Source organism: Rhinatrema bivittatum, chromosome 6, assembly GCF_901001135.1.
Source record: "Rhinatrema bivittatum chromosome 6, aRhiBiv1.1, whole genome shotgun sequence".
NCBI classification, from domain to species: Eukaryota; Metazoa; Chordata; class Amphibia; order Gymnophiona; family Rhinatrematidae; genus Rhinatrema; species Rhinatrema bivittatum.
The window spans coordinates 257358958-257647315 of NC_042620.1; the positions used below are offsets into that span (position 1 = coordinate 257358958).

Genomic DNA, 288358 nt, shown 5'->3' on the forward strand with positions numbered 1-288358 from the left:
TTCTTTTATACATAGGGCGATTGCGCCTTGTGGTAGAGGGAGTTTGTGTTGCTGTTGTTGAGATAACACCAGAATACCTTCTTTTGTATGATGTGTTGTACAGGGAATGTTCTAGTTCTGTTTTATACCCACTACTGAGGGTCGGGGTGGGAGTGGAGGGACCATCTATCAGGTGTGTCCCAACAGAAAAAAGGTTGAGAACCACTGCCTTAGTCTATTACATTTAAGACACCTGATATTGAAAGATGATTAATAAATTATTCCATTAATAAATCTAAATAGTCTTGTCCTATTTTCAAATTAAATTTTATAAGGATCATATTTAGGGTTTCATTTTATAGTAAATAATCACTATTTGATTTGATAAATGGAAAATCCAACAGACTTTTCAGATATTTTATGTTACTGGAAAAAAAACGGAAACTGTGCAGAGCCAATCTACAAGCACTGTATTATATAACATTCCATTGCAATAAATATTTCTGATAACATGACTTGTTATAGCTCTGGCTGTGAAGTCAGTCCATGGCATCTGTGCTATAAAATAGGATAACACATTTTTCTGTCACAGCACTAATTAGCACACTTCCTACCATGTTCACACTAGTCAAATACAACAGTGGATTGTAGAACTGATAAGCACATGCCCACAACTTTTGTGCTATAAAAGAGAATAGCAGATTATTTCAAGGGTTCTCAACTTCAGTCCTTGAGGGCTGCAGATAGGTATGGCTTCCAGAATAGCCAAAGCATGCAGCTTAATCAGGTTCTTAGAATAAGTGTATGCAAATAGCTTCCAAATCCCAAGTGCCAGGCTGCCTTGATACCTATCCCAAATGTCATCTTTTGCCGTTTCCACTACCACTGATGCCATCAGAACTTTCCTCTTGGAGTCTGGCTCCACACACTGGTCAAATGAGACTTGAGACCACAAAACCAGCCTGGGAGTTCAGGCCCCATGTAGCTATAACAGGCATTGGCAGTCAATAAAGGGAAGGAGAGGGGGTGACTGGCCCGACCAGGCGAGTGGCTGGTTCAAGGCAGCTAAGATTGGGAGGGAGGGGGCATGACAGAAGCTGGCTGGTTGGAGGGGGCTTGCTGGTAGAGAATTATTGGGTGGGATTGCGAGAGAGGATAGGGATAGCGGAGATTCCTGGAAAGAGGATGGGGCAGAGTGGGTCTAGAGATGAGGTGGAAGAGAGACAGGGTTGCCAAGTGGCTGGTTTCCAGCCAGCTTGGCAACCCTGTCTCCTACCAGGTCAACTGAGGTTTAAAACCAGTAGCTTAAAAGTCAATATTGTATGCAGCTGCTGGTTTTAAACCAGGTGGCACAGCACAGTGGATATCACAGCGGCTGCAGCTGCAAATTAAAATGCAAGCAGATATCATGGGGATGTCACTGGTCCCAGAAGCAGCTCAAGGCAATCTGCAGCCTGAAGCAAGGGACGGGATGGTGCTACCCCCAACTCACCCGAGGCACCACACAGGTCAAATCACCAAGATAGGGGAAGGGAAGATCTCTTTGTAGTCTGACCCTTTGGGTGATTTGAAATGCTGCAGGAGGAGGAAAGCAGGGGGGTCAGAGGTCCAAGAGCAGCATCAGTGATAATGTTTCTAGGAAGGTGGGGACCCTGCCACACTCCCAGGAACCCTGCTTCCTGCCTCTTCCCCACTATTTTCTCCTGGTGAAGCAGGTAGTGGGTGAATGATGGGGGATGTTTCTGTGGCAGATTCTCGCTGGGTCAGTGCAAGGGTGTTGGGCACCCTAGGTGAACTTTACAGCCCTGGGCATGCACCCCCTGCCTTCACTGCACACAATTAAAAATTCTGTATTTATAATAATGTCCTTTTTCATGTTAAATTGGTTAAGTCTTCTGAGATAAAAATAGCATAACCCTCCAAAAAAGCAAAACACACACTTGGAATGCATATTGGTAGTAGAACTATTTGTAATGCATCATGTTGTATGGGCTTTGTCCTCAGAAAGCCCAGAGTAAACTGAATTATAATTACAATAGAGTAAACCTTCCATGCTAACAAAGCACTAACTGCCAGCTCTCAAAGAGTAAGAACCCTAACTATGAAAAGGCAATGCTGCAAATATTACACCAAGCACTAAACACCAATAGATCTCCTATTATGAAAACAGAACAAACCAGGCTGCTGTAGATCCCTACACAGAAAATACACACTAGCAGAATACCTCACCTGAGCCATATATGCAGAACTCACAGACCCTCAAATACAGCATAAAGAGACCATAAAGTATAAACAGAAACTGAACTGGAAACTGCAACAAGCCTCACTATATGTAGTGCAACAATGAAAAAATACAAATACCATTACTCAAAACAATAACATCAAGGAATAGTAAAAACATACTAATAAAAAGAATATTTCAAAACTGCTGATAAACAGAATAGCCACCAATAATTAAAAACTCATAAAAACGATAATTTCCCAAACAATACAATAATTTAAAATAGCAGACATAGCAAATAACACTCAATAATTAAAACTAACAGATTAAAAAAAAAAACCTGCTTGCCATACCTGGGATCTTTTGATTTTCAGTAATCCTGAGATTAGAAATATAGAAATATAACAGCAGAAAAAGACTGCATAGCCCCATCTAATCTGCCCATCCACCCAATTAATTTAGCATTATAATTCCCATCACTTCCTTAAAGATCCCCTGTATTTATCCCATGCTTTCTTGAATTCAGATACAATTTTTGCCTCAACCATCTCCACAGGGATTCCGCTCCATGCATCCTTCACCCTCTCTGTAATGAAATACTTCCCAAGATCACTCCCGAGTCTACCCTCTACAAGCTCATCACATGACCCTCTTGAGTCTTGCCATGGATTAGTGTGGGGGTGGTGGAAAGTAAGGAGAGAGGAACTTTCTCCTCTCATACACACACACTTTCTCATTCTTTCACATACACACAGGTGCTCTCACACACAAAGATGCTCTCATACACACATTCTCTCATACACACACACTCTCATGTACTGTCAATTAGCTGTCTCTCCCTTTCTTTTTTTTGGCTGTAGGTGGGATGAGCTTAGCAGGCAGCTGGGTCCTTTTATTTTCTTCTGGTACTGGCGACCACTGGGCTTCTCCTTTCTTTGGCCGCCGGGAGCGCGCAGAGCTTCCTCTCTTCTTCAGCCGAGGGTGGCTGGGCCTCTTCCTTTCTTCAGCCATGCAGGTGCGTCATTTCTCTGTGCCCTCGCGAGGCTCCACTTCTGATCCATGGGTGGGTAGGAGCCCTACAGGCATGGCGTTAAAAACGAATCGGGCAGAAAGGTGAGGCAGCTGCCAGAGGAGTGTTTTGGGAGGGCACTTTTTGACACCTGTGGTGTAGGATTAACTGATCAGTTTTCTCAGTGGAGACAGATAAACAGTGGAGTGCTTCAATGGACTGGTGCTTTTTAATACATTTAGAAATGATCTGGAAAGGGGAATGGTGAGTGAGGTGATAAAATTTGCAGACAATTATTGAGTAGTTAAATCCCAAGCGGATTGTGATAAATTGCAGGAGGACCTTGCAAGACGGGAAGATTAAGCGTCCAAATGGCAGATGAAAATGAATGTGGATAAGTGCAAGGTGATGTGTATAGGGAAAAATAACCCATGCTGTAGTTACACGATGTTAGGATTCATGTTAGGAATTCCCACATAGGAAAAAGATTTGGGCATCATAGTGGACAATACATTGAAATAGATGGCTCAGTGTGCTGTGGTGGTCAAAAAAGCAAAACTGTTTAGACATTATTAGTGAGGGAATGGTGAATAAAACAAAGTGTCATAATGCCTCTGTATCATTCCATAGTGAGACTGCACCTCGAGTACTGTGTACAATTTTGGTCTCCGCATATAAAAAAAAAGATAGAGTTGCACTGAAGAAGGTACAGGGAAGGGCAACCAAAATGATAAAGGGGATAGAACAGCTCCCCTATGAGGAAAGACTAAAGAGGTTAGGACTGTTCAGCTTGGAGAAGAGACAGCTTGGGTGGGGAGATATGACAGAGGTCTACAAAACCATGAGAGGACTAGAACAGGTAAATGTGAATCAGTTATTTACTCTTGCAGATAACAGGACTAGGGAGCACTCCATGAAGTTAGTAAGCAACTCATTTAAAACAAATCAGAGAAAACTCTCTTTCACCCAATGCACAATTAAGCTCAGGAATTCATTCCAGAGGACGTGGTTATGACAGTTAGCTTAGCTTGATTTAAAAATATCCAGACAGGTTCCTGGAGAAGTGCATAAAATGCTATTACTCAAGTTGACTTAGAATATAGCCACTGCTTATTACCAGCATTAGTAGCATGGAATTTACTTAATGTTTGGGTATTGGCCAGGTACTTGTAACCTGGATGGCCACTGTTGGAAACAGGATCTGGGCCTAATGGACCTTTGGTCTGACCCAGGATGGCAACTTCTTATGTTCTCATATATATGTTTTATTTTCTCCTTTCCTTGTATTTTGGATTTCCAATGTGCTTGCTTTGTATATTGCCCCCATATACATACGTGAGGTGGGTTTGTAATGCTGCTAGTTTTTCTTCTTTTTATGTTGTTTCTTTAACTTTATGGCAATTGCATGATTTTTTTTTTTTAATTTTTTTGTCATTCATTATAAATGATATAAAAATAATAAAGATATAATTTAAAAAGTTTGCTGCCTGAGGCGGCCACCTTACCCTACCTCATTGTAGAACCACCCCTGACCAGTCCTCCCATCATAGCACGGTTAGAGGCGAGCTTCCATTTCAAACAGGAAGTCTGCTAACAGCTTACCATGGTAAAGAAGCAGCAAGAGAGGTGCTGGGCACATGCATGGCTGTAGCTCCACTTCAAGATACATCATGTCACCCGCTGCTGCCATGCTGTGCCTGCAAGGAGCAGAGGCCCACCCCCAATCCAAAGTGTTGGGCAGGGCTCATTCCTTCCCTACCTTCTGCCACCGTTTCCCAGATCAAGAGCTGAGAATGCCTGCAAGCAAGCCAAGTGAAGCCTAAAATGCATGCTCCTATCAATGGGGGTGGGTGGGTAGGGGCAGGGGCATGAAGGGTGTGAATTTGTATGGTGGAGAAAGGGATCAGAGAACAGCTCATGTTTACAGGGAACTGTGGTGTGCGCTGCAAACCTGTTCCTAGGGCAGCAAATTTCTAGGGGGGGGAAGGGGGTATATGGCGAAGGTGTGCCACTTCCTGCTTCTGAGGTACCGCTGCTATGGCCTCTTAAGGACTACAGGGAATAAGTGCATATATGTCCCCCTTTATTTAATTAAAAAAAAAAAATTCACACAAGACACACCACCATGCCTTAACACAGAGGTGTGGAATGTGGCTGGGGGGCGCTTAAGCCTGTTTCACTTCCCCCTCGATGTGGTTCACCACCCCCTTCCTCACTGTGACCCGAAGACAGACAAACCACTTTTCTCACTCCCCCATTCCTTGCAAAACCTCTCACACCATTGCTGAGCTGGGGTGGCCGTAAGCCAGCACATGTGCTTCCTCTGCCACTCGAGGCCTGACAAGCACTTTGAATAACAGAGGACACCATAGTGTAGCATAATGCACAGCAAACGTTGGGCCTAAGACTCTCCCCTGCCTCTGATCTTCTCTCTCCTACTCAACTTCATTCAGCACTCCCTCCCTGTGCTGATATTTGAGATCCTATTTCCTCACTCAAAAATAGCTAAATAAATTATACAGACATAAATAAGGTTGTAAAACGATCTTATTTTTATAAGAGTAGAGGGAAGGGGGAGTCAGGCAGGGGAAGATGGCCAAAGAAGGGCCTGAGAGAGGAAGACTGCTGGAGACGAGAGTGATTGAGAGAGAATGGCAGATACCTAGGCCAAGAGGATGGGTGAAAAGTCAACCCAGGTGCAGTGAGCAGGGGAAGCTGGGTTGGAGGAGGTAGCAACATGCACAAGGCCAGACTTAATATTATGCTCCCCATAGGCAGTGGAGCAGGGTGGGAGATTCTGCCCCCTGACGGCAGAGAGCAGCAACAGGAGTCCCAGTTTTTGGATGCTTTCAGAGTTTAGCACCCAAGGCCCATGCCTATGTTACCTATACCCAGCCTTTAGCAATGAATGCATAGTAAGGGCCTGATTCCCTAAGCTTATTTTTCCTCTTCAAAACAAGATTGATATTTATTTTTAAATAAAGGCAGTATATAACATAAGAAAAGTAAGAATAAACTAATCTAGACAAAGAATAGGAAAAAAAACAGCCTTAGTACATCAGGCCCTAAGTGACAGGGAGCACCTGGTCAGTGAGATCTCTCCCCGCCCCTCATTCTTCAATTTGGTTAGGGGGAGATCGGCAAAGACCTTTCAGTCTGTGGCTCCTAGGTTTTTAGGGTGGTTGCTAGATCCATAGAAAATTTGGATAAGGCCTTTATTGTATCCTGAAAAACTTGTTTGCAATGTACTACTTTATCAAAAGCGTGCATTTCTCATAAAATCTGTAAAATGTTTTATTTCCAATCGATTAGACTTTCTTTTAAATCATCTTTATTAAATTTACATCAATAACACTTTAAAAAAAACCAAGCACTGAAATAATACATCAATACAAGACACAAACAACCAAAATTAACAGAGCTGCAATTTAAGATCCCAAAAAGCAAGTTTGCTTACAATACATGGGGTTCGCTAAAGACAGCAGGATGAATTCACCATGATACATGGGCGACATCATCTGACAGCACCAAACAGACCCATCTTCTCTAGCTCAGTAAAAGTTTTAGCACTGAGCATGTAAAGGAATTCCTGCACACATGCCTCGTGAACCTCTCACTAAACCGAGAAGCTTAGCTTTATTTAGATAGGTAGTCAACTCTCCAGGGAGGCAGGCACATAATAAGCAATAATTCATCCTGTTGTCTAAGGAGAACCCCATTTATGGTAAGCAGAACTTGTTTTCTCCATCAAGAAGCAGGGATGAGTTAGTCATGACACATGGGGAGTCCCAAGCTGAGGACTTATTGAAAAAGCAATCTAGATCCTCCCATGGAGAGTAAACAGGCTGTGCAAAACTGTTGCTTCTGGAGAGTGTCTATAGAAAGTAATGGGACGCTAAGGTGTAAACTGACAACCAAGTTGCAGCTTTGCAGATGTCTTCAATGGACTCAGCTTTAAAGTGAGCCACTGAGGAAGCCATGGCTCTTACCTAATGAGCCTTGACAGATTCTGGTATCTGGAGACCATTTAGAGTACAGCAATATGCATTGCAATACAATCTGCTAGCCAATTAGACAACATGCATTTGGGAACAGCTACTCTAGTCTGTTAAGATCATAGGAGACAAAAAGTTGAAACACCTGACAATGCGGTTGAGTTTTCTTCAGATAACAGGCTAAGGGAATGGACAGCTTTCTCCCCTTTGTGTGCATGAAGTCTTGGAAAGAATGTGAGCAAAAGAATGGCTTGATTCAACAACTGATAGGGAGGCTTCATCAGACACTGAAATCCCATGTCAGCGATGGCTTTGCAACCAGAGGTCTCATATGCCACAAAAACTTAATGAACTTTGATACTAGAGGATGGATGGAGATCATGCACCTGAGGGCGGTAAGTGGCAATGCCATTAAGATACACTTTGACAGACGATGCACTGAGGTCCGAAAAGAGAGAGAGAGCAAGTACTGAAGCAGACTTTTTTGGAGCAAAGGCAAACAGGTTCAGAGAGCCTGCCTGACCTCAAGATGAAAAATGCTTCCATTTAAAACTGTATGCTCTTCTGGCAGAAGGCTGCCTAGTCAAAATCACAATGTCCTTAGACAGTGAAAAATGAGGAGACTATCAAGCCTCTAACATCCATGCCATCAAACTTGAGGGATGTAGGATGCTCAGATGACATAGCTGACTGTCCTCTTAGGTCAGTAATGTTGGATCAGATCCCAAGGCCATCTGTAGGCACACTGACAACCTGACTAAATAAGTGAACCCCACTTGCCTGAGTCATGCTGGAGCAATGAGGATAATACATGCCCCAATCCTCAAGTACCTTTGCACCATCCTCACTAGTAATGGAATTGAAGGAAAGGCATACATCAGATCTGCAGTCCACTCAAACAGAACAGCATCTGGAGCGGATTTGAATCTGCTCTGAAGAATGGAGCAAAATGTGTTCTGATGCAAACAGTTTGATTGATGGGCAACCTCAGATGTTGAATTGCCTGTCTGCCACACCTTGGTCCAGGAATCACTAATGGGGCAAAAACACCCTCCTGAGGCAATCCAAATCTGAGGTATTTCCAGCAAGATGGATAGATAGGTATATGCATCTTTCAGACACAGGGCACACATCCAATTCTCCACTTGGATAGTAAGGAGTATTGTTCATTTTGAACTTCTCCCATAACAAGCTCTTGTTCAGTTTTTTCATAAATCCAGGATTGGTCTTAATTCCCCTAACTTCTTGAGGATAAGGAAAGAGCAAGAATATAATCCCTTGCTCTTAATTTGGGAGGGACAGGTTCTATCACCTGTGGGCCGAGAAGTGACTCCACTTTGAGACTGAGCTGGGTCAAATGAAATGGATCTGGACAAGGCTAAACATTGATACAGCTCAGGAGTACAGGAGAAGCACAAAATGGTAACCAGATTCCACAGTTTTGAGGACCCAACAGTCCTTGGTGATCTTCTGCCACTCCTCCTGGTAAAAATAGATCCTATCTCCTACTGGACATAGTCCTAGCTTGAGGATAGATTCTTGTTAAAAACTAGAACCAAGCTTAGGCTAAGGCTGTTGTAATGCCTTAGGATGAAATCTCACATGTAGTGATCTGCATAGCCAAATGTTGCTGCTGCTGCAGAGCACAAGGGGAGTGTCATTTCACTGAAATTGGTGAAAGGGGAATCTTTGGAAACAGGAGTGCTTAAAAATGAACATTTAGAGGAAGAGGGTAGCTTAGATCCTATCAACAAGGACTGAAAGGGTAAACACTGCTTCTTAATCTGAGCCATAGTTTCCCTGACTTGGTCTCCAACGAGATTGGCAGATGTCCCTTGACTCAAGGACAATTTGTTATGAACATCCTTCTGCAGACTGCTGGTTCTCAACCATCTGGCATGCCTTAATAGCTGCTGCAAAAGATTTTGCCATGACATCAAATGATCCATATACCAATGGATGAGGTGGAGCTTGCACTCTTCTGCATCCAGGATTGCCTGCTGATAACCTTCCTGCTGCCTGTCCAGAGACTCTATGAGAGGCTTCAACTTGTCAATGCAGTCATGTAAGAATTGTACCATACACAGTTGATGAGCCATGATACAGGCATCAAACTCTGGAAGATTTCTTCCCAAAACTGTCTAACAAACTAGGGTCTTGGAAAAAATTTCTGATCTTTTTAGCTTGTTTTAAAGTTGACTCCACCACCACCACCACGAACTGGTGCAAGTAACTTTTAACTACTCCAAACCAGATACTGTTGAACTCTGTATTTAAGGTCCAATTTCCTGGCTATCAGGGGGGCTGTAAGATCTGATGGACTAGGATAGGTGCTGGTTCAGAAAGCATTTCCAGAAGCCAACAATTTCAGTGTAGGGATCCTTGTCTCCATGGATGTTAACATCCATAGACTGCTGGTTAGATTCTTCTGCAAAGACAGATATGGGCTAGTTCCCACCACTGGGACCTCTAATGGAAACTCCTGAGTCATGAAAACAAGAGCGATTCCCCCTTGAGGGAACAAATCTGACATTCTGGACAGGAAAGGTTAAAGGGTGCCCTCTGTCACTGGCCATCAATGAGATAAAGAAAGTCTTTAACAATTCAGTCACCTGGTCTATGGATTGTTGTGTCCTTTGAACTAAAACTAGGGAACAGACATCTCCTCTGAAACTAGCATAGGGTCATCCTATTAAGAAGCACATACTGGACTCCAGGAAGAGACTTGCTTCTGGGCTAACTATGCTGATGGCCACATTGAGACTAGAAGCAAAATGAAGCATTTTGGATCTGCTGTTTCCAACTAAAGCCCAGGAAGGTTTGGGATCTGGAAAGAAGAGATGAGAAGGAAATAAGGATGCCAATGCAGAGGAAGGTAACTACAAAGTCTCCTGCAGGACCCCCCCAATGCCTGTACTTGTACAGAGTGCTGATGGCTTTGAAGGCTGGTGCATTGACTTCTGTGGTGCTGACCACAACACTGGCTCTGACAATTTATATTTCTTCTTCTGCATAAAAAATGAAATCTAAGTGTGGGGAACACACTAATTATATCAAAAATATCTTTCTTACAATATATCTGAAACCCGTGCTGGAGTAAATAGGACCATCATATATAGAACAGTCTCATAACAAATACATCTGAGAACCCACATTAAATGTGGACAAATAGAGTCCAAAGTGTATAATCATTGGTCACACTTAGCACAAGGAAATCATTTTTGTTTTAGATAAACTGCAAATAAAGGGAGTTACTGGAGCACGAGCACCACAGAGCTGGGAGAAAGAAGGGGAGGATCCTAGGGGACAGAGAGAGGAACCGAGTGAGACTCATGGCGTCGGAAGGTCTGGTGAAGAGGAAGGGGTCTTTACTCCCAGGGACAGTGGATACCATTCCTGGCTGTAGGGCCGGGCCTCACCAATTCCAGATCGTCGTCTTCTTTAGCACGCAGGGTGACTTGGGGCAGAGCACCCTCACTCCCTTTTGTAAATATGTCAGATCAGGAAAAGTTCATTGAAGCTCTCAGGAAGGAAATTATTTATTTTATTTATTTATACACCGAAGTATTGGCATGGGCCTTCACTCCGGTTTACATTTATAACAACGCTATACATTGAAGTCAGATGAACAGCTTTAACAGAGTTAAAGTTATAAAGAATATATACACACACTTGTTAAAGGTCTAAGTATGTCAGAACTGTTAGAAACATAGACATATTTTAACATATTTACAAATATATCAGATATAAATTAGGTCCCTGCTGACTGCAGCTAAGGATGGTGTGACACCTTGGCAACTAGAAAAGGATTATCGCGTGATGATTGGTACCCATTGCGCACCTTGGAGTTTCACTCCACTATGGAACCTGTAGAAGACATGCCGGATGTGGCCAAAATCTGTACCTACAAAGACGGTACTGTTATACTGAATGCTATTGCAGATGAAGCCACAAAGAAGATAGACTTGGTATCCAAACAGAACAAGCAGCCCAAATCGAGGTTAATTACTCAGAGACTAGAAGGGGGACAGTAAGCAAATCCACGGCTCTCGTGCTAAACTTTCAAAAGGGAAACTTTGATAAAATGAGAAAAATAGAAAAAAAACTGAAAGGAGCACCTTCATTGTTAAAAAATACCATCCTAGAAGCACAGTCCAGATGTATTCCACACATTAAGAAAGATGGAAGAAGGCAAAATGATTACTGGCATGGTTAAAAGGGGAGGTGAAAGAAGCTATTTTAGCCAAAAGATCTTCATTCAAAAATTGAATGAAGGATCCAACAGTAGAAAACAGGATAATGCATAAGCGTTGGCATGTTAAATGTAAGACATTGATAAGACAGGCTAAGAGAGAATTTGAAAAGAGGTTGGCCGTAGAGGCAAAAACTCACAGTAAAAACTTTTAAAATTATATCCAAAGCAGAAAACCTATAAGGGAATCAGTTGGACCGTTAGATGATCGAGGGGTTAAAGGGGCATTTAGAGAAGATAAGGCCATCGCGGGAAGATTAAATTATTTTTTTGCTTCGGTATTTACTGAAGAGGTTGTTGGGGCGGTACCCATACCGGAGAAGGTTTTCATGGGTAATGAATTCAGATGGACTGAACCAAATCATGGTGAACCTAGAAGATGTGGTAGGCCCGGTTGACAAACTGAAGAGTAGTAAATCACCTGGACTGGATGTTCTAGTTCTGAAGGAACTAAAAAATTAAATTTCAGACCTACTAGTAAAAATTTGTAACCTATCATTAAAATCATCCATTGTACCTGAAGACTGGAGGGTGGCTAATGTAACCCCAATATTTAAAAAGGGCTCCAGGGGCGATCCGGGAAACTACAGACCAGTTAGCCTGACTTCAGTGCTAGGAAAAAAGGTGGAAAGTGTTCTAAGCATCAAAATCACACAACATATAGAAAGACATGGTTTAATGGAACAAAATCAGCATGGCTTTACCCAAGGCAAGTCTTGCCTCACAAATCTGCATCATGTTTTTGAAGGAGTTAATAAACATGTAGATAAAGGTGAACCGGTAGATGTGTTGTATTTGGATTTTCAGAAGGCGTTTGACAAAGTTCCTCATGAGAGGCTTCTAGGAAAAGTAAAAAGTCATGGGATAGGTGGCAATGTCCTTTCGTGGATTACAAACTGGCTAAAAGAAAGGAAACAGAGTAGGATTAAATGGACAGTTTTCTCAGTGAAAGGGAGTGGGCAGTGGAGTGCCTCAGGGATCTGATTTGGGACCATACTTTTCATTATATTTATAAATGATCTGGAAAGAAATACAACAAGTGAGGTAATCAAATTTGCAGATGATACAAAATTGTTCAGAGTAGTTAAATCACAAGCAGATTGTGATACATTGCAGAAAGACCTTGTGAAACTGGAAAATTGGGCATCCAAATGGCAGATGAAATTTAATGTGGATAAGTGCAAGGTGATGCATATAGGGAAAAATAACCTATGCTATAGTTACACAATGTTAGGGTCCATATTAGGAGCTACCACCTAAGAAAGATCTAGGCGTCATAGTAGATAATACTTTGAAATTGTTAGCTCAGTGTGCTGTGGAAGTCAAAAAAAGCAAACAATGTTAGGAATTATTAGGAAGGGAATGGGGAATAAAATGGAAAATGTCATAATGCCTCTGTATCACTCCATGGTGAGATCGCACCTTGAATACTGTGTACATTTCTGGTCACCGTATCTCAAAAAAGATATAGTTGAGATGGAGAAGGTACAGAGAAGGGGATAAAGGGGATGGAACAGCTCCCCTATGAGGAAAGACTAAAGAGGTTAGGATTTTTCAGCTTGGAAAAGAGACAGCTGAGGGGGGATATGATAGAGGTGTAAAAATCATGAGAGGTCTAGAATGGGTAAATGTGAATCTGTTATTTACTCTTTTGGATAATAGAAAGACTAGGGGGCTCTCCATGAAGTTAGCATGTGGCACATTTAAAACTAGTCAGAGAAAGTTATTTTGCACTCAACGCACAATTAAGCTCTGGAAGTTGTTGCCAGAGGATGTGGTTAGTGCAGTTAGTGTAGCTGTGTTTAAAAAAGGAGTGGATAAGTTCTTGGAGGAGAAGTCCGTTACCTGCTAATAATTAAGTTGACTTAGAAAATAGCGACTGCTATTACTAGCAACAGTAGCATGGAACAGACTTAGTTTTTGGGTACTTGCCAGGTTCTTATGGCCTGGATTGGCCACTGTTGGAAACAGGATGTTGGGCTTGATGGACCCTCGGTCTGTCTCAGTATGGCATGTTCTTATGTTCTTAGATACCATAGAGAATTTATCACGCTTGAATATGGCCCACTGTGATAGGACTCCTCCCATTCTCCCTGCCGCAGTGAAGAGCAAACTGAAGGATATGTGGTCTACTTCTTCTATTCTGTTGTCTGACTTTGAGAAGGCTTTCTTTGAGTGTTTTGGATATGAGTTCCAAAACACATGTTATGGCTTCTACTCCATGTTTGAAGTACTTCATGCTCCATCTGATATTATCCAGGTACAGCAGACACGAGTAGGCTCGTTGCTTATCTTGAAGAACTACCCCTCTAGAGCTAAAACCTCCACAAACCTGACAGAAACAAATCCACCTAGACCAACACAGATATTGGCTTCTCCTGTGATGTCACCTGTAAAGGATCCACTTTCTCCTAAAGATGTGTTTAAAGGGATGACTGCACCTTTGCAGCTGCCACACTCTCCAGAGGATAAGCAGAAACAGATGCCAGTTTCACCAGAGAAAAACTTGTACTATGATTGCAGATTAAAGCAGTTGGAGGAGGAAATGCATTTGAAGTTGGCACTAAAGAGAGCTGGAGGCACTGTTGATCTTGAGCTGAAAGGGAAGATTCGATTTATTGTATCCCGGTATCCTGAGGGGTTGCCTGTTTCCAAATTGCCTGCAGAATTCAAGGCAGTCTTTGAAGAGGACCTCCCACTGAAAGAGTTGGGCTTTGCAGTGCTTATAGAGTTGATATGTTCCCTCAGTGATTTTCTCCACCTTGAGTTTAAAGAAAGAGATCAGAACTGGCTGGTTTTTGATGCTGAGAAGAAGCACAGAACTGATGGTCAGAGGAAGCAGGAGGAATCTGAACAGTGTAAGGATTCACTGTCTGCAGAGATGCTCTTCTCTCACTTCCAGGTCTTCAGCTGGGATTATTCCCCTCAAAACCTTCAGGAAATGGAACCAAAAGAACATGGTCTAGCCGGTTGTGAAATACAAGTGATCACGAAGAAGCATCAGTGGCAATGGAGGATAAAAGGGCCACCACTATTTAAGGAATCAGCACACTTGGAAATTCCTCCTGATGCTATACAAGACACATGCCTGCACAGTTTGCCTCTGCTGGAGCAAGGCACCATGGTTGGGGTATTTGTGGGGGAACACAATTTTCACCCAGCCAATTCTATATCAATTTGTATGGCCAAGACAAATCAGTGATACTGCAAAATATGATAACTGAGATGAGGAGCTACTATTCCAATGCATGCATTTCTGAGCATTATGTTATACCATGTGGCTGATCCGGCCTGGCCAAGTCTTCATAGGATATTTGGTAGTACAGAGTTATTGTACATCAGGTGCTTAATGAAGAGGAGGTGACCGTGTATTATCCTGATTTTGGGAATATGGCAACTGTAAAGATGTCCTGGCTGAGGTTCCTTAAGAGTTGCTACTCAAAATTTGCTGCATAGGCTATCCCCTCTACTTTAGTATGGCTGCACCCTGTTGAGGGACATTGGATTGTCAGCACCAAACAATTCCGGATGCTTCGTGTTGTGAGACCACTATTGGGCATTGTGCACAAGTACATAGACCATGTTCTTTAACTGTTCCTGTATGACACATCTACAAGTGAAGACATTTACCTACAACATGTCTTGAACATGTCTTGAAGTCATGCAGTCAAGCAAAATGACCACTTCCCATTCCAGGCATTTCAAAAGCTAAACCTTTCTTCCTTATACTTGAAACCTGTTCCAAAACAGTCAAAAGAGGAGGTCCATATCCCAGAATTTGTCCCTTCTCCAATGAATGAATGAGATGCTGAATGTAGAGATTAATGGAGGAAAAACAGATGTTAAGAAAGTACAGGATAATAGCCTGGAGTTGCCATACCTTGAGCCACTATCTGAAGATATGGATGTCTGGGATGAAAACTGGTCTCCTTTAGTCTCTACAGTTTCCTCCAAGACCAGCCTCAAAAACCCACAATATCTTCTAATCAACTTTCTGAAACTATGAAATCTTCTAAAACTGATGTTTACCTCCCCCTCACAGCACTGGATTCTATGGAGGCATGGGATGATCCATGGTTATCTTCAAGCAACACAGGGAGAACAAAAATGGGTGGTCAGAAGGCAGATGACTCAAGAAGAGTAACTGAAGATTTGGGATCATTACAGCCATCCAGCTTTTGGGGGAATTGCTCTAAGCTTGTTGACCTGACAAAATATATTGAAGAGTTCTATAGCTTCTTAATACATTTCAAGCAACCAAGTTCTCTGCAAACAGGTAAGAAGCAGAAGAGCTCCAGTCACTGCAGATGCTACCTAAACAGCCTATAGATCCTGAGTCACTGCAGAGATGGCCTGAGACTCTCTTGGAGCTCCATCCCATAACAGAAGAGCTATCCAGAAACCAGTCACTGGCCCCAGAGAGGGTACTTGATGAGGATCATTCACTGAAAAAATAAGACTTGTCTCCAGGAAAAGTGTGGTCTCTAGCACCAATGACAGTGACTCCAATCAGCACAGAGACAAAGACCAGATCTCATCAATGCTACCAGCGGGGTCTTGGATGTTCCTCCAGATCAAAGTCCCTCTTTCCACTCTGTCAGCATCTCTGGGAGTTGCAGCACGCTTGACCACTGCTGGTGGCCTGCTCCACTGGAAGTATAACTAATACAAGTGCAGAGAAGGGAGTTAGAAATGTGGCAACTTTCTGAGGAAACATGTTGGCAATCCTAGGTTGGCCTGTGGGTTTTCATGGGATTACCTGTCCAAGTATCCATAAAGAATCTGTACCATTTTAATGGTTTGTAATATGCTTTAAAAATGATAGATATCATATATATAGACACTCCCAACTGATTAACAGTAGGAGTGTAAATAAGCTGCCTAGAAGGGATATTTTGCCAGGGATTGAAACTGAGTGAGAGTAAAATACTTAATTTTCATTTGGTTGTTAAGATAAATAGAGCCAGTGTGTCTCCATTTTTTTCATAAAGCACTACTGTGTGTCTGGAGCAGGGAGAAACAGTTTGGAGTTTGAATTATTTTGTCCAATATTACTGTTAGAACCCTTCTTATAGTTTAAAAACAGTATTGGAATAGATAAAGAATTACATGTGTGTAACATTATTATAGAAAAAATCAGTGCAAAGCACCATAAATGATGGAAGTGTCTCAAATTGTTTTGAAAATTACTGTAAATTAGTTGACTTGTGATTCTGCTACTAAAATGTTTTAATTGTTAAAAAAAAAATTGCAAATAAAAACTGGATTTCAGATTCTTGGTTACATTTGCCACTATTAAGCTAAGGTGTGGCTTATTAACTCCAATTACTCAAAGGTTTCTAAAATGTCTCTCTCTAGGGGGAAATCTTCCTCCAATTGCTCAATCACCATCAACAACCACCCAAGAAGTGTCATAATTAATTAAAACTGTACACACATTAGGGGGATCTGGGGGTCCCTGTGAGACAGATCCCTCCACCTTTGCTGCCATTCCTCCAAGCATCTCGCATAGCATTCTCCTGCATGGGTGACGCCATTAGTGATACTCCTACAGTTGATCTCCCAGCAGTTAGATCTGGCATGCCAGAGGGCAGGTGAAAAAAGGGCTGTGATGTCAAACACTAAACAGGAGTCGTATGAACTTGCAAAGCTTGGCAATGATCCTGACTCCTTTGCAGCCAGCAGATGTCTGCACTGCGAGCACCACCAGAGCATAAAACTACATGAGGGCCCCACACTACAATTTTTTCCACACTCACAAGAGCCTGTAGGCAATTAATTTCAAGATGCAGCATCACTGTTACAGCAAGGACTCAAGGAGATCAGAGAACAATGCGTGCAAGACTGTGTAGGACTAGCTTGAGCAGCGTTGCCAGATCTGAAAAACAAAATCATCATATAGGAACCTCCTCCTGCTGTATGTTTTGTTTCTTTTTTTATTTATCAATGAAAATAACTTTTCTTAAAACACATTCTATTAAGTTGCTATACAATTTGAAACTTCTTTAACCTTCCCTCCAGAAAATGTGACAATTTTAATACTGCAACGTGCTATGATTACAACTACCACCTTTTTTCTACCTTTATCTTCTCAGGGATTTTTTTTTCCATCATAAGATTTAGCAACTTTTCTCACCTATCTTCTTAATTCTGGGTTTCTTTCTATTTTGCTTCTTCTTTCTCTCGCCTCTCTCTTCCCCCTCCTAGCAGCATCATTTTCTCTCGCTTGCCTTCCTACCAGCATCTCCCCCACTTTTTTTCCCCATCCAGCATATCCCCCCCCCTATCGTCCCCCACTAGCATATGTCATCAGTCTTCCCTCCTCCACCACAAACATCTCCCGTCTTTCAGCTCTCCCCGTCTCTCCAGGCCCCTCAGTGGCGGCTCTGCTCGAGGCTCCTCTCCTGCCAGGAAGGGCTTCTTGCAGCGATGCTTGGGATTCCCCTCCTCTGGTGCTGGTAGCCCTTTAGGCCCCTAACTCTTACTGCTGGCAGCACTCCAGGCTTACTGCTTTCAGTGTTGGGGAGGCTCTGGCATGCAGTTGCCACCGCCACCACCATATTCAGTGCAGCTGTTCTGTTGACCTTGCCCCATGCATGCTGTCATCTGCTTTCTAGGGGAGGGGAGGCGATGAGAGAGAGGGAGCACTCCATGCATTTTCAACCCCTTCAAGCTACCACGTCCTCATGATGATCATGGGGCACTGGAGCTCAGCAGCCAGGAAGTGCCAGCTCACAAATTCTGAAAAATGCTTGCCATGCCATCTCGGATGGAGCAACCCATGTAACCTGCTGAACAACCCTAGCCCTATAGGGCCTGGACTAAATAAGGGGTGCTACCAGATGTATTCACTTATCCTTCCACTTCCCCATGCAAAAAAAAAAAAAAAAAGCAAGAAAGAAAAGGAATGAGTGGGCCAAACCTCGTGTGTCAGTGCAGCTTTATTTCCAATCATGAACACAGAAACACTCCCTCAGTAGGCCTACAGTTTAGATGAGGTTTAAAAGGTTTTTATTTTAGAGAAAAGAGGAACGTAAAATGAATCTTCTCTCAGAAGCCCCAGTCCTCGCCGCCTCCTCCTTTCCCTGTTTGTTAGCATCACCCAGTAAGTTGCTTCAACACCCACACATTTCTCAGCAGATTCAAGGTGGTGAGCCTGCTAGGGAGGTGTAAGAGCCAGGGATGATCATAGCACAAATTCCCCAGCATCATCTCCTCTCACCTCTGACCTCAGTGGATGCCACCGACCAGCACACAAAAGGCTCAAGATAGAATTCACACCAAGGGTCGGAAGAGGTTACTGCTGCAGGAAGGGAGGCGGGAGGGGGGAGCTGAAGTGAAAGAACGGTTGGAGGACTGTTTTGCTGGACCAGCATTACCAAAAAATAATAATTTGAAGCACTGTTGCTTATTTAATTGTCCATTTACAATTTTATTTCATTGTTGCTGTCACTGCTGCATTAGAAAGAGATGTAAAAAGCTCTTTTGATAAAATCTTTTCCTTCAACATGCCAAAAGAAGTCAATTGAATTTCTTTACAATAATTATTTTTTGTTATTTCATTTCAGACAATTTTTTTTTTTTTGTAGTCAGTTTTGCTAAGGTCTGAGGCTGCAATGCTCCTTTCTCTGTTTCTGCTTCAGTTCCAATCCCCAGGATCTGTCATCTACTCTGTCCCCATGGCCAAAGATGGGACAGAATGCACAGGTTAACAAATGACAAGACGTCAAACCAGTTGATACTACACAGAGGATCTTTTTTCTTTTTCATATTCTTTAAAAAATGTGTTATTTAAAGCAGCAAATTGTAATAAAACAAAATTAAAAAAAAGAATCAAGTTGGTATAAATATGTGCACAAAAATTATATTTATCAAGTCGGGTAAAGGCAAGACAAACTCTCCCAAAAGTAGGTGTTTAGCTAGCAGTCACTTGCCCTGTTTTACCCTTCACTCACCACTCAGTGTCACTGTTGTTCCAAGAATTATAAGCAATGTGGCAAGCTGAAGAAATTCAGAACCTCAATAATATATGAAATAAGAAAAGTATTTAATCATCCCCTAAAAATATACACAGAGGTCAACGTTCAGCATGTTTGTCTGGCTACGTTTGGTACTTAGCCAGTTAAATGCCAGAATTTATAAAACTTGCCAATCTGACCACCCTTGACTTAGCTGGATAAATTATGTCAGGGGGGATGCACCATTATTCAGCTGAGTTAGCCGGATAATCTCAATTTTCAGCATTATCTGGATAGGACAGCTGGATAACTTTAAGAAAACCAAAAAACAGCCCTAAAGTTGCCAGATAAACTTATTCAGCCAACTTGTAAGATAGCCAGGCATATTTAGAGGCATGCCTGCACCAGTGAATATCCCAGCTATGTTAGCCAGACAGGTTTAGCTGGCCAGAGGCCGACTATGAACCTCATAATTTATATTGCAGGATAAAATGTAACAAGCCCTAAATTTATATCCCTGTTACTTGGATGACAGGAAACCTAGAAAGACACACAGATACAAGTGACAAAAGTGTCATTTGCGTTTATGGCAGCTCTGTGATTCCCAGCTTATGCCTGCTCAGTTTACCAGTTAAACAAACAAATACATCTTTCCTCATACCCTCAGGTACTACAGAGTGGCAAAAGACAAACCTCAAGATGTGTTCTCTCCTGAAGCTGATGCCATCAGATAGTATGATGGTCCCGGTCAGTTAAAATAACCTGAACGTTATCTGCTATTCTCCTTGCAGCAACAGTGAGTCAAACAATATTTTTATCCAGCAAGCTGAGCAGATGAGAGCCACACTAGAGAGGAAGTCGAATTCTCAGCAATCAATGAATGAACTAAAACAGCAGTGGCATGCCATGGTCTTCCGAGAACTGTGAAAGTCTGAGCAAAGTGAATGTCCACCTCTAGAAACAGAGCCCTTGCAGCCCAGACAAGGAATTCCCTTTGTACCATCAACCTTTCCTGGATGATGGCTTTCAGGGTTCTTGAGTAATTTCTTTTGCTTGTTTTTGTTATATTGAAATATATCTTTTCAGGCCAGTCAGTGTAGTCTATATATATATATATATTATACATATATGCAATACTCTCATCTCAGCACAGGAAACAATGGGTCACCTAACCTGAAAAAGAAACAAAAAGGTAGTGACTATGTAGGAGGAATAAGTGTTTCAGTAATATATCTTCCATAAAATAGCAGCAGGGACTTTGTAGAAGGGTAAGAGATCCTGTATAATACTTACTCCTATCCTGTAGTTACTAGCACAGTAATAATAATGATAAGGATCAGCAACACAACTGACACACAGATAGCAAGCATCAACTTTTTCTAAGAGAAAAGCAGAAGAGACACATTATTAGTACTGTAGGGGAAAATCCATTTCACTGAAAGGCTGAGCTCTTCTCTATCCCTATCCCAAACACTGAACCCCCCCTCCCACCACTCAGCTGTCTGCCACAATCCCTTCTCTGGACCTCCCACTCACTGAAACATCCCTCCCCCCAAACAGGCTTTCACATGGTAACCTAGATCCTGGGAAGCTGTTCAGAAGCAGAAAAAAAATATATACCAGGCTAAAAGCAAATACTATATACCAGGAAAGGATTCATTGCCCTGTGGACGTATTGAATCCATTGTTTGTCCATGGACTCCAGTGACTGCATGTCCAAGGTTTCTCTCTCAAATATGAGAAGTGGGTGGGAGAGGCAAGGAGAAGCAGGAGAAGAGGCAAGGAGAAGCAGGAGAAGAGGCAAGGAGAAGCAGGAGAAGAGGCAAGGCCCTTGGAGGAGGGCAGCTGTACCTTCCTGGATTTCTTCTGGTTGCTAACAGCTGTGGTCAGTTGTTTCCGAGCTTTTTCCACATAGTTGGTTGAGCTGGAAATGTTCTTCTCAATGCTGTCAATTTTTTCTCCCTAAAAAAAAAATATATTAAAAAAAAAGAACAGAAAAATAACCTGAAGGGAGTCTGGAGTAACATTTATGGAGTTATAAGAGGTAATGCCTGGATACTTTCCCTTTAGTCCTAGATTAAGGAATGTTCTGGTAAGAATCACTACCAAGTAGTCTTCAGATCCCAGGTCTCCTCTGGCCCTCACCAAGGAATAAACCCACATGTAGAGGCACAGGCTACTGACCTACCCCTCAATGGAAAGAACAAGAATCTCTCGACACAGAGTCAAGCCTCCACATCTCATGAAGATACACATGCAATACAGACCTGGGCTTCCACCTCCATGGACAGAAATATGAACATCTCATGCAGCTCCTGAATGCTCTTCTCCAACTTCAGAATCTCCAGGTGCCGTGCTTCAATCTCGTTCAGTGCCTGCTTTGTAACCTGTGTCTCCTTCAGGATCTATGAGAGGTGGGCAGAAGAGAACAGCCAGGAGTCCATTATAAGACTAATGTGAGGGGATGATGGCTAGAGGACGCCCCCCCTTTCATATATCCAGGAACAGGTATGCTGGAAGAAACGTAGGGACAGGCAAGGCCTAAGAGAAGGATGTAAACTTTGTTTAAATATAAGAGAGAGAAAGGAAGGAGGAGATTTTACAATATTTTATACTGTCTGCACAAATACCAATGAAATATACATAAAGTTACACTAATTAAAACCAACACGGCCATTTTTCAGCACAATTGCCTCCTTCAAGGGTATTAACTCACATTGGTTCCTATTTAGAAAACAAACACAAAACATGCAACATACAATAAAAAATACTAATGAATAATCAGAATATACAATCTTCTATCAGCCAAAGAGGTTTTAAGCTGAGACGAACTTGGAGTACAAGATTCCTATCGAGAAAATGCAAAAAGCAAATTATTAGCAAAGGATAACAAAACAAGTAATAACTACAATATAAAATGATGAGGCATAGGTAGATAATATAACAGAACCACAAAGCCATATGACAGCTTTTTTTTTATGCTGATATAGTGAGGAAACAGCAGTAGCTATTGCTCATACAGGAGGTAATTTTCAAAGGAGTTATGCATGTAAATGTAAGATACTATCATTGCAATTTCCAAAAGCCCATTTATGTGCTTAAAATGCACTTGTGTGTAAAAATAATTGAAAATCCAATGACATATACAGAGCAATTTTCAAAAGCCTACTTATATAGGTAAAGTGCATTTACATGAGTAAAACCCAGTTTTATATATGTAAATGCTTTTAAAAATTACCCTCAGAAGTTTTAAATAGCCCCGTAAGTAGAAAATCAGAACAGCTAAGATTTTTATTTTGATGAGTAGATTTTTTTTTTAACATTTTTTTTTACCTAAGTAGTGGTGTATTTTCATTTTAAATATTTAATTGTTTTTAAATTTAAATTTGTGTTTTTGTTAAAATATTCTTACATCCTTTTAAATTATTCTACACATTTTTTTTCATATAATATGGTTTATCATGTTTGTTTTTTTTTAAATTCTTTATTTATTGATTTATATAATTATTACAAGAATCCACTTGTACAAGAATGTCCTACATACAGTATATAGGTAAATATCTCACAAGAATATAATCAAAAGAAATTAAGTATATTGTATCTGTAGGATAATAAAAGTAAAACAGGATAGCTTAACAATTGAGCGTTATTTAACCAGAAATATAAATATATATAATTAAAGAGGGTGACGTGAGAGGTTTCTCCGTTTATATTTTATACATACACCAAAACAACCTGTCTACGTCGGGTTAGGATGAGAATCAAGAAAAGTCCTCAAATGTATAGGATCTTGAAATACATATCGCTTTCCCTGAAAAACCAAACATTTACATGGGAATTGAAGTCTAAAAGATATTCCCTTCTGTAGAGCCTCTCCTCTCATCTAGAGGAAACTTTTCCTCCTCATTTGGGTTTGTTTTACCAGGTCTTGGTAACACCAAACTTTTTGGCCAAAAAATAACATCTGGCTGTTTCTAAAGTAATTTTTAAAGACATTATTTTTGTCCATTAGGAAAGTAAACGTGACTAATAAAGGTCTTCTAGACGAAACAGTCATTTCTTGGGATGAATTCAAAAGATTTGACAATTCTGGTATATCTTGTTGTTCATTTTCTTCTTTTTTATTTGAATAAAGATAATAAGCTTTGGATATCATAGGCTTCAGTTCCTCCGGGATTTTCAATATTTGAGAGACATAGAGCTTAAAAAGATCTACTGGAGAAATATTTTTCAAAACAGGGAAATTTAGAAATCTTAAGTTATGAGCTCTCAAAATGTTCTCAACTTTTTCTATTCTTTTATCAAATTCCAGTTCCTTTTGAATTATCACTGAATTCACTTGCTCCACTGACTCGATTTTCTCTTCCAGCTTTACAATTTTATCTTTCTGTGTTTTTATTTCTATTGCATTATCCTTAACTTGCTGTTTGGTCTCAATTACTTCTTTGGTGAGTCCCAAAATTGCTTTTTCCAAAGATTGGAGAGCTTTCCAGATAGTGTTTAAAGATATCTCAGGTTCTGCTGTTGTATTTATTTGTAATAAATTATCCTGAGCCCCAACTTCACCCCTGCAGGCTGCTAGGCCAACGCCATTGCCAGGCTCCACTGTTCTTAACCTGGCTTCGAGACCAAGACCCGTGCTTTCCTCCCCTCCTCCGGGTTTTACCTTGTCTCCGTGCTCCTGCATGTTAAGACCTTTTCTTTCCCCAGCCTGCCGAGGTAGTGCAGCCTCTCCTCGGATCACCTCCGTTGGGCTCCCTTCACTCTGCTGGCCGTTTTCTTCCTCGTGGCCTGGTTGCGTTGGTCTCTCCGGTGAACCGGGGCTGAGAGATATTTCGGTCGGGGACGTTGGCTCACGCTCCTGAGCACTTTCCCCAGCGACCTTCACACCCGGCGTTAACGGAGGAGCTGCAGCAAAGAAACTCCCGATGGTCGGCTGTGATGGCTCCAGCGATGTAGAGGTATTTTCTCCGGTCTTTACCCGGGCTTTACGTTTGGTGTGCGGCATGCTTGCAATATTCCAACAGAAATTCTCAGGAGCTCCTACCGCTGCGTCCGCTCACGGCGCCATCTTGGAAAGCTCTCCCTGATGATAATTTTAGGTTTATCATGGTTTTAATGTTTTTATTAGTGTTCCTATCCCTATAGGAAGTCTCTGGGATTTCAGGACAGATATTGTAGTTCTGTTACAATGGTGTGTACTGGTATATCAATATTTTTGCATTTTATTTATTAATACTTTTTGGTTTTTAAATTGTTGGTTTGTATTTTAACCTTTGCTAATAACTTATTTTTGCATTTTTCCACAGGAATCTTGTGCTCCAATTTTGTCTCAGCTAAAACCACTTCAGCTGATAAAAGTATATATTCTATTAATTCATTAGTAATTTTATTGGAAATTTTTTTTATTGTATATTGTGGGCTTTGAATTGTTTTCTTTATATGAACCAAAATGAATTAGTAACCCTGAAGCATGGCCATGTTGGACTTTAGGTAGTGTTTTCTTAATATATCTTTTTCATTCATGATTTTATGTAATTTTAAGTGATTTCTTTTTTTTTTTTTTTTTATAAGGAATTGCTTTGACTTATTTGATAAAACTTAATTTCATATACCTACAACCTCCACTTTTCCCTTTTTATTTATATTTTGTGGTTGGTTTCCCTTCATGCTATACTAGGTCAGATCAAAGATTCATCTAGCCCAGCATCCTGTGCATGTGTAGAGCTGTCCATCAAACACACCCTTCCAGTTTTGAACACCGATGGTACACAGATACATATTTAACCGTTATGCTTAATAGTTTTGTTATTGATCTACCTTCCATAAAGTACTTCCCTTTGTTTTAAATCTTCTGCTGATAACTACACCCAGTGAAATTATTTTGCTATAAGACATTATCAATAATAATTCTCAATTTCTCAACATTTATTTTTTTAAATAAAACTAGCATAATCTCTTTTCAAAGTTGAAAAGTCCTAGTATTTTACAGTCTCTCCCAGAATGACTATTGCTCCCTATCCCAAGAATTAGGCACCTAATACATCATTCAGGTAGGCGCTCACTCTGTATGCAATTTGAGTATCTGCCCGTCTTTAAGCACACCACTGTGCATCCACTTAGGCGCCCCTATGCGCACAACTGAGTGCTTAGCTAGGCGCACAACAAGATGTACAACCAGGCTCGTAAGCGCAAACCAATGTACCTGAAGAGGGCAGCCTTATGTACAGAGAAAAAGCACGCAAATGCTGCCATGGCCTGCAACTCGGCAAACAATCTATGCCTGAGAGCAGGGCCTAGCCTAGGCAGCCGCTCAACCCGCCAAGCTGTCCGAGTCCCCAAGCTCCCCAGGAGGTAGGAATGGACGTCAGATCGGTGCACTGAGTTCGGAGACCTAAGGGGAGAGGAATCCCTAAAATCAACTCCCCCTTACTTTTTTTTTTTTTTTTTTTAATTACTCTTTACCTGAGCTCAGCTCGTCCCGGCTGAGTATTTATTTATAACTTTTCTATACCGAAGTTCAAATAACAGAGTTAATTATCACTCCGGTTTACATTGCAACCATAAAAACAGTGACAAAGTTGTCTTACATAGAACAGGGGGAGAGAAAAACTTGGATACAGCTTAAGCATGGGAGGTAACGTGTCAAAACTGGTAAGAACTGATAAGAGTTGGCTTTTTGGGGTAACAAGGTATTCCGAGGGAGGGGGTAGGAATGAGGGATTGTTAGGGGGTTGGAAAGGGGGGTTGGAAGGTGGGGGGGGGGGAGGGTAGCAGAGGGTTACCATAGATTTAATGAAACTAATATACATATATTAAATAGCTTAGGCAGTGGAAGAAAAAGTGCTTAGGTATCTGAGCTTAGGAAGAGAAGGTCCGTGGAGGATGAGGCAAGGACGAGTGTTATGGGAAGGCTTGTCTGAATAGTAGCGTCTTAAGTCTCTTCTTGAATGTAATTGGGCATTGTTCCAGCCTAATGTCCGGTGGGAGCAGGTTCCACTGTTTGGGGCCTGCTGTGGAAAAGGCTCTTTTACTAAAGGAGGTTTTGAATGTAGGTGTTCTAAGAGTACAGAGTTGGTCTCTGGCTGCGGGGGAGAGGGCAAAGACCTTCACCACAGGGCTCAGTTTTCTGAACAGTTTTCAGCTGTTTATTTTATATATATATATATATATATATTTATTTATTTATTTTACAGCTAAATCCGCGCTGACAGAAACCAGCTAGCGGACTAAGTGCTCGTCTGAGGGAGGGATCCAAAGCTATCACCTCAGAAAACAACTGAGGGAGAGACCATAAGGTATCATCACAGGAGAGCGGGGCAATAAGCTTTTCTCTTTCTACACCAAAACTTTTAATGCAATTCCTAGTAGGGAGATGCATGCCCACCATCTGCTGGAGATGGAGAATACTGGCGGGCTGATGTCAGTACAGGGATATATATATACTGTAACTTCTGTTTTGCTCCATCTGCTGGTAGAGGTGCATAACCCACTTGTGTGGATCCATCTGAATGCTAAGATTATTTTCCTCCATGCATCTGGGAGAAGAAAGATGCATACTGCTCAGCTAGGAGAGAGGGGGGAATAAGATAAAGAAAGCGAGCGAGAAATAGCTGGGAGTCACTCACATTCGAGGTAAACACTGCTCCCTGTCCACTTTCCAGCATCTGCTCCAACTCTTCATCTGACACAGAGGAGCCCGCTGCAAGAACGGGAGAGAGAGAGATCATTCAGTTTTCGTACCGAGCATGAGCCCCGGCTCCATGCACCAGAAAAACAGAAAGACAGGATGGAAGGGGGGGGGGGGAAGGAAAAAGATACAAGGTAGAGGAAGACTGGGCAGACAGTAGAAAAATTGGAAAAGATGGGAAGGGCTAAAAAGGACAGTGTGAAGGAGGGCAGAATGGAGAGGCACGAGAAAGAGGATGGATAGGGAACAGGGGAAGAAGTGGGGTGCAGGAGGGGACGAGAGAAGCCCAAGTAACTCACTGATTCGTAGCTGCCGCCGTATCCGCTCCACATTCTGGTCCCGATAATGTAACTGTGAGGTACTGCACTTATTCATCACTTCCACAAACAGCTGAGACAGTATCCCATGCTATGGAGATACAAAAAGAGAGAACGTGTATGATTATATACACACACACAGGCATAATCTCATACTGTGAGACTATGTCTAAGACAATGTCCCATGCTGTGAAAAAAAAACAAAACAGAAGAGACACACACACAATGAGACAAGATTACTTATTAAGGGGTCCATTTACTAAGGTGAGGCAGTAAAGGCACATTTGCCACGCATTATTAGTGGCTAGGTCATTAGAACTAATTGAAATTGCTGTAAATCTTGTTACGGCGGTTACTACCCCAAACCAAATAAGCCTGATACTTCACTTTCAATGCATATCCAGCATAGCTCTCTGCTTCAACGGCAGGGGAGAAGAAAAACTGATACTTCACGTATATCCAGCATAGCTTTCTGCTTCAACGGCAGGGGAGAAGAAAAAAGGATTCGCACTCACAAAGTGGGGAGTAGCTGGCTTGTTACGGCGGTTACTACCCCAAACCAAATAAGCCTGATACTTCACTTTCAATGCATATCCAGCATAGCTCTCTGCTTCAACGGCAGGGGAGAAGAAAAACTGATACTTCACGTATATCCAGCATAGCTTTCTGCTTCAACGGCAGGGGAGAAGAAAAAAGGATTCGCACTCACAAAGTGGGGAGTAGCTGGCTTGTTACGGCGGTTACTACCCCAAACCAAATAAGCCTGATACTTCACTTTCAATGCATATCCAGCATAGCTCTCTGCTTCAACGGCAGGGGAGAAGAAAAACCACCAATAAGGGCTGAACAACATATTCTGGGTAAAACAAATAAGCATGGGTGTAGCTTGCTTATTGCAGCGGTTACTACCCCTATTACCCCTAACTAATCAAGCTAGATATTTCACTTGGATGCAGCTCCATCACTGCTCTCTACATTAATGGTGGGGGTGGAAGGGAAATAGAACCAAAGAGCTAAGAGAAACAGATAAGTATGAGAAAAATGTGTGAAGCTTGCTGGGCAGACTGGATGGGCCGTTTGGTCTTCTTCTGCCGTCATTTCTATGTTTCTATGCTACACTTTAGTAAATAAGCCCTTAATAGACCAACTCTCCCATGTTATGAGACATATCGAAAGAGTATGAAGACACACTAACTGCTGAGACCCTATACTGCAAGGCAGAACACAAATCATACCAGCAATAAGAGGACAGCAGAAGGAAACTCTCTCTACTGAACATAAGAACTAAGACTGTGAGATTATATTGTATCCATGAAAACAGCAAAATACAACACAAAAGATAACTTCAGGACTAAGAGAAATACATAAAAGTTGTATTTTTTCATAGAAACATAGTAACATAGAAACATAGAAATGACGGCAGAAGAAGACCAAACGGCCCATCCAGTCTGCCCAGCAAGCTACGCAGTTTATCCATTTTTTATTTTTTTTTTAATCTCCCCCCCCCTTTTTTTTCTCCCCCTCCCCCGTCACTATTGGCTTCCAGCACCCTCCGGCCCCAATTCCCTTCCACCCCTCCACCAATGCAGAGAGCAGTGCCGTATCCGCATCCCAATGAACATCCAGCTCAATCAGGGGTAGTAACTGCCGCAATAAACGGCCACACCCCTGCCCCATACTCTTACCCACCTCTGTTTTGTTTGTTTGTTTTTTGTTTTTTTGTTTTTGTTTTTTTGGAGATGGCAGCCCTCCAACCTTCCGCTCCGTGAAGGTGGAACACAAACCACTGGCATCCCGCTCCGTGAATGCCTCTGTGGCTACTGCCGCTCCGTGCAGTATTTTGCTGCCTGAAGGTGGAACAACTACTGGCCACTGGCATCCCGCTCCGTGAATGCCTCTGTGGCTACTGCCGCTCCGTGCAGTGTTTTACCACCTCCTCTATATTTATGCCCACTAGACTTGATGGATCCACAGTGTTTATCCCACGCCCCTTTGAAGTCCTTCACAGTTTTAGACTTCACCACTTCCTCCGGAAGGGCATTCTAGGCATCCACCACCCTTTCCGTGAAGAAATACTTCCTGACATTGGTTCTTAGTCTTCCTCCCCGGAGCCTCAGCTCGTGACCTCTGGTTCTGCTGATTTTTTTCCGTCTGAAAAGGTTTGTCGTTGTCTTTGGATCATTAAAGTTTTTCAAGTATCTGAAAGTCTGAATCATATCACCCCTGCTCCTCCTTTCCTCCAGGGTGTACATATTTAGATTCTTCAATCTCTCCTCGTACGTCATCCGATGAAGATCCTCCACCTTCTTGGTTGCCCTTCTCTGTACCGCTTCCATCTTGTCTTTGTCTCTTTGTAGATACTGTCTCCAGAACTGAACACAGTACTCCAGGTGAGGCCTCACCAAGGACCTGTACAAGGGAATAATCACTTCCCTTTTCTTACTCGATATTCCTCTCTCTATGCAGCCCAGCATTCTTCTGGCTTTGCTATCGCCTTGTCACATTGTTTCGCAGACTTCATATCATTAGACACTATCACCCCAAGGTTCCTCTCCTGCTCCGTGCACATCAGCCTTTCCCCCCCCATTGAATACAGTTCATTCGGATTTCCACTCCCCATATGCATGACTTTGCACTTCTTGGCATTGAATCTCAGCTGCCATATCTTTGACCACTCTTCCAGTTTCCTTAAATCCCGTCTCATTCTCTCCAGTCCTTCCGGCGTGTTCACTCTGTTGCAGATCTTAGTGTCATCCGCAAAAAGACAAACCTTACCTTCTATCCCGTCCGCAATGTCGCTCACAAAGATATTGAACAGGACCGGTCCCAAAACCGATCCTTGTGGTACACCACTTAAAACCGCTCTCTCTTCAGAGAAAGTTCCGTTTACCATCACACATTGTCTTCTGTCCGTCAACCAATTTGCAATCCAGGTCACCACCTCGGCCCTCACTCCTAAGCTTCTCGTTTTATTCACCAGTCTCCTGTGCGGAACCGTATCAAAAGCTTTGCTGAAATCCAAGTAGATGACATCGAGCGCTCTTCCTTGATCCAATTCCTTGGTTACCCAGTCAAAAAAGTCAATCAGATTTGTCTGACAGGATCTTCCCCTGGTGAATCCATGTTGCCTCTGGTCCATTAATTCTCCTGACTGTAGATAGTTCACTATTCTCTCTTTCAGCAGTGACTCCATTACTTTTCCCACCACCGAAGTGAGGCTAACCGGTCTGTAGTTGCCAGCCTCCTCCCTGTTCCCACTCTTGTGAAGCGGGACCACCACCGCTCTTCTCCAATCTCTTTGTACCACTCCTGTTTCTAGGGATCTATTGAACAGGTCACACAGCGGACCCGCCAGAACATCTCTGAGCTCCCTCAGTATCCTTGGATGAATCCCATCAGGCCCCATAGCTTTGTCCACTTTCAGATTCTTTAGCTCTTCCCATACATTTTCTACTGTAAAAGGATTTTCATCTATTCCACTTCCCTCCAGTTTCTTGTTGTGTAGAGCTGGTCCTTCTCCAGGGTCTTCTTTAGTGAACACAGAGCTGAAGTATTCGTTTAATATTTCTGCCATTTCTTTATCTCTCTCCACACATTGATCATTACCACCTTTCAATTTCACTATACCACTTTGGACCTTTCTCTTTTCGCTGATGTATCTGAAAAATGTTTTGTCACCATTTTTTATCTCCTTGGCAATCCTCTCTTCCTCTTGACTTTTTGCCAACTTGATTAATTTCTTCGTCTCCCTCAGTTGAAACAAATATTCTTCTTTGTGCTCCTCCCTTTGGGATCTTTTGTATTTTTTGAATGCTGTTCTTTTAGCTTTAATTTTGTCAGCCACCTCCTTTGAGAACCAGATAGGTTTCAATTTTCTTTTGCTTTTCTTTACATTTCTAACATATAGAGCAGTTGCCTTGGTGATTGCTCCTTTTAGATTGGTCTACTGCTGATCCACATCTCTTTCATTCTCCCATCCTTTTAGTTCTTCCTCCAGGTACTTCCCCATTTCCTCAAAGTCTGTGTTTTTGAACTGTAAAACTCGGGTCTTTGTGGTTCTTTTCCCTATTCTTTTAGTGATATTAAACCATATCGTTTGATGATCACTGGTGCTGAGGTGGGTGCCCACCTGGACATCGGAGACATTATCTCCATTATTGAGCACTAAGTCGAGTATAGCTCCTTCTCTCGTGGGTTCCAACACCATTTGTTTGAACAAAGTTACTTGCATGGCATCCACTATCGCTCTACTATTTTTAGTTTCTGCAGATGGGATTTTCCAGTCTACATCTGGCATATTAAAGTCACCCACGATCACCACTTCTCCCTTCTTACCTATCTTATGGATGTCTTCAACCAGATCTCTGTCCAGCTCTTCCTTTTGGTTTGGAGGCCTGTAAACCACTCCAATATAAATGGATGCTCCGTCATCTTTTTTTAGGTCGACCCATAGTGCTTCTTCCTTGCCCCAACTTCCTTGCAGCTCAGATGCTTGGATGTTGTTTCTGACATAAAGAGCCACACCTCCCCCTTTTCTATCCACTCTGTCCTTCCTTAACAAGTTATAGCCTGGTATTGTTGTATCCCATTCATGAGATTCTGTGAACCATGTCTCTGTGATAGCAACAATGTCCAATTCTGCCTCTGTCATTAGGGCCTGTAGATCTGGGATTTTATTTCCCAAACTATGAGCATTTGTGGTCATAGCCTTCCAGGTACTCTCTTTAAGGTTATTGCTTTTCCTGGACTCCTTATGAGACTTTAGTTGAGATTTGTTATTCACTTCACTCTTTCCTTTTGCAGTTGTGCCACTGTTGACAGAGTTATCCATCTCAATTAGATTTTTCTTTTGGTTATGGAACTTGATATTCTGCATGCATTGTGTTTTTTTCTCTTTTCTGGTAACACTTCAATGTTTTTCTCAAGAACTTCATTAGTTTTTAATATAGAGAAGGCTTTTTGTTCTTTTTGCATTTGGTACATTGTGTGTCTCCTCATCACAGGTCTAATTCTACCAGAGCCCACTGTAATCCTGGATTTTAAAGAATTTCTTAATGACCTGTTTGAGTGGGGGGGGGTGTATCTGTTGGCTGTCCATTCGTCAAGAATGGACAGCCAACAAACTGTTTATTAATTTATTTTCAAACTGTTTATTAATATGATACATAAACATAAAAAACAGTACCATCATTCCATAGGCAAAATAAAACATGGTAAAGAGATCATATAAATTAACATCATGGATTCATGCATCATACTTCACATTTTCAAAATTGTTTCCTCAAAAAAAATCCACCCTCCCCAGCTCCCTTCCCTCTTTTAACCCCACACCCATCAACATATCCCTCATACCATGCATACAGCTACCCCCACCATATCCCACCCCAGTTAGGATGACCAGATTCCTTAGCCTATCACCATGATGCAGTATAACCCAACTCACCTAGAATCTTTTTCCTATCCTCCAGTAACAGATAATAAAACATCTGCCAAGTAGTTACATAATTCTTATGAACCTTACAAAATGAGAAACATCTCTCATAATGTGCATCCTCAGGCAGTTTTACTTCTTGAAGAACCTTATGAATGGGCAGTCCTAAAATAGAGAACTTAAAAGGTAAAAAAATAATTATGTGGGAGTTTGTATTGTTGCCCAAGTTGTGTAAAACTCAAAATTTTATCCACAAAGTTTTGAATGTAAGAAGAGTCTCTTTGTACCTCAATTATCCAACACTGGTACAAAATTTATATTTCCTTGAATTGGGAGAAACAGAGATAACTTAGCATCCATTTGCCAAATTTCCACAATATCACCAAGCATTTATTAAAGGCTGCACCAAGACATTGTCTTTAATTGCTGATGACATATTGGCATCAGGCAAGTAAAGCAATCCCAGTGGAGAATAAGGTGTAAGTCGAGTGTCTAGCAATCTGGAAGGACTACATTTAAACTCACTAGTTATTTCCCTTATAAATCGCATCTAGGAAGCCAAATTATACCATCTAAAATGAGGAACGTCTATGCCCTCTAACTCTTTACCTCTCAAAATCTTTTCATAACTTACTCTAGGCCTTTTTCTAACCCATAAAAACCAAATGAGTTTAGATTTCAAATCTGTTAAAGTCCTTATGGGATAGCCAGCTGGGAAGCATTTGTAACCTATATAATAATTTTGGGAGCAGAATCATTTTAAAAAGCGCACATCTGCCCATGAGCGATATTGGTAGCTCATGCTACACACATTCAACTGTGCCTTAAAACCTTCCAACCAATCTCTAAAATTTGTTTCATATAAAGAAGATAAATCAGAGGGGATCTACACCTCCAAGTACCATTGAAAAAGAAAAGCAAAGCTGCCATTCCATTTATCGTTTACAGACAGATGTAACGGCACAGCCTCTGACTTTTCAAAATTGATTTTTAAGCCTGCAAAGGATTTAAAAATCAGCAAAAATCCTAAGACCACTCAGGATATCATTGACCACATCAGCCAAAACAGTAAAAGGTCATCTACAAACATGCATATTTTCATTAAACTGCCTCCAATCTTAAAACCTTGAATAGGGTCTGCCTCTCTAATTTTAATTGCTAAAGGCTCCAATAGCAGGATGTAAGGTAGTGGGGACAGAAGGCATCCGTGTCACATACTTGTTTTTTTGATGACATCGCCCCATTAACTAAAATTCAAGTTTTTGGGGAACAGTGCATTATTTTTTTTCATTCTACAAAGGCCCCCTGTATTCCCCATTTTCCAACACCCAAAACATGTATGACCAAATCACTTTGTTGAAGGCCTTTTCCACCCCTCTCCTGTCTGAATGCTAGATGTCCCAGTTTGGCCAACAATTTGAAAAGACTGACCCTATAACGACAGCCATGTAGTGGTACATGATTTTGTACCTCTTTCGGACAATGTCTCACAAGTCCTGGTAGCTTAGTGTAAGCCTTCCATGCGGAAGTTCTACATGATTTAGTGGTAATGATTTTGTACCACTAAATCATGAAGTATCTTGCTCAATCTAGCAGTTAGTATAGAGAACAGTTTTGCATCTATATTGAGTAGAGACTTGGCGATAAGAAAAAAGGGACTCCCAAATCTCTCGCCTTTTTTTTTTTTGTAGAACCACAAAGGTGTGCAGAGTACGCTCACCGGGAAGAGTTTGGCCTCGGGGAAAAAGGTGGGCAACATGATGGACTGATTTAGGTGAAAGTCAGTCACCACCTTAGGCAGGAACTTAGGGTGAGTGCACAGCACCACTCTGTCGTGGAAGAACCTCGTGTAAGTCGGATAGGTCACTAAGGCCTGCAGCTCACTGACTCTGCGAGCAGAAGTAACTGCCACTAGGAAGATGACCTTCCAGGTGAGATGTTTCAACTCACAGGAGCACAGGGGCTTGAACAGAGGCCGCATGAGCCATGCCAGCACTATGTTGAGATCCCAGGCCACAACAGGAGGATGGAGAGAAGGCTTTAGTTGAAGTAAGCCTCACATGAAGCGCCCCACTAAGAGCTGCACCGAGATCGGAGTGTCGCCCACTCCTCGGTGGTAGGCACCGATAGCACTCAGATGTACCCGGATTGAGGTAGTCTGTAGCCCAGACTCCGAGAGGCGCCAGAGGTAATCCAAAGCCTAAGCTTTGGGCAAGTGAAAAGATCAAGACCCTGATCCACACACCAGGATGAAAAACCTCTTCCACTTTGCTTGGTAGAACTTCCGTATGGAAGGCTTACACTAAGCTACCAGGATTTGTGAGACATTGTCCGAAAGGTCGAGGGACTGCAGCACTAGCCTTTCAACATCCAAGCCGTGAGGGCCAGCAACCGGTTCAGGTGGCGTAAACCTGCCCTGATCCTGTGTGATGAGGTTGGGCGAGGTGCCCAGGCGGATGGGCTCCTGGACTGACAGATTGCGGGGCTGTGAGGACCATGGAGCCTTGGTCCTGTTGTAGCTTCACAAGAGTCTTGGCTATGAGTGGGATTGGAAGGTATGCATACAGGAGACTGCAAAGGCATCCACTGCTGGACCCTTTCCTTCCTTGTGCAGGGAGCAGAAATGGTCTACCTTGTGGTTCTGTGAGGATGCAGAGAGATCCACATTTTATTTATTTAAACATTTTTATATACCGAACATATTGTATTCACTTCACGTCAGTTTACAATTCAATTGGGGAAAAACCATTATTACTTTGACCCATAAATATATTGATCTATTAAAACCAAATAAAAAACATACTCTAAAATTATTAACAAAAAAGCAGCCCATTGGAATTTCTAGGTTAAAATAAAATAAATTATGTAGTATACTTTACAAAACAATAAAATATATTTAAAAATTAATAAAATTTCATGACTACTGTCCTAACATTTTTAGTAAAAAACTAAAATTATTTAAATTAAACTACACTATAATTCCATGGGAGAATGACCAAAAAAGGGATTTAGCCTGACTTTGTATAGGCCTCTTCAAACAACCAAGTTTTAAGCTTTTTCTTGAATGGTTGACTGCTTGCCTCTAATCGAATGTCGCGTGGAAGAGCGTTCCAAAGTTTTGGCCCAGCCAAAGACAGGGCCCTTTTCCCTAACCTGGTTTAAATGTGCTGACTTCGGTGATGGAATTGTAAGTAATGCCTTGCCCATAGATCTTAGATTATGTGATGGAGTGTGAATGTAAAGAGAAGCATTTAGCCATTCTGTATTTACCCCATAAATTAATTTATGGATTAATGTCAAACATTTATACTGAATGCGAAAATGATTGGTTAACCAATGAAAGTCCTTTAATATGGGAGTGATATGACCAAATTTCCTCAAGTTGGTTAACAGACATGCCACGGCATTTTGCAAGAGCTGTAAGGGACTAAAAGATGATGGAGTCCCAACAAAAGAGCATTGCAATAGTCTAATTTGGACAGTAAAAGAGCTTGAAGAACTGTCCGAAAGTAAAGGTTTCAATTTTTTCAAAATTTGCAGTTTATAGAAGCCATCTTTAACAGTAGATTTTACAAAAGCCTGTAGATTAAGTTCACTATCTATAGTACAACGAAGATCCCTACCTTCCTGCTTAATGTTGTAAGATGGCCAACAAACTAATATCCGAAGAAATTTTGTCTGTAACTTTGTTACAAACGAAAAGAATTTCAGTTTTAGAATTGTTTAGAGAAAGCGCCATTTGAGAGAATAGTTGATTTATTGCATTGAGATAGATTTCCCAAAATTTCAAGGTGTTATGAAGTGAGTCTTTGATCTGCAGAAGAATCTGTACGTCATCTGCGTATATGTAATGAACTAGCCCTAATCCAGCCAGTAACCTGCAAAGTGGGACCATATAGATATTGAATAAGGTGGGAGACAGTGATGAACCTGTGGTACCCCTGAAGCTAGAGTGATCGTATCTATTTCAGAAGGACCTATTTTTACCCTAAAGGCTCTATTTGAAAATAGACTTAAACCAGGTGAGGGTTGTTCCTTTAAGGTCTATTTCCTGGAGTCTAGAGATCATAGACTCATGATTGATGGTATCGAAGGCCGCCAAAATGTCCAGTAGAATCAATAAGTAGGAATTTCCATGATCAGATGATCATGCAGATGATACAAAATTGTTCAGAGTAGTTAAATCACAAGCAGATTGTGATAAATTGCAGGAAGACCTTGTGAGACTGGAAAATTGGGCATCGAAATGGCAGATGAAATTTAATGTGGATAAGTGCAAGGTGATGCATATAGAGAAAAATAACCCATGCTATAGTTACACAATGTTAGGCGTCATAGAGGATAACACATTGAAATAGTCGGTTCAGTGTACTGCGGCAGTCAAAAAAGCAAACAGAATGTTGGGAATTATTAGGAAGGGAATGGTGAATAAAACGGAAAATGTCATAATGCCTCTGTATCGCTCCATGGTGAGACCCCACCTTGAATATTGTGTACAATTCTGGTCGCCGCATCTCAAAAAAGATATAATTGCGATGGAGAAGGTACAGAGAAGGGCTACCAAAATGATAAGGGGAATGGAACAGCTCCCCTATGAGGAAAGACTAAAGAGGTTAGGACTTTTCAGCTTGGAGAAGAGATGGCTGAGGGGGGATATGATAGAGATGTTTAAAATTATGAGAGGTCTAGAACGGGTAGATGTGAATCGGTTATTTAGTCTTTCAGATAATAGAAAGACTAGGGGGCACTCCATGAAGTTAGCACATTTAAAACTAAATCGGAGAAAGTTCTTCTTCACTCAACGCACAAACTCTTGAATTTGTTGCCAGAGGACGTGGTTAGTTCAGTTAGTATAGCTGTGTTTAAAAAAGGATTGGATAAGTTCTTGGAGGAGAAGTCCATTACCTGCTATTAATTAAATTGACTTAGAAAATAGCCACTGCTATTACTAGCAATGGTAACATGAAATAGACTTAGTTTTTGAGTACTTGCCAGGTTCTTATGGCCTGGATTGGCCACTGTTGGAAACAGGATGCTGGGCTTGATGGACCCTTGGTCTGACCCAGTATGGCATGTTCTTATGTTCTTAAGTCCTCTCAGTATCTTGTCTGAGAGAGATGTTAAAAGTGTTTCTGTATTGTGTGATTTTCGAAACCCAAATTGGGATGGGTAAAGTAATTGATGATATCCAAATAATCCTTAATTGTTTGTTGACTACCTTTTCTAGCAATTTCGCTAGAAAAGGGAGAGTTGATACTGGCCGGTAATTTGTCAAGTTCTCGGGATCTAGATTGGGATTCTTTAATAAAGGTTTTACAACCGCACATTTAAGAGAATCAGAAAACAACCTTCTTCTAAGGAAAATATTGATGATATCAGCTAGCAGTGGGGCTACTAAATCAGGAACAGTTTGAAGCGATTTTATAGAAAGAGAGTCTTGCGGATGAACAGCTGGATTCATCTTCTTGAGAAAATTAATTTCTAAAGTTTATACAGAGTCAAAAATTGACCAGCTGATAGATGGATTTGAAGGAAGTGAGATAACCTGTTTAGATATGGAAGATCCTGTCCACTACATAGGGGTTTAGAGACCACTTGTAGGGATAGCAGGTCCGACTGAGGCGGTCTGCCACCACAAGATGGCACGCAGGAGCATGGAACATGACAGGGCCCAGGCCCAAATCTGTGCTGCCTCTTGGCAGAGGAGATAAAAGCCTATGCCCCCCTGTGTGTTCACGTACCACATGGCCACTTGGTTGTCCATCTGGATCAAGACGACCCTATTAGACAGGCAGTACTGGGAATGCGTAGAGTGCATACCACATCGCCCGGAGTTCCAGGAAGTTTATCTGGCAATTCGCCTTGGCTTTTGACCACATCCCTTGCATGTGGAGGCCATTAACATAGGCCCCCCCCAGCCTAGGTTGGAAGCATCCATGGTCAAGATCACCTGAGCAGTTGGGGACTGAAAAGGAAGTCCCTTGCTCAGGTTGGATTCCTGCGCCCACCAAGCGAGGGGAGAACTGGAGTGGTTCAGTTATCCAGACCAGTACAAAGAGTTCTTGAGAGGCTTAGTGCTACTGAGACCGCAGAGTCCACTGCGTGACCCTCATGGCCAGGTGGGCCATTGGAGTGATGTGTACCGACGAGGCCATGTGACCCAGCAACTTAAGGAGCAGGTGACTGATGGACCTGGCTAGCCCAGCCAGGGTGGTTATGCGTTCGCTGGGAAGGAACGCATAAGCTACCACAGTGTCCAGATCCGCCCTGATGAAGCTCAGTCGCTGGGATGGAGATGGCTGGGATTTCGGGTAGTTTACAAGGAATCCCAGCGATTGGAGGAGTCTCTTCATCCTGTACATGGATTGAAGAGCTCCTGTCCCTTGAAGAACTCTTGATGAGGCCAACTGTCCAGATATGGGAACACATACACCCTGCTCCGACGTAAATGTGCTCCCACCACTGCCAGGCACTTCATGAAGACCCGCGGTGCGGAGGCTAGCCCGAAGAGAAGACCCCTGTACTGAAAGAGCCGCTGGCCTTCTACAAAGTGCAGATATTTCTCATGAGTTGGAAAGATGGCAATGTGTGCATAGGCGTCCTGTAGGTTGAGAGAGCAGAGCCAGTCCCCTTGGTGCAGAAGCGGTAGTAAGGTACCCATGGATAACATTTTGAACCGCTCTCTCTGGAGAACTTGTTTACAGCCCAGAGGTCGAGGATGGGACAAAGGCCGCCTGTTTTCTTTGGAATGAGAAAATACCGGGAGTAGAACCCCCAGCCGCGCTGAGCCCGGGGAAGCGATTCTACGGCTCTGGACCATAACAGGGCCAAGAGTTCTAGCTCGAGGATCACTGTGTGTTCCATGAGGCTCCATGCTGGAGAGGGTGGGAAGTCTTGGGGAACATTGAGAAAGTTCAGGCGGTAACCCTGTGCTACAATGGACAACACCCATCGGTCGGTGGTGATTGGGAACCAGTTGTTTACGAATAGGCAGAGTCGGCCTCCCGCCGGTGGATTGGACAGTGTGGGCACAGGAGTTAGGCTGCTGCTCTCTCTGTGCCAGTCAAAAGCCAGCAACTTGGCAACATATATAATTTTGTCCACTATAAGTTTTTTTTGTGAGAAATCTGTTTGATTTTTTGATATTAGTAATTTTCTCAGTATTAAGGTTGCATTGTTTTAAGTCAAAAGCCAGCTGCAGGGCTAGGCTGAGGGGCTGGCTGAGCCCTAGGCGCTCATGGTTGGCGAGGGTGGCCTCTTTGTGCAACCCGAGCTGGACGAGCATGGGAGGCCGGAGGATAGTACCTCCGTTGCCTGTAAAACTGCTTTCTGGAATCCCTACGTGGTGCTCTGCGGGTCGCCGAAGAGGGGTCAGAGGTTGTAGTAGACAACTGACGTAGAGTCTCATGGTGATCCCCGAGTTGGGCCTCTGCATCCCAGATTTTGTCCCCGAACAGGCTTTCTCCTGTACAGGGGAGATCGGCCAGTTTGCCTTGAATCTCTGGGTGAAGGGTCGGAGGCTTTCATCCAGGGCCAGAGTCTGGAATAATGCCTGCTGCTGAGACCCTGGACACCATCTCAAAGGCATCATAGGCCTCTCTCACTTCATGTTTCCCATCTTCTAATCCTTTTTGGAGGATGGATTCTAGGCCCTCCTGGAACTGTTGTGGTAGGCCCTTGGCAAACTCCTAGACTTGTTTCCAAAGGTTCCGGTTTGTAACTGGTTCATGTATAATTGGTATGCCGCTATCCGAGAGATAAGCATAGATCCTTGGAAAACTCTCTGACCTAGAGCGTCTAAGGCTCTGTGGTCCTTCCCAGGAGGGGCGGAGGAGTGAGGGCGGGTCCTTTTGGCTTTGCTTTTCTGGGCTGATTCCACTACCACTGACTGGTGAGGTAACTGGCTTTTCTGGAAGCCCAGGGCCTGTTGCACTAGATAGGTGGCATCTGTTTTTTCTGTTGACCGGAGACACAGAACCCGGATGGTTTCCCAGAGCCGGTAGAGGAGGTCTAAGAGGACCTCATGTACAGGGATGGCAATCACCTCCTTAGGGACATCCACGAATTGGAGGACCTCCAACATCATATGGCAGGCATTCGCTTCAGTTAAAAGCTGGAAGGGGATGGTTTCTGCCAATGCCCGCACAAAGCTCGCAAAGGATAAGTCCTCGGGAGGCGAGCATCTTCTCTCATCTGGTGGAGAAGGCTCCGACAGAAGGTCCTCGGAGGCCTCTGAGGAATGCTCAAAGGAGGCATCCTCTCATGGGTCATAAGGGGCCTCCTCCTCACCCCTAAACTGCCTGGGTCAGGGAGGGAGGCCAAAACCCATAGTACGGAGTGTGGGCTCTGATGGCCTGTGAGGTGGAAATGACAGCGGTGGCGCTGGCATCGAGGGCACCGGGACCTGTGATGGAAGCTGGGGCACCGGGAGGTCAGAGGGCCCGGGGACTGGATCCAGCATCAGCGGCACTGCCCATGGAGATGAAGCGCGGCACTGCATCTTCCTCCTCTGAGGAGCCGGAATTGGGATTGAGATGGAGAGAGGCACCGGTGGTGGACAAGGCACCGGGAAGCCTGCCGGCAGGGGCTGCATTGGTAAGGCACTGAGCAGCATGTCCAGACTTTCCAGCAGAGGCGCCAACATGGAGGGCTCAGTTCCGATGCCTGTATGGGGGCCGGCTTCAGTAGCTGCTGGAGACCCCGAAGGGCATTTAGCACTGCCTGTTGAACCAGGAAGTCCAACTTCTCTCTGAATGTAGGGCAAACAAGACCGACCCTGAAGTAGGAGGCAGACTGGGCATCACCAAAGCATCCACCGGGTTCGAGGAGGCTCAGTGCCCAGCACAGATATCGGTGGGGAACGTTCTGGGCTCCCAGATTTGGAGGAGGAAGGGGCCTCTTCGGAGGGGGTTCGGCCGACGCCGCTCCGGTGTCTGTGCTTGTACTGGACAGCGACAATTATCGGTGCCAGTGTAGATGCTTCCCACAGTGCTCAGCCCATTTCTTCTCCAGCACAGAGGATGACAATCCAGAAGCCTTTGAATGTCTGATGCTTGTGAGGGGCAGTGTGCGGTTGGTGGCCGTCAGTCACCGGGGGGGGGGGGGGGGGGGGGGGGCGTGTAGATGTTTGGGAACAGACTGTAAGAGCATGAAAACACACCTACCGATGCAAGAGGAATCTATTCGCAATGGGGGACCCTGAGGCGGGGGGGGGGGGAAGAAATCGAAGACGAACACGTCGAATTCTTCTGTGAGGAAAACATTTTGAAACAGAGTTCCACAAACCGCGAGGCAACAGCACCACGGATAAAAGAGACTGAGGGGGACCCCATGTGGCTACGGGGTTAGTGGCATGCTCAGTGTGCCAGTCAAAGTATTCCGTGACTGGCTTCCATCTGATGTCACCCATCTGTGAGGACTAACCATCCTGCTTGTCCTGGGAGAAAAGGGATGGAATGTTTTGTTTGGTATTGGGGGTGGGAGAGAAACAAAGAGGGGAATATTGCTGAGTAGGGAGGGGCATGCTGCTGGTCAAGTGATGGTGAAGAGAGAGGAAGATGCAGTTCTAAACCATCACTGCAGGAGAGTGTCTGTGCTGAAAGCCATCGTTGGTAAAAACAGAGCTTTAGATATCGTAGTTTGGAAGAAAGGAAAAGGGGGAAGGGGGAAGGAGAGAGATGGAAAGCAGAAGAAAGATTATGTAGTTCACCTTGACGTTATCAGCAACTGGCAGGAAATCAATCCAAATAAATGGAAATGGAAAGACAAAGAGGAGACATTGGGAACAAAAGGAAATAGGGAAGAGAAAGGGGGAAATGCTGGGGAGAGACAGGAGATGCTACTGGAAGAAAGGAAGGAAAGAGGGAAAATGTCAAAAATGTTCATCTAGCCATATCAATATTTTGGGTTTGAAAACTCTTGCTTTAGGATCCTAGGCTTCCCTTTTCTCTTATGTTTCAAAAAAATGAAGAGTTATTTCTTTCAACTGCTGTTCTCCAATTTGTGTTCTTTTTGTAACAAACACTGATAAAAGAAAAACAAAACTGAAAAGGGAGGTCCCTATGTAGCAATGGAGAAATTACTTACATGATAATTTCGTTTTCCTTAGTGTAGACAGATGGACTCAGGACCAATGGGTATAGTGTACTCCTGCTGCTAGCAGTTGGAGACAGATCAGATTTCAATATGACGTCAGCCCCTAGTACATATACCCCTGCAGGAAGTGCAGCTCTTCAGTATTCTCCTCGAAAAACAATGTGGATATATGTGTGACTGACTGATTGATTAACTTAATGATTTGATTAACTTGATTAACTTCATAACTTGGTTAAACGTTAAAACTTGATTAACATGATTAACTTGAACTGGTTGATTGATTATAGCTGGAGACCGCCAGTGTACTCAACCGGAAAGCGTCGACACCCATCAGGGTGGATGCCCTAGGTAAACGAAACATGGCTTACTCTTGATTCATGTGTCACGGCAGCCGAGGGTGGGCTGCTGAGTCCATCTGTCTACACTAAGGAAAACAAAATTATCAGATAAGTAATTTCTCCATTTACTAGTGTGTAGCAGATGGACTCAGGACCAATGGGATGTATAAAAGCTACTCCTGAGCCGGGTGGGAGGCTGCCCGTGGTCCACTTAGAATTGCTCTTGCAAATGCTGTGTCCTCCCGAGCCTGAACATCCAGACGGTAGAATCTGGAAAAGGTATGGATGGAGGACCACGTCGCCGCCCTGCAGATCTCGTAGGTAGCGCTGGTGTTCCTGATGAATTGGGATGTGTAGGTGGGTGACCAGGTCCGGGAGCTCGTCCTTTGTGAAGAAGTGTCTCATGGTTCGGTGAAGCTCTGTCCCCAGGGGAAGCTCCCTTTCTTCTAGGGGCTCGGCTTCCTCTTCAGAGACGTCCGTGACCCCATAAGTGGGGCTTCTGGGTGGTGGAAGTCTGTGCCTAGGTCTTGAAGGGCCTGGGGCATGAGGGTCCTCCGGTGAAGCACGTGGCTGATCAGCCAGAGGTTCAGTTTGCATTAGAACAAAGGCGTGAATCCCCTTGAAGAACTCCACCCATGAGATCGACGCTGGATCCAGCTGAGAGGCGCTGGATCCTTGGGTGTCCCCGTCTGTGGGGCAGTCCCACTGGGACCTGCTAGGTCCAGGGTACCTCCTGAGGAGTTAGTACTCTGTCTTGGGTAGGACTGGCCCTGACCTGGATCTCCCAGGGCCTCCTTACACTGCGTGCACAGGCCGTCTGCCTCCTCGCTTTGTGCGGCTCTGATGTGGCATGCTGGAGAGAGCCTTGAACCTTTACCCCTGTTTCTGGTGGTGCCATGGCTGTTGGTGCATAAACTCTTATGCGCTCCGGTGCGCTTAAGATGAGTGGGTGAGTTGTGCGCGCAGCTGTGCGTCCAGCCGTAGAAATGCGCCCGACTCCTTGCGTGCAAGTTATGCGCGCAAGGTTATATGTACGCCTAAGTCTATGCGCACAAGAACTTTGTGCGCCTAGGGCGGATTTGTGCGCTCGAGCTGAACGGCGAACGGTGTGGCGATTAGGACCAAGATGGCGACGGCGAGCACACGGGCAATATGGCGACCCCCTAGGAGAGTCTCCACGTGGGTAGACTCTGGGAAATAGCCAGGGCCTGGCCCTGCTAGGGCGGATCAACCCCGGTGGCACTGGTCCCGGCCGGTGACTTGTGCTCCTATTCGATCCTCGGAGACCGGTTCAAGCAGAAGATTTCTACCTTACCTTGTCTTCGGCGCTTCCCGGTTTCGTCCCGGGCGGTCTCCGGCTGCGGGGGGAGAGGGCAAATACCTTCACCGCCGCGCTCAAGGATGCACCCGCTGCCTTTCAGCCGCTCCTGAGATCGGGGGGCTAGGTCCTCGCCGCGATTCGGCCGCCAGACCGAGGGCTAACCTCTGAGGGGACCACGGAAATCACCTCGGGAATCTCAACTGGGGGAGGGACCCGAGGGTATCACCGCAGGACAGCGGGGCTAGTCTTCAGGTAAGTTTTCTCCTTTAAATTTGGAATTTCTTCTTTGAATTTGGTTCTAACGCTGGAGAGCGTGCAGATAGTCCCTAACTGCTATGGAGACGGAAAATACTGAAGAGCTGCACTTCCTGCAGGGGTATATGTACTAGGGGCTAACGTCAGATTGAAATCTGATCCGTCTCCAACTGCTAACCTAACAGGAGTACACTATACCCATTGGTCCTGAGTCCATCTGCTACACGCTAGGAAAACATGGCTTCCTCTTTGCTAGTCAAGGGGGGGGGGGGGGGGGGGCGCGACACTTAACCGGCAGTGCATTGTAACATAGCTAGTTAACAGTAACATTTTTTGGGATACGTATAATTTCAGGACTGCTCTTAAGTAATCTTATCTTATATGGATAACTTAACTGTATACAGGCATTATCCAGATTAGTCTGGCCTGCCTGGAATAACCCCAATTTATCCAGCTAAGTTGCTAGCTGGCTAATGACTTAGCCTGATAACTCTGGAAGGGTCAAACAGCAGAAAATTTAAAGCTCTGGGGATAGTACGGCTAAGTGAAACTTCGACAGACAAACCCTTTGAACATGGACCTCATAATTACTAACTCACCCAACCAATAGCAAGAATCCAAAATAAAACTTGAAAGCAGCAGCAAAAATCACACTTGAGAGCCATTTTTCCCCCGAAGTGGGTAGGACAGTAGAGAGATCAGGTACCTTGAAGATTCCAAAAGTGGCAAGGAAAAAAAACATTTAAAAAGAGAGACACTTTTTCTAAATTCAAAGAGCAAAATAGGAAACTTTACTCCAGAGATTCTTTTTCTGTTACAAAATGAAAGTGCAGAGATGAAAAATGAGCTAAGCCAATCGCGAACTAAAGTCTTAACTTTCAGGCCTAATTCTAGAAAATGAAAAACTGATGTGATCTCAAGAGTATTAAAGGAGAATTAAAAGATGCAGCAACGAAGAGACTGAAAGTGACTGTGCAAAAAAAGACTGGGCACAAGAGACATAAGGGAAGAAGGTGGAGAACACCATGCAACTGCCAAAAATACACAGGCAAACAAACGTCAGGGTACAGATCAAAGCTCACCCGAGACCCAGTCAACAAACCCTGCCACACAGCAGTTTCCACAGAACGTTCCTACAAATAGGATGCAAAAGTTGATGTCTTACTGCTAATTGATTCAAAATGCAAAGTGCTTATTCTCTAGAAAGAAGGTGCTGAAAATCAAATGCATGACATGAGAAAAAGCAAAACCAAGTTACACTATAAACCCTAGATTAAAGTACCCAAAGTATATGACAGTTCTTGGACACTTGTTAAAGGTGAACACCTTTAATGGCTTTGTGGATAGAACAAAACCATGGGCTGAAGAGAGGGAACTTGCCCTGCCACTGAGCTACTACGACAGAGGAAGGTACCTGACCCCACTGAAGAAGTGCCATTATAGAGAGGGAAGAAGGAAATAACAGGAAACTAGAGGGAGGGAAAGGGAAGGAGAAGGCGACAAGGAAAGAGGCTTAAGGGAAGCACGGTGTCTGAAGAGAAGTTAGGAGAAGGAATGAGGAAGGGGAAAAGGCCAAAAAGGAGAAGAGCAGAAGAAGATGGGAAAAAGAAGGGCAAGAGAGGAAAGTAGAAGGGAAAGAGACTGGAGTGTAAAGGAAAAACAAAAAATAGAAGAGATGAGAAAAATGAGCCTGGCACAGTGTGTGTATGGGGGGGGGGGGGGGGGGGCGGCTGCACAATAGCACTGGCGCCTCATGCTAGAAAAGTTACATCGCTAGTAGGTGTTTGGTGAAATGCAGAGGGTTGGAACATCATGCACAGAGGAACAAATTACCTGAACAAACCAGAAAATGTCTCAAAGCAACAAACCAATTCCCATCTGCATAAATCTCTCCCCAGTCTGGAAAATGAAAAGCAGCATTTTACAAAACACGAACTCTTAATTATGGGAGCGCTCTAGGATAACTAATGGGCACAAAGCCCACCAGGACACCAGCCTTGATGAAAACCTCTGTGTTCAAGGGCACCTCAACAAATGTGGAGGAGTCAGATTATCTGCCAAGCCCCTTAAAAGGCATGGCCCTGGGGTGTCAAGTCTAGAACTATACTTGGAAAGGTAACCCTCCACACGGGTACATGCAAGTACCAACAAGAACAGCAGCAGAGCCTCTCCAAACATAGAACGCAGCCCCAGCAGAAAGGCCACCATCACAGGAATAAGGAAGGCTCATGCCCCCAAGACCCAGAACCATGCATTATAGAGGAGGTTGGAAGCATGGGTGAAGCTTTACCAATCCAGCATCAGAGATCTAGCACTGCCCACCACAGGAGTATCAGAAGAATAGGTAACTGGAGAACTAAATGTCATAAAATACATGAAATGCCAATCCTGCTGTGAGAAACTCATAAAACTGAAGAATGTATCTTTTATTTTATTATGTAATTCTGTTTTCTTTATATTGTAACCATTTTTATCATATTAATTTCTTTAATTTATTCTTGTATTTCTAATTTTATTGTAAACCATTGTGATTGGCTAACAGAATAATGGGATATAAAAATAAATTACTGTAAAATTAAATTTAAATTTATCTATAAACTAATCTTCTTTACTACTACATATTAAATATGTGAAAAATGAGATACTTGCCTTCACAGCCTAGATCACAGGAAAAATGTTATTTAAACTTTGTCACAACATTATTATATTGTATATAATATAGTATACAATTAGGAAAAAAAAAGTCATTCTCTGCCTAACTGAATCATTGTCAGCCTTTGGAGAAAAAAAGCAGAGACTCATTTCATTGATATTTTGTTGAACAATAATGTGGTCATATTGCAGGAAACCTGGCTAGGCAAAGACTCAATTGCAAGTTGTCTATATGCTTTAAACAGCCATTAACTCCTGCCATAAAAAACGGAAAGTGAGAAGGTGCTGGCTGAGGTAAATTTTATAGAGGAAATAGCTGAACAAAACATGCGGTGCAACTTATGTTTCAAATATCAAAAGATTTATTCTTACCAAGAGTAACCATGCAAAAGGGAGAGCACCTGTAGTCCCCCAACTGCAGTGACCATTAACTAGGGATGTACATTAGTTTAAAATAAAATAGGCAGTCATTTATATTGTCTATTTCGTTGTATCCACGAAACGAAAAAAAAAAAGATGAAATTTTATTATTTAGTTTCATGTTAGTGCGCACTAAGTCCAGTTAATGTGCACTAACCAGAAATTATGGAAAAATGAAAAAAAAAAACCAAACCCCACTGTTTTAAAAATGAAACCAAGCAAAAAAATGCAACAAAATGAAAAGGACACAAAAAGCGCCCATTTACCATGACCAATAATTTGTCAATGATGGTTCTGCGGGGCAAGGCTACATAAATAAGTCCATCTCTCAGCTGTGAGATTTGGTATGGTGCATTCTACATGCCCACCACAGCTAATGGTTTTCTCAGAGATAGAGATAAGGAGGAGGCGTGGATTATAATTACTACACAAGTAATGCAAGCATAAGGCCGAATTTTCAAACGGCCACGTGCAGAAAATGTGGTACTTGTGTGCATGGCCAGGCCCTGTGCGCATTGCGCACATTTTCACAAAGGACCCGACCATGTGTGTAAGTGTCGATATGCGCACAAGTGCCAGGCCCTGAAAAAGGCACGCGCCTGTTATAAAATCAGCATGTCCCATGGGCGCGCACCGGGAACCGCACGTATATGGACACGTGTGCTCCTTTTAAACTCTACCCCATAATGCAAGCATAACTAGTACATTCACATTTTCATAACATTTAGACCAAAAACATCTTATAGTACAAGAAAAAATTAGTTTCATAGGAAAGAATAGGAAAATTAACTTTTTGCAAATTTAAAAAAGAAAACCATTGACCCCCTTTCAGTTCTCAGTTCAATCAAATTAAATGTGTCCCTTAAATTGCCCAGTAAAATTCTGGCCAGAAATTAGTATACAATTTCTCAGTTCAAGTTCATGTATTTTCTAAATACCGTACTTTAGATGAATTTCTCTGAAGCCCTTGGAAGATGATGCAGTTGCTGGATGCTTAGAGACCCCACAATGACTTCCATGCATTCCATGTTGACCAGGAAGTCACCTTATTCTCATCAAAATAAAATAATCACTCTCTATTCTAAATAAAATCTAAAAAATGATTCCCTATAACTCAGTTTGCCTACTAATCATAAAAATGTACGCATCTAACCTAATACTGCTCCACTAACTGATAATAAAATCAAACCAGAAGTTAATCTAAAATTTACTTTACTCAATCTATTTCTGTCAAAAGCCAGCCAGAGATTAAAGTGAATTTGGTCACCCGCACTAAGAAACTCATCCCTATTCTGGAAAATGGATTTCTTGCTGAGTTAAACCTACTAAAATACTTCCTTCAAAAAAAAAAAACAAACAAACAACAATTTGTTGGACCAGCCGATCTCTGAAAAGCCCAAGCACGTACCTGATCGCCCGAAGCGCCAGGAAGTTGATTTGACAAAGACATTCCCCTAAGTGGACCACAGTCGCTGGGTGCCAAGCCCACCTACATGAGCTCTTCACCCCAGGGACATGCATCTGTGGTTAGCACAATTTTCGTAGGAAGACTCTGAAAGGAAACCCCCCTTCCAGATTGGAGAGTACCCACCACCAGGAGAGAGTCCCAGAGAGACAGGATGACTCTGATGCACAAGCCACTTAGAGCCTTTAGGATGCAAGTGACCCCTCAGGGTCCACTGGGCTCTGCACGTGTTTATTTTTATTTATTTTCTCATTTTTCTATACCACTTGTCAATCTAGGCGGTTTACAAATTTTACATGCATAAATGTTTAAAATAAATAAAATACAATACCAATACAAAATAGTATAAAACATGCAACATAAAAAAGTGACTCTTGACTTTCCCCTCTAAATCTTCCTGCTGCTTACCTCTTCAGCCCTGTCTCTTTACCTTTAGATATTATAAGCCTCATTAAAAAGCCAGGATTTTAGCATTTTCCTACATAGCTTATGCTCTCTCATTGGCTGCAACTCCTCCAGCATTGAATTCCAGTGAACTAATCTTGCCACTGTAATCGCTCATTCACATACCATGTTCAAGCTATCTTCTTTCACTGAGGTGGTCACTAAAAGACCTTTATTCAGACCGTAATTCCCTTTGTAGCACAAATCACAGTAATCTGGATCTCAACCATCCATTTTCCAGTTCATAGAGTACCTTATGTATTATTACTAACATTTTAAAATGGATTCTAAAAGATACTGGCAACCAATGAGGATCCCTTAATGTTTATATCTCCCCACGCCACACAGTACTCTGTGTGGCGTGGGGAGATATAAATTTTGGAATTTTGTAACAACTGTACCGATTTAATCATGTTTTTTGGTAACACTAGGAAGTGAGTTACAATAGTCAATATTATTTAGTACTATCATTTGCATAACTACCAAAAATCATCAACCCCCAAATATGTCTAATCAATGCAATATATGCATTTTATATAATGCCTGCACCCTAGAAGAGTGTGCACATAATCCATCCGGCATGCTCCTTCCTTTGCAAATGTAGGCAGAGACAATCGCTTCCTTCAGCCAATGTGCTATTATGCCCTTGGAGGCCTTGCAACCCTTTTTTGCACCTCCAAATAACACAAACAAATGATCCGATCGCTGAAAACTGTTGGTGACTTTTAAATAATGCAAGAGCACTTGACGAACATCCAAGAGATGGAGCTCCCTGGACTCAGATGATTCGGCCAACCAATTTGGGAAAGCAGGAAGCTCTACTGCCTGATTTAGATGGGAGGAAGAAGCCACCCTAGGAAGGAATGAGAACAGTACGCAACGACACTCCCTCGTCCAAGATTCTAAGAAAAGGCTCCCTACAGGATAAAGCCTGCAGATCTGAAATTCTTCAAGCTGAACAAATTGCCACCCAGAAAAAAACTACCTTCAGAGTGAGGTCTTTCAATGAGGCCTTCCTGAATGGCTCAAACAACGATCCACAAAGCACCCGCAAGACTAAGTTCAGACTCCACGCCAGACACAACTTGCACACTGGCGGATGCAGTTACTTGACTCCTTCAGAAACTTCACCACATCTGGTTGCAAGGCCAACAACCCAAGGCTGCCATCTGGACCTGCAGAGAATTGTAAGATAAGCCCTTGGAAAGGCCTTGTTGCAGAAAGGCCAATACCTGTGGAATATCCATCCACGACGGGTCAAGGCCTTCATCTACACACCAGTTGTTTAACACTCTCCACACCTGGACATACACCATAGACGTGGCTGGCCTCCTAGCCTGAAACAAAGTGGAAATCACTGGCTCTGAGTAACACTTCAATCTTAAATATCTTCTCCCCTAAAAGCCAGGCACGAGACAGAAGTGATACACCTGATCCTAAAAAATAGGACCTTATCTAACAGCCCCTGTTAATGAGACAACCTCAGGAGCCCATCCACTGTGAGATGAACCAGGTCCGTGAACCACGGACGACGCAGCCACTCTGGCGCGACTAGAACCAATTGACCCGGATGTCTCTCGATGCGTCGTAACACCTGGCCTATTAGAGGCCACGAAGGGAACACATACAGAAGAATTCCTGAGGGTCAAGGAAGAACCAGAGCATCTATGCCCTGTGACTGAAGAACTTGCCACTTTGGCATTGCTCCTGGATGCCATCAGATCTAGATTTGGACTGCCCCAACAGGATCAGATAACATCGAAAGCTTCTGCCAACACCTCCCATTCTCCTGGGTCCAACTGCTGCCAGTTGAGATAGTCCACTTGCACATTGTCCACTCCCGACATGAGAAGCAGCCATTCCCTTCAAATGTAGCACCACCCAGACACAAGGTTCCTGAGCTTCCAGGGCCACTGTGCGACTCTTCATTCCCCCCTGCCGATTGATATATACCACTGTAGCAGAATTGTCTGACAACACTGACCATCTGACTCTGGATCAGCGGAAGGAACTCCACCAATGCTCTGCGAACCACCCTCGTCTCCAAACGGTTGATCGACCATGCTGCTTCCGCTGGTGACCATAGATCTCGTGCTGACCGTCCCCAGCAGATTGTTCCTCAACCCTTGAAACTGGCATCCGTGGTTGCCACCACCCAGCTCGGGATCTCCAGATCCACCCCCTTTTCCAAATTTGGCCAAAACAGCCACCACAAGGACTGGACCTGGGGGACCTCAGTAGCAGCAACAGTCGATGAAACTCCTCTGACAATGGATTCCACCACGAGAGCATTGCCCTCTGCAGAGGACGCATTTGATCAAAGGCCCAAGGCACCAAATCACAGGTAGACGTCATTGACCCCAACACCTGAAGATAATCTCAAGCCCTGGGGACTGGCATCCGCAGAAACAGTTCCACCTGAACTTGCAACTTCTGAATCCTCTTGAAGGTAAGAAAAAATTTGCTGATGCGGGTATCGAATTTCACCCCCAGGTACTCCAGCATTTGAGTAGGGCACAGGTAACTCTTTGCCCAATTGACCAACCAGCCCAAGGATTGCAACAGATCCAGCACCCTCATAACAGACTGTCAACATTCTTCTTCCGATTTTCCTCAAATCAACCAGTCGTCCAGGTAAAGATGAACCAGAATCCCTTCCCTGTGGAGAACTGCCATCACCACTACTATCACCTTTATGAATGTGCGAGTGCCCACAACTGGAAGTGTTGCCCTAGGACTACAAACCGCAGGAATCTTTGATGCTCTGCCCTGATGGGAATGTGGTAATAGGCTTCCTCAAGTCTAGAGATGCCAGAAATTCTCTTTGACGAGCTTCCGCTATAACCATCCGCAACATTTCCATATGGAAACGGGGAACTTGCAGCGATGCATTCACCTTCTGCAGACTAAGAATAGGGCGAAAGGACCCCTCCTTCTTTGGGATAACAAAATTAATTGAGTACTGTCCACAGCCTTGTTCCAATGTCGGAACCGGAACTATCATACCCAGCACCTGAAGGCACCTCAACATAGCTCAAATCGCTTGCTGTCTTTCTCTCGCCCCACAGTGAGATATTACAAACGCATCCCTGATGGGCTGAGAAAATTCTAACATGTAGCCATTCCTTATTATCTCTAGGACCCATTGATCCAAAGTAATTCTGGTCCACTCCTTGTAAAATAGCGATAGACGGCCCCCAACTGCCACATCAAGAGAGTGGATCCTGCTGGCTTCATTGAGAGGTCTTACTGCCCCAACCCCTGACTGGAACTTTCTCTGGGATTTCTATGGGCCCCTTGAAAGCACTGCTGCTGTCCAGAACCCTGCTTCTGCCCCACCATCTGCGCAGAACCCTTCAGGGAATGAAGGTGTCATTCTTCCCAAAAACAGGAACGAGGCAGAAAAGTCTTCCGAGCAGTCTTCCTGTCCTTCAGCAGCTTATGACCCTTCGACTCTCCCAATACCTTGATCAATTGTTCCTGGTCCTCCCTGAACAACAATTTTCCCTTGAAGGGAAGATTACAGAGTTAAGACTTGGACCGCATATCAGCTGACCAATTTCACAACCACAACAAACGGTGTGTCAAGACCGCCCAACTATATTCCTGGCTGAAGTCCGGATCAGGTCATAAAGAGCATTCGCCACATAAGCAATCCCAGCCTCCAACTGGGCTACCTGACTATCAGCCCCAGCTGAGGACTTCTCCTGAGCCTTCTGGACCCAGTGCAAACATGCCCTCTGCATCACAGCTCAGACTTAACGCAGAGACCTTGAACACCCGCTTCAGGTGAATTTCCAGCTTATGGTCCTGCATGTCCTTTAAGGCTGCTGATCCCGCCATTGGCATAGTCGTCTTCTTGGTGACCACCAAAACTAAAGCATCCACCTTGAGCAACTCCAGCTGAAGAACTTCCTCTGTTAGAGGATACAACTTCGCCAAAGCCCTGGCCACCTTCAGACCCACCTCTGGGAGATCCCATTCCTGGATTACCAGTTTCTTGACCTTCTTCTGGAGCTGAAAAGCTGTAGGAGGACCCCGAAGGCCATCCAAGACCGGGTCCACCCTTCATTGGTCATGCCCTTCAGGGCATGAGGAATAAGCGGTTTCAATTCCTCCTTATAAGCAGTCGAACCACATGGGAGTCATCCCCTTCAGCTACTGGAACCTCCTCTGGGTCTGCCATGTCCTTATCCACACCCCGATCGGGATCTGTTGTCCACATGCTCCACACCAGAAGCAACCCCAGGGTCGTTACCCAGGTCATTCAGGTCCACCAGCCTCTCCAGGACGATCCAGGCCCAGGTGATGCAGGTGGTCTTCCTCACCCCCTGGCCAAGGAGGTCCTTGATGCCTTTGCAGCAGGATGAGAATGATGGCCCGCAGACCGCTTCACCCCCGCACTCTTCTTGGTCAGGAAAGCTTCTGCATAAAGGAGAGCAAAATCCATGGAAAATCCCATGTCATCCTCCTCGTCTGACTCAGGGCTAACCTGATCCTACTCCCCCCCAAAATTCCTGTCCCGATGGAAGCACCAGCAACAATAGGAGAGGGGAATCTCTGGACCCCAGATCAGTGCTCCTTCAGGTTGATGCTTTCCCTCTGCCTGAAAGGCCCTCCAGACTCCCTGCAGTGTCAAGACACTGTACCCTGGGACCATGTGGCCCTGCGCTCAGGCTCATTCTCCCCCAAGGAACATTCTCTGCCAGACGCACAACTGCAGCATAATGCTGCTGAATTAAGCTGTCCCCGGAGGAAGTCGCAAGAGCGACAACCTTTCTCATGCTGCAAACCTGTCGCTGGCGCCATTTTGAGCATACGTGGCTGGGCCTGCTAAACTCACAGCTACTCACACCACATGGTCGCGGCATGTAGGAATGAAAGGGGAAGCAGATCAGCATAGCCCTCAACTCTTTATTTATTTATTAAAATTTCTATACCGGTATTTGGTGGAGACTATCATATCGATTTACAGAATTACATAAAAACAGATAAAATTAACATTAAACATTTACAATTAATAAAACAACAATTCTAATAGGTTATACTTCATACAATTCTTATAATAATTACCTAATAACAAGACCTCTGAATACTAAACATTAACACAATGACCAGCTCTATGATGTTTCATTTCCGCTATTAGCTCTTATTTTTCTTTTTTTTTTTTTTTTACCCATTGCTATCACCATCATGAAACGCTTGTTGGAAAAGCCATGTTTTAACTTTTTTTCGAAATATCATTCTATTTGGTTCTAACCGAATGTCTACTGGGAGTTTGTTCCAGATTTTTGGTGCAGCAAGTGACAGTGCTCTTTCCTTTACTGATGTTAACTTTGCAGAAATTATTGAGGGAATGGACAGCAAGCCTTTGTTGGCAGATCTTAAATCTCTTTGGGGGGTATGTACCCTTATCGCAGCGTTCAACCATTCCACATTTTCTCCATGTATTGCTCTATGGAGAATGCATAAGGTTTTAAACTGTATTCGCTGCTCGATTGGCAGCCAGTGAAGTTGTTGCAGAATTGGTGTAATGTGTTCCTTTTTCTTTGAACCTGTCAGTAGTCTAGCAGCGGAATTCTGCATAACCTGTAATGGCCTGATTGTTGTATGAGGTAAACCTAAGAGTAATGAATTACAGTAGTCTGTGGATTGAAAAATCAGGGCCTTTGAGCTGTCCGCTGTCACTCATGGTCTCAGACATGCTCCTTAGCCAGCTCTGGCCTACCCTACACTACAAAGAACAGCCCGAAGCACTGCCACTCCAAAACTTTGATTTTTTATTTTTTTTTAACTCTTAAAGAGCCAGCAGCCCAGCACAGAACAAAACCAACAGGAAAAAAAGCATAAAGATACTTCCCTGCTGCTGATCACTTCTCTGGGAACAAGCCTCCAGGGATTCAGAGGGAGCCAGGACCCATGGCTTTCAGCTCCCTGGAACCACCACGGGTCAAGCTGCCCAGGGATCTCCAAACCCCCCGGTTGCCTGGCTCCACCTGTGGGATGGCCCACGAAGGAACCTAACAGCTCAGGGAGCGTCTCTTCTTTTTGCCCTCATTTCTTTTGTTAAACTCCATACTGCAAATCTGCACCTCTACCATCTGCTGGAGACAGAGAAATACTGAGGGACTGCAGGTGGCTCTCTTGGTTATGTAGCAGTGCCTCAGAGTCTTTGGTTCTCTGCTTCCATCTGCTGGTAGGGATGCAAAACCCACTTGTCTGGACTGATCTGGGCACGAACAGGAATACATTTTGCTATTTGTCTCGCACTTAAAAAATGAGTTCCATAGAAAATACCCCACTTTCTAACCATGAGGCCAAGGGAAAAGAGAGTGTAAGGAAAGGAGAGAAAGGAAATAGTTAATGGTCTTCTCTCCAACAGAGTGACTCCTGAATGTGAATGAGATCAGAGGTATGATTGGCGAGTGTGTGTAAGAGTGGGAGTGGGGAGGATCTGACAAATGAATGTGTGAGAGGTGAAAAGAGTGAGTAAGAGAAGAGAGACAATTACTGAAAGTGTGGGCTGAGAGCTTCCTGCTACGTTAGCAGTGCATGAGAGAGCAAGAGCGCAGCATAAGGCTGAAGGTGAAGGGCCTGATGAAGAGATGACAGAAAATGAGAAAAAAAGGGGGAAATTAGTTTAAGAAAGACTGAATAAAAAGTACAGCATCTGTGTTAAAAAAATTAAAATTCAATCGATTTACAAAAATCAGGTTTTTAAAGGGGTAGAGAGTGACAGAAGTGCTAACAGAGGAAATTTAGATAATGACAGGAAAAAATGAAGGAGAGATCCCTCTGCTGCAACCTAAAAGTCAGCCAAAATGATTTGGGGACCCCAGACTTCCCCCAAACACAAATCCTAGTACTACCCTGGTTTTACTGAATTTTACCAAAAGCATGTGATTATTTAGCACTCCAGTCTCCAAACTACTGTAAACTGGAATGTGGAGAAAAACCAATGATAAAATTAAATCTATTAGCTGTAAAATAAAGATAAATATGTAAACAGTCAGCTTCTCATAGGAGCAAGCAGTGAGACAGGATATGCAGCTTGAGCCCCAGCATGAAACATCTACATCATGGACCTCCCCACAGCACTGGAGAGGTCCTCAGCACCCGGACGGAAACTAAATGGCTGCTGTATGCGGACCATATTACCCCCATCTCGAAGTTTCCAAAAAAAAAAAAAAACCTAAAAACTTACTGCAAATCATGGGCCTTACAGCAAAACCTGGAAAAAGAAGAAGTTATGATTTTCCAGAAGGAGCCAAAAAGAATCTCCAACAGAAACTTAGATCTTACCTAAAATAACCAAGCAATAAAACATACCTGGGGTTACGCCTTTCATGGCCTGAAAAGTATACGTAGGTGCTTTTAGTAGGCTATAACACTACCAAAAAAAAAAATGCCAAGGGTCTTTATGAAATAAACAAACCCAGACGTTTCAACTCCCAGTAAAACTGCTATTAAAATTGTGATAGGCTCACGAATCCTGTTCTCCATGGGTATAAAGTCTGAGGGTCATCATTAACACAGGGAGGTGGGGAGGGGGGTGCAAGTTTCACACTGCCTGAATTATTACAAACGGCCATGGGTATTTTTTACCCATGGACTTTGCACCAAATTTTAAAAGCAAAAGTAGATGCTTACTTCCATTTTGAAAACTGCACCAGGACAAAAGTATCTGCAGACATTTGCATCTGCTTTTTCTGCAGGATTTTAAAAATGTATAAGCCACACTCTCCTAAGTTCGGGGCAGGGTACAATAAAATGCACAATACAAAACAATACTCACATAGTACAGGAGCTATCAGTAGAGTCCAGACAGAGTACCTAACTCTGCCCGATCAAAAGCATTCTCAAAAAGAAAAAAAGGTTTCAAAGCTTACTTGAATGTTCGCACACCAGGAGCTATCCGGAGCTGCCCAGGTAGCGCGTTTCACAGTGCAGGACGAGCAATAGAGAGCGCCCGATCTGGGAGATGTGCAAGGTGCATGGCTGGTACCGCTATCGTCCGCTGATGGGCAGATCTCAAAACCCTCAGAGAGGTATAGATTGGTAGAGTACAGCCAATCCAAGGTAAATCAACATTGCTCAAAAGTTTAGGAGCAGAGCATTTTTTTTTAAACCAATCCGCCATTTTACTGGAAGCCGGAACACATTTTCTATGGAAAAACAACATGCACAGATACAATCTCCATTCGTTATTTTCCTCCTCCCCTGACCTAAACACACCCCCAGGAAAGTCTCCTCCAAATGTCGCTAAAAAAAAAGTCTGCAAGCTGGGGAACTCCCCCACACACACTTATAGCTGTGATAAAGGTGGGCAGTGTTCAGGCAGCCCTTTTACCCGGGTAAATCAGTACTTTCAGAATTGCACAGAGCCTCAAGAGAAACCCTGCACCTCCAACTCAGGGAACAGAGAGGAGATCATCAATACTCAGAGAACCGGCGAGTGGCAAACATTTCCAGTGCATATTAAGTGAGATTTACACGCCCAAGTCTCCTTCTGAATGTGCTTGCATAAACTGGCGCAGGTAGCTTTACCAGGGTAACGTTAGGGCTGTCATTCTTCTGACCAGATGTGTGCGCCTAACTTTAGGCGGACGACACTCGGTGCATGCGCTCACCAAGTTTTTCCCTGCTCCCAGAGCATCTCTATTTACCCCTTTTTTGTCTGGATTAGATTTTGTGCGCACAAAGAAGTGGTGCACGCCATTTATATGGTTGGCGGGAAAGAAACCGAAAGCTCATTTTTTTTTGTGCACATGACTCAAAAGGTTACCTGCACAAAGACTTTCAATATTGACCTCTCCACATCCCCAGCAACTCCCTCAACAAAAAGGGTGCACAGTAGAACTAGGACACCTCCTATAACTATTAACCACAGAAAAACAGAATATTCAAACCCTGGTGTCGGCTCAGTGACGCAAACTCCAGCCATTAGCGGGCACTTTGTGAAGTAACACAAAATCCTACACGAACGCTGAACAATGATTTAGCAGGCCTTTCAAAACACTAACTCAGAAGATTGTTTTATTTGTCATAATTCTTGTTATGAATATTTTCACTCTAACTGCACCCTGCCCCGAACACTGGAGAGGCAGGTAATAAATACTCAAATAAATATCTCCTGTTGGTATAAACTGGAAAATAAAGCAAGCTGGACTGTTATGTATGCCTACATAGAAACTACATTCTAAAATACCACCTTACCTCAGTTACTCATATAAAAACAGAAAAAAAAACAAAAACCCCAGACCGACCCTCACCAAAAAATAAATGACTACAAATTAGAAATAAGAAACAGACAGACAAAAATCAAAACAGGAAACCTCAAGAAGCCCAACTCTGCATGCAATGCAACCTGAAACAGATATAGGAATGCACTCCTTCCATAATGTACAAGATACAAAGAGATGCACATTTCCCAAAGCTGACAGAGAAAAGAAAGATGACTTCCTACAAACGAACGAGCGAGAGAAATGCTGTATAATCCTTGGGGAAATAGTTGAAACAGTTATAGCAGGAACAAGATATGCCGGATCTTGCCACCAGGCCACAAATGTAAAATTTGACAAGAGATGATACTAATCACCATCAGAACCCTACAATTGTCGTTATTTCCCTTCTGTACATTGTAATTCTTAACTTTTTACTACTTGTGTGTTGCCAAAGCAATACCTTAATTATCATGCCAATAAAATGTATTGCATTTGAAGAAAGTCAGCATGAGACATACACTCTCTACAGAGAAAGAAAGAGAAAGATACATGAAAAGATACACACTGATCACAGATTATTCCATACAAGGAGAGCAAGAATATGAATGTGAGAATCTGGTTTTAAAGAGACAGAGACAGACATGGAGGCCATTCTTCTTAAAGGTAGCTGGCATCATGTGAAGAACATACCTGTGTTTTCCTCATCCTCAGGTTCACAGACCACTTGCCATCTTCTTCCTCCTTTGGCTCAATACCTGTCCGAAAATAGACCCATGAATCACAACTGATAATTCATATGAAAACAGAATACCGGTCCTCTAGGTCAGTGATTCCCAACCTGGGGCCGCCAAAAGGGAGGCAATCAAAGTGCAACTGCTGAGAAATAGAGCAGGCTGACCTCATCTCTGAGGAACTCTGCTCTAATGCTCCTGTTGCCTCGTCCCACTGCCTGATCCCATGCTGAGGAGAGGAAGATCATAGCATCAAGAAGCCCAAACTGGTAAGGAGAGGAGGCAGGGAAGAGTGCGGCCGATTGCTACCACGAGGGGGTCTGAAGCTGCACAGCGAGGAGGAGAAAGGGAAGCAAACTGCCTCCAGCACCTTCTACATCCGCAGTACCAGACGACCAGAGGCAGCAGCAAGCAGAGTGATGACCCCAAGGAGCATTTCTGGCCATTGTACATGCCCTGGCTGTCCTGCTGGCCTAGCAGTGAGGGGAAAATACATCTTGAGGGAGCAGAATGGGAAAGAGGGCAGGATGGAAGGGGACTAAGTAGGATCAGCACTCAGAAAAGGATGGCGAAGGGATCACAAGAGAGGGCAAAACGGAGAGCATGGAAAGGGCCATAAGAGGAAGGCAGGAGGATGGAGTGCTATAAACTGTGTGGCACCTTATGGGGGGCCTTAAACATGCTGCTGCATTTGTTTTGCTGAGATGTTTGTACTGCTATGAGTGCCTTACAAAGCCTGCTACAACCTCTTGTTGTGCTGAGATATTTGTATTCTTATCTAAATAGTCCTGTGTTGATATTACTGAGATGTGTTTTATTCTCACTCCTGTTGACATTTCAAGTTTAGTCCTGTTCTACATTTTCCTAGTTTAATCATGTCATTGATGGGAAAATTGGTTCTTACCTGCTAATTTTTGTTCCTGTAATACCACAGATCAGTCCAGACAAGTGGGTTTATGCATCCCTACCAGCAGATGCAGACAGATCAAAACTTTGAGACACTGCTACATAACCAAGAGTGCCACCAGCAGTCCCTCAGTATTGACCTGTACCCAAGCCAAAAAGTAGACCCCATTCCCCCCTTTTTAAAGCGAACAGGAAAAATCTAAACACAGGTGGATCCCCTGAACTAGAAAGCCAAACACTGCCAGGCAAAAGCCTGCTAACCTCTTACTCAGAAAAAGAAATACAACTTTTTAATCATGTGAAAACGAAAAGCACCTGAATCTTTCACCAGGAAATTCAGTCTTTCAGCAGCAACAACGGGGCAGGTCTCTGGACTGATCTGTGGTATTACAGGAATGAAAATTAGCAGGTAAGAAACACATTTTCTTTTCCTGTACATACCTAGATCAGTCCAGACAAGTGGGATGCACCCAAGCATCCCTATAATGGGCGGGCACCCGAAAGTCCTGCTCTTAACACACTCTCATCAAAACATGTATCCTCCTGTGCTCGAACATCCAAACTGTAATGCTTGGTGAAAGTGTGTAACGAAGACCTCACCGCAGCCCTACATATCTCCTGAGGAGACACCAACTGAGACTCCACCCAGGAGGCTGGTGCCCAAGTCGAATGAGCCTTGAGGCCCGCCAGAATTTCGCGACCCTTACAGATATAGGCCGAACAAATGGTCTCCTTCAGCCATCTAGAAATTGTAGCCTTGGAGGCTTTTTTCCTTTTTTGCTCCACCAAACAACACAAACAGGTGATCCAAAATCCGAAAGCTATTAGTAACTTTCAAATAATGCAACATGCGAAGCAGATCCCCATCCTGAGGAGACCCACAAGACCATTCCGGAAGGCCGGCAGCTCAACAGTCTGATTCACATGAAAAGAAGACATCGTTTTCTGCAAAAAGGAGGGAACAATATGCAAGGTCAACCTGTCTTCCGTAATACGCAGAAATGGATCTAGACTAAAAAGCACCTGAACCTCGGAAATCCGGCTGGCCGAACAAATAGCCACCAGGAAAACAGTCTTCAAAGTCAAACCCTTCACGGAGGTCTGTCTTAAGGGCTCAAAGGGTGCGCTACAGAGAACCCACAAGACCAAGCTGAGGTTCCATCAAGCCCAGCATCATGTTTCCAACAGTGGCCAATCCAAGTCACAAATACCTGGCAAGCACGCAAACAGTAAATAAATCGCAAGCTACTATTACTTTATAATTAATAGCAGTTTATGGATTTTTCCTCTAGGAACTTATCCAAACCCTTTTACACTAACTGCTGTAACCACATCCTCTGGCAATGAATTCCAGAGCTTAACTATGCTCTGAGTGAAAGAATTTTGATTTGTTTTAAATGAGCTACTTGCTAACTTCAAGGAGTGCACCCTAGTCCTTCTATTACCTGAGAGAGTAAATAACAGATTTACATTAACTTGTCCAAGTCGTTGCATGATTTTGTAGACCTCTATCATATCCCCCTCCCTCAGTCTTCTCTTCTCCAAACTGAAGCTCTAACATCCTTCACCTTTCATCATAGGGCAGCTGGTCCATGCCACTTATTTTGGTTGCTCTTCTCTACACTTTCTCCAGTGTAACTATTTCTTTTTTGAGATGCGGTGACCAGAATTGTACACAGTATTCAAGATGCAGTCTCACCATGGAGCGATACAGAGTCATTGACATCCATTGTTTTATTTGCCATTCTTAATAATTACTAACATTCTGTTTGCTTTATTGATCGCCACAGCAAACAAATAACTATTTCAATGTATTAACCACTATGATGCCTAGATTTCTTTCCTGCGAGGTAACTCCTAGGATAGAACCTATCATAGTGTAACTACAGCAAGGATTATTTTTCCTTATATGCATCACTTTGCACTTTTCCATGTTAAATTTCATCTGGCATTTGGAAGCCCAATCTTCCCGTCCCGCAAGATCCTCCTGCAATTTATCACAATCCGCTTGAGATTTAACTCTGCATAATTTTATGTCATCCGCAAATCTGATTATCTCACTCGTCATACCCCTTTGCAGATCATTTATAAATATATTAAAAAGCTCCGGTTCAAGTACCGTTTACCTTTTTCTACTGTGAAAAAGGAAAAATGGTTCTTACCTGCTAATTTTTGTTCCTGTAGTACCAAGGAGCAGTCCAGGACAGCTGGGTTTTGCCTCCCCTCCAGCAGGTGGAGACAGAAAAAGACTTCGTGGACTCTGTCCTATACCCCTGAGGTGCCACCTAGTGTCTGTCAGTGTTATACTGTACCCAAGCAGAAATTAGAAAAACCATAACGGCAATTATAAAACCACTTCCCCCTGAAGAGCAGAGGAAATGAAAACACCTGAAACATCATGAATGAACAAAACATGCCCAAATCCTTTCCCTAAAAAAGGGGGACAGTCAGTAAAACTTACAGAAAAATTGATCAGCTACCAGCCAAGCGGACTCTCCATTTTCCCCCCAGGCAGGCATCTGGACTGATCTGTGGTACTACAGGAACAAAAATTAGCAGATAAGAACCAATTTTCCTTTCCCTGTACGTACCCGGATCAGTCCAGGACAGCTGGGATGTACCAAAGCTTTCCTAACCAGGGTGGGACTGAGAAAGTCCCGCTCGGAGTACACTGGGCTCCAAAAGAACCGGGCTCTGGAGCCCGGACATCCAGTGGGTAATGTCTGGCAAAGGTATGCGGCGACTGCCAGGTAGCCGCCCTGCAAATTTCCTGTGGCGACACCTGCTGACATTCAGCCCAAGAAGCCGCCTGTGACAGAGTAGAGTGAGCCTTAAGACCAGACGGAATCAGGCAACCCTGAACCAGGTAAGCCAACACTATAGCCTCCTTCAACTAGCGTGTGATGGTGGCCCTGGAAGCCTTCTGCCCCTTTCTGGGTCCACTCCACACGAAAAGATGATCATAGAGCCGGAAACTGTTGGTCACCTCCAAGTAACACAAGAACACTCTCTTCACGTCCAGCTTCCGCAAATCCTTAGACTCTGCAGAGGAAGAATTTAAACCTGCGAAGGAAGGGAGTTCTACGGACTGGTTCAAATGAAAAGAGGATACGACCTTCGGAAGAAAGGAGGGAACTGTTCTCAAGGAAACTCCTGCCTCAGAAATCTCAAGAAAGGTTCCCTGCAGGACAAGGCCTGTAGTTTTGACACCCGCCTCGCGGATGAAATAGCCACCAGAAAAACTGCCTTCAAGGTCAGATCCTTCAGGGTAACTCGCTTCAAAGGCTCAAAGGGGGCATTACAAAGTGCCCTCAGCACCAAATTCAACTTCCACGAGGGACAAGGGCTCTTAACCAGAGGACGTAGATGCTTAGCGCCTCTTAAAAAACTTGCCACGTCTGGATGAGAGGCTAAAGCAACCCCTTGCACCTTTCCTCGAAAACAGCCAAGGGCCACCACCTACACCCGCAGAGAATTGAAGGCCAATCCTTTGGCTAAGACTGCCTGTAAGAAATCCAGGACCTCCAGAATTGTCGTCCTGGATGGCTGTATGTGGTGGTCTATGCACTAGGACTCAAACAAACACTCCCCAAACTCTAATGTACGCCATAGAGGTAGACGTTTTACGGGGAACATAAGAGTGTGGTCACCACTGCATTTGAGTAACCCTTACTCCTCAACCTACGCCTCTCATAAGCCACGTGTTATTGTACATGTCAATTTTATGTTTTTATTATGTATGTTGATGGTGTAAATCGACTAGGCCTTCTTGTGGTAGGCGATTAATAAATCTTAATAAATGAAATGAATGCCGCTAGACAAAAGTGATCTGCCTTTGCGAAATAAATGGGGCCCTGACGCAATAGAGTCTGAGACGGACAAAACCTCAGAGGACTGTCGGTCCGCAAACCACAGGTGCCTCGGCCACTCGAATCACCCTGCCTGTGCGCCCCTCGATGTGGTGTAGAACCTTTCCGACCAACGGCCATGGTGGGAAGACATACAACAGAATGTCCTTTGGCCAGGGTAGGACCAACGTGTCTACCCCTTCTCCCCCGGTTCCCTCCGCCTGCTGAAGAGCCGGGAAGCTTTGGCATTGTCGTACGTCGCCATAAGGTCCATGGCCGGTCTGGACCACCGGGCACAAAGAAGAAGAAAGGTTTCGTCGGAGAGTTCCCACTCCCCCGGATCCAACTGGTGCCGGCTAAGGAAATCCGCCTAAACATTGTCCACTCCGGCTATGTGAGAGGCAGCTATCCGGTAAAGATGTTGCTCTGCCCAGTGTATCAAGAACCGAGCCTCCGTTGCCACTGGACAGCTCCTGGTTCCGCCCTAACGACTGATGTAGGCCATCGTTGTCGCATTGTCGGACAGCACCCTCACGGACCTGCCCTCCACCTGCGGAACGAGGGCCTGGAGCGCTAACCGCACAGCCTTGGTCTCCATGCAATTGATGGACCAGGAGGCCTCTGTCCTGGTCCATTGGCCCTAGACTGCCGTATCCCGACAAAACGCTCCCCACCCTGAGAGACTGGCGTCTGTGGCCATCACGATCCAACAGGGAATCTCCAAATCCACCCCCTGGCGCAAATTGTACTGCGAAAGCCACCAGAGAAGACTGGAACGCGCCCAGTCCGTCAGGGGTAGGACAAGATGGAAACGCTACTAGAGGGGATTCCATCGTGAGAGCAAGGCTGATTGAAGAGGACGCATATGCGCAAAACCCCAAAGTACCAGATTGATCGTTGAAACCATTAAGCCCAGGACCTGCAAGTAATCCCAGACCCTGACTCGAGGTAGAAAGCGCAAGGACTTCACCTGTGACGCGAGCTTGGAAATCCTCTCTTCAGTCAGAAAAACCTTTCCCAAGGCCGTGTTGAAGCGAGCCCCCAGAAACTCCAAAGTCTGGGAGGGAATCAGATGACTCTTCTCAGGATTGACCACCCATCCCAACGAGTCCAACATCCAGAGAACCCGCGCCACCGCGGCTCTGCATAGGCTTTCTGACTTTGCTCAAATTAGCCAATCGTCCAGATAGGGATGCACCAGTATCCCTTCCCGTCACAAGGCGGCTGCGACCACAACCATCACCTTGGTGAACACCCAGGGCACCATCGTGAGCCTGAACGGAAGTGCGCAAAATTGAAAACATAAGAACATAAGAAAATGCCATACTGGGTCAGACCAAGGGTCCATCAAGCCCAGCATCCTGTTTCCAACAGTGGCCAATCCAGGCCATAAGAACCTGGCAAGTACCCAAAAACTAAGTCTATTCCATGTAACCATTGCTAATGGCAGTGGCTATTCTCTAAGTGAACTTAATAGCAGGTAATGGACTTCTCCTCCAAGAACTTATCCAATCCTTTTTTAAACACAGCTATACTAACTGCACGAACCACATTCTCTGGCAACAAATTCCAGAGTTTAATTGTGCGTTGAGTAAAAAAGAACTTTCTCCGATTAGTTTTAAATGTGCCCCATGCTAACTTCATGGAGTGTCCCCTAGTCCTTCTACTATCCGAAAGAGTAAATAACCGATTCACATCTACCCGTTCTAGACCTCTCATGATTTTAAACACCTCTATCATATCCCCCCTCAGTCGTCTCTTCTCCAACGGCGCCAGAGGATCGCAACCTCAGATATTTCTGATGGTCCGAGCATATCGGGATGTGCAGGTATGCTTCAGTCAGGTCCAGCGACGCCAAAAGCTCTCCCTTGTGCACAGAAACTGACGGAGTGAAGAGTTTCCATCCGAAAACGGGGTACTTTCAGGGCGTGATTCACCCGCTTCAAATCGAGGATGGGACGGAAGGTACCCTCCTTCTTTGGTACCGCGAAGTAGATGCAGTAGCGCCCACACCTTACCTGCCCTTCGGACACTGAAACTATGGCTCCCAGATTCTGCAGGCGCTGTAGTGTCTCGCACCACCCTTCGCTTTAGGCGGTACGCGCAAGGAGACACTATGTAATGCTCCTTGACCAGCCGGGCAAAATCTAAGGCGTAGCTGTCTTCTATGATGCTTAGGACCCATTGGTCGGAGGTCAATTTGGTCCATGCCTCCCGGAAAAGGGATAACCTTCCCTCGATTCTTGGGATGGAAGGGTGGTCCAGCCTCACTTCATTGCATGGTCTTTGAGCACCCATGGGACTGCGGAGCACTGTCTCTGGCAAGTCGGCGGTCCGGAAAGGACTGGTTCCAAGAAGCCTGACGGCCGATGCCCTGGAAAAATGACAACCCGGTGGACCTTGCAGAGTGGAAACGATGATTTCCCCTAAATCTCGCCCGCTGAGGAAAGGAACCTCTGGATCGACACCTATCCTCCAGTAGCTTGTGGACTTTGTTCTCTCCCAGAGATTTTATCATGTCCTCCAGCTGTTGCCCAAAGAGGAGTTTCCCTTTAAATGGTAAAACCCACACAATGGCCTCAGCCCAATACATCCCCAAACTAACCCATCGCCACAACCACCACCACACTCCTAAAGCCACACCCACCACTAGACGCCTCACCAAAATTCACACCAACCCTAACATACCCTATACCACAATCACTCTCATTACCCTACTCCTCATTAATGCACAGTCGATCACCAAAAAAATCCCAATCATCCATGACATACTCACAGATGACCAACCAGACATATTCTGTATAACCGAATCCTGGCTGAAACATTCTGACACAGTCCTACTCAATCAACTGCCCAGAAACACATACAATATTTTCTCCATTCCCAGAAGCAAAAGAAAGGGAGGTGGCCTACTATTCCTAGCACACAAAAAACTTAAATTCTCTTCCCACTCCCTTAACTTACCCACCTCCTATCGAGACCAACCTATTCAAATCAAAACATCTCCAAATACTCCTCCTATATGCCCCACCTGGTTGCCTACAACACAACCTTTCCCCCCTGATTGAATCCATCACAACCCACATAAACTTACAAGAGCCAGCCATCATACTAGGAGACTTCAATCTCCATATCGACACCCACCCTCCTTCCCCCACAAGCGAACTACTCCTATCCACCATGTCTGCCATTGGATTCACCCAAATCATCAACACGCCCACTCAAAAATCGGGCCACACCCTGGACTTAATATTCATAAACAACAAAATATCTGCAACTGGACCACCCACTACAACCCCCACCCCATGGTCTGACCACAGCCTCATCCAAGCCAAGCTTCAACTCCAATCCAACCCAACACAAACAAACAACCGAATCATCGAATTCACCAAACCATGCTCCAGTGAAGACATCGCTGAAGTGTTACCTGAGACACTAAAAACAATCAACTTAAATGATGCCAACTCAGCCACAAACTCCTGGATAACCATCAACACAGACATAGCCAATACATTATGTCCCACGATAAGAAAGGAAATCAAGCAATCTACAAAGCAAAGAGCACCATGGTACACCCCAGAACTGAAAACCTCAAAGCGAACACTGAGACAAACTGAAAAACAATGGAGACGAACCCCCACCTCAAACCTGAAAGACAAATTCAGAACACAACTACATAACTATTAGAGATGTGAATCGGAACCAGAATCGGATCCGATATCGGTTCCGATTCACATCTCTATAGATGTGAATCGGAACCAGAATCGGATCCGATATCAGTTCCGATTCACATCTCTAACTATACAACAGACCTCAACACAGCAAAGCGCAATTTCTACACATCAAGAATACATGATTACCAATATAACCCGAGGACCCTCTTCGCCTATGTCAAAGACCTAACCAACTCCATCCAAAATGACAATACGCCAAACTCCAGCAACATCTCAAGTGAAAAACTAGCACAATTCTTCAAGGACAAAGTTAACAACATCATCGCCATAATTCCCCAAAACTACAACGACCCAGTTGACATCCCCCCTCCCATCCACACATGGTCACAATTCACACCCGTTGCTTCCACAGAAATCGAACCTATCATCAGAAAAACCAACCCTGCATCCCACCCTCTAGACCCCATCCCCATCAAAACCCTAAAACTCAGAGAGATTATTGTCAAACCAATAACCTACATCATTAACTTATCCCTAGAACAAGGAATCTTCCCAGAAAAACTCAAAAACGCCATCATCAAACCAATCATCAAAAAACCTCAACTCGACAAATCCGACCCAGCAAATTACAGACCAGTCTCCAACCTCCCATTCCTAGCAAAAATCATCGAAAAAACAGTCAACAATCAACTCACAGAACACCTTGAAACCTATAATGTTCTACAGCCTGCACAACATGGTTTCAGAAAATTCTTCAGCACTGAAACCCTCCTCCTCTCTCTCACTGATACCATCCTCAGAGGCCGCGACAAAGGCAAATCTTTCCTCCTGATACTTCTTGATATATCCGCCGCCTTTGACACCATTAATCACAGAACTCTCCTCACCAGACTTAAAGAAATTGGTCTCCAAGACACCACAATCAAATGGTTCAACTCCTACCTCTCAAACAGATCCTACATCATCAAGACGAACTCATCTGAATCCTCTCAAGTGCCCCTCACTCATGGAGTCCCACAAGGTTCTTCCCTATCCTCAACCCTATTTAACATTTACCTCATCCCACTATGCAAATACCTTTCAGAGGCAAACCTCACCTACTTCATCTATGCAGACGACATACAAATATTACTCCCCATAAACAAGTCCATCCAACTAACCATGGAAAAATGGAACAAACTCAGCTCAAATTTATTCCACTTGCTATCTCAATTATCACTATGCCTCAACCAAGCCAAAACAGAAATCATTCACATCCACGATGACCGTCCCTCTCATCCACTCAAGTGCACCCCCTCCGACCACCCAGGAAGCTCAACCAACCCGGGAGTGCCACAAATCTCACCCACGCCGTCCACAAGAAACCTAGGCGTAACAATCGACAGCCAACTCAACTTTAAACGACACATCTCCAATACAATCAAGGATGGATTCTTCAAACTTCAGACACTAAAAAAACTCAAACCCCTTCTCCAAGAGCACGATTTCCGAACAGTCCTTCAAGCAATTATCTTCGCAAAACTTGACTACTGCAACTCCCTCCTCCTCGGCCTACCAGAAATCCACATCAAACCCCTCCAAGTGCTACAAAACGCTGCCGCCAGAATCATCTCTAACAAAAAATCCTCCCACATCACACCCACTCTCAAAGAACTCCACTGGCTACCCATTACACAAAGAATCCAGTATAAAACCCTCACCCTCATGCACAAAAAAATAAACAACAACAATATGAACTGGCTAAACAACGGAATACAACCTTACCCTACACAAAGAACTCTCAGATCCACCAACACTGGCCTCCTAGCCGTACCCAATCTCAAATCTGCACACCTCAACGTCACCCGCAAACGAGCCATAACAATAGCGGGCCCCACCTTATGGAACTCCCTCCCCACCTGTCTCAGAAATGAACCTTCATTGCAAGTCTTCAAAAAACACCTCAAAACATGGCTGTTCCTAAAAGCTTTCCCACCTGACACGTAACCTGCCCAAATGCAACTGCAACACACCACGCCCCCTACACAAGCATCTCGCGTCACCATCTTCCCTCCCTTGCACCACCTCCCTCCCACCTATCCCCCCCCCCCCTTTCAACCCTCCCTGCTAACCTTAACCTTAAATTATCCTCATCAACAAGTCATTTATGTACATATGTTATATACTATATCAAATGTTCCATGTAATCCTGTTATTTCTGTTATAATTCGTTATATTTATTACAATGTTATAATTTATTATATTTATTACAATGTTATAATGTAAAATAGGGCTGTTACTACCCTATTCTTTTAGTTATCTGGAAACCGATGTGATATCTCGATCGAACGTCGGTATACAAAAGAAATAAATAAATAAATAAAATAAATAAAGAACTCAGTTGCACCTTGGAGGACCCATCAGCCGACCAGTTTCGGAGCCCTAGGAGCCTGCGGGCGGAAACCGCTGCAACCATTGCCCTGCCCGAAGTCTGCAGAAGATCATACAGGGTATCCGCGCTATAAGCCACTGCCTTCAGACGGCTAGCAGGCAGCGCTGCTGCGTCCGAGAAGGAAGCTTCCCCTTGTCAATCCTGAACCCAACAGAGACAAGCCCTCTGCACAAAACTGCTACACATAGCCGCCCGGACCCCAAGGGCCGAAACCTCAAAAATTTTCTTCAGCTGCAGCTCCAGCTTGCAGTCCTGCAAGTCTTTCAATGCAGTGGCCCCCGTGACGGGAATGGTGGTCTTTTTCATGACAGTGGAAATCGCGGCATCCACCTTAAGAATTCTGAGCAGACCCAAAGCTTCCTCCGGAAGCGGATACAATTGTCCATAGCTCGACCCACCTTCAAACCAAGGTCTGGATTGTCCCACTCCTTAAACAAAAGATCCGTGACCGACATATGAAAAGGAAATGATCAAGCCGGACCCCGAAGGGCTCACCATGACCGGATCCATAGCTCCGAATCTGGAATCCTCAGGTGGAACTTCAATACCGAGCTCATCCAGAATGACTGGTATCAGCAGTCCCAATTCATCCCTCCGGAACAGCCGCACCACCTTTGGACCATCGCCCTCCACCACCAGGACCCCATCAGGTTTGGCTGGCTGAGGGTGAAGATCCGGATCTAGATCCTGTCAGTCTCCCGGAGCTGGAGGAGATTAATCCTCATCTGACATGTCTGTCTGAGAAGTCTCCTCCGGATGGGACCGAGACTGGAGAGGGTGCTTTGCCTTGGGATCATCTCTGCCACCAGATGACCTGAAGCGTTTGCATGAAGAGGACCCTCTCCCTGCTCCCAATGTCGACGAGGGTGTCCGGGGCAACTGAGTATGTGATCTCTTCTCTGCTTTGCGGAACTTGAAGAACTTTTGCAGCATTCTGACAAATTCAGAGGAGAACAAGGAAGACGACCCATCCGAATCTTTGTCTTGCTCCTCCTCCGAGGAATCCTCCTGCTCATCCGGAACTGTGCCCCCTCCAGGGGCAGCCGGCCTCGGGGAAAGTGGCGGCGGAGAGGGCTCCTCTCCCAGAGCCGCCAGCGCTGCTCACTCCTGATCCCTCATGGTTTGCAGCAGAGCTTCCGACCCTGCACTAAGCAGGAAGAGATCCGAGCCTTGCCGCCTCCGATCGGGCCTCTCAGGCTCCTGACATGGCCTGGCGCTGTCCCTGTCAGCCTTGTGCCGATTTCTTTGCGATGGGCCTTCCCCGCCTGACAGACAGGCTGTGCAAACCCCAGCACGGGAAAGCCAAACACATACACTGCTACACACAGGGCAGGCCACGCCACGAGGCATATCCCCGGCCTCGATTTAATCGTTTCCCGAAAAAAGAACCACGGCAACTGAGGCGAATTCCTGGTCAAAAAACAGGCCAGGAAAGCGACGGAAAACGGCGAAAAAGGAGCGGACACTAGACCGGAGCCCCCCCAAGACAAGAAAATACAACTTTTAATTTTTTTTTTTACCTGGTCCGGATGGGTCCCGCTGAGGGGGAGTGAGCCAGGACCCCCGGTATCACCCTCAGCCACGGCAGTTTCAGGGTCTCCAACCCTCTGCTCTCCAGCCTCAAATAGCAGGGGAGATGGTCCCACCAGGACCTGCCAACTCCCTGGGAGGCTAAATACAACAAACTTTTTTTTTTTTTTTTTAATTTAAAGATAAAGGAACAGTAACCTAAACCTTCCTCTGAAAAATATCTGTGCCAACCAAACCAAAATCAGAGAAAATCAAACCTAACACCAGACACAAGGCTTTGCACCTCCACCATCTGCTGGAGGCAGAAAAATACTGCAGACACTAGATGGCACCTAAGGGGTATAGGCAGAGTCCGCAAAGTCTTTTTCTGTCTCCATCTGCTGGAGGGGAGGCAAAACCCAGCTGTCCTGGACTGATCTGGGTACGTACAGGGAACAGACCATTTAATCCTGCTCTGTTTCATTTCTTATCCAGCTTGCAGTCCACGAAAGGACATCGCCTCCTATTCCATGACTTTTTAGCTTTCTTAGAAGCCTCTCATTCATGACTTTGTCGAATGCCTTCTGAAAATCCAAATACACACCATCTACTGGTTCACCTTTTTCCACATGTTTATTCACTCCTTTAAAAAAATGTAGATTTGTGAGGCATATTATTAGTCCATTTTCTATATGGCATGTAACTACATGTAAAAATTAAATATATGCATGTGAGGGCCCACAATAGTTTTGGAGGTTGAAAGGGGTTCATGCTCCCCAAAAGTCTGGGAACTCCTGGGCTAGGTCATCTAGACCATTTGATGAAAGGCTGTTTCCCTGTGCCCAGCCTCTGAGCCATCCAATCCTAGGAGGTGAAACACCCTGTGATCCCATGCCTAGCTTCTTAAATCAAGGGTTCCCAACCATTTTGCTAGCATGGACTCTTGGCAATCTTCAAAATTTTCATGGACTCCCACGTTTCTCTTTCATTTTTACCTACAGTTATATGCTGTATATAGAAAAGTTATTAATATAAGAAATAATTATATGCACACTCATTCATAACATATAAAACTTAATTAAATAATGCTTACTAATATAAATGGAATACATATAATTGCAAAGCACAATAGTAAAGGTGCAAGAATGATTCATATTCAGTAACTTATTAGTGTAACCACAGGCAGGCACATATCTGGATTTGGAGCCACTGGGGGAAATGGTCTGGTGGAAAGAGAGACAGAGAGACTGACAGGGATGAACTGGGTGAGAGAGAGATAGCGTGCAACTGGCAGAGCTAGACAGGTGGCGTGAGAGAGCGACAGGGCCAGACTGGTGGAAGAAGAGAGGGAGACTGGACTGTGGAACAGACAGAGTGGTGGGAAAGGTGGAAGAAGGGATGTTTGAGGCAGGCCTACATAATTAAAAGTGAGATGTGGAGAGACGTTTGGTGCATATATTTCTCTCCCAGCCTCCCTCCACCCCACAGTTTTTATTATAGAAAATCTCCTGCGACAGGGAAACCACTCTGTTAGTCTGATCTTGGCAGGAGTCCAATGGCTCTCTGCAAGCCTGCCTGTTACCAAATTCCATACATGCAGAGACAGGACACCCCCACTCATAAAACAAGAGGCACTGCTACAAATAGTTTGCACCATTATCGCAAGGTGCCAAGTATGCATGTCAGTGGCTTCTCTAGACAAAACAAAACAAAAAAACCCTAGTCAGTTTCAACCATCTAGTAAAATCACCACTAAAATTATTCAAGAGCATCAATCAAAAATTCTTATATAAGAGTGGGACAAATCCCAACATAAAACCTGCACCTCAAGTTCTATAATACCCTCCATTCACAGAAACTCCCCCAACAAAAGGGTGCAAAGCAGAACAAGGACATTTCCCCTTACCATTCACTATAAAAAATATATTCAGATTATGTTGTCACCTCGGTAACAGTAACACAAACTCCCTCCACTACCAGGAACATTGTATAATACAAATTCCTGCAAAAAATATACTCAGAATCTATAGGAAACCTGCCATACCCTAATTACCAGACTAAAACAGTAACCACTCTAACCTAAGAAAAGTCAATACTGCAAATAGTACAAAAGGCTCCAAAACACCAATCCATCTCCTATTACAGAAACAGAACAAGTCAGGCTGCTATAGATCCCTTTACAGAAATTACATGCTCGCAGAATACCTCACCTACGACACATGCAGAATACAGGCAGATCCTCACCAAATACAGAGATCAAAAATATAAATGCGAATGTGCAGACAAAAACTGAACTGGAAACCACAAGTCAGACTCAGTATGCATTGCAACAATGGAAAACCAGAAACATTTCCATTCTTCATAAAACAAATAATATAATCAAGAAATAAAATAACAAACATAGTAAAACCATACTAATAAAAAAAATATTTCAAAATAATTGACAAATATTATTGGATATTCTATAATACTTAAATTATTTATACATTTTCCAAACAAAATATTTCAAAACAGACAAACTAAAACTAATAAGGATTTAAAATTCTCCCATTCTCCATACCTAGGAACTTTTGATTTCCAATCACCCTGAGATTGTTGTCAATTAGTAAAGATGGGGAAAAGGGCATACAAAAACTCTCTCCTCTCTCTTAAAAACACGCTCATTCTCACACACACATGCTCACTTTCTCATATACACGCTCCCTGTCACACACACACGTCCACACACACACACACACACACCTCTCATAAACGCTTTCACATGCTCATATCTGCTCCTCATACACGCATTCTCACCCACACATACACTCCCTCTTCACATAAAGTGTGCTCTCTCATATACACGATTACACACCCAAATACTCCCTCTCAAACACATATACTTGTCTTATACACATGCTCTCACACACAAACACTCCCTCATATACACACACACACACACACTCACACATTCCTTTTTATATTTACATGCTCATACACACATGCTCCCTTTCTTATACACACACATATGCTGTCTCATACATACTCACACACACAGATGCTCTTTTATATATACATTCTCTCTCTCATTTACACAAGCTGTCTCTCACACACCCTCTCTCTCATTTTTTTTTTCTGGAGTCTCTGGAGGGAGGGAGAAGAGATGGTCCTGTGGCCTTTTCAGAATACCAGAAGCCCCGTGGCCCTATATATTTTTCGGACACCAGTGAGATGGTGCTGGCCGCCTGACAGACCTTCTCTTTTGCGGCCACCATGGGATGGAGTTCAGCAGCAGGCTGTCAAGCATCTTCTTTGCGCGAGTTTTCGTGTCTCTTCATACAGTTCGCGGACCTCCCATTATGGTTTGGCAGACAGCTAGGGGTCCACGGACCCCAGGTTTGGAACCACTGCTCTAAATCAACCATTTGTAGGAAATCAAAAGGTCCTGTGACCATATGCCCAGTCTCTGAGCCATCCAATGCTAGGAGATGAAAATCTGTAACCCTACACCCAAACCCTTGAATCATTCAATCTTAGAGGTTTAAGGTTCTGTGTCTATCACCCAAATGATGGTTTTTAAACTTACTTTTCAACTTGACCTGCAAGCTCTTAGCCAAATTCTTAATCTCCTCTCTGAGTTTCTGTAAATCATCTCTCATTCCTGAGGAAATAAAATTAATAAGAATAATAAGAGACAGCAAGAACTTTCACTACTCTATTAAGTTCTGCAGGCAGAGCCTTGAACCATTATAAACTGCTTGTGTCGGTATCTGTAGCGGCAATAAATCATGGTGCAGGTGCTGGACCTCCATGCAGACAGCTAGCCATCACTGTGCTGCCCAGATCTGCTGCTGTCTGCTACTCCTCAGCTCTGCTACAGCACCTTCCCTCTGTTCCCTGAAAAAGACAGTACCAGAAGACAGATGGGAGCAGAGCAGTTGTGCAATCTCTCTGCTCCTCACAATCTCTGCTACACCCCAATGCAACTTATCCTCACCATCCTCCCATGCTGCTGCTCATCCTGCACACTCCCACCCGTTCCTGTTTCTCCTCAACTTCACCTCCCCTACCGATGCTAATGCTCTAGCCCAGTGTTTCCCAACCAGTGGGCCATGGCCGACCTGTAGCTAAGCCCCAAGAAAAGCCGGATAAGAAGAGTTGAGGCGCTGACAGTCTTCATTGTTTCTTTCCATCTTTGCCTGCAGGATGTCCTCCTGCCAGCAAAGGTGGGTATGAGAGCAGCACCGATCTGCTGCTGCTTCCCTCTGCAACTGAAACTACATGGGGTCCTGCAGTCTTGAGACACCTGCTGGCCTCGTGCCGTTACCATTGCAGAGGAAGTAGTAGCAGGTAAGCACTGCTCTGATTTCTGCCAGTTCCAGGAGATGCTGGGAGGAGGGGGCACAAGGGAAGAAGCAGCAGCTGAATGTGCCACAGGGTGTAGGGGGGGAGAAGAGGAAAAGGGAAGGGGAGAATAGGGAAGGGGAGGAGAGGGAATGATGCTGGTGAAGCGGGGGAGAGGGAAAAGAAAGTAACGATGCCAGGGGGTGAGAAAGAGGGAAGGTGATTATGACGAGGGCTAGAGAGGCTGGGTGGAGAGAGAAGGAAGGTGATGATATACCAGGAGGGTAGAGTGTGAGATAAGGGAAGAAGGTGATGATGCCAGTAAAGAGGGAAGATCAGGTGATGATGCCGCCAGAATGATGGAGGGAGACAGAAGGGAGGAGGAGAAAAAAAGGTGAGGATTCCATGGGGTAGAGAGAGAGGGAGGAGAAGGGAAGAGAAGGTGGTGATGATGCCAGAAGAGTGGAGAGAGACAGAATGGAAGAGAAGGTAGTTTCAGATAGGTGGAAATAGGGAATGAAAGCAAAGAGAAGGTGATGATGCCAGGGAGTGTGGAGGGAGCGAGAAGGGAGGACAAGGTGATGATGCCAGGAGATTGAAGGAAGAGGGAAGGGAAGAGAAGAGAAGAGGTGATGGTGCCAAGGGTGGACAGAAAAGAAAAGGTGGATGATACCAGGTGGAAGAGAGAGAGAGGGATGGTGATGATGCCAGAAGTGGGGGGGAGAGAGAAGATAAGATGGTGGTGTGCCATGATGGAAGTGAACCGTATGCCAATTGTGCCACAACAAAAAGGATGGAACTCACTGCTCTTCCCCCACCATGCTACTGTCACTCATCCTCATCACAATGCCTCCCCCTTCACTCCTCCTCCCCATACCACTTATTTCCCCCTCCATCCTTACCTTCCCCCCCTCTATACTGCTCATCTTCAATCCACCATCATGCTTCCTCTGTCCCATTTTTTTGCCACTTCTTCCTTTCTGCTCCCTGAAACGAGTACAAATGAAATAGCAGGAAGCAGCTATTTCTCCTCCTCATATCAACATTTCTCTACAGGCCACCACCTGCTCCTCCACAACCATTCCCCCTGCAGGCCACTGTCCTTCCTCCCAACCCACCCCTTCTCCACAATGCTGCTGGATCCTCTGCTGCTCCTTCCCCCCTCTCGCAGATCTCTACTCTTGAGGCTAGCTGCAAGAACTCCACCCTGTAAACCTCTGACGCCTTTTCCTACAGATGGTCATCTCCTCCTTTACACCAGGGCTTCTCAAGCTTTTGGTTTTCAGGGCACACTTTCAAAATGTCCTTAATGCTTGGGGCACAACCAAACCAGCAGGGGCAGCAGCAGCAGCCCAGGACCCTTCCTCTCCGGTAGTGCTGTCTCCATGCTGGGGCACAGTTTCTCTGGAGGCAGCTCCGTCGTCTCCTCCTGTGCAGCAGACACCTCTGTGCCTGCACCTGATGAACAGGAGTGTCATCGGTGGCCCCCTATGCTGGCCCTGCAGAGGGATTGGGGGGGGGGGGGGAGAGAACTGGGGATGAGGCAGACTACCGCGGCACAGGAAGGATCCTGCCATGGCGGCAGCCAGGTTGAGAAGCTATTGTTCTACATTCCTGCCTTTGGAACCCTAAAAATGTGCTGCACCTTTGGGTAAGCACTTTTACTACTTTTTAAATTAATATCACTTAAGTCATTTTTTTTTTTGGCAATCAGTTAAGCTGTTCACTCCCGACTGTAATTGAAAATGCCTCGGGGTGGCAATTCTCAGGATAGTGTCACTGTGAATTCACTTGCTCACTGAGATTCAGTGGATCCATGTTGGCTGTGATGTCACATCCTGCATGAACCAAGTATGTCCCGGCCTCTGAAGGCATTTAGTAGCATCGATGGCACTCAGGACACCAGGTTATGCACATATGCCTGAATTCTTAATATGCATCCTCAGTCTGGATTTCTCTTCCAGGACAAACTCACCTTCTTCCGGCAGGGGCTTGGCCAGTATGGTGGACTGCTGCTTCTCCAGTTCTTTCACTTTCCTGTCGAGGGTCTCCAGTAACTGACGAATCTCCTTCACCTGCAGGAGAGTTAAACCAGGCAAACAAAAAAAAATGCCAAGATAGTCCTAAAAACAAGGACGCCTAATGAGAATCTGAAAACGGAGTCGGGGCTTGGCTCAAATTAGCATAAGGTTGCTTCTCAAAATAGGTGGTGGGAGGATGCACTTAGCCTCTCTCTGCAGAGAAGGAAGAGGCAAAAATGATAATGGAATTTGAGTGGCGCATAGGATGAGTATAGATTGTCATCAGCGAGAGGATAAAGCTAGAGGACAGGAAGGGTCTGGAGAGCGGCAATGCAAACCCTTTTTCTACCTTATGGAAGAATTCATCTTCATTACATGGGCCATCTTTGTTTGCTGAGATGACCAGACCAGTTTTCTCCTCATCCTCAGAGTTGTCGCTGTCCTGAAAAAGATAGAGAACTTATTTTGGGAGAGGGCTAGGGATGGAAATATAAGAATCCTGACTGGTGGGTGTAATCTAGAATTTGCATGAACTCCAGAGCAGATTTAAACTCTTCCATAAGAGGCTACGATGAAGTTATCTTTTTAAAAAATGCTCTTAAAATAACAAAAGAAAAAAAAATCATCATGCTAACTGCGAATTATTTTTTGAGATAATGTTGACAATTTGATAGCGACTCAGTGCAAGGTCAAACGCAGATCAATGGCTGAGCTGGGGATTAAAATGGAGGCACAGAGAAAGAGAGTGAGTCATGCCAAGGTCAGGCCCGGATTTCCACAGTCAATATAGGCAATTGCCTACACTACAGCACCAAATCTTGAAGATGCCATTCAGTCCTACCACCAGCGCCAGCCCCAAACTCAAAGCAGACTTGGCAGGGATCCAAGTGGTACTGCGGCAGTAGTAATACAGAAATTCAGTGCTGAACCTGTAAGCCAGCCAGGGCTGGGGTTAGATATGCTTGGGCCCAGGGGGGAAAAAAAAACAAAAAACTAAGGAGTGGAGCCTCTGAGTCACCACATATCCACTGGCCCTATGGGAAGTTCCACCCCTTGCAGTAGGAGAGGACGGTCACCACAGGGCCTGGGCTATGTCACAGGTTCCATCCACACTGATTTTTATTCTTTGTGGCCACCTGAAGATCTCCGTAGCCCAGGACCGGGGTCAGCACCGGCCACAGGACAGAAGGTAAGGGGAGAACCTGGGAAGAGGCCATGCGGAAGGGTGCAGGAGGGGGAAAATCTAAGCAGGAGAAGCAGATGGTGCCCATGGTCATCAAACTCCTAAATCTGACTCTGCCATTGAACAGGGCCAATGACAGAACTAGAATTAGAAACAAGACACCAGGTGATAAAGGAACTGGATGAAAATTGGAAGGACTAGGAGTAATGAAGGAAGGACGGACAGTCAGATCGTGGAAGAGGAGAAAGGAAAGGAGTGTTCAGAGCAGAGCTAAAATGTATGTGAGGCATCTAGGGGAGACCAGGCTGCAGGTAGCCCCTTAAGTCACAAAACATTCTTTATTAGCACCTCAACCTTAAAAATACTTAGGGGGAAAAAAGCAACCCCTTCCATAAAATACCACCAATGATTTTACAGAAAAGCCCTTAAAGAATGGTCAAAGTAATATATAGATTTTATAAATAGACAGCAAAAAAGAGACAGACCTGACTTTTAAGGTTCAGTTAGGTTCTTACCTGCAAATTGTTTTGACAGACCAGTCCAGGTAAGTAGGATTTGTCCCTCCTACCAGCAGACAGAGGCAGAAAGCAGGCTTATCCACCCTGACATCCCTCCCTATATATCCTGGTAGAGCAGAGAAGGCATCAGTAGTCTATTGAATTGTTAGGCTCCCCTGGAACTCAAAGAGAAAATATCACCAAAAACAGATAAAAAATATATTTTCAGTAAGAAAGAGGATACCTCAACAAAAAATAGTAAGGGATTGAACATCACCTCTGCTCGCTTCACCCTGTATTACATTTTGTTTATGAGAAAGGACACTCTTTTCACATATCCATATGACCCTTTTTTTTTTTTTTAACGCTTCACCTATTACTATTATATATAACCCACTTCTGACCTTCAGTTTGTTTTGAGGATGGATTCTGGACTGGTCTGGTCTGAAAGGGACTGAAGGAAAGACAATTAGCATGTAAGAACTAACTGAACCTCTCTCATCATCCTGCCAGACCATTCCAGACAAGTAGGATGGACCCAAGCAGTACCTATCCCAGGAGGGAGTAACCTAGAGCTGCTTCCAGGATGCCTTTGGAAAAAGATGTGTCCTCCCTATTCTGAAGATTCAGCCTATAATGTTTTGTAAATGAATGTAGCAATGCTCATGTAGCTAACCTGCAGATTTCTGCTGGGGTTAACTAATCTCTGCTCTGCCCAAGACGCTGCCTGAATCCTCGTGGAATGAACTTTTAGGCCCTCTGGCACCAAGTTTTCCCTTTAATATGTACGCTGTCTCAATTCGTTCCTTAATCCATTGTGCAATTGTTGCCTTAGAGGCCGCTTTTCCTCCACAGGACCCTGAAAACAGTAGAAAAAGTCTATCTGACTTCTGGAAAGTCATTCATGACCTCTAGATCTCTCAAAGGAACCCTATTGGTCACATAGAAATCTGAGCTCTTTCCTAAAACTTAGCAAGTATACTACTTGATTTGTATGAAATTCCGATACTACCTTCGGTAGGAATAATGGTGACCGTTTCTCTTGACAAGGTGAGGTAAGGATCTTTAAGGATAATGCCTGCAACTCTAAGATCCTTCTAGCTGAGCAAATAGTCACTAATATCACTGTCTTCAATGTAAGATTATTTATGGATGCTCAGAAGCTCGAATGGTGCCACTGTCAAGACTCTCAGGACCAGGTTTAGGTCCCATGGCTGGACTAGTGACTTCACTGGCAGCCTAATCCAGACTGTCCCTTTCAGGAAGAGGACAGTTATATTCTGACCCCATAGCATGCAATTGCCACCAACTATACCCGCAACGAGCTCACTAATAGTCCTTTATCTACGCCAACCTGCAGAAATTGCAGAATAGAAGATACTTGAGCTTTCTGTGGTTTTACCTTTCTCTTCCTGCACCACCCTTCAAAGATCTTCCAAATTGTAATGTATGTTACAAAGGTGGAAATCTTTTTTTGTCTTCAGTCAAGTTGATATTTCCTCATCTGAATGACCTCTTCTGCTGAATTTCTTCCTCTCAAGAGCCATGCTGTAAGGTGAAATTGTGCTGGATCCTCCACGGATACTGGCCCTTGGTGTAATAGGTTTGATTGGTTCTCCTAACATGAGCCTGACCAGGTCCACATACCACAGACATCTTGCCCAGTCTGGGGCTACCAGTATAACTGGCCCTGGATGGCCCACGACCCTTCTTACCACCTTTCCTATCATTGGCCAAGGCAGGAATACATACAGTTGTGTGTTTCTGGGCCTCTTTTGTGTTAGCGTGTCTATCTCCTGGATCCCCATTCTCTTTTTTGGCTGAAGAACTCTTTTGCTTAGGTGTTGAATGTCACCATTAGATCCCACTGAGGGCAATCCTATTGGCCACAGTTTGCTTGAAGGCTTCTTCAGCCAGTTCCCATTCTCTTGGATCTAGTATCTGGTGGCTAAGGAAGTCGGCTTGTATGTTGAGTGCTCCTGCTGTATGAGCGGCTGAAATCTTTTGCAAGTGGACTTCTGCCACTCTCATGACGAGCTCCATCTCTTCTGCTACTTGCAGGCTCCTTGTTTCTTCTTGCCTGTTGAAAGATGCTACTACCATGGCATTTTCTGTAAATACTCTTTCACCTTTACTTTGGGGAGGTAGCTCTTATTGCACACCTGAATGCTCTGGTCTCCAGGTGGTTCATGGAGAATGACACCTCCATATGGGACCATAAGAACATAAGAAAATGCCATACTAGGTCAGACCAAGGGTCCATCAAGCCCAGCATCCTGTTTCTAACAGTGGCCAATCCAGGCCATAAGAACCTGGCAAGTACCCAAAAACTAAGTCTATTCCATGTTACCATTGCTAATGTCAGTGGCTATTCTCTAAATGAACTTAATAGCAGGTAATGGACTTCTCCTCCAAGAACTTATCCAATCCTTTTTTAAACACCGCTATACTAACTGCACTAACCACATTCTCTGGCAACAAATTCAGAGTTTAATTGTGCATTGAGTAAAAAAGAACTTTCTCCAATTAGTTTTAAAATGTGCCCCATGCTAACTTCATGGAGTGCCCCCTAGTCTTTCTACTATGCGAAAGAGTAAATAACCAATTCACATCTACCCGTTCTAGACCTCTCATAATTTTAAACATCTCTATCATATCCCCCCTCAGCCGTCTCTTCTCCAAGCTGAAAAGTCCTAACCTCTTTAGTCTTTCCTCATAGGGGAGCTGTTCCATTCCCCTTATCATTTTGGTAGCCCTTCTCTGTACATTCTCCATCACAATTATATCTTTTTTGAGATGCGGAAACCAGAATTGTACACAGTATTCAAGGTGCGGTCTCACCATGGAGCGATACAGAGGCATTATGACATTTTCCGTTTTATTCACCATTCCCAACATTCTGTTTGCTTTTTTTGATTGCCGCAGCACACTGAACCGATTTCAATGTGTTCTCCACTATGACGCCTAGAGCTCTTTCTTGGGTTGTAGCACCTAATATGGAACCCAACATTGTGTAATTATAGCATGGGTTATTTTTCCCTATATGCATCACCTTGCACTTATCCACATTAAATTTCATCTGCCATTTGGATACCCAATTTTCCAGTCTCACAAGGTTTTCCTGCAATTTATCACAATCCGCTTGTGATTTAACTACTCTGAACAATTTTGTGTCATCTGCAAATTTGATTATCTCACTCGTCGTATTTCTTTACAGATCATTTATAAATATATTGAAAAGTAATGGTCCCAATACAGATCCCTGAGGCACTCCACTGTCCATTCCCTTCCACTGAGAAAATTGTCCATTTAATCCTACTCTCTGTTTCCTGTCTTTTAGCCAGTTTGCAATCCACGAAAGGACATCGCTACCTATCCCATGACTTTTTACTTTTCCTAGAAGCCTCTCATGAGGAACTTTGTCAAACGCCTTCTGAAAATCCAAATATACTACATCTACCGGTTCACCCTTATCCACGTGTTTATTAACTCCTTCAAAAAAGTGAAGCAGATTTGTGAGGCAAGACTTGCCCTGGGTAAAGCCATGCTGACTTTGTTCCATTAAACCATGTCTTTCTATATGTTCTGTGATTTTGATGTTTAGAACACTTTCCACTATTTTTCCTGGCACTGAAGTCAGGCTAACCGGCCTGTAGTTTCCCGGATCGCCCCTGGAGCCCTTTTTAAATATTGGGGTTACATTTGCTATCCTCCAGTCTTCAGGTACAATGGATGATTTTAATGATAAGTTACAAATTTTTACTAATAGGGCTGAAATTTCAGTTTTTAGTTCCTTCAGAACTCTGGGGTGTATACCATCCAGTCCAGGTGATTTACTACTCTTCAGTTTGTCAATCAGGCCTACCACATCTTCTAGGTTCACAGTGATTTGATTCAGTCCATCTGAATCATTACCCATGAAAACCTTCTCCATTGTGGGTACCTCCCCAACATCCTCTTCAGTAAACACCGAAGCAAAGAAATCATTTAATCTTTCTGTGATGGCCTTATCTCTAAGTGCCCCTTTAACCCCTCGATCATCTAATAGTCCAATTGACTCCCTCACAGGCTTTCTGCTTCGGATATATTTTAAAAAGTTTTTACTGTGAGTTCTTGCCTCTACAGCCAACTTCTTTTCAAATTCTCTCTTAGCCTCTCTTATCAATGTCTTACATTTAACTTGCCAACGTTTATGCTTTATCCTATTTTCTTCTGTTGGATCCTTCTTCCAATTTTTGGAATGAAGATCTTTTGGCTAAAATAGCTTCTTTCACCTCCCCTTTTAACCATGCCAGTAATCGTTTTGCCTTCTTTCCACCTTTCTTAATGTGTGGAATACATCTGGACCGTGCTTCTAGAATGGTATTTTTTAACAATGACCACGCCTCTTGGACATTTTTTACTTTTGTAGCTGCTTTCAGTTTTTTTTCTAACAATTTTTCTCATTTTATCAAAGTTTCCCTTTTGAAAGTTTAGCACGAGAGCCTTGGATTTGCACACTGTTCCTCTTCCAGTCATTAAATCAAATTTGATCATATTATGATCACTATTGCCAAGCGGCCCCACCACCATTACCTCTCTCACCAAGTCCTGTGCTCCACTGGGAATTAGATCTAACATTGCTCCCTCTCTCGTTGGTTCCTGAACCAATTGCTCCTTATGCCATTTGCCTCTCTCAATGCTCCCCCAGCCAGCTCTGCTCACATCTGTGATGACTGTAATAATGTGGGAGTTCCAGGCTTATTCCCTTCTTTAGATTGGCCATCAGCAGCCACCACGCTAGACTTCTCTTGGACTGTTCTCTTTGCGGGCTCTCTGTTGCAGAGAGTGCATGTGAGCCCTTGCCCAAGGAACCACCTTGATTATGGAGCCTGGAAGTTATAAAGACTGGCGTCCCTCCAGTGAGGAGTCTGTTCTTATCAATCAATCAATCAATCAATCAATCGTTCAGGTAGGTTGCTAGCACTACTCCTCCTGGGGGAATTCTGCACACAAAAAATGTAAAATTCTGCAAAATTCTGCACACTTTATATTGGTCAAAATAACACAATATACATGGCAGTCTAAGTAATTAATTTAAAATGGAAATCAGAAAAATGCTATTACTTAAAGATGCAGAGTTTTAAATATTTTGAGCAGAATTTCCCTAGAAATTCACTGGAAGTCTCTCTTTCACCCTCTCTCCCTACTCCCCTGGCCAGTCTCCTTTCACTTTGCCCTCTCAGGCCCCTCCACCTCTAGGCTCAATCCCTTCCACTCAGAGATTGACCCTTCTCTCAATACTGCCCCTCACAGGCTCCCTCTGTCCCTCTCACATACAGAGGCTCTCTTTCTCTAGTGCACACACACACACCCTCATACAGGTTCCCTTTCTCTCTCATGCATTCACCCTCACACAGGCTTATGTCTCTCTCTCACACACTCCTGCACACAAGCAAGCACCCTCACATACACACAATCCCTTTTTCACACACACCAGCTCCCAATCCCTCACACAGGCTCCTCCTCTCTGGCACCCACACCCACATCCCCTCACACATGCTTTCTCTCACCCCCCCCCCCAGGCTTGCAGTCATATATATACACACACACACACACACACCCACCCTGAGGCCTGCTCCTTCCTCGCTGCAAACGGAGGCCTCCCGATTACAGTGCGTCGGCTCTGCTCCTTCTTCCCTGCAAGGTGAGACGGTCCCACTCCTGGCATGCCGGGACCTGCTCCTTCTTCACTGCAGGCAGGTCAGCCTTTGCTTGTGGCACGCCTGGGCATGCTTAATTTTCGCTGCGAGGACAGCCTCTGCTCTTGGCAAAGAAGGAACAGGCCCTGGCATACTACGAGTGGAGGCCGGCCTGCGCATGGCACGCCAGGGCCTGCCAAATTCTGCGGGAATTTTGCACTCCACAGTAGCACAGAATTCCCACTGGTCTACACTACCATTACTTTTGTAAAGGTGCTGGGGACTGTGGCTAATATAAAAGGGCAGAACTTTGAATTGATAGTGGCTTCCCAGTAAAGCAAAGTGCAGGTAACACTGATGATGCTGTCTGACTGGAATGTGGAGATATGCTTCTGACAGATTCAAAGCTGACAGATACTCTCCTTTTCTTACTGCACTGATCACAGTCTTCAAGGTGTCCATGTGGAACTGCCGTATTTTTAGAAACTGGTTCACATCTTTTAGATCTTGAATTGGATGAAATGTCCCGTCCTTCTTTGGAACAAAGTAAATTGAATATCTTCCTTTTCCTATCTCTTCTCTTGGCACTAGTGCCATTACTTCTAGATAAAAGTAGTCTATTGTGCCCGTACCATCTTTTTTCAAAAACTCCTGCATGGGGAAAGAAAGGCAGCTTCTCTTATTGGGGCTTTCATTTCCAAGGCAAATGATTTCTAGGATATACCGGTTTCAAGTTATGCAGGTCCATTCCTCATAGTATTGTAGACATAACCCTATGGTGGGAGGGAGGAGTAGCCCAGTGTAACATCACTGGGGTCGCTTACATGATGCCCTCTCATCTCCATGGAGCCTGCTACATCCACTGCACCAATGCTTGTGCTACATATCCGCCACATGTTACTGCCTGGAGCAATAAGCTGACCACTTCAAAGGATCTTTTGAGTGTGAATTCCACCTTCCTATTTTCTGGATCCTTTAATGCTAGCCCCTGTCTGGGAGGTCCACAACAGGTGGCCCTACTCTTACTGTTGCAGGGAGAAAAACTTTTCTATGGCTCTCCTGTCCTTGAATGTTGCATCAAGATGTTTTCATTCCGCATCAAGCTTACCTAATATTGCTGAATGGATGGGAAAGTCCTTGGCTGGTTTCTTAATTCCTAGCAGGACTGGATCCACTTTGGGTCCTTCCTCTTTTGGCCAGTCCTCTTACAGTTAGCAAGAGTGGGTCACTTTAGAGCAGAGTCCCCAGGTTTGAATAATCTAACTGCAGAGGTGGGGATTTTCCTGGGAGTACATGACAGGCTGAGTCACCACTGCTAGCTTCACGCTATGCCTGAATTTTTTTCTTTTTCAAAACTTCTTAAAGGTGCAGGGAACAACAATTCCGTTAGCCAGGAAAGAGAAATACAGGGATCTTGCTCAGATTGCCCAGGGGGAGGAAGAGCAGCCATCTTTCCGACTATCATCTTGGAGGAGCATCCAACTCGGCCAAGGCTCCCAATGGGGAAATCAGTCTGATGTTAATGTTATTGCCCCTGGGGGGACGTCCTGCGGGTTCTCAGGATCTCCTACACAAATGAGGTTCCCTACAAGGTGTGGGGGGGGGGGGGGGGAGGAGAAGGGATGCCATATCTGTGGCTAGGAAGGCTTAGATTTGCTAGTGCTTTCCCAACGCACCACCCCAGGATTGTGGCCTAAGGATTGGGGAACCTCAGTTTCCAATTACAGGCCCTAACGGGACTGTCTGCTGCTCTCCAACATCAAAAAGGCCCTATAGGGTAGGGAAAAACCTAAATAACCCAATCTAAGATCTAGAAAAAAAAAGTAAGGAAAAAAGGGGGAATTCAAAAGAAGATAAAGTCAAAGGAGGGAGGAGTGGGGGGAGACAATTCTCCTCCTACGACCCATTGCTTTGTGAACTCCCAATCACATCGGCAGATAGGGTGACAGAATGCTCCGCCCTCAGCCGGGCACGCAGGGTTGCCTTTATCAGGGCCTCACACTCTAGCAAGGAGTGCCTAGCCAACTTATCTCTCTTGGTCCACCAGATTTGTTTGGCCATGACCAGGAGGTAGTTGAGTGGGTAGTCCCGTAAATGAACAAATGGGACAAATAATGGGACCAAAATCTCAAAATTAAAGAAACCAATCCCAGGGTCAAATGGGTGCAATCCACCACCAAGTGCCCAAGGAACTCCTCCTGCCCACAGCTGGGGGGAGCCCCTCACCCGGATAAAAAGCCTGCCTTCGCCAGCACACTGTGCACCATTCCACCACATGAGGTCCCTGCTGTATCTGGGGGCTAACTCTGGGTACAGCACCTCCCAGCAGGGACCCCTCTATTCTCCCAGGACCTCACACTAGAAAGCATCTGGGTGCGTAGCAAGGACGAGGTAGTGCACAGTACAGACAAAGAGCAGGTAGAGCCACCTCTGCCATAAGGTGCAGAGGCCTATCGGGGAAAACCCCCGCAGCTTGCTAAGGCTATAGGTATGAGGAGGGGCGAGGCAGAAGAGATTCATTTGATGGCAACATAGGCCCTACTTGCAGGACCGGAGGTGCTCGGGGGTGGGGTAAAGCAAGCTTGTCAGCAGAGTTTTGCTCACCTGCTGCAGCAACCACTCAGCAATATAGGAGGAGGCTATGCCCATATGCTGGGCCAGCTCAGCTGGCTCCACCCACTGCCGTCAAGGGCAGTGCAGCAGGTCTCCGACTGTGGTGGCTAGGGCTCAGACCATGACCAGCCTGGGGTACACTGCAGGGTTCCCCAGTGCGGGACTATAGAGGAGAGGCTCCTCCATGAGGTCCTCTTCGGATGTAGCCAGATCTTGAGCCATGGCTACTAGGCTCCAAGCCTTAAAACGTTCTTGGTAGAAGACCAGCAGCTTCAAGAGGTCACAAACACAGATGAGTATATCTGTTCGCAGACTTTCATCTAGTCCAAATCCTCTGGGTATCGGACCACGTTGTCAGCGTAGGCCGAAAGGGTAACCCCACAGGTTGGGTTCTTGAAGCACCAGGCCCGTGAGACTCCTGTGCAGCAAGCAAATTAGCAGCTCGATGACCAATACATTGAACTGCCCAACAGGGGGTTACCCTTAAGGCATTCCATGCCCGACAGTCAGAGGCGCCGCCGCCAGGGACCAGCTAATGCCAATGGAAATGCAATTTCGAGTTGTTTCCTGAAAATAGACAGTCTTAATTCAAGATAATGTTTACCTGCTAAACGTAGAGCCCTATTTAAGCACATAGACCTTTAACAACTTTGACAAAAATGAAGGGCCCTTACCTCTTAATAACTTAAAAATCAGTGATAACACCTTAAATGTGACTCTTTGCTCCACTGGCAACCAGTGGAGCCGATACAACAATGGAGATATATATTTAAGTTTTGAGGCCCGTGTAACTAACCTAGCAGCAGAACTCTTAACAGCTGAACATTTTTAATCACGATTTAGCAACTCCAAAACAGACAGTATTACCATACTCCAACGTTGGTAAGACAAAATACTTGAATAGTTCTAAAGTCGGCTTTTTCCAATAGAGTTCTAAGTTAACGTAACTGGCGTAACTTTGCATAACCTACTGACAAAACAGACTTCAGCTGTTTTCATATATAGTAACACATAGTAACAGTATTGACAGCAGAAAAAGACCAAATGGTCCATCCAGTCTACCCAGCAAGTTTCCTATGGTAACAACTCCTGCTCCTTGCAGGTTACCCCCATATCTATTAAGGGCAGCAACTGCTGCTCTGTGCAAGTTACCTCCAAGCTGTATATATTTACAAAGCAACATTTTCACTAGGCAAGCCTTCTTTAAAATTCAGACAATGCTGCTTGACCCGCTTTGCTTTTGAAGTTGGCCATAGAAACAGTCCTGTTTTTCCCTCATGTCTGTGTATCAGTACTCCAGATTGTAAAAGTCAGGGCCCATGTTGGTTGATCTCTGAATCCAGTTCCCCTTTTCCCCCTCATGTTGTCAAAGCAGAGCGCTAAGTCAAAGCAGAGAGCAGTTGTGTCAAGAGCATCAAGGCTTATTGGTTAAGGATAGTAACCCCCATGCATATCGTTAAGGGCAGTAACGACCACCAAGCAGGTTACCTCCTTACACTCTTTTCTTCATTGCTGTCCTTCAGCCTTTAGGGATCCACAATGTTTATTCCATACCCCCTTGAATTCTTTGACTGTTTTTGTGTTCACCACCTCCTCCGAAAGGGCATTTCAGGCATCTACCACCCTTTCTGTGAAGAAATATTTCCTGATGTTAGTTCTGAGTCATCCCTCTTGGAGTTTCATTTCATGACCCCTAGTTCTATTGTTTTCTTTCTACCAGAAAAGGTTCAAAATTTATGCATCATTAAAACCTTTCAGATATCTGAAGGTCTGTATCATCCTGCACCTCCTCTCTTCCAGGGTATACATATTCAGATCCTTCAGCTTCTCCTCATAGGTCTTCCGATACAGACTCCATACCATTTTGGTTGCTCTTCTATGGACCACCTCCATCCTGTACGAGAGCATCACCACCTCCTTTCTATTACTGGTTATTCCTCTTTCTATGCAGCCTGGCATTCTTTTAGCTTTAGCTATTGTCTTGTCACATTGCTTCGCCAACTTCAGATCACCAGACACTCTCACTCCAAGGTCCCTCTCCAAATCCGTGCATGTTAGTCTTTCACCTCCCATCACATACAGCTCTTTTGGTTGACCACACCCCAGATGTATGAGTCTGCACTTCTTAGCATTGAATCCCAGCTGCCAAATCCTCGACTAGTCTTCAAGCTTTCTTAAATTATTCTTCATTTTCTCTACTCCTTCAAGCATATTCCCTCTGTTGCAGATCTTAGTATCATCTGCAAATAGACAAACTTTACCTTCTATCCCTTCCGCAATGTCGCTCACAAAGATATTGAACAGAACTGGTCCCAAAACAAGATACTTGCCACAAGTATCTTGTTTTGGGACCAGCCACATTCTAACAAGTATCTTGTTTTGGGACCAGCCACATTCTACTTAACAGAGTACTTCTTGCCACCTCTTCAGAGTAGGTTCCATTTACCATTATACACTGTCTCCTGTCAGTCAACCAGTTTGCAACCCACGCCACTACCTTGGCACTCCCAAGCTTCTCACTTTGTTCACGAGTCTCCTATGCAGGATCGTATCAAAAGCTTTATTACTAAAATCAAAGTAAATCACATTAAGTGCTCTACCCTGATCCAATTCTCTAGTCAAACAAAAAAAATCAATCGGATTTATCTGACAGGACCTTCCCGAATAATCCAAGCTGCCTCGGGTCCAGCAACCCACCAGATTGTAGACAGTTCACTAACCTTTCCTTCTTTAGAGAGTCTGCATTAATTTTCCCACCACTGAGGCCTGTAGTTTCCAGCCTCCACTCTGCTCCTTCTGTTGTGAAGCGGGACCACCACCGCTCTTCTCCAATCTCGCAGCACCACTCCCATTTCCATAGAACTATTGCACAGGTCTTTCAGCAGTCACACCAGCACATCTCTGAGCTCCCTCAGTACCCTGGGCTGTACTTCATCCAGCCCCATGGCCTTGTCCACTTTCTGTTTTCCTAGCTCTTCCTATACATTCTCTTCTGTAAATGGAGTTTCATCTACTCCACCTACGGTTTTGTCAATCCAGCAATGATGCTTCTCCAGTTTCTTCTTTAGTGAATACTGAACTGAAGTATGTTAATATTTCTGCCATTTCTTCATCTCTCTACACATGTAGATCTTTGCTACTTTTCAATTTCACTATCCCATTTCAGACCTTTCTCCTTTCTCTGATATCTGAAAAATCTTTTGTCATCTCGCTTTGTCAAGAAGATAGGGAGTAATCCATATAGAATCTCAAATTTTGAACAGAATCCTGAAACTGTATACATTTCCCTCCTACTGAGAGAGCAGTTAAATCTCTTGATGAGGCCCCAAGTGCTTCAGATTTACCCACATTAAGCATAAATACATTTTCAACCAACCAACTTTTTACTGCAGAGACACAAGAAGAAATCAAATCCAAAAGTATCTTTAAGATTCTCTGAAGCCAAAAAATAAAATTGGATGTCGACTGTAAACACATAAAATATATCCAATAAATGACAAAGGTTGTAAATAAATACTGAAAAGCGTGGGACACAAACAACTTCCCATAGGGCATCCAGCTGAGAGTAAGAGAGTTCACTCAGACCTAGAGGCGCATCTAGTCCATTCCTGCCCTTCTCACTGCAACCAGAAGCCCCTCCCTCAGAACTCTGCAGGTGTTAGGGTCAACGAGGTCTGGAGAGAAGACAGTCAAGTAGACGTACCAGACTCTTGCTCTGAACCTCTCCGGTTCCACGAAGCAGGGGGTTCTGTCTTCAAACAAGCAAGTCATTTGCTTATGGTTCCCCTCTTCTTTTCCAAACCATGGAAGAGGCGCAAACCACAGTCCAATTCATGCAGGAACTGGATCCACGACCTTGTGTAGGTTCCCCGTTCTCGTTGCTCCTTGAGAACTCGGAAGGCACGTCCTTCTCCTCATACTTGAGATGCAAAGCCTCGCCCACGGCTTGGCTAAGTTGAGATCAAGCTCATCCCCTGAGAGACTCCCGACCTCTTATTGCCGCTCAGCACCCTCGCCTCTAGCATATCCCTGATAAAGCGTTTTGAGACATACCTTCCCCACTCCCACCACTGAGTGAGGAAGACGTCCGCCACACACCGGCGCCAGTCTAACCCACAACTCTCACATTGCCTCCACGAGCCCCTGCTCCTCCAGTAATGAGCTGTTGAAATGCCAGTGGTGGGGTTCGAGCCTCACCTTGATGTCACTGTGTGGTGATTAGAAAAGATCATCTCAATGCCACTATCCAGGGCCCAAGGCATTAAGAAGCAGTTAAAGTACCACCGGTCGATGCAGGAGAAGTGCTCCTGCCACACCCGATGAAAGGTAAAGCCGGTCTTGGCTTGTGGGTGATGCCCGCGCTAAACATAGACCAAAAAGAGCTGACAAAAAATGGTCCCCAGTGCCTTTAGCAATTGGAAGGTTCCTCCCAACCATCCCAGTTGAGAGGCTTAAGAGTGTAGTTAAAGTCACTTCTGAGTACCAGCCTATTGTCTGGGTCCAGGGTCTCCAAACAGGCTGACCAGAGGCGGAAGAATGCCATCTGTTCACCTAGGGCAATAGGAACATACACGTTCATCAGGCTGATCATGCAGACCTCAGCCCTATGCTAAGGTGCATCATATGGCCCAGAGCAACAGATCAGGAGTTTAGCAACTCAGCTCACAGAGTTCCCACAGACACCGTGGAGGGGCTTTGGGGAGTCCCATTCCGGGGTCGGGTTTCTTGGTGGCGCTATCTACCGGTCCACCACGGCTTGACCTGAGGCAAAGTCCCTCGGCCAGGGTCAAGCCCTGAGGAAGCAGTGGCAGGTGAGGGCTCACTGCTGCCTTACGGGTGTACCCCACCAAATAATAAAAGCAGCACCCCTCCTCTGCTGCAAAATACACGCTAAAGCTCTTCCCCTTGTAAGGGACCAGCCTCTTGCCAGTTGCTGTCCCTCCTGCAGATGGATCCAGGCCTGCCTTGTGACGTTATATGCATCAGGCCTTTGCCCACATGCCCTAGGGTAATCATCGTAATGGGTGACAAATTCCCTAGGACTCTCAGGTAATGGCGCAACAGGGTGTCTGGGAGACGGTGTGGCACATTGGATAACACCACCCTTGTGCCTAGCCTTTCCAGGGGCTCAATGTGGTAAAAGAGCCCCTCCACTACTAGTCCATGAATAAGGGCCTTGTTAATGGCTGCCAGGGAGTTTAAGATTACAACCTTGTCATACATTTCAGATGCTGATACAACAGCCTCAGGGCCCGCCACCTTCACGATGACCGTCACATAAGAGTGGACATCCTTTGCCACCAAGAGGGGGCCGCATACTCCGTGCTTCAAGGAGATGCCCATGACGCTTACTGCAGTACAGAACATCCGGTGCAAAGGAAAACGTAAATCGCGAGGCGCTTGGGCTGCAGCTCTCGTGATGGGCATGGCTGTCTCCGTCACTGCACATGTGTGCCTCTCCTCAGTTGCTAGGCAAGGGACAGGGGCAGTCCCTGCAGCTGTGCTGCCTTGCTCCCTTCAAGCTGTCACAAGAGGAGGAGGGATGCAGGGGTGGGGGTGAGGCAATCAGTCTTCACCTTCTGCTTCCCCCCCTGTTTGGTATTCCCTCTGTCATCATGTAGATTGCCCCCCGCCTGAGGTGGCAGGGTCGTGACTGATGCCTCACCAGCATCAGGTGGGCTTTGGTCTCTTCTGGGGCTGGCCTGACAATGATAAGCCAGTCCACGACCAGGGGCGGGACTCTTTGAAGCCCTGGCCTTGGAGCCCATCTTCCTCCTCAGGGGAGGGACCACCACTTTGCAAGTGCACCACTTACTTCACCTTCTCGCTCTCCTGCACCCTCCCCAGACTGAGTGTGGCTGAGATTGGATAGCGTCTCTCCCGCGCTCCCACCCTTTTTCCATCTCAGTGTGACGCTGGGTACCTCAGGGTGCACGATGTTGACTACGGTAGCAGCCTTTGGCAAGGGGGGGGGGGGGGGGGGGTCTGGGGTTCCTCTGCTGCCTATGATAAGTGGTGGAGGCGCAGCAGGGAGGTGTCCCTGACTTCCCTTTGGGGGTCTTTGTTCCATACTCAGCCTGGATGGTAAAGACTGCCTTGATAGAGAAAAAAAATAAACAGGGCAAAGAAATGTAAAAGGAAAGGGTTTTAAATTAAAGGTCTAAGGTGCAGGGGAGGGGAAACTAAGGAAATAGAAAAAAAAAAGAGAACTGCCTTCTGGCAGTTTTTAATTGCAGGACTGGATTTTCTCACCTCAGTTTCTGTTAAATTCCCCTTAACTGAGGGTTAGGGGCTGCTCTGCTTGGTCCTGAGCCTCTTAAATTCAGGGGACCTTGAGAGGAAAGGAAGGGAGAACAAACAGAAAAAGGAAAAAAAAAAACCCCTCTGCTGTGCCTTATTTTTTCCATTTATATAGGTTTTGACTTGCACTGCGATGGAAACCACTGGATTTGTTTGTGCAGAGCCTTAAATTCAGTGCAAACGTAACCTTTATCGCACGAACCAAAATGATCATGAATTAGCAGTTTTTGCGGGCGGGCGGGCATGCTGTAGTTTTAAAATCTGGTGCAAAGAGAGACAGGCAGACATAATTATTGCTATTTCTGTTCTTATATGTCTTATTATACAATATTTAGACTTTGACAACACACGCACAATTGTTCAATGAAGTACCTGAATATGAGCAGCCAAAGCTATACAGACTGGACGAGAGAGTCACTCGGAGAGGACGAAGAAATACAATCAGAGATAGATATAAAGATAAGGGGAGGGACTGCAATGATTGGAAAAGAGGAAGATAAATCGGTTTGCTTACACCTCTCAGCTCCTTGGTCCGGTCCCTCATGCTGCAGAGTTAGAGCAACTTTACCTTTTTGATTACTAGACTCGGGAGCAAACTCTTGCTTCTGACCCTTCTAGCCTGTACCCTTTTCTCCCACCCCCAACTCTCCGGGAGACCTCCAAGCACCTGAACCCTGCAAAACTCAAACAAGACAGGAAGCAGCTCCTCCTTCTGTGTCCATTTTCATGCAAATGCAAACGAAACCAGCGAGCGGGGCATGCCGGGATACTGGCGGAGCAGGCGAAGAAGGGACCTAAGAGGAGAGATAGTTGGCCGGGCTGTGCCGTGGCGCTCAACTTCTTTCGCTCCCTTTTTGAATTTAAAGTACCTGAAAGACGGATAATCATGGAATATGTCGCTGAATTTAAAGATTTGTGTGTGTGTGTGTGTGTGTGTTTTCCTTTCTTCGTTTATTTCCTTAGCTCAGCAGCTTTTTGCCCGGTGGTGCCGGAGTCCCAGAGGCAGCTGCATATCCGAGTTACAGCAGGAGGGAGGACTGGAAAGTGAAACGTTATCTCCTGTCGCAGCTCTTCGCTTAAAGGCGAGCGTGATGAGCCAGAGTCGTATTAATAGTTCTCACTGCAACACAATAATCCGTTCTTCGGGTCTACAGCGTTTTCAGCCCGTGCCTGCTACATTTTACTGGAGTCTCTGATGACTACACTGTCGGATCCTGCCTTTTAAGGAAACTGAGGGGAGAAAGGGGACGGTGAGGGAAAAAGTAGGGGCAATAAAAAGGCTGGCTGAGGAATGCATCTTTGCAGTGAGAAAGCATGAAGTGGGTTACGAACAAAAATTCAGTGTTCCGTCCCTGTTAACTTTTTATTTTTTAAGTGTCCACCAAGGCTGGCTCGGTGACAGTGCGAGTAAATTACCATGCAGCGAGACCTGAATTTATTCCTGACAAGAGCTTTGTTCCTCAAGTGCGCTGGGGCCGGGGATACCACAGAGACAGTGTTCCCAGCCCCTGGGATGGGTGGAGGATACAGCAGCCTTGAATCAGTGCTCAACAGCAACACCTAATGGCCAACAGTCAGGCCTCCTGTTACCAGGCTCCGGAAACAATAATGATCTGTGGGCCCTGGTCAAGGACTGCTGCTGGGATGGGTGAGTTGGGAGAAGATACAAAAACGGGGAAGAGCCCCAGGTAATTGCTAACAGTGCCCTATCCAAAGGAAGCTGGTTCTGATTGAGCTGGAAGCCCAAAGAATCTGGAGGAAACTCTGCCGCCAACAATAAAAAAAACAAACAAACCCAAAACATTCAAGAATCAGTTACTAAAACAGCCATGGTATGAAGTAAATCTATTATTGATTTTTTTTATATAGCACTACAACATGCACTCTGCACTGTCAGACATATATGCGAAAGCACAAGGGAAGGGCGGAGTACACATATAGATAAATAGAAACAGAATGATGTGCGGCAAAGATTATACTGAGCAATAACGGTTACCAAACGAAATTAAAAAAAATTTGTATGGTAACTGTTATTGCTTAGTATAATCTTTGCCGCAGGCGTAAATCTGCCAACAAAGGTAATGGGGGGGGGGGGGGTTAGATAGGGCCGGGGGGGGGGGTTAGGGAGGGGAAGGTGCCGGGGGGTGGAAAGAAAGTTCCCTCCGAGGCCGCTCCGATTTCAGAGCGGCCTCGGAGGGAACAGGCAGCGCGCGCCGGGCTCGGCACGCGCAGGTTGCACAAATGTGCACCCCCTTGTGCGCGCCGACCCCAGATTTTATAAGATACGCGTGTATCTTATAAAATCCAGCGTACTTTTGTTCGCGCCTGGTGCACGAACAAAAGTACGCACGCGCGGAAATTTATAAAATCTACCCCATAACTTTTGAAAATTACCTCCTGAGGTTTACCATGTAATTGCCAGAATCCAATTCTCTGCTTTGTAAAAGTCTATATAAGAAAAACAGCTAGTAGCGTGGGTGAGTTCTATAAATCGGACAAGAGAAGGAAGCACAGATTGAAGGCATCAGCTAGTCTTGTAACAGCACATAACATAATCCTTTATGTTTAACCCTAACTTAAAAAAAGTTCAGGAACTTGTGTTAAATACTATCAACATGTGATGCACTGCCATCTTCATCCTAACCTAGATTAGAATAATGCTATTTTTACACCATCTCAGGTGAGACTTCCATACCACTGACTCCTACCATGCTTTTACCAAGACCCCTCACATTCTGTAGTACCATACATTATAGATGTATACAGTGATATATAAGATGTATATATAGTTCCTATTGCATTCAGTTCCTATCTGGTACGCAGTTCCTATTGTACTCAGTTTATTATTGCTTTCCATCTCCTTCCTTTATTTCCACCTTTATCTCCTTCCCCCGTCCCTCATCTCCCTTTCTTGCCTGCCCAATCTCCCCTCCCCTCGTTTATTGTAATTTTCCTCCTTTTCAGTTCATTGTAAACCGGCATGATGTGTTTGACGAATGTCGGTAAAGAAAAGCTCATAAATAAATAAATAAATAAATAAATAAAAATTCCTTAGGTGTATCACAGTATATAAGACCTCAGGCAGGTTCTGTCTTCTGTAAATATTGCCTCCTGCTCTCATCCATGTCTCTTCTGTCACACATCTTCAGTATATGAGTCCATGTAAGTGTTTGGCAGCTTTTGTTTGTGCAGAGCCAACCTAACTTCAGAAGATCATGCTGTGTAAAGTAAACATTCTGGAGACAGAAGCAAAAAAACCCCTGCTGTTTGTTTATCCTCAGCCAGGTTAGTGCTGCAGTATCCATTACTGTATTAATGTGCCAAATAATCATTGCTCTGTGACTTATACCATTTTGTGTACACTAACAGTGCTTCATAAATAATAATCATGCCTCTATGACTTGTTCCCTGCAGCCCCTGAAGAACTACATCTCCCAGCCTGCCCTGCAGAGGCTAGGTAGCATCCATTATGCTCAGTGCTCCTCCCATCTTCCCCCCACTCCCACCCCCACCCCCTCTCCCTCTCTCTTTCCTGCATCCTCTCTCTGCCGCATCAGCACCAACCAACCTGCATCCTATGAGCATCGTCTTGCAGAGGACTGCAACTGGGGACCACCACCCAAACACACATACAGCTACCCCCTCCCTCTGGCAAAAGAGAGAAAATATCAAGCAAGTTCCCCTCCTCCTCTGAGACACAAAAAGCGGAGGAATAAGAACCACCCCCCCAAGGGATAGGGGGCAAGAAACAGCATTAAGACCTCAACCACTTCCAGGCAGAATAATCCTCATCCTTCCAGGCAGCTGTCACCATGAAAGATCGGACTCAGGAGCTGAGAAGTGTAAGCTGCATTTATTCATTCACTCATTCATTCTTTCATTCATTCATTTTGTTGCTGCTGTTTGCAAAATGGGAAAATTAGCCTCCCGAGAGAGGGAGAAATCAGGAATTTGGGTACATACGGACAGGAAGGGGGTACACTAGGGTTGCCTCTGCCAGATCTGTATTTCTGCTGCAGTTCAGAGCATATTTATTACCAAAATAATTTAATAAAACAAAATATCTCAAAATTGACTGGGAAAGGGTTGAAAAGCAATCCATGCCTACATTTTGTCCAGGAGATATTAAAATGTGATGTATAATTTTTAATATGTATGTGTTGGGGAGGGGGTTACTGATCTGACTTTTAATGGGTGGTGGTAGGTGTGTGTTCTTAATCAAGGGGCTGATTGGCCCTCCTTGTGCATGAATGGGAGGTGAGGAGGAGGAAGATGGGATGGAGAGAGGGAAGGATCTAACCTTCCTTCCTTCCTTCCTTCCTTCACCCTCTCCCCTTTCTGGATCTCCCTGTAGATATCCTCTTCACATATACAGTTATCTTTTGCTCTTAATTATTTCATAGATGAAGATTCTGCCTCCTTTGAATAAGAAGAGGAAAAGAGGAGAGAATGCCCTGAAAGAGGGAAAAAATATATAATGGGGAGGGGGGCAAGGAGAGAACTAGACAGAGAAAGACAGACAGAAACAGTGGATCCCAGGCGCTCACTTCTTATTAAATTATTTTGTGAAAACTAAGAATTCTTCAACTAGTAGAATAGAGCTGTTACAAGTCCTTCGTTAAGATATCGATAGCGCATTATTGAAGAGACAGAGAGCAACAATATCTATTAATAGCCACACACACGCACGCATGCACAAACATAGATAGATAAATAGATGTGTGTATGAATTAACGTGTGTGCTAATAACAATTCAGTTCAATTAGCGCCACTCAGGGAGGGTGGGAGAGACAGAGATTGGTTAGGAGGTGAATCGTTATGAAATCTGCGGATATCCAGGGCTGTCTCTTCCATCCTCCTCCTCCTGTCCCCTCCCCTCCGGTCTCATTGTGTGTGTGTGTGTGTGTGTGTGTTGCACCTTTGGTGCAGAGGCACAGTAGCTGCATTCTCCTGCTCTATATGAAGGGATATTTTTGTTCTAATTCTACACCATTTAAGATCACAATTATAAACTTAGTTATCATTGTGTGTGTATATATGTATAGACATTCTGTCTGGGAAGCAGGCAGGATGCTTGAATGCTTGTGGAAGGGAAAGAGAAAAGAAACAGACGGACAGAAAATGGCATACAGTCTTTTTTTTTTTTTTTTTACTGCTGCTTCATTGGCAGCGGAGGGAAGGACTGGGAACTGCTGGAATCGCTCTCTTTTTTTCAAACTGATGCAGATGCAGAAGTGACACCAGCAGAGGCTGGGAGAGAGATCAGTCTGCTGTTTTTCTCTCTCAGCCTTTGTAGAAATAAGGGGAAGGGGGGGGGGGGGGTGCAGTTTAAGTAGAGGATAATATGCCTGGTGCTTTTTTAGGGGAGGGGCAACATTTTCTTGACGCATGTTGTGCGTATAACAAATTCCTGCCTCCTTTTTTTTTTTTTTTTTTGCATTTTACAATATTGGGAAACTTGAAGAATAATCAGTTTTTTTAAAGCAGGAAGTTATATGTGTGTGTGCATAAAATTAGAGTGTACATGTTAAGTATTAGTTTTACTAAACAATTCTGTTTATTTCCCTCAGATAATGTTTTGTAACACATTATAGGCATCACTTTGACAGCAAAGAGAAATGGATGATAATGTTTAGGGGGAGGGGGGTCTAGAGAAGGTTTTTCACACTTGGGGGGAGGGCCTGGGGAAAGAGAGGAGGTGTTTGAGATGAGACGTTAGTGTGTAATAAACTCCTTTGTGGGTTACCTGCATTTTGAAGGCAGCTCACTGCATTGCAGAAAGGAAACAGGAGTCAGTTTAATTGCGATGTGCCTTATGCTTCTTAATTCAGTAATGATTCCTTAAAGAATGCAAATATATTACCACGGAGGAGCAATTCTGCAGGAAATCTACCAAAATGCCTTGTAGTGGACCAACATTAAGAATCCATAGAGCATGAGCTTTTGTGACCACATAGGGACCATCTCCAGATGCGACACCTCTGAGGTCTGTATTCTGAAGAAAGGATAGCTATGGTCTCCAAGGCTCCCCTACGGCAATATCTTTGGAACAACTAGTTAATTTGCTCCAATATAAGATCTTGCAGATTGCAAGGAATCCTAATATTAAGAAGCAATCATGGATTAGTGAGGAGTCTTAATGTATTTTTTTTACTGTCCAGGAAGAACTGTTGTTTTGGAATACTCATATCTCCATGGGTGTGTTGTTCCATAATATATTTGCTGTTTATTATGGATTTTAGTTTTTTTAATTCAGGGGATAACAGAGTGGTGTTCTTTTCTTTTTTAATCATAAAAAAGCAGAATATTGACTGGAAAAAAGCCTGGAAAAAAAGTAAAATTTTGCTATCTTATGTTCTATTAGACATTAAGAATGCAAGACAAAATTATGCCCCATCTCCCCTCATCTTTCTCTCTCAACTCATTGAGGGGGGACAGGTCCAAAAATTAAAGTAAAAAAAGAAAAGACGGGAGATATAAATGCACGATTTTTTTACGAAGAGGATATAATTTCGAATTTAGTCCTTTCTTGTTTTAAAATAGAAGGGCTAGGACTTTTATTATTTGCTAATTTGGTTAGAAGATAAAATCGTTAAGAATCCTCCTCTTTTTTTTTTTTTTTCTATCCTTTCTGCATTTTTTTTTTTTTTTTTTTGCTTCTAGCCCATTCAGAACCAAGGCTGGGATTCTGGCACCACAAGCCTTCATTTGCAACTACCTAGGGACTTCTCGTCCCCCCCCCCCCCCCCCCAACATGCCCTGTCTGGTGCTTCCTGTAACGGTCCTTTGGTGGTCTCCATGCATCATGACTCCCTCAGGAACACTGTAATCATAAGCCCTAAATCCAGCCAGCAGATGTCATGATTGTGCACTAGTGTCTATTACTGCTCCCCCACTGCCTCCGCAGCCTCCCAGCCCTGGCTAACCCTGGCAGCGAAGGACTCCACTCGGCGATCACATCAGAAGAAACTGATTCCCTAGAGTTGCCCAAGCCTCCTTTTTTTTTCATTCTGGTTTTTACTGCAGGTTTCTGAAGAGAGATTTATAATGTAGATTTGGAATCTCCTTCTGCCATTTAAGAATTGGCCCTAAGGTTCTCTAGAACTGAACGACAGCGATCTATCATGTGTTTCTAAGATTCCAGAGATTCTCTGGAACTAAATGACAGAGCTTTATAAAAAAAATGTTGCTCAGTCTCTCCCAAAGTTCTCTAGAAGTGAATTATAAAGAATAATCTTTCTTCTGTATTTTTTTTTTAACCTTTCAAAATTTGTGATATCACAACTGCAAGTTTGGGGGGGAGGAGGAGTTTGTACTTTGGTCGGTGCCATTTCACAAATCCGCATCACCATCAATCAATTCCATTGGAGCTTTAATCCTGCAGCAACCAAGGCAATATTATTTTCCCACTTTACAGCAATATATCCAATACAGTCTTTTAAAATTGACTGCTTTAATAACTACATCAGTCTGATTTCCATGGAAACTGCCAGACTAAAAAAAGCAACTGAAAAATATTTAAAATATTTATAGCAGTTTTACACCGTTTGTGTGATAACATGGAGAATGCAAGGTGTATATAAACGTATGCAGAGAGACCATCAGATGCATTGACAGAAATTGTTAGGAAAAGCAAGACTGACCTTACATTCATTTTTATTAGATGCTGAGATTAGTTCAGCCAGTCAGAAGCTATCCCCATGCATAGGATATTAATTTCATTTTATTCATTTAAAATATGTATATTCCATAAAATCATGGCAGTTTCATGGCAGATTACAATTTAAACAAACAATATTAGACAGCATTAACAATAAAATAATGGTTACAATACTTTCATGAAATATACGACTAGTAACAGTACCTCTCCACTCATATACTGAATTTTCACAGGACTTTAAATATGAGGCATTTGGGAGATGAGACTTTTGTAACGACCTGGAAAATAAGAAAGCAGTAGGGGTTGAACAGCAAGGGGAGGAAAGCAGAATTTGAAAGGGAATCATATTTACTAAATCAGGCATCTAAGGAGTTAGGGGTCTATATTCTGGGTAGTAATGGCATACATTTAGTAATTTAAGAAAAAATAGAATCCACCACTTTTTGGGCTTTTTTTTTCTTAGAATTTACTTATTGGTTGAAAGCACCTCTTCAGGTAATGCAGACACCCTCTGTTCTTGTATTGTCAGGCGTTGGCTTCAGATAATTATCTCCTGTATCAGCATAGCTGGGAACTCTCTGGGTCTGACCCAGTTTCTCCAGTTCAGAGATCCTGCTCCAGGTTTCACTCTCTCCAGGAGAGCTTCTACAGGCCCCATGCTCCCTCTAAAATAGCATGCTACAGTGCCAGTTGTACAGCCCAAGTTGCCAGAGAGGTTGGCAGATAGTATTTCTCTCTCTTCCACCTCCTCCTGTAGATTATAGGTTACGAGGGAGCAGGTTGAAGGGAGAAAGAGTCATCAAGGGAAAGCTCAGGGAGAAATGCGTCACGGCAGGGAATGGGGGAGAAACCAGCATCCTGGGATGACACGGGAAGAAGGGCATCATAGGAGAACTCAAGGAGAGAGAGGCATCACAGAGGGTTGCCAATATTCAATTGTCACATTTCTGAACCCTTGGGGATGCTGTGTAATATCTCCACGGAAGGGGTTTTTGCACATGAGACTTTTATTACTACTCATTGCCATTAGAAAAACACAGAAACAGAGAATATAACTGAAGGCCCCATCTAGCGTGGCCAGTTTACTTCCAGCTATAATGTCATAGAGCCCAGTTGATCTGTGGATTTCTCTCCACTTCTCTGCAATCGGGGATCCTCTGTGCTCATTCCAGGATTTCTTGAATTCTGTTACTAACTTTCCCTCTGCCCCTCCCCTGTGAGGCTTTTCCATTCATCCAACCGCCCTTTCCTTGAAGAAACATTTCCTGCTGTTACTCCAGAGTCTACTTCCTGGGAGCCTCTTGTTCTAGAAGGTCTTTACACTGAAAAAGGTTTGCTTTTACCAGCCCAGGAGCTAAACTGCTGTTTTGTAAAAAAAAAACAAATTTGTAGGCATGTGACTAATCTTGGAATGAAGCCTTTGTAAGTGACAGAAAACAAATGCATATTGCATATAGAGTAGCTCCAAAGCACATACTGACTTAGATGTAAAACAAAGTTTTTCAAACCTTTGTTGTCTTCAGGACACGTTTTTCCCCTTCCTTTGCGATGGTTTTCTTCCTGTTTTTAGCCTTGGTTGAATATAAACAGAGGCTTACCAGATGGTATTGAATGTCTGCATGTGTGTGCAACGGCTGAACCTGTGGCACTTTCCCCATTTATTTAGTTAGTTAGTTTTAAAAACGTATATTCCTGTGCAGCGTGGATTACAACTTGATATTCATATTCCTATAAACATACACATTCACAAACAGTGACATGGACTCATAAAAATATTCCATAAAATGTCAATTCTGAAAAAAAACAAACCCCACATAACTTCACCCACAGGCTTGCTTTTTCTAAACTTCCTTTATACTAAACTTCATAGAATGAATCTCATCTACCCTCAAATCATTTTCAAGACTGGACCTGCAAAGGAGAATATTCTATTTCATGTTTCTTGTCATCTAAAATCTTTAAATGGAATTATGGCTGATTTCTGATCTGATGAACGTAAAGCTGGCATTGCTACATAAGGTTTCACAGAAACCATAAGACCATTTGGAATTTCACTATACAACGCTGTATGCATCAGTGTTAATACTTTAAATTGAATCTTTTACTGGATTGGTAGCCAATGATCTCATTCGGTGATTGAGTAATCCTCTTTCTGGAACTCACTTCTTTTATTATTCCGGCTGCCACATTTTGGACTTAACAGTAACACACTTAACAATAAATTTAATTAATCCCAAGTGTAGGGAGTTGCAGTGGTCCAGCTTGCTTGGTACCAGGGTTTGTTCTACCATCTGTAATGTAATACCTTAAAGGTTTAATCATCTTCAGTTTAAAAAATGCAGGCTTGGGCCACCATTCTAATTTGTTCCTTGAATATAAGACCAGAATCGAGATGTACTTCTCAATCCAGCCTTCCTCAAGTATAGCATCTGACAAAGTGGACTCTGTTCTCGAAAGCTCATGCCTCAATAAATTGTTTGGTCTATAAGGTACCACCTGCCTCTTATCAAATATGGCAGAGTGTCTGGAGAAGCACCTTTTCCTGCCCATAAAACCATTTTCTGTATATTGAGCACTAACTTATCATATATCCAATTATTTGCTGTTTTTTATACAGTGATTGAGAAACTCTGTTGAAAGACTTCCTTCCATATTACATAGAGCAACAAATTGAATGTCGTCTGAATAGATATAATAACCTGCTCCTATAGGTCTCAATATCTCTGCCAGGGACTGCAGGTAGATCTTAAAAGCACAGCCAATAATGTCAATCCCCAAGGAACCCCTGATCCCGGGCCTTCCATGATGAATAATTACTTCCAGCCCTCACTTGTTCTTTCTCAAAAAGAAAAGATGACAACTAGTTCAGCACTGTAGAGCCAATCCCAAATAGCCTGCAACCAGGATAACAATATCCTATGATTCAAAGTCTCAAAGATGGCTGGTACATCTAACTGTATTAGCGTTTAGCAACACCACTGTCCTTCCAGAACTTTTTGGTGCAATGTCTGCAATGATGAAACCAAATAGGTCTCTTTTCCATGGGCTTTCCAAAAACCAAAATAGAGGGTATACTATCTATTACATTATTTTCTTCTAAATACTAATTCAGTTGAATAAAATCCATTTCTCCGTGATTTTACTTAATGATAGCAAATTTGAAATTGGATGGTAATTTGAAATTCCACACACAGGACGTGATAACTTTTTCTGCACTGGCCAAGCAAAGGCTTTCTTCACCATCTTTGGCATTAACCTTCTTGAGCCGAAGCATTCATCATTTTCATTAACAATTCATATATACGTCCCTGAATACCCCATACTATGCAAAATGGACATGGATCAAGAAGACTGTAGGTCGACTTTAGCTGTGGTATTAATTTCTTAATCCCTGCCAGTGTAATAGGTGTAAAGTACTTTCCTTCTCTGTCTCAGCCATATTCAGCTCATCCTGCTGAAAAGCAGCATATAATCTTCAACCTTACTCAGGATAAAAATATGTGCAATACTTTCACAATCAGGCATATATTTACAGGCTTCAGAGGTGTCCTCAACAGCTTTTTAACTGTAAATAACAACTCTCTAGGCTAAAGATGTCTTTCTTTGCTCAGAGAAATATGTTTTTCTGATCTCTTACATAATCCTACAGCTTTTTAAAATATACAAATATTCCTTCACATCGGCCTGCTTGGTTTTACACCATCTTCTCTCTACTCTTCTTAAAGGAGTCTCATTATTACTAATTCTGACAAAATCCAAGGTACTTTCCTTGTATTCCTTCTCATATATAGTAGCCAGAAGAACATAAGACATGCCAAGCCCAGCATCCTGTCTCCATCCAGGTCATAAATACCAGGCAGGAACCCAGAGAATAGGTTCAGTCCTTCTTGCTCATAACCAGGGATAAGCAGTTGCTTTCCCAAGTCTAGATGGCTAATAATAATTTATGGACTTTTCCTCCAGGAACGTCTCCAAGTCCTTTTTGAACACAGCTTTGTGCTTTCACCAGATCCTCTGCCAACAAATTTTTTAATTGTGCACTGAGTGAAAACGTACTTTCTCCAATTTGTTTTAAAAGTGTTATCTATTAGTTTCATAGAGCATCCTAGGACTATTGTAAAAGGTGCATTACTGTTCCCTAGCTATCTGTTCCACCCCCTCAGGACTTTATAGATCTCTATCATTTCTCCTGTCAGCCATCACTTCTCCAGGCTGAAGAGCCCTAACCTGTTTAACTTTTCCTCTTAGGGGAGACATTCCATTCCCTTTATCATTTTGGTTGCCTTTCTAACTTTTCTAGTTCTGTTTTATCTTTTTTGAGATGGGGCAACCAGACTGGGCACAGTCGCACCATGGATTGATACAGAGACATTTTGATATCTTCTGATTTATTTTCCATTCCTTTCCCTATAATGCCCAACATTTTATTTGCTATTTTGAATGCTGCTGCACACTAAGCCAAGAATTTCAAAATATTGTCCCCAGTGACTCTAAGATCCTTTTCTTAAATGGTGGCGCCTAATACGTAATTCGGCATCATGTAACCATGGTTAGATTATTCTTCCCTATATGCATCACTTTGCACTTGTCCACATTAAATTTCAATTGCCAATTTTATGCCCATTCTCCCAGTCTCACAAGGTCCTTTTGCAATTTCTCACAATCCGCTTGTGATTTAACTGTTTTGAATAATTTCGTGTTGTCTGCAAATCTGATAAGCTCACTCATCACTCCCTTTTCCAGATCATTTCTAATTATATTAAAAAGCATTAGTCCCAGTACAGATCATTGGGGGATTCCAAAATATACCTTTCTCCACTGAAAGAAATGGCCATTTAGTCATGCTGTATTTCTTTTTAACCTGCTACCAATTTACAATAGGACATTGCTCCTTATCTCACATTTCTTTAATTTCTTAAGGAGCATCTCACAAGGGACTTTGTCAAATGGCTTTTAAAAATCCAAATGCTCTATATCAATTGACTCATCTTTGTCCACATGTTTCTTAACCCTTTCAAAAATTTTAACAGATTTATAAGACAGGAATTCCCTTTGCTAAATTCATGTTTGTTTTGTTTCCAGATGGCCAGTCATTTTATTCTTCAGTATGGCTTCTACCATTTTGCCTAGTATTGACATAAGTCTCACCAGTCTTTAGTTGTCAGGACCATCCCTGGAACTCTTTTTAAAAATGGGCATTACATTAGCCACCTTCCAAATCTGCAGGTACAGTAGTTGATTTGAATAAGAAAATAGAGATTGCTAGAAATAAGTCTACAATGTTATTGTTTAATTCTTTCAGAATTCTGGGCTATATGCCATTCAGTCCTGGTGATTTGTTACTCTGTAGTTTGTCAATTTGCTCTGTTACATTGCAACAGTGTTGGAGGTCTTTGGTTTACCAGATTCAGTTTGGCTCTGGCTATCCAGACACAAGTCTGCTTACCTCAGCAGTTTACTTGCATCGGTCGTTTAGTAAAGTTCCTGCTTTCTCCTAGTCTTGTTTGGGCCCTCCTATCTTCTCTGGGGCCAGCCTTTTTAACCCTCTCCTCAGAAAAATGCCTTATAACGAGGATTCTCTTGTGGGCTTTTTTCAGGTAGACCCAGGTAAATGCATGGTCCTGGACTTTTAAGAAGGGTCTAACATGCACTCCTTTACATACCTCCCCTCTCAGTGTCTGCCACTACTTGGGTTAACTCCTGGGAAAGTAAATCACCATTCCTATTTTCCTTTTCCACTCTGAACTGAGACTGGCCATTTTTTTTCCTAGCAGGGTCAGTATGGAGCCCCTTAAGCTAGAATGTACCTTCTCCTCCTACATCTGTTCATGCTTCTAGTTTGACTAGAGGTTGCCAGAGGGGTTGTCTCCATGCAGTCTGGATTGGGCTACTGGCCAAAAGCTGGCCCCACAGAGTTGAACTGGAGATAATCACATCCCAGAACAATGAATGTATGGAAGCTCAGGAACTATATTCCCACTTCTGCATAGGTTTGCCCCACTGTGGTTATCAGTAGGACTTGACTATTTGGGTACTGTTGCTGGTCACCAATTATGCAGTCAAGTGTGACCTTCTTCCTGAAATGGATATGCATCCTCTGGGCTAGCTCTTTACTGAAAGTAGGAGAGGAGGAGTAGCCTAGTGGTTCGAGCAGCGGGCTACAACCCAGGGAAACCACAGTTCAAGTCCCTTGCTCTTTATGACCTTGGGCAAGTCACTTTACCCTCCATTGCCTCAGGTACAAACTTAGATTGTAAGCCCTGTGGGGATAGGGAAATACCTATAGTACCTGAATGTAATCCACTTTAATGTGTACACTTGGCACTTGATGTACACTTTGAAGTGCCAAAAAGCGGAATATAAAAATCTAAATAAGTAAAATAAATAATAGGAGCATTTCTGCATGACTAGGGACCTCACCCGACTCAACTGGTATTGCACGTCCCTAAGTCCTGAACAAGGAATATTAATGAAGTTATAGCTGTTGAGCTTCTCTCAGTTGCAAACCCACTCGTGGAGCTTCGCTAGATTGCACTCCCACTCTAGATCCTCAAACCATGGACAAACCCGACAGCATGGTCTTTCACCGCACAATAGGAGCATGCTTGTGGGTCTGTTCCTCTTTAACTTCAATGACTCCTATAAAGGGATTTTCATTTTCTTCTTTATCATGGGGCAAAACTCCTCCTCATGTCCATTCTCTGCACAAGGTGAGCAAAAGGAGAAAATACCTGCCCCTTGCTACTTTTTTGTGTCAGTACCTCAGGGACTCCTTTTCCCTTTAGCCCTGGCAATCATCCCCTCTCTGGATGTTTTCCTTTGCCAGTGTGAACTTTAGCCTTTAGTGCTGGCTGGGTCTCCAGGTTGACATCTAAGGGTTCGCCCCTTTTGTAGCATCAGTCCCTGGCCAAATGATCCCTCTTCCCACAGTTAAAACAAGGTGGCAAGGCTGGAGTCTGTGACTAGAGTACAGAACCAGAACTATCATGCTGAGAGGATCCTCATTGGGATCTTGCACTCTCACCGCCACACTGGGGAGCCTGTTTGGATTGCCTTCCTAGCTTAAGTATCAGTTGTGGCATCAAGTGAGCCTGATGGAAGGCTTTTGCCATTTCCAATGCTTTCTCTAGTGTGAACCTTGCATGTTAACACATCCAATTCCGCATGATTCGGTCCAGCCTATCCAGAAGGACTTAGTTGGATACGTTGAGGCTTGTTTTTGCCTCTGGCTGCAGCCACTTCCATCCAGGATCCTTTATCTGATGGAAAAGCCTACGTGGAGTTTCTCCGGGCTGTAGGATGTCACACTGGAACTGCTGCCAATATGTTTCCATCGTGTAACCCGCTCTTTCCAGGATGGCGATTTTAACTTCTGAATAGTTGGTTCTTCCATCTGGGTTGGCAGCCTGAAAAGCCAACCAAGTAGATGGTCAAGGTGGTTTCGGGCCACCCAGCCACGTGGGTGGTTCTCTCAAAATTTCTTAAGAGCACATCTGGGTCTTCTCCTGTTTTCATTTCAAACAAGACCAGACCAATGGAGCTGGCCATGCTGGGGTAGCTTGCATTGCTTGGGCTATCTGTGTCAGTGCCCTCTGTTGCTGTATCAAGTAGAATTTCAACCATTTTCTAGATTTGCTGTTGCTCTTCAGTAAAAGTCTGCACTAATCGCTCCATGTTAATTAATATGCCTTGGCACTACAGAGGCTTTGCTGCAGTTCCTTACTTTATTTAAAAGAAAACAAAATCCTAGCCTGTCTAGATTTGACTGACATTTTTCTTCTGTCTATTCAGGGTGGAGTTACCCCCCTTAGTCTGCTGTATTTTACTGCATGGCAGCAGCTGCAGCCAGGCCCCAGAAAAAAAAAAACCTCTCATTTTTTTCTGCGTGCTTCCATGACCTGTGCTACTGCTTAGGCCATGATTCTTTAGCACAAGTTCCTACTTGATGCAAGATCTACAGCTAGTCATGCAAAAAAAAAAAACCTCTCCTTTCCTCTCCTTTTCGGTGTAGGTCTCTGTTTGGGGATTTCACTTAGCACAGAAATCCCCGAACTGACACCATATATGACAGTGTAAGAGGTCTTTGGTTTGCTAGAAGACAGGTTCAGTCCTTTTGCAGTTTTTATTAATTACAGTTAAAAAATTAACAAAACCCCAGCCTTCTTACCTCAGCAGTGCTAGAAACAGAAATGCAGCAATTTACTCACATCAGTCATTTTGCAAAGTTCTTGTTTTCTCCTTTCCTCTGGGGCCTCCTACCCTCTCTAGGACCTGCCTTCTTAACCCTCTCCTCAGGGGAAATGCCCTGCAAGCAGAATTCCCTTGTGGGTAGTTTTAAGGTAGACCAGGCTAAATGCCTGGTCCTGGACTTTTAAGGAGGATCTAACATGCACTCCTTTACATACATCTTCCCGGTTCACCATAATTTGCTCCAGTTCCTCTGAATTATCACCCTCAAAGAATGTTTCTGGCTTAGGTATCTCTCCATAACCTTCCTCAGTAAAGTCAGAAGTAAAGAATTCATTTAGTTTTTTGCTATGGCCTTGTCTTCCCTGTGCGCCTCTTTTAACCTCTAGGTTCAACGGACTCCACCACAGACTTCTTGCTTTGAATATACTTGAAAAAAAAAAAAAAAAAGTAATCTCTCTGGCAAGTTTCTTTTCAAAAGTTTTTTTGACTTGACTTATTAATGCTTTACATCTAACTTGCCAGTGCTTATGCTCTTTCCTATTTTCCTCTTTTGGATCCACTTTCCAGTTTTTGAAATATGTCCTTTTGGCTTTAATAGCCTTTTTCACCTTATCATTTATCATGCTGGCAATCATTTGGTCTTCTTTCCACCTTTTCTAATGCTTGGAATACATTTTGTTTGGGTTTACAAGGTAGTGTTTTTAAACAGCATCTACACCTCGTGCACACTTTCTATATTTGCAACTGCCCCTTTTAGTTTTTTCCTAACTAATTTCCTCGATTTATCATAGTATCCTTGTTTAAAGTTAAATCCTGCCGCAGTAGTTTCCCTTAATGTCTTCCCTTCAGTAATTATGTCAGATTTTGATTAGGTTCTGATCACTGTTGCAAAGTGGCCCCATCACCATTACCTCTCACCCCAGATCCTGTGCCATAGTGAGGGTTAGATATGTAGTATTCCCCCCCCTCTCATTACTTCCAGGACCAGCTGCTCCATAAAGCAGTCATTTTATAGCATACAGAAACTTTCCCTCCCTAGTATGTCTCGACAAGACATTTACCCAATCGATATTGGGGTAATTGAAATGACTCGTTATTATTGTGTTGCTTAATTTGTTGGTGTTCCTAATTTACGTTAGCATTTCATTGTCTATCTTAGCCAGGTGAATGGAAGTTTACCCCCCACGGCTATTCTTGTCTCTATTACACAGGGAATTTCTACCCATAGCGATTCCACGGCGCATTATGTGTCCTGCAGAATTTGTATGCTGTTTGACTGTATGTCAACATTAATATATACTGCCACCCCTCCACCAATTTAACCTGGTCTATCATTTTGATAACATTTGTACCCTAGTGCCTAGTGTTATCCCATTGCTATCCCCCTGGGCCATACTTCCAAATTTTGCACCCAACTTTCCCACAGTTTATTAAGATAAACCCTAATTTTTAACAGTGTTTTGTTTTTTTTTTACTTTCCTGCTCTACTTGACTTGCAATTGACAAACTATAAATAACAATATTACATAGTGATCAGATCGTAGAACTGGATAAAATTGCTCCAGCTGTACATATTCCTCTGATATCAAACTTTCCTGACAAAAACCAGGTTCAACATATGCCCATCCTCATGAGTGGGCTCTTGAAATAGTCAAGCCAAGTAACTAGAATGTATTTATTTATATTCTGCTTTTCAGCACTTCAAAACAGATTACATTCAGGTACTGGGGGATAATAGCTAACATGGCATCAACAAACTCTCTAGCATATAACGAAACATGGTTACCTGTAAATGTTAAGTCTCCTAGCACTATCTCTGACATTTACTATGTTACTATTAAATTCTAAGTTGTAGGGTAATGATTCAGTTTGCTACTGCAAATCCTCTACCAGAGTAGTTGGCAATCACTACACTAAACAAAAGGTCAATTGTAATATCTTCATCATCATTCCTTCAACCCAAATTTAGGCATAAAAGTACCTAATAACCTGTAAGGAAGTTTTGTAAATCATTAATAGTCTCTCTCCCCTTTTATCTTTTTTTTACTTCTTGACGATAAAATGAGGAAATTAGTTAGACAACTGTGCGAATGTAGTTTCAATGTCCCCCCCCCCCCCCAAACACACTTATAACTTTGAAACTGATGGTCCTAGCGCTCCCAAACGATACAGCCTAGATTTTTCAATGCTAATGAGTGAGTTGGGGGGAAGGAACCCAAGCACAGGCATCGGAATGGGGTGGACCACAGGGGCCGTAGCCTGATCAAAATCTTAAGCTTCCTGCAGAATTGCCTCAAGAGATGTGAGGCCATGTTGGTCAGGCGGCAGCAGCAATCGGAGGAGAAGGAGAGCAGCGATGCTTTGGCCGCATCCTAAACCTCTGTAGCTCTGGGCCTGACTGCTGCTTTGAACCACGCGGGATTCTATACAGCCATGCGTTTCAAAGCAGCAGTCAGACCAGGCAGCAAAAGAGGACGAGGATGTGGCCCAAGGTACCACTACTCTCCTTCTCCTGCTACTGATCAGCATGGGCAGGAAAGAGGGATAAAGAGAGGAAGGAGGTGGGGAAAGAGAAGGGGTGGAGACAGAGGAGGAGAGAGAGGTAGGGAAAGAAAATCTGGGAGCAGGAGGGAAAGAAAGAAAGAGAGGCAAGTGAAGGGCAGAGAGACAGAGATGGAGGAAGTGGGTAGAGCTTGGACACAGGAGGGGGTAAAGTTGGCCTTTTTCCCATAAGAAATGTGTACATGGGGGGAAGGGGCAATTAAGGAGGCTATCTAGAATGTCTCATCATTCAGAAAATAGAAAGTAGATCCAAATTAGGAAAATAGGAGAGTATAATCACTGACAAGTTAAATATGAAATATTAATAAGGCAGGCCAAGAAAGAATTTAAAAAGAAGCTTGCCATAGAGGCAAAAACTAATAAGAAAATCATTTTCTAAGTACATTAGAAGTAAGAAGCTTGTGAGGGAGTCAATTGGACTGTTAGATGACTAAGAGGTAAGATTGTTCAGAGATGATAAGGCCATCGCAGAAAAACTAAATGAATTCTTTGCTTCGGTTTTTACAGATGAGTTGGGAAGATATTCACACTGCAAATGTTCTTAGTTGGTAATGATTCAGAGCAACTAAAGCAAATCACTGTGAAAATGGAAGATATAATAGAGCAAGTTGACAAACTAAAGAGTAACAAATCACCAGAACCAGATGGTATTCATCCCAGAGTTTAGAAAGAACTCATATATGAATTGCAGACCTATTACTAGTAATTTGTAGCCTATCATTAAAAATAGCCACAGTACATGATGGGTGACCAATGTAAATTTTTAAAAAGGGCTCTCGGATGATACCCGAAAACTATACACTGGTAAGCCTGATTTCGGTGTTAGATAAAATGATAAAAGCTATTCTTAAAATCAAAATTATTGGCCATGTGGATGGACATGGCCTAATGGAGTTGAGCCAACATGGATTTAGCAAAAGGAATATCTTGCCTTACTAATCTATCAGATTTTGTGACAGTGTTAATAAACACATGGATAAAGGTGAACTGATCAATATAGTATATCTGGATTTTATTTATTATTTTCAGAAGGCATTTGACAAAGTTGCTCATGAGAGGAAATTTAAAGTCAAGATAGGAGGCAAGGTCCTATTATGAATGGAATCTGGTTGAAAGACAGAAAACAGAGTAAAACTAAATGGTCAGTTTCCCAGTGGAAGAAGTAAATAGTGGAGTGCCTCAGGACTCTCTACTGGGACCAGGGCTGTTTAACATATTCATAAATGATTTTGAAAAGGAGTGAGGTTATCAGATTTGCAGATGATACAAAATAATTCAAAGTTGTTAAAACATGAGCAGATTGTGAGTAACTGCAGAAGGATCTTGCAAGGCTGGGGGACTGGGCATCTAAATGGCAGATGACATTTTATTTGGACAAATGCAAAGCGATGCACACATAGGGAAAAACAAAATCTTAACTATAAGTACCCAATGCTGGGTTCCATATCAAGAGACACAACACCCAAAAAAGGATCCTGGAGTCATTGTGGACAATAGATTAAAGTCCTCAGCTAAGGGTGCAGTGATGGTCAAAAAAAGTATAAAAAAGAATGTTAGGAATGATTTGGAAATGAAAGAAAACTAAAACAGAGCATATCATAATACTTCTGTATCGACCTATGGTGCATCTTGAGTGTTGTGGTGACCAGATCTGTGTACACATCTCAAAAGAGATATAACAGAATTAGCAAAGGTTCAGAGAAGGCAACAAAAATGACAAAGGGAATGAAACAGCTCTGTTATAATGAAAGGTTAAACAGGTTAGAGCTCTTCATCTTGGAGAAGAGGTGACAGAGACAGGGTATGATAGAGGTTTATAAAATCATGAGTGGGGGGGCAACAGGTAAACAGAGGGCTGTTATTTACCTTTTCAAAGAGTACTACGATTAGGAGATACTTCATGAAACTAACAGCAGGTTTAAAATTAAACTCTGGAATTTGTTGCCAGAGGATGTGGTTAGTGCAGTTAGTTTAGCTGAGTTTAAAAAAGGATTGGATACGTTCTTGGAGGAGAAGTCCATTACCTGCTATTAAGTTCACTTAGAGAATAGCCACTGCCATTAGCAATGGTAACATGGAATAGACTTAGTTTTTGGGAACTTGCCAGGTTCTTGTGGCCTGGATTGGCCACTGTTGGAAACAGGATGCTGGGCTTGATGGACCCTTGGTCTGACCCAGTATGGCATTTTCTTATGTTCTTATGTTCTTAAAACAAATCAGAGAAAGTATTTTTTCACACTCAAGCCATGAAATTTGTTGCTGGGGGACATGGTCAAGGTATCTAGCATAGCTGGGTTTAGAAGGGGTTTGCACAACTTTCTGGAGGAAAAATTCATAAATCGTTAATTAAGTAGACTTAGTGAAACCTGGGAGTGAGCAACAAAAAATGAATTATTCTTCGGGGTCTGCTGGATTCTTGTGACTCGCGTTGGCCACAGTCTGAGACAGGATGCTGGGCTCGATGGACCTTTGATCTAAGTCAGCATGGTACTTTTTATATTATTATGTTTTGATAGTTTAAACTCAGATATACACACACCCAGTAATTGCCTTTTTCACACAAGCTCGGGGACACAAAACCACAGTATCTGCTACACAAGCTCGGACACACGCACATAATCAAAGCCTTTCTTAAAGACTCGACCACCCAGCATTTTCCTCACATAGAAGACTGTGTACACAGCTTTATTTATGCACACACCCTCCCTCTTATACACATACATGTACAAATGCAAACACAACATCAGGAACAGTCTCTATCTCATGCAAACACACCAACCACAGCGACTTTCTCTCTTTCTCTCCCACACGCATGCACACACAGTCTTTCTGTCTATCACAAACACATATACAGCAACAGAGTATGATGCCAATAAAAACCTACTTAGTCTGTCCATTTTCCATTCCCGCCACAATACCACAGAATCTGCACGATCTATGTCTTTGAATATCTAGTTGAAGCTCCTTTCTCATTCAAGCACAAACCCTCCCTTTTTCTTTCTCTCACTCACATGCATACACACAGCCTTCCTGGCTCTCAAAAAGCACACATATACACATTCAGCAAGTTTCTCTCACATACATAGTCAGATTCTTTCTTTCCTCTCTCACCTGTTCTATTGTCTCTTTATGCATCATCCTTCCCTGTTTCTGCGTTTGCCTTTATTTTTTGCTCATCTCATCCAGGTTCTTCTCTCCCATTCCATCTTCGCCCTATACTCCTTTCTTCCTTCATCTCTTCTCTCAGCACCTGGTTCTTCCATTTAACCAAGCTTTTCTCATTTCTCTCTACCATCCTGGTTTGCAGCAGTCAAACCTCTTCGCCTTCTTGCCAATCCCAAGTTCTCCATGTACTCATCCTCCCATTTCCCAGTGACACTTTACCATGTGGAGCCACCAAACTCTTCTGCTGGCCACTGGACCCCTTGCTGAATAAGGGGTAAAGCTAGCGCATCGAAAACACGCGTCCAAACGCGGGTTAACAGTGCGCTCCGCCGGAGCGTACTGTACTGTATCGGCCTGACAGTGCCTCAGCAGTGGCAAGCAGCAACAGAAGGAAGCAACAACATGAGCTTCATGGGATGGTGCATGGTGGGCTCCAAATAGTCCAAAAGCTGAAAGCTTCTACTTTGTTGATGACCAGAGTGAAAGATAGTCTATCCCCTAGCAGGCTGCTCTGGTAGCACCAAAGCATTGGCCGAGCTCAAATGAGGAGCAGGACCACTTATGGGAAGAATCAGATACTAAGATGCAGGATATTTCCAAACAGTTTAGCCCTCCCTCATTTCCATACACTACCCCAAAAATCTGTACAGTCCAAAAAAAAAAAAAATCAGGACAGTCAGCAACCCTAATCATGGAAGGGCACATAGTGCAGGACATCTTGAGGCACAGCAGCAGAGGCAGTCAGGGTATGTTGGGGGAATTGAGGGAGAGAGCTAGCTGCACCGTGGGAAAGCACAGGGCATACGATAAACATTTTAGACTTGTGCACACAATGCTTTGTGATTGGCTACTAAAGGCAGTGCATTTCTGTTGTCCTTCCACAGGTATTAAGTCCTACCAATTTTTAACCAATAGTATAGCAGTATGCAAATTGTATCCTGACTGATGGTGACATTGCAGGCTCAGATGTCATAAAACAAATATGCAACCCCCTACTCATTTTTCATTCATTCTATCTTTGTCTATCTCTTATCACGCATATCTTTTGTTTTCTCTTATTTTTTTTTCTCTTTTCACTGTCTTCTAGTTTTTTTGTTCTGTCATCTTTGTCTCTGTCACTCTCTGAGGCTCCACAATCTGCAAGAGAAAAGCATCGCTCTCATGCAGAAAGAGTGGGAAGGAGAGAGAGTTTTTCTTTCAACCGTGCTCTGTTCGCGCAGTCAGTGAAGACCATCCCCACAGAACAGACAGGCTAAGGAGCCTGGCTGTATCTCCCTCCATCCTTTTTCTTTCTTCTCTTCTCTCGTTCTTCCTCACTCTAGTTTATATAAGAAATGTCAAACTGGAAATCAAAAGTCCATCAGACCCAACACCCTATCTCTTAAGGTGGCCAATTGAGTTCACAAGTACCTGGCAGTCTCTACCCCTCCCTGCTTGAGAGTCTGCACATCAGCTTACCAATGCTTGCTTGTATTTCCTTAGCACAGACCACTACAAAAGGATTTGCTCCTCTGCCATTCTGTAGGGAAGCAATGAGAAGGGAAGGTGATGCAGGTGGTGCGGGCCGATGAGAGTTGAGGACATCTCATATCCCCACAGGGACAAAGAGGAGACTGGAACGGTCACACCATGGATTAATCATAGGGACAGATGAATAACCTTCCAGGAAACACAGCTTCTGAGGCCACAGTGCAGTTTCTGGTATTTTCAGTCTCTGCATTGATCATTTTGCTATCTCCTGGTGTTTTCCTGGGTAGTTGCTGTTGCCCATGCTTTATCTCTTCTGTGATGAGGAGGTATGTGTGGGAGAAGCTTGCACTACTTCTGCCCATGCTGTACCTATTCTGCAATGGGACAGTATGTAAGGCTGCTTAAAGCACTATACCAGTTCTCTGGTGGAGCTATGTAGTGGGAAGCCTGCACTTCTGTTGCTTGTGTTGTATTTGTTCTGTGATGGGGCAGTGGCACTGCTGCTTCCTGTGCTGTACCTGCTTGTTGATGGAGAGTATGTGAGGGTATGCTCATAATGCTTCTGAGACCTAGAAAGAAAAATGATGATGGGGTGGGGAGAGAGGAGGTAGGTAGGATCTGTGTGTCCGCCTCATGCCTCATTGACCTTGTGTAATGTTATCATGTGAGAAGCAGTACCATCAGTCAGTCACTGGAGAGACTATTTATAATTGTTTCCATCCCTCAGTAACCCTTTCCCTGTCAGAGCAGGCTTTTCTCTGAATACTGTTCCCACTGTCTAACATGTATTTTTCTGCTCCTCTCTGCTTCTCTTTTCTTCATTGCTCTCTCAAAGTTGTTCAGTAGTATAATTATTGCTATAATAATCTTATACTGAATCAGTCAGTATTGTGAATTTTCCTTCTAATGTATTTCATTTTATCAGCCCTTTTGCATACATAAGAGACTTGGTATATGTAAATGTATCTGATGCATATTCATTAGGGATATCCTGAAAAACTGACTACTTGTGGGATCACCAGAGCAGGTTTGGGAAGGCCTGCATTATGTAGGATAGAGACAGGGATGGAAGTGGGCCAGTAAAAAGGGGACCAAAAGAGTTATGAGATGAGACTGAAGGACCTAGTTATGTGTACTCTGGAAGAGAGGAGGGAGATATGATACAGACTTGTAAATACCTGAAGGGCATTAATGATGCACAGGAATCAAGCCTTTTCCAGTGGAAAGAAAGCTGTACAACAAGGGGACATAATATGAGGTTCCAAGAAGGCAGACACAGGAACAACATCAGGAAATATTTCTTCACAGAAAGGGTGATGGATGCATGGCACACCCTCCCAGAAGACCTAGTAGATAAATACAGAGGATGCCTAAGGGCTAAAAGATGTAAATGAAGGGTAACCTGCTTTAACTGGGATAACCCCCACAGAGCAGCAGTTACCACCCTTAACAGAAGGCACAGGGGAGGTAACCTGCATTGAGCAACAGTTACTACCTTTAACAGGAGGCAGTTATTTCTCTTAACAGAAGGCAGAGGAGGTAGCCCACACAGAGCAGCAGTTACTACCCTTAACATAAGGCACAGGGGAGTTAACCTGCATTGAAAGACAGTACTACCCTTAACAGAAGGCATAGGGGATAGCCCATACAGAGCAGCAGTTACTACCCTTAATAGAAGGCACAGGGGAGTTAACCTGCATCGAGCAACAGTCATACCCTTAACAGAAGGCGTGGGGGGTAGCCAGCACAGAGCGGCAGTTACTACCCTTAACAGAAGGCATAGGAGGTAGCCCACACAGAGCGGTAGTTACTACCCTTAAAAGAAGGCATAGGATGTAGCCCATACAGAGCGGCAGTTACTACCCTTAACAGAAGGTGCAGGAGGTAGCCCACACAGAGCGGCAGTTACTACCCTTAACAGAAGGCATAGGATGTAGCCCTTACAGAGCAGTAGTTACTACCCTTAACAGAATGCAAGGCATAGGGGAGTTAACCTGCATCGAGCGACAGTACTACTCTTAACAGAAGGTGCAGGAGGTAGCCCACACAGAGCGGCAGTTACTACCCATAACAGAAGGCATAGGAGGTAGCCCATACAGAGCAGCAGTTACTACCCTTAATAGAAGGCACAGGGGAGTTAACCTGCATCGAGCAACAGTCACACTCTTAACTGAAGGCGCAGGGGGTAGCCAGCACAGAGCAGCAGTTACTACCCTTAACAGAAGGCATGGGGGTAGCCAGCACAGAGCGGCAGTTACTACCCATAACAGAAGGCATAGGAGGTAGCCCATACAGAGCAGCAGTTACTACCCTTAATAGAAGGCACAGGGGAGTTAACCTGCATCGAGCAACAGTCACACTCTTAACTGAAGGCACAGGGGGTAGCCAGCACAGAGCAGCAGTTACTACCCTTAACAGAAGGCATGGGGGTAGCCAGCACAGAGCGGCAGTTACTACCCATAACAGAAGGCATAGGAGGTAGCCCATACAGAGCAGCAGTTACTACCCTTAATAGAAGGCACAGGGGAGTTAACCTGCATCGAGCAACAGTCACACTCTTAACTGAAGGCACAGGGGGTAGCCAGCACAGAGCAGCAGTTACTACCCTTAACAGAAGGCATGGGGGTAGCCAGCACAGAGCGGCAGTTACTACCCATAACAGAAGGCATAGGAGGTAGCCCATACAGAGCAGCAGTTACTACCCTTAATAGAAGGCACAGGGGAGTTAACCTGCATCGAGCAACAGTCACACTCTTAACTGAAGGCACAGGGGGTAGCCAGCACAGAGCAGCAGTTACTACCCTTAACAGAAGGCATGGGGGTAGCCAGCACAGAGCGGCAGTTACTACCCATAACAGAAGGCATAGGAGGTAGCCCATACAGAGCAGCAGTTACTACCCTTAATAGAAGGCACAGGGGAGTTAACCTGCATCGAGCAACAGTCACACTCTTAACTGAAGGCACAGGGGGTAGCCAGCACAGAGCAGCAGTTACTACCCTTAACAGAAGGCATGGGGGTAGCCAGCACAGAGCGGCAGTTACTACTCTTGGGGGGGGGGGGGGAAAGCTTCCTGGGCAGACCTGATGGACCATTGGGTCTTTTTCTGCCATTATTTACTATGGTACTGTTATTTCATCCAGCTCACCTGACTCTTGGCCTCTACTAATTGGTATTTTCTGTTTGGGTTCCATTCCTCTTCATTTCCTTCTGCCAAAAGTCTTGGAGAACTTACTAATTTCTCTCTACCCTTTATGCTCACATAACTGCCCTCTGCTCCTCTTTTAGCTGCTGGTTATTCAATAATAGGAAAATGCATTTTTCCATGCCCTCTGATCCTGTCCGCCTCCTTATTTCCACACATTTTATGTTTTGACTTGATTACTGTGGCCTTCCCTATGATTTCCCTTTATCCCCTCCAGGATCTACAAAAATCCACTGCCATCTCCTCCGTTTTCAGGTTCCCTACCATTGTCTGATGTGTCCGACTTCAGTCCTCGAGGGCCGCACATCAATCTGGTTTTCAGGATAGCCCTAATAAATCTGCATAAAATAAATGTACATGCACATCGTCTCAATTGTATGCACATCTATCTCATGCACAGCCATTCGGGATATTCTGAAAACTAAGCTGTTTTTCAGTTGCTATTGGTATAGCATTGCCTGTTGTACACAGTGCTTTACAGACACATAAAGGTGAATTTTCAAAGAGGCTCTGTGCATAGCAGAATATGAAAATCTAAGTAAATAAAAAATATAAAATATACTGAATGCTATTTTATAAATGTCGAGTGAATGCGCGTTGTAATTTTCACGCGTACATTTTACAGCAAAGAAAAAGGGTTGGTCTAGGGCATTCTGGAGCAGGGTTCAGAAGTACACACGGTGATTGCTATTATGGAAGAGAAATATGGATATACATGACCTAACTTATTCGTACAGTTGTACACTTGCTAATTGACTTATGCGAGTGAAATCAGACTTGTCTGTTATCGGCAGTTTTCGGGTGGGAGGTCTGGGTGAGCTGGTGAGGGTTCAGGGGGTCCAGGTGAACTGGAGAAGCACTGGGCGAACTGGTAGAGGTATCGATGAACTGCTGATTCCAAGTAAGCAAGCAAGCATTTTAAACACAGCATTATGCATATACTTTATAAAATACTTGCTTCCACATTTAATTCTGGGTGTTTATTCGCTCCGTCACAATTATTTTGTGCATAAAATATGCATGTCTGTGTTTATAAAATGGGTAGAGAAAGTATGTTTTTTTAAACTTCCTGACTGCAGGATACACTGCTCATTTGTAAGATATCCCAGCTAAGGATGCCAAATAAATAAATATAGTGACAGAACTGTTTCACCAACTAACAATTTTAAAACCTTCATCCAGTTAATTTCACTCTTAGTTTAGTTTTTTCTTTTTATTAGTCAGTTTTACCCTACTTACCACCACTCCCCCGTTTCCTACTGTAGCCGTCTTTATTTTTGCTGTGATCCAGGCCCCGACTGGCCTGTTCTTCCAAGGCATGTTACTTTACACTGGCCCCCAACCAAACTTTCCCTAAGAGGCATTTTACCATACAGAGCCGGGGGTGGCCAGCTCCGGTCCTCAAGAGCCATAAAAGGTCAGGATTTCAGAATAGCCACAATGAATACGCATGAGATAGATTTGGATACAGTGATATAAGGCCCAACCAGCCTGTTCTTTCCAGGCCTGTTTCTATAGAGATATAATGACCCAGACCACAAAACAACTGTTGCTTTCAGACATGCAACCATAAATGTACAAATATTGTGATCTAGGTAGGACTTAACTAACCTGTCCCTCTAAGGCATGCTACTGTATTTATACAATCAGCCTATCCCTGATTCTGCAAATACAGTGACCCAGTCTCTAATCACCTGTTTGGTTCAGGCTGAGCCAAGAAAGGCCAAGCACTACATGGAACACAGTTCACACTGAAGGCTTAAGTATATCAAGTATGGAACTTTTATTTATTTATTTCTTACATTTATAACTCACATTCCTCCACAGACCCTATGTGACTTATAGCAAAACTAAATTCATAGCCTAAAACAATAACAATCATATACATTAAACAAGAGAGTCACAATAACTAAAGGTTAGTAATAAATAATCAGGACAAACCTCTTAAATATTATTCCCAAAGCAGCACAGAAGCACCATACCTTAATTTTCTTCTGAAAAAGATCATTAATCTTACATAAGAACACAAGACTTGCCATACTGGGTCAGACCAAAAGTCCATCAAGCCCAGTACCCCGTTTCCATCAGTGGCTAATCCAGATCACAAGTGCATGGCAGGATCCCAAAAGGTAGACAGAGTCCAAGTTGCTTATCCCAAGAATAATCAGTGGTTTCTGCAACTCTACCTTAATAGTTTTTTTCCAGGAATCTGTCCAAACTTTTTTAAGTGCAGCTACATTAATAGCTTTTACCACACCCTCTGGCAATGAATTTTAGGGCTTAATTATGCGTTGAGTAAAAAAAAAACTTCTCTTAATAGTTTTAAATGTATTACCTAGTAACCTCATTGTGTGTCCCCTGGTCTTTGCACTTTTTAAAAGAGTAAACAACTGATTAACGTTTACTCATTCTATTCCACTCATTATTTTATAGACCACTTAGTTGTCTCTTCTCCAAGCTGAAGAGTCCTAACCTCTTTAGACTTTCTTCATAGGAGACTTGTTCCATCCCCTTTATCATTTTGGTTGCCCTTCTCTGTACCTTTTCTAATTCCGCAGTATCTTTTTTGAGATGTGGTGACCAGAACTGCTCACAGTACTCACGATGAGGTTTCACCATGGAGTGATACAGAGGCATTATGGGTTTCTCTATTTTATTCTCCATTCCTTTCCTAATAATCCCTAGCATTCTGTTTGCTTTCTTGGCTGCTGCTGCTGCACACTGAGCAGAAGATTTCAACATAATTTCAAGGATGACACCTAGATCCTTTTTCTGAGTGGTGACTCCTAATGTAGAGCCTTGCATTATGTAGCCATAATTTGGGTTTCTCTTCCCTAAGTGCATCACTTTGCACTTGTCTACATTAAATTTCATTTGCCATTTGCATGCCCAGTCTCCCAGTTTTGCAAGGTCCTCTTGCAATTCCTCACAATCTTCTTGTGATTTAACAACTTTGAATAATTTTGTGTCATTGACAAATTTCCATATGGAGAGTATTCTAGATTTTTCAGGCCACCTCAGAAAACATAGGATGCCTTGATCTTTCCCGGACAATTTCTCAGGCATCTGGAACACATAATAGTCCCTTTGGGAAAAGTGTAAAGACCAATGTGGAACATAATACTGCAGTCTGTCAGCTAGCGACCATATTGTTGAGACATTTAAAAAATACACAAAGGATCCTAAAAGTAATATAAAACTTGACTGGCAACCAGTAGAGTTCATGCAGCAATAGCAAAACAGGATCCTATACTTTTAAACCACTTACTAATTGAGCTGCCTTGTACTGAATCAGCTTAAAATGCTTCAGGACTGTTTTTTATTTATTTATTTATTTAATTTCTTTTCCTATACCGATGCTCAAGACTAGGTCTTATCGTACCGGTTTACAATGTAACTGAGGGGAAACCAATTAACATCAAGGTAGAAAGTAAAGTTACATTAAACAGGGAGCATAAAACCTGGGCAATGGAAGACAGTACAGAGTTTAAACTAAGAAACAATTAGAGAGAGAAAAATATATAAATCAACAAAAACTGTTTTTGGTAAATTTGTGAACAATCCATTGCAGTAGTCTAATCTTCTAATAACCAAAGCCAGCATAACTGTAGCTAAGTCATTGGGAGCTGAGATAATGAAAAGCAGAAGTTGCAAACAAAGGGGGTCATTTTTCAAAATGTGGTAAGGCATTTTTGCATGTGTTAAGGGCTTATTGCATGTGATAGTGCCATATTGTATGGCAGAAAGGGTTTATCTGAGAGAGAGAGAGAGACTGGCCATAATAGCATGTCCCATACATAGGTATTTGTATCCCTAGGATAGGCCCACCTAGTAACTCGAGGTGGGGATTAGGTAAGAGTGTAGGGGGTTAGGGGTCGCTTTCACATTGTACATGAGACGTACGAACAGAACAGTGGTCTCGTAACATCAAGCTAGATTGAGAGACCCTTGCCCAAATCTCATCTTGGAGTGAGTTTCCTCACTCCGAAGGCCATCAAATCTTCACAACAGACCACTGTTCTGTTCGTACGTCTCATGTACAATGTGAAAGCGACCCCTAACCCCCTACACTCTTACCTAATCCCCACCTCGAGTTACTAGGTGGGCCTATCCTAGGGATACAAATACCTATGTATGGGACATGCTATTATGGCCAGTCTCTCTCTCTCTCTCTCTCTCTCTCTCTCTCTCTCTCTCTCTCTCTCTCTCTCTCTCTCTCTCTCTCTGGAGCATTGAAAAACAGGTCCCCCAGTGGTTGCATGCAGGAAATACATCAGGTTTGGCACTTATTGCAGAATATGAAATGGTATCACAATGTGCACTAACTTAGCTCTTCACACAGGTAAGTATCACAAAATGCAATAAACCACACCCCTTTTGCTATCGCATGCGGTACTTACCGCATTTTGATAAATCTAGGCCTAGCATGGTTAGATCTAATTCCATCTGAACTCCCAAATGCATATCTAATAGGGAACTTCTGACCTTTTACACTGATGTTAAAATCTAGGTCAGGAGTCTGATCACCAACTCATCTTGGATATTTTAGGATTAAGCCTCAATTTATTAACTTTAAACCGATTACAGACTTCCAACATACAACTATTTATCTTGTCCTGCTCTTTAAGACCCCTATCTGTAATTGGGAATATAATTTGTAAATCATTTGGGAACAGATGACAATGAACTCCTAATGAAGACAAATATTCACTAAAGGGCGTGGGGGGGGGGGTCATGAAGACATTGAACAAACAAATCAAGAGAATTGAACCTTGGGGCACCCCACATGGAAGAGACTAGGGTACAGAGCATACCTCACCCATTTTGACCATCTGTGGTCTATCACTTAAACAGAACATGAACCACTCCAACACAATTCCCCCTGTGTCCACTGTCTTTAAATTATCAACTAACAATTTATGGTCTATAGTGTCAAAGACAGATATAAAAAAAATTACTACCTTATGGTTCCCCCAATCTGTGTCCCAATGTAGATCATCAAAAGAGAGTTCAATACTGTTTTGGTACCTTAAACAGGCAGAGCAAGCAAACAACTTGTAACAAAGCCGGATCTAAAAGCAGGGCCAAAGTCAAGATGCTGAGTAGTTAGTCCAGAAAAGAGGACAGCTGAAATGGAAACAGTGGGTGGGAAGTTGGAATAACAGAATCCAGATAGAAGAGGGAAAAAAGTATGTCTGAGTTGTTGAAACAACAAAGACCCAAGCAGTAAGTCGAAGGTAAGTATATTGATCAATGAGGGCTATCTTCTAGGTTGGGAATAAATAGGACTTGGCAAAAGTGGAGTCACTCTGGAGCACCATAGTGATCAAGGCGTATGAGAGTATTCATAACCAGTCTCAGGAATATCTCCTTGAGCAAGAAGTCTGTGCATCAGATCCTCATGGTTCAAATCCAGGTGCCCCTGACATCACCTTGTCCCTATTGAACATGTTATCCTACAGATGAATGACCCAAGACCCAATAAGCCTGTCCGTCTCATACATGTTACCAATAGATATAGTGACCTAAATTACAACCAGCCTGTGTCTCCCGGACATGCTACTATGCTGATATAGTGGATCAAGCCCTACCCAACCTTTCAATCGAAAACATGATACCATGCATATAAGTAGCCTCATAAGCTATCATCCATATACGTAGCCTTAGCCCAGTGGCCCAAGCCCTACACAGCCTCTCAATCAAAAACATGATACCATGCATATAAGTAGCCTTGCCTCTAACCAGTCTGCTGTCCACCAGGAATGCTGCTGCATCCCTTGGCCAAAGAGAATTCCTCATCTGTGGATTCTCTCATCCTATTCATAAAGTCAGTGGCGTGCCTCAGGGATCTGTACTTGGACCGGTGCATTTTAATATAAATGATTTGGAAAGAGGTACAATGAGTGAGGTGATTAAATGTGCACACAAAATTATTCAGAATAGTTAAATCACAAGCAGATTGTGATAAATTGCAGGAGGACCTTGTGAGACTGGAAGATTATGCATCCATACGGCAGATGAAATATAATGTGGACAAGTGCAAGGTGATGCATATAGTGAAAAATAACCCATGCTGTGAAGCTACACGTTGTTAGGTTCCATTTTAGGAATTACCATCCAAGAAAAAGATCTGGGTGATAGCTAATATTACATTTAAATTGTCAGCTCAGTGTGCTATGGTGGTCAAAAAAGGAAATAGAATGTTAGGAATTATTGAGGAAGGGAATGGCAAATAAAACGGAGGATGTCATAATGCCTCTGTATCGCTCCATGGTGAGACTGCACCTTGAATACTGTGTGCAATTCTGGTTGCGGCATCTCAAAAAAGATATTTTTGCATTGGAGAAAGCACAGTGAAGGGTGCGCAAAAATGATAAAGGGCATGGAACGAACCCCTTATGAGAAAAGGCTAAAGAGGTTAGGGCTGTTCAGCTTGGAGGAGAAACAGCTGAGGGGGGGATATAATAGAAGTCTACAAAATTATGAAAGGACTTGAACGGGTAAATGTGAAACAGTTATTTACTCTTTCGGTAAAATAAAATAAATTGGAGAAAATTATTTTTCACTGAATATATAATTAGGCAGCTCTAGAATTTGTTGCCAAAGGATATGGTTAAGGCAGCTAGTGTAGCTGGGATTAAAAATGGTTTGGATAAGTACCTGGAGGAGAAGTCCATAAACTGCTATTAATCAATAGGGAATAGCCACTGCTTGTTGCCAGCATTAATAGCATAGGATCTGTTAATATTTGGGTACTTGCCAGGTACTTGTGACTTGGATTGGCCGCTGTTAGAGACAGGATGCTGGGCTTGATGGACCCTTGGTCTGATCCAGTATGACATATCTTGTGTTCTTCTGTAAGCCACTTGTAATATGAATAAAATTATAAAACAAAGTACTCTGGATAAATATTTTAATTTCTTTCTGCTCAGCATCTGTCCTTTAAATAGCCACATCTGTTTTATCATTTGTTTGGCTTCAGCCCCCATGTATTGTCCGTTTAGCAAGAGATAATGTTTGGAGTTGAGAGTGTGAAGGGAGTTATGTGAAGGGAGTTATTTGTGCAGGATCCCACCAAACAGTTCTGCAAACAAACAATGACAGATTTAGTATATTTATAAACCTGGAGGTTTCTGGAACAAAGAACATCCTTTAGTGTACCTCCTTTTTATTCTTGTATGAATTGAACCATTAACTACTACTTTTATCCAAATTTCACAACAGCTTCATATAACAATATCTCCAGAAATGCTTGCCTGATAAATAATGCTATATACTGTTAGAAAGGTAGATGTTTCTCAGAGTAGTATTTTTTTAACAATTGTTTTCAAGGGTGATGATTCTTGCTCAGGGTGAACCTGGAAGATATAGTAGGCCAGATTGATAAACTGAAGAATAGCCAATCACCTGGACTAGATGGTTCTGAAAGAACTAAAAAATGAAATTTCACACCTATTACTAAAAAAATTTAACCTATCATTAATTTTGACCATTGTACCTGAAAACTGGAGGGTGGCCAATATAACCCCAAAATTTAAAAAGGGCTCCAGGGATGATCCAGGAAACTATAGACCAATGAGCTTGACTTCAGTACCAGGAAAAATAGTGGAAACTATTCTAAAGAACAAAATTACAGAATATGTAGATCAACATGGTTTAATGGAATACAGCCAGGATGGATTTACCCAAGGCAAGTCTTGCCTCACAAATCTGCTTCATTTTTTGAAGGGGTTAATAAACATGTGGATAAAGGTGAACCGGTAGATGCAGTGTATTTGGATTTTCAGAAGGCGTTTGACAAAGTCCTTCATGAGAGGCTTCTAAGAAAACTAAAAAGTCATGGGATAGAAGGCAATTTTGAATTGCAAACTGGTTAAAAGACAGGAAACAGAGTAGGATTAAATAGTCAGTTTTCTCAGTGGAAAAAGGTAAACAATGGAGTGCCTCAGGGATCTGTACTTGGACTGGTGCTTTTCAATATATTTATAAATGATCTGGAAAGAGGTACGATGAGTGAGGGGATCAGATTTGCAGATTACACAAAATTATTCAGAGTAGTTAAATCTCGTGCGGATTGTGATAAATTACAAGAAAATCTTGCGAGACTGGAAGGCTGCGTATCCAAACGGCAGATGAAATTTAATGTGGACAAGTGCAAGGTGTTACATATATATTAGAAGCTACCACCTAGGAAAAAGATCCAGGCGTCTTTGTATTTCCCACTATGTTTGTGCATTTGTCAATTGTTTTTCCTTATTTGCTGATTTGATTCTTTAAAGAGATTTTTCTCTTGTTTTGCAAATTCTATTGCTTCTTTCTCCAGGTGTGTTGGTGGATTCTCACTCATGCCTTCTGTTTGTCGGCATGCTTGTCCAAGTTTATGGGTAGAGATTGATTTTGGCCATTCACTTCAGCACATTTTGAGTATTTCACAATCTAGGGATTGTATTGCAGGCTGTATAGTATTTTAATTTAATTTAAAAACTTTTATGAATTACCTTAACGGCATGGCTGACCAAAGTGCTGTACGAACCCCCTTATAGCAAAGCTATCTGAGATGAAAACCATAAAATAACGATCAATTTTGGTAGCCACCTTCTGAGCTGATTCCATATTCTCAGTGTCGTTACAAAAGTAGTCAAGGTGATGTATTATCAGGGTCTTGTATAAGAGAAATATTCACTTCCTTTTCCTGATGGCGATACTTCTCTTTATGCACCTGAGCATACGGTTCCCCACTGCTTCAACATACTATCAACCTTCAGGACCCTTTCTAGTTTGATAGTTGCTAGTTCTTACCCTAATGGTTAAGTAACCCAAAGGGATTTTACACTCCAGATACACGATTATAACCTTTTCTGTATTGAAATATAGCTTCCAAGTCCTTGAACATTCTTCCACTTTTTTAAAATCATCTTTAATTATTTCCATCCCACCTGGTTTGTCTGCTCTGTAACATACTTTTGTGTCACTTGCAAACAGGCATTTTTCCTTCAAGTCCTTCCTCAGTGTAGCTAATGAAGATATTGAAAAGTATCAACCCAAGCATAGAGCCTAAGGCACCCCACTGTTCATTGTATCTGCACCAGAATTCATTCCATTGACCACCAAATAAACTAGAGCAGTGGTTCCCAACCTGGGGCCCCCCGAGACCATCACAGGGGGTCCGCCAGAAGGGAAGCAATCAAAGTGCAACTGCTGAGAAACAGAGCAGGCTGACCTCATCTCTGAGGAGCTCTGCTCTAATGCTCCTGTTGCCTCGTCCCACTGCCTGATCCCATGCTGAGGAGAGGAAGATAATAGCATCAAGAAGCCCAAACTGGTAAGGAGAGGAGGCAGGGAAGAGTGCGGCCGATTGCTACCACGAGGGGGTCTGAAGCTGCACAGCGAGGAGGAGAAGGGGAAGCAAAATGCCTCCAGCACCTTCTACATCCACAGTACCACACGACCAGAGGCAGCAGCAAGCAGAGTGATGACCCCAAGGAGCATTTCTGGCCATTGTACATTTCCTGGCTGTCCTGCTGGCCTAGCAGTGAGGGGAAAATACATCTTGAGGGAGCAGAATGGGTCAGAGGGAAAGAGGGCAGGATGGAAGGGGACTAAGTAGGATCAGCACTCAGAAAAGGATGGCGAAGGGATCACAAGAGAGGGCAAAACGGAGAGCATGGAAAGGGCCATAAGAGGAAGGCAGGAGGATGGAGTGCTATAAATTGTGTGGCACCTTATGGGGGGCCTTAAACATGCTGCTGCATTTGTTTTACTGAGATGTTTGTATTGCTATGAGTGCCTTACAAAGCCTGCTACAACCTCTTGTTGTGCTGAGATATTTGTATTCTTATCTAAATAGTCCTGTGTTGATATTACTGAGATGTGTTTTATTCTTAGTCCTGTTGACTTATTTCAAGTTTAGTCCTGTTCTACATTTTTCTAGTTTACTCCTGTCATTGATAGATATCAAGTTTAGTCCTTGTTGAAGTCTCCTTCAGACTGCAGCTTCTTAGTCTGCTCCAGATGATACGCTTCCTTTTGAATTTATTTATTTATTTATTTTTAGATTTTTATATACCGGTGTTCCTATATGAAATAAAGATCACATCGGTTTACATTGAAACAGAACATGAAAATTGCCAAAAGGCATTACATAGAACAAGGTTATGAAACTTGGAACATGAATATGTTGTACCCCCACCTTGGGTGAATTTCTTATTTAAAAAGTGGGTAATAATGTCAAATAAATAAATAAATAAAAGAACACAAGGGATGGGGCCATGGGAGAGGGGAGAGGTCATGAGGCAAGGCACTCAGGAAGGCGCCCATGAGGGAGGGAAGAAGAGAAAGCACTTGGGAAGGGATCATGCAGGAAGGGCGCAAGAGTGAAAGCACTCAGGAAGGGTCCATAGGTGGAGGGAAGCAGGACAGGAGGAAAGGGCCATGGTGGAGAAGGAGAATAGCACTCATTAAGGGGCCATAAAGGGAGGGCAGGAGAAAGCGTGCAGTTTATATCAGAAACCATGCCTTATTTAATATCAAGTTTTATATGATACAAATTATTCTGGAGTGATATTATTATTACATTAATCAGTTTTCTATATGGCATTTAACTACGTGTAAAAATGAAATAGATGCATGTGAGGCTCCACAACAATTTGGAGGTTGAAAGGGGTCCATGCTCCCCAAAAGGTTGGGAACCCCTGAACTACAACGTTGAAACAAAGAAACATGACTGCACATAAAGGGCCAGATTTTAAAAATTACGCGCGGGTGTAGATTTGTGCATGCAACCTGGCGTGCACAAATCTACACCCGATTTTATAACATGCGCGCGCAGCCACGCGCATGTTATAAAATCCAGGGTCAGCACGCGCAAGGGGGTGCACAATTGTGCAACTTGCGCGCGCCGAGCCGCGGAGCCTTCCTCCGCGCGTCACCCTTTAAAAATCCGCCCCTATGTCTGTATGACCCATTTAGTCTGCCCATCCGCCCAATTAATTTAGCTTTATAATTCCCATCACTACTTTGGAGATCCCCTGTATTTATCTCATGCCTTCTTGAATTAAAATTCTTTTTTGTCTCCACCACTTTCACCAGGAGGCCATTCCATGCATCCACCACCCTCTCTATAAAGAAATAGTTCCAAAGATTTCTCCTGAGTCTATCCCCTTTTACCCTTTCCATTGAAAGAGGCTCGCCTCCTGTGCATGGAAACCTTTGAGATATTTAAATGTCCCTATCATATCTCCCCTGTCTTGCCTTTTGTCTAGGGTATACACGTTTAGATCTTTAAGTCTATCCCCATATGCTTTAGAACAAAGACCACTGCCCACCCTCTGCACCTACCCCATCCTGTTTGTATCCGTTTGACAGTGTGGCCTCCAGAATGGTACACAGTACTGCCGGTGTGTGGGAGACAGTGTATGACTCTGGAACTGTAGGAGGAGGTGACTCTGAAGGTGCCTTTTGGTGCCATCCCTCACCAGTTATGTCAGTTATGTTTCCCTGTATTGCTCTGTGCCAAAGTTCTGGAAGAGAAAGGGAGGCATTTGGAATGGCAAACAATTGGAAATCTTTGGGAAGCTTGGTTCTCCAAAAATAGATACATTTTCTTCCTGTATGCCAAATTTGGTGAATTTCCATCCCTTATCTTGGAGAGTTATTGTGCTCGCAGACGAATGAGTGGACAGGCAGACATTGATCCATTTACGCATGTGAAAGAAGCAATTTTCCAAAACCCGTTTACATGTATAAAATGTTTTGAAAATTACCTCCTCTATCTAGCCTCGGGTCTAATTCCAATACATTCTTATGGGAAAATTTCCACCTTTGCTTTTGTCCCATGTCCCTCGACAGCATTCCCCAAGTTTGAAAATGGAAATGGTCTAATGTCCGTGTCCCCCCCCCCCCCCCCCCCTCCGTGTCCCCCCCCCGCCCCCCCCCCCCCCCCCCCCCCCCCCAACAACCTAGCTGCACAGTAAGGACCTGATTTTCAAAAGCATTCACACACTTAAAACTGGGGTTTTCACGTGTAAATGCACTTTACTCATGTAATGGGCTTTTGAAAATTGCTACAATATATCCCATTGTATTGTCAATACATTTTATCCACGTTAAGTGCACTTAACACAGGTAAATGGCTTTTGAAAATTGTTACAATAGTATATTACATTTACATGCATGCCTTCTTTGAAAAATCACTTGAATACTTGGTTACGCTAGGTCTAGCCATTCAAAAGTTATAAGGTGGGGACACACACACAAAGGCAGAAACCGCAACACACTGATGTCTGTGCAATCTGAGAAGCCCTCATCAAATTGAGGATAAAAATGACCACCACTTTGAGTTCTGTTATTTAACCAGCTTTTCACCTAGGCCCCGATGTAATACGGTGCGCTAGACGGTGCACACATGTCAACACATGGCTCTGCACAAGTCCAAATGTAGCAAGGAGTCTTGCACACAAAACCATGTGTACATAAAACCGAGTGAAAATATGACGCTCCTCCATGTGAATCCCATTTTAATCAAGGCATTAGTTATTACTCCCCAGTGCAGAGAGGTACATAGAGTTAAATGCTGGAAAAATAACAATTATTTAGGGGCCTAAACCTGGTTTCTGTGTACAGACATCATGGTTGATGCCCGCAAAACAGGAACTCCAAAACATGAGCTAGGAGCAAAGACGTGCTTTCTTAGCTCCAGGAGCCACCCCCAAAATTCTACTTATATCATCAGCAAAAACTACTCATGTTCACTTAAAATATCACTGTACCATGAGTTGAGTGTCCCATGCTTGATATTGAGAAAAAAATGCTGCTGGGATGTCCTCTAAACTGACAAAAAAAAAAACCAAAAACCCAAAGATAAGCCACAGTCAATAGACTCCAAAATGGCAGAAAAGGAAGCGAGAAGACACCCACAATGAACTGCTGATACAGAAGGCAATGGGTCCAGTGGTGGTAGTGCTGACATCGGATTTTGATAGAATCCATGCCCAATTAAGTTCTTTAAACACAGCTATAGAGGATGCTGGTAGAAGAGCGATGCTGTGGAGCAGAGGGTATCAGCGGGAGAAGATGAAATCAGTGAAATTAAAACATAGATGTTGACTTTGCAAAAACAAACCACAGAGTTTGAAGATAAATTAGATGACCTTGAAAGTAGGTCTAGACAAAATAATCTGCGGTTTGTGGGCATTGATGAGACCATAATGGATTCAGAGCTGGTATCCATTTTAGAGTCTCAGCTACAACTACCAGAGCTGGAAAAGAAACCGGTTTTTGAACGGACTCATAGACTGAGTATAAAGTCATCAGATCAACAACAGTAATTGTCTATCTATTGAATTATGCACATAAATCTGTGCTGTTACAGGCTTATTGGAAAACTGGTTTGACTGCAAGACAGAAGAATACTGTTATTCCAAGACTTTTCTGATAAAGCCTTGCTGAAACATCACAAATGTTCCCAGCTTTGCTCTGACTTATTCAATAAAGAGATTAAATTTGTGCCACGCTATCCTGTCCGCTTGACGACTTGGCATGTTGGCTAAGTGAATTTTTTGATACTTGTCTCAGCAGCCAAACATTTTTTGCAATCTCTGCAGGGTAATACTGAAGGATGAAACTGATGATCATGCACTATCCTTTCTTAACCTGACAATCTGATTTTATAAGGCTTGGACTGTTCTCTGGAGCTATTGCTTAACATGGGCACGGTAGGCCTTACCCCAGTACAGCATCGCCCACTTGTTATCCCAAACCCCCCTAGCCTCCCTTTGCTCATTGCGCCCCCAAGACAGCCTAGAGTAAAAGTCAGAAGGCAGACTCTGTGGAAGAAATCTGACCACACCTTTATTTATAATTAAAAAGTACAATTACATATTTTGAATGCTAAACAACTTTCCAAGATTCGTCTTTTACAAGTATAATATTTGTAATACTAATCAGTCATCCTAATTCGTTGCTTGCAGCCAACATGCCTGCTCAGCTGCCATCTATCTGCCCAACTGACCCAGCTGTCGCTGGGAGTGCACAGCCTACCAGACAGGCCGGCTCTGCCTGCCCTTGTGTGCAGTATGCCAGATCAATCCAGCTGCTTTTTCTGCTTGTGTTTCTCTGCATTCTCACTCTATACACTCTTCCTCTCTGGCCCAATTCAAGAGGCCTTAGGGTACTGATATGCCCATTTACATTTGTCTGTCATTTTACCGTCATTTTGAACTTGGAATCTGAGGTATCTCCCACCATAAGATAAGACCAAAACTTGTGTCTGTCCTAGCTCACCCCACAAGCTGCAGCTTAATTATTGGAAAGCAGAGCTGCCTGCACTGCATCCTGACATGTGGACAATAGTATGTCCATACCGATATCCGAAAGGTGGGCCCTGGGCAATCCATCAAAATCAGATGGTGCCTCAATGCTAAACCACCTAAAACAAACTTGGAAATCTCCCAGTTAACTCTTTCTCCTTTTTCCGATATCTTTCATCTCTATGTTGTACCGTTACACCCACCTATGGATGATATTGGACCATATGATACGTGATCTAGGAAACAATGCTGCCTCAAAATCAGCTTGACCTCTTCCAGGCCTTCCAGGTTGTTACCCCCAGGTGTATCAATATGGCCAGCAGTGTAAGTTTTGAGCGAGTTTCATGGATCAGTGTCAGGAGTAATTGGTCTCGTTTCATACCACAGTCACCCATCCACTGAATCCTAACTCCTTCTTTAGCAAATCTGAAGCATTAGCATGGCCCTTGTGGCCATGCTAATGATCTTCCCTGTTCAAAAAACATATGAGTGGCCACATATCTACAAACCAAAAAAGTCGGTTAACTATGGCCGCCCCCCTCCTTTTTTTTTGTACCCACTCCTGCCTCCCCTGCCAATTAACCCATTGCTATCTTATGCGGTTTTTCATAGCTATCTACCAATCACTACAATGTTTTACTTCTTGTTAAACTTTTTATCTTTCCTCTAACTCTAATCCCAGTTAGAATGACCCTCGTTTTATTGTAACTTCTTCTTCCATGCACTTGTTTTACTTTTAATGTATACTCTTATGTTATTAGTTATTTACGTTATAATGTATTTCTCACCCCTTGTTTTATGTAAACCGACATGATACGAACTCCGTGAATGCCGGTATAGAAAAATACAAATAAATAAAAAAATAAATAAATAGCTGCTAATTCTATCTGATCTACACATCCCCAAGGGCCCATAAGATGTGTAGCATCTTCATTCCTTGCTTGCCCGCGGATGGTGCTAGCAACCTGAAGACTGATCACTGAAATCAAAACAAACATCAGCTATTTCATTGAGGATGTCCAAACAGGACCGGCGCATCCATTAAGTGAACAAGGTAGTCACCTAGGGCGCCAGTCATTAGAGGGATGCAAAGAGCAGTCATGTGGGCCATGAGCAGAGCCCATCCTGCTCGCAGCCGAGAGGAGAAGAGACTCGACCATTCACGAGCAGAGCCCATCTCGCTCGCGGCCAATAGGAGCAGGTACCCGGCAGGCTGTGAGTGGAGCCCATCCCACTCACAGTCGAACATATGTGCCAGCAGGGCTGCAGGTGGATCCCATCCCGTCCGCGGCAGAAGAGAGAGAGAGGGGCCTGGGAATGACTGATGACAGAAGAGATAGGACGGGGAGAGATGGGGGCACAGCCCATATGCCTGCACAAGGAAGAAGGAGAGACCAAGAGAACCTGTGAGCCAGAGAGAGACTGGAAGGGTGTGTGTGTGTGTGTATGTGAAGGTGTCTCTGTTTGTTTATGTATATGTGTGAACTAGAGAGAGGGAGCATGTATGAGGGAGTGAGCATGCATGTACGTGTGTGTGTGTGTGCCTAAAGAGCCTATGTAAGGGTCTGTGTATCAGAGAGAGGGAGCCTGTGTGAAGGGAAGGGAATGGTGAATAAAACAGAAAATGTCATAATGCCTCTGTATCGCTCCATGGTGAGACCGCACCTTGATGAATACTGTGTACAATTCTGGTCGCCGCATCTCAAAAAAGATATAATTGCAATGGAGAAGGTACAGAGAAAGGCTACCAAAATGATAAGGGGAATGGAATAACTCCCCTATGAGGAAAGACTAAAGAGGTTAGGACTTTTCAGCTTGGAGAAGAGACGGCTGAGGGGGGATATGATAGAGGTGTTTAAAATCATGAGAGGTCTAGAACGGGTAGATGTGAATCGGTTATTTACTCTTTCGGATAGTAGAAAGACTAGAGGGCACTCCATGAAGTTAGCATGGGGCACATTTAAAACTAATCGGAGAACGCTCTTTTTTACTCAACGCACAATTAAACTCTGGAATTTGTTGCCAGAGAATGTGGTTAGTGCAGTTAGTATAGCTGTGTTTAAAAAAGGATTGGATAAGTTCTTGGAGGAGAAGTCCATTACCTGCTATTAAGTTCACTTAGAGAATAGCCACCGCCATTAGCAATGGTAACATGGAATAGACTTAGTTTTTGGGTACTTGCCAGGTTCTTGTGGCCTGGATTGGCCACTGTTGAAAGCAGGATGCTGGGCTTGATGGACCCTTGGTCTGACCCAGTATGGCATTTTCTTATGTTTCTTATGTTTCTTATGGATGTGTGTGTGTGTGTGTGTGTGTGTGTGAAAGAGAGACAGAGGATGTATGAAAGTGTTGTATCCGTCAGTGCCCAACACCCTCTCTCCGCCCTCCTTACCTCTCTGGCGCCTCCCTCTCCGTCCACGGGAAGACTGGCTACCGTGGCATTCTCCTGCCACTTGTCCTCGGGTGTTCCCGGACCGGCTCGACGCTGCAACCGCCATGTTTCCTGGAGGCCTAGGGGCGCGCACGCGGCGTGGCCCTGATTGAAGTACCGGCATTGGCGTGAACCTCGGGGGCGTCCCCTGAAGATGATGTCACCCACGCGGATATTTAAGGTCTTGGAATTTGCTAACACAAGGACATGGATTGACAACAGACTCGCTTTGTCTGTCTAAGCTACTCTGCCTCCTCGGACTTACCAGAGGTACCCGCTCCTCGGAGGCCTCACTCTCCTTGTTTTTTCAGGTGACATCTGGAACCGGTACTCGCTCGAGGGCCCTCATCCCAGACTTACTTCGTATACTCTTCTGCCTGGAGGTCTTCACTACCAACTATCTCAGCTACATCAGTGAGTTACCATTGTTCTTTCTGAGCTTTCCCTGGAACCAGGTACTCGCTCCTCGAGGCCCTATACTTTCCAGCTCCTGGGCTTCATTGGGACATTGTGTGAGTGTTACATCTGCATATCCTGCCTACTCACTATATCTCAGTCTCTCTTCAGCTCAGCCTCCAGGGATCGCTGTTCCAGTATCTGAGGGACTACAGCCCAGCCGGGCTTGCCAGCTCACTACTGCCATCTCTGGTGGTTCAGTATACTGTCTAATAAAGAACTAGAGTGTGTTTGTCTCCTAACTCTGAGCCTGACCAGTGGTCCCTCTTGGGATCATTCCCCGGGGGCGTGGTCACCTGCCACTGGTCCAAGGATCCACCCTCATATATAACTACAAATCCCGAATGGATTGCTAACTACTATCTGATTGCTCCTCCCGTCAGGCATCAGATCATTAACAGATTGCTAACTCCAAGCAGACTGTTAACTCTGAACTGAACAGAAAGAGAGACAGATGGACGGTATGTGTGTTAGAGAGGGAGAACGTCTATGAGGGAATATGTATGTAAGTGAGAGAGAGAGGGAGCTTGTATGAGGCTATGTGTGAGTGAGAGGGATTGTGTGTGTACAAGAGAACAATGAAAGAAAGAGAACCTGTGTCAGGTTGCATGTGTGAATGGGACAAGGAGCCTGTGTGTGTGTGTGTGTGTGAGAGGGAGCCTGTCTGAATGAATGAGGAAGAGAGGGTGTGAGAGCGAGAGAGCATAAATGTGTGTGTGTGTGTGTGTATCTGGTAGATTGTGTTTGTATGCACAACCCCTGCTTCCCACCCCTTCAGCTAATCCATGACATCCCAGGGCATTTGGAAATCAAAAGTTCCCAGGTATGAAGAGTGGTTTATTTTATATTCTTATTAGTTTTAATCATTGGGTGTTAATATATGATTTGTACGCTGTTTTTCAATTTTTGTTTTGGAGTTGGAACATTTTATTTTTATGAGTTTTTAATTATTGGATGTCATTGTATTTGTCTGCTATTGTGAAATATTTCTTTTACTAGTATGGTTTTACCGTTATTGTTTTATATTTTCTTCATTTTATATTTCTTCATTTTATGAAGAATGGCAGTGTTTCGGTTTTCCCATTGTTGTGTTGCATCCAGAGTCTAGTGTCATGGTTTCCAGTTCAATTTTTGTCTGCACATTTTAAATTTTTACCTTATGGTCTCTTTATTCTGTATTTGGTGAGGTTTTGTTTGTGTTCTGCTTATGTGATCAAACTTAAGCTATTCTGCTAGCGTGTAGTTTCTGTGTAGGGTTATTTAGCAGCTGGGCTTTTTCTGTTTTCTAATAGGACATGGATTGGTGTTTTAGGGTCTGGTATAATACTTACATGTTGCCTTTCATAGGTAAGGTTGTTATTATTTGAGTGCTGGTACTTAGTGCTGTTTTGGTATGGGAGGTTTATTGTATTGTAATTGTAATTTACTTTACTCATGGTTTTGAGTACCAAGCCTACACCCATCTAGCATTACAATAGGTCTAAATACCATATAGTTCCAAGTAGGGTTTTTTGCCTTTTAGCAGAGTTTTCTGGTTGGCATACAATATGTATATTGTTTACATGCATTACTGTAAGTGATACTTTTATCTCAGAAAACTATACTTTGAATGTCCTTTTTCATGTAAAATCTATTATTATAAATGCATAATATTTACAATACTTGTTTGGGCCATGGGGGAGGGGGCGCCTAATATCCTTGCCCCAGCCCCGTGCCCAGGATATGCTGTCACTTCATCAACAAATTCAAATGTAGTGCACGCAGAATCACTAACTTCATTAATCCTGCTAAAGCTGAGCATTTATTTTGCTGTGCTTGTTGACAGCCACCACCTTGGCTGCATTGTCTGAGCAAAACTACACCCTCGTGCTTGGTAGCCTTTTGCCCCACAATGTCGGGAACAGCTCTAAAAAGGCCATATTCTTTGCAATGGCCAGACTATGCCATTGTTCTGGGCCAGGGCTCTGCATACAACTGCCTTGAAAGAAAACACCAAAACCCTGTCCTCCTGAGGCATCAGAGAATAGCTCTAAATCCCCATCTGTAACTTCAGGTTCGTGCCACAGTGAAACACCATTATAATGCTTAAGGAATTCTTGCCACACCCTCAGGCCTTTTTATTTTTTTAAACCCCTTGCCAGCCGTATATGGTGGTGTTTTGCCCTGACTCTTTCCGTCACTGCTGCTAACCTGTGAATGAATGCCCTCCCCATCAGTATGACCTTGCACGCAAAATTCAGCTGGTCTGCCTATGATCGTACTTGCCTGAGGGTCAACTACCTGAGCTTCAGTGCATTCTGCAATACCTCGAACAACCTCTGTACCTTATCTACCAGCAACCAGGACACCATTTTCACCTAATCCAGCTTGATACTCAGAATGTCAATCTAGGGGTGGGATCTTCCATTTTCTCCTCAGCAAGAAGGATGCCAAATTCCTTGGTTATGGCCCTAAATATATTCAATTGACAAATTCTTGACTGACTAGAGCCCACAAACAAGAAATCGTCGGATAAATCATAAGTGAGCCCACTCCTGCCCTCTGTTCTATGACCCAGTGGACAAATGTACTAAAGGCCTCCTAATATGTACAAGAAACTGAATAACCCATGGGCATACACTTGATGAAATAATACTGATCCTGGAAGTAAAAGCTAACGGTCTGAAAGAATTGGGGTGTATGGGAAGTAGCCATGACCTTGGCCATCTAGGCTTCATGTCCACAATCCCGCACAATTTCAACTTCATTGTTGAAGGATGCATATTGGATTTAGAAGTAAGCCTAGTCTAAGAAACTGCTAATTCCGAGCTCTTCAGGATACAATACATTATGAATCATCCTAAATTTACCCTCCTTTGTTTGGCACTAAGCCCAACAGCGATATATGCAAATTGGCTATTGGTGGTGCATTGAAGGGACCAGAAATCCTACCTATATCAGTTTTCTTCTGGAGCTTTGGCCGAATCTGCCCTTCATTTGCCCTGACCAATGCAGCATTTCACCCTGGAATATGCTCTCTGGTCTTTTATAGGGGATTTTGAACCTGAACGATAAATCCTTCCACAGTTACTGTGCAGCCTCACGATTTGGGTGCTTGTTGAGCCAGTCATATATTACATCTAAGCACACCATGGTCTTCACTTTCTTCAAATTATTGCTGCTGACACAGTAGAGGCCTCTAGGCTCTCTTTTAGCACTGCGTGGCTGGGTACCCACCTCTGCTTACATTTGTGCTTAAATCGGCTTAAAGTTGTGCACACCTCTGCTGATTTGTGTTTAAATCTGTAGGCCTGCATCCAGGGGCATTGCTCATTGTTGTATGGCTGACAAGGTGTCTTGGCGGTACCCATTTGATGAACAAGGTTAGGGGACAACTTATATTGCCCATTCCTTTGGCCTACATAAGCTTTGAGTGCAGAATGGTGGACCCCAGCAGGCCCCAACCCTGGCCAAAAGGACTGCAGCTGCTACGGAGTCATCTCACTAAGCCACATGTCAATGTCCCTGAATCCCCAAGTTGAGAAATTGCTATATACCAACTCCTTTCTACATTTTTTTATTGTAGTTTAAATGAGCCCAACCCCCATACGCCCTGTGGGCTCTAATTATCATGTCTGAGTACCTCCATAAACCCGCATGCAGCTTGAGTCTTTTTTTTACCAGTGATGCTAACTAATATGTGAAAACCCAAAATCAAATTATTTATGGATAGGGGTATCCCGACTCTGTCTTCTTTCTTGCCTGCCTTCTTATCTCCCCCATCATCTTTGGAGTCCCTAAACAACAATTTGAGCACATACTTTCCTTTCCACATTCTATGCTTTACCTTATCCTACTCACAGACACCCAGCGGTGCTATCAGGCATGTTCCCAATCTACCACCACTCCATACTCTGCCCTGAACCCAACACTGCCAATCCTTAGGGGTCTATCACAAGCTGCACCCTCAGAATCAGAGGGGGATTTGCTGGAGTTTGAGAACTCTGAAACAAAGGAATCCCACACATTAAATGTTCCTCTTGCCCAGCTTTTTCCTTTGCTGTCCAAAAGCTTAAAGAATGCCCTCATCTCTTTCAGCACTTGTTTCCTACCCATCCTATGCACCCCAGCCTCATGCTCCCTACCTTCTGCTCCCCACCCCGACAACACACCCCTAGCCTCCTCATCATCCCTTACAGACTCATTCCCACAATCATCCCCCTCTTCATTAGCCCAGAAAAGGGACTCGGGCTGACTTGCCTGATCAAAGGGATCACTCTGCACTGATAGGGCATGATGGACTGGTATGCCGCCACTCATGGCGTTGTGTGTCCTCTCCTTCTTCTTCTGAAGTGGTTCAGTGGGTAGCCTTTCTGCGGCCTCTAACTTCTTACAAACTCATTGTATTCCATGCCGAGCCACGTCAAGCTACGTCGCTCTGCAACTGAAGAATGAGCAGCTCCAAGTCATCTTCCCTCTGGCTAGAATCCTGCTCGAGTTGCTATTCTGTTTCCCTTGCCAGCCTCTTGCTGGTACTGCAGATCATTTTGGGTGCAGTGCTTTACCTCTTTCCGCAATTAGATGTTGCACTGAATGTGTTTTGGCTGGCTTTGAACCAGGATCTGCTCAGTAAAGGGCGGATGTGCTGTTCATAGAATAACAGACTGTTGATTTATTGTAATAGCTGGGACATTATATGAGAAATGGGTCATTTTAGCTTCTGTTTATACTCCTAATAAATATTCTCATGATTTCTTTGTCAAATTGATCATGGTTATCACTTTATTTGGTCAAGCACCCATTATTGTGGGAGGAGATTTCAATTGAGTGGTAGATCCAAGTTTAGACAAGTCTCCCAGTTCTGGACAGATAAAGGGACCATTTGCTATGTAGACAACTGGATATAATGGATGTCTGGAGTCTTTCAAACTGCATGGAGTAGCCTAGTGGTTAGAGCAGAGGGCTGGAAACCAGTGTTCAAATCCCACTGCTGATCCTTGTGACCTTGGATATGTCACCTCCATTGCCTCAGGTACAAACAAATGGGGTTTTGTGTGTGTAAGTGGGCTTTGGAAAATTGCTTGGGGTAACCTGCATGCCATGGCAGTTACACCCATAACAGTATGCTGGGCAGGCTGGATGGACCGTTTGGTCTTTGTTGTCGTTATTATGCTACAGTATATGCCATTGAACACCGTAGCAAAGAGGGGGGATGAGGGGATTTAAAGCCCTTGGGTGCTGCATGCAGTTAGAAGGTAAGAAGAGGGGGTGTTATTTGAGATGTCTCTGTGACCTTAAGCATTTCTACAAGGAGGATAGTGGGAAGGAGGGAGGCAACACAAATGTATTGGCCCCTGGGCACAGGAGACCCTTGCTACACAACTGCCATTAATTTGTCAATAGGTTTTACATGCGTAAGTGTACTTTAAGCACATAAGTGGGCTTTTGAAAATCGCTACAATAGTATGCTATATTTACAAGAGTAACTCCTTCGAAAATTACCTCCTTAGATTGTAAGCCCTCTGGGGATACAAGAATACCTACAGTACCTGAATATAATCCGGTTTGAAGTGTCTGAAAAGCAGAATATAAATTCAAATTTAAAAAAAATGTACACATATTTCCAGGGCTCATGGAAATCAATTGCAAATAGAGTATGCATTGGTCTGTGAGAGATTATTCAATGCAGTGTGTCAAGTAGTCACTGAAGCTTAGTTATCTCTGACCATGCTCCAGTGATGTGTTGCATAGAAATGGGGCTTCCTCATGGTAGGGATAGACTTTGGAGAATGCCTCTCTGGCATCACAATAATTACAAATTTAAAAAATATATACAAGGGGGACCGGTGATGTCATCGACCAAGATGGAAGCCTGATTTGGAGCTCCCATCCCTCTTTAACTTAATCCACTGTAGAATTCAGCATCTGACTCTCCATCTACGATATTTCTCCTTAATATAGAGAGCTCTCAACTCCAGGATGGCGGCTAAATGCAAAATGACTGACTTGAAACAATTTTCTTTCAGCAAGCATGCCTCGAAAATTGCTGGAGACGATGACAACCAGGCCCCGATAGGCCACGAAGAGGGAGAACAGGAATTTTCATTACAGGTTCCCTCACCGGGCATTAGGAATAGTGATGTGCCCATCAGGGTAGAATTCCGAGGTTAGTTTCAAGATATTCACAAGAATATGAGACAATAAAATAGGAGTTGATGATGATGTCACCAATCTGAGAGAAGACATGCTGCTATGGGAACTCGTGGATGAACTGGATAACCGAGTGGAGGGCCAAGCCGAATTTATAAAATGCTTTGCTGAACAACAGAAGGAGATGCAGTCTGAATGTGCACTGCTTGCTGATAGAATGAAGGACTTAGACAACAGATCGTGGCGCTGCAATTTAAGGTTTAGGGAGGTGCCGTCGGAGTCCCCTAACTACGAGGACTGTAAGACCGTGGCAGAAAGAATTTTTACTTTGAGATTAAACTGAAGCGATCTCACAGGCCTCTGGGACCTAAATCTGCTAATAAGGTGTGGAACATCATTACCTGTTTCCACAGCTTCTTTACATTAAAGGAGTAAGTTTATGCTGCAGCAAGGAAAAAAAGTGAATGGCTCTGGGAGGATCATAACATTTCTATTTTTAATGATTTGACTCCTGTTACCCTGCACAAATGGCAGGAACTGAGGGAGGTGACCAGAGTGTGCTCAGGGCTGAGAACATTCGATATCGGTGGACCTTTCCCTTTTGGGCTTCTTTTTATGCTTAAATGAACCTCCTATAAAGTCAAAGCCATTGCAGAGGCTGCAGAGATCTTTAAAGAGGCAAAGTTGTCATTCAACTTTTCGATTCCTAAAATGGTGGCTACCACTCCGAGGAAGGAAATGTTCCCAAGATGGCAGTGGGTTAGCAAAGGAGGTCAGAGATTGAGGCGCCAATCTGGCAAGGGACAACATTGTACATCGGATCCCTGCTGACAATATTTAAATACGTATTCAGTGCTTACTGGGACATTATTTTAACGTTTGCAGTTTAACCTTATCATTGAGCTTTGATATATCGGTGTCAGCTCTGTACCTGTGGCTTTACTCCAGGGAGTTATTTAAGTGGATGTACGTGTGGTGGTTATTTGAATTTGTTCATGGGGGGGGGGGGGGGGCAGTTGGGAGTCCATAGGGGTTTGATGGACATTTCCCTCATGAGAAGGTGGGACCTGCTAAAGGGGACTGGCAGATTACGTGTCTGGGAGGGGAGGCGGGTGGGGTAATTCATGCTTTCCTTTCAGGATCAGATAACAGAGTTAAAGATGGAATGGTTACCTTGCTGTTCTTGATCAAATGATTTGTTTCTTATTTCTTTGGGAGAGAGTATATGAAGCAGAGAGTGGATGTTGGGAGGGGCAAATTTCATGTTATCCTCACATATTTTTTCCCTGAGCGTTAAGGGTCTTAATACTTCCAGAAAACGACAACTTTTATTTCAAGAATTGTCTTATCATAAAACTTCTTTTGCACTGGTGCAGGAAACATTTCTCATTTGAAGAAAAAGACATGAGTATTTAATGACATCCCAGGAGTTTCCTTATAGATATTTTGCAGCGAGTTCCAAAGGGGGGAAAGTATGCAGGCATTGGTACACTTATTTCTCAGCATTTTTTTCATGAGCATGTATTTCATCAGGCTGCTCCTAAGGGCAGGTTTTTGCTTGTGAAAATAAAAGTGGGAAGTGAATTGTTAATATTTATGCCCCCAGCCATGATCAGGAAACCTTCCTGAGATCACTAGAACATATGCTCTTGTCTCACACTGGGGGGATATTGATTATAGGAGGAGACTTTAACTTTACTAGAGTGCCCTCCATAGATAATTCATGCTATGCTATCAAAGATTTGAAGGGGGTGCGGCAAACTCTCCATCTACTGATGGAAAAATGGCGTCTAGTTCATGTTTGGCATCAGAGTTATCCCATTTCTAGGATTTATTCTTTCTACTTTAACTCACAATGGCTCCAACTCTCGCATTGATAATTTTTTGACAGATTAAAGGGATTCTGAACAGGATTGTAGATGCGGGGATAGGTAACATTACCTGGTCAGATCATGCGCCTGTTTGGTTTGATTTACAGTTAAAAAATAATGACACAGGACAATGATACTGGTGTTTAAATGACAGTTTGTTAAAGGATGAATCTTTCTGCAAAAATATGACTGATACATTACAGGAGTATTTTCAGCTTGATTCTACAGATGGGGTATCACAAGGAATGGTGTGGGACTGCTCCAAAGCTGTAATGCAGGGAGTGTTGATTTCTCATGCTGCTGATGAAAAAAAGGAAAAAGAAAAAACTAAGAAAGATATTCTTGCAAAAACAGCAAATTTATCACTTTTATACAGTGACTGTCTACATTGTCTCCGGTTGTTCTTAAAAACCTAACTAAGACTCGGGAAATGCTCAATTCATTGGACAATGATCCTATTGCGCATCAGCTAGAACTAACTAGACAAGCCTATTTTGAAGGGGAAAACAAGGCAGGCAGATATTTAGCCCAGAGACTGCAATCCATACATACTCTGGGTTTGATAGCTAAGATTAAAACTTCTAAGGGAGTCATAGTCACGACTGCGTCTGATATTAGGAGCTGGAGCTGTTTTTCTCAATTTTGCTCCCAGCTATATAGTAGAGATACAGGCATTGAGGAAGAGGCCATTGATGTCTCCTTCAACTCTGTGATTTTGCTTTCTATTTCCCGGGCACTACAGCAGTATCTGGACAGCCCCATTGGTTCTGCAGAGGTCATATAGATTATTAAATTGGTGAAAATGGGCAAATCCCCAGGCCTGGATGGATTTACCGCCAGCTACTATAAATGCTTTTCCAATATTCTAGCTGTTCTTTTAGCGGCATGTTTAATTTTATAAGAGATAGGGGGTCATTTTCTGCTGGATCTAATCTGGCTGTTGTGTTCCACGCCTGTGGCCGTGCATGGGTGCGGCCCCCTACCTCACCCTCAGCGGTAACCCATCACAGCAGCTCCGGGGGAAGTCCCTAATCCAGTGCCCGTCACTCTGGCATGGGCCCCAGTGATGGTCGCTGGGTGGGGGAGCCGTCCCTGCTCCTCCCTCACGGTGTCCAGCAGTGTTTCCTCCGCGGATGAAATCCAGCATGGCCGCCACCATGTTTAGGTGCGAGGCCGCGCCTCCTCATCAGATTTAAAGGGACCTGATCCCTTTAAACTACCCACAGCTGTTCCCTATGAGCCAGAGCAGAGGAAGTATAAAAGGAGGCTTCCTCTGCTCATTCCTTGACTTGGCAACGTCCCACGTAGTCAGGTCTGCTTGCCTTGGTGAGTTCTTCTACTTTGGATCCTTGATCCTGTCTTGTCTTGGTGTTCCTGGTTCCTGACTTTGGATCGGCTAACGGTGATTCCTGGTGTGTGACTTCGGACTGGCAAGCGGCGATCCCTTGGTGTGTGACCTCGGACTGGTAAGCGACGACCCTCTGGCACTTGATCTTGGACTTCTTCTGGACCATTGTCTCCAAGGGCCCACCTAAGTTCCAGCGGCCCGGGTCCCTACAGGCTCCTCCCGGAGGGGACCGCGGGCTTCCAGGGGTGAAGCTCCAGTTAGCCCTTGCACCGAACTCTTGACTCCTTGACCTCTCAAAGGTCCACCTAAGTCCCAGCGGTCTGAGTCCCTACGGGCTCCTCCCTGGGGGACCGCGGGCTTTCAGTGGCAAAGACACAGTTCCTCCCTTGATGTCACGACTCTTCATCTGCCTCCACAGTCGTCTCAATCTCCAGTGCCGTGGGTCAGCTGGTCACATCTTCTGTTCTGCCTCGCCACCCGACGAGAGAACCTACGGATCTTCCTCCTAAGGTATACCATCCTCCCGTCGGTCAAGGGTTCACTAGCCTGAGCATAACACTGGCAGATATAACTGTCGTAGCTAAGCCTGGTTGGGACTCAACTGTATGCGGTTCATATAGATCAATATCTCTTATTAACTTAGATTTAAAAATCCTTGCTAGAATTTTGGCTGAGAGACTAAATCGGGTCATCCCTGGGCTGGTCCATTCTGATCAAGTGGGATTCATACCCAATAGAATGTCTGCTGATAACGTTCATAAAATTGTCGACATTATGTGGTGGGTTAAAAAGGAGAAAATTCCATCCCTACCCTGAAAAAAATGTTTGATATGATACATTGGTCTTTTCTGTAAGACTCTAGAGAAAATGCATTTTGGATCTTTTTCTTGGATTAGGAAATTATATAAGGCACCGAAGGCTTGTGTTAAGGATAATGGGGGGAGGTATAGGGAAAGCTTTCTGCAAGGCAGGGATGCCCACTATCCCCACTTCTCTTCACTTTGCCTCGGGAACCCTTTGCTTCCAGAATAAGAAACCTCTTCCAACATCAGGGGCATACAGTTTGGGAATACACAGTTGAAATTGTCTTTATTTGCTGATATACTGATTACCCTGACCGCAACCAGATCCTTACCTCCGTGTTTCTGGACCTGTTCCCGCTTTCGTTGGCCTAGTTCCTGGCCTGTTCGGCAGCGTCCCTGCGAGGGCCATGCTGCCGGGAAGCCATCCATGGACGCCATGTCTCTAGGCACGTGCGCGCGCCACTTGGGCGCTTTTCTAGGCCATTTCCCGCCACTGGTGACTCCGCCCAATTCCTGACGTCAGACGCCGCAGCCTTGATAAGCCGGCTGCGGCCACCCAGTCTTTGCCTTGCAACGGGCTTACCTACCGGATCCCTGTTGCGCTGTGCCCCGGAGCGACCTGCCTTGCTATTCGCTCCGTTCCTGCTTGCCTGCTACAGTACCTGCTTGGTTCCTGCTTGCCTGCTACAGTACCTGCCTGGTTCCTGTTTACCTGCTACAGTTCCTGCCTGGTTCCAGAACCCGAGCCCCGTTACAGTACTGACCTACTGTCCTAGTCTGGTTCCAGTTCCCAGTCCTGATCCACTACCGCCTAAGTCCCAGCGGCCGGGCCCCTATGGGCTCCTCTCGGGGGAGTACCAGCTTCCAGGGTGAAGAGCACCTCTACGTCCAGCCCGAACATCTGCCTCCCGGCCTGCCATATACTAGAGACATTGACCATCTTTTCCCAGTCTCCTGCAGGTCGGCCCAACGGTCCACTAAACTGAGACTCCCGTAACATTTACCTCACACATCTCTTTCATAATAGTGACTTTCCTGCTTGTTCACACCCTAAAGCCTTTGAGGGTTGGAGGGACAAAGGGACGTGTTTGCGGGGGGGGAAGGGGGGAACTTTTAAAGTTTAGTGATTTGATTGATAAATTTGGTTTGAGGTATTTAGCATTTGCCCAAGTAAGACATTTCCTGTCCCCTAAGGGGATTACTGAGCCTATGGTTCAAGGTAAAACCTTATTCGAAAATTACTGTGATAAGGCTGATAAGGTTCTGGGAATTATTTCCAAGTTGTATGGTCTGTTTAATGCTGATTTAAAGGAGTCCTTCAAGCATATCCAAGCTGACATAGTGAGGGCAAAGGTAGCGCCAGCGCCATTTTGAATATTGGCAATACGGCCCGCGTGCAGGAGGTCGCTCCCGGACCCCCGCTGGACTTTTGGCAAGTCTTGTGGGGGTCAGGAGGCCCCCCCAAGCTGGCCAAAAGTCCCTGGGGGTCCAGCGGGGGTCCGGGAGCGATCTCCTGCACGCGTGACGTCGGGAGCCAGGAACCAAAATGGCGCCGGCGCTACCTTTGCCTTGTCACATGATAAGGGCAAAGGGCCACCGGCGCCATTTCTCTTAACGCAGCCGTGGCCAGAGAACGGGAGATTGCGCCAGGACCCCCCCACTGGACCCCAGGTAATTTAAAACATTTTGGGGGGGTTCGGGAGGGTGGGGGATTTGTTTTAAAGGTTCGGGGTGGGTTTTAGGGTTGTTTTGGTGTGCCGGTTTTCCCGCCCTCCCCCGATTTACGATTTTTAACGATTTAAAAACAAAACAAAACACGACGATCAGATTTCCCTCCCCCTCCAGCCAAAATCGATCGTTAAGACGATCGATCACACGATTCACACCCCTATCAAATGGTGATGGGAGCAGCCTCTAGCATGAAGGAAATTAAATGGGGTGTACCTCAAGGTTCTTCTCTCTTCCCATTTATTGTTTAACATCTTTTTAGTACAATTGGAGCAGATAGTTCAAGATGCTAGATTTAGTACATTTATCTATGTTGATGATGTACAAATATTGGCACCTTTAGTAATGATTCTGAGGATGTCTTTTTGCACATAAATCTTTGCCTGAACAACATTGTTGAATGGTTGAGTATTAGTAAATTGGAAGTGAACACTAGTAAAACAGAGGTGTTATGGATGGGATCTGGGGAAGTGAAAAAAGGATTGCAACTGAATGATGTTGATTTGCTCATGAAAAAAGAAGTAAGATCTTTGAGGATCATTTTGGACTCTGATTTGCACTCGGAAAAACATATATTGCAAGTAACACGCAATGTTTATCTGAGAGTAAAAATGCTAAAACAGCTTAGATTGTTTTTGGATTTAAATATATGGAAAACTGTAGCTCATGCGCTTGTATTATCCCATTTGGGTTATTTTAATTCCTTGTTTTTGGGATTACGAGAAAAAGCTTTGCACAAGTTACAAGTAATTCAAAATACGACTGCGTTTATAGTCACTGGGGGGCCCTAGAAGATCTCCAGCCAAGCCGTTATATTATTAGGCTTGCATTGGCTCCCGATGAATATGCATTGCAAATTCAAAATTTTGTTGCTTGCGTTTAAGACATTGAGTGGCTTATGTCCTCCATATTTAAAAGGAAAATTTTAAATGGTATGAGGCAAACAGGAATTTAGATTGTAACATAGTAATGATGGCAGAAAAATATCTTATGTGCCATCCAGTCTGCCCAAGCAAGTTTCCCTAGGTAGCAACTGCCAGTCTGTGAAGGCTTACCCGCATGTTTCTCTTAAGGGTAGTAACTGCCATTCTGTGCAGTTATCCCCAAACCTTATGATAACCCATAACAATTTCAGCTAGCAACATTTTTTACTGGGTGATGAGCTTTTTAGAAAATTCAGACAGTGCTGCTTGATGTGTGTTGCTTATGAACTTGGCCAAAGAAGCCATCTTGTACTTTTTCCCTTATGTCTGCGTATCAATACCTCAGACCGTAGAAGTCGGGGCCTTCTTGTTGATGTCTGAATCCAATTCTCCTTTTTCCTCCTGCTGTCAAAGTGGGGAGCAATGTTGCAGTTGCATTAAAAGCATCAAGGCTTATTGGTTAAGGGTAGTAATCTCCATGTTTTCTGCTAAGGGTAGTAATTGCCGCATCAGCAAGTTACCTCCCTGCATGCTTTCTTCATTTCCTTTAGGACTTGGCTGTAGAAGCAGACCTATGCTTTTTCCCTTATGTCTGCAGAAAAGTATCTTTTGGAGCTCCTTAATGTTGTGTTTTCAACAGAAACGGTAATAATATAGGTCCTTTTTGGCAGATATCCCCCCTGTTTATGGAATTCTTTCCTTTTAGATTTGAAAGAAGAAAAAGATGTCTTGAAGTTTCATAAGAACCTGAACACCTCGCTCATGACAGTGGCTTATAGTGACTGTTTTATTTTTCTATTTTATGCTTGCTCTGTTTTATGTTTTATGATCGTTTTTATTGTTTGTTGTAAATCGCTTTGGAAGATTTGAGCAGGAAAGTGATTAATAAATAATTTCAAATAAATAAAAATAATTCGCAAAACTAGTGAAAGATCTGTGGACCCTTGCTGCTGTGGTGATATTGGCTCAGCCTACAGGGTAGGCCCCATAGGCCCTCACCAACAGCTGCACCAACAGCTGGCAGAGCTATGCTGGGAAGAGACTGAGCTTCACATATACCAACTTCTTTCACCTTGGGTTGATCCCTTGGGTTCCAGGGCTGGTAGGTCTTAGGCGAGGGTCCCTGTGGTAGTAGTCTAGGTGTCGATTCAGGGCCAGACTAGGGTCGGAGGCAGGCGGCAAGTGAGAGTGGTCAATGACCAGGCAAGAGTCAGAGGCAAGCGGCGAACAAGAATGGTCAGTGTCTGAGCAAGGGTCAGAGGAAGGTGGCAAACAGGAATGGTCAATGTTGAGGCAAGGATAAGATCCAGAAGTCAGTCTGAGGGAAGGCAGGCTGGGCTGGAGGGACAAGGCAAGGCTGGGCTAGAGAGGTGAGGCAGGAACACAAGAACTAGGAGCAGCAACACACCCTACACTCTTCTAAGGTAAAAGACAGATTGCTGAGGCAAAGAAAAGAATCTGGAATGCCCTTAAATAGAGATACTGTGGATGATGTCATCAGCAGGCAGCACAGCCTTTTCCTGCCATGGGCCCTTTAAGTAGCATGATGACAAGCACACGCGCACCTAGGAGCAGGGCCAGAGAGAGCAGTCCCAGTAGTGTTCAGCCATATGAGAGGGGCCCAGCAGGGTCCCAGTGCTGAGGGAAGGCCCATCAGGCATCAAGGGTGAGTGAGGTGGCTCAGGGAACTCTTGCAAGCCACCAATCATAACAACTAGTTATTTCATTGCCACACACATGTTATAAATCCCCTGGCTCAGGGGCGGTTCTATAATGAAGCAGGGTGAGGCGGCTGCTTCAGGTGGCAAAATTTGGAAGCCCAAAAACTCCCCCCTCCAAACTCCTCTAGCGGCCGCCTCAACCTGTCTCTATTCTCCTCTCCTTGTGATTTTGCTGGGTTTTTCTTTTTGGCCCCTTACTGCTGCTCCTCCCCCACTGCGCCAGTCACCCAGAAAAAAAAAAAGAGCAGAAGGGGCCAAGGAAGGAGAGTAAATGCAATCGGGATCTGAGCCGTAGCTGGCCTAGGGCCAATATGGCCTCGACCATAGGCGCTAATGCCCAAGGGCGCCACCAGCCCACCGCATGAATGACAAATCCATGGCGGGGCTGGTGGTGCAAGAGAAGTGCGTGTTTCCCCTTTCCCACCCCGAACTTGGCAGCCGGCGCCTCTTCCACACCGCGACTAAAACCTCAGCCCACGGCTGAAATCTCAGCCCTGATGTTTGAACTGCAGGACTTTCTGACTGTACAGATCCCCACAGGGTTCAAACATCAGTAGTTTGACCCCTGTGGTTCAAACTGCAGTTATTTGATCCCCATGGGGCTCCGTCAAGACAAAGCACCACAATTCAAACAACAGGGCTGAGATTTCAGCTGTGGGTGAGAAGAAGAGGTGTGGTATTTGAAGTAGGAACCTGCCAAAAAACAAAGATGTGGGGATTTCTGGGATGATAAGGTATAGAAGGGAGACCAGGAGAGCAGGGGAAGAATGGCACTGTCAATGAGGGCGGGAGAGCAGGGAAAGAACGGGGATTAGGGTACTTGGGGGGGGGATGACAACGTAGGAATGGGGACCGGGGGACAGATTAGGTGGAGACTGGGGTTCTGGGGGTGGGAGAACAGGTCAGTATTCGGTACACGGGTAGCGTTCACGTGGGGACTGGGGCACTGGAATGTGGGAGAAGTCGGGAAGAATGGACTGGAAGGGTGACGGAGCAGAGAGAGAACTAGACTGGGAGCGGGAGAGTAGGGGAGAACAGGACCGTCACTTGGGGACTAGGGAGAAAGAGCAGGTGAAGAACATGGACTCAGATACTGGGCACTGGGAGAGTGGGAAAGAACAGGGACTTGGAGACTGAAGGAAGAACGGGGACTCTGTGACCAGGGAGTAAGAGCAGGAACTCGGTGACTGAGGATGTAGGGACTCAGCAGGGCAGGGAATTTGAGATGGGGGGGGGGGGGGTGTAGAACAAGGATTTGGAGATACCAAGAGCAGGGACACAGACTGAGCAGTCATTTGTGGCAGACAGTAGGAACTTGGCAGTTGGGTGAGTATGAGGTGGGGGGGGGGGGGGGTGTTAGATGAGCTGCGAAAGGTATGAGTGAGGATGTGAATGACCTGGAGTACTGGAGAGAGTATGAGAACCAGTGGAAAAGGAGTTGGGTGTTGTGAAGGTGAGAGAGGGAGGGAACGGGGCTCAGAAGGCAGTGAAAGAGGAGCAATAGAAGGCTTGATAGGGACAAGAGACAGAACAAAGGGGCCAAGGAGGAAAAGCGAGAGAAGGAAGGGAGCTGGAGCTGAGAGAGGCAGAGGAAGGTAGATGAGAGTTGGGATGGGTGTGAGTACAGAAGGTGGAAATGGGATACTAAGGAATGGGTGAAAAACAGAAAAGGAATGAGGATAGGGAAGCGTGAAAGATGGAGGAAACGGAAAAGGGTGGGAGATAGAAATCTGGTAGGTAGGTGAGAGGTGAAAAGAGGAAGAGGAGAGTTGAAAGTTATGTCTGAGATTAGAGGGCAGAGAAGAGAAATCAAGAATAAAGATGTAAGGGAAAGATCAGCGTCAGAGACAGATGTAGGAACGGAAAGGGAGAAGACAGGAGGAGAGAGAAGAAAGAAAATGGGAAGAAGATACTGGAAAATAACTTAAGATCAAAAGGAGATGAAGACCAAATTAACTGCCCATACAAAGGTAGAAAATATACCATTTTATTTTCAGTTTAACAAGAGAGGAATGTATCGAGCGTTGGGAATGCACATTTCTTATATCTTTATGTGTTGCATTTCTATTTCTGTTTCTCTTTCTCCCATGTTGCACTGTGGTTCCATTTTGGTTTTTGTCTGCATGTTTCTGAATCTAATTTGTGGACCTTATTTTGTGTTAGGTAAGGGTCAGCCTGTGTTGTGCTTCTATGACTGCACTGAGAGATTCTGTTAGCATGTACTGTCTATGCAGGGATCTATAGCTTGTTCTGTTTTTCCAGTAGGAGGTGTATTGGTGATCTAGGGCCTGTAGTAGTAATTGTAGTGTTTCCCTCTCATAAGTAAAGTTGTTGCTGTTCTGGTACTGCAGTTTGCTACAAAAGTTCTGAGTATTTTAGCAGGGTTTTGTAGTGCATCACAATGCACCTGGTAGTGGAGAGCGTGTTTTGTCATCAGTGAAATCTAGACCCTAATTGTTTAAAATAATCAAAAATACCATAATTCAATAGAAGAGAAAAAGCATTATATTATGGTTTAAGACACACACACCTTTTTCCATCCCTATTTGCTTATACAAAAAAAGAGATCTTTTTTTTTTAGAATATGTTGGGATGGGTTGTGGATGTTATAATTACTGTGCACAGTTTAGAGATTTTTTTTTTTTAATAACAAGTGGTATATTAAATTGAAAGAATAAATGAATAAATAAATAATCAGTTGGGTAAAGGTTAAGGATCACATCCAGACAGACTTATGGGTCACAATTTTGGGATCAGCGTCACACTTACATCTGCTTATAGATTATAAATAATAATATTAAATTTTAAGCTAAAGCATTTAAGAGCCTTGAAGCTGATGTTGTGTACAGAGTGAGGGCGCACTTTTTTAATTGGCCATAGGCGCCAAATCGCTTGGCTCTGGCTCTGGCTGTTGAAACAAGCCCGGGGGGATGGAGAGCTGAGAAATAACAGCAGGGGTGAGAGGGGAGCCTGCCGGAGCTGGCACGGGACCCCTGAGCTGCTGCCCGGGCTTTGGAGGGTTGGATGGGAAGTCCCTCTCCTGACGGATGAAGGATGGTGGCGGGGCGATCGCACTATTCATTAATGCCTCGGACGACCCACGGAAACGAGCTGGAAGCAAAGTAGCTTGGTATGCAACCTGCTGCCACGTGAAATAATGTTTTTGAGTTTTTGGAAGGGGTACTGGTGTGTGTGCAAAAGGGAGGAGGCGGGGCAGGGGGGGAGCCGCCATCTCATCCCTCGCCTCAGGCAGCAGATTGCCTTGAGATGCCCCTGCTCTGACTTACGCGTGTGAAAGCTTATGGGGGGTAAATGCGAATAAATAACATGAGAAAATCTATTCATAGTAGGGTACATTTTAAAAGACTTTTGTTCGCACATCAGGCGCAAACAAAAGTACGCTGGATTTTATAAGATAGCCACGTAGCCGCGCGTATCTTATAAAATCCGGGGTCTGCGCACGCAAAGGGGTGCACATTTGTGCAACTTGCGCACGCCGAGCCCTGCGCGCGCTGCCCGTTCCCTCCACCCCCCCCCCCCGCACCTTCCCCTCCCTTCCCCTAACTAACTGACGCCCCCGGCCCTATCTAGACCCCCCCCCCCTACCTTTATCCGAAAAGTTACTACTGCCTCTGACCAGATCGGCTTAAACCATGTTTTATTAGCAAAACTCATGGCTTGTGTGCATTATTCCTGATGTATGCATGCTTATCATTTATTTTGCATACATTTTTAGGTTTACATGCTTTTTTTAAACTTAGATGCATTTCATGCTATTAACTAACTTCATTGGAAGTTAACTTCTTTTTAGCAATCACATTAAGAAAATGTGCAGTGAAATACAGCACATATTGTTGACTCCTGTCTTATTACATTGGGCCCTAGTTAATAACTTTCTGCCCTATTATCATACTGGCTAGTTTGTATGAGTCTTCTGTGAGTTATCGTTAAACACATTTTAAAATGTATTTATTTATTTATTTGAAACTTTTCTATACCGTCGTTTAGTAGAGCACCATCACAAGGGTTTACAGTTAGGCACAAATATGTGGTTTCTCAATTATCCATAGGGTGCCTGTATTATACGGTTACGTAGTTCAATAATATACTCTAAATGGGGAATGGGTGTGGTTACCATTTATGATTATACTGTCTTTCTAATTTAATACTTAAATGAGAGAAAAATAACAAAAATAAGCAATTCTGCTTTTTCTTGGTGACTTCCTGCTTTGTGTATGTGTTGTTATTCAGCTACCTCACTGTGAAATGCTTTTTTGAAGAGCCATGTTTTTAAGCCTTTTTTGAAGAGTTTTAATTCTTTCATTAGTCTTAATTCCAGTGGTAATGTGTTCCATAATAATGGTCCTGCCAAAGATAGTGCTCTCTCTCTAACTTATTTATTTATTTATTTATTGTTTTTGTTATACCGAGTTTCATGATAGGCATCACATCAACCCGGTTTACAAATAACAAGGAGTGTAAAGCATAACATAACGTAAAAAACAATATTTTCAATAAGAACCTTGAACTTTAAATACAGTGAATCAGAAAAAGGGAGAGGGAAAGTTACAAAAAACAAGGAAAATAAACTTGGGATGGAAGGGGAAGAAATTGAACAGCACAATATTTACATTTCAGCCTATTGATACATTAGAATAGCAAGTGAAAAAATAAGACTATGAAACGGTACATAGGTAATCAAATGAATAAATATGACAGTTGTGAATGGTAATAGTATGATAAATATTCAGCAGGAATTAGTGAGAGAAACTTTGCTGTTTTGACTGAGGGTATGGTTAGCAGAGCTTTATTGGCCGATCTGAGACTTCTTTGAGGGACATGTGATCGTAGTGCGGTGTTTAGCCAGTCCGAGTTTTCGTCGTTTATTAGCTTATGAACTGTGCATAGTGTTTTAAATTGCACTCTTTGTTCTATTGGGAGCCAGTGTAAATCTGCAAGTGTTTGGGTGATATGATCTCTTCTGCCTTTACCAGTAAGTATTCTGGCAGCCGAGTTCTGTAGTATTTGCAGTGGTCTGGTAGTAGTATATGGTAATCCTAGGAAAAGTGTGTTACAGTAGTCCGTGCTGGCAAATATTAAAGCTTGTAGTACTGAACGAAAGTGTTCCTGATTTAATAAGGGTTTTAGTCTTCTAAGGAACATTAGTTTGGCGTAACCTTCTCTTGCTTTTATTGATATGTGTTGCTTAAGGCTCAGTTCCGTGTCTATAATTATTCCTAGGTTTCTAGCTTTCTCAGTTAACTCTACTGATTTGTCATTTTTAAGTCGGATGGGATTTTGAATTCTTTCAATGTTTTTTCGTTCAAGATGTATAAATTCTGTTTTTTCAATGTTGATTACTAGTTCCATTTGGTTTAATAGTTGTTTAATTATGTCTAGGTATAACATTGCAAAATTCAGTGTTTTTTCAATTGATTCTTCAACTGGTAGAATTAATTGAATGTCGTCAGCATATATGTAGTGTATGATACCTAGCCCAGCCAGTAGGTGGCAGAGGGGGAGCATGTAAATGTTAAATAGAGTCGCTGAGAGTGCTGAACCCTGGGGGACTCCTGTCTTTAGTTTGATTTTGTCTGATATTGAGTTTTTTATCTGTACCTGATAAGATCTATTGTTAAGATAGGATATGAACCATTTAATTGTTTTGTTTTGTAATCCAATTTCTTCCAGTCTTTTCAATAGTATGTCATGGTTTACTGTGTCAAATGCTGCGGAAAGATCTAGCAGTATCATGATGTAGTGTTTTCCACTGTCAAATCCGCGAAGTACGGTATCTGTTAGAGAGATTAGTAACATTTCGGTGCTATAGTGTTTTCTGAAGCCATGTTGTGATGGGAAGAGTATGTTATTGTTATCTAGATGTTCTACTAGTTGCTTTTGTACTGCTTTTTCTATTAATTTTGCGATCATGGGCAAGTTTGAAACAGGTCTATAGTTACTTAAGACGGTGGGGTCACAGTTTTTCTTTTTCAGAATCGGTTTTATTATTGCATTTTTGAGTGAGTCTGGCATAACTCCGTCACTGAGTGATAGGTTAATTATTTTGGTTAGTGTGTATGAGGTTATATCAGCTAGTTTTTTTATATCTGTGGTGGGAATGGTGTCAATTTTATGTGGTGCGGGATTCAGTTTTTTTTTATCATGCATTCAACTTCGGTCTGGGATACCTCGTCGAATGTGGAGAATTGTGTCATATCTCTTTTTTGCATCTTGATTTCCTGTTTTGTTAGGAACGGGATTTTTGCTTTAAGGTTTGTGATTTTGTCTGAGAAATAGTGTGCTAGGTTGTTGCATTTGTTCTCTTGTGGGGCTTGGGGCATATCTGCTTTATCATTAGTCAGATTTTTAACTATCTATGTTGAATAGTGTTCGTGGGTTGTTTGAAAATTTTTCAATTTTTTAAAAATCTGTGAAAAAGAAATTTTCCCTTCACTCACTTCATTTCTGGATGAAACAGGGTTAGGTGCACTGATCTGGAGCAAGACCGCTATTAGGGAATTTAAATATCAGTGGGGAATGAAGGCCCACAACTCTTCAGGAATAGCTGCTATGAAAAGCTGAGATTGTCACTCAGCTGTGAGAATGCCAGAAAATGTAATTTTAACTAAGTTTAAAAGCCTAAGCAGAATTAGAAAAGTAAGTTTACAAATTTATTTAGAAAGAAGATTGGGATTATGGCAGGATCTGTGGCAATGTATTATTCTGGCTATATTATTGTGATAATAGCTTCATTCTCCAAGTTAGGTTCAGGACTACATCTTTTTTTCCTTAGTTTCCTTTTCTAAAAATGTGTTTCCTCCTTTCTTTTTCTTCTCTCCTCCCTAGATAATCACATTCCCCTGCAGGCATCCACTCCCCATTAATATTTACATTTCCTTATAGCAGCCTTTAGGAAGGAACTCCAAAGCAGTGCACCTGGCATTTTATGATCCAAACAGGATCATGAGAGTGAAGATATAATTTATTTGTAATATTTTTAAGGTAATTGAACTCTGAAAGTTTATAAAAGATGCACAAATAGACAGCAGCTAGTGTGGAAGCCTTGGCGATTGGCACTACTGTCAAAAGCATTATAGAAATCAGACAGACAACATCCACTACACCTTGCTAATCCTCTCCTTTGGTCAAGTCATCAAAGAAGTCAAATCATTTTGGTTGTCATCTCCTATAATCTGTTTCAAGTTACTGCACTAGCTTATTCTTCAGAAATGTTTCCATAACTTTACCCTTTACCAGAATTAGAACCTACTCTATGTCCAGGGACAGTTGGACAGAGCTGTGAAGGGTGCAGACAGCACAGCACGTTCCTGAGCTTGAACTCAGTATTCTGGCATATACTCCATCAAGTCCCTTTGCCTTATCTACTTGCAGTTAACACTTTTTGTAAATGATCTGTGATGATTTCGCAATCATTTATACTCATGTAGCTTTTCTCAGTTATATGTCCTTTCCCTCCTTCTGCATACGTTGAATCATGAACATAAGAAACATAACAAATGCCATACTGGGTCAGACCAAAGGCTAATCAAGCCCAGCATCCTGACTCCGACAGTGACCAGTCCAGGTCATGAGTCCCCGGCAGATCCCAAAGAGTAGATGTATTTCTTGTTCACGCCCAAGAATAAGCAGTGGCTTTCCGAAGCCTATACAGCTAGTAATGGTTTATGAACCTTTCTTCCAAGAACTTGTCTGGTCCCTTTTTAAACCCAGCTACACTAACTATTTTCACCTCTAGCAACAAATTCCAGTTTAATTGTGCGCCAAAATGAATTTAAGATTTCTGCCTCCCGATGATCCACCTCCTCTCTGATCTCAACCTACTTTCTTTTCTTCGAGAGCAATTTTTAAACTGTCCATACTGAGGCAAAGTCCGTGGGTACTTTATACCTGCAGATTTTGCACTAATTTTCAAAGAGAACGTACACAAAAGTTGCAGCCAGTTTTTTCCCTTAATCTGCAGCATGTGAAGGTGGCCCCTAGCCTTCTACAGGACGAGTGCCCTGTTAAAGGGGGTTACAATGACATTAGTGGTACTGCCTCCATTTGTCAATTCTGGTCTCTGTATACCCACACCATGTGTGAGTCCTTCAGCTAATTCCCTGAGGAATGTAACATTCAGGGCTCCAGGACCCCTCCACTCCTAGCTAATGCCGCAGTTGGTAGGATCCAATCCACATCCAGTAGATGGAAGTCCTTTAAAAGAAGTATCTTCCATTTGTACGTCATCCTTTGGATGTCTTCCATCATGTCTATATCCTCCTCTTTTTCCTGTTTTAGAAATCTTTGTTACTTCCATATACATATATGTCCCCTTAGGTTTTTCTACGGAAATCCCAGTAACTCGGTCTCTCCCTGCACTGCCGGTATATCAGTGGCTTCTATGGTGTCCCTCATGTGTAGGGGTGAAGACAAAGATTCTTCTGGAATAGTGAGCATTCATTCAAGAGGGATAGGAAGGGGTCACAAGAGGCTTTGACCATGGAGCGAGTACCTTGAAGGGGGCAGGACCTGGATGCTTGATGATGCTAGAGTGAGGGGCTTACTAATGTTGAAACAGGGTATTTATGCTGCCGAGGAGGGGTTTGATCTTCATGGGGAGGGTGGAGTAAAAGAAATTCATTTTGTGAGATTATCAAGGGGGATTTTGAGACGCAGCATGCTTGCACAAAATTTAACACCTGGTCCATTGCCAGCCAGGATGCTATTAATGAGCCCACAGTAAATACTATGTGCACATTAAAGCCTCATTTGCATATAACGCTCCTTCATTTATTTTCAGGTATACAATAATTTTTATATGTACATGTTAATGTACTGAGGGACCATCTTAATGTGCAAGTTAAGGCCTTATTGCATAGCACACAAATGGCACCCCTTACCATGTACATTCAGCTTTATTGTATAAGCTATTAGTTCCCAACCTGTGGTATGTGGACCCTGATGGTCTGCGAGGCCATCACAGGGCGTCCATGCTAAGGAAAATGAGTAAGTACACCAGGCTCCTTTCCCAAGGGAATCCGTAGTGGCAGCAGCAGGCCTGTATAGGCTGGAAAATGAGATCAGCGGCAAAAGCTAATGGGGCAGGGAGTTGAGAGGCAGTTGCAGCAGCTGGCTGGGAGATCAGGGGCAGCATTGGCCTGCACGTGCCGGGAAATTAGCAGTAACAAGATGAGGGGAGAGAAAGGTGGAGTGAGTGGTGGGGATGGCTAGGAGGGAGAAAGAGGTCTGGGGGAAACTGGTGAGGCTCGGCTAAAGGATAGACGGACTGGAGGGGCTGAGGGAAGAGAAAGATGCTGGTGGGGAGGGGCTGGGTGTGAGAGATAAACTTGTGAGGAGGGTCTAGGGAGACAGAGGCTAATGGGATGGGTTTGGGCTGGGCTGGGGGAGAGACAGAGAAAGAGACTGGTAGGGTTGGGAAGAGCTAGAAGAAAAAAAGAAAGATTGGTGAGGCGCATGCAGGGAAAGAACAAGAGAGACTGGCGGGAAGGGATGGGGAGGAGTTGAGAGCGGGTGGTGGGGGCTGGGCTAGGAAGTAGAGAGAGAGAGAGAAACTGGCATGGAGGGACTGCGGGGAGAGAAAGAGAGAATAGTTGGGAAAGTGCTTGGAAGGAGGGAGAGAAAAAGAAATTGGTTGGTTTGCTGTGTGGGGCCCCAAAATTTGAATGTTAAGAAGTGATCCTTACATCAAAAAAGGCTGAGAGAGACCCTCTGGCACAGGCATCTTAAATAATGCAATTGTTTTTTCATGGCCCACTAGCCAGGATTAAAACTAATACCTTAGGTGACAATTCTGAAAAATTTTTATCAGGGTAAAACCAGGATTTGAAAACTGCCTTCCCTCTCTGCAGGGTAACAGTATCCACTCTGTTTCACAAAGTGGTGGAGCCGGGGACAGGGAGAGGGCAGAGGGCAGAGCCAGCAGATAACATGTGGGCATATGCCCATACCTACAGCTGCAGAAGTCTGGGGTGGTACTGCGGCAGCTCTAGGTATGGGCACGCAGGGTTGACTCTTTTGGCAGGTGCTCCAAATTTAAGAACATAGTACATGTCATGCCGAGTCCATTGACCCCAGCATCGTTTCCAACAGCAGCCAATCTGGGTCACAAGTAACCTGGCAGATCCCAAAACATAGATACATTTGTTGTTCACGCACTGCACTAAACAGTGACTTTCCCAAATCTATCTGGCTAAGCATGGTATATAAACTTTTCCTCCAGGAATTTGTAGAAACTCCTTTCATATCCAGCCATGCTAAATGCCTCGAACACATCTGGCAACAAATTCTGCAGCTTGATTGAAGGTTGAGTGAAAAAAAATGCTCACTCCAATTTGTTCTAAATCTGCCACCTGTTGCTTTCGTAGAGCGTCCTCCAGTCTTTGTACTATCTGAAAAAATAAATAATCGTTCCCTTTCTGCCTGTTTTTCGTACTCACGATTTTATCCTCTCTTTCACCTCCACTCTGAAGAGTTTAGACTTTCTTCGTAAAAGCTAAATAAATACAAGGGAGCATTTCAGTCCCCTTTATCATTTGTATTGCCCTTCTCTGTACCCTTTCAGATTCTACCATATCTTTTTTTTTTTTTTTGAGCTGTGGGGCCCAGAACTGCACACAGTACTGAAGGTAAAGGTGGGAGGGGATGAGTCCTGTGAAGGCTGAGTTAGGGTGTAAGGGTCAGAAGGAAAGGGGCTGGAGGCAGGGGAGAGGATGACTGATAGGAATGGAGCTGAGGACTGCTGAGGGAGAGGAAAGTAGATGAGAGCTATGGAGGGGTTGATTATGTAGGACAGAAACAGAGGACTAGGGAGTGGGTAAAAGATAAGAGGAAGAAGTGAGAAGGGTAATTGAAGGACTGGTGAGGGGGTGAGTGGGAGATGGAAAATTCATAGGTGATAGATGAAGAAAGGAAGTCTGAGGATTGGAGAGGAGAGGGAAAAGGTGCAATCTGGCTTTGAGTGGACAGAGAGACAAATGGAGAAAAGAGAGATGGGAGAGAAGATTGATGGCAGAGACAGATATAGGGAATGAAATGAAGAAGATAGGAGAAGAATTTAAAAAATGGAAAGGAGAGCCTGGAAAATATCTAAATCGAAGATCAACAAGAGGAAAGAAGAAGAGAGAGAGCAGGAACAATCTGAACAGAAAAATGCAATGAGCAAACAACAAACGCAGAAAAACAATTATTTTCAGGTTTTTGTGATTCGAATATCGACAGCTTTGGGAATGTGCATCTCTTAAATCTTTGTACTTTGTTCAGTATAGGAGAAAATGCATTTTGTTTTCTTTCTCCAGTGTTGCACTGCCTGCAGATCATTCTGGCTTCTTGGGGTTTCCAGTTCCCTTTTTGTTTACATGTTTCTGTTTCTAATTTGTGATTTCTTCTTCTATATTGGCTGGAGCATGTTCCGCATGTGTGACAGAGATTAGAGATTTTATCAGTGTTTAGTTTTTATGTAGCAGTCCAGCTTAAAGCCATAGCCAGGCAAGTTAGTACTTATGGCCACGTGAAAAAGTGCGCCCTCACCCTATGCATGCACAACACACAACATCATGAACTGGGAGACTCGGCTAAATGTTTTGGATTGGGAGGGGGCAGGATGGTGTAATAACCTAAGCAGGCACAAGTATCTCATCCACAAAGCACTCACAACCAAAACATGCACTGGTTCACAGAGCACCTTACTTTTCACAACACAAGCAGACCAATAAGGCAGCAACACTTCTCATCCCCTCACCTAAACAGTCTAAACTTGGATCCACTAAAGCTCGGCCATTATCCTTAGCGGGACCCGTCCTATGGAACAAGCTTCCATCCTTCCTTCGTCAGGAACCTTGCCCAAAAAAATGTAAGCAGAATCTGAAAACTTGCCTTTTCAGACAAGCTTACTCATAACAGCTTACCTCTCCCCTCTGAGTCCTCTGATCCTCTAACTTATATGACATTCTACTTGTAATTAGTTACATTTTGATCCCACATAACTTGTAAATTGTTCAGTTTTCCCTTATGCTCTAGTTGGTTTTTCCCCCCTTGTATGTTATTTTACCTTGCTCACTGTTGCTCAATTTTATGCGCATTGTTCCTTGTTTCTCTGTAAAGCTCGTTTAGCTGCATTTTGTTTAATGTGAACCGATGAGATGTTCCCAACGTTCATCGGTATATAAAAGCTTCTAAAAAAAAAAAAAAAAAAGTACGACTCTGGTCCTAAAAATATAGGGGTAGATTTTAATAGGTGCGCGCGTCCATGTGCACGCACTACCTGGTGCATGTGCACACGAACGTGCCAATTTTATAACATGCGCGCTGGATTTTGTAATCCACGCACGCATGGGAGGGGGGACAGTTTAGCAAAATTCGCACGGCGACGCATCATGGCCTTCCCCAATTCCTTCCCAGTCCGCTCCAATTACCCCCTACTCTAACCTCCCTTCCCCTTCCCCTCTCCTCCCCTCCCCAACCCCTAATTCCTACCTTTTTCCCTTTTTTGTCTTTTTTTCTTCAGACTTACTTCAGGGCCCAACCTGAAGTAAGTTGCGTGCGCCGGGACAGCAATCGATGCCGCTGTCCCGGCCCTCCGCCCCGCCCCAAACACGCTCCCCAGCCCGCCCCCTGGAAGAGGCCTGGCTCTTGTGTGCGTAATGGGGGTACGTGTGCGCGGCCGGGCCCCTTCTAAAATGCCCGCAGCACGCACAAGGCCCCACCACGCGCATAACCCCTGGATTTTATGGGCGGGGGGGGGGGGGGGGCGGCTTTGAAAATCTGCCCGATAACCTTTAGGTCTGCATGGGTGCGAGCAGAATAGACCTTTCATCTCAACACAACTGATCATTCATCTCTACCTTGTTAAGAAGTAGAGGGTTTAAAAAGAGTATGTGTCATTAAGCAATGATGATTTTTGCTTCTATTAAATTATATGATTTTTTAAATTATATTAAACGAATTAGTTTGCAGATCTCGATAACAGCAAAGCAAACTTCCTCCACTACCAGGCACATCGTGGTGCACCACAAAACCCTGCCAAAAACACACAGAATCTTTATAGCAAACCTGCAATACTATAACAGTACTAACACCGGGACTCATACAGCAACAACCTTAGTACAGGGTGTGCGACTCCTTTAGCTAAAGCCCTTTGCACAACAGGCTCCTTCCTCCACACGTTTGGTTGGATATTTCTCAACCCAATACTTAGTCTGTCACAAGATTTCTCTGTTGGCAACAAGTCCAAGATGTTTTGAAACAGTATGCTTCCCCTTCACAGCTGGTTAGTTTTCTAGCCCAGTCTCTCTCCATAAAAAAAAAAAAAAAGGATCAATAGGCTCTTACACCACTCCAGAAGGCACTGCCTAGTCTGGTTAAAATTCAGATGTATGGTGTTTATGTGAAATAAAAAAACTCTACCTGCAACTCACCTCTCTGCAAATGCCATATCTGGTGGTAACATTTGAGCTGGGGATCACCCTGATTCTTTAAATTAGGAGAGGCAGAGGCTGAACTAGGCAGATCAGAGAAAAAAAGAGCCACTTTGCTTTCTAATCCAGCCCCTCTGTTCCTGTTGGGCTGTAGGTACCTTCTGGTCATAGGTTAGTTACGGCTCTGGTCCAGCTTGTTCTGTTTTTCAAATAGAAAGTGTACTGGTGTTCTAGGGCTCTGTTGTATTTGAAGTGCTTCCTTGTCATTGATATTGTTGTTGTTGTTTGATAATTGGGAGCTAGTGTTATGGTATAACAGTTTGGATATATAGGTTCTGAGTGCCTTCTTGGCAGGGTTCAGGGCCAGTATAAGGTGCCCTAGGGCTCAGGGCTAGGTACAATATTACAGCTTGTGCTGCCCCCCCCCCCCCCCCCCCCCCCCCCGGACCTCTCCACACACACTAAAAAAAATGCATGTATAATAACAAATTTTACATGAAAAAGGACATTCTGTGGTATAAAAAAATAGCACATACAACAACATGTATATTATATTTACATGCACTAATGTGGCATCAACCAGAAAACCCAACAAAAAAGACATTTGGAACACATGTGGTATTAAGTCTATTGTAAAACATGTTGGCTGTGGGCTTGGCCCTCAGAAAGCCATGAGTAAACTGATTTACAGTTACAATATCGTAAAGCTCCCATATTAAATGCCGTCACTCAAACAGAAACAACCCTACCTATGAAAAAGCAACACTGCAAATATTGCACCAGGCCCCAAAAGACCAATTCACCTCCTATTAGGAAAATAGAGCAAGCAAGCTGCTGTAGATTCTTATAGAGAAACTACCTGCTAGCAGAATACCTCCCCTCAGTCACACATGCAGAATATAGGCAAGCCCTCACCAAATAGAGAATAAAATGACTGTAAAGTGTAATTTTGTCTTGTGGCAAAACACCATTAGGCAAAACAACGCAGCAGTGCTCTTTACCGTGCAATGTTGGCCCGAACCTCACAGGGCCGCCATTGCCTTAAAGGGCCAAACCAAAAAAATCATGGCAAAAATAGTAGCAAGATGTGCAAGGGTCAAGGCTGACCCCCCCCCCCCCTCTTCTCAAGGCCGCCTTGAGTGGTGGCCCCAACATCCAAAGTAAAAAATAGAAATTAGCTGTTCATGCCACGACAATACCCCTAACATATAAGAAATGTGTATCCCCCACCTCCCCTTTATATAAAATCCAGTCTTAGCAGATTCCCCACTCCCCCACCCTAAATGATAAATAAATAATTGTTGATGTATAGAGTGCCCTTAACCTCCTCCCCCTGCCAACTCCAAGAAAACGTCTTTGGTGTCTGGTGGTGACCCTCCCACACCTCATTACCTTCAAAATAAGAGTGGTATATAGTGGAGGGGCTCAGGGCTCTCCGTAACCCCAGGGCCAGTTGGCACCATTTTCCAAAATGGCGCCAACTGGGTCTGAGATTAGGAGGTGCTCTTCTGGATACTAATCTTATTTTGGAGGTAATGGGGAGGGGGTGTCACCATTTAGATAAATTTAGAAGGGTCTTAGAATTTGAAGTAAACATGAATAAGAAGGACATTCTGAATATCAACCTACTGGAGTCAATGGTAGTGAATCTGAGGCAGAAAGTATCTAGGTGTTAAAATCGGTGTTACATTTGGCAGTTTGCGGGATGTCCCTGCAAGTTGCTGCACTCACCTGAACACCACTGACTTCCATCCACATGGCAGGACGCCACCACAGCCATTGACTGCAGCACGCACTCTTAGGCAAGGCCAGACTAGGGTCAAAGGCAGGTTGCAAGCAAGAATGGTCAGTGTCCAGGTAAGGGTCAGAGGCAGAGGCAAGCAGGAATGGTCAGTGTCCAGACAAGGATCAGAGGCAGGTGGTAAGCAAGAATGGTCAGTGTCCAGGCAGAGGTCAGATCCAGAAGTCAGTCCAAGGGGAAGCAAGGAGACAAGGCAAGGAAGGCTGAGGAGACAAGGCAAGATTGGCTGGAAAGCAGGTCACAGGATCAGCAACACACACTACACGTATGGTGTAGACAATCCGTTGCTGAGGCAAAGAGGAGGCAGCAGAGAAGTTCTTATATAGGGCTTAGAGTAGTAATGTCATCAAGGGGGCACCATGGCCTGTTCTGCCATGGGCCCTTTAAGTCTGCTGGTGTCAGGCGTGCTTGTGTGTATTGCTCTCCTGTTCCGGTACAAAGTTTTCAAGTATGAAAGTACCTGTCATGCCAGCTGGCCCAAATTTTCAAAGGCAAAGTCCCCAGGGAGTTTCCCTTTGAAAATTTGCTTGCAGGCCCATGAGCACAAAATACACATGAACCTACAAATAAACCACCATTTTCATAAATTGCCCCAATACCACTATTGGTGCCATAAGGGATCCAGGGAGGGCAAGAAAACATTTAGGGGTAGATTTTAAAAGAATGCACACGCTACCCGGCGCGCACACATGGACGCCTGATTTTATAACATGTGCACGCATGTTATAAAATCGGGGGTAGGTGCGCGCAAGAGGGTCCCCAGTTCCCTCCCAGTCCTGCTGGCACGCGATCCCCAGACACAGCGGCAAATGGCCGCTCTGCCAGGGGCCTCTAGCCCCACCCCACTTCCCGCCCCGTCCCCTCCCCTTTCCCGAGACCCCGGGACATACGCAACGTCGGTATAGAAAAAAGTTTAAATAAATAAATAAGTGTAGTATCTAGCTAATTGGTTTGGGGTAGTAACCGCTGTAATAAGCAAGCTACTTCCACGCTTGTTTACCCAGCCTGTGCAATTCAGTCCTTGTTGGTTGTTTGAATATAAATCCTCTTTTCTTCATTCCCCCTGCCATTGAAGCAGTGAGCTGCACTAGATATGTATTCCAAGTCAATTATCAGGCTTGATTCGAGTAGTAACCGCCGTAACAAGCAAGCTATACTCATGATTATTTGTTTTACCCAGACTATGTAATTCAGTTCTTGTTGGTAGTTGTCTGAATATAAATCAACGTTTCTTTATTCCCCCTGCCGTTGAAGCAGAGAGCTATGCTGGATATGCATTGAAAGTGAAGTATCAGGCTTGTTTGGTTTGGGTAGTAACCGCCGTAACAAGCCAGCTACTTGTACTCCCCTGGCTCCCCTGCTTTTTTGTGGATACAAATCCTTTTTTCCACATTTCCTCTTGCCATTGAAGCATAGAGCAATGTTGGAGTCGCATTAACCGTGTGTATGTTTATTGAATAGGCCTATAGTTTTAATCAATGTGAATATTAAGGACTTGGCTAAAACAGGCTTGAGTACATTGGTAAAGGAAGATCAAACTAGTTTTAAAAGGGGGGATCCTTGGTAAATAACACTAGGAGATTATTTAATATAATTCATGTAGCTAAAAACATAAGGAAACCCAGTTGATAGTGTTTTTAGATGCAGACAAAACATTTGATAGATATTCTGAGAATTTATGTTCCTAGTACTTAAAAAGGTTTGATTTTTCCAAAGAATTCTTGGACTGGATTATAGAATTGTATAGAAATCCCAAGGCTCTGGTCATGGTGCATGGTTTTCACTCTCTCCCCCTTTTTTTTTTATTAAAAGAGGTGCTAGACAGAGGTGCCTCTTGTTGCCTCTGTTTTTTTAAATTTAGATCTGGAACCTCTAGCTAAAAAATTAGGGATTCCTCTGCTATTAAAAGGTTTATATTTTATGAGTCTGAACAAAAGATATCACTTTACACTAATGATATCCTATTATTTCTTGCAGATGTGGATAAATCTACTCCTACTCTTCTTAGAATATTAGAAAATTATGGTGAATTATCTGGATGTAAAGTAAATTATACAAAATCTAATATATTAGAGTTAGGGCCTAAAAGAATGGTTCCTAGGTGCTTTCATAGATTGGTGGTAGCCAATATAGGATTTAAGAATTTAGGGATCAATGTCTCTACTAATATTTCAGAATTATATAAAATAAATTATCCTACAGTTTTTCAAAAGCATAAATCTGATCTGAACAGATGGACGCCTCTTCCACGAATGCCTCTTCTACTTGAGAGGGTTTATTTAGTGAAAATGATGGCATTACCATATCTATTATTTCTATTCCAACACTTACCATGCAATGACCCTGCTCTGTTTTTACGTCACTTCATACTGCCATTTTGTCTGGAATAAAAGGGTGCCATGTATTAAATATTCAGTTACCAGTTGAGTGTGGAGGTCTGACTATCCTCTACTCTTTATCTTCACAGTTGGTAGGTGATAGGGGTTGGTAAAGGGAGAAGATTCTGAGCAGTCAAGATTAAAATGCAAACGTTTGCAGACTCATGAGCATGGATTGGCTGCATTATTAAACTATCAGCCTGGGACAGTAACTCTTTCCAGAGCTTATAGAACTTCTCCGATTATATTACATATTTTAAGAATATGGCAACTACATACAAGAGGATTGGATAAGTTCTTGAAGGAGAGGTCCATTACCTGCTATTAATTAAGTTGACTTAGAAAATATCCACTGCTATTACTAGCAACGGTAACATGGAATAGATTTAGTTTTTGGGTACTTGCCAGGTTCTTATGGCCTGGATTGGCCACTGTTGGAAACAGGATGCTGGCTTGATGGATCCTTGGTCTGACCCAGTATGGCATGTTCTTATGTTCTTTTATTCTTATACAAATTCTTTAAAATGGGTCCAGAACAGTGTTCCCTTATTTCTTCTTTGTTTAATAACTTTCAGCTCTCTCTGGCCAGCCACCTTCTCATTAGACTCAAGGCGCTAGTATGATAAGGAGCTTAGGTTCCTGGGACTAATATGATGTTAGGAAAGCATTAAGTTATTTTCAGAACTAGAAGAGGAATTTGGAATATCATCACATTCTCATAATGCATTTTTTCAACTACACAGAGACATATTCCGAGACAGGGGTGAGGTAAGAACACTAAGAACTAGGAATGGATTAGAAAAAAAACTCTCACAAGACAGATTTATTGTTATTTTTGTGAAGAAAGAATAATAGACAAAAGTGATTCAATTATAAACAAATCGGAATGATGATTTATCCTTGGAGTTAGATCTGAATGACTGGTATGGTCTCAGAAGCTTTCTCTGTATAATAAAAATAGAGAATTAATGTTTAGATTTCTGCAAAGGACATACAGATATCCAGTTTTATTTTTCAAAATTCAGTAACTCACGACCGAGGGGATGTGGGGGCAGGCCTCTTAATTATGGTGGACATGTACTGTTGTAAGGACATTTTGGATGGATGTGCAGATTGCAGTTTACACTTTGGAATTATCTGTTCGGTTGTGCTTGCTGGGCAGGTGGGAACTGCAGAAGCCAGTAAAAAGGACTAAACAAATGGTTTCTCACTTTATCCGTGCAGCAAGGTTAACAATGGCATTTTTTGGAAGCAAACAGCATTGCCGGACCATTGGAGAGGCATTGTAGCATCGATGGAGCAGATTGTAATGTTCTTAAGACAGGCAGGAAGGGGACGAAAACATCTGGGGAGTTTATTGGGCCTGGCGTGGAACTTTATGATCCTGTTACCTTCATATGGTGTGAAATGGGTTTTCTAATAATTTATAAGATGATATTGACTTGGTTATGAATGTTTTGTTGTATTTGATGTGTCCAGAAAAATTAAGTTTCAAAACATTTGCCCCTTGATTTAAGAACCTTCTCCGCTACAAAGAAGACGATTGTCCCTTTTCCCCGCTACTGTGTTCCTTAGCATTAAAGCCTTTAACATAAAATCAGGCAGGATATTGCCATCTTTGGATTTGTCACTAGAAGTGTGCAGGTAAAGGTTTCCTTCTGTACTGGTTGACATCTTGGAATTTGTGCAAAACCCTGAAATTTCTGTGCCCGGAGCTATTGAGCAAATGTCGTATTTTGGAGAATTTGGGGTCTAAACATAAATTAGGATGTATCTTTGTTTGATTCAGTTGATACAGAAAATCTTGAATCATGAACCTATTCAAAGGTGTCCCATAACTATAGAGATGACTATGTAACTATTTGCCCTGGGGATCACTTCCTAAGAGCCTTAGAGATCATATTCAGTAAGCTAGTTCGTGGACAAATTATCCGGCTAAAGTTAGCCGGATAATTTGTTCCAGATATTCAGGGGAATAAAGAAAGAAAGAAAAGGGCCTATGGCCTATCTCCCTTCCCCTATTTTAATAGATGCCCTGTCAGGCCGTGCACCTCCTCACCCCTTCCCCAACCCCTTCTAAATCAGTGTAAAGTGTTGTGGAGGTCTCCCCCCCCCCTTCATAACTTGCAATCTGGCTTCTCCCCGGATCCTTCTCACCCACCTGCAGTCTCCGTTGGCCAGCCGCATTCCCACCCCCCCAATACCAAAATCACATCCCTTCCAGGAGCAAGGTCCAAACTTACCTACTTCCAGTGATCCAGTGCTGCTTCTGTCAAAAGCAGGCTGGAAGCATAGACTAGCTGCGGTCTATGCTTCCAGAGATAGAATAGGAAGTCAACAAGGCTTAGAAGGATAGATTGGAACATTAGCTGAGCTACCCAGATAACTAAACTCCTCCCCAAAATGCTCCTGGAACACCTCTTTTTTATCCGGCTAGATTTTAGCCCAATAATGACTTATCCAGCTAAACTCTGGCTGGATAAGTGGCTCAGTATTCAAATCCTTGCCATTTAGATGGATAACTTGTGAGTTAACCGTCTAAATGACTTTGAATATTGGCCTCTCTGGGTTCTGTAAAGAGAGGGATATCAGTATAGAAAGCACTCAAAAGCAAGGGTTACTAAGTCCACTCTGTGGCAGCACTGATGTATGTAGTCAAGACCTGAATATTCAGACCATTCCAATAGCTGTGATTCCAACTGGGCTGCCTTTTGTTATAAATAAAAGCAGGGATAATAACTTTAAAACAGCTGTGCATGCACCCATATGTGCGCATGTATGGGTGCACGGAAAGCAACTCCTGGTATTTTATAACCTGCATGTATATGACGTATATGGGTTTAATATATGCACAAATGTACCCAGCAACCTGGCCACATATATAAAAAAATGCACAAATATGTATTGCGCTAAGTGTATCAAAATGCACTAAATATCGTATGCGATAGGAAAAGGGGCATGTTTTTTGGTAATAGGCTGTTTATCGCAAAGTGCACTATCTTAGCACTTCGCATAGGCACTTCGCATAGGTATTAGTGCAAAACTTTTTTACACTTTGCAATAAGTGCCAGAATTGGAGAGAGAGAGAGAGAGACTAGCTATAAGGCCCTCATACTAGATAGGTATTTATACCTCTATATGAGGCCCACCTAGCTACTCGAGGTGAGATTTAGGTATTAGTGTAGGGGTTAGGGGCCACTTTGACATTCAGAGTGCAACGAACAGAACAGTACACTCTTGTGAAGATTTGATGACCTTCGGAGTGAGGAAACGCAACCAAAGATGAGATTTGTGCAATGTTCTCTCAACCTAGCTTGCTGTTACCCAGCTAGAGAGTCCATGCGTTATGGTGTTTTCGCATGCGATAAAGGTGTTCTGCATGTGTAAAAGGTGCTTTTCACATGCAAAAATGGCTTAATGCATGCGAAAACACCATATAGCACTTTGATAAATGACCCCCCTAAGTAAGATAGCTGGATGAGTCCTAACTTTATCTATTTATTTATTTATTTTTGTATACCGACATTTGATCTGAGATATCACATCGGTTTACATTCAGGTACTGTAGGTACTTATCCAGATAAATAGCTTTGTTTGAGACTTATCTGTGTATCTTACTTAGCTGGAAAAGTAGACCTATTTGAGACTTATCTGTCTGTCTTATGTAGGTCCTGATATACTAAGGGGCAGATTTTCAAAGGGTTACGCGCGTAACCCCCAAAAAGCTACCCCAAGCTGCCCCTGCACGCGCCGAGCCTATCTTGCATAGGCTCGGCGGCACGCGCAAGCCCTGGGCTTCGAAAAAGGGGCGTTCCGGGGGCGGGGCTGTGGGTGGGTGCATCGGCCCGGGGGCGGGACCAAGGCCTCCGGAACAGCCGCCGTGCTGGGGGATGGTGCACCGGCAGCCAGCCAGTGCGAGTAAGTTACACCTGCTCAGAGGCAGGCGTAACTTTCCCGATAAAGGTAAGGAGGGGGTTTTAGATAGGGCTGGGGGCGGGTTAGATAGGGGAAGGGAGGGGAAGGTGCGGAGGGGGCGGAAGGAAAGTTCCCTCCGAGGCCGCTCCGATTTCGGAGCGGCCTCGGAGGGAACGGAGGAAGGCTGCACGGCTTGGCGCACACAAGTTGCACAATTTTGCACCCCCTTGCATGCGCCAACCCTGGATTTTATAACATGCGCACTGCCAGGTTTTATGTGCATAAGTTGGGAGATTTTCTAACATGCACATGGTAATGAAATCATCAGTGTTTCCAATTAGTCTACTAATTTGCCCACTCCTTCAGGTCATCAAGACCCTCCTGGCTCTAGTAATGGTGCTGTAACTGATTGTAAATTGTGTGGGGAAGGAGATATGGACACAGGAGATCAGTAGAAAAGTTTACTTTATAAAACAGTAAGTAGTACAAAAGTGTTCTGGCAAAAATGTAATGTCAGGATGGAGGAAATTACACTAGTGAGTGACACAGATAAAACATATAGCGTATGTGCATATAAGAAAATAAAGTAAAAACAAAACTATTGTTAGCAACACACATGTACAGAACAGCAAAAAGAAAGAGAGGAGATAATATAATACCACAACCCAATAAATTATTGGTTTCCTTCCCTTCTCTCGCCCTTAAAAAGATAAGCAGTGAAACCAGTTAGTGTTGTCCCCCCAAGGAGTTTGCATAAGGTTCAAGGAATTCTCCCCCGAGGCATGAGACAACTGCTCAGGAGAACAGATGTGCATCTAGCGTCTTCTATCTGCTCAGAGGAATAGGGGCTAGGGACAAGAATTGATATTGTGCATTACGCAGGCATGCGCAGTGCAGATTTCTTTGTCTCAAGCAAAGCTAGGCTATAAATTAGAGCTCAGTCTTTCACTTTCTGGTGGGGGCCATTTTATCCCTACATGTCATGTACCACCTCGATGCCTTCTGGTCCTCTCTCCCTAGACATAATACAGCTCTTCAGCCTCAGCGCTCCCCATTTTACCCAGCAAATCCTGTTTCCAGTGCTACCATATCGTAGGGTTTCGTGTTCTCCTTAAAATGTGTGTGCTAGCTGCTAGGGGGATCCCTTCTTACTCAGTTTTCTAATTATCCTCACTGACTGGGATCCCATATTCCTTCCGGAAGCTCATGCTTCACCAGGAGCTTGAATCTCTCTCTCTAGCCATTCTGTCAGTGGATTCTCTGTCTTCCAGCTCCATTCGCTGCAGTTTCTCATACACGCTGCTTCTCAGACCAATACTCAACTTCAGTTTGCACACTCTTAAGTTCAAAACTTTCTAGAGTCACTCTCTAGGAAATAACATGTGGCCCAGGTGCTACAAGTGAATTTAAATATCAGGGCATTTGGATAGATAAAGATTTTCACAACTTTTTTCTTTTTAATCTTATGAATAAATGAGATAATTTCCCACTTATCTTGACTGGTAGAATAAATGTAATATAAATTTTAGTTTTTCCCCAAACTACTATATGTATTTGAAAATGCTCTCATCAGCATTCTTGAAAGAATCTTTAAAACTATAGACAAGACTGTCCACAAGTTAATCTGGGCCAATAAAAAGACAAGAATAAGTGTAGGCACATGAGGAGCAAAAGGGAGCCTTGGGAATACCATTTTGAATTTTGGTGCTCTCAGGGCAGGAGTGACTGGGCATGATACCTGCCCGAGGAAGACAGAAGACCGTGACGTTTTAACAGAGTGGAGGTTTTGGCGGGGGAAAGGGTCCAATGGGTCCTGTTGGGGGAGGATTATTTTGAGTATTTGGAGGGGGGGGGGCAGGGCTAACATCTGTTGGGGGCTAGGTGTGCCTCTGGGGTGAGGGATCTGGAGTGGAGGTTAATTCTGTGAGAGAGGAAGGGGAGGGCACTGTGCAGGAGAATGGCTTCACTCGGAGCTCTTTGCCTCACTTTTGGAAGCTGAGCAGGCTGCTCACCAGTGCACGTTCCCACAACTGTATGTTACCACCATTGGTAACATCCACACATGACCAGCTATGGAACAAAAGGATTTACTAAACTCAACTTAATACTTAACTGCAGTTTAGTAAATCCCGTGGGCACTAAATTGTGTTAAATGGGTGCTAATGGACTTTAGTAACTAGAAAGAACCCCGAGTTAAGAAAACTTTGGTGAAAAAGGATAAGAGAAACTGGAATCTGACACTGTCTGTAGCCTAAAATAGACTTCCAGAACAAATTCTAAAAGAGATTTAAACCAAATGATATTGAGGGCAACCCAAATTGAATTTGGCTACAGATCAAAAACTTGCTTAAAAAAAAACAAAAAAAGCAGCAGAATCAATATGTTGAGAAAGTAGCGAGGAAAGGAAGCAAGCATGGATACACCACGGAAAATCTAAATAAAATGTCAACGAGGAAGAAATATAAGCATGGAAAGAGATTTACCACAGGCAGAGGAGGAAATATTAAAAATAATGGGAAGAGCATAGTGCAAAATGATGATCCACAGAGAAATCCTTTATATCTACCAACAGGAAAAAGTATAAGTAAGATTTGGAAAGGAGAAGTAAAACATGTGAACATGCCACAAATTAAATCACCCGGAGCTGCCAGTTATTACCTGCTGAATTTCTGCAGAACATAGGCAAGGCAGGAGTTAAATCTCTCACAAATTTGATTAATCAAATATATATCACTAGATTATTTCAGAGGGGTTCCTTGTCCGTATCTTTATCCTACTTCCCAAAATCAACAAAGCACAAGAGTGCAGATATTACAGGACAATAAGTTTAATATCACATCTATTTAGGATATTTTTGCCAGGTCATTAAAAACAAATCACAGCAACGGTTTGAACAAACATCTAGACACGATACAACTAGGGATTTGAAGAGGAAGAGGAATAAGCAGCTATTTTCTTACTAGGAAAGACAGCTGAGAGAATAACTGATCCAAAAGAGGAAAGACCAATATCTTTGTTTTTATTGACTATGCCAAGATGTTTGATAGAGTAAATCATAGCAAAATGGTAGAAATAATGTGTAGAACTGGTATACCTAAACATGAAATTGGGCTAATCCTAAATTTATATTGGAATCAAGCTACTAAAGTCAAAAGATAAGATCCAAAGTGGCACTGACCTAACCTTGCCCCAGTCATGTGACTGGGATATGGTTCGGGGATTGGACGCAGGCCACATGGCTGGGGCAAGGTCAGGTTGGTGCCATTTGGAGAATGACATGCGAGGGTACATCCAGCCCGTACACGGGATCCATTTTAAGGTTTGGGGGGTGCTGGAGGGGATTTGGGTTATGGGGCCTGGACCATTATTTTGGTTTTCTCTTGGGAGGGCGGGGGGGTTGTCAAGACAATCATTTTTATTTGGAGAGGCCGGGGCCAGACCCTCTATTTTATTTGATGGATTTGGGGCGGGGGGGGGGGGCGGAGGCCATTGCTGTGTGGGTGCTTTTTTTTATTTTTATACTCGGGGGAAAGTCAGGGCCACCTCAAGTGGCAGCCCCAGCTTGAGATGGGGGTCAGCCCTTACCCTCGCTCAACCTCCCCATTTTTCTGCTATTTTTTTCCTTCGGTTGCCGCTTTAAATGTGAGGCAGGAGCCTCAGGACTTGTGTTAGGGTTCTGGGCCTCCTGCCTCACATTTAACACTTTTGAAATAGGTGGTGTTGTTTTATCACAGTTGACCACCTTCTTGGTCGGCCACAATAAAATATTTGCATAGGATTGCCTATGCACGGCCTTCTTTGCACGTGCATGCATTATTCACGTATGCAAATCACATGCAAATAAGATCATTGTAATAGAGGAGGGAACCTGGGTGGGGATATTTAAAATATTGTCTATATCATAGGATATCACCGCGATAGCGCTCTGTTCTGTGATATACAGTGTATAATCACAGGATATAAGCAGTGTAACGCACATTAGAGCATTACCACGGCTTGATGAATCTCCCGGTTAGATTGTAAACCCTCTGGCGATAGGGAAATACTTACAGTACCTAAATGTAACCTGCTTGGAAGTGCCAAAAAGTTGAATATAAAACCAAATTAAAAAATCATGTCTACATTCATCAACGTCAGACTAACCTATCTGTAATTACAACACCCCCCCTATTATAAAGAGGGACGGCTTTACTAGCATCTAAGAAAGCAGCGTTACAGGGCAGCATTAATAGGTTATCACATAATCTATTCTGTAAAGCCTATGAAATGCACCCGAGCAAGACGACAAAACTGTGTTAATTCAGCAAAAACAATATTTAGAATAAAGCTGGAACAAATGGAAGAATGTAAATATCTAAATAGGTGGCTCACAGAAGATGGAAAGAAGAAGTGGGAATGCAAACAAGGACTTTTGGTACTGGAAGGCGTTTCTTAGGAGAAACTTAGATTTAAAGCCAAGGAAACAGTTATTCCTTTCGGTGGCAGGACACAGAAGTGGAATAGGCAGGTAGGGAGAAGAATTATCTAAGTAATTTGCTTGAGGTAAGTAAACAGTTTCCTGGGTACAGCCCTTGGGCTGAAAATTGCCCTCCCATCTGTGGCCAAAAGAACATTTGCATATTTTTGGCTGTGTTGGAAAGGAGGTAAAGTATGTACAGGGATTTCATATTTGTGAGTGGCTTTGTAGCTGCAGCCACCGATACCCCCCAAGGATGCAAAGGGAAAGCTTGTACCTGGGGAGCTGCAACCCCCCCCCCCCCCCTGTAGGGTGAGACAATTGCCCTATCGTAAAGAGATCAGGTGAAGTCTGGTATCAGAGAAGAATCCTGAAGACGAGCTGGCAGGACAGGCGCTCAGCTGAAAAGAGGCATAAAGATGACCGAAGTGCGGTTAAAGACCTGGTCAAAAGGAAAATGAGATTTGCTGGTCATGTACTCAGGGGGTTTGGAGGAAAATGCACTAATCTAATACTAGAAGGCGAGATGGAGGAAAGCAGCGAGCAGTCTGGGGCGATGACAGAGAAAAAAACAGGTCAAGATCTGGAAAACCTGGGCGAAGCCCAGAGAAAACTGGCACACCCTAATTACCAACCTCCACGTCCAAGATGGCATTTGACCATGATGATGATGATGATGGTGAATAATATGTGTAAGGGCTACTTATCTCCCTTTTAACCCCATCCTGCCTCTTCTGAAGGGGGTGGTCACGTCCATGTTCTGATTTCCGCTGCTCCAGGCCTCAGTTAGACTGCAGCGTTTGCGTCTGCCTCTGCCGCAGCGGCCTGGAGGTAACTTATTTTCTTCACAAGACTTAAAGCGTTTTCGCACGCTGCTCCTAAATGATGCTCTGCCCCTTCTCTTGGCCGTCGTCTTTCCTTTTTCCTGAGCAGATGCAGTGGCTTATCGCTTAATGATGCCACGGCTAGCACAGGAAATCCCGTAGCTGAGCTTTTCATTGTCACTCTGCAGTGCCCTAAGTGTCGTACACAACCTTAACCAGTAAGTGAATGTGGCGAGAGTCGCGGAGCAGCTGCGCCTATAGGAAGTTACCCCGCCTGGATTTTTTACTCCCCCTTCTAGCCCCTGCTTCTCCCCTCATCTCCCATACCAGAGCTTTCTGATACCGAATTGGGAGATAGTCGCCCAGAGAGCGATGGTAGCAAACACAAAGCAGAGGAAGGGCTGATAAATACAGCTTTGTCCCGTGTGAGTTCATGGAGGAGTCAGTCAGATAATTAATAGTGAAATGAATGATTTCTGATCGCCTCTGGGTCCTCTCTTTGGTGAACTGGGAGTTGCGTGTACTGGCTGTACGGAACTGAGCTGAATGGGTCTCAGTCCTTGAATAGGGTGAGCTGTACATAATTGCATGTTACACGGCATACGGTGTATTTATTCTATTTATATCCCATCTTTCAGGCACAGTTTACGATTATGTATTCACTGGAAGGGCAAGTTTTAATAGCCCACAGTGTCGCAGGATATGCAGGTTATCTGGCATGCGGAGGGTTTTCCCTTTGCACCAAACTGCCTGCCCACTGGTGCCCCTGCTGTTTCTGCAGCCGGCAGGGCAGGGCCAAAACCCCGCACGTGTGCGCCTGAAAATCCAGACGCTCCCCCAGCTTAACCGCAGTCCTGGGAACACCCCTTTTTTTTTAAATCCGGCTAAAAGTGCACGCATTGTGAAAACCCCCTGCGAGTACTTGTAGTCGCTCTGAGGATGGCGGTTTTTTTAACCAAGGCCTTCCGGCTGGGTAACCACTTAGTTGCCCAGCTAAACCTTTTGCAAAATTGAAGTTGCAAATGAAAAGACTTGGAGGCCGGGATTAAGGTGCGTTGGAAGAGCTCTTTGTGGGAGGGGGTGGGGGTGTCGGGTCTCAGTATTGGAAGAGCAGGATCCCTAGTGTGCCCTTCTCTGACCCCAGTGCTCTTGATTCCCTTCCAGGCCAAAGACAGTGACGATGATGAGGAGGTTGTGCATGTGGACAGAGACCACTTCATGGATGAGTTCTTTGAACAGGTAAGAATCAAGTCCAACTAGAGCTGGGGGGGGGGAGCAATTCTACTGCCCCTTCGTTCCGTCGCCCCACCAGGGAAGCAAAGGCAAAACGTGTGCATCACATGTAAATGTTCATGTATCATACATTTATTTTTATTTATTTATTTAAATTCTTTTTACTATACCGATACTCAAGACGCGGTCTTATCGTACCGGTTTAATGCCAGGAAACAAGAGCAGGGCTGGTGTAGGGAGGACCGGGTGCTTCCCTAACACATCTGCCAAGAAAGCAGCAGCAAGGACTCTGTAAGAAGGCCGAGCGTTCCCCTAACGCATCGGGGGCAGGGCGGAAAGGCTTGAGTATTCCTCAGACACTCACACCATGGAGAGCCAGGAGCCCGCAGAAGTGCTGACACTCTTTTTTTTTTCAGGGAAAACAATGAATCTATCCCATTCATTTATCCCTTTGAGCCTTTTGCGGCTGCCCTTTCTGTCCTGGCTGTCGCAGCCCAGTCCCTTACGAGATTTGTTGGCGTGACTCCGCGGCGTGAGAGCGGAAGCGCCACTGTAGATTGATGTGCTCTGAAACCAGCAGAGATGGGGGGAAGAGGGGGCTGAGAAGAAGCCCAGGGAGCCCTGCCTCCTCCATCCCTGGGCCGGCTTTGCCTCTGCACTCTCTGCTTGTGCCCTGCATTGCCTGCCAGCGGAGGGGAGGGGAGGGCGCTCCTGCCTTGTCTCGGTGCTTGCTGCACTGCAGTAGCACTCTCTCTGGATCTGTGAGAAGCCAATGACCCTTCTGCATTGATTTATGGAGACTGCAACCTGCTCAGAGAGAAGGGAGGGGAGGGAGAGATGGGGGCAGAGTCGCATGACCACCACTAAGCCACTCAGAGGAGCTCTTCTCATTTACGTGTCTCGGTCGCGCTCCCTTCCCCCCCTTTATTGTCTCTCACTCTCTTTCCCTCCCTCCCTCCCCCCTCTCTCTCCCATCTTTTTCCCTCATTCCCTTTTAAATGCTCCATTATTCCTCTGCTTTTCCTTCTTTTTTTTTTCTTGATCCCTTATGCCCTTTCTATATTTTTTTCAGTCTTCCTGTTTTTCTTCATTCTCACTCACTCTAATCAGTTCAAATCACACTATTGCCATTATAAATTGAGATAGAAGGGATAGAAATGACAGAAATCATAAAAAAAACAAAAATTAGGATTTTCCAGGCAAGGCCAAAACATCTCCAAAACGAATTCAAATTCTTCCTAAATAAACAAGAGGTTGCCCATACCCTAGACTGTACATAGCTTGTCTTGAGACTTAAGTGCATCTGAGAGTTTTAAATTGGATATAAAGACGCTACAGTAAAAAGCCCTGAGTCTTATTTGCAACAAAGAAACTTCTAGACAAATATAACACCACCCCCCAGTAAAACTACTATTAAAATTATTCAAAGCATCATTCAACCTTTTCTTTTATATGGGAGTAAGATCTAGGACCTATGATTAAGCACAAAGGGGTAGATTTTATAAATTTACGCGAGCGCGTACTTTTGTTCGCGCATATCTTATAAAATCCGGGGTCATCGCGCGCAAGGGGGTGCACATTTGTTCCCTCTGAAATCGGAGCGGCCTCGGAGGGAACTTTCCTTCCACCTCCCCTCACCTTCCCCTCCCTTCCCCTACCTAACCGACCCCCCTGCCCTATCTAAAACCCCCCCCCCCTACCTTTGTTGGCACATTTACGCCTGCCGAAAGCAGGCGTAAATCTGTGCACGCCAGCGGGCTGCTGGCGCGTCATCACCCGACCCGGGGGCTGGTCCAGAGGCTTCGACCACGCCCCCGGTCCCGCTCCGAACCGCCCCCTGACCCCCCCGGACACGCCCCCAAACACGCCCCCTCCCACCCCTTTTACGAAGCCCCGGGACTTACGCGCGTCCCGGGGCTATGCGCGCGCCGGTGGCCTATGCAAAATAGGCGCGCCGGCGTGCAAGTGCCCTGCGCGCGTAAATCCAGCCGGATTTACGCGCACAGGGCTTTTAAAATCCGGCCCCTAGTAATTAAAGCCATGGGCTAAGAAGCAAGGAAGCTAGCATTCAGATCCTGCTTCTCCCACTGGCATTCCTTTGGTCCTTGGATAAGTCCGTTTGTCTCCAATTGCCTCAAGTACCCATTTGGATTGTAAGCTCTTTTGTGCAAGGACTTATTTTACCTGAATAATTATCATGATTGTATAGCGCTGTGTATGTCCAGCGGCGTTAATAAAAAAAAAAAAGTTAAAGTTCTGTAAACAGACACTCTGCCCACAGCAACACCCCTAATAATGGGTGCAGAGCAAAATTAGGATGTTTTCCTTTACTGTTCACCATGCAAACAACTACATTCAAATTCTGATGTCATCTCAATAACAGCGACACAAACTCATTCCACTCCCGGGCTCTCTGTGAAGCAGCACACAAAACCCTGGAAAAAGCACACCATACCAAATCAGCACTAACACCCAGAGCTCAAACAACTACAGTCTGGCATTCGGCAATGCAAATATTACAACATGCCCTAGAGCACCAATACACCTCCTACTGGAAGGAGCAAATTGGAAACCAGAACAAGTTGGTCTGCTACAGATCCCTACACAGAAAATACACGCTAGCGGAATAACCTCACCTCCGTCACAAACAGAAAAAACAGTCAGACCTTTACCAACTTCAGGATTAGTGATTACAGACTGGAAAATAGAAGGATGCAGACAAAAACTGAACATATGTAAAACTGACATACTAATAAAGTTATCTGAATCTGACAGAAATACCTGGTTAGACTCTCTACTATCTGAAGTAAGATACAATGAGACAGAAGGGATAGAAATGCCTGGGAAGGTTCTTTATTCCCTGCGGTGTGATCAGAAAGACAGAAGGTACAGAAATGCTGGGGATACTCTCTCTACTCCAGTGTTTCCCAACGTGCCAGGGCACACTATTGTGCCTTCCGACCTGATCGGGTGTGCCATGGAAAAGTCACCTATGCCTGATGTTCAGATCCAGGTCAGCATCTGGGCACCGCTCTTTGTACCATGCAGCAACAAGAGACAGCAATGGCTCCTTTTTGAGAACATGTGTAATCATCTTGCCTCTCCTTCCCAGCTACAGCCCCAGCCCCGGAGTGTGGTAATGAATGGGCAGCACGGAGGACATGAATAGCATGTGCAGCATGTTCCACTCCTGAGCCTCCTTTGAGTCCTTCTAGCCTCTGTCTTATTCCCAGATTGAGGGGGAGAGCAGTAGCACTGAATATCACCCTCAATAAGTTAGAAAAGGGCAGTATTTTAAAAGTAATTGTTTGAACGTTTTAAATTTTCCATCAAATGTTTGTATACACACACACCTATATACTCTACAGAATCGTAACAGAATGTACCCGCAGGAAACCGGGGGCCTTGATTACATTATATTCTGTGAAACTATGTGTTTGTTATGATCCAATTTTATGTATGTATTTATGTACATCGCCTAGGCCTTTTTAGTGTTAGGCGATTAATACATTTTATTAAATGAAAAATGAAATGGCAGAGCTTTTTGTAGAAACGACCAACCAAGCTTTATCATGTGTTTCTAACGCTTCCCCAGGGTTCCCTAGAACGAAATGAAAAAACTGTGTAAGGTCTTTCTAACGCTCCCTAGAACTGAATGATAGAGCTTTATAGAGGGGGCAATTTTCAGCCCCCTATAAAGCACCCACATACCTTATAGCTAATTTTGAAAGCATCCATGGACTTTGCACCTGCTTCTTCTGCAGGCAGAAATTTGCTAAGAATCAACATGCACAGGTTAGAAAATATAATCTCCACCCATTGTTTCCCTTCCCAGCTGTCTCTTCATTCCCGTAGGAATATCTCCCCTCGGTCCACCTCAAACTGCATGCACTGAGGAAGCCCGCATGCAACGTTTTGCTGGGTAATGTTCACATGCACCAATTTACGCAGGGCATGTCGGTGTTTACGTGGGTAAATCACTTTTGAAAATTGCCCTCATAATCTATTTCTATTAAGGCTCCAGAATCTACACGGAACTGAATCAGAGTTTCGGTTTCCGTTCAGAATGAAGTGCGTCGGTCCTCCTAGCCTCCTCGGCCTTCAGGGCTCAGAAGGGCCTAGTAGAATTCAGTCAGTAGCTACCTGCCAAGACTAGAAACACACAGAGCAGTTCATTTCACACCGCAATCAATGCAATGACCTCCTTTATCGATTCTGGGGACGGTTTTCGTTCTCTCACGTTATTGCATAATATGCCGGTAAATTTGTGCTCGCAGACCTCACAGCTGTGTTGGAAAGGTTTCCATTGGAAAACTGCCCGCAGGGGCTGCGAGTACCAGGTGTCCGTGTATTTTGCACTTGCTTTATCCATGGGCAGCGGAGCCAGGGCAAAACGATGGATATACTTTGGAAAATCCAAATATATGTGTGTGCTGTTTGCTCCCCCAAACCCCAAATACTCTCCTTCTTGCCCTGGGAATGAATGCTATGAAAGCCCTTGCCCACCTTTGGCCGCTCTGAGGGGGGAAATCAGTTTTCAAACCGAGGTTCCTGGTTTTACCCCTTTGAACATTGAGTAGGACGGCACCCCCTTAAATTTAGGAGCCTAAAAATGGGCATGGCCAAGGCAGGGCAAGAAAGTTGGGCACTCGGCGCTGCTGTCCAGAGCTGGGTGCCTGGCTTATGCGCCCAAGTTTAGGAAAGGGAACAGCAGGCCTAAAACTAGGCGACTCAGTTTAAGGGCCCTATGTTCCACGAATTTGCAGCCTTAAACTGAGGTGCTTGATGTTGCCAAACTGTAGACACCTAAAATGAAGATAATTAGGTCAGGTGCTCAGTATCCTTTGAATACTGGCCTGTTATTTGCCCCGTAAATCCCTTTGAAACTTGTCCTCCCTTGTGCACAAGGCAATAGGCATTTTCTACACTCACAGAGGCAAGGGGAGCCATAAATCCCTGGACCAACCAGGAGCTCGGGATTGACACAGCTGCTGTGACCTCATACCAAACTGTTATGCAGAGCACTGGTCATGTCTCCGAGCCCTGGCTTCTGATTATCTAAGGCTCACGCCTCTGTTAACCAGCCATGAGCAGAGTTATGCTAGTCTGGAGGTGTGAGACATGCAGGGTACCTGCTGCGATGCTCACGTGAGGTAATGAGGTGCTGTCTCTCTCTCTCTACCTCTTTCCCTTTCTGCTGCTCTCTCTCTCTCTCTCACACACTCTTGGTGTCTTCTTTCCCACTGCTTGTATATTTTCCCCCATCTGTGTCTTCTCTGTCTCTTTTTTCTCTGTCTGTCTGTCTCTCTGTGTTTCTCTCCATCAGGTAGAGGAGATTCGTGACTGTATAGAAAAACTCTCAGAAGATGTAGAACAGGTGAAAAAACAGCACAGCGCCATCCTGGCTGCTCCCAACCCAGATGAAAGTGAGTATAAGAAAGACCTATGTGGTAATGGGAAAAGTAATTATGGACAGGAGCCAAGCTCCCAAGGGTCAAAAAGTGTTTTGCATAGTTTTTCAGTCTCATGTTCTGTACTGTGCATGGGCAAAACTCGCACTGCTGCCTCCCATGTTGTGCATATTCTGTGGATGGCGCACTGTGGATGAGGAACACTTTCAGTGCTGCTGCCGCCTGTGCAGTGCTGTTCTGTAATACAAAGCTTGCGCTGCTGCTGCCCATGCTGTGCATATTCTGTGGATGGCGCACTGTGGACGAGGAACACTTTCAGTGCTGCTGCCGCCTGTGCAGCGCTGTTCTGTGATACAAAGCTTGCACTGCTGCTGTTCATGTTGTGCCTGTCTTGTGTTCTTTGGGCTATGCTGGGACCTTCCAGTTCTAAACCTCTCTCCTTTCCCCTCCATCCCTTGTTTCCTTCTATAGAGACCAAGCAGGAGTTGGAAGACTTGACAGCTGACATTAAAAAGACAGCAAACAAAGTTCGATCCAAGCTGAAAGGTAAGTGATATCTTAGATTATAGGAGTGTCCATCAATGGGAGGTGTCTTTTATTGAGCAATGAAGCCTAGGGTTTACCAAAAGGCAACAGGTTACTAGGGACAGGCTTAGCTAGTCCTGCTTCTGCCCCCTTGCAACTATAGGACTTGTAGTCCAAGTTTCTCTGTAAAGCAGGAATTACAAATCCAAGAATGCAATGGGGCAAATTTGGAACTGGATCAGCCTGTTTCTGATGACATGTCAATACCTGGTGTCCTTAGTAATGCCCATTCAGAGTATTTAATGTTGGGCAGCAAGTGGTGTCCATGACTGAGAAGCAGCAGCCAATGGGAGCATTAGTTATTGCATAGCTACAGTTGCACCAATGGTTGCATCTGTTACTGGGGGCATTAACAGCTAATGGATTTGTTTGTTTCTGGGCAATAACAGCTAATAATTGGAGGGGTCATTTGATGCAGAGCATTGAGTGAGGGAATTCATAACTGAATAGAATCAGAAAATAGAGGTTAATAGAGATTAATAGAGACAGTTATTACTGGACAACAAGTAGAAAAGGTATACTTTCACAAAGAGTATACAGGTATGGGAGTGGCATTCTTGTAGACCTGACAGTGTGAAACTTAGCTTTTGCAATTACCACACCATACTCTCAAATCAAGAACATGCTACGTCCCATCATTTTGTCTGTGATTCAAGGCCACAGACAGGCAGATGGATTGACATGCTCTCCCCCAAAATGGGGTTCTTGCTATGCTTTACACAAGAGCACCTAAAAACAGCTAATGGGGTGTTATTACCAGACAGAAAGATGTTTAAATGTGAGCTAAAAACATGGCTATTCAAAAATGCATATAACCTAACTTAAAACATCTGAATGTCGAAAGAAACAACAACAAGAATGTCAAAAGATACTAACTGAAGTACCAAGGGAATGAAAGAATCGATACAACATAATGACTAAAATGTGAAATCAGTTATATTATTTTATTTTATTCTATTTTAATTTTCTTTACCCCCTTGACTATGTCTTAAACCTTGAATCAAATGTATCGGAACAATTTGATTGATAGATGTCAATGCCTGTTTATGAAAACTACCTCCGGTACCCGTCATACTTGTTGATTAATAGCTATGAATGTTACTTTTGTAAACCGTTGTGGTCTTTTACATGGAACGACAGTATATAAAATGTACACAAAAATGGGACATCAACGGAGCAGATAAGTTCCCCATTTATCAAGCTTGACTTGGGTACATCTGGGGGGAAAAATCCAGTAGGAGGAACAGAGTTGAGCCGGTCAGGAGATTTGGAGGACCAGGCCTCTCAAGTGACTCCTACAGGACTGGGTAATCTTTTGCCTGAAGGTGATTCCTTGGTGATTACAGTACGCCCTGAGGTGGTAACACTGGAATTCGTTTGGGATTTGTTGGTAACAATGTCAAATAATATTAAAGGATTGGATAAAAAGATAGATTCCATAGCAGGGAAAAATCAAAAGGATATAATGGTAATCCAAAATGAGGTAAAGAAGTCTGAGAGAGGATTAAAAACCTGGAGGAAGTTGGAAAAAAGAATATGGAATTTCAAATGGCAGTAGTTAAAGATAGAGAATGTTTATCTAGGAGATTAGAGAACTTTGAAAACAATATAAAACGTCTAAATTTGCGCCTGCTCAACTTCCCGCGGGTAGTTGGTCAGGTGCCTATGGAGACGTTAAAGTGTTTCTTGAGAGAAGTATTGTCGTTTTCTGAGGAGGAATTACCTTATATAAGTGTGTGTTTATTTTTTGCCTAAGAAAAATGACAATATAAGTATATGTAGAACAACCTTTCAAGGAAATCTCACAAATTTCCTAGAGGAATTCTAGTGAAACAGATTATAGACAGGGGAATATTACTTGTATCTTTTGTAAATCTTTTTGATTTGAACAAAGTAATGAAGAAATATTTTTCTAAATACCCAATTTCCTTTTATGATATACAGTAAAGATTTTCCCTGATCTATCCTATTCAACTCAGCTTAAGAGAAAAGGTTTTTTTTTGGCCCTCCGACAGGAAACACTGTCTTTGGGTTATTTCATTTAACCTAAGATTTCCCTGCAAGTGTTGATAAAGAAAGAACAGGACACGTTCCTGTTCTTTTTACCAGACCAATTAAAACTTTTTTTGGAACAGAAAAAGTTACCTACATCCTCCCCCAATACCAGGTGAATAAAAATAGAGGTGAGATAAACTATGAAATGTAAATGAAATAGTTTCCTTTGTTTTTCTCCCCTTTGACTTAATTGGCCTCTGAATTTAAGGTTGATAGAAAACAGTTATTACTTTGATTTAGCATTGTATGAAAATGATTTTGAAGGTATTATCTATGCTGAATGTATAGTTATGTATTGTATTAATTTTTTTGAAAAATCAATAAAAATCTAAATGAAAAAAAAATGTACACAAAAATATTAGAGGTCACTAACAGCCAATTAATGAGTTATTACTGCAATAGTTACCAAAAGATTCCTTCTTCATGCCCTCTAGCAATTGAACAAAGTATTGAACAGGAAGAGGGCTTGAACAGATTCTTCTGCCAACCTTCGAATTCGGAAAACACAGGTATGCTCTTCCCTGGATTCCTCCCTATCTTCCTACCCTTTCTTTCTATTCTCTAAACTTTTTTTTACCTCCTTTCTCCTCTCTACTATCGTTATTGTTTTCAACTGTTCTGAACTGAAGATACCCTCATTATTATGGTATTTTCTTCTCTTTTAAATTTGATCAAAGAAATAAAAAAATATATATTACTAAGCAAAGATGATGTAATTATTACATTCTTGAGTGTTTTCAAGAGACAAACCTTTGAGGCTTTCATGGTCTCTTCCTCAATAGGACCAGGTCCTAGTTTTGCCCTCATTACACGGTTGGAAATTGTAGTTCTAATTTCTCTAAAAAAAATAAAAAAAAAAGAAGAAGAAATAATTATGGGACCCCATAGATGTAGTGAGGAACAAAACAAGGACTCGGATGAGCCTGTCACTGGTGACCTGGACTTGTCTTGTGCTCCTATGGCCCCTGAACTGAAAGTCTGGGTCGGAGAACAGAGAGGTGATGTTTGGGTAGGAGGAAGGTAAATCAGTTTAGGTTTTGTAACTCCTATTTCAAAGCATGCTTGGAGTTTTCCAGATGAGCTGCAAGAAATAAGGCAGGTGGGGGAAATGCCCTCATCTTCCATCCCCAAACAATGCTTTGAAGGGCAAGTTATCTGACCACGTAACCAAGTTCCTATTTTTTCTTCCTTATCCCTTACCGTGTCTCTATTCTCTCTCATATTCCTGTCTCACTACTTGTCTCTTTCCTTCCTCTTCATCCTGTTTTTTCCTGTTCCCTCTCCCCTTTCCTTTTCTTTTGTCTTTCTCTCATTCCCTCGTCTCTTCCTTCCCTCCTTATCCTTACATCACTAATTACTTCTTCCTCTTGTTTTTCTATTTCCTTTCTTTTTTCTCTTCCCCCCTTCTACTGTCGTTTTTCTTCCTTTTCTCTCCCTTTCTTCTTGTCTTCCTCTCTTGATCTTCCCTCCTCCCTTTATCTTTTTCTTACTCTGCTCCTCACCCTCTTCTCTTTTTTCTCCTCCTTTCTCCTTTTCCCATTCTTTTCGTTATACTTCTGAATTTTCTATGTCTTTCACTGACTTTTTTCTTTCTTTACTCTTGCTCCATCTCTCCATTTTCTTGTCTGTCTCTCCTTTCTACCTTTTCTCCTCATCCTGTCTCTCTTCTTGTTCCTTTCTTTCATGTTGGCTTCTTCTTTCTCCTATTTCTTTTCTCTTCTCCATCCCCCTTTTTACTCCTGATTTACTACTCCCGAAAGCACTCCACCCTGTCCCGGAAGTTTGTAGAGGTTGATGACAGAATACAATGCAACGCAGTCAAAATATCGAGACCGCTGCAAGGATCGCATCCAGAGACAGCTGGAGATCAGTAGGTGCCTCAACCAATCACCGAGGGAGCTGCAAGGGAAGGGCCAGCGGAGGGAGACCAGGGAAAGGGCCACAGTGCCAGGACAGGAAGGTGTGAGAAGAACGGCCACAGTGCCAGGAGAGAGCTCCCTGCCTGGTGGGCAACCACAGCACTGAGACTGTGAACCCCAGGGTACAGGCCCAGGACTGGGAACCTGGGGAGAGGGTCCACAGCACCTGGGAGGCGGGCTAAGAAGGGAGACCAGAGGAAGTCCCCCATCAATATAAAGCCGTCCCTCCACAGTCACACTTAGCTTTTAAGAGAGAGTACATTAGTCATTTGGAGACTCTCAGTGACTGTTGCTAAACCTTGCTCCCATATCTTCCCTCTTGTTTTCTCTGTCCCCAAGGGTCTTCTATGTGCCTGTTTCGATGTGCCACCATTCCAGATTGCATCAGCAAGACCATGCTTGGGTTAATTAAATTACAAAACAGTTATAGAAGTCTATACAATATGTGATAGCCTACATCAGTCCTCAACTCCCTCTTTTAGATTGCCTACTTTAATTTGCATTTTTTTTGTTTGTTTTTTTCACCTATCGCTCACAGCTGGAAGGACGACAACGAATGAGGAGCTTGAAGACATGCTGGAGAGCGGGAAGCTGGCCATCTTCACTGACGATGTAAGTATGGAAGAGCTGACTCCCTGATGACAACCTGACGTGAGATGATTTCCCTGCCAAGAGCCATATGGGAAGGAGGAAAGAGAGAGAGGGGGGGGGGGGGGGGCTGTGCATTATGAAAGCTATACAGAGGAGGGAGAAGATTAGTTCCTAATGAGAGCCGGCATCCCCTCTGGCTGGTAATCCTCACTGCACCTTAGAGCTGTCAAGAATTTACCCTCTCCTTTCCTCCCAGCTGTTTATTTTCAAATTATGTTAATCAAATAAGTGCATATAGGGCTCATTATCATAATTAGGCTGCAATTTATATGCAAATTTTAATTGTAATGCTGAATCCAAATATTTACTAGGGCTTAAAGCTGATCCAATAAACAGGGAGGCACAGGAGAAAGAGGGGGGCCTTATTGAATGAAACCGCTGCGACTGTACCATCGCAACGAAAGGGGGACTCTTCCCTTGTTCCTTCTTTAAATGTCAACACTTATTCTTAATAAAAAAAAAAATTAGCTAACGGAACTTGTTTATCCTTGAGGAGATATTAATTATTTTAAAAGCGCCTCCTGCTTAGCTGTTCCGCTGTGACTAAAGCTAAATAAGCTGGGGGAAACAGCTGTGTTGATTGTTCATCAAAACTCCCCACAAGGGCACCAACACTGGTATTCGTTGCAAAAGCAGGAACGCAGCACAGAAAACTGAAGAGCAGAGCTGGAGAAGATATTTTTCTTAAAACAGATGGTTTGTCCCTAATAAAAGGTGCACACCCTTTTATTAATAAAAATTTAAAATAAACCCCCCCCATAAAAGACATATATTAGAACAAAACATAAAGAAAAATTTGGAAGTAAGAACTAAAGAGGAAGCTGTAGAAGCAAGGAACAGCATGCGATTCTGTTTTGAAGGAATCTCCAGTGCCGCTTGCTCTTGAATTCTCTGGATGTTTCTCCCTTTGGTTCTTTAACTGTCCTTTCCCTGCTCATTTTTTTATTTTTTTATTTTTTTTTACTGCTTTTCCACCTCTTTTACTCGGCTTTCTCCCCCTCCCCACCCATAGATCAAGATGGACTCCCAGATGACAAAGCAAGCCCTGAACGAGATAGAGACTCGGCACAATTGAGATCATTAAGCTGGAGACGAGCATCCGGGAGCTGCACGACCTGTTTGTGGACATGCCATGCTGGTGGAGAGTCAGGTAAAGGGAAGGAGGAAAGGGCTGGCATGGGGAGAAGAAGAGAAGGAAAGAGCGCTATCCCTCCTGCCAGCGGAGAGCTGGGGTACAGGGATGTAGGTGGAGGGATGGATGGGAGATGCACGTTGGGGGGGGGGAAGGAGAATTGCAGGGAGTGGTACGATGTACTTGGATATTTCTCTGATGGTGTGGAGAAGCAGGTACAGGGATGGGGGGGGGGGGGTGGGGGGGAGAGGCAGGAGATGTGCAATCAGGAGTTGCACAGTACTCTTGGATATCCAGTTGCTGATGGAGGTACAGGGGGGATATTAGGGTGAGGAAAGAGGGTGAGAGAAACAGAGTAGGGAGGGGAGATGCAGGGGGGCTTGTACAGTTTCCTGGGCATCTCCTGCTGATAAGTCAGATAAATGGGAAACAGGGTGGGAAAGGAGATGCTGGAGGGAGTTATGGGAAGTGCATGGGATATTCAGAGGGCTTTTACACTGGCGAATATTGGGGACGTTTGAAGGATCCAAGGGATCAAAGGAGTACCAAACAAGGGCACTATGTGGAAGTCCCACTGTCGTTCCTTGTGACCTTGGGCAAGTCACTTACCCTCCATTGCCTCAGGTACAAACAAGGACTGTGAGCTCTCTGGGGATAGGGAAATGGCTATGAATGCTTTTGAAGTGGCTGAAAAAAAGTGCGAAAAGTGGAATATAAAAATCTAAATTAAATAAATAAATAAGCCTCTGAATAGGTGTGGAGAAGAAAAAGGGAGATCATCCTTCAGACGCAGTTTTATGGGAAGCTTTGGGGGGGGAGTGTATGGGGTGGAAATGGGTTTGTACGTTCCCCAGAAGGGACAGACCTTTCTTTAGTAGTTCTGGCCTCTCATTGCACCTCTCTCCATGCCCACTGCAGGGGGAGAGGATTGACCGCATTGAGTACAATGTGGAGCACTCAGTGGATTATGTGGAGAGAGCCGTGTCTGACACCAAAAAAGCAGTGAAGTTCCAGAGCAAAGCCCGGAGGGTGAGTACATCAGCACTGTGATATATATCCTCAGGCACTAGTTACTGCCTCAGAGTTTGGCAGATTTGCACTATGATGTCATCAGGCACTGTCATGATTAGGAAGTGGTATAGCTGCAGATATCACTAAGCACTGTGTAGGCAATGCTTTCTCCCACATCAATCCATCTTATTCAGATAATAGAATACCTTCACATTAATTTTTCTGACAAAATGGGTAAATTTTAACTGCATTTCTCTCTCTCTCTCCTCTCTCTCTCTCTCTCCTCTGTTTTTCTCTTGCTGCGGCCTGGATGATTTCCTTGGTGGTAATGTAGAGAAAACTTATGATTATTATTTGCTGTGTAGTTCTTGGGTGGTAGTTCTTGCCTCTTCCATTGGAGGGACGCTGGGATTATAAATTTTAAAAATTACTAATAATAATTTACCAACAAAATAAAGAAAGACATTATAAATAACAGATGCTTTACAAGGCACCAGTTCCAGCTACCTATAGTTTCTAATAGATCATTAAATCGAAATTGTGGGTGGTTGCTCTGATGTTACTTCCTGTGATCTCATAAGCCGGGAACCATAGAGACCTTATGCTAGAGTGTCGGTTGGCAGGATTTAGTAGCTAGGCAACAAAGGGCGGCCATCTTGGATCTGGGCACTAATGGACCTCAAATTTAAAAACAACTTATTCTTTATTTTATGCTTTTGTTTATAATAACTAAACATTTTTATTTTAGTAGGTTCCACCATTTCAGTGTTTCCCCTGTGTATGTGTCTGTGTGTGTTTGGTGTGTATATATGTATATTTATTTATATAACATATATTTTTAAAAGTGAAATTTTAAAATAGAAAAGAAATGACCAAACTACAGTTTTTGTAATTATTTTACAGTTGTCTAGCTCCCTTTGTGAAAGATTGCCGCCCAGGGTTCCTCTAAGGGAAGAGTCATACATTCTAGCTTTTACTGTAGGGTCTATATGGTAGGAAGTGCTTGTAGTTTTGAGCTGGTTGTCCCCAGTAAATCAAGGGCCAATTTCTATGGTCCCAGTTCCCAGTCAACTAAAAACAGTGAGTAAATGAGGGAAGATAAGATCACAAAATGATCTTTGGGGAAGAGGAATTCTTCTCACCAGCTTATTTTTGTGCCTTCCCTGTTTTAGTTCTCATCTCAAAGCATCCTGTTTTCTTTCAACAAAAACAGAATTACAAGTCCCAGAATGGCTTTGGGATATGCAAGATGCACTTTCTTGTCACTCAGTCAAAACATTGGTTCTAGGTGTTTTCTTTTTAGTGGAGGGGAAGGATTGGAAGGTGAGGGAGGGGGTGCTGCTTGTTTTCAGAACTTGAATGATGATCAGTACCAAGTGACATCATCTGTTTTTGGGTTTTTTTCAGGACAAGCTGATCTAGTCTGGTTTTGCTGTGTTGCATGATGGGCTTGTAGTTCTCATTTCTCCAAGAAAAGCACAAACTACACATCCAAAGATAAAACAGGGTAAAACCAGAACTGACTGAGCTTTAAGATATTGTGCATGTTGGCACTTCGAATCGTAGGATGACCAAGACTTCAGGTTAATAAGAAACTGAAGAGCTGGGTCAAGTTTTCAATTGTTTCAGAGACACTCCTAGAGTGCTTTCATAAACAGAAGTTGGAAAAACAGGATTGACTCACCTAGTTCCTTATGACCAGGAAGCACACCTGCTGGAGAAAAAATCACTTTCAATGAATGGTTATTTCTCTGTAGTGCACCTACTCCTGGTCCTTGCTGAGAACATAAAGGGAGCTACCTGCTCCCAGCTCCCAGCATAGTCCTTATGACGATGACATGTACACTCTGAAACTACAAACAGCTTTTCAGTACTATCTCCTTTTTGAGGTGTATACAGGATTGTGGCCGTAGGGTGGCATCTCAAAAGATTGTTTTAAACTTTTCTGATAGATTGAGTTGTAAGAGCGGCTGTTAAGAAAATGAAATCTTATCTCACCTTGCGTGCTGATATTTATAGGGGCCCAAAACATAAGTATTTCTTCCAAAAGCATAAACCCTCTTAAGAAACCCCTCTCCTCCCGAAGGCTTCCATGAATAATACCATCATAGGTTTTGAAATTCCAAGCAAAACCAAACTTTTTTTTGATTTAATGATCTTTTTAAAAAAACAAAGGGGAAAAAGAAAAAGGAAAAATATGAAAAAAAACCACACAACAATAATTTGGTTTTTGAGCTGTGTATTGTTTCAATGTAGGTGACAATGATGTAGTGTGAAGTATTTGCTAATGTTAACTTTCAATTCATTTGATTTTTCTTATTTTTACTATTTTTTTTGTTGATTGTAAAATATTCACAGTAGTTCACTAGGGAACACAAAAAAGGAAAAAAAAAAAAAAAGCAAAAAAATCAGAGAACTTTCTCCAAGCTATATAAATATATATAAATATATATATATTTTGCATTTTTTTCGGGGTTCCGACAATTTCTTTTAAACCACATATCAAATAACAGATGATATTAAAAACACTTTTAAAATAAAAAAATAAAACCATGTACATAAATTTATGAATTAAAAAAAAAAGCATTTTATGAATTTTTTTTCAATTTTAATGAAGAACAGAACAAAGCAAAATGGCCGCTTAAAATATTTTTTATTTTTATTTTTGTGTGTATGTGTGTATGTATGTGCGTGTCTGTGTGACCATGTATCATATCTGTCCAGGAGACATTGCCATATGGAAAAAGTGTCTACCAGTTTTATTTTTCTGTATTTATATTTATTTTTTCAGTTTTCAGAATTTTTTTTATTTTTTTTTTTTATTTTTGTTATGCATCAAGGGGGACCCCACCCCAAAATGAAACAATGTGGCCTCCATAGTATTCCCTCTGCATGTGCCACCCTGAAAACATTTCCATGATTACCCAGTTCCCTTTTCCTTTAAAAGGATTTCCGTCTAAGCAGTTCAAAATGGTTGAAAAGCATAAGGCAATACCTCATATCCTCTGCAGAAAAAGATTATATTACATTTTATTTTAATATTTTTAGTTTATGCTTCTTGTCTTCATTTTTGATCATCTTTTTTAAAACTTTGTTTTATTGACATCAGTTAAGAGAATACACCATTTGTAACGATTATACCAATTATTGGAGGCAATACAGCAATACTAAAAAAGACACAGCTTATCTGCTGTCCACTTTTTAGTTAGTTGAAGTTAAAGCACCAATCTCTTTTGTACCTAGGAAGGGGGACCTGATGACTCTTTGCATACTTGGATAATTTTGATTCAGTTCGGTCTCTTCTCCCACCATCCCCAGCTTCTGTTGCAGTGGTAATCTGATGCCCATAGTAGGCAGGGATAATAATAATAATAATAATAATAATAATAATAAAAGATATGCATTTCCTATATCCTCTTTCAACAGGGCATCATGTACTATGGCCCAATCTGTTCCTTACAGCAAGGGTGGCACCTTGCATATGACTTGATACATCTGCATGTTTCCTATTTAAAGCAGCAGGAGTGGCAACTAAATGAGGGATATTTAAAAAAAAAAAAAAATGTTGCTGTTGGTTAAAATCCATACAATCATGCATAGTTTCACAAATGTGTTCGTATTTAAGGGAAAATTGGTAATTATAGCTTTCAAATGTTCTTCTTGCTTAGTTGCTCCCGTTGCTTTAAATCTAAATAAAAACGGGGGGTGTCTAGCTGCAGCGCCCTTCACCATCAGGACCTCATGCAGAGGTCACCTTGTCACAGGCAAAGCATGAATAAAGTATGAATAGCTGAAGAGCGGGACTCGGAAGAAGGGTTCTGTTATGAGAAAAAAAAAAAGGAAAGGTGCACATCTATTATATTATCCTGAACAAATGCAATGTGGTACAAATAAAGTACACGAAAAAGAAAGGAGGCTTAGCAATAATACTTAAAGGGGAAGCAACAGAGGAATCCGTCCAAGTACTGCTGCTTTAAATTCTCCCCTTTGAATTGCCAACAGGCCCAAAGTTTTGTCATTCGTGATACAATGCTGCCATCTTTGGCTGCGCGCCTTCTTTTCTTCAGAATTCTTTCGGCAAAGCCAATGTTTATGCCCTTCTTCTCTGGTTTCCAGACTTGGGTTTTTTTTTTTTCACATTCAGACCATAGTATTACATACAGTCCCCCAGAAGGTTTTCCGCAAAATATGTTTTTTAAAAAAAAATTCATAGGCTAAAACTCCAGACCTCTCTGGGATTTTGCTGCTTGTTACTCCACATTCCCCCCTCTTCCGATGCACCAGAAAAGTATTCCTCCTCTAGTATTCGGGACTGAGGTTCCTCACAGCTTTTTCTGGTAGTGATGCCATTTGTGTCTAGGACTGACAGTTTGATGAGTTTTGAAGTCGGAGTTCAGATCGTCTCTTCGCCGACCATCCCAACGAATTCTGGCAATTGTTCTAGCCTCCTTCTTTAATACTCGCCATCGGTACATTCTTGGATTCTATTCCTCCCGCTTTGCTTCTGACTCTTATCCTAGTTCATTATGAGTCCTATGGTCCCTTTTCCTGAAAACTTACTGCACGGTGTTGTGGGACCCGTAGTCCAGCCTTGCCTAACATTTATCGTAGTGCATTCAGGAACTCGCAATTAACCTCACCCCAGTGCATTTTAAAAACTGTTTTCCTGTTTCCCTTACACTTGTCTCCAGTGGATTATGGGACCTGTAGGCCAACTTTGCTTAACGCTTATGCCAGCGTACTCAGGAATTTGTAGTCCTTTCCAGCTCTTATTTCTATAGCTCTGCCCAGCTTTCTGTGGCTGTGTAAATTTATGCGAGCGTGGAACACCCCGTTTTTTCTCTCTCCAATGCAGTTAGTTACAGGGCTGCTATGCAAGTTATGAGCTCTTCCATGAAATATGCAAATAAAAGCGGTCTTATTGTGACAGGAGATCAGCACAGCCCACCAAACTGACCCTACCCCACTGAACAAAAACAAAAAAAAAAACCAACCATAAAAGATCCAGAGCTTTCATTCACTCGGGTCCCAGTTCCCACCAGTACAACACGCGGAAACAAGAAAACCAGCAAAGTGTTAGGGGAGAGAGAGGTGCATGCAGGATACGATTTCTGAGCCCAGCTTCTGCTTCTGGGACCAGCCAGTAGAGGCAGCATTCTGAGGCCTTGGAAGAAGAGAGCCCCAGCCATTGCCAAAAGCAAAGCTCTAGTGGCCAGAATCGGGTTGAACGTGTAGCGTGCTGCGTTTCACAGGGAGCCATGATCTGTTCCCTCCTGGCCATGGAGGAAGTTAGGTGGGAGGCGGGAGAGAGGGTTAAAAAAAAATAAATCTTGGGCAATTTGTAAAGTAAAGGCTAACGGCACCTAACCCATAGAGGCCAGTTCTGAAGGTACTGGAAGTCAAAAAAACCAAGGAGCAGGAGGAAACTGCCAGGTCACCAAAAAATAAAAAGAATTAGAGCAGAGATGTGTTGTCCTTTTCCTCCTCCAGAAGGGACCAGGTTCTAAACTGTCGCTGCAAGGGACGTTTGCTGACAGGCTTTAGACTTTACCTGCCGTGCACTGAAGGCGAATGCCTTTTGTAAGTCAGAAATCTAAATGAAGCGGGCTGCCTCTCCGAGCGCAGAGTATGCGCTGCCCTTTTGCCCTCCTCTCGCTCTACGCTGCTTTGGGGGTCTTTCCAGTTTTGGAAGTTTGGGGAGAAAAGCAGGGGACGCAGTGCATCAAGACAGTGTTAAATTTTTTTGTATTTTATTTTGCAAGTGACGACATCTGTAAAACATGGACGCATCCGGGGCACAGCGATGACAGGCTCTGGCATGCTGGGATGGGGTTTGACTAAGGCAGTGCCGGAAAAGCCTGTGCCCCAAGAAGTCAGATGCAGGATTCATTAGCCCTTTTCTTTGCCTCACACAGATAAGAGGCATTGACCTCCCCCTGGTAACCTTTGGAGATGGCCTCTAAGGAATGATTGCCTCCAGTCAAAAGTCCATTTGTTAAACTTTAAAAACAAACAGTTTAAAATCAAAGACTTGGCATCCATTGATAGGTGAAGTGAGCTGCAGAATGCAAGAGAATTTATTTCTTGGGGGATAAAGTTTTAGAGTTCTTGGCCTTTGCCTCTCTTGAGTAACCAAGTCCTGCTCCCTAACTCAAGGAATTATTCTGTTTCCCTTGGGCCGTATTACAGATTCTCACTTTACATAAAAATGAGAGCTCCCTTTGAAGTAAAACTGAAGACTCGCTCACATTTGCTGGCGCGTGCAAATGGATGCACCAGTTTTATTTCATACACGTGGGTTATAAGATCGGCTATCCACGCGTACGTGCGTTCACGATTTTATATTGATGCGCACGTGTGCAAGCGAACGCTGTCTGGAGTGCGTAAGTGAGGGGAATTTTAGTAGGGTACGCGCGGCGACGCAATAGGCCTTTTCCCAGTTCGCCCCAGTAAAAGAGAGGACTTCCTAAACTTCTTAGCTAACTTGCCTCCCTTTTACCCTATTAGCCCCAAGCCTTAAAGCCCCGCTGAACTAGCCTCGGTTTTTTTGTTTCATGCCTTGCCCGCCGTCCATGGCAGAAGTAAAGTTACACAGTAAGGGGGACCCTGGCGCGCGCTTGTGCTCGTAACTACTTGCGCGCTAACTTCGTGGTGCAGCCCGCCCCTGTTTTGGAAAACCCTTTTTATGCGCCTACTGGGAAAATACGCATGGCTTTTAAGATCCGCCCCGGCGTGCGCCATGCCCAGTCACGCGCGTTTGGCTTTGGCGCACATAGGGCTTTGGAAATCGACCGCTTACGTGTATGTGATTGTCCCTTCAGTTACTGCCTGTGTTTGGGACTGATCTGTGACTCCATATCTGCTGCGTGTACGGGTCACATGTTGTTTATTGCATAAGAGCAATCGAATCCACAAGTCAGGATGTGTTCTCTCCCGAGCAGGTGGCTTGCCCTCTGGCTGATGATGGCTGAGCAGGGAGAACACATGCCGAGCTTTCCACTCCATTGTCACCCTACGGTAAAAGTTCCTATAAAATGTGTGTGTGTGTGTGTGTGTGTGCGTGAGACCACTAAATGAACAGATTTAAAGCCCAAATCAGTTCTATGCATCCACTTATAGACTAGATTTCCATTAACGTACACATTTACGCACAGTGCCTTTCACTCTAGTGTTGGATATGCACAATTGTACATTCTGTGTCCTGGTACGTTTCCCAGAACGTTCTCATCCGACCCTTGACCGTAAAAGCAATCTCGGAACAAGTCCCCTGCCACACTCCGCCCATGACTTCATTCCTGCCGCCTTGCTGAGCTCCCACGTGCAGCTGTCCGAGGGTACAAGTTTTGTAAGTGTTGCTTCCTCATGTACAAGTCATAAAAAGGCATGGGAAGGGCAAGCCAGCCACAGGAAAGAATGAAATAACATTCTGAGCTTTTATCATTCGTGCACTTGTTTTTGTTTTTTTTTTAATTTTATTTTTGGTGCTGCATTCTGAAAACATGATGCCATATTTAAAAAAAAAAGGAAATACTGTTTACATCTTCAGCTCCTCCTTGTCTCATCAGTATAATGTTCCATTCCATGTTCTGTGTGTGTAAAAATCCTTAAATGTTTGTTCAGAATTTTTTACAGCATTTTTCCCCTTTCAGTGGCTTTTAAAATCTTCTGCCGTATAATTATTCTTCTAATTCTTCGTTTCTTCACCAGATGAATGTAATATTTTGGGATTTCTTTTTCTTTTTTCTCCTTCCTGTTTTTGCTGTTTAAACTTTTCTCTGTGTTAGTCCTAATGTGCTCAGTTAAGTCAGTTTGTAATCACTAAACCTTATAGAGGGGAAAATATCCCCAAAGCGTTAAACTTTTTAGACCTCTTATTTATGTTCCATCTTCCTGCCCGGCCTTCACTTCTCTTCCCCCTGTGCTTGCCGTGCCCCCTTCCACTTCATCGCAACATGGTCCTTGGTGAAGGATGATGTTATAACTGCAAGGCCCTATGGGACTATGTGTAACCAGTACTTTATTTCTCCCCACCTGGTAAGAAGCAAGCCTTTCCATTGTCTCAAGGGATAAGATGGAACATGGAGAATCCCACAATGCTTTGCCCCAGCCATTGACATTCACCCGGAAATGGACTGCCATTTCAGCACAGGGGCAAAACACTGGGCGATTGTCCATAAACAAGCCCTGTCCCCTCACTTATAGGTCTAGGCTGTTCTGTGCTCCTTCCATTTCTGACATCATCGAGTCCACTTTATACTTTGTTATTATCCTCTGGCAAGCACTAAACCATTGCTAAAAAAATATATTTTTCCCAGCTCTGTATTTTGATTGGAGGATGAGGAGAGGCGAGGAAAAGGGACCCCCCCCCCCCCCCATAATTTGCTTGGATTATATTACATCATGAAATTTAAAATGTGTACATTTAAAATAATGAGGCTGATGTACTAAACCAAAAAGAATGCACTGTTGTTCTACTGGGACTATATACAAATAGGTTTGGTAGAAAAATAGCTCATATAGTTTTGCTATAGAAATTTTTGCAAAAAATAATAATAATAACTAAACCTAATTAAGGTGTAGTTTCCTTTTTGTGAACTTCAGTTTGCAAAGCAAATTTCATGCATAGTTTTACTAAGTGCTAATAGTTAATGAGCTGCCTTGCATAATTTTGCATGGCAATCACTCATTAACTATTTAAATAACATTTCAAAAGCATGAAACTATCAGGCCGATGCAATATGAGGCGCTCAGGTCAGCACGCTGCTTAACACTCGGTTGGACGCGCATTTTGGACGTGCAAGACCTATGCCTGATGCAATACAGGGATTAGCGCATAAAAAACATGCATCTAATCAAGCAAGTAGCTAATAGCACATGCAAATTCCATGTAGATGAGGCTATTAGCTGTTACTCTGAAATGCCAAAAATTACTGTGCGGCCAAGGTGCACTTTTTAAAGCGGCAAATTTAATGCCTGCCCAGGAGCATGCGTTAAAGCATGCCACGCTCAAGGGCTCATGAAAAGAACCAAAAAAATTCTGCTTTCTAATAGGAGGAACCACAGAGAGCAGAATCATGCCACACTCAAGGGCTCAGCAAAAAAAACCCTCCTGCTTTATGTGATTCCTCCTAATAGTATCGTCGTGATACAGTAGGAGGAAACACAGAAAGCAGCATCCCCAAGTTCTGGCCTGATTGAAGGAGTGAATAAATTAACATCGCGGCGAACGGAGTGAAAGCAAGGCCTGCGCAATCGGAGCCGGAGACCCGCTGGGGTAAGGCCTTTAAACTTTCTCACTCACCCACAGCCGCCGCCAGCGCCGACCACGTGGCAGCCCTCGCCATCCGCCCGTGACTTCGCGGATTCGGGCATCTTCCTCACCGGCAGCCAATCCAGAAAGCCGACGCTGAACAGCCAATAGGGGGACAGCCCCGGCTGGCCTTTAAATCAGCGCAGCAGCTAGGCAGAGCCTCTTTCCATCGCGGCGAACGGAGCGAACGGAGTGAAAGCAAGGCCTGCGCGATCGGAGCCGGAGACCTGCCGGGATAAGGCCTTTAAACTTTCTCACTCACCCACAGCCGCTGCCAGTGCCGACCACGTGGCAGCCCTCGCCATCCGCCCATGACTTCGCGGATTTGGGCCTCTTCCTCACCGGCAGCCAATCCAGAAAGCCGACGCTGAACAGCCAATCGGGGGACAGCCCTGGCTGGCCTTTAAATCAGCACAGCAGCTAGGCGCTGCGTGCCAAGCGTCATGTGCCTTTGGCGAGCGACAAAGGGGCAGGCCCCTTTGTGCGCCCCTTCGTGCAGCACCATAGTACTGCCTCAGCCCCTATATCGCTGCAGTCACAATTTCTCACAAAGGCATTCGCTTCAGACTTTCTCAGACCAACTACTATCTCTTCAGTCTCCCCTGCCAGCAGTCAACCAACCCACCCCAGCTTTAGCTCATTCTTGCTTTTATCTACCCCGTTCGAGCATTCATATACACCAGATAAATCAAACCGGTTCCAGCACTCATCCTGCATCCAAACTGACCCAGCATTCATCCTGCAGTCAATCTGATCCAGCATTCATCCTGCAGTCAATCTGATCCTGCATTCAGCTTGACCCAGCATTCATCCTGCATTCAAAATGATCCAGCATTTAGCTCATTCTTGCTTTTATCTACCCCGTTCGAGCATTTATCTGCCCCGATCCAGCATTTATCCTGCAGTTAATCTGATCCAACAGTCATCCAAATCATCCCAGTATTCATCACTCCTCAGCCGTCTGCAAACCTGTGCCAACTAGCATCCACTTCATTCCAACAGTCATCTCTTCTGACACTACAGGCCATAATGCTTCGTGGTCTCCCAATACCGATTCTTCATCACAATACACTCTACACTGGAAAATTACCTTTGCTATCCCGACCCCACACCTACAAATCCTCGTTCCCATCATGATCTCACCGATTACCCAAATCCTGGGCCTCACTTTATTCTCCCTGATTCTGTTTAATGCTCAATCCATCACCAAGAAATCTCTGGTCATTAATGACCTTCTCCTAGACGAGAACCCGGACATTTGCGTCATAACAGAAACATGGCTTAAACCTACGGACATAGCAATAATAAATCAACTACCAACACATACTTACGATTTTTTCTCCTTCCCCGACAGAAAAAAAGGGTGGGGGCATACTCCTAGCAGCCAAAAAAGGTTTGAGATTCGACAATACCCAATTAAATCCAATTCTAAACTGGAAACATGCCTCTACAAATCAGACCAACTACAAATTCTCCTTGCGTATGCCCCCCATGGCCTCATGGAAGCAGATCCCTCCACTTTGTTGAAATAACAGAATCACACATAAATCTGGACTCCCCAGCTGTAATCCTTGGAGATTTCAACTTGCATGTGACAACCCCACGCTCAACCAGTTGCGAGGCTTTCCTCACCGCCATGTCAGCCTTGGGATTCAAGCAGATAATCAACAAACCTACCCACAAAGCGGGTCACACTTTGGACCTTATCTTTGTAAACTCGGGTATCTCACATTCATCCCACCCAGTATGTAAGCAGGTTCCCTGGTCAGACCACACATTAATCTCCACCACCATCACGCTGGCGGAAACCAATAATATCCACCTCCCTCAACCTTCATTTCTCTACAGAAAAACCTGCTCATCAGATGAACTCAGCAAACAGCGGGCCTTAGAACTCCCACTCATTGACATCTCCTCTCCTAACTCATCTCTCCACTCCTGGACCAACATAGCAGAAACCATAGCAAATAAACTATGCCCGCTAACAACAAAAAAATCCAACCCCAACTCTTCCAAAAGACAACCATGGTTCACTAGTGACCTTCGAAAACTCAAACAGAGCCTACAACAGAAAGAGAGTAAATGGCGTAAAGCACCTGGCCACAACACCCTCTCGGCCTACAAGCTTGCGCTACACTACTACAAGAGCCACCCTAAAAGCAAAAAGGGACTTCTATGCTCATAAAATCCATGATCTCATCTTCGACGCTAAAGCCCTTTTTGCATACGTTTCCAATCTAACACATATCAATGCTCCTGACATTCCACTCAATCAAGCTCAATCAAAAGCAGAAGAGTTGGCCCTCTTCTTTGAAATAAAATCACTAACCTCCTATCACAGCTTCCTTCCAACACCACCTCGCCTTCTAGTTCATATCACCACCCCAATAAAGACATATCTCTTAAATCTTTTGATCCTATAACAACCTCAGAGATCCAAAGAAGAAAATGAAACCCTCCTCTCATCCCTTCGACCAAATCCCCTCTAAACTGCTACTACTAATCCCCGACTCCATCTCCAAAGCATTGGCGGACATCATTAACTGTTCTCTATCCCAGGGAATCTATCCAGACGATCTTAAATGGCCTCCATCAAACCACTCCTAAAGAAACCTAATCTGGACCCTAAAGATCCCAATAGCTTCCGCCCAATCTCCAACCTCCCATTTATAGCCAAGGTCATGGAAAAATTAGTCAATACACAATTATCGGATTATATCGAAGACCAAAATTCTGTTCCCCTCCCAATTTGGATTCCGAAAAGCAGTTAGCACAGAATCCCTACTCATATCCCTGACAGACTATCTCATCATGGGCCTAGACAAAGGTCACTCCTTCTTACTGATTCTCCTGGACCTTTCGGCGGCTTTTGACACTGTTAACCATTCCATCCTCCTAAACCAGTTGTCAAACATCAGAGTAACAGGAACTGCTCTGGCCTGGTTCAAAACTTTCCTTGATAACAGAGGCTACAAGGTTAAAATACACAATAAAGAATCACTCCGTCACCATTCCTCCTAGGAGTTCCCCAGGGTTCTTCTGTCCCCCACCCTCTTCAATATTTACCTCCTTCCACTATGCAAGCTGTTAACCAAAATGAACCTAAAACACTTCTTATACGCCGACGATGTCCAGATCGTGATCCCCCTAAAAGAATCTATTACTAAAACACTTGAATTCTGGGAAAACTGCCTGCAGGAAATTAACGGCCTCCTCACCAACTTAAACTTAATTCTAAATTCCTCTAAGACCGAACTCCTTCTCATCTCCCGGAAAACAGTACTATCACCTCGAACACCACAAACCTTCACATCACCCAAGCAAGAGACTTAGGGGTTATCATTGATAATCGGCTAAACCTCTAAACCCTTCATCAACCAAAACTAAGGACTGTTTCCATAAACTACATGTCTTGAAAAGAATAAAACCACTCCTTCACTTTCAAGATTACAGAATGGTTCTGCAAGCTATAATCTTCTCTAAGATAGACTACTGTAACTCTATCTTACTAGGTCTCCCCTCTTCTCACCAAACCTCTTCAGATGGTACAAAATGCGGCAGCCAGAATATTGACAAACACGAGGAGAAGAGACCACATTTCTCCCATCCTTAAAGACCTACACTGGCTGCCAATCCACTACAGAATCATGCATAAGACCATTACCACAATCTTTAAAGCCATCCATCACCAAGCTCCACTAAACCTACAAATCCCATTCAGAAAACATACCTCCTCCAGACCTACTAGAGAAGCTTACAGAGACTCACTACATGTCCCCCATGCCAAAACCTCTCAACATATATCATTAGAGACCGGGCTTTCTCTACAGCAGGACCATCTCTATGGAACTCCATTCCACCGGAACTTCGTCAAGAACCGTGCCTTCGAACATTCAGAAAAAGGCTTAAGACGTGGTTGTTCAAACAAGCATTTCCAGACCCTATTTGAATCGCATATTAACGACAACCACAATCAGACATTCTTAGAATACTGTAAATAATGGCTCTTTCTGTTAAGTTCCTTTAGACTTTCCTCCACCCAGTTTTAGTATCCTGTTTTATTGTAACTTCAGAGTTTTTCATTTTACTTGTTACAGTTTTTTTCAGTTCTGTTCAGTTATTTATTTTAATTCACACCCCCTGTTAAATGTAAACCAGCATGATGTGATTCTATTCATGAATGCCGGTATAGAAAAACAATCAATAAATAAATAAATAAATAAATAAATAAATAAATAAACATTAAGTGTCAGGCACTTAATATTAATTTATTCACTCCTTCACTTATTTCCGATTGGTCCATTCACTGTCACCTGTCAGTGAAAGGACCAATCCCCTTTTAGAGGGCTGTCCTGAAAGGGGACTGGTCCTTTCACTGACAAGGGTCAGTGAAAAGGACCAATCAGGAACAGCCTTACTGGGGGTGGGGTGGGGAAGGAGCTCTGGCCAGGCTGCTGTGAATGCACAGCCACTCTTAGGTACCCGATGCAGAGTGCTAGAGAAGCACAAATTATCCATTGCATCTCCCTTGTAGCGCAGCAGCTCATTTGCCAATTACATCGAGAGCCCAGGAGAGTTGGGTGTGCGTGTGTTCAAAAAAATGTGTGCCCAGTTTGGACGCAAGTTTTTTTATGCGATGATATTGCATCGGCCTGTATGTGTGAAATTTTACTATTTGCAAAAGCAGAAGATTTTGCAACGTCTACTTCATGTGCAAAACACAACAAATTGCATGCGAAGTGGAATTTTACAAAATGTTCCACAAGTTGATACATTAGCCTCAATGACTCCTTGCTTACTGTGGAAATAATTTCTGCCAGTTTTCTCTGGGATAATATTACCACCTAGAGGCCACTGCATAGAATGCAAGTATCTTTTAATTCCTGATCTGAACAAATGCATCTGATTTTAATTCCACAACACTGTCTGTGCCTGAATATAAAAAAAAATGATGTAAAATTTTTTTTAAAAACCCATTACAGTGAATTTAGGGATGCATATCAAGCCATCCACCAATCGGAAAATGAAAGGGAAACTTTTAACTCACAGGCAGAGGAAAGGGTAACAGGGGAGTGGAATGTGCTCTAAAGGAAAGTAAGAAAAAAAAAAACCCCATTATTGATCCTCTGATATATTTTGTCTTCTTTTTTTCTCATCTTTGTTAAATTTGGTTCTTTGTTATAAAATGTCTTGTATGTATCACCCACTCCTTAAAAGGTTTAGACGTTATTAACTCACTTAACTTGAAGTGTTACTAAATGCAAAAAGTGTCTCAGATTGAAAAATGCTTGCATGTTAAAAAAATGAAAACAAAAAAAAAAAACAAAAAACAAAACATGGTTGGTATTCGAGTCTTTGGTGTGTGAATATTTATTTTCCGTTTTGTGCTGCTCGTCTGCAAAACAAAGAAAAACACTAATGAAAATCAAACTTGTGAGCGTCTGAAATTGAATTTATGTTTCTCTTTGGTACCGGTTTCTCTTTGCTTGTGATAATGTTCTGATGTTGCTTTCTTTGTGTTAATCTGTCTATTTCTTGTTTTCTCTCTGAATGAGTTGTGAATATGTGTGTCTGGTTTAGAGGCGAGAGTGCCCCCTAACAGCCTGCTGGGGGACTGGTTCAGTAGTAGATCAGATGGTAGGGTGCCCCCTAACAGCCTGCTGGGGGACTGGTTTAGTAGTAGATCAGAGGGTAGGGTGCCCCCTGCTGGGGGACTGGTTCAGTAGTAGATCAGAGGGTAGGGTGCCCCCTGCTGGGGGACTGGTTCAGTAGTAGATCAGAGGGTAGGGTGCCCCCTGCTGGGGGACTGGTTCAGTAGTAGATCAGATGGTAGGGTGCCCCCTAACAGCCTGCTGGGGGACTGGTTCAGTAGTAGATCAGATGGTAGGGTGCCCCCTGCTGGGGGACTGGTTCAGTAGTAGATCAGATGGTAGGGTGCCCCCTAACAGCCTGCTGGGGGACTGGTTCAGTAGTAGATCAGATGGTAGGGTGCCCCCTAACAGCCTGCTGGGGGACTGGTTCAGTAGTAGATCAGAGGGTAGGGTGCCCCCTGCTGGGGGACTGGTTCAGTAGTAGATCAGATGGTAGGGTGCCCCCTAACAGCTTTCTGGGGGACTGGTTCAGTAGTAGATCAGATGGTAGGGTGCCCCCTAACAGCTTTCTGGGGGACTGGTTCAGTAGTAGATCAGAGGGTAGGGTGCCCCCTGCTGGGGGACTGGTTCAGTAGTAGATCAGAAGGTAGGGTGCCCCTAACAGCCTGCTGGGGGACTGGTTCAGTAGTAGATCAGAGGGTAGGGTGCCCCCTGCTGGGGGACTGGTTCAGTAGTAGATCAGAAGGTAGGGTGCCCCCTAACAGCTTGCTGGGGGACTGGTTCAGTAGTAGATCAGAAGGTAGGGTGCCCCCTGCTGGGGGACTGGTTTAGTAGTAGATCAGAGGGTAGTGTTCCCCTTGCTGGGGGACTGGTTCAGTAGTAGATCAGAGGGTAGTGTTCCCCTTGCTGGGGGACTGGTTCAGTAGTAGATCAGAGGGTAGTGTTCCCCTTGCTGGGGGACTGGTTTAGTAGTAGATCAGATGGTAGGGTGCCCCCTGCTGGGGGACTGGTTCAGTAGTAGATCAGATGGTAGGGCGCCCCCTAACAGCCTGCTGGGGGACTGGTTCAGTAGTAGATCAGAGGGTAGGGTGCCCCCTAACAGCCTGCTGGGGGACTGGTTCAGTAGTAGATCAGATGGTAGGGTGCCCCCTGCTGGGGGACTGGTTCAGTAGTAGATCAGATGGTAGGGTGCCCCCTAACAGCCTGCTGGAGGACTGGTTCAGTATTAGATCAGAGGGTAGGGTGTCCCCTGCTGGGGGACTGGTTCAGTAGTAGATCAGATGGTAGGGTGCCCCCTGCTGGGGGACTGGTTCAGTAGTAGATCAGATGGTAGGGTGCCCCCTAACAGCCTGCTGGGGGACTGGTTCAGTAGTAGATCAGAGGGTAGGGTGCCCCCTGCTGGGGGACTGGTTCAGTAGTAGATCAGATGGTAGGGTGCCCCCTGCTGGGGGACTGGTTCAGTAGTAGATCAGATGGTAGGGTGCCCCCTAACAGCTTTCTGGGGGACTGGTTCAGTAGTAGTTCAGATGGTAGGGTGCCCCCTAACAGCTTTCTGGGGGACTGGTTCAGTAGTAGATCAGATGGTAGGGTGCCCCCTAACAGCCTGCTGGGGGACTGGTTCAGTAGTAGATCAGATGGTAGGGTGCCCCCTAACAGCCTGCTGGGGGACTGGTTCAGTAGTAGATCAGAGGGTAGGGTGCCCCCTGCTGGGGGACTGGTTCAGTAGTAGATCAGATGGTAGGGTGCCCCCTAACAGCCTGCTGGGGGACTGGTTCAGTAGTAGATCAGAGGGTAGGGTGCCCCCTAACAGCCTGCTGGGGGACTGGTTCAGTAGTAGATCAGATGGTAGGGTGCCCCCTGCTGGGGGACTGGTTCAGTAGTAGATCAGATGGTAGGGTGCCCCCTAACAGCTTTCTGGGGGACTGGTTCAGTAGTAGATCAGATGGTAGGGTGCCCCCTAACAGCTTTCTGGGGGACTGGTTCAGTAGTAGATCAGATGGTAGGGTGCCCCATAACAGCTTTCTGGGGGACTGGTTCAGTAGTAGATCAGATGGTAGGGTGCCCCCTAACAGCTTTCTGGGGGACTGGTTCAGTAGTAGATCAGATGGTAGGGTGCCCCCTGCTGGGGGACTGGTTCAGTAGTAGATCAGATGGTAGGGTGCCCCCTAACAGCCTGCTGGTGGACTGGTTCAGTAGTAGATCAGATGGTAGGGTGCCCCCTAACAGCTTTCTGGGGGACTGGTTCAGTAGTAGTTCAGATGGTAGGGTGCCCCCTAACAGCTTTCTGGGGGACTGGTTCAGTAGTAGATCAGATGGTAGGGTGCCCCCTAACAGCTTTCTGGGGGACTGGTTCAGTAGTAGATCAGATGGTAGGGTGCCCCCTAACAGCTTTCTGGGGGACTGGTTCAGTAGTAGATCAGATGGTAGGGTGCCCCCTAACAGCTTTCTGGGGGACTGGTTCAGTAGTAGTTCAGATGGTAGGGTGCCCCCTAACAGCTTTCTGGGGGACTGGTTCAGTAGTAGATCAGATGGTAGGGTGCCCCCTAACAGCTTTCTGGGGGACTGGTTCAGTAGTAGTTCAGATGGTAGGGTGCCCCCTAACAGCTTTCTGGGGGACTGGTTCAGTAGTAGATCAGATGGTAGGGTGCCCCCTAACAGCTTTCTGGGGGACTGGTTCAGTAGTAGATCAGATGGTAGGGTGCCCCCTAACAGCTTTCTGGGGGACTGGTTCAGTAGTAGATCAGATGGTAGGGTGCCCCCTAACAGCTTTCTGGGGGACTGGTTCAGTAGTAGATCAGATGGTAGGGTGCCCCCTAACAGCTTTCTGGGGGACTGGTTCAGTAGTAGTTCAGATGGTAGGGTGCCCCCTAACAGCTTTCTGGGGGACTGGTTCAGTAGTAGATCAGATGGTAGGGTGCCCCCTAACAGCTTTCTGGGGGACTGGTTCAGTAGTAGATCAGATGGTAGGGTGCCCCCTAACAGCTTTCTGGGGGACTGGTTCAGTAGTAGTTCAGATGGTAGGGTGCCCCCTAACAGCTTTCTGGGGGACTGGTTCAGTAGTAGATCAGATGGTAGGGTGCCCCCTAACAGCTTTCTGGGGGACTGGTTCAGTAGTAGATCAGATGGTAGAGTGCCCCCTAACAGCTTTCTGGGGGACTGGTTCAGTAGTAGATCAGAGGGTAGGGTGCCCCCTGCTGGGGGACTGGTTCAGTAGTAGATCAGATGGTAGGGTGCCCCCTAACAGCCTGCTGGGGGACTGGTTCAGTAGTAGATCAGAGGGTAGGGTGCCCCCTGCTGGGGGACTGGTTCAGTAGTAGATCAGATGGTAGGGTGCCCCCTAACAGCTTGCTGGGGGACTGGTTCAGTAGTAGATCAGATGGTAGAGTGCCCCCTAACAGCTTTCTGGGGGACTGGTTCAGTAGTAGATCAGAGGGTAGGGTGCCCCCTGCTGGGGGACTGGTTCAGTAGTAGATCAGATGGTAGGGTGCCCCCTAACAGCCTGCTGGGGGACTGGTTCAGTAGTAGATCAGAGGGTAGGGTGCCCCCTGCTGGGGGACTGGTTCAGTAGTAGATCAGATGGTAGGGTGCCCCCTAACAGCCTGCTGGGGGACTGGTTCAGTAGTAGATCAGAGGGTAGGGTGCCCCCTGCTGGGGGACTGGTTCAGTAGTAGATCAGAGGGTAGGGTGCCCCCTGCTGGGGGACTGGTTCAGTAGTAGATCAGATGGTAGGGTGCCCCCTGCTGGGGGACTGGTTCAGTAGTAGATCAGAGGGTAGGGTGCCCCCTGCTGGGGGACTGGTTTAGTAGTAGATCAGAGGGTAGGGTGCCCCCTGCTGGGGGACTGGTTCAGTAGTAGATCAGAGGGTAGGGTGCCCCCTGCTGGGGGACTGGTTTAGTAGTAGATCAGAGGGTAGTGTTCCCCTTGCTGGGGGACTGGTTTAGTAGTAGATCAGAGGGTAGGGTGCCCCCTGCTGGGGGACTGGTTCAGTAGTAGATCAGAGGGTAGGGTGCCCCCTGCTGGGGGACTGGTTCAGTAGTAGATCAGAGGGTAGGGTGCCCCCTGCTGGGGGACTGGTTCAGTAGTAGATCAGAGGGTAGGGTGCCCCCTGCTGGGGGACTGGTTCAGTAGTAGATCAGATGGTAGGGTGCCCCCTGCTGGGGGACTGGTTCAGTAGTAGATCAGAGGGTAGGGTGCCCCCTGCTGGGGGACTGGTTCAGTAGTAGATCAGAGGGTAGGGTGCCCCCTGCTGGGGGGCTGGTTCAGTAGTAGATCAGAGGGTAGGGTGCCCCCTGCTGGGGGACTGGTTCAGTAGTAGATCAGAGGGTAGGGTGCCCCCTGCTGGGGGACTGGTTCAGTAGTAGATCAGAGGGTAGGGTGCCCCCTGCTGGGGGACTGGTTCAGTAGTAGATCAGAGGGTAGGGTGCCCCCTGCTGGGGGACTGGTTCAGTAGTAGATCAGAGGGTAGGGTGCCCCCTGCTGGGGGACTGGTTCAGTAGTAGATCAGAGGGTAGTGTTCCCCTTGCTGGGGGACTGGTTTAGTAGTAGATCAGAGGGTAGGGTGCCCCCTGCTGGGGGACTGGTTCAGTAGTAGATCAGAGGGTAGGGTGCCCCCTGCTGGGGGACTGGTTTAGTAGTAGATCAGAGGGTAGGGTGCCCCCTGCTGGGGGACTGGTTCAGTAGTAGATCAGAGGGTAGGGTGCCCCCTGCTGGGGGACTGGTTTAGTAGTAGATCAGAGGGTAGTGTTCCCCTTGCTGGGGGACTGGTTTAGTAGTAGATCAGAGGGTAGGGTGCCCCCTGCTGGGGGACTGGTTCAGTAGTAGATCAGAGGGTAGGGTGCCCCCTGCTGGGGGACTGGTTCAGTAGTAGATCAGAGGGTAGGGTGCCCCCTGCTGGGGGACTGGTTCAGTAGTAGATCAGAGGGTAGGGTGCCCCCTGCTGGGGGACTGGTTCAGTAGTAGATCAGAGGGTAGGGTGCCCCCTGCTGGGGGACTGGTTTAGTAGTAGATCAGAGGGTAGTGTTCCCCTTGCTGGGGGACTGGTTCAGTAGTAGATCAGAGGGTAGGGTGCCCCCTGCTGGGGGACTGGTTCAGTAGTAGATCAGAGGGTAGTGTTCCCCTTGCTGGGGGACTGGTTCAGTAGTAGATCAGAGGGTAGGGTGCCCCCTGCTGGGGGACTGGTTTAGTAGTAGATCAGATGGTAGGGTGCCCCCTGCTGGGGGACTGGTTCAGTAGTAGATCAGAGGGTAGGGTGCCCCCTGCTGGGGGACTGGTTCAGTAGTAGATCAGAGGGTAGGGTGCCCCCTGCTGGGGGACTGGTTCAGTAGTAGATCAGAGGGTAGGGTGCCCCCTGCTGGGGGACTAGTTCAGTAGTAGATCAGAGGGTAGGGTGCCCCTTGCTGGGGGACTGGTTTAGTAGTAGATCAGATGGTAGGGTGCCCCCTGCTGGGGGACTGGTTTAGTAGTAGATCAGAGGGTAGGGTGCCCCCTGCTGGGGGACTGGTTTAGTAGTAGATCAGAGGGTAGGGTGCCCCCTGCTGGGGGACTGGTTCAGTAGTAGATCAGAGGGTAGGGTGCCCCTGCTGGGGGACTGGTTCAGTAGTAGATCAGAGGGTAGGGTGCCCCCTGCTGGGGGACTAGTTCAGTAGTAGATCAGAGGGTAGGGTGCCCCCTGCTGGGGGACTGGTTTAGTAGTAAATCAGAGGGTAGTGTTCCCCTTGCAGGGGGACTAGTTTAGTAGTAGATCAGAGGGTAGGGTGCCCCCTGCTGGGGGACTGGTTCAGTAGTAGATCAGAGGGTAGGGTGCCCCCTGCTGGGGGACTGGTTCAGTAGTAGATCAGAGGGTAGTGTTCCCCTTGCAGGGGGACTAGTTTAGTAGTAGATCAGAGGGTAGGGTGCCCCCTGCTGGGGGACTGGTTCAGTAGTAGATCAGAGGGTAGGGTGCCCCCTGCTGGGGGACTGGTTCAGTAGTAGATCAGAGGGTAGGGTGCCCCCTGCTGGGGGACTGGTTTAGTAGTAGATCAGAGGGTAGGATGCCTCCTGGCGGGGCACTAGATCATAGTGATTTGGAAGGAGGAATGCCCTCTTGCTAAATGGCCCAGCAGTCCCCTGCTCCTCCCCCTCCCATGTTCCTTGGAAGTTTCGGAACAAGCTTCTGGAGAAATAAAGGGAAAAACTCATTCATGGATTCGGATTTCTCAAACTTTTAAATGGAAATTTCTAGGGGAAAAGTTGCGCTTAAAACATAGGCAGTGAATGCCCTGCTGTCAGTCTATTGGATGGTGCCAAGTGCTCCATAAGCGCAATGTTTTTGTCTTATCCCCTTACAAATTATTCTTCATTTCTAGATTGTAGAAATGTGCCTGTTCCTAGCAGTGAAGGATAAGGGAAAACTAAATTATGTTTCTAAAACTCACCTTTTCTAATGCTTAAAACATAATTGGTTATTCATATTACCAGAGCTTTTTTTTATTTATTTTATTTAACCATGCTCTTGAGAACTCGCCATATCAGAACAGGCATAATAGCGAGATCTAGAGCTTTTTAATGAAGCTTGGTACATCTGTTTTTTTAATCTTTTGTTTCTGTTGCTTGGCTTTGGAAGAGCAGCTAGCGCTACTAAAAGAACCAGCTGCAGTGTCACCACCAAGGCAGTAGTGGGCATCAGGGCTTGTGGACCGGAAAGCACCAGGGCTTGGGCTCGAGTTGTTTCTTTGGAAAGATTCTCACCGGGAAAAGACTGTGTATATTCACAGAGGAAACAAAAGCTGACGTAGTAACACGGATCAACAAAATCCAGTTATTCTCCAAAACAATTGGGAAAACCTGCTGCAAAAGAAGCAGCTCGAGGAGTGCGTGCTCGGGAGAAAAAAGGATTAATTGCATGGTTACCATTTCCTGTCACCCCCACGTCGCTGGTTAAGTTCCATTCCATCCCATGCATGTAACTAGTTACAATTACTGTCTCCCATCATGCGTGTTGCTTGTTTACACTTACAGGCTCCAGGCATGCACATGGAATCCGTCACAATCACTGTTTCTTGCTGCATGCGTAAAACAGTTGGCATTTCTTGGCTCCCACCACCTCTAAGACTAACCCAGGTCCCAGTGTTGTATATTAAGGACAGGATGGCTGCTCCCTAGGGTCTGTTTCCGTCCCCTGCAGGTGTCACAGACCCCCACGTGATGTCTTATCAGGATACATTCCGAAACGGAGGGCTGGGATTCTTCCTGAAGATCTATGGCTTGCTCCAAGTCCTTGACAGCTGGGTGTTTGTTTATTCTGCAAGTGCTGCAGACTCTTCTCCCAGGCTCCAGCAGTTCTCAGGCAGGATAAACAGATACAAGGTCACACTTAAACAAGCACATGATGTTTCTCCTCCGTCCTGTCTTTCTCTTGCAGTCTTGTGTGTGTGTGTGTGTGAGAGAGAGAGAGAGTGTGTTGTCTTGCAATCCTGGGCAAGTCATTTTGAGGGCAGTTTTCAAAGAGAATTCTCTGGGTAAAGTGTGTTTTACCCATATAAATCACCTGTCTGAAAGCTGCTCACCCTGTATGCAGGCAACAGTAGTTCCCCAACCTGCATCCATTTACCCTCTGTGTACTGCAGGTTTTCCCGGGGTGGGGTTTGGTCAGGGGAGGAAACAACATGCATCGTTTTAGATTTTCAGAAGTCTGCATGTAGGTTTGTTTGGGGAAAATCATCCATAGAAAATGAAAAGGTGCAAATCTCTGGGTTCTTTTCCCTGGGACAATTTTCAAAGTAAAGGTATGTGCATATTTTTCCTTTGAGAACTGGGGCCAAGACTGTGGGAAAAAAGTACCTGTGCAGCAATGTGGCCAGTTTGAAAATTACTCCTGAAATGTTCCTGTCCCTCAGTTTTTTTCCATATGTATGTGTTCACCTCTGTCTCTATTCCTCTGTCTTACTTTCTTATTCTCTCTCTCTCACCCCCCCCCCCCCAACCATGTGTGCAGATTTTTAAAAGCATTTCCATGCTTAAAATTGGGTTTTACACATGTGCATGCACTTTACCCCTGTAAGTGGGCTTTTTGAAAATTGCTTCAATATATGCCATTGAATTGTCCATATATTATTCACGTGTAAGGGCATTTTAAGCACATAAATGGCTTTGAAAATTGCTGTGATAGTACCTTACATTTACACGTGTAACACCTTTGAAAATTACCTCCTCATTATTTATGTTTCTGTCTCTTTATTTCTCTTTATCTGTGTCTAATTGACTCCCATTGAATTCTATACACACACATTGAAACAACTGTTACTGGCTCAGAAAGGTTTCTCCAGTTGAATCTGGTAGACTTATGGGATCTCTCCAACTGAGGGGCCTCTGTAAGGTCTCTAGTTAAGAGCAGTCGGTTCACATAACTTAAATCAACTGCACATCCACTCTCTTTTTTTTTTTTCCTATACTCAATATAAAGGAGACACTAGGCTGCCATGTGACTCCACTGCTTTGAATCCTATAGCCTGCATTATTAACCATTACAAGCTAAAACAATTGCACAACAAAATGTATACACCAACTTACTGACAATACATTCTCTGGAAAACAGCTGTACTACTAGTGACAAAGCACAAGGAAGAATCACTGTGGGAGAAATGTTATTTTGCTGAACAAGGCTGCCCCTCTTATCGACACCTGCAGGAATATCCAGTCGCTTCTATGCAAACTCATCCATCAGCCAGTTCCCCCAAATCTAACTACTTCTACTGGATTTCTAGTCTTGAGACTCCCTAAGCCATAAGACCCAAGGTTGGTCAGCTACATGCTTGATTCTCATAGTCACTCTAAGATACAGGAGATATACAGAGAAGGTCAACCAAAATGATAAAGGGGATGGAACAACTCCCCTATGAGGTAAGGCTGAAGAGGTTAGGGCTGTTCAGCTTGGAGAAGAGACAGCTGAGGGGGGATATGATAGAGGTCTTTAAGATCATGAGAGGTCTTGAACGAGTAGATGTGACTCAGTTATCTACACTTACGAATAATAGAAGGACTAGGGGGCAATCCATGAAGTTAGCAAGTAGCACATTTAAGACTAATCGGAGAAAATTCTTTTTCACTCAACACACAATAAACCTCTGGAATTTGTTGCCAGAGGATGTGGTTAGTGCAGTTAGTGTAGCTGGGTTCAAAAAAGGTTTGGATAAGTTCTTGGAGGAGAAGTCCATTAACGGCTATTAATCAAGTTTACTTAGGGAATAGCCACCGCTATTAATTGCATCAGTAGCATGGGATCTTTTTAGTGTTTGGGTAATTGCCAGGTTCTTGTGGCCTGGTTTGGCCTCTGTTGGAAACAGGATGCTGGGCTTGATGGACCCTTGGTCTGACCCAGCATAGCAATTTCTTATGTTCTTATTTCCATTTGATATTCTGCCTTTTCCTTGGAAAAAAAGCAAGGTGAATTACAAGAAAGATGTGACTTGCATAGAAACATAGAAATGACGGCAGAAAAGGACCAAATGGTCCAGCCATTTTGCCCAGCAAGCCCACGGTAGCATCTGCCGCGCCATGCAGTTTTCCCCCATGCTTAACAGATTCCCAGTCCATAAAAGTCTTGCCCTCATTGGTTGCTGTTTGAATCCAATTCGCTGTTACTCCTTGCCATTGAAGCAGATAATAGTGTTGAGCTGCATCAAAAGTATCAGGCTTATTGGTTAAGGGTAGTTACCACCGCATCAGCAAGTTACCCCCATGTTTATTTGTTTCTCCAGACTGTAGAAGTCCGGGGTCCTCATTGGTTTCTGTCTGAATCCAATTCCCCTTTTCCCCTGCTGTTGAAGCAGAGAGCAATGATGGAGTTGCAACAACAGTATGAAGGCTTTTTAGTTAAGGGTAGTAACCGCCACACCAGCAAGTTACCCCATGCACTTTTTTCCTCATTTCCATCCTCTAGCCTTTAGGGATCCACACTGTTTATCCCATGCCCTTTTGAATTCCTTCACTGTTTTCATCTTCACCACCTTTTCTGGAAGGTCATTTCAGGCATTTACTACCCTCTCCGTGAATAAATATTTCCTGACATTGGTTCTGAGTCGTTCTTCCTGGAGATTCATTTCATGACACTAGTTCTATTAATTGCTTTCCAATGAAAAAGGTTGACAATTTTGCATCATTACAACCGTTCAGATATCTGAAGATCTGTACCTTATCTCCCCTGCACCTCCTCTCTTCCAGGGTGTACATATTCAGATCCTTCAGCCTCTCCTCATAAGTCTTCCAATTCTGAACCCTCACCATTTTGTTTGTTCTTCTTTGGACCACCTCTATCCTGTCTTTATCTTTTTTGAGATATGACTCCAGAACTGAACACAGTACTCAAAGTGAAGCCTTGCCAAGGACCTGTACAAGGGCATTATCACCTCTTTTTTCTTACTGATTCTTCTTCTCTCTCTGCAGCCCAGCATTCTTCTGGGTTTAGCTATTGCCTTGTCACATTGCTTCGCCATCTTTAGATCTCCAGACACTATTACCCCAAGAACCCTCTCTTAGTCTGTTCACATCAGTCTTTCATCCCCTTCACATACAGCTCTTTTGGATTTCTGCACCCCAGATGCATGACTCTGCAATTCTTGGCATTGAATCCCAGCTGCCAAGTCTTCAACCACTCTTCAAGCTTCTTAAATCATTTTTCAGTACATAAGTAGGGAATTGAGAACAGGAAACATAAGAAATTGTAACTAAAAAATGAACAATGAGATCTGTACAGCTAGCAATACACAGTGAAGTTAATTTTTGAAGGGACTTCTGCAGATAGAGCATCATCATCATCATTTATTTATCTCACACTCAAGTTCAGAGTATGTTACATTGTAATATGGAAGAGAGTTATAATAGGCACTGTATACATTAGTGATATTACATAGTAAAATAGGCATAGAGTACATCAGTAAACTTACATTAGGGTTGAATAAATAGGCAAACCTATATCAATAACATAATATCAAATCATTAATAATCAGATGGGTGATCAATTGGTATATCATTGTAAAATATCAAATCATAATAAATGAGGGTGTAGTACATAAAGGATTGGAAAGGAGGTAATAGGCAGATTAGAAGTAGTGCAAAGTACAACAGGGAATATGGTGGAGTAGACTTAGGACAACGGTATAATAGCACCATTGTCAGTGTAACATGCAATGTGTTATGGTCACCGGCCGCAGCGCTCCATGGCCAGGACTGACTGTCATGGCCGCCGGTCGCGGCAGACCGTGACCGGGGCAAGTACATACCCGCGGGGTCCAAAGATCCCCCAGGCTCCGGCAGATGCAGGCAGCCCTTCCCTGCACTATCTTTGCGGTTGTTGCCGCTGGCGGCATCCAGCCGCATGGCTCCTCATTGGCCGGGTTGGCTCCGCCCCCTCAGGGGATGATTAAGGCCATGCATGCGGCTGGCTGGACTTCCTCCTGTTCTGGGTATTTAAGGCAAGGTCTACTCCTCAGACCTTGCCTTGGTATTGAGGCTTCTGGGTCAGGATTCTGTGCTGATGTTCCTGGTCTCCATTCCTGATCTTCGTCCCGCTTCTGTTCTCCTTCCTCGTTGGACTGATTCTTGGCTTCTGACTCTTGGACTGGCTATTGTTCTTCACTCGGCTTGATCTTGGACTGGCTGCGGATCCTTCTCCTGGCTTGCTTCTAGATTGGCTGCGGACCCTTCTCCTGGATTGCTTCTGGACTGGCTGCGGTCCCTTCTCTTGGATTGCTTCTGGACTGGCTGCGGACCCTTCTTCTGGCTTCGAACCTCTGAACAGCTTTCAACCACTCTTCGGCTTCTACTTCTGGACTGACTCGACCTGCTGGAGGCGCCAGCCGTCTGGAATCAATGACCTGCAGGAAGCGCCTGCATTCAGACCAATCTTCAGTCTTGAGGGAGTCTCCTAAGTCCCAGCGGCCGGGTTCCTATGGGCTCTTCCTGGGGGAACCGCAAGCTTCCAGGGCTAAGTCTTTACTCGATGGGCGAACCTTTCAAGTCTTGCCCTCCGACTGTAGGGATCAGAGAGGGTTAACTCCCTCTTTGGCAGCGCTAACCTTACCTCAGAACAGGGGTCCACTTCCGGATTCGTAACACAATGAGGCTTAAGGTGAGGAAGTCAGCTGTGAGATTAGGGTTTCGCTAACAGCTTCTACAAATAGCCAAATTTGTAGTTTGTTTCTGAAAGTGAGAAGGTTAAATGCAAGCTTGATGTCCAGAAATAGGAGAGTTTCAGATTGTGGGAACTGATCCTGAAAAGGTTTTCTTTCTCATGCTAGAGAGCTGCATTTCCTTGGGGCCTGATACTACCAGGCAAGTTTAATACAGAGAGTGCAGTGGGTGGGAGAAGTGCATAGGGAGAGTCGGATCTTGAGGTAGGGTGGTACCAGGCCCTTGAGGGCCTTGAAAGCCAGCACCAGGATTTTGAATATAGTGCAGTAGGGTGTTGGATGCCGGTGTTCAGTTGTTTAGGAGTGGGATGAACCGGTCAAATTTGTTGGCATGGAGCACGCTCCATGCTGCTGCATTTTGTATGAGCTGCAGGCGATGATTTAGCTTTATTGGCAGACCAATATAAAGGGAGTTGCATTAGTCCAGGAAGGAGATTACACAGGCCTGGACTACTGTACAGGTCTGAACTTGGCCCATCACAGAAAGGGTGGAGATTGCCATGTAGTTGAAAAAAAGTCAATTTTGTAATTGATATTCTTCGAGGACAAGCAAGATGGTAGTCCTCACGCATGGGTGACATCATTAGATGGAGCCCCGATGCAGAAAACTTAAAGTTTATAGAACTTTGACTAGGCACTGAGAAGCCCAGCATGCTGTATACCACACATCCACTTGGGGTCCCTCTACAGTTTCTTCTTTTCCATGGATCGCTAAGCCTCGTGGTCTGAGTGAGTTCACTTTGGCTGTTTCTGGCCTAGTGGAAAACCTTTCTTTTCATCGCAGTTTTTCACAGTTTTGGGTATCGTTCCATCACCAAGTCCCTCTTGGTGCCTCCCCTTAGTGTCCTAGTCAGGGTTTTTATGTTTCTGGAAATTTTCCTTTCTCGATTGATTCCCCCTATGGCAGTGATGCCTCTGGGTCCGCCAGCCATCGATGGCTGCCGCCATTGTTTAGTGTCTATGGCCCCCTTTCTTTCGTTTCATCATGGTCACATCCAGTTTTTGTCCATGCCCCCAGTACCCAAGGACCATGTTAATCATGGATCCCCATTGTTGCATTGGAGGTAGACCCTTGGGCCGAGGTGGGGTTGACGCAACTTGTAGGTAAGGACCCTCGGGTCCCCATCGTTGGCAGGTGGAGTGGGCTGATAGGCAGAGGCTGCTGGAGCTTCACCTATACCAGCCCTCGTTCCCCACGGATTGAGCCTTTGGATGCTGGGGCCGGCAGGATTTAGGTGGGCCTCTGTATATAGTTGCAGTGGGAGTTGGTTCAGCCCAAGAGACAGCAGATGAGAGATGGTACAGTCTTATTTCAGTCTGGGTAATGTCCTGGAAACCCGGGCACCAAAGGAACGAAGGCAGACAGGGGGAGCTCGAGCAAAAGTAGGCCGAAGCCTGAAGAAACCATGTCCAGGGAGTAAGCAGAAGAGGTGTCCAATGGTAGGCTTGAGTCAGGGCTGGCGGTAATCCGAAGGCAGTGGCAAGCAAGGCTGAAGTCTGATCACGGAGATAGTCAATAGCGTAGTCAAGCAAAGCTGAGGTCTGATCACGGGGATAGTCAATAGCGTAGTCAGGCAAGGCGAAGTTCTGGGTCTAGAGATAGGCAATGCGTAGTCGGACGAAGCAGAGGTCTGGGTCTGGAGATAGGCAAAGCATAGTCAGGCGAAGCAGAGGCCTGGGTCTGGAATTAATCAATGGCAATGTCAGGCAAAGCAAAGTCAAAGTCCGTGTAGTCAATCCAAAGCATAAGCAGGGTAGGAATGAAGAGACAGGAACCAGGAACAATGAGGAACAGGAACGCAGGGTTGAGACGAATCTCTAGGAAGCAACGAGTACTCGACCAGCAAGGAGACCTGTTGCAAAGGCAACGCTAGGGAGCGGAGCCTGAGCTTAAATACTATGGTTAGGTTGACGTCATCATCCGGGGCTGAGGTTAGGTTCCCGCAGCGGTCCCTACTTAAGAGTCAATGATGCGCATGCGCCAAGGGAGGGCGCGGCACGAGTAGCAGCGTCTCTCCGTGGGCCACGCGGAGAGGCCAGGTGAGACATGGAAGAAGGACCAGGGATGCCAGAGGCACTGGGGGAGGCCCGAGGATGAAGCTGACAGCCCACCACCACCAGCGAGGAGGAACCAGAGGCTGGAGTCACTGTAGAAAGGTGAAGGGGCCGTGCCGCAGGTCTGCCGCAGACAGCATGCGTAACACGCATGAGATATGTGTTCTCTGTTTGGGGGCATTGCATGACATCCGGGGTTGTTGCTTGTGTGCCCAAATGACTCTTAAGGGACATCTGCTTCGACATGACAAGATGGATAAGTTCTTTAGGTCGAAGAAGTCCAAGCCATCAACATCAGTGACATCTGCATTGATGGACCTTGGAGCCGCACCAATGGACATCCAAATCATTGACATCAGTGGGATCATTGGTTCCGTTGGTGGATAAGGGTGGTAGATACCAACTGCTGTCAATTTCCTTCAGGCTGAGGTCGTCAGGTTCATCATCTTCAGCCTTGGCACAGGGGAAACACCGGGCCGAGCATTGACAGAAGCCTAAGAAACATCGGCACCAGTCTCGTCAGTATATGGTGCCAGGTGTAGGGATGCTCTGGCTTTTGCTTTCTTGCTAGAGATATAAAGTTCCTGGATGTAATAAATGATTGTTTCATGGAGCAATTGGTTCAGGAACCAACAAGAGAGGGAGCTATTTTAGATTTAATTCTTAGTGGAACACAGGATTTGGTGAGAGAGGTAACGGTGGTGGGGCCACTTGGCAACAGTGATCATAACATGATCAAATTTAAACTAATAACTGGAAGGGGGACAATAAGTAAATCTGCAGCTCTAACACTAAACTTTCAAAAGGGAAACTTTGATAAAATGAGGAAAATAGAAAAAAACTGAAAGGTGCAGCTGCAAAGGTTAAAAGTGTTCAACAGGCTTGGTCATTGTTTAAAAATACAATCCTAGAGGCACAGTCCATATGTATTCCACGCATTAAGAAAGGTAGAAGGAAGGCAAAACGATTACCGTCATGGTTAAAAGGTGAGGTGAAAGAGGCTATTTTAGCCAAAAAATCATCCTTCAAAAATTGGAAGAAGGATCCATCTGAAGAAAATAGGGTAAAACATAAGCATTGTCAAGTTAAGTGTAAAACATTGATAAAACAAGCGAAGAGAGAATTTGAAATGAAGTTGGCCATAGAGGCAAAAACTCATAATAAAAACTTTTTTAAATATATCCAAAGCAAGAAACCTGTGAGGGAGTCAATTGGACCATTAGATGACCGAGGGGTTAAAGGAGCTCTTAGGGAAGATAAGGCCATTGCAGAAAGACTAAATTAATTCTTTGCTTCTGTGTTTACTAGTGAGGATGTTGGGGAGATACCAGTTCCGGAGTTGGTTTTCAGGGGTGATGAGTCAGACGAACTGAACGAAATCACTGTCAACTGGAAGATGTAGTAGGCCAGATTGACAAACTAAAGAGTAGCAAGTCACCTGGACCGGATGGTATGCATCCTAGGGTACTAAAGGAACTAAAAAATGAAATTTCTGACCTATTAGTTAAAATTTGTAACCTATCATTAAAATCATCCATTGTACCTGAAGACTGGAGGGTGGCCAGTGTAACCCCAATATTTAAAAAAGGCTCCAGGGGTGATCCGGGTAACTATAGACCAGTGAGCCTAACTTCAGTGCTGGGAAAAATACTGGAAACTATCCTCAAGATCAAAATTGTAGAGCATATAGAAAGACATGATTTAATGGGACACAGTCAACATGGATTTACCCAAGGGAAGTCTTGCCTAACAAAACTGCTTCATTTTTTTGAAGGGGTTAATAAACATGTGGATAAAGGTGAACCGGTAGATGTAGTGTATTTGGATTTTCAGAAGGCGTTTGTCAAAGTCCCTCATGAGAGGCTTCTACGAAAACTTAAAAGTCATAGGATAGGAGGCGATGTCCTTTCATGGATTACAAACTGGTTAAAAGACAGGAAACAGAGAGTAGGACTAAATGGTCAATTTTCTCAGTGGAAAAGGGTAAACAGTGGAGTGCCTCAGGGATCTGTACTTGGACCGGTGCTTTTCAATATATATATCAATAATCTGGAAAGGAATACGACGAGTGATGTTATCAAATTTGCGGATGATACAAAATTATTCAGAGTAGTTAAATCACAAGCAGACTGTGATACATTACAGGAGGACCTTGCAAGACTGGAAGATTGGGCATCCAAATGGCAGATGAAATTTAATGTGGACAAGTGCAAGGTGTTGCATATAGGGAAAAATAACCCTTGCTGTAGTTACACGATGTTAGGTTCCATATTAGGAGCTACCACCCAAGAAAGAGATCTAGGCGTCATAGTAGATAATACATTGAAATCGTCTGCTCAGTGTGCTGCAGCAGTCAAAAAAGCAAATAGAATGTTAGGAATTATTAGGAAGGGAATGGTTAATAAAACGGAAAATGTCATAATGCCTCTATATCGCTCCATGGTGAGACCAAATCTTGAATACTGTGTACAATTCTGGTCACCGCATCTCAAAAAAGATATAGTTGCAATGGAGAAGGTACAGAGAAGGGCAACCAAAATGATAAAGGGGATGGAACAGTTCCCCTATGAGGAAAGGCTGAAGAGTTTAGGGCTTTTCAGCTTGGAGAAGAGACGGCTGAGGGGGGATATAATAGAGGTCTTTAAGATCATGAGAGGTCTTGAACGAGTAGATGTGACTTGGTTATTTACACTTTCGAATAATAGAAGGACTAGGGGGCATTCCATGAAGTTAGCAAGTAGCACATTTAAGACTAATCGGAGAAAATTATTTTTCACTCAACGCACAATAAATCTCTGGAATTTGTTGCCAGAGGATGTGGTTAGTGCAGTTAGTGTAGCTGGGTTCAAAAAAGGTTTGGATAAGTTCTTGGAAGAGAAGTCCATTAACCGCTATTAATCAAGTTTACTTAAGGAATAGCCACTGCTATTAATTGAATCAGTGCATCAGTAGCATGGGATCTTCTAGGTGTTTGGGTAATTGCCAGGTTCTTGTGGCCTGGTTTGGCCTCTGTTGGAAACAGGATGCTGGGCTTGATGGACCCTTGGTCTGACCCAGCATGGCAATTTCTTATGTTCTTATGTTGTTAATGGCCAGATCTGTCAAGCCCGTACCACCAGGGCAAAGAGGGCAGTGATTCTACTCCAGGTACTTCCTAATTCCAAAGAGAACAAGAGGACTCCAACCCATCCTAAACCAAAGGGCCTTGAACAAGTTTATAAAAAAGAAAAGTTCAAGATGGTTTCCCTGGGCACCTTGATTTCTCTTTTGCAAAAATGAGACTGTCTATGCTCCCTCAACCTAAAGGACACATACACCCATGCCAAGATCTTCCCGATCACAGGAAGTATTTATTTATTTATTTATTTATTTATTGGATCTTATATACCGTCACTCGGGTTCCATCGCAACGGTTCACAACAATAAATACATTATAAACAATAAAACAATTTGTGGTGGGAAAACAGCACTTCCAGTACCGGATGTTGCATTCAGGCTCGTATCCACTCCACAGATCTTCACAAAATGTCTGGCCATGGTGGCGGTGCACCTTCGCAGACTGGGAGTGCATATCTTCCCATATCTGGATGTTTGGCTAGTCAAGAGCATATCTCAGGCAGGAGCCGTCAGATCCATGCACTTGACCATTCAAGTGTTGGAATCACTAGGATTCATTCTCAACTACCCAAAATCCCATCTTAGTCTGTCGCCTCAATTGGACTTCATAGGAGCCCTGCTAGACACAGCTTAAGCCAGGGCCTTTCTGCCTCACTTGAGGGCTGTCACCTTGGCGACCACTGCAGCAGAGATTCAACAGAGCCAGGAGGTATCAGCCTGGTACATGTTGAGGCTGTTGGGCCATATGGCCACAACTGTCAATATCACTCCCTTGGCACGTTTACACATGCACAGAGCCCAAAGGATCCTGAGGTCACAGTGGCACCAGGCACATAAAGCCTCCAGGATTGCATCCGAGTCACCCTGTCTCTCCAGAACTCTTTGTCTTGGTAGCGGGTACTTTCCAATCTGGAACAGAGGATCTCTTTTCAGCATCTTCCTACTCAAATTGTACTAAACATGGATGTATCTACCATGGGTTGGGGAACTCATGTAAATGGTCTCTGTACCCAGGGTCTGGGGTCTTCTCAAGAAAGTTCCTGTCAATTCAATTTCTTGGAGCTTCAGGCAATCAAGTACATGCTATGGGCTTTCAGAGATTGGCTGTCCAACAAATTTGCTCTGATCTAGACCAACAATCAGGTAGCCATGTAGTATGTCAACAAGCAGGGAGGCATGGGATTGTACCTCCTGTGTCAGGAAGCAGTCCAGATCTGGTCGTGGGCCCTGTCCCATGGAATGATGCTACGGGCCATGTACCTAGCTAGGATGGAGAATGTGGTAGCAGACAGGCTGGATCAAGCCTTCAGACCCCACAAGTGTCCCTGGACCAGGGAGTAGCAAATCGGTTATTCCACCTCTGAGGGAGTCCATACATAGATCTGTTTGCATCCCCTTGCAACAGGAAGGTACCTTAGTTCTGCTCCCTGTACAGGTCAGACGGCAAACCAGGCTCGGATGCCCTTGCCCATCATTGGGGCAAGGATCTCCTGTATGCATATCCTCCAATTCCCCTAGTGGCGAAGACTCTCTTGAAGCTTCATGAGGACAGAGTCACTCTATCCTCATAGCCCCTTATCGGCCGAGACAGGTCTGGTTTCCACTCCTACAGGAGTTGTTCATCCGGAAACCAATCAGTCTGGGGACTTCCTCAGAGCTCATCACTCAAGATCAGGGCAGGCTGTGCCATCCCAACCTCTAGGCCTTGTCGCTCACAGCCTGGATGTTGAGAGGTTAATTCTGCAACTGCTTGATCTTTCTGAAGTTGTATCTCGGGTCCTGGTGGCTTCTAGAAAACCTTCCACTAGAAAGTCCTATGGACTGAAGTGGAGGAGGTTTTCCATGTGGTGTGAACAGAAGGCCCTAGATCCATTCTTCTGCCCCACACAATAACTGGCTTAAAAACCAACTCCATTAGAGTTCATCTTAGTGCAACTGGTGCATACCACCACTGTGTAGATGGTATGCCCATCTCTGTGCAGCCTATAGTTATTCGCTTCATGGGGAGCCTGCTTCAGTTGAAGCCTCCCCTAAGGCTTCCCACTGTGTCTTGGTAATGTTATCTCAGCTTTGAAAGCTCCTTTTGAAGCAATGCACTCCTAAGACTTGAAGTACCTGACCTGGAAGATCGTCCATTCTCCGTACAAAGAGAGACTTCTACACCCGCAAAATACACAACTTCCTCTTCGATGCGAAGGCCTTGTTCTCATACGTGTCAGACCTCACGAATCCCTCCCCTCCCTCCATCCCAGAAGACCAAGCCCAAATAAAATCCTCTGAATTGGCCTTGTTCTTTGAGAAAAAAATCTCCAACCTCATAGCCCCGCTTATCTCCTCCAACATCCAGTCCCCTATCCTGTTCTCCTTCCCCAACAACAAGAAAGCAAAACTGGAGTCATTTGAACCTACGTCATCCCTTGAAATCAAATCTATCCTCAAGAGCATGAAACCCTCCTCCCACCCGTCCGACCCCATCCCCACTAAACTACTGCTCACAATTCCTAAAGCTATCTCCAAAGCACTGGCTGAAATTGTAAACTATTCTCTTTCTCAAGGATCAGTACCTGATTCTCTGAAACTTGCCACCCTTAAACCACTATTAAAGAAACCTAATCTGGATCCTAGCAATCCGGCTAACTTTCGCCTCATTGCCAACCTCCCATTTATTGCGAAACTCATGGAGAAACTCATCAACACCCACCTCTCAGAATACCTAGATGATCATAAGATTCTCTTCCCTGCTCAGTTCGGATTCAGGAAATCACTAAACACTGAATCCCTATTAATTTCACTCACTGACATCATACTTATGGGCTTAGACAAAGGTCAACCTTTTATTCTGGCACTTCTTGATATCTCCGCAGCCTTCGACACTGTGAACAATTCAATCCTCATCAACCTTCTTTCAGACATCGGCATTTCAGGAACAGCCCTCACTTGGTTCAAGTCCTTCCTCAGCAACAGAATCTACAAGGTTCGAATAAGCAATAAAGAATCCCCCCCCCCCAAATCAGGTCGATATTTGGAGTCCCTCAAGGATCATCCCTATCCCCTACGCTCTTCAACATTTATCTCCTTCCCTTATGCCAACTCCTAGCCAATCTGTTGAAGCAGAGAGCGATGTTGCAGCAAAAGCATCGAGGCTAATCAGTTAATGGTAATAATCCCCCTGCCTTCTGATTAAGGATAGTAACTGCCACTCCATGCAGGTTATTCCCATGCACACTTTTCTTCATTTCTAACCCCTAACCTTTAGGGATCCACAGTGTTTATCCCATGCCCTCTTGAATTTATTTACTGTTTTCATCCTCATGACTTCCTCCGGAAGGCTATTTCAGGCATCCACCTCCCACTCTATGAAGAAATATTTCCTGATGTCGGATCTGAGTCATCTCCCTCTTGAAGTTTCATTTTGTGACCCCTAGTTCTACTGTTTACCTGGAAAAGGTTCAAATTGTGTGCATTCTTAAAGCCTTTCAGCTATCTGAAGGTCTGTATCACGTCTCCCCTGCACCTCCTCTCTTTCCAGGGATACATATTCAGATCCTTCAGCCTCTCCTCATAAGTCTTCCAAATAGAGACCCCACACCATTTTGGTCGCCCTTCTCTGGACTGCCCTGTCCCTGACCTTATCATTTTTAAGATATGGGCTCCAGAACTGAACACGGTACTCCAGCTGAGACCTCACCAAGGACCTGTCTAATATGAGGTTTAAGCTTTGGACTTGGCAACTGAAGGGACCAATGATCTTTTTCTAGGGTTACTCTAGAATGGACATGAGTGTGGCCACTTTTTCCGATCCATAATGCTTCACCTACAGAAATGGTCCTTTAGAAAACTGCATGTTTAATACTTGTGCAAACTTCCACACCTACCCGGTACACTATAGGCACGTACATTTATTGTACACATAGGGGGAGAGGCATTACAGGGGATGGGGTTGGGAATTGTGCACATAAATGTGAATTTTAAAAGGAATGCGCATGCCAGAATTGGGAGATGTGCACACATGTAGAATATGCAGGTGTCCACCCCCTTTTAAATAGGAGACTAAATGTGCCCGCATCTCCCGAGATGCAAATATTGCACTCCGATTCAAAAGGGGGTGTGGTGTGGACGGGCATGGGCATTCCAGGGCAGAGTCAGGAAATGTGTGTGCAAGTGCCTACATGCCTAGACTCGCACCCAGGTCCAGTGCTGCTATGGAGGAGGTGTAAGTTTAAAAAAAAACAACAAAACAGCCGTCCCTGAGGGGTTTAAAGGGCCTGGCGTAACTGGGGGCAATTAAACTAGGTGGGTTTGGAGGACCTAGCTCTACACTGGACAAACTGGTGGATGAACTGATAAAACTGGCCATGGTGTAGACGCGCACCGGTTATACAATTCCTCCACTTGCGTGGCTCATGCCTAAATGTGCACGGCTGTGCGGAGACCCAATTGCAAAATAGGGTGCACACATACATGTTCCCAGGCTATTTTCTAACATACTCGTGCATGGGCACGTATGTTATGAAATACCCAGGTCCATGGGCACGCTCTGACGCACACTCGTCAGCATGCACCCATGTGCCCCTTTGAAAGTTACTGTCATACTTTTCTTTTTTTTTTTTTTTAAATAAAATGCATAAAGTCTCTTGGCAAAACCTCATGCAGAGATATCAGGTGAAATTATGTGCATGTAGGATACTTTGCAAAGCAGACTTATGTGTGTAAGAAAGTAAACTGACTATGATTCCATAGTATAGCGAGAATACACAACAGTAAGTATGCTGCTCCCAAAGGATATATCCTTTCATTAAGAAGATTTTCCTAAGGCAAAGAAAATAAACAGGGCTGGGCTTCTGTATGATTATAACAACAAAATGAATGCAAGCACTATACGGGGGGGGGGGGGGGGGGGGGAACAGGTGGCTTATAATTCCCCCAGCAGCGGGTCCAGCTCTGTAACTTTCCCGCCTTTAGTGTCAGCTTTCCGCCCTGCTTGTCCAGTGTTTCTTTGGAGATGGAAGACCCTGGCAAGGTCTCATCAATTGCCCTCTTCCAGTTCTCCCTGCCAAAACTGCCTGCAGGATGGCTGGACCAAGTGGTGGGGGAGATGGAGACTATAAGGTTTGCCTCCAAAAGTGGGTTTCAGTTTCTCTAAATATGTGATTGCAACACATTGTTTTGCAAGTGCATCCATATCTGAAAGCTGTGAACTCGCCTTCTCACGAGAGGGGTCTCTAAAAACAGCTGACAAAAGATTTGAAAGTGTCTCTCCCTATGCAAGTGAATGGCTTGGTTTACCACTGTCATTATGTCAAAAGGCAGCGCCAGTCGACAGCTTATTCCCTCACATCATCTCTAAAGGAACTTTTCATGGTAAACAAATTCCTCACATTGCATCAAAAGGATCTCTCTAACAAAAGCTATTTGCCAGAGGCCTCAAAGAGGTGTTGCTAATTGAAAGAGACTGGTAACGCTGACATGGAATGGTCTTTCTAAATAAAACCATTTGCCAAAGAACTGAAAGAGTGTTTAACTGAAACCAGAAGAGTCTCTGATTCAAAAATGTTTACCAAGCAACTTAAAGGGTTTTGGTAATTGAAAGAGATTGGTTTATATTGCATCTAATGGTTTGCTGTAATTAAAAATGTTTGCCCAGGATCGTGAAATTGTCATTCTGTAAACACTAAACAGTACCTCTAATTTAAACTAAAGGAGACACATTTATTTGCATGGTCTCTAATTAAAACTAACTGACATGCTATATAGGATTTAACATTAAATATAAATCTCTATACTTATTTCCCGAATTAAAGACTTTGGTTTATAATAGTGCCAAAGAAAAGTAAATATTTAGAGATGTGCTTTTTCACAGATATTATCTCTATGTGTACTTGCACACGGTTTCCTGCGGCAGATTTATCCAGATTCTGCAGCAAAAGGTAGCAAATTCTGTGGCAGCTTTTTCAAAATTCTGTGGCAAATTTGCAAAAATTTGCATAAAGATTCACACCTCTGACTATGCCAAAAAAAAAGTCAATATTTTATTGAAAACCATTCACGTTTTAAAACAATAAACTATAAACAATAAAAAATGTTTCAAGTTCAAAAATCAACAAATTATCAAGTTAAGACAACCTTTTAACTGTGAAATGTCACTTTTGTTTTGAATGGAAATAGTGTAACAAGTGCAATTATTAACATGACTCTACAGCCTTGCCAGCAAGGGGCTGGGAATTGAAACCTATGAGGCTATGTTAGCGAGTAAAGGTTTTGAAAAATCTTTCTACTTTGCCACTTCTACCTAAGTATTTTGGATATTATGGTACTGTCCTTCATTGGCGCTCCAAGCAGGTATCACACTGACAGATGAGCAATTGGAGTGTGGAGATGAAAAAAACAGCCTGGTTGTGCTCATAATGAAGAAGGTATAAAAGTACTGGTAGTTCAGTGGCAGCAGCAATGTGTGCTACCTTGTGGAGGGTCCCTGGTTCAATTCCCAGATTGAGCCTTCTGTACCTCAGCTCGTGAGGGCTGGGGAGGCTGCAGAAACAGTGTTCACAGTCCCTGGATGGGAGAAGGAGTAGTAGTCACCTTTGAAAAGGTGACACCTGGTGACTGGAGGTAGAGCCTATGAAACAAGGTTCTTACAGGGACCATGGATGCAATGGGTCATGGCTGAAATTGCATGACTAGGAACAGCGAGAGAATCTATTTAAAAAAAAAAGGGGGGGGGGAGGGGAGAAAGCCCCAGATAGTTGTGAATGAAGGCTCATGGTGCCAAAATCATTGGTTTTGATTGAGCTGTTAGAAAAAGGACAAAGGAGGAATTTCCAAGCCAAAAAAAAAAGTGAAATTAAATATATTTGTGCAAAAACAAGAAGTCGACCACAAAAGGAAGTTATAGAACCAGAAAATAGGTAGTTTGGTACTTAAAGCAATTCTCAACCCTGTCCTGAGAGACCACCTGGACAATCTTATTTTCAGGATATCCAGGCAGTGAATATGCATGAGATATATTTGCATGTATTGCCACTATTGAATGCAAATATATCCTTTGCATATTCATTCTGGATATCCTGACTGGTCTCTGAGACCCGCTGTTTTAAATACTCTAGCTGCTACACTGCTTTAAGATTTTGAAAAGATTGCTACCCACATAATCATGCACGGCTCATATGAGCATATTTGTAGCATCACACAAACTCCAAATGACTATTCTGTACCCTGTATAGAGAGACAGGAGCAAGAGGTGCCAAGAGATGCAATCAGCAACCAAGAAAATGTGGCAAAAAGATACATTCAATAGTCTCAGTTGTTGTGAGCGCCAGCAGCCTGATTAAAAAGAACTTCCAAGTGTGCCCTGCTATGCTGCCTGTGTCTACTGTACCCTGTGAACGCCACGTGGAGGCTCTCTGGTGCAATGCAAGCATCCGGAAGAGCATTGGCAGGAACTCTGACAGGTCGAGATTGTACCCAGCATACTTTAGCCTAAGAAAGAGATTCATTTCATGTCACAGTTTTCAGACTACCACTGCTAGAGTCTATTCAGGTCTTAAAAAACTGTACTGTCTAGACTCCTCCGGATATTGATCTGCCTGTTTTTTTGGCTCTTGTTCCTGGCCTCAGTGTTTGCTGGTACTGCTTCTTTAAATATTATTTATTCATGACTAGTTTTGAGCTGTGTGCAGTAACAGATCCTCAAAAGCAAAAGGAGATGTTTTATAAAAGCTGGTTTAGGTGGCTAATGTCTTTGAAGGTCTTCCGGTATAAAAAAAAAAACGTTTTGGGTTTGGTGTAGCTTTTGTTTTCATCACGATGGATTCAATTCATCCTTTTCAAGCTGGATGAGGTAAATGGCTGTGCTGGCTGGTGAATAAAGAAATTTGCTATTCAAATAGGATTGCCACTTTTTGCATAGAACCCTGCATGGTACTTTCCCCTTTCCCTACCGATCCCTGGTCCTCCCCTGCTGAACCTTGCTCTGCTGTGATCCCCCTGCTAATCCCTAGTACCTTGGGTCCTCCCTCTGCTGATCCTCAACTCTACCTTGGCCTGCCTCCCTTTGCCCTCCAGCCAGCAAGAACAGAATGGCACTTCCAACCTACCTCAAGCTTCCTCTGCTGTCCGGTTGCAGTCCTGAGGTTTAAACCGATAGTGCCAGCTAGTCCTACAAGATGTACGGTGTACCGCATGGTTCAAACGTCAAGACTGCAGCTGAGTGGCAGAAGAGGCTGAGACAGTATGAAGGAAGTTTGCCTTTCCCTACCGGCCCAGAGGGGGAACACATAGAGCACTGGGGATCATGGGGCAAAGAAGTCTAGAGGACCAGGGATCAACAGTGGGGAAAATAATGGCCATTAGGGATTGCCATTTAGATACCAGAGGCTGACCATACTCAGCCCCCAAAAAATGAACTGTCTGGGTGAACAGTGGTCAGGTAACGACCCTATATTCAAAGCTCTGCCTCCAGCAAAAGGAGGAGACCTCCTGGAGGCAGAAGGAGGACCAACCCAAGCCTACCACCCAGGTTTCTGACTTTCCCTTAACAGAGGGAACAAATAATATAAAAAATGTTTTTTTCTTTTAATAAATATTTTTTTATTAGACTTTTTTTGTGCTTGTGATTTTTCTACACCTGTGTGTGCGTCTCTTTTTGATGGGTATGAATGGAGTAATGCGAGTGCATGTGTACAGATGGAGCCTGAAAATGGAGAGATATATAAATAGGTGCCACCTCCTATGTATGTTCCAAATATCTTTTCGAGAATTTCAAAACAGCACAATAGCAGACAAATATCCCTTCCATTAGAATGTATACCCATGAAAACCTGCAGGTCAGAGACCCCTACGTGCCTAGTCAATGGGTGATCTTATTTGTAAGACCTCACTAAATGGTTTGCCCCACTCTATCCTTGTGAAAAAATGTAGTCCTGTAATATTGACCCCTTTTTATTGTGTATAAGGGGAAGCAGGGATTCAGTTTTGAAAAGTTATGCTTTGTAATTAGTTATTACTGATTGTTTTGAAGGAATAAAGAAGCTGAGAATGGTTATGGTTTTCTGAAACATTTCAAGCCTTGGAAAATTTTTAGATGTTTCATAAAGCATTTTGAATTTCACAAACAATTACAAACTTTAAAGAGTTTCTGAAAAGAAAAACAGTTATATGTTTATTTCAGGGGTGTTGTTTGGAAGATCAACAAACCTGTCACATGCTACTTAAAAGTCACAGTTGACCATATATAGAATAATCATCAATATGCTCCTTATTATCATTCCTTTATGCTCATGGTAACATACATAGTAGATGACAAGAGATAAAGACCAATTTGCCAATCCTCTATGCTCATGGTAACATACATAGTAGATGACAAGAGATAAAGACCAGTTTGCCAATCCTCTATGCTCATGGTAACATATATAGTAGATGACAAGAGATAAAGACCAGTTTGCCAATCCTCTATGCTCATGGTAACATATATAGTAGATGACGAGATAAAGACCAGTTTGCCAATCCTCTATGCTCATGGTAACATACATAGTAGATGACAAGAGATAAAGACCAGTTTGCCAATCCTCTACGCTCATGGTAACATATATAGTAGATGACAAGAGATAAAGACCAGTTTGCCAATCCTCTATGCTCATGGTAACATACATAGTAGATGACAAGAGATAAAGACCAATTTGCCAATCCACTCTGCCAGCTACAAAAGCTTGACCACTTGTAGGACATCACTATTTATCAGAGTCAGTTTTTGTTGTCTTCTTCATTTATTCTCTATCACCCTGAGTAGATGATCTAGTTGCATAGATCATGTGGCCATGCTGGACAGTTCCTGACCACCATTAATTTGGCAGCATCAACCTATTTGGTTGCTGGGGATGTGCAGACTGCTGTTTTCTCTATGGCCTGCAGTGACACTAACAAATGCTTCCTTTATCTGTCCCTTGTTTTCTTCTCGTCAGCTTTCTAGACAATACCAGGCTACTACCAATCTGCCAACATGGATCTGATTGATTTCTGGTGAGCTGTAGAGTGCTTGTTCTAACCCGGCTACCCTATGGCCTGCAGTTCGCTAGGTCATATGTTTATCGCCTTGTTGGGCAATACCCAGCAGCTAAAGACCAGTTGGTCTATTCAGTCTGTACTGGCTACATACCTCCTCAATAGTTCTCTACACATTAGGTAGATGAGCATATAAATGCCCAAACTTAAACCATCACTATCTCCATACCCCACATGTCTTTTACTGGACTTCTCAACACTGTTCCTACCATTGCCTTTCATATCTGTCTTAAACATGCCCACATTCTGATACAAGTGCTGTTCTCTACTTTGGGAGGCTATTTCGGGCCTTGGCATCTTCCTCATTGATTCTTTCAAGACCCATACTTAATTCAACATCCAAGCCCTTCTCCATGTCTTACCATCAATTTATTTTTAATCCTCACAGCCATTAAAACTAGTGAGACCATTGTCCAAAAGACATCTGGCTTCCTTATGATCAATGATGTTTTACTATAGTCACCAACAACCACTAGCCCAAAAGATATTATTATGGAAAAATTACGAACTGAATTCTAATCCCTAAATATATTTTATGAAATATTGTAAAGGATCATCATGGAAAATTTTCAGCACCAAAGACACAAGATTTTAATCATGGGTCCTCCTTATCAAACTCTTTTTTTTCCATAAATATGCACTTAAAAACATGGACTTAATACATTTAATCATGTGAAAAAAATCACCACATTATTTAACTGATTGCTTGTGTGGCCATCTCCTATCGCATATCATAAGCTGAGGCACAGAGCCATTTCAAGATGGTCTGTGTCAGTCGGGGGCACTTCTTGATAGCGCTTCTTATGTGTCTTTAAAATGTCCCAAAATACTCTCACAGCTTATTTGTCTGTACACAAAATGGAGGAGACACTATTTAAACACAGAGCGGAACTGATGTAAATGACATCTCTAATCCTGATTGGTCCAAATTGTATGACAATAAAAAGTCTATAATTACCCAAAACCACACTAAATGACTGAATACCACTGCATTTGTTCATTCAGGCCATGTGACAATACTGTTCGCAAAGAAAAAAATCCATATTAAAAACATGTGAATTTTCAAAGAAACGATGCATGTAAATATGACAAACTATTATAGCAATTTTCAAAAGCCTAACATGGGTAAAACCTATTGACAATTCAGTGGCATATAGTGTAGCAATTTCCCAAAAGCCCACTTACACAGGCAAAGTGCATTAACAGGGGCATCTGGTATGCATCCACCTCCCCATGCCCAGGCCCACAATTTGTAGCCACAAACCAAGGCTCACAGATGACACCATGGTTATCGCAAGGCCCTGCTCCCTTGTTGTCCAAGCCTTTGTCTGCCCCAGGCTCGCTGTAGGACAACCACACATCATGTGCAGGACACCAGGCCCTGCCCTCCCCTGACTTCCTGAGGCTCAGACACACACCTCCAGGCATGAAACACGTTAGATAACTGATAGGTTCAAAGTACGCTAATATTAAATGCCTAATACTAAACAAACTTAACAACGATGTGCATGGAGGAGGAAGGAAGGAAAAGCAGAGGCCGGCAAGGAGACAGAGATTGAAAAGGGAGAGGGGAGGGCTCTTGTATTGTCCCTAGCCCCTCCCCCTCCCGCTCTTGTGCATCTGGCCAGTCATATTTCTACTTGGACCGGCTGCTGCGTGATGTCACCATGCGCGGCACCGTGAGAAGGAAACCCAGAAGGAGCCGTGCGGCTGCGCGGGGGGGGGGGGGGGGGGGGATGGGCCGACACAGGCCAGGGCACCCCCGGGACGTGCAATGAACTGGGACAGGAGGAGGCCCCCCCCTACTTGCTGACTGCAGATCCACCGCTCATATATAAGCCACCTGACCAATCCCTTCCCCCCCCCCCCTTTCCCATCTTGTTCCCAGGGGCAGGAAGGGCAGCGGGCATCCGAGGCAGGGTGTGGCGGACGGGAGCTCATGGATGCGGCGGTCACCATTTAACAGCGGCATCTAGACTTCTATCACATCCCCCCTCAGTCGTCTCTTCTCCAAACTGAACATCCCTAACTTTTTTAGCCCACCTCTCCATGCCCAGGTGCACAAACTGTAGCCACAGACAGAGGCTCACACATGACAAAGGCTGTTTAATCGATTTCGAACGTAATTCATCGTCACTTTATTGACAAGAACAATTACGGGTGAAAAGGGGCTGAGCCTCATTTAACAACACCTCCTTCCCCCACTCTCTATGGTTTAAGGTTTATGGTTGTATTATTTTTTTATATACCGTCACATCGGCAAAGCCTTCACAACGCTTTACAATCGAATAAAATAGAGAAATACAATAATACAATAAATAGTAATGACAGCTAAAATAATTTAAAAGAAGAGTACCAACATTTTGCAGTTTAGCTGTTAAAATAGAAATTAAAATCTAAGACATACTGCATAACTATTCCTAAAAGAAGTTGTTAAGAAGACATAAAACATTAGACTTCAGTATTAATATCATAAATATGAATTAAAACATAACAGTAAAAAGAGAGCAAGGGTTATGCCAGTGTGTGCCTGTTACTCGTTTTCTGCGTATGTGCATTTGAAGAGCCATGTTTTGAGCTCTGCCTTACATTTCTTCTTGTCTACTTGTAGCCGTAATTGCGTTGGTAGTGTATCCCAAACTCTTGGTCCTGCTATTGATATTACTTGTTCCCTTACTTGACTAAGTCTGGCGGACTGGTTTAGGGATGGGCCCTGCCCCAGCCCTAAACCAGGTGCTATTCCTAGCATTGTTTGAAGCAGCGCACCTTGTCAGGCCTCGCCAGCAGCCCAATTCAAGACTTGCCATGGACTGCAAGGCCTTGCTCCCTTTATGATAGCTGCCCTCCCCTGACTTCCTGAGGCTCAGTCACCTGCCAAAGGTAAAGTCACCTTGCCCGGTAGCATACTTGTGAAGAGGAGGCGCACCCCCAACCTGTAAACAGCTGTCTATCCATGACCAGCGAAGAGGGTAAACAAAACTCTTAGCGAGTTTAAAAATAAATCCATGCCCAACCCAGACAGGTGGACATTATCCCTTTCAAAATGCTGGGCACAAAAGAATACCACCCAGTCATGCCCACCAGCTAGCAAGCCAACTGCTTTGCCTACTTGGCTATTGATCTTGGCCACCCACCTTGTCCATACTCTCGAAGGCACAAACTTGATACGAGGAATGATTTATAACCAAATAATCAGTGAGTGTGGCATCCAGAATGAAATGAGTGCCAAGTCTCAGAACATATATAAGAACATAACATAAGAACATGCCATACTGGGTCAGACCAAGGGTCCATCAAGCCCAGCATCCTGTTTCCAACAGTGGCCAATCCAAGTCACAAGTACCTGGCAAGTAGCCAAACATTAGATAAATCATCAGCTACTATTGCTTATTAATTACCATAATAGCAGTTTATGGATTTTTTCTCTTGGAACTTATCCAAACCTTTTTTAAACCCAGCTATACTAAGTGCTATAAGCACATCCTCTGGCAATGAATTCCAGATTTTAACTATGCACTGAGTGAAAAAAGTTTATTCGATTTGTTTTAAATGCTGCTTGCTAACTTCATGGAGTGTCTCCAGGTCCTTCTATTATCTGAGAGAGTAAATAACCGATTTACATTAACTTGTTCATGTCCTTTCATTATTTTGTAGACTTCTATTATATCCCCCTCAGTCATCTCTTCTCCAAACTGAACAGCCCTAAACCTTTTAGCCTTTCCTCATAAGCAGCAGTTCCATCCCCTTTATCATTTTGGTCGCCCTTCTCTGCACTTTCTCCAGTGCAGCTATATCCTTTTTGAGATGTTGCGACCAGAATTGCACACAGTATTCAAGGTACAGTCTCACCATGGAGCGATACAGAGGCATGATGACATCCTCCATTTTATTTGCCATTCCCTTCCTAATAATTCCTAACATTCTGTTTGCTTTTTTTGACTGCTGCAGCACACTGAGCCGATGATTTCAAAGTATTATTCACTATGATGCCTAGATCTTTTTCCTGGGTGGTAGCTCCAAATATGGACCTTAACATCATGTAACTCAGCGAGGGTTATTTTTCCCTATATGCAACACCTTGCACTTGTCCACATTAAGTTTCATCTGCCATTTGGATGCCCAATCTTCCAGTCTCGCAAGGTCCTCCTGCAATGTATCACAATCCCCTTGTGATTTAACTACTCTGAATAATTTTGTATCATCTGCAAATTTGATAACCTGACTCGTCGTATTCCTTTCCAGATCATTTATAAATATATTGAAAAGCACCGGTCCAAGTACAGATCCTTGAGGCACTTCCACTATTTACCCTTTTCCACTGAGAAAATTGACCATTTAATCCTACTTTCTGTTTCCTGTCTTTTAACCAGTTTGTAATCCATGAAAGGACATCGCCTCCTATCCCATGACTTTTTAGTTTTCTTGGAAGACTTTCATGAGGGACTTTGTGAAACACCTTCTGAAAATCCAAATACACTACATCTACCGGTTCACCTTTATCCACATGTTTATTAACCCCTTCAAAAAAAATGAAGCAGATTTGTGAGGCAGGACTTCCCTTGGGTAAATCCATGTTGACTGTGTTCCATTAAACCATGTCTTTCTATATGCTCTGTGATTTTGAACTTTAGAATAGTTTCCACTATTTTTCCCAGCACTGAAGTCAGGCTCACTCGTCTATAGTTTCCTGCATCACCCCTGGAGTCCTTTTTAAATATTGGGGTAACACTGGCCACCTTCCCGTCTACAGGTACAATGGATGTTTTTAATGATAGGCTACAAATTTTAACTAATAGATCTGAAATTTCATTTCTGAGTTCCTTCAGAACACTAGGATGCATACCATCCGGTCCAGGTGATTTGCTACTCTTTAGTTTGTCAATCTGGCTTACTACATCTTCCAGGTTCAAAGTGATTTGATTCAGTTCATTTGACTCAACACCCTTGAAAACCATCTCTGGAATCGGTATCTCCCCAACATCCTCATTAGTAAACACAGAAGCAAAGAATTAATTTAGTCTTTCTGCAGTGGCCTTATCTTCCCTAAGAGCCCCTTTAACCCCTCGGTCATCTAATGGTCCAACTGACTCCCTCACAGGTTTCTTCCTTCAGATATATTTTTTAAAGTTTTTATTATGAGTTTTTGCCTCTATGGCCAACTTCATTTCAAATTCTCTCTTCACCTGTCTTATCAATGTTTTACACTTAACTTGACAATGCTTATGTTTTATCCTATTTTCTTCAGATGGATCCTTCTTCCAATTTTTGAAGGATGTTTTTTTTGCTAAAATAGCCTCTTTCACCTCACCTTTTAACCATGACGGTAATCGTCAGCTAGTGTTAAGTTTTTGAGGCACCCCAAGCCATGTTCAGAAAAGCGAAAAATACAGCTTTTCTGTGGCTCCTCCTACTTAATATCATTGCGATACTAAGCAGGAGAAACCACAGATAGCTGCTACATGAAAAAAATAAATAAATCTTAACAGCGGTCAGGTTAGGGAAAGGGAAGCTCAATTTACGAGTGCCTGTTTTCCTAACTCGTGGCTGTGCACAGGTCAGGGAAAGGGAACTCTCGGGAAAATTGAGTGACCGTTTTCCTTACCTGCGCACAAGCCAATTCTCCTGGGCACTCAATGCCATAGACACGCTAGAGATGCGCAATGTATCCATTGCACATCCCTTTTAGCGCGCCAGCTCATTTGAGTATTACATTGAGCGCCCAAGAGAGGGGATGTACACACGTTTTTTGCACGCAGGATATTGCATCAGCTCCATAGAGTATATCCTTGATTCCCGGTATGGCTCTTGAACTAATTGTAAGTAATGACATTGCCAACCAGTGTCAGACACACACATGCTCAGTCACAACCAGGTTTTTAGATTGCAGAAACTTTATTGGCACGTACTCACTGACACAAACAAAGACACATACACTCCTCTCAGACACAAAGAGCCATCAATATACTGAGTGTCTGTCTGTGTCTGTGTCAGAGAGGAAGATACCCACACACACTCTCTCTCACAGACGAAGCGTGTATGGGTGTGGATCTCAAGCTCTCTGACACAGACAAAGAAACATGCTCTCTGACATGCTACTGTTGTGCTGCTGCTTATGTACTCACACAGGGTCTGATTTTAAAAAGCATTTACTCAAGTACATGCACTTTACTCGAGTAAGTGGGCTTTTCAAAATTGCTACTACAGTAGTTACATTTATGTGCGTAACTCCTTTTGAAAATTATCTTCACAGTGATTACCCCCAGTCCAGCACTGCTGCATCATGGTGTAAAGTTCTTGCGTGCTGCTAACCCTTCCCCATAAGAACATAAGAAATTGCCATGCTGGGTCAGACCAAGGGTCCATCAAGCCCAGCATCCTGTTTCCAAAAGAGGCCAAAACCAGGCCACATGAACCTGGCAATTACCCAAACACTAAGAAGAACCCATGCTACTGATGCAATTAATAGCAGTGGCTATTCCCTAAGTATAATTGATTAATAGCCATTAATGGACTTCTCCTCCAAGAACTTATCCAAACCTTTTTTGAACCCAGCTACACTAACTGCTCTAACCACATCCTCTGGCAACAAATTCCAGAGCTTTATTGTGCGTTGAGTGAAAAAGAATTTTCTCCGATTAGTCTTAAATGTGCTACTTGCTAACTTCATGGAATGCCCCCTAGTCCTTCTGTTATTCGAAAGTGTAAATAACGGAGTCACATCTACTCGTTCAAGACCTCTCATGATCTTAAAGACATCTATCATATCCCCCCTCAGCCGTCTCTTCTCCAAGCTGAACAGCCCTAACCTCTTCAGCCTTTCCTCATAGGGGAGCTGTTCCATCCCCTTTATCATTTTGGTTGCCCTTCTCTGTACCTTCTCCATCGCAACTATATCTTTTTTGAGATGCGGTGACCAGAATTGTACACAGTATTCAAGGTGCGGTCTCACCATGGAGCGATACAGAGGCAGCAGACCCTCCCTTTCCTAATTCCATTCTCTAGGAGACTCGCTGGTTCCACAGCCAGCTGCTTCTCTCAGAGCTCAGTGTAATCACCTCAGATAGAAGCCTCCCCAACACAGCATAGGCACTTCCTTCTGGCTTACCCCTTTCCTTCCTGTGCCTGTAGCTTGCCTCCACTTCTCTGCAACTCTCCCACCACTCTAGTGCATACCCATTGACTGCAGGCTACACAGTCTGCTGCTTTTATGGTTCCCAGACTGTGCTCTGCCTACCGACTCCAGGGGAGGGGGGACCACAAGTGACCCATACTGTTCCCTGGACTTATATAGAGAAAATTAAGCCCTGGCCAAGACTGGGGAGAGCCACTAACCCAAAGTAGCACAGTTCCAGATGGAATCCTGCTTTTCCTTATGGAGCCAGGGTTGGTGCAAGGGTATTATGTGTCATAGGTGAGCCTTACAGCCTTGCACACACTCCTGGTCCCACCCTTCCCACAAATAATTAAAAAATATGCATTTATAGTAACAGATTTTACATGAAAGAACATTCAGTTTTCTAAGGTAAAAATATCACTTACAACGTATTTACAACATGTACTGCTATGGTACCAAACATAAAATTTTGCCAAAAAGACACCTGCAGTCATATGGTATTAGAACTATTGTAAAGCATGTCAGCCTTGAGAAAGCTTTAAGTAAACTGAATTACAATACAGTAAATCTCCCATACGAAAACAGCACTAACATAGCACTCAACCCTTCCTATGAAAAGGCAATACTGCAAATATTACACCAGGCCCTAAAACACCAATACACCTGATATTAGGAAAACAGAACAAGCCAGGCTGTTATAGATCCCTACACAGAAACTACATGCTAGCAGTTACCTCACCTGAGTCAAGCAGAACAGACAGATCCTCCTCAAATGCAGAATAAAGAGACAAATTATAACTAGAAACAAGCAGAAAAAAATTGAATTTGAAACCAGAACAAGATAGACTCCATATGCAGTGCAATAATGGAAAAAACCGAAACACCATTAACCGAAACATTAAACATCAAACAATAAAATCAAGATATATAAACCATCAATCATAACAGTAAGACCATATTCATAAAAAGAATAAATATTTTAAAGCAGCTGATGAACAGAACATCCAGTGATGAAAAACATGCAATATTGCTTTATTAATTATTTTCTAAACATCAATAAAATATTTCAAAACAGCAGACACATTAACACCAAATAATTAAAACTAAAGCTAAAAAATTATCCCCTGCTCTCCATACCTGGGGACTTTAGATTCCAGTCACCCTGAGATTGTCATGGATTAGTCAAGGATAGGAGGTATCCACAAACTTTCTCCTCTCTCTCATATACTTTATACGCACAGTCTAACATACATGTTCATTCTTACAAAAGCTCCTTTATATTCTCTCTCAAAGGCATGCTGATTGGGTCACAAACTCTGGCTAACACACATGTTCACTGACTCGCTCTTGCTCATACATATGCTCACTGGTTTAAATAGTCCTCTTTCTCACACATATGCTCATTGGCTCACTTGTTCTTTCTCACTCACATACATGCTCAGTGCTCACTGACCCTCTCGTTCTTTCTCACTCACACACATGCTCACTGACTCACTCACTCTCGCTCACACATATGCTCTGAAAAGCACAGCAAACCTAACTGCATTATGCAGTGAAACAATGGAAAAACAAAAACATCATCATTTCTCATAAAACATTAAGCAATAAAGTCAAGAGCTATAAAACATCATTCATAATATTGAAATCAGACTAATAAAAAGAATAAATATGTCAAGCAGGCAATATACATAGAACATCTAATAATTAAAATGACTCATAAATGTTTTCTAATATTTTCCAAAAAACAAATATTTCAAACAGCAGACCCATGAAATAACATCCCAAAATTAAAAACAATAGCATTAAAAATCTCCAGCTCTCCATACCTGAGATTTTTTGATTTCCAGTCACCCACAGATTGTTGTGGATTGGGGGACAGGGGGCTCACAATCCTTAAACTCTCTCTCTCTCTCACACACACACACACACACACACACATACGCTGTCTCACACACAGGCTTTCTCTCACTCACATATATACTATCAAATTCACAGGCTCTCTCGCTTTCTCATAAATCCGCAGTCTCTCACACATACATACACAGGCTCTCTCACTCTCATATATATGCAGTCTCTCTTGCTTTCATATGCAACCAAGTTTTCACACACACACATGCAGATCCTGTTGCTCTCATACACATGCAGGCTCTGACATATGTGTAGGCTCTCTTCTACACACACATGCAGGCTGTCTCATACATACATGCATGCTGTCTCATACATACATGCAAGCTCTCTCTATCACATACACATGCAGTTTATCTCTCACACACATACATACATCTTTCAGGCCTCCCCCTCTTTTCTGGGCCTTCTCTTTGCTGGTTTTGAATCACAGCGCCGCTCCTCACTCCTCGAAGGGAGGTGGAAGGAGATCATGTAACTTTTGCAACATTGGAAAGGGGAGAGCTGTGCGGCCTTGCAGGCCTCTCTTCAGGCTGTGGCAGGATGGGCTCTGCCACGGCCCATAGGCCTCACTTCTGGCACAGCTTGATCGGCTCTGTCGCGACTTTGTAGACTTCTGTTTGGGCTGCAACAGCCCATCTCATTTTCTTTGGCAGAAACCTTTTTCTTAAAACAAAAAAAAAGGATGTGATTGGAGCGATCGGCCCACCAATGGAAGCCCGATCCCCCGATAGGCCAGCCTGCTCCTGATCCTACAGTGCACGGATCTCGGGATAGTGCCTCACAGTCTAGAGTAGTCAGTGGTGGAATGATGCTTTACATTCTGATTTCCTAGCAAATCAGATCTCCTAGAAGCACTGGAACTGGAAGCACTGCACGAGGAGCTACATTGGCTAGATTTAGAGGAGCGCCTCCTGAATCAATGCCTACGCCCCCCCCCCCCCCCCCCCCCATTAGCCGGAGACCTGCTGTCACTTTGAGCTAAAGAGAACTGTGTAGCTGATACCTGACTGTCTGGACTGCTGCTCGATATTGTGCCCACTTGCTATCCTTGGGATTCCCCAATAGTCAGCGGCTACCCCTCTAATGATGGAGACAGCACGGGCGGAGTCTTACAGCTATGGTTCTGCTATGACTGTATCGTTCACCAAATGTCTGCTCCGGAGCTCCATTCAAAGTGCAGCACAGACCTGTAATATAAGGAGGAGAAGAAGCCAGGGCAGGAGTGACCCCAGGCCAGAGTCCTCTTGATGGACCCTGACCGTGCACCTCTCAAGTTATCCTCGAGGTGTGGAGCAGGAGCTCTGTGACTACAAGAAGGGCAGCAAAGGCAACCATGTGTTCTGGATTTGCTAGTGAGTTAGCAATCTGTTCTGGATTTGCTAGGGAGTAGCAATCTGATGTAAATCTGTAAAGAAGCTGGGCGTTAGATGGGAGGAGCAATCTGAATGAATGGCTCCTAAGAAGGAGGAGTCAGCTATCTTGTTGTGTCTCAGATTCTGCATATTCCGCTATGCTGGGAGTAGCAATCTGTTAGGGTTCTCCATGAGGAGTTAGCAGTCTATTATGAATCTGAGATAGTAGTGGTGAATCCCTGAGCCGGTGGCAGATGACCATGCCCCCGAGAGAATACCCCGAGAAGGACCACCGGCTAGGCTTGAGTATGGAGACAGACACACATTAGTTCTTTTATTAAACAGGTTTTGGAAACCACCAGCTGATATGCCCGGCAGGGCTGTAGTCCCTCAGGCACTGGAACCGCAATCCAGGATGGCTGAGCTGTTGAGAAACTGTAGAAAGTGAGTAGGTAGAGTAGTCAAAGTTCATGAACAGAACTAGATGATAAAACTCACATAAGGTCTCAATGAAGCTCAGGAGCTGGAAAGGTTTAGCCCCTCGAGGAGCGAGTACCTGGTTCCAGGGAAAGCTCTGAGAAAGTGATGGTAACTCACAATTGTTAGTAGCAGCGATAGCTTCCAGGCAGTAGAGAATCTTCAGAGTGTCCAGGAGCATGGGCCCTCGAGAAGCGAGTACCGGTTCCTTTCTGTAATCTGAAAGTAAAGAAAAGAGCGAGGCCCCTGAGAAGTGGGTACCTCTGGTAAGTCCGAGGAGGCAGAGTAGCTTGGGAGAAAAGCCGAAGCAATCCCCTTGCTAACTCAGTTAGATAGTGAATTAGAGACCTTTAAATATTGGAAGCAGATGATGTCATCTTAGGGGGACGCCCCTGAGGTTCACGCCCTTGCTGGTACTTCAATCAGAGCGCGCTCGCACCCTAGGTCATCAGGCAACATGGCGGATCTGCAACGTCGAGCCAGTCCGGGGACGCCAGAGGGAGACAGCATGGAGACGCCGCGGCAGCCAGCCGTCCATCAGACCCAGAGGGAGTCGCCAAAGAGGTAAAGAGGGCGGAGTGAGGGCGTCAAGCAGTGACGGACGCAACACCATGCCATGGTACCTATGCTGATTTTGCCAATATCTGCATTCAAAGCAGGCCCTATGGGAAGAATACTGACCAGGTGTATAGGGATGGCAATGATCAAAGTCAGGATTGCACCAATCGCAGTCCAATGCACACCTGGAGACCTATGCATTCTATGGCATCCCTGAGCTACAACGAGTATGGTGGCCATGGTCACCTGAAGAACAGGAACCACTTTGCTGCTATGACCCTAAAGGAATGCCATCCTTGGCTAAGCCCTCTGTCTCGGCCCTCCGGACTGATACAGGGGTCAGCTGACCCACTGAGGTGCATTTCTTGTGCAGAGAATGGAATCTCCACCCCATGCGCTCTGTGGGACAGACCCCAACTTACAGAGCGTTCAGGCACTGGTGAGCAGCCCTTGGTGGAGAAGGTCCTCCTGGTATATCGTGGCCATGTGTGCTAGATTCCCGCTGCCCCCCCGCTAGGGTTGCCATCTCCTGGCACCATCATACCTTGACTAGGAGTGGAGTGTGCCAAAGCTTTCGGAGGTCGTACTCTGCTCCGGATGCTGGCTGTGAAACGGACATATGTCCGCGAGTGCACGGCTCCCCCCCCCCCACACTTGCATCCCCCCCCCCACTTTGTCCATGCTGTAAGGATTGTGCCCCTGCCCCACCTCGAAACTCCCTGTCGGTCTGTAGCCCCCACTTGTTTTGGGTTGGGGCATTCCTGACCCACGTCTACCCCCTCCCCTGTGAGGGCCACTCCATCTAATGGAGGGGCCAAGCCAGATGTGTGTGTGGGGGGGGAGGGCCCAACAGGTCTGTGCTGCAGCAGACGACCAATGGGGCATTCAAACAGGGGTTGCAAGATGGGGTCCAAAAGGAGCTCACGTGCCTGGCCCGATGACCTTCCCCAGCTGAGGTCTCCACAGGTGACAGACGAAAGCAGCGCTGCTCCAAACAGCTGAATAACCCCTCTCTCCAAAAATGTTTTTTTGTTCATTGCTCAAGTATCAGTAAACAAGGCCAGTCAAATTAATTATTAAACCCTAAGTAATTATGGCACTGTGCCACGCAGGATCTTCAGGAGCAAGAGACTGCGGCAAAGCCGAGGCTGGCAGGGAGATGGCAATCTAAAGGGGAGCTGGGAGGGCTCCTCTCTCTTCTATTCTACCGAGCCCCCCAACCCCAGCCCCGTGCGTTCAGCCAGTTGCATTTGGACTCCTGCCAGCTGCTGCATGATTTCATCGCGCAGCCGCGTGGCACCACATAAAGGTAACCCAGAAGTAGCCGGGGTGCCATGTGTGCGGGGAGAAGAATTGATGCAGGCCATGGCACCCCCAGGACATGCACTGAACCGGGGCAGGAAGAGGCTCCCCCTCCTTTGTTGACTGCGCTGGTCTAGTAAACCACCTGAGTCCTCCCCCACTTTCCCATCTCATTCCCCGAGGCTGGGGGGGGGGGGGGGGTGGCAGCGGGCATCTGAGGCGGCGGGGTGGACGGGTGCTTGGGCGCCTTTTACAGCTGGCACCTGCACATTCGCGGGCACGGTGGCTGCCATTTGTAAAACCCAGTTTTACATGCGTAAATACTTTTGGAAATCAGGCCCTAAGGCTTGTAAATATCCATCTCTTGTAGATATGGTGGCATGATCAAGAATAGTTCAGAATAAATCCCGGAATGAATGCTGAAATTAACACTACTACTATTTAACATTTCTATAGCGCTACTAGACATACACAGTGCTGTACAAACAACGCATAAGAGACAGTTCCTGCTCAATAAAGCTTATAATCTAATCAAGACAAACAAGCAGGGAATAACAGAATGTGAGACTAAGGGTGCGCGCACGATATAAAATCGGGTGTAGATTTGTCCGCGCCAGGTTGCGCGCACAAATCTACACCCGCGCGTATGTTTTAAAATCTGGCCCTAAGTGCACTTAACACGGGTAAAATCTATTGGCAATTCATTTGCCTATATTGTAGCAATTTTCAAAAGCTCATTTACATGGGTAAACCCAGTTTTAAGCATGTAAATGTGTTTAAAAATCAGGCCCATTATTGTAGTTACTCAACTAGCACAAACTGAATATTAAGAAAGAAAAAAGAGAGAAAATCTTTGGAACAGATTTTTTTTAGTTTTTTTGCTTTTTTAACATTTTTCCAAGTTTAATTCTTTTCCATTTTTCTAAACTTTTCTTTCCACACTGTAACTGTTTTTTCACCTCCTGAAATGATTCAATTAGTCAAACCATTAAAATGCAAAATATTATCAGAATCCTTAAAACATTCTTGCTATCTTCCTTGGACAGCTTCTTATCTTCTTGCTTTCTTCCCAAGAGCAGGTCATCAGCTTCAAGGACAATGCCTCATAAACGGGCCGATTCAGTAAAGTCCGCGGGAGAGCGGACGAACGCCCGCTCTCCCAGCACGCGCACAGGCAAGTGGCCTGTGCGCGCGATTCTGTATTTAAATTAGGTGGTGCGGTAGAAACGGGCAAAAGGAGGCGCTAGGGACACTAGCGCGTCCCTAGCGCCTCCTTTTGACCCGGAGTGGCGGCTGTCAGTGGGTTTGACAGCCGACGCTCAATTTTGCCAGCGTCGGTTCTCGAGCCCGCTGACAGCCACGGGCTCGGAAACCGGACGCCAGCAAAATTGAGCGGCCGGTTTTCGGCCCGACAGCTGCCGGCCCATTTTAAATTTTTTTTTCTTTTTTTTTACTTTTTTTACTCTTCGGGACCTCCGACTTAATATCGCCATGATATTAAGTCAGAGGGTGCACAGAAAACCAGTTTTTACTGCTTTTCTGTGCACTTTCCCGGTGCCGGCAGAAACTAGCGCCTACCTTTGGGTAGGCGCTAATTTCTTAAAGTAAAATGTGCGGCTTGGCTGCACATTTTACTTTCTGTATCGTGCGGGCATACCTAATAGGGCCATCAACATGCATTTGCATGTTGAGGGCGTTATTAGGTGCCGCGGGTTGGATGCACATTTTCCGCCCCTTACTGAATAAGGGGTAAGGGAAAACGCGCGTCCAAGGGCAGGTTAACAGTGCACTCCGTCGGAGCGCACTGTACTGCATCGATCTGAAAGAAAGTCCACAACTGGAACTCCACCAAGAAAATCAGGAACTGATATTTCTCAGAACCTGCAAAAAGCAAAACACGCATAGCACACAAAAAACCCCATAGGAAATGTCCTTTCAATCCAACCTTTTATTCAGAAGTTTTCAAATACGCGCAACAACAAGGCACACAGTTCAGTCCTCTGCTGCTTTGGTCTTATAAATTAAGGGCTATACCCAGCCAGATCCGGGACTCCTCCTGGAAGAATCCAGGTGACAGCGAACACCTTCACATGCTCTTCATTGTCGGTGATCTCCACATCATGCTTCAAGAAGCAGCGTCCACTGTTTATACCACTCTGGAACAGACCCCAATCAGTGACATCGTTTTTAATTTGGTAACAGATCTCATCCTGGACCCATTCTTCTTACTTGACGTCTACGATGCTCAAGACCTTTAGTGGGATGTAAGGATAGGACTGGCCCCACACCTTGGTCACTATCCACCTCACCCATTGTTCTTCTTCAGATCAATTTGTGAGCCTTTTCCATCCAGGACAACTTGTCAGAATCCAAGGCTTCTCCACTAGAACTGTGGTAATGGGAAGGGATGCTGATCCAATTTCCATTCTTCGGTCTGCTTTCAAATGCCCGGGTAGTATGGAATGGTTCATGGTGTTGAAGGCTGAAGAGATGTCGAGAAGAACTAAAATAAATTTGGTGCCAGAATCAAAATCATGGTGAAAAACTTCAAAATATGAGAGAAGAAAATGTTCTGTGCTGTGGGCTGAACAAAAGCCAAACTGGCAGTCATTAAGTATCTTGTTCTCTTCAATAAAGTTCTGTAACTATCCTAGTACCACTTTTTCCATTACCTTTGCAAGAAAAGGAAGTGAAGAGATGAATTGGTAGTTGTTAAGGATTGCAGGATTTAGGATGGTCTTTTTTAATACAGGATGAACCAATGCTATCTTGAGCAAGTCAGGTATCTTATCTTCTGTTAAAGAGAAATTGTAAGAGATGCAATATAGCCACTCAGATAAATCTGTATTACCTTCATAAGAACTGTTGAGCATATATTTAGAGGACAGAAATTAATATTAATCTTTCCAATTACTTCCTAAATTTCTGTAGCAGTTGTGGGCAAAAAGGCTTCCCATAATTGGTTGTTGACATGCACAAATTTGTATGATGGGTCAGCATCAGAAGGGAGATGAGAATTCAGTTGCATAACTTTGTCATGAAAATGATGAGCAAAATTATCACAACTGATGGATGTATGACCAGACTGATTCCATCCTGAGCAATGAGCCAGAGAGTTGACAATCTGGAGCAATTTACGGGATTTTGACGCAGCAGATTCTATGCAGGAAGTATAATAGCATTTCTTGGCCTTATCAAGGCAAGATCTAAAATAATCCAGCTCATCAACTGACTTATTGGCTACTTTAATCTCAGGGGTGTACCAAGAAGCTCAATATGTCATGATCTTCAGAGGGATTGCTGTGTAAGTCTGGTGTAGCAAAAATTATGAGGCAGGTGGCACCTTATAGACTAACCAATTTATTGAGGCATGAGCTTTCGAGAACAGATGCATGGGTCCTAGAAGATGTAAAAGATTTAAGAGGGGCTATACTGTCCAACACCAAATGTAATGAATCAAACCAGCCCTCTACAGTTGTCTCAACATTGGAACATGAGATTGAATTAAGTAAGGGTATCCAAGAGGTATGGAGCTGGTCGGCATCTATTGATGGTTGTTTCAAGTTAAATTTAGGGCTAGTTGTGGGAATATTGACTGAGAAAGGGAGAGCAAAGTGAAAAGATATCAGGTAATGATCGTACCAGGGAACTTCTTGACCAGCATAGAAGCAGGAGATTGTTGGCCAGTCCTCATGCGGGAAGATCAAATTGAATGTGTGTCCCAGTTTATATGCAGATTGGTAGATGGCCTGAACCTATACCATGTCTAGGATATGTGAACCCCCATCAGTGGGGTGCACTGAAAGAAGGGGGGTCACTCAGTTCCCAGGGTTGTCCATTTCTGTCCCGGACCTCTCTTTCACTCAAAGATGCCTCATAGTGGCTCCTGGGAATGCCGGGGTTCATCCAGCAGTGGGGGTAGAAACTCCTAGGTCCCTGGTGCAGTTGTGGGCAGCACAGGCTTTGGCATTAGCTCTTGCCCCACTATCTTGTACTGGTCAGGATATAATCACAAGGCTGGTCTGCTGAATGGACAAAGGTACCAGTAAATGAAGCACAGAGTCCAATTGTGGTGTTCAACTGAAAAAATATTACTTTCAGGTAGCAAAAATCATGAATAGCAAAATGAAAATCATGACAACAAAAGCTGTGGTTTCTTTGTCCATGATGCAACCTTTATTCTTTCTCCTTTTCCTAAATGAACCAGTGTCCTCTTCCAAAATCTCTTTCCCCTGGAGAGTGGATTAGTTGTCTTCAACAACTAGCATCCAAACAAGGGTAGAATGGTAAAAATCCCTTTTATTCAACATTTAGAAAAACTCTAAAACTTCTTCTCAAAGCTTATCTCCCCAGCCCTTCAGGAACAGGGGCTTGCCTGGCTGTCAGGATATGGATCACAGGGTCTCAATAGCAAATTCGTTACTCTGAAAATCAATCTCCAAACTCCTTGAAAAAACAATGCAGCTCTGCCCACTATTTCTGATTGTGGGATAAAGCAGCCAACCTCCAAAGTCTTTGCCTTGCTGAATTCTGATAGCAAGCAAAAAGCCCGGGGCAAAATCCAGCACTGCTAGATAGGGGATAACTGACCCTCCTAATAGAATGCTGGTCAAAAATATCCCCAAAACGTCTTTCCTTCTTCCAAAATCCCAACTGTCCAACACCTCTTGATCGATCCATGGTAGAGCAGAAAGACTCCTCACTTGGTCAGTCCACCAGGAGAGCAGAAAGACTCTTTGCACATGCTCAAGGTGCAATCTAACCTTCTAAGACCCATCCCAAAAAGGGGAAAGCAAAAAGCAAGGGGGGGACCCCAAAAATGCAAAATCCCCAAGATGTTGGAAAATCCAGTGCAGAAATAGTAGCAGTGGGATTCAGAAAATCCTCATATGGACTTGACAAAGGGTCTGTGTCAACATGAAGATTGAAATCCCCAAGTATCAAACAATGTTTCAAATCGGCTTTAACATAAAGCAACAGTTCAGTTAACAGAGTGATGGATATTCAGGAAACAAGGCATATACCCCAATTACAAAGAGGAAAGAAGCACAACAACTCCAAATTATCAACACTTTTCACCTTAATTTGTGAAAGATTTAAAAACTATTTGGCAGCTACCGAGAGCCCTCCACCCCCCTTGCCTATTTGGCCGAGACTGTGAGAATACAGTGTATGTGGGCAAAGATAATTGGTTTAACAATACAACAGCAGTCTAGGACTTTATCATTTTCTGCCATCAACTGCTAAGATAAGAGCGCCTAATTGGCAGTGCTCCACTGAATATCCATGACAATTATTATATAAACCGCCTTCCAATGGTTTCCTCTTGTGAAAGTGCGGAATATGTGTTTTTAGTAATACATTCAAATTTGTCATGGATGATGGATAAATTGTCCATTCTCCACATTGCTGATTATTGATCTCAAAGATATGAATGTTACCCAGCCCTGCATCTGCACTTGTTGTGTTGACAGTTATCAGAATGTGACACTCTTCCAGGGCATACGTGTTACAATCATTCAGTGTCATCTCATATGGTTTTCTATGCAGACCCCCACACCATTTTGGTTGCCTTTCTCTGGACCACTTCCAGTCTGCCCTTCTTCTTTTTGAGATGAGGTTTCCAGAACTGAAGGCAGTGATCAGAACAGGGGCATTATCTCCTGCTTTTTCCTGCTGGTTACGCTTCTCTCTATGCAGCCCTCTGGCCTTAGCCACCATCTTATCACATTGCTTCGCCACTTTCACCCTGAGGCCTCTCTCCCAGTCCATGCACATCAGTCTTTTGCCCCCAAAACATATGGCTCCTTTGGATTGCCATGCCCCAAATGCATGACTCTGCACTTTTTGGCATTGAATCCCAACTGCCAAACCTTTGACCACTTCTCAAGCTTTCCTAGGTCACTTCTCATTCTCTCTACTCCTTCAGGTGTGTCCATTCTGTTGCAGATCTTAGTGTCGTCCGCAAAAAGATACATTTTTGATTGAAAAAGTGAATACTCTTCCCCTGAAATTAAAGGCAGGGAATTTTTTATTATCTTTTGTTTACTATAATTAGATATAACCAGTTCCACCAAGCTGCTGGACACTCGCACTAGAAAGATCTTAGTTTTGCGGAAGATACTCAGTGTAAGGGAGACAGTCTTTATTATTGATTTCTTATAGATAGGTAGTAGGTAGCCCCCATCAGAGAAAGACACCGACAGAGGAAGGCCCAACACCAGGACCTATTGCTACAGGAGACATGACAGCACCTAAGACCATCGCAACCGCAGCAGACAAAGCTCGGATCCAAGACCACAGGACCACAGGTAAGTGAGTGACACACATCTGAGGGACACAGTCTAGGTCTGGCCAGACTAGTAAACCAGTTGTATGATGACCATTATATTCCCATGGCGTGCTGTAATGAAAACCTGGGAAGAAGATCAGAATAGGAGGCAGACTTCAACTCCAAGAAGGCACAAGGGTTCTGGAGAGGGAGGAAATTCCCAAAGGATGAAAGAGAGGATGAAAGAGCCCAAGAGAGGTGGGAGAAGGGCGAGAGCTTGTCTGAAGGAGGGGCGGGGCAGGAACAGGAAGGAGTGCTAATAGAAGCAGCTGAAGAGACAGGAGATGTAGGTGGAGGTGTTGAGCAGCCCTGAGGACGAGCCAGAGCCGATGGATGGGAGATGAATGGTAGAGACCCAAAAGAAGTCACACTCATGGAGACTGCAGGATCAGGAGATTTAAGCGAACCCTGCCGTGGGGTGGATGAGGTTGCAGCCCTAGTGAAAGGGGAAGCACGAACCCCAGCTGCAGACTATGGTGGGAGGTGGCAGTAGGACCTGGATCCCTAAGAATCAGGCTCATAGAGTGCAGCCAAGCTTAGTTGTGCAGGAAGCAAATGTGAGCAGTGTGCAGGAGGATTAAGGCAAGAGTTGCTTTCTTATCGTATGAGTCTGAGACATGTGGTTTGATAAGGTAAAGCTATAGACACTTTAAACTACTGGGATAACCTGGGACTATGTGTGTTTAAGCCCAGCTCACCAACTGGCATGAGAGGATCTGAACCCATAGCTGTGACATCTTGGAAGGAACAAGGTAAAGTATAGGCAACAGAGACTGGAGTACCCGGCCTGGGGTGCCTATAAGGGTAGAACCAGGAAAGCTGCAAGCAGTGTGGAAACCTCCCCAGAGGCTTAACCAGTGTTCACAGTTTCTTATGTAACCAGAGAATTCCAGCCGGATTGCGACTGGGAGAGTGGCCAATGGCCTGAACCTGTGACAGCAGGACAGTCGCAGAAAAGACAGACATACAGCCAAGCAGGACAACGATACTTACCACAAGAGGGACTCTTTGTTTCAGCAGAGCCTGGAAGAGAAAATATAACCTGCAAAGAATCAATTACTTAAAATAGAAATTTGAAGTTTGAATACAAGTTTGGGGCATGGCTAGAGTAAATTAAAAGTAATACTTATCTGACTGAGATGAATCCAGCCTGAGGTTCTGCAAGAAAGAGAATAGAATTGTTAATATTGGTTTAGTACTGCTATATGTAAAAGAAAAGTTTAAAAGCATTTACATTCCAGATAATTGTTTGTTGATTACTGTAAAAGAAGAAAAAGAGAATTTTTCTTTGAAATATTGTTTCACAGATACTTATTGAAAGAATGTGAATTTTTGTTATTGCTCATTGCAATTCCTAACCCTTTTCTTTTTAGAAAAACAATAAAATTTGTTAAACCTTTTATCTCAGGTATTGTTCATTACAGAAGTTCTCCAGATAACATCCCCTCTCAGGACAGTTATCCTAACTTTATCCCTGCTCTCCCCTCCCTACCCCCGGGTGACTTTTGGATCCCATTTCTGCAAAGGAGAGCCAGTAGGAAGGAGGGCAAACAGTACACCCTGTGAGGATCCAGAAACATTTAACACCTAGTACCTCACCAACCTCAGCCACTACAGCGAGAGAAGGTCTCTGCCACAGGGAGGCGCTGTTTAGACGTGCAATGCCTTCTCTGGTCTTCTTTCTCTCTCTAATTAATAATATATCTGAACAATGCTTTTGTCACCACATTTTACCTCTTTGGTGATCTTTTCTTCCATCCTGATTCCATTCCTCGTTTCCTCAGCTTCACTAGTCTAAATTCTTGCCTGTGTCCCTCTTTTTTGAATTCCCTTTATACTTTTTGAACACCAATCTTTTTTGCCTTTATTTTCTCAGCCACCGCCTTGGAGAACCAGATTGCTTTCCTTTTTTTACTCATTTTGCATAAATGTTTGTCGCCTTTGTCATGGTCAGCTCGGTCACAGTGACGTGACTTCATTTGCTTCCCATGCTGGACAAATAATCTGATGAAGGAAATGATGAACAGGATCCCTCAGTTCATAAGGAAGTGCTATCTATGCTGGAGGAGCAATCTGAGGACCACGTCTCTGACTAATCTGAAGCCCTTTACCTCTTGTTGCTCTCAAATCCAGTGGAATTTGACCTGAGCCCGTCTGTCATAGTATCTCAGAGGCTTGGAGCTGATAAGGAAGACAAAAAAGAACCTGCTGAAGAGGGAAGGAATACAAATGCTTTGGAAGAATATTCCTGGACAAGTTCTTCAGCATTGCCTTGGTCAGTGTTTAGCATAGCAAATACTCATAAGCAGACATTGTCTCTTATGGGACTCACAAAATGCACAACAGACTGATGGGGGGAAAATTGCACTGTGCCCATATATCCCTGACTCCTAATCAGAGAAAGTTTATGGAGGACAGATCCAAGTAAGTGTCAGATTGAGTATGATGATGTATTTGATTGTACTGTAAGGAAAACATAATACATTTTTCTTTTGTTTTTGCTATTTGAGGTTGATGCCAATTCTGTTAATGTCAGGCACTGCTTAACCCGGGTTGGACCCGCGTTTTGGATGCGCGTCCACAACCCCTTATACAATAAGGGGGTTTAGCGTGTCCATAACGTGCATTCAACCCCCCCCTCCCGAAACTAATAGCGCTTATCACACGCAAATGCATGTTGATGAGGCTATTAGTTATTCGCCCGGGATACAGAAAAAAAATGTGTGCCTTATCCGCTAATTTCTGAGCAGCCCGAAAAAGTGTACAGAAAAGCAGAAAATACTGCGTTTCTGTACATCCTACGACTTAATACTGTGGCGCTATTAAGTCGGAGGAACCAAAGGTTAAAAAAATTTATTTTTTTTTTAATTTTTTAAAAAAGTGTGCCGGCGGGTCAGGTTAGGGAAACGGACGCTCAATTTTACAAGCGCCCTTTTTCCTAATCCGCTGACAGCCAACTCTCCAGGGCCAAGGAAGCGCTAGGGGCTTGCAATTGTCCCTAGCACCTCCTTTCAGTGTGACCCCTCATTTGCCTGCTGTATCGCGCGCCCAGGAGAGGGGGCTGTGCGCGCGTTCAAAGAGCGGGCGCCGAAAGCGGACGCGCGTCCGAACCGTACCGGCCTGTAAATGTGTAATCTCAGTTTAGGGTTAAAAACTTTCCCTGTTCATTGGGGTTCTTGAAATGTGGTCGAGCAGGTGGTGTAGAGGCCTGGGTTCAGGTTCTCCCAAAATGAATTTCTTTATTGGGCAGGGAAACATTGTGACTGAACAGAAACCTCCTCCCTCCTTGAGTGAATGGCTTCTCTGGTACAGGAAGAGTTGACTGGCGACGCCCTCCTCCAGCGAACTCAAATCCTGGAAAAAAAGAGTCAGTCCACAGCTTACACTGGGGGGTTCCAGTACTGCCAAATTTATTCAACACAAACTGGGGCTTTTGTGATAAAAATCAGATCATAGGCTTCCACAGCAAAATGTCAGGCCAGCCGTAACGGAATAGTTTTAGCCACTCTACAAATTCCTCAGCACAAAGAATTAATTCCCGGTAAAATCCAGTACAATTAGTTCGTTGGAAGAACAGTAACTTACTTCATTCTTTTAAGTGAGATAAAAGAGGAGACTTAAACGGCTGTTCCTGAATCTGTTGATCCCATGACCCTCCCAGGGGTTCATCTGAAAGAAGAAGGCTGTAAGCCTAGAAGTAGAGTAGCATCATCACGTCTTCCATGGAAAACCTTAAGCCGCTGGCTTCTGCACCAGCGGGCTCAACAAGAAAAACAGCAAAGCAAAAAGCTCTGTTTCCAACCGAAGGGCAAGGCAAAAAGAGAACACCCCCGCCTGTGAATTTACCAGATCCACCTGCGTCACCAGCAAGGCTTAAAGGCACAGATTTCCCATTCCCATCCTACTGCATGAACACAGGGCCTGCTCTAAGTTAACTGTTGGCCTGTGCGAAAAATTGAAATTTCCCACCTCTCAAACAGAAGAAAAAAAAGCAGGGTGAAATAAAAGAATGAAGAGCAACTTTTATTTAATTTCAACAGCACACATAAGTATAAGTTTCCAAGCAGAGAAGAAAGTTCCAGTTCTATGCCTGCAGCCGGCGCATTTTCAGAGAAACCCTGCTCAGGGCTTCCCTTTGAAAATGCGCTTGCAGCACCCTCTGGGTACCTTGCACCCATAGGACTGTAAGCTCCATGCAGGGCTTAAAAATTGCCTTAAAAAGATGCTAAAATAAAAGGAGAAAAAAATACATAATAGTGCTATCAACAGTAATTAAAGTAACAGAATACATAAAAGGACAATTACCAGGTTCTGGTTCTATTCTGTATTGTCCCGGTCAGGTAATGCTTCTGGCCTGGTGGCAGGGTGCAGCAACTTTTTGCTGCTCTATTCTGTCTCCCCCTGTCCTTCCCTCCCCTTACCCTGACCAACCCCTCTCCCTCCCTCTCTCCATCACCACCCACCAGCATCCTCCCATCCAGTGCTCACTCAGCAGTAGTAGCAGATCTCCTTTCCTTCTTCCCCTGCGCTCAGCAGTAGGTGCTCTCTCCCTCCCACTGTTCTCACCCTCCTCTCTGTGTACCCTAACCCCCCTTCTCTACCTATGCATCATGGCCCCTTCTTCCTGCCAAAAAGAAAAATTGATACACACCCTTGGGCCTTCCCTACCCCTGAACCCATTTTGTGTCCTCTGCTGGTCCAAACTGTCCAAATGGGCAAAAGCAATCCCCAGGCCTGTAATGTTTGAAAATGGCACTGGCTGACCCTGTAGCTGGCACCATTTTATTGTACTGCTCTGTACAACAAAATGGTGCCTGCCACAGAGCCAGCAGGCAGGGCAGGAATGCCAGGAGATCTTTCCTGCCCCATTTAGACATTATGGACCCATGGGGGGGGGGGAGTAAGATGGGTTTAGGGGAGTCAATGCCACACCCCCCCCCCCGAGTGTGCTACCCTGTGTAATTGCACGGTTTGCACACCCAGTAGCACCAGGCTTGCTGGAACAAACATAGACCATTGTTCCTTATGGGTAGAGGTTAAGTAATTTTCAGATAGAGACTGAGCATAGACCATTTGAGATGAATGCATAATAATTTTCTATAACTCATTATGAAATATTCAACATGTATTAAATATATTTAAGCTTTTTTGTGGGGTCATGGTTGGTGCACATGTCCAATTGCAATCCTGCAGCCCATCAAGATAAAGGAGGGCCACTTGCCTAGAAATATACAGAGAAGGGCTACCAAAATGATAAGGGGAATGGAACAGCTCCCCTATGAGGAAAGACTAAAGAGGTTAGGACTTTTCAGCTTGGAGAAGAGACGGCTGAGGGGGGATATGATAGAGGTGTTTAAAATCATGAGAGGTCTAGAACGGGTAGATGTGAATTGGTTATTTACTCTTTCGGATAGTAGAAAGACTAGGGGGCACTCCATGAAGTTAGCATGGGGCACATTTAAAACTAATCGGAGAAAGTTCTTTTTTACTCAATGCACAATTAAACTCTGGAATTTGTTGCCAGAGGGTGTGGTTCGTGCAGTTAGTATAGCTGTGTTTAAAAAAGGATTGGATAAGTTCTTGGAGGAGAAGTCCATTACCTGCTATTAAGTTCACTTAGAGAATAGCCACTGCCATTAGCAACAGTAACATGGAATAGACTTAGTTTTTGGGTACTTGCCAGGTTCTTATGGCCTGGATTGGCCACTGTTGGAAACAGGATGCTGGGCTTGATGGACCCTTGGTCTGACCTAGTATGGCATGTTCTTATGTTTCTTATGTTTATATCCTCCTCCCACCAAGAATGAACTCCAAACCCCACCTTTCCAGTAAGGAAAATTGAAGGGGGGAGGGGCTATACTGTCTATAATATCTGCACATGTATAGCCTCACCCCAGCTTCTGAAAAAATGGAAATGTGCTTTTTTTGGCAGGTGTTTCTTCTTCCTGCAAGGTCTTATGAACCCCTGCCGCTTCTATTTCTAGGCCTCAAGGAACTAGGAGCTAACCTGACCTTTATCTGGCAGTGTGTCCGAAAGAAGAAGAAGAAGCAATTGCAGGAAAACCAGCTGAGGGCTAATTCAAGGCAGCCTTTGTCTTTTCCCAGGTAGCTCTCACTCGCAAGGTAGCAGACGCCCCCTGCAGGTGCACTCGGCACAATTCTGAAAGTTACCCCCCTGGTCTCTGTGATAGTAAAATTAGTTTCTGGCAGTGTGCACAGAGCTGCTGGGTAAGATATAAATATTTGAATTTTCTATAGCACTGATAGTCTGCAAGGCACTCTAAACAGTATTATTTTAATTTTGTCATTGTACCTACCAGGTGCAGTAAGACAGTAAGCTTAAAGAGCTTACTGTCTTACTTGGAAGAAATTCATAAAAAGAGAAAGTAGCTGATACAAGAAATGAAGTCAGTATTACTGTCATGGTGCTGCAGTGCAGAGTGAATCATCTTCCCAGCAAGTCCGGAGAAAACTGCATTTATAGAGGGGCAGCTGAGATGATGTTGTAATATGTTCCTGCCAGGGAAACCTGCTGGAAAACCAGGTCATGAACTAATTTATGTTCAGTATTAGCGTTTTATCTAAACAACAGTAAAGCCAACATAGATAATTCCAAGTACAATCTGATCGGCACTTAACACATCAAAGAACAGATTGACCAACCCAACCTCCCCTCACCCTAACCCACCCCTTTGATGAATGGAGCTAAGGCATTGTACGCTATACCAACAAACTCAATGTTCAGTGCCTCCTCGTTCGGAGCAGCAAAGTCTATCTTGTCCTTGCTTGTGAGTGAGAAACCTGGAGAAAGAAAATCTCTAAATTTGCCCCATGAATTTATCGTGACGTGAAATTTTTTTATGAGAGCTCATTTTAGCAGAGAGGTATTCAAAAGTAAACAGTTTGACAAATTGAACCACAGGGAGAGCTGATGTTTAGTTGACCCAACCCATGAGATTAGTAATAGTATACATTTTTTCTCTATCAGGCCAGCTTTCTTAAGAAATGCATGACCACCCACAGCGTCTGTTTGAAGGTGGAATAAGGGCAAACAACCACAACAGGGTCATGGGGAACATCTACTTGCAAAATATCAGAACAGCTTTGACGAACCTGAGACCAGAGGGACTGAATAAAGGCACAAGACCAAAAACAGTGAAAATAGTCAGGGGCAAACGCACACTTAGGACATTGATTACTGTCAGGCTGTTTAGCATTATAGGCTTTGTCCAAAGACCAATAAAAGTGCCACAGAAATCTGAATTGCAGTTCTCATAAGAACATAAGAAATTGCCATGCTGGGTCAGACCAAGGGTCCATCAAGCCCAGCATCCTGTTTCCAACAGAGGCCAAACCAGGCCACAAGAACATTTTCAGTTAGGGTGGGGATCTCGGTAAAACAAGTCAAAAAGTCTGAGAAAGACAATCTAAACTCTGACCATTCACCCCATTGCTCATACAAAATCCTAAGGCCTTGTGAGTGAGGGGTGGCCTAAATTGACTTAATAAACTTGGTGACTGAAGGTTTACATTTGCCATCCCCTAATAGAATATCATGTAATGACCAGAAAGGGGGAGACGTCCGAAAGGAAACTTCATAGGTCTTTATAAAATTCCTAAGCTGTAAGTAAACATAAAAATCTTGATGTTGCGCTTTACTGCTCGCGGGTCCCAACCACGAGCAACCTCACTCACCCCACCATCCGGGCTGACATCGCCGGTCCCCTGCTTGTTGCGGCCTATGCTGCCCTGGACCACCACTGCCTGCTGCCGCTCCCATGTGGTCCAGGATGCCGCCATCTTCACTGCCAGCACGGCTTGGACGCCACTGACCCCTGTCTTGCGGCGGGCCCATTGCCGCTCCTGCATGGCCCCAGGCCGCTGTTGCTTCTCATTCCTGCGTGGCAGAGGGTCGCTCCTTTCTTCGCGGCCCGAGTGCCACCGTTTCTCCTTGCAGTAGGGTCGCTGCTGATGCTGCCTCTCCTGTTCCTGGGCCCTGCATAGGCACGCGTGCCTCTTCTTAATATTTAAAGGGCCAGCGGTGGGAAAAGCCCCAAGGCCCCAATGAATGATGTCATCAGTCTGTGCCATGTCCAGCCCTATAAAATGGCTCTGCTTGTTCTCCTCGGGGCCTTCACATCAGATCTTCATGGTTGTCCATGCTTCTTCTGTCCGGTCAAGGTCTTCTGTGGTCTCCTTGTGTTTAGATGACTTTTCGTTGGATGTTTCTGATGTTCTTGGTCTTCTTCATTTGATGTTCGTGGTCTCGTTCCTTGTCTGAGCTCCTTCGTCACCTGTCATATTCCTGATGTTCCATGTTTCCGGTGTTCCTGCTGTTCCAGTCCTGGTCCTGATGTTCTAGCTTCTGGCTCTTCATCCTGCTTCCAGGTTTCCTTCTCATCCACCTTTCCTGGCATGCCACCATCATGGTCCATGACCAGCCCATGGAGGACTGTGTAGGGCACTTCGTGGCACAAGGCTTGTCTTCACGTCTGCAGCGTAAGTCTGCGGAAGACCCTTGCTTTTAATGCCGAGGTCTGTTCCTGAATCCTGAGTCTTGAATCCTTGAATTCTGTTCCCTGTCTTCGGAGTTATTTATTTATTTATTTATTTATTTATTTATTATTTTTATATCCCGACATTCAATCTCATTCGAGATATCATGCCGGTTTACATTCAGGTACTGTAGGTATTTCCCTATCCACAGAGTTCCTTGTTCCTGCTTCCGTCCATGCACTAGACTCAAGCCAGAACCTGCTCCACTTCAGCGTGGTCCGCGACCAGCCATAGGCAGCTGTGTAGGGCACTCCTCGGTGCAGGCCTCTCCTGAATCTTCATTATGTTTTCAGTTCCAAGTCTTCACCTTCTCATCTGAAATCTGCTTCGCTTCTGGCATGGTCCGCGACCAGCCATGGGCGGCTGTGTAGGGCGCGCTGTGGTGCAGTACTCACACTGTACTAGTGCCTCAATCCTGAATCGTCTAAGTCTTCTAAGTTCCTCAGTTCCGTGTTTTGTCTTGTTCATGCCCTCAGCCTCCGGTTGGCCTCACGCACTCGTTGTTCCCAAGCGGCAGGTCCGGAAGGGCTACCGAGTGGCCGGAGGGCTACTCTTGAGACCAGCATTGCGTTGCTGGGTCTCACCTGTGTGTGCAGGTCCAGTGGAGGTCTGAGCCAGCTTGTTCCAGTTCCTTAGATGTTCCACGTCTTGATCCTGGTCCAGCCTTGTTCCAGCTCCAGCCCATGCTCGGACACTCTCGCCTCCCATGGTGTGTGCCTTGGGGCTCCTCCCTGAGCCGCTCCATGGCCCAAGAGCTCACATCCTCCTAGAGCAAGAGACTGCACCCCCGCGTTCGCAGCAGGATACGAAGGCGTTCACAACACTTGATTAGGCAAGGCAAACTGTGTTTGCAAATCCTGAAAACTAAAACACAACCCCGAACTTTGAGAAAGTAATTGGTAAATATAGTCCAGGCCTTGCTCTTTCTAGCGATGAAAAACTGATCTCCCAATCCCAGGTACAAACAAATCATTATCACAAATGCTTAAAAGAGGGGTCAGCCGTTGTGAAAGAGTAAGCGAAGAGTATCAATGCAACCAGGTGCCTGCGGTTAGCGGATACCATAATGTGAGAACATTGTTCAGGCCCAACTAGCTCTCATGCTATCTGAGGCAGGCCATTCAGGGAGGGTAGATCATACCAATCAAGTAAATGAGAATAGGGTGCAAAATGAGAGGTTCCTACAATCCAGTCCCTGAAGAACCTTAGCATACATGCTAAATTATTTAGTCTCAAGTCAGGGCACCCCAAATTCCCCTGGGCAGCAGGTCAATGGCCAGGATATAAAGCAACGGAGAGAGCAAACAGCCCTGCCTCACTCCTCTGTGAATGGGAACCTCAGCTGACCTATGTCCATGGGCTATAATAAACAATATTGAGGTGCAATATAACTTAGAGATGTAAGAAACTATATCTCCCTGAAATCCAAATCGTGAAAGGACTGAGAAAAGGTAAGGCCAAGATACGCGATCAAATACCGTCTCAGAATAAAATCCTATAGCAAGAGCAGGAGTTTGGTGATAATTACAGATGGAAATAGCTGTGAGCAATTTAATAATATGAGAACTGGCTGACCTCCCTTTAACGTAGCCTACTTGGTGTTCTGAGCTGAGTGAAGGGAGAATAACACCCAACCTGTCCGCCAGAATTTTGGCTAGCATTTTCAGGTCACAATTAAGAAGTGAAATAGGTCTATATGAAGCTGGACTCCATTAAAAAATCCTGTTCGGTAGAACAGTTTGATCTACAACTGGGAGAGTTCCAGGAGAATCTACAGAAATTTTGATCCGACCTTAAAGCGGTTAAATATAGCAAATTTCAAAGGGACGCGGGTGATTACCAAACCGGATACGTATATAAATGGATGGCACAAAAGCCATCCAAAAAAGTTGCATTTGCCGACAGTTCTTCCTCGGGAGACTCCGCAGGGGAAGAATCTCGTGCTCCACGTACCCGGGGACAGAATCGTCGTGCCCGTGGAGCTATGGCTGGAGATACTGCACGGTCCGCACTGGCTCCTGCAATTATTCCTGGCAACTTGTTACCGCCGCAGCCGCCTTCTGCCTCCTCCAGATATTCCTCAATAGCTGCATCTTTTTTAGATTCGGGCCAGCCACAGCCCAAGCAAGATGCACGCCAACTTCGGCAGCGAGCGGCCCCTTTGTCACAACACACCCAACAGCCACGATCATCCCGCCCTCCCCGGACTCAGGCGGATCTATGGCAATAGAGGAAGATACTGTATTCAATCTCTCTACACGTGAATTATCGTCTTGTGAGTTATCTGTGTTACACCGTGGACTTTCATTCGTACCTACCCAGAAGAATGATGTATTTGATATACTGGTGCACTTACACCGGTTTTTTCGGACACTACAACTGAAACTATTTTTTGAAGACTTTCCTCCATCCTCTGATTTATCTGTGGTACAGGTGAAGTCTAGATGGACACCTCCGGGGGTTGGAGATGTTTCTTTGGGAGCGTTTGAACGCTTAGTGTGTCAAGATGTAGCATTAATTTGCTCACAACGCCAGTACATCAGATACAATCTGACTAAGGATGAGACCAATGCCCTTAATGTCCTGGCTCGAGATCGTTCTATAGTTATTAAGCCAGCGGACAAAGGGGGAGGGACAGTGGTATTGGATAGAGCTGACTATGAGGCAGAAGTTTTAAGACAACTTGAAGACACCTCATTCTATGTCCCCCTTCCATTGGACCCCACGGACATGTTGAGCCAAGAGATTAAACTCATTGTCCAGTCAGCATTAGAGGCTCATATAATCACGGGTAAAGAAGCTAAATTCCTGATTTCTACACATCCTGTGATGCCCCTATTTTATGTACTTCCAAAAATACACAAATCCCTAAAAAAAACCCCGGGACGACCGATCGTATCCGGCATCGGCTCTTCACTAGAGCCCTTATCCCAGTTTGTGGACGTATTTTTACGTCCACTGGTACCATCTATAAGGTCCTTTGTCAGGGACTCATCTCACTTCATGACAATATTATCTGGATTGCCGGCCTCACAGTCCACGATTTCTCTTATTTCTCTGGATGTGGTGTCCCTGTACTCAAATATCCCCCAGCACGATGCCCTTGCAGTTATTGAGAAATATTTGAATGCCCGCCCTCCTCCGCAGAGAGTCTCTACACCATTTCTAATTCAATTAGCCGAAGTGGCTCTTACTAAAAACTTTTTCAAATTTCAGGATACAATATATCAGCAGGTCAAGGGGACCGCAATGGGGGCCACTATGGCCCCTAGCCTTGCGTGCCTATACATGGATGATTATGAAATATCAAACATCTATTCTTCTGAATGGTATCAATTCATCCATGTATGGCTACGCTATATTGATGACATCTTTATTGTCTGGACAGGGACAGACATGCAATTCTTCAAGTTTCTGGACTGGGTGAATATGATTAATCCCCATATCCAATTCAACCATTGCATTCATCCCACTTGTATATCTTTTTTAGATATCACTGTCAGGTGGGTGGAGGATCATTTTGAGACGACACTCTTTCGCAAACACACCGACCGGAATACCCTGCTTGCTTATAATAGTTTCCACCCCAGGACACTTCGGGATAATATCCCTACGGGGCAATTTTTAAGACTCCGACGCCTGTGTTCAACTAGACAAGAATTTTTGTCTCAATCGCAGGGTATGATTAACCGGTTTGCTGAAAGGGGTTATCCTATGCGGGTTATCAAGAAAGCTTTTAAGCGGGCACTATATACACACAGGGAGTGGCTTTTTACACCGCCCACGCATTCGGATGATATCTCGCATAATTGCATTCTTCCATTCTCCACAGTGGGAAGGGCTATAGCCACTATGATTAAACGTCATTGGTCAGCCCTGTCTTTGAACACTTTAATGCATGGTCCCCCACGGTTCACTTTTAAACGAGCTACGAACTTAAGAGATCGACTGGTGCATACTGCCTTACTTGTGCAGTCGCCACCTCGGCTGGGTGGTCACCATCAGCCCTGTGGCCACTGCACAATGTGTAAGCATACATCACCAGCATCTACATTCATACATCCTTTGACTGGACGGGTCTTCAAACTTAATCCTCAATCCAATTGTTGTACAAAAGGGGTGATCTATGTCATTAGGTGCCCCTGTCCATTGCTATATGTGGGCAAGACCGCCCGGATGGTTAAAACACGCATTATAGAACATTGTTCTAATATAAGATCTTCTAGAGTTGATGAGCCTCTGGTGTCTCACTGGCTTGAGATGGCACATTCCATCGATGCCCTTTCCTTCACGGTATTGGAGGTGATCTCGCCCCCCTTGCGGGGAGGGGACTTTGCCGGCATACTGGGTCGGAAGGAGCAACGATGGATATACACCCTTCACACAGTCACCCCTTCTGGTCTAAATAAAGATATCGAATGGTATCAGTTTTATTAAATTTTGATCGGATGCCTGTCCTCCAGGTGTCAGCTCACTAATCACAGCATCCCGCGAGAGTTACCTTTCGCGCCTTTTTGTCCTTTAAATGTTTGAAACACTGAGGGCGATTGCGCTCCTGTGAAACTTTAAGAGGTATGTACATCTTTTTATATAAACCTTATGGCAGTTTTTTGTTCCGTTCCTTACTACTGCATATTATATTACAGATGTGAATAAACGTTTTGTGGGTCCCTCCCGATGCAGCCTCCGCGAAACACGGGACCATGTCGGGGGACTTTAACTCTTCTTGCTGCTACCTGTATGGAGTTGCCGTACTAAATGAAAGATTTATAAACTTTGGGTTTAATAAAGACTCTTATACTATTGAATGGAACCTTATTTTTTTACTTGCACCAGTGACCTTGTGGATTTGTTTATGTGCAAGATTGCTTCTGTATATTTCTGGATAATAGATCTTTCCCAGGTTTGGGGAGCTCAGTGATATGGGCAGTATTAAAGTGGGCAGGGAAGGAGCCATGCTGTAAAGCATCCTTATAAAAAGAAGCTAGTGGATTTGCTAACTGGGTCTTTAGTATTTTATAAAAATCATACAAAAAACCATTGGGGCCTGGCGTCTTCCCTGCTTTACTAGTACTAATTACATGCAAGACTTCATAGGTCTGAATGGGCCTGTTTAGAAAAAACAATTGTGCCTCTGACAACCGTGGAAGGGGGAGACTCTGAAAAAAGGCCTCCTCTGCCGCATGCCCTCCTGAAACGTCATCCGTGTAAAGAGCTTCATAAAAGATTTGAAAAACTTCACAGATGTCAGCTTTTTTAGTATGATCTATAAAAGTCCTTCTCTTGTGGGATTTAACCATATGAGCCAGGTATTTTCCGCTTTGTTGGGTACTGAAGAGTGAATCTGATCTGCTTCTGAAATATCTTAGTGCAGATCATTGAGAGGTTCCATCACAGCATGGAGACTCGCATGGAATAATCTTGAAATATCCGCACCTTGTGTGAGTTATAGTAGAGCTCTGGATTTTTTCCATATGCTTGCAACAAAACCTGCTTATGAGAAAATTTCAAAAGCTTTGCGATGATGATTCGTGGGCGGGAGTCGCGCTCTTTCCCAGGGCACAGGCGGTGCGCTCTTTCTGTTTGAAAAATAGATTTTAGTTCTGGGACATGCAAGGCATCCAGTAGCCAGGATTCCAAAAAAGTCCCTAGATTTTTATCTGCAATCGACTCTGGCAGTCCCAGAAAGCGGAGGTCAGATTTCCTAGACTGATTTTCGCCACAGTCTTTTCCAGGGTCGCCATCTTAGCTGTAACAGCCAAAGAACCATCCTCCAGAAGAGAGATACGACCTTCAACTTGTTCGAGCCTTGCGTTGAGGTCGTGGAGAGCGGCTTTACTTCTGTAAGTTGTGCTGAACGTCCCAAGGATTGATCGTCTAAAGCAGGTAACTCCACTGCCTTGATTTCTGCCACAATTTCTCCGTGGCTGGATCGGGTTGCGGCGCCATTTTGGACTCTGTCCCATGGGGGTTTTTCCTTGTCTTTCTTTCTTCCCTTAATGGGCATTCACAGCGGTAATCTTTGCGTATACAAGATGATCGACATATATGTGGAAAGATTAAGAGGAAGATAGGTAGAAGCAATTGCAAAAAAAAGCAGTTTTAAAGTGATGTTGGGAACGGGACACCCGGAGCCTGGTGAAATGCTCACCACATCATGTGACCCTCAAACTAATTTATTATAGTGTGTTCAGGAATCATGAAACGTTTCCCAAAGTATCACATGATCCAGAGCCATAGCTAACCTATGGGCAACATGGCCTGAGCCTTAGGCTGTAAGCAGGTTTAGGGGTGCAGGGATCTGTCTACTACAAGACACTGCCAACTGCCTTCCCACCTTACTTGCGATCCTAAGTCAGGAAAAGTCAACGTGTATTCTCCTCAGAAATAGACTTTTATTTATCAGATTTGGCAGAACATAGCATTTAGAAAATAACAATTCATATCTCTAACATCCTGGCCACGAAGCACCAGTTTTCTCTAAAGAAAGTTCTGTATCATGGGTGGTAACAGATATGCCATAAATCTTAACCTGCTTAATATATTAACACTCATGGCTAACTTACTTACCCTTGGTCTAGGCTTCAGGCGATATCTCTGTTCACCTCTGAAGCAGGTTCTGGCTGGAAAGCAGGTGAATGTGGGCAGGGCAGAGACTTGCTTCCTGGGCTTGATACTGGCAGAGCGGGCAGGCTGTGCTGGAAGGAGACTTCTGGCTCTGGTGCTTGCCGGCTGTCTGGGCTTGCTCTCATCGCTCACTGTCTATGACTCCGTGTCACTCTCTGCACCCGAGCAGGGGTCTCCTCCCTCCTATCACCTGGCTGCAATGTAGAGAGCATTACAATAATTAATAACAGGAAATATGGAGACATGGAGTACTGTGTGAAATTCAGAAGGAAAGAGAAGTTTTTCAAGGCCATGCTTGATTGAGGTTTAAATGATAGGGTGCTGCCTATGAAAACGCCTAGACTTTTGATTTGGTTACTAATGGTGAATGATAAAGTGTTAATACAAATGGTTGTTTGCAATACACGAGAAAGGGGACTGGAAAGTGCGAGAAATTCAGTTTTGGACATATTTAACGTTAATTTGTTATGTTCCAGCCAATATTTTATTGAGGAGAAACAGATATTAATATGGCTTAAAGTGTTGTTCCGAGATGACTGAATGCAAATGAGGGATTGGATGTCATCTGCATACAGTTTGTAAGCATCTGTGCAGTTTGATAGAATTTTACATAAGGGTCCTAAGTAGATATTGAAGAGCAAAGATGAAAGAGCAGAGCCTTGAGGAACACCAGTTTTGATTTGATAAAAATCTGAAAGGACAGAAGCAATTTTTACTTGTTGAGAGCATTTGGAAAGATAGGAATGGAACCAACTGAGTCAGTACTGGAAAAAAGGTCATAATCGATATAGCTGATGTAATAGAGGAAAAGAGATCTGAATCAATGTTATTACATTTGAAATGATTGGAGGAATTTAGAGAAGTGGTGGATATGTTGTGTGTAAGATGAAAACAGTTGAATCCAGAAATGGTCTGACCATGTAACTTGTCTAACAACCAAAGAAGAAATGGCAGAGAGAGACATAGACTTATTAACAAAAACAAGATCCAAGGAATCTCCTAAATTGTGAGTCAGTTCAGAAATTAATTGACATCAACCAAGTGAATTCATGATGTCAAGAAATGTAGTACAATATGCTAATGGTGGAGAAATATCAACTTGGAGATTAAAATCTCCAAGAATTATCATATTGTTAAGATCAGTCTTAGAGAGCATTAGCATTTCAAAAAAAGGTGAGAGGTCATTTGCAAGTAATTTCTGGAGGGGCATAAACTAAACATAATGAAAAACTATTAGCATCAACAACTAACATTTCCATAGATGAGGAGGAGGAATAGCCTAGTGGTTAGAGCAATGGGCTACAAACCAGGAGGCCAGCATTCAAGTCTGGGAATAGGGAAATACCTACAGTACCTGAATGTAAATCAATGTGATATCTCAGATCAAATGTCAGTATATATAAAAAAAAGATTCATGTGAGAACATTTTAATTTTAATGCCCCAGGTTTCTTTTTGTAAATCACCAGCAAACCACTACCTTTTTGGTGGGTGCTAAACAAATGAATAACTGGGCGGGGGATTAGGTTAAGGGTAATGGCATCAGAATCTAATAGCCAAGATTCTGTAATACAGCAAATGTCTATTTGTTCATGAACAATAATATTGTGAATTAATTGAAATGTGCTCTTTTTTGAGACTCCAAGATGGCCACTGAGTGAGAGATGCTGCAAGAGAGCTCTCGCTGAGTTTTCCTGCTCTTACTAAATTTCTTCGAATAAGAAATGCCTCATACCAAAAGGAAAGCAAGACTGAGAGGAGTGACAACAAGTTCACCCTCTCTGGATCCATCTCAACCTCACATCGAGGGTTTCCTTGCGGCAAATTCGGCAGAAATACCGGATGGCAAGGTCACTGAGGGGCCGGTGGGAGAGCGAACTCCATCCCCCTTGACCCCTGATATCACCTTAAGCCCCAGAGCGCCGAGCCGCGCCATCCCCTCCATATCATGATGACTTGATCAGCTTGACGTCTACAGTGATAACCCTGGAAGTAAATCAGGGAGGTTCGGAGTCAGAGCGACAGGTGGAGGCTTTAGAGGTGATCGTGGGGACTCAGGCGGTGTATGGGAGAACGCCTGGGATTGCTGGAGGAGGCATGGATCAAACTACCCCACAGGCCTTGTATTCCACAGAAATGTTTCCAGCGGTGCAAGGTACGGATGTGGGGTTAGGCATTGTTTCGGTGAAAGTGTGACTCACTTAAATGTTCTGAAAACTGGACTTAAAATACAGCATCCACCAGTTATGTCTCTTGAAGCTATATGGACTGTGTTAAAGTCGATAGAATCATCAATAACCTCAATGTCTCAAGCTATTTTGGACACAAAAAGTCAAGTAGTTGCCAATGCTAATTTGATTTCATCTTTCAACCATAAAGTTGAGACCATGGAGCAACGGATTTCTGTAACAGAAAAAAATAGAGCAGAAGCTGGTACAGTCTGAGACAATTAATAATAGGAAATTAGAAAATATAGAAAACATTTTATGGTCTCACAATTTGAGAATATTAAACTTTCCAGTGATAGATTTAATATCTCCACTTGACTTGTTTAAAACATACATTACCTAGGTGTTAAAAATTCCTGGGGCAGCAATGCCAGTAATTACAAAAGCATATTATTTGCCTAAAACTCTAGTGCCTGGTGATGATATAGCAAGGTCAAATCCATTGTTGGATATTTCTGATATACTGGAAAGGTCTCAAGAAACTGAAGTTGTAAGGAGAAGACCCTTATTGATCACATTCGCTTTCCTAATGGATAGAAATAATGTCTTGAGATTAGGGATGTGAATCGTTTTTTGACGATTTAAAATATCGTCCGATATATTTTAAATCGTCAAAAATCGTTAGAGCCGCGATACAATAACAATTTCCCCGATTTATCGTTAAAAAATCGTAAATCGGGGGAAGGGGGAGGGGAAGGGGGAGGGCGGGAAAACCGGCACACTACAACAACCCTAAAACCCACCCGACCCTTTAAAATAAATCCCCCACCCTCCCGAACCCCCCCAAAATGCCTTAAATTACCTGGGGTCCAGAGGAAGGGTCCCGGTGTGATCTTTTACTCTCGGTCCTCCGTGCGTTGTAGAAATGGCGCCGGCGCTACCTTTGACCTGTTATATGACAGGTCAAAGGTAGCGCCGGCGCCATTTTGTTTTTTTTGTCCCCCGACGTCAGGAGCATAGGAGATCACTCCCGGATCCCCGCTGGACCCCCAGGGACTTTTGGCCAGCTTGGGGGGGCCTCCTGACCCCCACAAGACTTGCCAAAAGTCCAGCGGGGGTCCGGAATGATCTCCTACCGCGAATCGTTTTTCTGTACGGAAAAACGATTCGACTGCAGGAGGTCGTTCCGGACCCCCGCTGGACTTTTGGCAAGTCTTGTGGGGGTCAGGAGGCCCCCCCAAGCTGGCCAAAAGTCCCTGGGGGTCCAGCGGGGGTCCAGAACAACCTCCTGCAGTCGAATCGTTTTTCCGTACGGAAAACGGCGCCGGCCATATAGTGTATGGCCGGCGCTGTTTTCCGTACGGAAAAACGATTCGCGGTAGGAGATCGCTCCTGGACCCCCGCTGGACTTTTGGCAAGTCTTGTGGGGGTCAGGAGGCCCCCCCAAGCTGGCCAAAAGTCCCTGGGGGTCCAGCGGGGGTCCGGGAGCGATCTCCTACGCTCCTGACGTCGGGGGACAAAAAAACAAAATGGCGCCGGCGCTACCTTAGGTAGCGCCGGCGCCATTTCTACAACGCACGGAGGTCCGAGAGTAAAAGATCACACCGGGACCCTTCCTCTGGACCCCAGGTAATTTAAGGCATTTTGGGGGGGTTCGGGAGGGTGGGGGATTTATTTTAAAGGGTCGGGGTGGGTTTTAGGGTTGTTTTAGTGTGCCGGTTTTCCCGCCCTCCCCCCCCACTGGACCCCAGGTAATTTTAGGCATTTTGGGGAGGTTCGGGAGGGTGGGGGATTTATTTTAAAGGGTCAGGGTGGGTTTTAGGGATGTTTTAGTGTGCCGGTTTTCGATTTACACGATTTACACGATTTTTAAAAAAACCCAAACTGCGACGATCCGATTCCCTCCCCCTCCCAGCCGAAATCGATCGTTAAGACGATCGATCACACGATTCACATCTCTACTTGAGATTATTTTTTCGGAACAGTCAGAGTCTATTCTATGGTCAAAAGCTTTGGTTATATCCTGATGTGACAAAGTCTACTCAGTCCCACAGGAAAAGTTTTCTTTCTATGCATACGGAAGCAATTCAATTGGGTGTCAGATTTCTACTTCGATTCCCCTGCAAGTGTTCCATCAGGTACCAAAACGTAAACTATGTGTTTTTTGAGCCTGTTCAAGTCAGAACATTTCTGGATATGCACACCCAAATGGCACCCCCAACAAGCTCGGCATAATATAATGTAATGTCGATTAATCCACTCAGCACTTTAGTTGTTTAAGTAAAATAATGTGAATCCTGTTATATGTATCGCTCTTATTGTAGAGTCTCCCCTCTTCTTATTTCCTGTATTTGAGGGTACATATATGTTAGTTCTTTTTCTTTTAAAACAAGGATTGTAATAATATCATTTCTTTTATATTGTACCGTAATTGCTTTATAAGGTATTCTTGTGATTTTATGAAAATTTATGAAAATAAAAAATGGAAAAAAAAAATTTGCTCCTTACTGACTGAGCATTAATGAGACTGAGAGAAAAAGATAAAGTAGAAGAGACATGAGAAGCTTTATTAAGATAAACCGTCTTGAGAGCAGACAGTAATATGAGAGCAGTAAGTGAGTTTATAAGAGGCAAGGTTACCATAATGACCCTGCCCAGTGAGAGTAGGAATATTGAAGTAGGCATGGCAATCAGCATAAATCAAAGAGTCACTCAGCGAGCATGAAGGAGTGCACAAAGAGCTCCTTTGTTGCACACCTTCGTGAGGTCGACGGAGCGTGCACACCTCCGGCGTCCTACACTGGCTCTTCACCCACCCCCCCGGGAATGTGACATCATCGGGGGGGGGGCAGGGCTGGACACCATCGCCGTTATGGGAGCCAGTGGGGGGGAAAGTTGTTCCACAGTCATTCTCCCATCGGCAACTAAGCCCAAGGTGTTAAAAGGGCTCAGTAGGGCAGGACACAGCACAGCTGCCCCAGGTGTGCCTTTTGGGACCTGTCAGAGTTTGGCTGTGCATTTTTTTGGCTATTATGATTCATACAAGGTCCCAATGCCAGAGGGTGCCCTTCTCCTGTAGCCCAGAGAAGGGGAAACAGAAAGAGAGGGGTTAGATTAGGAAACAGAGTAACTCTTCTATTGGTCTGGTCCATTCTGTCCACTCCAAATGCTCTCCCTTCCCTGCAAGACAGGAGGGGAGGGACTGGATTAAAGTGACTATTTTTTTTTCTGTATTTATTATTTTTATACACCAACATTCAATCTGAGATATCACATTGGTTTACATTCAGGTGCTGTAGGCAGTTCTCTATCCCCAGAGGGCTTACAATCTAAGTTTTGTACCTAAGGCAATGGAGGGTAAAGTGACTTGCCCAAGGTCACAAGGAGCAACAGTGGGACTTGAACCCTGGTTTCCCTGGTTTATAGCCTCCAGCTCTAACCACTAGGCCATTCCTCCTCCTGTACGTCAGCTTTTGCCTCACCTAGCTCTTCCCCCTACCTTGCTGGATGCCTAGGAGGGGAGCAGCAGAAGCAGGAAACAAAAGTTCTCTGCTGTGTAAAATTCTCTGCGCAAGCCCCGTGTGCCTTTGGCTAGGGAAGGAATGAATACGGGGGTTGATGCTGGAGCTAGGTAAGGGGAGGTGTGTTGTACTAGGGCTTGGGGACAAAGGATCATGGCTGGAGAGAAGAGAAGATAGAGAATATGTGTGTGAGAGAGTGAATGTGTGTGGGTGTGGGTGTGTGAGTGCATGTATGGGTGTGGGCAGATGGGGCTCCAGGGGGCAACTGAAGAGAGAAAAATAATGTGTGCACCCGCACCCCCATTCCAATCAATACTGAATCTCGGGGTGACCACAACTCCAAAGTTCGTAGTGGTTCCTAGCACAACTTATTAAAGACACAAAACTGCCTCCCAATTTGCTGAGTCTTAGAGCTGGCAGCCTGCTGAATTGTATGCACAATATGAAGCCCAGAGTATACCACATCAGTTCAAGCAGCAAATCGTAATATTACATAGTAATTCTATACCAGTAAGATCCCAGCGTTCCTAAACGTCGTCGTAGAGAGAGATCGTGCAGAGCTTGAGTTCAGTTCAAAAGTGTTACTAATCCTCTGCCAAAAGTTTAGAGCCTGATCCCCTCCCCCCCAAGCTTTTTGGCCTCTGGTAGGCAAATTTCTGGCACTATTAGGGTTTTCTCAAATAGCAGGAATCAAAAAAGCTGGTATTCATGAGATGTTTGGGATTGTCAAAGAGAGAAATAAGATATTCAGAGCATGCAGGAGGCAGCGCCACCACAGACGCTCCATCAAGGCCCTCTGCACCGCCTTCCACCCATGCGCTGACCCAAAAAAGATCCAGTCACTGCCAGATATGCCCTTTTTTTTTTGTTTCTTTACCTCCTGGACCTCGCAGCACCAAATACTTTTATTCTAGCTGTTGGATGGAATAACTCCAGAAGGTCCCTGGCCATAGCCACGCAGTTCCCATTCTAATCAAGAGGAGCGATTTTCATCTTTTTTTTTTTTTGTTCTTCTTGTCACTGGAAAAATGGAAAAACCTACTTAGAACAAGCCATGCTGCTTCACTCTTATCCCTCACCTTGAGAAAGAAATCTGTAAAGACTATTTGTGTTAAATCTTTTATTGGCACTGATACATGTAAACAAAGATATCCGTCATTCCAGGAAACACGCATTTCTCAATACCAGCACAAACTTAACCCTGCTTTCTCCCTTAAACAAGAAAATAACGACAAAGGTACAATTCCCACATGGTTCAGAAATAAAACCCTAAGGTAATCACCCACCACATTATAGTAAGAGAACAAATACTGACTCAAACTGGTATTTTCATAATTTAAGCCAACTTACAAGAGAGCCTGGCTGGAAAGAGCGCGCAAAGGTTTTCATATCGTCAAAAAAATGGCGTCGATGCTTCACGTCCTCGAATGGCACTGTCATGTTTTTCTGTAAGCACAAAGGCAAACATTTTACATCTCCACAAAACAACACATGGGAGCTTTAATCTGTCCTTAACATGAGGCATAGCTTTGCAATGAGAAATGCCTTACGAATAAATTGCTAATAAAATGTAGCAAGGTGTCTGTCCAACCCCGCAGACGATAATTTGATGACTCAGTGACAGACCTCCATAATATGGCCCCCAAAGAAGGCGTTACTTCTCTCCAGGAGGAAGGGATCGTGCTTCTTGAGCTTTGCATGTTTGTCAGATTTGGCATTTTTAGCCTTCAAAGACCAGAACGCAGAGATTATTATTCTGTGAAGCTGATGGAGATCTCTCAAAGCATTATCAGAGAAGCAGTTCATTTATCTGAAATAGCTTTTTAAGCCCAATTCTAGAAAGAGGTATTCTGAACTTGGCTTGCACCCATTTGCAAGTCTATCCATGGTCTTTGCCACCTCTGGGTTGCTCGTACATTTCTGAATTTGGGGTAAAGATGAACTTTTCCCTAATATACACAGCCCAAAGTTTCCTGCAGCAGCTCCAGGGTTGTTTCTACAGCAGGCGTTAGAGAAATCTGTGGCAAAATTTTGGAAATGAGGTGGCAATTATGCAGTACATTTGCATGGATTTGTATATTAAATACTGTGAATTTGTATTTTACTTTATAAAAAGAAATATTTTTCTGACATTACTTGTATGACCAGAAAATCTATTTTATTATTTTTTTATTCTGGTGATCAATGTTGGGAAGGGAAAAGGGGACTAGAAAAGAGGGATAGAGGAGCGAATAGGAAATGGAGGGTGGGTGGAGAGAATGGGGGGATCAAGGATAGGGAAGGATCAGAGGTAATTGGGAGGATAAGGAAGAGGAATTGAGCAGAGAGGAGAAAGGGAAGAATCCAAGATCAGAGAGATCAAAGATCAAAAGAGGGAGGAAGTGTGGGCCCACTCCTCACACAGACATACCCCATACTGCCTCTGATTCCTTCATTCACCCACTCATACACACCCCCAGAGCCCCTCCAGTCCCCTTACTCACCCCACAGCCCCTCCAGTCCCCTTGCTCACACACATACCTCACACCCCCTCCAATCCTTTCATGCACACACATACACCCTTATCTCCTTACTAATGCTCTCTCACACATACACTCTCTGATTCCCTTCCTGACTTTCACAGACACTCACCCTCTCCAATCCCCTTACTCAATCTCACACACATACCACACCCCTTCTGATCCCTTCATTCACTCATACACACTTTACATACACACCACCCTCCTTATATCTCATCATTGTCACACACACTTATCCCACCCTTCCACCAATCTTCTCACTCACTGGTCCTCCACAAACCCACACCTCCTTCCGTTCTCTCACACACTTACCTTACACTTACTCAAATCCCCTTATTCACTCTACACACACCTCACACCCTTTCCAATTCTCTCACTCACTCTCACATATTCCATACTCCCTGTGATCCATTACTCATTCTCAAACACACATCTCCTTTAGTCCACTCCCTCACTCACTCTCACGAGCACACCTCATACTTTCTCCAACTTATCACCCACTCTCACACACACCATACCCCTTCCTATCTCCTCATTCACTCATACACTCCTTATACTCAGTTCAATCCCCTCACTCATTCTCATTATCCTATACCCCCTCTGAATCCCTTACTCTCACACACAACTCCCACCTTTTCCAATTCTCTCACTCTCATACTCATACTCACCTCACACTTCTTCCAAACTCCTTCTTCATTATCTCCCTGATCCCTTTAATTACTCTCTCACACACACACCTCCACACCTCTCTGATCCCCTCACTCTCTCATACACATGCACACACATCTCTTTTACCCTCACTTACTATCACAAACACACCCCATACTCCCTACGATCTTTCACTTACTCTCACACACATACGCACCACACACCCCCAATCTCCCTACTCTCATACACTTAGTTACCCCACATTCCCTCCAATCCCCTCTTTCACTTATACATGCATACCTTATTGCTAGTCATTCACAAACTAATATTAATCATTTTTGTTCACGCCCTCTTGCCCCTGCCAATCCATTCTCCCCACGCCTGCTTTTAGCATCCCCCACCCCACAATGATTTTATCCCCTTCTATCCCACCACTGATCCTGGCTTAATGGCCGTAGAAGGACAGGGTTGGCACAGCACCTCAGGTCACTGTCTCTTCATCTGCTGCAGGGGGGGGGTGTTATGCTTTGATCTATGTGGTTCAAATGTGCCAGCCCCAGGCAGCATAAAGGAGGTGACTCAAGGCACCGCTACTGCTGTCCTTCTCCAATCTCCAAAGGGGATGGGAGGAGAATTGGCAGAAATAAGAGAGTGATTGGCATGGGATGGGAAAGAGGTACAGATGCTGCCGCCGCTGCCCCTGGTCACAGGAAACAAGTGATTCCATGGCAAAGAGTGAGTTTTGTGGGGCTGCCCACGGCCATGGAATTGTGGAAGACTGCGGGACCTGCCTATAAACACTTCAATAAGGAAATTAAATTATGTTTTCTTAATCACAGTTTTCCCTTATAATAAATGATTCAATAGAATGCCAAATTCTCATAAAAGTAAAATGCTCTCTGTCAGGTAAACCAACATTTTGTACTAAATATGAAGATGAATGTATAGGCATTGGCATCCATAAAGTCTTCAACTAAGAAAGGGCGTTCATTTTCAGCAGTTGAAAGACTGGATTTTGCATTCCTGGGCATAAATGTAAGCTCCCTCTTATAGCTAAAAGATGGAATTAGTGGATGAAAGATCCGTAATAGATCTGATCTCCTTCCAAGTCACTCTAGTTAATTTAATCAGAAGGCTGGACTCAATAACGTCTGGCAACTGATCTTTTGTGGCACATAGTAAGCCAACTGTCTTTACAATTACACCTCCAGTGCACTATAATTTTTAAGCAATTAAATAACCAGTCATTAACATGTCGCAACAGATGGGCCATATTCAGCACTCTCAGCAACATTGTTTAACATCCACCTCCTTCCCATTTGCACTCTGTTAACAAATCTAAACATCAAATTCTTCATATATGCTGATGATAGACAATTTTACATCCCCTTTGAAAAAAACCTTTGGAAGAACCACTGCAACACTAACAAACTATATGAAATCTATACAAAAAGAACTCTCTCTTTACTGAAATTGGCTTTCAACACTAATAAAACCAAAATAATTTGGCTAAGAAAAGAAAACACATCCCCCAAACCACCTATTCTAAACATTGATATTGCTAAAATTTCACTTTCAGATGAAGTTCGTGATCTAGGTATCCAGACTGAAGAATTATCAATATGAAAAAACATATAACGACGATAATCAAATCTGGCCATGCTAAACTCAGAATGCTACACCGCCTAAAAACCATTACTCACTTTCCAAGGCTTCCGCACACTTCTACAAACTCTTGATTTTTTCCAGCCTAAACTACTGCAACTCCCTACTGCTTGGACTCCTTTCAAACATAATTAAACCTCTGCAGCTCCTCCAAAATGCTTCTGCCAGACTTCTTACCAGAACAAGAAAATGTGATCATATAACTCCCACTCTGATAGACCTTCACTGGTTTCCAGCATCCTGCAGAATCCAATGCAAAGTATTATCACTTATTTTCAATATTGTCAACAATATTGACCCATCCCCTCCAGGAATTTCAGTTCAACTCTTCAATCCACTAAGAAATTTAAGTTCTCAAAATAAACACATTCTCTCTATTCCTCCCAATAATATTACACACCTATCGCAGATTAGAGATCGTATATTTACTATTGCTGGACCTAAACTTTGGAACTCTCTACCTAGTATTCTAAGACTTTCAACTGAAAAAAAAGAAATTCAGACAAGATCTTAAAACTTGGTTCTTTAAAAAAAAGCCTATGAACTAATTAAAAATTAATCTTTGACAAAATCTCTTCAGATTTGTATTTAAAAAAAACAAAACAAACAGATCATACCCTTACCCTCTTCTAAATTTGTTTCAACTCCTATCTGAATTATCTCTTGAACATTTTAACCCATTGTTGATGTAATTACTATTTTTCCTATAATTGTTACTTTCTCATTTATTCTAATGCTGTTTGAATTTTTCCATAACCTTATTTACGATGTAACTAAATGCTAAATATGTAAACCACTGTGATCTATCTCTGGAAGGACGGTATATAAAAAGCATAAATAAGTAAATAAAATAAATATTAAATCCTTTGATATCCAGGGAAGCTGGACCAGAACATGGAATGCCAGCAACTGCGCCTGTTCTCATCCACCCAGTTCTTTTTTTTTTTCCAAAATACTTTTTATTAACAGGGGGGGCGGTAACGTCGCCCAAACAATCACAGAACCATACAACACAGGTAATACTTCAACAACAGTAGGAACAGCGTTGTGCCAGAGTCCCATTATACCAGCCTCCCCTAAGTTTTCCATTTCCTCCCCATTACCTCCCTCCCAGTACCATGCCCCAAGCCCCACACCACCACATTCACTCCACATTCACACCCTAGCACCCCCCCCTCCCCTTCCTCCCCTCCTTAGAAGACCAATGCAGTGTAAAACCATTGAGGCGTAATTCAGCCTGTAAAGACTTAGGGAAGGCATTGAAACAAATGTCCCAGCAGTCACAGTAGAGTTTATCCGGGCGCCTCTTGCCGGCCAAGAAATCCATTTTTTCCAACTGTGCAAGAGAGGCCATTCTGTGGAACCACGCATCAATCGTAGGCACAGTCCGGGGTTCCGTCCAACCCGCCAAAATGGTGCGACACGCCATCAAAACAGCCACCCTCTCAAAGCGAGCCTTAGAACGGCTGCCTGGCAAAAGGCGTGGTGAGGCATAAGTAAGTAACAGCATCCCAGTGAGCCGGAGAGAGACACATATGCAAGTGCCAACCACAGCCAGCACAGCCTGCCAAAAGGGTTGGAGTAATGGGCAGGCGATCAGCCGATGTAGCAGTGTGCCCTCCGCGGTTCCACAAGTAATACAAGCGGGAGATGTCGTCAACTTCATCTTAAATCGACTAACATCATCATAATAGAGGCGATGTAAAAGTTTAAACTGAAGCTCCCGTAGACTCAGATCAGGCAGCAATTTATAAAGGTCCTGAAACCAGCTCGACATCTGCCGCTCCGTGATGGAGGAACCCAGAACTCCTGACCACCGGGTTGCCACACGGATGAGAGGGGTAGCATCGCCCAGCTTCTGACCAAGGGTCTTCCAGCCCGTAATGGTATTCCGCAAATAGGCAGTATCAAAGATGGTATTGGCAAACTTAATCTCAGCTTCCACCATAGGGCGTGTCCAGGCAAAAGCAGTCAAATAATGGCGGGCTTGAAGAAAAGCGTAAAAATGTTTAGAGGGCAACTGAAAGGTACGCGCCAGTGTTGCAAAGTCCAGTATGGCATGGGAGTCGGGGTCATACAGATGAAACGCAAACAGCACCCCATGCTCCGCCCAAAAGCGAAACACCGAGCCGCAGTCACGACCTGGAAGAAATTCCACATTAGTCAAAAAGGGAAGCAATAAGGACCTCACTCCAGATAAGCGATGGAGGCTACGTATCCATCGCCATGCTTTTACGCAGGGCGTTAGTAAAACCTTAGGGTAATCGACAGTGCGGCGTTGTGCCCCCCGCATTTGAATGAGGGTCAAGGGAGAGCCCGGAGTCGACATACGGCCCAGCAGCCCCTCCTCGCAGTAACGATAGGACCCAGTCAGCCACTCTCCTACAAACCTCATCTGACAGGCTACGTTATATAGCCGAAAATCCGGCAGGTTTAGCCCCCCACGCTCTCGCGGGTGTTCCATAGTCGTATAAGCGAGGCGTGCACGTCTTCCCCGCCACAAAAAACGTTGGATGCTGGAGCGCAAACGGCGTACATCCGCCACAGTCAACCAGCAGGGGAGCATATGCAAAAGATAAAGAAGTTTAGGCACCAGCACCATTTTGACTAGGGCGCCTCTGCCAAAAAGGGAAAGCGGCAACAACTTCCACAGGTCTAATTGAGCCTGAAAGTTTGCAACACATGGGGAGATATTTAAAGAGTATAACTGACGCAGGTCCCGCGGGATCCAAACCCCCAAATACTTAAGTTTGCCAGGTGCCCACCGAAAGGGAAATACCCCCCCCCCCAGGTAGCTGGAAGGTGCAAATTTAAGGCTAAAGCCTCCGATTTATCATAGTTAATTTTAAGACCAGCCACCAAGTGGAAGCGGTCAAACATGTCGATAATAGCGGGCACACTAGATCTTGGCTTCCCAACAAATAGGAGAAGGTCATCTGCAAATAAAGCTATTTTAAGTGGGTGCCCATTCACACTAAGTCCACTGATAGCATGCTTCCGCCTGAGGCAGATAGCCAAAGGCTCCAGTGCCATGACAAATAGCAGAGGGGAGAGAGGGCATCCCTGGCGTACTCCACTGTAGATAGAAAAAGCCCTAGTTGGCAGCCCATTGAGCAAAATAGTGGCACTAGGGTTTTGATAAAGTATTTGCAGCCATTGTAAATAAGCACCAGAAAAGCCATACTTCTGTAAAGCCCAGAACATATACTCCCAGGAGAGGGAATCGAACGCTTTTTCAGCGTCCAGGCTTAAGATCAGTGCTTCTGCTTCGGTTTGATAACTTAAAGCCGCCAAGAGACGCCTAACATTACGCACCCCCTGGCGTCCCATTATAAACCCAGTCTGATCCTCATGAATAATAGTTGGCAGGACAGCAGATAGCCAGGCTGCCAGGACAGAGGCCAGAATTTTGACGTCCACATTTAGCAACGAGATGGGACGGTAAGATCCCACCTCCAAGGGGTCCTTCCCGGGCTTAGGAAGGACTACAATGACCGATTGATTAGAGGCCGTCGACAAAGCACCAGTATGCAACAAATCGGTAAAATAAGCCTGTAAAGGAGTGAGTACCCCAAAATTGAGAATTTTGTAATATTCAGACCCCAGCCCATCCTGTCCTGCCGCTTTGCCAAGCTTAAGCTTCTGAATAACGGCATAAATTTCCTGGGTAGTAATAGGGCGATTCACCACCTCCAAGTGATCTGGGGTGAGTTGAGGCCAGGGGAGCTCACGGAACAACAAGCCTGCCACTTCCGTATTCATAGGTTTTGAGGCATATAAATTGGTATAATATTCTAAAAACCGGGCCGTTATACCAGCAGAAGTGGTCTGATGTACCCCATGCTTATCTCGTATTCCCACAACCGAGGGGCGCTGCCCCCTAGGGCGAACTAGATGGGACATAAGCCGACTAGCTCGGTTGCCGTATTTATACAACTGGTAGCGATAGTAGCGAAGGGACTTCGAGGCCCGTTGGTGCAGCAGGCTGTTTAACATCCACCCAGTTCTGAGCATGTGCTGTGAATGCCACAGCGCACCCCACTGCAAACTCCTGGCTCTGCACGGCTCTCAGAAAATGTGATCCGTAAGGCTCCCATACTCCCATGCTGTTCTCACAACCATCACTAAGAGGTGCAGAAGTACAGGCACCACACAGCTTTTTCGTAGGCTTTCCTCAGTGGCATCACAGCAGTGCATGTAAATATAAGGGTAGATTTCAAAAGGTGCGCACGCTACCCAACGCATGTTATAAAATAAATAATCCACGCGAGTATGTGCGGGTGGTGCCTGCAAGGAGGTGGGGTAAAATGTTTGCAAATTTGTGCGGCGAGGAGATCGGGGCTCCCCCAGTTCCCTCCCAGTCTGCTGCAATTTAGCAGCGGACTGGGAGGGAACTTTCCGACCCCCCCTACCCTAACCTCCATTCCCCATCCCTTCTCCTCCCCACCCTCTAAATCCCTTTTTTTTTTTCTTTGAGTTTACTTCAGGGCCCGAGCTGAAGTAAGTTGCGCGCGCCGGCAGCCAGCCGGCAAGCGAGGCTCTGGGACAGCGAGGAATGGCGCTGTCCCGGCCCGTCCCCTGGAACGCCCATCCCCGCCCCGCCCATGTGTCAGGGCCTGCACTTATGCGCGTATCGCCACTTACGCGCGTGGCTGGACTCTTTTTAAAATGCGGGCAGCGAGCACAGGGCTCAGCCACGCACATAAGTGGCGATTTCTACTCGCGCGGCCGATTTAAAATCCGGCCGATAATATACATGTTGTTGAAGTGATACTGTACTTTGAGTGTCCTCTTTCATGTATAATCTGTTACTATAAATGCATAATTTTTGTTTGTGTGTGGTGAAGGATACAAGGCTGTAAGTTTTACCTAGCGCACCTAATACCCTGGTACCGGCCCTGAGAAAGTGCACCACACACAGACCCTCACCATTCACCAATCTCCTACTTCCTCAAGGGGCAAATGCTGGGGAAGGGTGGGAGGCAGGTGGCACGGTGGCCATCACAGACCCACTATCTGCCACTCCTCTGGAAACCCCGACCTCTGCCTCCCCCCTCTTCCCCTCCCAAAATTCTTGCAGCTCATATCATGAGACAGATCCCACACAGCAGAAGAAGCTGATGCATTATTATTAAGCACTGCTCTTCCTGCTGGCCGTGCACATGGTGGGGGGAGCTAGCATGGAGGCACACGCAGCCCAGCCCAATGGGTGATTTTGGTAGCACCTGAGATGTGTGCGAGAGAGAGAGTGGAACGGAAGGAGGGGGTAGTGTTTGGGTGGGGGGGAAAAAGGAATTAGTGCCAGGGTGACTTATGTGTATGAGTAAGAGGATTGGAGGGAGTGTGGTGTATGCGTGAAATGAGTGGATGATTGAGGAGATTGGAGTGGATGAGGTGTATGCGTGAAAAGTGAATGAGGGAATCAGAGTGGGGGGTAGGTTGTGTCTTTGAATGAGTGAGAGAAGGGATTGGAGTCAGGAAGAGGGGTGTAAAAGTGGATCCACCCTCCCTCCGCAATCTTATCCCCCCCCCCCCATTCTTTCTTGAGTTTCTCCACCCCTTCCAATTCCTACCCCTGTGCCCCTCACACCTGTGATCCTCTTTCTATTTTCCTCCTCTGAGATTCCCTCTTCTTCTCTTTCTCTATCCTTCATCATCACCTCCTCTACCCCTGTTCTCTATTTCCCTCTTCCCTTCCCAACACCTGTCACTAAATTCTCTCTCTCTTTTTTTTTTTTTTTTACCATACTGGGTCAGTCCAAGGGTCCATCAAGCCCAGCATCCTGTCTCAAATAGTGGCCAATCCAGGCTACAAGTACCTGGCAAGTACCCAAAAACTAAGTCTATCCCATGCTAGTAATAGCAGTGGCTATTTTCTTTTCTTTTTTTTTTTTTACAATTTTTATTGTTCAAGGTAACATAAACATTTTAAATTGGCACAAAACACAGGTTGACTTTCAATGTACATTGACAACAAATACAATTTTACTTATTCCCAATGTCCCTGCCCACCCCTTTCCCTCCCCCTGCTGCCAATAACAGAAAAGGATAGCAAGAAAAACAGATTATGTTACAACAATAGGTTCACCGCTAAGTGATCAACAAGTAGTGACCCCTAGGTGGTCGGTATATTTAAGGAAAACCCCTAAACCCTACATTCTGAAGTTGTCTTAGGTCATATGTCATTAGATTGGAGCAAAGTGTCTCCAAGCCAAGTAGGCCTCCCAAATTGAAAAGAATCTGTCGATCTTGTGGTTCTTGGCTGCCGTGAGTCTGTTCATGGTGCAAACTCTATCTAGGTGGGACACCACTTCTTGACTCATGGGAGTATATCTCTACTTCCACTTTGACGCAATCTCCATTCGTGTTGCGATGCATATTTGCTGAATCAGATGTTGGGTGGTTGAATTTACATCCGGAAGCATAAAGTTCAACAAGGCTGTTTCCTTTGGCAGAGGGATTGCGCTTTTTAAAATTTTATGTATTATGATAGACACCTGCTGCCATAAGCACTGAACATACGGGCATTGCCACCACATGTGAAGAAATGAACCTGAAGAGGAACAACCCTGCCAACACAAGTCACCCAATTGGGGGGAAATCCTATGGAGTTTTTCTGGAGTGTAGTACCATGGCATCTGAACAACAACATATAGCTGTTTTCTACCCAAAAGGAGGATATCGAGGATGCTTTAATTGATTGAAAAATAGTTAGCCAATCCTCAGTTGAGGGCGACTTTCCCAAATCCTGTTCCCAAGCTCTTATGTGGGCGGGTTTGTCCCTTAGATTACCATTCAATAGTATATAAATCTTAGAGATTATGCCCCTCATATGATCAGCCTATGAACAATAACCTTCAAAAAGGGATTTAGCATGTGCTAGGTCTAATTTTGCTTGTATGTCCATTACAAAGTGTTTAATCTGAAGGTAAGAAAGAAATTCTGAGCAGGGCCGGTCGCTCCAGTTACGTGGTCTGCTGTGCGCGGCCATGACGGAGCCACGCTCGACAGACCATGTGATGTGTCCTGGGCCGCCCTGGGCGGCGAATTCCCGGGCCGCTCTACCTCGGGAATCCACCGCTGATTCTGAGTGTGGAAGTTGATATGTGGATTGGAGATCCCTAAAGGGGATCATCTTTCCATTTATACACACATGTTCAATAAGAATCAGCCCTAAAGGATTGGGCAGGTATACTGGGGGAAAATGGATGTTATGGAAGAGAAAAGATGAGTGGAAATATGAGGTAGAACCCCACAAGCCGGTGTTTCCAGTTACACCAAATGTTTAAGGTATGTCGTGTGGTGGCTGCCATTGCAGAGCATGGGTGCCAGGAGTGGCGTGGCTGCCATATGGTTGCTTGAAGAGGCATGTCTTCCATCCAGAACTGCTCTAATTAGCAGAGTCTATTTTCTAATGCCGGTGCGTGCATGTTATAAAATCCTGGGCAGCGCGCACATGGGGGGGGGTGGTTGAATTTTGCAAGTTTCATGTGGCGTCACATTGCGGCCTTCCCCAGTTCCCTCCCAATCCACTCCAATTAAGGAGCAGACTGGGAGGGAACTTCCCTACCACCTAATCCTAACCTCCCTTCCCCTTCTCCTCTCCTCCCCATCCCCTAAATGTTATGTACCTTCGGGGTTTGTTTTTTTTAAAGTTGCTGCTCCTCCTTGCTTTACTCCAATAGAAGATCTCCCCTTCCTTTTCTTATTGGGATTGTGATAAATCGGGAACTTCGACACGGGTTGGTGACGTAGTAACATGTTCAGC

The 288358-nt window shown here is 44.2% G+C and overlaps 2 protein-coding genes and 1 pseudogene across 2 annotated transcripts; 2 read left to right on the top strand and 1 right to left on the bottom strand.

The window, feature by feature from the left end:
• The first annotated feature begins 13515 nt into the window (after nt 1–13515).
• Nucleotides 13516–15113, top strand: LOC115094696 (annotated as a pseudogene).
• A 3822-nt stretch (nt 15114–18935) lies between these two features.
• STX4 (syntaxin 4) lies at nt 18936–95570 on the bottom strand. The gene is made up of 11 exons (XM_029606896.1): nt 95298–95570; nt 78859–78951; nt 78464–78563; nt 75731–75805; nt 59757–59821; nt 27404–27512; nt 27043–27116; nt 21682–21819; nt 21266–21376; nt 20708–20793; nt 18936–20587 (listed from the first exon to the last, which is right to left on the bottom strand). Exons 1-10 carry the CDS (start codon nt 95325–95327, stop codon nt 20710–20712), a joined length of 879 nt encoding a protein of 292 aa, XP_029462756.1. The 5' UTR covers nt 95328–95570; the 3' UTR covers nt 18936–20587; nt 20708–20709.
• Nucleotides 95571–98328: 2758 nt separating this feature from the next.
• STX1B (syntaxin 1B) lies at nt 98329–194809 on the top strand. Its single transcript, XM_029604937.1, is given in 15 exon segments — nt 98329–98625; nt 180721–180795; nt 186116–186215; nt 186672–186746; nt 189275–189315; nt 189317–189349; nt 190601–190633; nt 190635–190710; nt 191298–191371; nt 192423–192482; nt 192484–192538; nt 192541–192560; nt 193461–193571; nt 193888–193926; nt 193929–194809. Coding segments are annotated over 15 exon segments (864 nt in total). The 5' UTR covers nt 98329–98595; the 3' UTR covers nt 193971–194809.
• Nucleotides 194810–288358: the final 93549 nt, after the last annotated feature.

Coding starts and splice junctions, on each gene's coding strand:
- STX4 (XM_029606896.1), bottom strand. CDS start 95,327: ATGAGGGACCGGACCAAGGAGCTGAGAGGT. Junction 27,513..59,756: donor TGAGGATGAGGAAAACACAG/GTATGTTCTTCA, acceptor GTATCTCCATAG/CATGGGATACTGTCTCAGCT. Junction 21,377..21,681: donor CCATGGAGGTGGAAGCCCAG/GTCTGTATTGCA, acceptor TTTTTTTTTTAG/GGAGAAAAAATTGACAGCAT.